Source organism: Equus caballus, chromosome 19, assembly GCF_041296265.1.
Source record: "Equus caballus isolate H_3958 breed thoroughbred chromosome 19, TB-T2T, whole genome shotgun sequence".
Lineage (NCBI taxonomy): Eukaryota > Metazoa > Chordata > Mammalia > Perissodactyla > Equidae > Equus > Equus caballus.
In genome coordinates this window covers 54,411,964-54,652,298 of record NC_091702.1, presented here as the reverse complement: position 1 = coordinate 54,652,298, position 240,335 = coordinate 54,411,964, and the positions used below count along the sequence as shown (strand labels likewise).

General features: G+C 40.1%; 3 protein-coding genes across 19 annotated transcripts; 1 reads left to right on the top strand and 2 right to left on the bottom strand.

Annotated features, from left to right (window-relative positions):
* Positions 1-3,230: 3,230 nt before the first annotated feature.
* On the bottom strand, positions 3,231-53,867 carry SPICE1 (spindle and centriole associated protein 1). 6 transcript variants are annotated; one of them, XM_023623756.2, is made up of 18 exons: positions 53,723-53,867; positions 45,275-45,373; positions 42,086-42,133; positions 37,666-37,809; positions 32,837-32,939; positions 31,934-32,040; positions 30,470-30,582; positions 24,193-24,335; positions 23,847-23,984; positions 23,229-23,494; positions 21,460-21,591; positions 17,906-18,053; positions 15,475-15,699; positions 11,304-11,794; positions 9,411-9,594; positions 6,815-6,917; positions 4,957-5,044; positions 3,231-3,741 (listed from the first exon to the last, which is right to left on the bottom strand). In XM_023623756.2, exons 2-18 carry the CDS (start codon positions 45,371-45,373, stop codon positions 3,688-3,690), a joined length of 2,586 nt encoding a protein of 861 aa, XP_023479524.2. In that variant the 5' UTR covers positions 53,723-53,867; the 3' UTR covers positions 3,231-3,687. The 6 variants fall into 6 exon arrangements, with proteins under 6 accessions (XP_023479524.2, XP_023479525.2, XP_023479528.2 ...); XM_023623757.2 differs by having other exon boundaries at positions 53,739-53,844; XM_023623760.2 differs by having other exon boundaries at positions 53,544-53,833.
* Positions 53,868-68,440: 14,573 nt separating this feature from the next.
* SIDT1 (SID1 transmembrane family member 1) lies at positions 68,441-171,238 on the top strand. Of its 10 annotated transcripts, XR_011429277.1 has the most exons (28): positions 68,474-69,392; positions 105,243-105,364; positions 106,392-106,562; positions 116,859-116,904; positions 119,570-119,671; positions 120,289-120,372; positions 121,667-121,754; positions 122,937-123,008; positions 123,429-123,522; positions 131,425-131,468; positions 137,041-137,112; positions 138,478-138,623; positions 139,364-139,437; positions 141,342-141,408; positions 142,810-142,883; positions 143,848-143,971; positions 144,181-144,298; positions 152,760-152,896; positions 153,528-153,636; positions 156,921-156,935; positions 158,177-158,256; positions 160,911-160,957; positions 164,330-164,435; positions 164,523-164,633; positions 165,645-165,758; positions 167,199-168,506; positions 168,908-169,045; positions 169,617-170,296. XR_011429277.1 is itself a non-coding variant. In XM_023623750.2 (26 exons), the coding sequence occupies exons 1-26, from the start codon at positions 69,195-69,197 to the stop codon at positions 167,259-167,261; spliced, it is 2,475 nt and encodes an 824-aa protein (XP_023479518.1). In that variant the 5' UTR covers positions 68,474-69,194; the 3' UTR covers positions 167,262-171,238. The 10 variants fall into 10 exon arrangements, 4 of the variants coding, with proteins under 4 accessions (XP_001917509.2, XP_023479518.1, XP_023479516.1 ...); XR_002801854.2 differs by having other exon boundaries at positions 168,908-171,238; XR_011429278.1 differs by lacking the exon at positions 156,921-156,935 and having other exon boundaries at positions 158,180-158,256; positions 168,908-171,238.
* An 11,956-nt stretch (positions 171,239-183,194) lies between these two features.
* Positions 183,195-229,773, bottom strand: USF3 (upstream transcription factor family member 3). Of its 3 annotated transcripts, none has more exons than XM_023623746.2 (7): positions 229,485-229,769; positions 207,341-207,455; positions 205,850-205,914; positions 204,677-204,705; positions 202,356-202,438; positions 197,760-197,856; positions 183,195-195,186 (listed from the first exon to the last, which is right to left on the bottom strand). In XM_023623746.2, the coding sequence occupies exons 3-7, from the start codon at positions 205,894-205,896 to the stop codon at positions 188,723-188,725; spliced, it is 6,720 nt and encodes a 2,239-aa protein (XP_023479514.2). In that variant the 5' UTR covers positions 205,897-205,914; positions 207,341-207,455; positions 229,485-229,769; the 3' UTR covers positions 183,195-188,722. The 3 variants fall into 3 exon arrangements, with proteins under 3 accessions (XP_023479514.2, XP_023479515.2, XP_070099916.1); XM_023623747.2 differs by having other exon boundaries at positions 207,332-207,455; positions 229,485-229,768; XM_070243815.1 differs by lacking the exon at positions 207,341-207,455 and having other exon boundaries at positions 229,485-229,773.
* Positions 229,774-240,335: the final 10,562 nt, after the last annotated feature.

The window sequence follows — 240,335 nt, the reverse complement described above, 5'->3', positions numbered from 1 at the left end:
GAAACACAGAGGCAAAATTGTATTTATATGTATACAAAAAAACTGGCAATCATAATTACTGAGTGCTTATTGTGGGTCAGGCCCTGTTCTCAGCACATTTACGTATATTTACCTCACTTAATCCTCAAAACCTTCTAAGAAAGATATTTTATCTCTGACCTTCAAATGGGAAAGACGGATTAGCTTGTCCAAGGGACACAGCCCAAGTGGAAGAGACGGCATTTGAATCCAAGCTTTCTGGCTGCAATACTTGCACCCTGAGTCACTGTACTGTACTGGTTATTTCCTCTAATTTAGGAGAAGTCCAATAATTATTTTAAGAGCCTCAAGTCCTGACTTTACCTCTCACAAGCACTCTGACATTGGGCAACTCACTTCGTTCACCTCTAGGGCTCAATTTCCTCCTTCGTAAAGAGGGGAGGGCACTTAACATATCTAACTCAGAGGATGACTGTGAGACCTAAATGAGATCACAGAGATACTGCCACTTAGCACAGTGCCTGCCACAGCAATGGCTCAGTAAAGGCAGCAGTTATTATTATGGCGCCCCCATACCATACACACTGTAAGATGGCAGCACAGCACAGGCTTTGGAGAAAGATGGCCTATGTTCCCATTCTAGTGCCACCACTCCCTAGATGTGTGACCCTGAGAAACTACTTACCGTCTGGTACCTCAGTTTCCTTATCTGCAGAATGAAGATAACAGCCTCTACCTCATAAAGGTGTCATGAAGTCATGTAAAGTGGCTAAAACAGTGCTTGGCACTTAGTAAACAATTAAATGCTAACCCAAATGATTTCACTGTACAGGGTAGGAATGGTTATATTGTAACTGTGGACTTAATAATCAGTCTAGTTTCTCTCCCAGGCTGCAATTTGGAGAACTGTAAATTTCACTAAAGTTAGCAACTGATTGGCAGCTTCCTGAGGACTATTGGAGAAGTCATATGTTATCAAAAAACTTGAGTCTAAACACAAGAACAAGTAATCTGAGTTTGGACTGTTATGGTAAATACCAGTGTAGTACATCACAGTAAAATACAGCAGAGTTCACCGCTCTACAGATCGACCAGTGATTCCCAAACTTGGGCATGCCTCAGAATCTCCTGGAGGACTTGTTACAACAGATACCAGAGGTTCTGATTAACAGGTCTGCAGTGGGGCCCCAGAATTTTCATTTCTAATAAGTACCCCATTGATGGTGATGCTGCTGGTCGGGGTTCATACTCTGAGACCCACTGATGAATATGGCTCTGGAAGCTGAAAAAGAGGCCCCAGGTAGTTTGTTGATTAAAACCTACTATTCACCCAATTGATGATTTGGGGGGCAGTGAATACCTTTATAATATTGTTTCCCAAGCTTAGCTGCACAGTGGAATCATTTGAGGAGGTTTCTAAAAATACTGATGTTTGTGTCCTGCCTATGGAGATTCTGATTTAATTGCTGTGGGGTGAGCCTTGGGCAATGGGAATTTTCCAACGTCCCCAGATGACTCGTGCCCAGATGACTCTTAACGGCAGCCCAGGTTGAGCAGCACTGCTTCAGAAGGCCTAAGAAAAAAAGGCTCTTTTCTCTACATCTATTATTCCTGGAGTTTTTTCAACCTACTTTTGTATTTTATCAGCATACAAAACCATTTAATAGGATGGATATTTAAATGTCAGTCCCACAGACTGCCAGGAAGGTAGTGGTAAAAGCTTTTTGCATTGGTTCTCAACTCCAGCTGCACATTTAATCACCTGGAGCAGCTTTTTAAGATACCATGCTAAGGGCTCACCCCTCAGGTAGTCTGTTTGGTTTGTTTTTATTTTTTGCAGGGAAAGATTCGCCCTGAGCTAACATCTGTTACCTATCTTCCTCTTTTTATTCCCCTCCCCAAAGCCCCAGTACATGGTTGTATATCCTGGTTGTAAGTTGTTCAAGTTCTTCTGTGTGAGCCACCAGCTCAGCATGGCAACTGACAGATGGGTGGTGTGGTTCTGCAACCACGAAGCGAACCCAGGCCGCCGAAGCAGTTAGCAGCGAACTTTAACCACTGGGCCATCAGGGCTGGCTGTTTTGTTTTTTTTTTAAAGATTGGCCCTGAGCTAACATCTGTTGCCAATCCTTTTTTTTCTTCTTCTTCTTCTCCCCAAAGCCCCCCAATACATAGTTGTATATTCTAGTTGTAGGTCCTTCTTGTTCTGCTATATGGGACACCGCCACAGGATCTGAACTGGGGAAAGCCTGAGCCACTGAAGCAGAGCACACGAACTTAACCACTGGACCACAGGGCTGGCCCCTCTGTTTGGTATTTTTTAAGTGCTCCCAAAGTTGAGAATCATGGCTTTTGAGTCTTAAAGGAATATAGAGGGGAAAATATAAAGACTCAACCAGCTGGAGAACATTAAGGAAAATGAATGTCAAAAGAATGCATTTACAAACCAAGCAGATAGCTTGACATTTCAATAACGTAAGGAATAACATTAAAACGCTTGTGTATCCCAGATAGGGATAGCATTTATCAAATACCAATTTTCAAAGAGTGCAATACAGATGGAAGAATCTGCAATAACACAAATAAACACAGATGGCTTCATATAAATAAAATAAGTGATACCAGAAGAAAATCATTTTATTTTTGCCACCACAATAATGAAGAGGCTCAAATGAAGGCTGCATGGGACACTTCCTAAAATAGTGATTTACAACTGCAGGTAGAGAGAAGGTATTGTCTGAGAAAGCTCCCCAAGCACTTTCAACGTGCTGCCCCGACCCCATTGCCACCTCGCTTAGGTTGAGAATTCCTATCATACAGCCAAGGGACAGAGATAATTCAGAAAGCAAGTTGAAGATAGATACCAACATCTGAGAGGCAAACTGATGCCTTGGAGAAAAACCTACCCTGAAAGTTTAGCAGATTCAGGGCTGGGAAAACTGATACTAACTTTTGTATTCAATTCTGGTTCAAAGACTAAACATGCCAATAAATTGATGTTATTGTATTTAGACATGTGAGCTCTATGATCATTATTTATTTGATGTATGTTACTATTATTGATGACATTTTCAGATTTAAAGACTACATAAGAATTTTATAATATATACACAACCACTCTTACCTGATTAAGCAAATATAAATAAATACTCCCACACCTACTTTTTAAAGCTGTACATTCCACTTGTTGGAAAAAAGTGATGGACTACAGTAACTTCTCCCCAGAAAAGAAACCAAACGGGAGTGTTAAATTTTTCTGAAAGCCAGACTTTAATCACACAGAAGCATTTTACTGTAAGTTATATGCAAAGTAACTTAGTTCTTCAGAAAAAAATAAAAATGAAACACATCAACATTTAAGATACACTAGACCAAAAAAAATCTGAATAAAGATAAAGATAAAAATGTATTACTTAAAAAAAAACTAAAATATTAACGAAATTATTAGATTACAAAACTTTAATTTCTCTATAGTCGAAATTTTATTTACAGGAAGTTGTAGGTTGGTTGGTTGTTGGAAATCTATTTGAAAAGGCCAAATATTAAAATAATTGCTTTATTTCTTTGTTCCATTAGTACTAAGTCACAAGATCTTTGTAGGTTTTATCTAAAAGGAGGACATAAAAACTTGAAATCAGGAGCAGGGAAAAGGGAATAGAAGCTCAAGAATATATTACCGAGAACAAACTCTGTAAAACTCGACTTTAGTTATGACACGTGGGTAGAAAGAGCAAACCAGCCCTCTTCATTTTGTTTCTCAATCTGTTGGAAAAAGAGGCAAAAGGATTTAGAAGGTAACCAGGAACATAAGATCATTCGAGATTTACAATTATTTAGACCAAGTATATAGAACCAAGTCATCATATGCCACTGAATGTACTGGAAATTAAATTGCTCCTGGCAAGTTTTATTCTCTAACAGAGACACTCCCAAATAACTGATTCCCGGGTCAACAGATCCCGTTACTGATTTAGGAGACCTAATTTCTCAAGGATAAACCCAGGGTTGTACACAAATCATAGATACAACTTCTAAAAATGACAAAAAGAGTCATTTGATCTTAGTAAACTAAATGTTACCAAGTTCCAGAAACTAAGGGCAAATTTTATAAAATAGTTTACTTTAAAAAGCATTTTTAGAATATAGGACACAAGAAGGGACAAATCTTCCAGTGCTGGGCAATTGGGATAACTGAGTCTATCAATTAATTTGGGCTATAAATACTCAAGGTTTATTAAAACACTATTTGGTCTAATTACTTAAGTTAGGGAGAAGAATAGCAAAGAAGATCCCCTCCCCATCAAACAGTTGTTAGCTCAAGTTTGCAAATGCAATGTTTATGATTTTAAAGATATCCTCATAATTTGCTAGGACCAAACACTCAAAGGAACTATATTTTGCTATATTACCAACACAGAAAAAAGCCTTTTGCAAAAATTTTGGATATATTGTAAGAGGCTTAGATTCTATACATTTTCTGATACCAAATCAGAACACACGAAGGATGATACATAAAACATTTACTTACCCTTTGTGCCATAACTTCCCTAATCAGTAGCACTCAGATACAGCACATGGGGGTAAAGTGACAAGGAAAGTGACTGGTCCCAGGGCTCACAGAGCCACAGCAAGAAAATGAGGGAAGCAGAATTTCAGTAAACCCACAACTTCAAGGCACAGCTGTGTGCCCTGCCACACTATTTGGAATGCTCTGCCTGAAACCAGTAATTTCCAGTCTTTGATGGTTGAAATCCTAGTGGAATTTTACATTATTCCTTAGATACTTCAGAAAACAAAAGAAGTGTATGACCTATTTGCTTTTTTCTAATGAAGGTAAATTAGCATTTCTTTTCTCCTGAGAATTTTACATCATCTCTAGGATAACAGGAAGAATAATTAAGAATGGAAATCACTGCATCCGCCACCTTCCACCCTCCTGACCCTACACACATTTCACAACTGCATCTTATCACATACCTTTGCTCTTGGATTAAGAGGCGTGAATCGTCCACTTCCTGAGGTGGCATTTAATGGAGAACAAGAATGACTAGTAGCTCCTGAAGATCTATTTATGAGAAATAAGAGAGACTGTGTGATCTATCATTACTAACCTTCAAAAATTATGTAAGACTGACAAGTCTCAATACTGGCAAGAGCTTGAAAACGAATGGCTGAGTTAGGTCCAAATGAGGTAAATTATTTGTAACATATTTTTACCAACCTAAATCTTTTTTTTTTTTTTAATTAATAGACCTTCCTTTTTAGAGTAGTTTTAGGTTTACAGAAAGATTGAGTGTAGGCTACAGAGAGTTCCAATAACCCTCCCCTACCGCCCCAGTTTCCCCTGTTATTAACACCTTGCAACAGTGTGGTAAATTTTTTTTACGATTGATGAGATAATATTGATACATTATTATTAATTAAATCCAGAGTTTACATTAGGGTTCACACTGCATTATACATTCTATGGGTTTTGACAAATGTATAATGTCATGTATCCACCATTACAGTATTGATGAGGATTTTAGACTAGTTAATTTTAAAACTGCAGAGGAGAAGCAGGCTCCAAGGAGTGGAATTTGCTTGCCCTTTGATCAGAGACAGTTGCATTTGTGAAGGAAATCTCCATGCCTCCCTCTCTGCGCCAGGAGGAAGGGGGGATGGCCTTATCTCTGGCAACTCTTAATGAGGAAGGCAAGAACTTAAGTTGTTTACTGTCTGGCAACCTCATGTAACTGACCCCCCCCCCCCCACCACCAAAATCCTCCTTTGTCTTTAGCTGAAGATAATATTTGAGCGGTGACTTCTGCCATTTACTCAATCCGGTTTGATTCTTATCTAAAAGTTGTGGGACCGCCCAGTGGCCGGACCCTACCGGTACTGGTACCATTTTAACTGTTTTTTTTGGCTCGTAAAGAGATAACTCACATACCTATGCCTTAAATTTAGCTCTAACCCTCAACTTGGGGCAGCAGCAGTGGCAGCAGCAACATGCTGGCAGCAGCTCTGCCTGCCCATGGGTTCTGTCCCCATGCCAGCGGCGGCAACAGCAGCTCCCCATGCCAGCAGCATCTCTGACTGCCCGTGGGTCCTGTCTCCAAGTAGCAGCTCTGACTGCCCATGGGTCCTGTCCCCATGCTGGCAGCAGAAGCTCTGACTGCCCATGGGTCTTGTCCCCATGCTATTCCATACTATTCTCTAAATAAAAGAGCACTACTGCCAGATCTTCAGAGTCTAAGAAATCTTTCTTTCGACTCCTCGGCTCACCGACCCCGCATCATTTCCATACCGAAAAGTTTTTAACACTAAAAGGGAAAAATGGATGTGCGGGGGTGAAGAAGAATGCCAGGGCAGTAATGGAACTTGGAGCACCACAGTGCGTGTGAGCATGAACAGTGGAGAGAGAAGAGCCAGGGATGTCCTTAGTGTCACCATTTACCAACCATGTGACCCACCTAGGCGAACCACCCAATCAGCTCTGTGAGCTTCAGTTTCATTTATTGTAAAGGAAGAAAATACTACTGCTCAATTTACCCACCCTATCACAGATTATCTCCTAATTCTGTAACCCATAAAGTACTCCACATACATGCTATTATCCCATTTTGTTTCAATAGCCAACTCGTGCTTTTCTACTTAGTTAAGGCTTATTGCTCAGTCAGTCTTCTTTTTCCCCGCAAATTCTTCTTTCCAATTACTTTATTTTCTCTACATGAGTGAGTCTGTCTGAACTTGAGTTAGATATTACGAATTTCCTTTTTTCACAAAGAGAATGAAACACATACTACATTCTTGATTTTTTTTTTTTAAGTAACTTTTCAGAGTGTAACCCTACCTTCTTGTATTTATCCCACTGGTAGGAGAGATAGTACTGCATTTTGAGCTTTCTGGGGCTTCTACTCCTGGAATAGATACCTCAATTGTCCTCTTTCCTCCTTCTAAAACAGAAAAATAAACAGTAGTTTCATTACCTTTCATTAAAATAAAAATTTAACTTGATCTTCGTCTTACTGCAAATTTCACATTATAAATTTGGGAGTTCTTTCTATATTTTTATCATTATGGCCCACAGATACACTTGAAGGATTTTTTAAAAATGAACTGTGAGACAAGAAACTTTAGTTACTAGTGTCCATTCAATAGCATGCCAATTCATAGAGAGCCAGAATCTTCAGACAAGTAGTATCATGTCATATCTGGAAGCGAAAAACAGAAATTAAGAACTAGCCCTAAAGAACTTGAGAGTTTTGTCACAAAGCAGCTTATGTAAAGTTTTCAAAAAAAAAAAAAAAACAGGAAGAAGAAAGAAAATTTCTGAAGTCATTCAGTAAAACTTTAACTCTGCTAAATCTATTACATTATTGCTGTTACTGAAGACACGAGGAGGGGAAACTTGGCTGACAAGCTCATACGGCCAATGGCAAGTATAATTATGCACATTTTCAATATTTCAGAAGTAGGTTACCAATCAACAAATATTGACTAAGTGTCGACTAATGAAAGGCTTTATGTTCCTCCCAGGTGGTTCCACAGAGGCTCCTAGGTGTCGCTGCTTAAAACCAGTGATTTCTGGGCTTCAAGGGATAATGAAACCCTATTTAATTTCATAACATATTCCTTGGTTATCCCGGCAAACCACAGAGGTTTTGCATGGCATATGATTCACTTTTATCTTTATCATTAAAGCCCACAGAGGTTCCTGTGAAACCAAGAACTTTACTTAGAAAAGAGTATCTTAGAGAAGAACCACTAGAATGAAAAGGTCACAGGTGCAAATTTACCAATTTGCTTTAGAACTTCACACAAATTACTTAACCTCTTTGTGCCTCAGTTTACTTTTTTATCAAGAAGGTATAATATCAGCTCTGTCTACTCTCAAGGTGCGCCGAGGACTGAATAACAGAAATTGAAGTATTTTTAACCTTAAAGAACTACTGAAACAGATGATGTCTCCCTTGATCACAAAATTCTTCTTAAGAGTGATCTGCTTTATTTGTCCTCATTGCACTCAGCATTAGCTGACATTGTCTCATAGGCTTATTTGCTCATTTGCTTACTGCCTGCTCCCCACCATGAATACTGGAGCAGCCCAGCTGGACAGCAACTTATCCTGTTCAGTGCAGCATCCCCGGTGCCCAGAACATGGCAGGCACATAGCGGGTATTCGCACATATTGAGTGGTTTAATTTATTCATTCTAATCAGAAGTCGCCTCTAGACTTCATGACTATGAAGGACAGGAGACAAAGCTGTCATCTGAAGAAGCATAGAACAAGCAAAGAGGAAGCACTCTGGGGAAATGCATTATCCATCATTTTCCAGTAATTTCCAAAGAGTCTGCTTTCTGGGTCTGTAGTTTCAAAAAAGAAATAATTTCTGACAGAAAAAATCTTACTAGCAGATACCTTAAAGGTAGCCGACTTCACAACCAGCCACAGGACACGGGAATCCCTCTAAAACCCCAAAGCTTGAGCACCTCAAGGAACACAGCACTCACTAATACAAAGCTTCATCTATTCCCGACAACGAGAACCTTCTCTTACACTGGGCCAAAATTAATCTCTCTATACACGCAGCCCTACCCTTCGGGGGTGTTAGTGCTTCGATTTGTGGTTAAAGAGCAACTAGAGATCTCCTTCATTTCATCAGTCCCTTGTGAAAGTGAATACTACGACAACTAATTTTTCAGTTACTCTCCTATTAGTTAGAATCTCCTCTAGCTTTTCACATGCCTACATGTAACAATAGAATAGAAAGTTTAATTCACAAATGAAAATCTTTTAGGGGGCTGGCTCCGTGGCAGAGTGGTTAAGTTCGCACGCTCCGCTGTGGGGGCCCAGGGTTCGGATCCTGGGCATGGAGATGACACCACTCATCAGGCCACGTTGAGGCAGCGTCCCACATCCCACAACTGGAAGGACCTGCAACTAGGATATACAACTATGTATGGGGGGGGGTTGGGTAGATAAAGCAGGGAAAAAAAAAAAAGGTTGGCAACAGTTGTTAGCTCAGGTGTCAATCTTTAAAAAAGAAAATCTTTTAATGGTTTCAATAGAATAATATCTTGTAATTTGTTGATGAAATTATAAATTACCATTTTGATGCTTGTATTTTATAATTAGCCATATAACAGCATACGTCCTAAGTGAATCGTACTGTGTCGAATCCCATTTACATGTAGAGCAACTGAGGAACTCAAGATACCAAATGTGAACTGCAGGCGCCACGGGACAACATTCTATCTGGACACTGGCCTTCTAGTCCTATTTCTGCCACTTATTCTGCGACTTAGCTCTGTTTCTTTCTATGTCAAATTGAAGGCCCTGAAATATATGCTTTTTGAGATTCCTTTCAGCTCAAGATATACCTGCAAAATCAAGAAAGCGAACACACTCATGTGTCTAGCTTTTAAATCATGAATTTGTGACCAACCAGTCCATGCTCCGAGAGGTGACTGAATAGGTGACGCTGGTGGAGAGGAAGGATTCAAACCAACAAGCTTCTGCTGCTCTATTAACTGCAAGAGTCTCCCCCGGGCCTCCATGCTCTGCCGGTTCAGCTCTGCAATCCGTTCCTCCATGCTGCCTGGGACCGGAGGCTGCGCTGCGGCAAAAGTCTGTTTCAAAAAGGCACAAATTCCATGTTAAAAATAATACAAACAATGTTGGCTTTTTGTAAAAATAAACTCTTCCACTAAGAGCCAGAGAGTTAGTCTTCACAGCCCTTGCTATATGCAAACTTGAATAGTGGGCAAATAATAGAATTTACAAGTCAATTAATTGAAAAATCAGGGCAAAAGTAAAGGGACCCTAATCCTTCTAATACTGGTGTCTGATTCAAGAAAGTTGGTCACTCGAAAGGAACGTAAGGGGAAGAGTAAAAAGTAGCCACCCAAGGAATATAACAAAAGTTTAATTTGAAAATTCCTGAGAAGAATGTATGTGTCATTCTTAATAATTTCATTTCATTAAACATGGCCTTTTGGGAAAAAGCAATAATCCCTAATAGAAATCACTAATTTGTTGCATATGCACATTAGTAAAAAAAAAAAAAGAGATAAGCAACACAGTATGAACAAAAGATCATTTGTAATTCTGATTGTAACAAAAAGGGCAGTGAGGGCAGTAATATAAGCTTGTTCTCTCTAGCCTGATCTATATCCTAATTAGAAAAGGAGGCGAGCTCAGTTTTTAACTCCACTGCCTTTTTTAAACCAAGTTGCCTGTTTCAAATAATCTTCAAAACTACAAAATACAAACGTCTTCACTGACTCAAAACTGAGGCGGTTCATACGTACACACATCCATGATACCCACATTGCCTTCATTCCCCATGAGCCAGCGCTCACAGAGGGGCCCCTATCCCCACCCCTCCTAACCTTCCTCAGAAAGCCCTCAATCCACCATTTGGTAAAGCCATTATGGAAGGAATCACCTCTGGACGCCCTAGTCCATCAAGCTGCCCGGCTCCTTCCCACTGCTGCAGCGCTGTCCCGTCTCCTCTCAGAACCGGACAGCAGCCACTTTGGCTCAAGAGGGTGTAAAAGAAGTCTCTCCCGTCACTGGGACCAGCATGAGGACAGGTGTTATCAACACCCCCTAGTTGGACCTGAGAATCCCTTTTCTCCCCACAAACAAGGAAATGAAGGTTGAAGTTAACACGTGAGCCCACAGTTTATTTAACTTACAAAATTCCTGCATTATAATATGCAGATTTTTGCTACTGAAAGTGTAATCCTTGGACTAGCATCATTTGGGAACTTATCGGAAATGTACAAGTCCTACCTCAGACCTACTCAGTCAGAAACTGCATTTTAGCAAGATCCTCAGAGATTCGTATGTACATTAAAATTTGACTTTAATAATCCTTTAAAATATCATTTCTATAGGAAAAGGTATTCTGTGTCCTAAAAAATCAACTACTCATGAATTGAGGGCCAACTACACATAATTCTCTTTTATGAGCCCCTTTAGGAGTAAAAATGCTTTCAATTAAAATGTAGTTGTCGAGCAAACTTTCATGTCAAATTAATTTTATATGCAAAACTTCATTCCTAGCTTAATTTTAGCTTTCCTACACATTTTATCTTTGCCCTACTTCCCTCATTCATTTCCTCATTTTTTATTTGATCCTGTCCTTGTTCGTGTGATAAAAACCGATAAATAACTTCTACTTATTTTGTGATGAGGACATGACAAAGCGCAAGCCATCTAGTAGCATCCTCAAAGATGTCCAGGATCACTTTTGTAAAGAAGTTCCTTAAGATGCTCCAGCCACGTGCTGAATGTCCTACACGTCCCAAGTCAGTCCTACACTGGTACTCACAGCGGTCATGTCGCCTGCATGATTCATCTCCTGCTTGTTTAACTCCAGAAGTCCATCCCCTTGCTCTCCCCCTGGCCCAATATTATTATTCAGATGTGCCTTGATAGCTGAATTCTGCAGTGTCAGCTCAGCAATTCGTGCCATGATGTCCTTTCTTTGTGTTAATGCCTCATTTGTTCTAAGCTGTTGCCCATCTCCCAGTACGGGGGGCTCATCTGAGAATGCAGGGTTTCTCAATTGCTGGCTGACTGAATGGGAACTGCAGAGAGGCTGTGCGAGGTTAACAAAAGGAGCCTGGGTTTTGTTCTCCAAATCTTCTCCCATGTGAGAGACCCTCCACCTCAGAGTGAAGAGACGACTCTCTTCACTTGAATTCTGAATGTCTGTGCCGATAGGTAAGGTCTTCTTTTCCCAATTTTGTTCCTTCTCAATCATTTCCACAGTTGGAGGAATTCGTGAAGCAGGACGAGTTTGAACAGTCCTCCTCAATGCTGTAGAGAAAATCAAAAAATAAACATGTATTATTTAGCCACAGGTTGGCACTATAATCATCTCATTAGCCCAGCATGGTAGTTAGAGAAGTATTTCAATGGAAAGGTGTGGCTTCTGAATGCCTAAATTATTCTAGCAGGGACATACCAGCAACGGCACCTCTAACAATCAAGCACAGAGACCTTTATATTCCTTAAAGCTTTATCAGCATCCTTATGAAAAATCATCTGCTATGCTCACATTTGAACACATATATTAACTCATAACTGGGAATCTTGTGAGCAGACCGAGTGTAGATGCCTAACGTAAACTGAGGATAGCCAGGAAAGGCCTCTCTGAAGAAGTAAAATTTCAAAATGGTTACACATGTGGCCAAAAGTAGAGCAAAGAACATTACAGGCAGAGAAAACAACATTTGTAAAGGCCAAAAACCAGGGAAGAGCCAAGAAGGGAGAGTTTATAATGATTGCGTAAAGTTGATATTTCCAAAAAAGAGATGTAAAAATATTTTACACCAATTATGGAAACTACCTCCAGATGAACAGAAATCAAACAGGGACAAAAGTGAGCGCCTCCCGGGGTGGCCTAGAGGTAGGGGAGAGGAGTCCCTTGTGTGTGCTTTTTCAAAACCACAGGCAAATATGAATTAGAATTAACACTTTAAAGAATGAATGGGAGATGAGGAAATGAAACCAGCACATATATACTCTTGTATCAAGAAGTGTGGCTATAAAGGAAGGTAGAAATCAGTTAGTAGCTAAAGAAAAATATTTATGATGGGGAATTTTAGCACAACACTGTCCAATATGGTAGCCTCTGGCCACATGTGGCTATTCATATTCAAATTTAAATTAAAGAAAATTTAAATTCAGTTCCTCAGTCACACTAGCCACATTTCAGTCACTCAGCGGCCCAGTGAGGCTAGTGGCTACCATACTGACTGGAGCAGATACACCACACTTTCATCATCACAGAAAGTTCTGTTGAATAGAGTTGTTCTAGGGCATAACCAAATGCCCATGAAGGGCCCTATGTACCTCCCATCTTTATCTGCATGTTCAATTTAACTAAACAATTCTTTACACATGAGCATTCCAAACAAAATGCTGAAAAACATAAAACTCAATCAATTCAGAATACATATAAAAGGAAGTTCTATCCGCACACTGTAAAAGAAATGTGCTGTGTTATTTTCAACGCAGAACCTGCTGAAGAAGCTAACAAAATGTAGTCTACAGCAGTCCCTGAATAGGTTTGCTTAGTGAACATTTAGTATATTTGCAGTCAGAATAAAAATATTTATTGTAATTGTTTCTTTAAAAGAATGTTATTTTAGTAGCACCAATGAAAAATAATTTACAGTATCTCAAAAGAGATCATTAGACAAGTCTTTGAATACCATGCGAACATTTAAAAAATTACTTAAGAAATAAAACTTTAACCTGAACAGAAACCAGATTTGAAATCATATTCTCTAAATCTAGCCAGAGTTAATAATACTCTTTAGCCCTCTAAAGAGGAAATATCGAATCACAGAATTACAGAGCTGGAGGGACATAAAGATGTCCTGTCTTAGACACAGGACAACTGAAGTCTAGAGAAGGTAAGCACCTTAGCCCCACGCCTCACAGCCAGTCAGTGGTGGGCAGGCCAAGACTCCAGCACTTCTGACCCTCAGCCCAGCAATGTCTGCCTACCCGAGACAGATCTGACAGACTCTACATCTGCATTATAAATGCCCAAACAAACTTTATGATAGCAAGGATTTGTCATCTTCTTTAACCCCTTATGGCCTCTTCATGTCCTTTTTGCAAACATACATCAAAGTGCAGAAAATCTGACAAAATTTGTATGCCCCAATGACAATAAAAGTTATTCCTCTGTTCCCCTATGTAAGACTATAAACACTCTTTTTAAAGAAATAAAAACTTAGGCAAATCAGGGCTGAATAATACTTGTCTAAAAACTTTGGAGGAGATTCTAAGGCAGTTTTTTTTTTTTATTTTTTTTATTGAGTTTATGATAGTTTACAATCTTGTGAAATTTCAGTTGTACATTATTGTTTGTCAGTCATGTTGTAGGTGCACCCCTTCACCCTTTGTGCCCACCCCCCAGCCCCCCTTTCCTCTGGTAGCCATTAATCTGTTCTCTTTGTCTACATGTTTAAATTCCTCATATGAGTGGAGTTATACAGAGATTGTCCTTCTCTATCTGGCTTATTTCACTTAACATGATTCCCTCAAGGTCCATCCATGTTGTTGTGAATGGGACAATTTTATCCTTTTTTATGGCTATGTAGTATTCCATTGTGTGTGTGTGTGTGTGTGTATATATATATATATATATATATATATATACACCATATCTTCTTTATCCAATCATCAACTGATGGGCACTTAGGTTGCTTCCACGTCTTGGCTATTGTAAATAATGCTGCAATGAACACAGGAGTGCATGGGACTTTTGGAATCGCTGACTTCAAGTTCTTTGGATAGATACCCAGTAGTGGGATGGCTGGGTCATACGGTATTTCTATTTTTAATTTTTTGAGAAATCTCCATACTGTTTTCCATAGTGGCTGCACCAGTTTGCATTCCCACCAGCAGTGCATGAGGGCTCCTTTTTCTCCACAACCTCTCCAACATTTGTTACTTTTTGTTTTGGTTATTTTTGCCATTCTAATGGGTATAAGGTGCTATCTTAGTGTAGTTTTGATTTGCATTTCCCAGATGATCAGTGATGATGAACATCTTTTCATGTGCCTATTGGCCATCTGTATATCTTCCTTGGAGAAATGTCTGTTCATGTCTCCTGCCCATTTTTTGCTCAGGCTGTTTGATTTTTTGTTGTTGAGTTTTGTGAGTTCTTTATATATTATGGAGATTAACCCTTTGTTGGATATATGACTTGAAAATATTTTTTCCCAATTAGTGGGGTTTTTTTTGTTTCAATCCTTTTTTCACTTGTTTAAGGCAGTGTTTTGATTGAATAACTCTTTTGAAACTGAACCAAAAGCTACAGCTCCAGAAAAATGCACACACAAGACAAATAAATGTAATTTTCCAAACAATGAAGCTGTCCATGGAACTCTGAAGACCATCCATGAACTCCAAGTTAAGAATCCCTGAGCTAAGGATTAACAATAAATTTTTAAAATTTTATTCAAAACTCTATATATGTGCTGCAAAAGTGACTCTAAAGCTATTTTTAATTGCCTATCAATTTTCATTATAAAATTCCCTCAAGTTTTGATGAGAAAAGGTTAATAACCAGATCTGATTTACAAATTGCTTAGGGTCACAGTTCTCGCCTTTCCCTGGTTAAACTTTCATTACTCTCTGGGGTATAATCTCCTCTTGTTTCTTGCCCTTTCCTATGCTCTGGACCACAGGGACAAACAAGATTCCTCTTACTCGGCATTTTAATGCTGACGACTTTGATCCTTCTATCTGAACACTTACAGTTTCTAACAGAACAGATATATCAAGAAATTCAATGTCATATTCCACCACAGGTACAACACACATGATGTAAACACCCAATCCTCCTTCAGCTTAAATGTTATGTATGCTAATCAGTATCTTTTAAAATTCTGCTTATCAGGTAACATGAACACAATACATTACATATATGAAGCATAAAAAGCAACTGCCTTATAACTTTAGAAGAGGGCACTTACCATCCTGCAGAGGAGAGAATTCTGAGTTGCTCTTCTGTCTGGGTGGCGTCAACAACACAGCCGGCTCAAATATATGTGCTGAAAAACCGTTGGCCGGATTCATACCATCTGGCTGGTTTGGCACCTGAGACAGTTTAAGAGGCAAGTCTTCTTGTGGGAATCCAACCACTTCTTCCCCTCTGAACGTCAATGGCATGGAGACATTAGCATTTACCGCTGGACCCTCTGAAGAAGATGAGAGGTTATTAGTACTTAGGGGGACTAGAGGCACACATCAGGTTTTTCGTTTTTTTTGAGGAAGATTAGCCCTGAGCTAACATCTGCTGCCAATCCTCCTCTTTTTGCTGAGGAAGACTGGCCCTGAGCTAACATCCATACCCATCTTCCTCCACTTTATACGTGGGACACCTGCCACAGCATGGCTTGCCAAGCAGTGCCATGTCTGCACCCGGGATGTGAACCAGCAAACCCCGGGCTGCTGAAGCAGAACATGCGAACTTAACCTCTGCGCCACCAGGCTGGCCCTACATGTCCGGTATTTATACTTAAACGCACTTCCATAGAGGGCAACATCACATGGCCTCGAGAGCCTTCACCTTCTAGGCCATATCCTCCTTCAGTAGTAACTCACAGGCAGGATCCTGTGGAGCCAGCACTAGGAAGAAGCGGCTGTTTTTGAGAAAAGTGCTGAGGGTGCCTAGCCCTTGAGACCTATCACTGGGATTATCAATGTTAAATCTGTCAGCCACTTAGAATCCCTCTAAGAAAATATCTAAATACATAAAACACTTGCCACTCAGAGACACTCATCAAAGTATTACTTAGAAGTAAAAAAAGGTAAAAAAGCCTAAATGTCCTATTCAACTTATGGGATATGATGGCACAAGAGGCGAAGAAAGGCTTTCAAAACATCACCACAGGAGCCAGTCCACTGGCGTAGTGGTTGAGTTTGCACACTCCACTTGAGCAGCACAGGGTTTGTGGGTTCGGATCCCAGGTGTGGACCTACACACTGCTCATCAAGCCATGCTGTGGTGGCATCCCACATCCAAGATACAGGAAGACTGGTACAGATGTGAGCTCAGGGACAATCTTCCTCAGCCAAAAAAAAAAAACCCCACCACAAATGGACAGAAGTTAGGAATTTCTAAAACTCAGTATTTTTTTTCTTTCCAAGCATCTCTTCTCCTCCTGAACCTGAAGCACTGTTATTAAAAGTATTGGCACTACATCAAAAAAGACAAGAGGGGCCAGCTCAGTGGCATAGCAGTTAAGTTCACGCACTCTGCTTCAGCAGCCCAGGGTTCACTGGTTTGGATCCCAGGTACGGACCTACACACTACTTATCAAGCCACGCTGTGGCAGGCATCCCACATAAAAAGCAGAGGAAGATGAGCTCGGATGTTAGCTCAGGGTCAGTCTTCCTCAGCAAAAAGAGGAGGATTCGGGGCTGGCCCCATGGCCGAGTGGTTAAGTTCGCGCGCTCCGCTGCAGGCAGCCCAGTGTTTCGTTGGTTCGAATCCTGGGCGCGGACATGGCACTGTTCATCAAACCACGCTGAGGCAGCGTCCCACATGCCACAACTAGAAGGACCCACAACGAAGAATATACAACTATGTACTGGGGGGCTTTGGGGAGAAAAAGGAAAAATAAAATCTTTAAAAAAAAAAAAAAAGAGGAGGATTGGTGGCAGATGTTAGCTGAGGGCTAATCTTCCTCAAAAGAAAGGGACAAGGTTGTGCCATTTGTGACAATATGGATGGACCTTGAGGGTATTATGCTAAGTGAAATAAGTCAGACAGAGAAAGACAAACACCATATGATTTCACTCATATGTGGAAGATAAACACATGGACGATGAGAACAGATTAGTGGTTACCAGAGGGGAAGGGAATGAGAGGAGGGTGGGGGGGGATAAAGGGACACATGTGTATGGTGACAGATAAAAACTAGACTATTGGTGGTGAACACAACGCAGCCTATACAGAAACTGAAATATAACAATGTATACCCGAAATTTATAGAATATTCTAAGCTGATATGACCTCAATAAAATTTTTTAAAAAAAGAAAGTATTAGCACTAAATACCCACTCGTCTAGGAAGCTAGTTCTACTTTCTATCTGTGTGACTTTGCTAAGCTACTAACTCTCTCTAAGCCTTAACGTCTTCATCTGAAAAATGAGGATAATAGTAACACCTACCTCATAAGACTATTATGAGGATTAAATGGAATAATGCATGTAAAACATTAAAAAGTACCTGGCATAGAGCAAGTATCCAATAAATATTAGCTGGAAATAGTAGTATCAATCGTAGTAGTGATGGTGCTGTATGTGCATAAACAGCCAACAACTCCATGTAAGTTTATAGTTTTGTTTGTTTACAATGAGCATTTTAAAACCAATCTGGGATAATAAGACCACACTCACCTGGATTGTCTACAATTCTTCTACTCGTGGTCCCCCCTTCTGATGCCTGAATCTCCTTGTTGTAATTTATCACAGGACAGCTCTTAATGGCATGTGTGAGCGATATAAGTTGCTCATCTGTTGTGACCATGTACTGCTGAAGCCTCGCCTAGAGAAAAGAAAATCAAATAACATCATTGGCACGTCAAATCATCACCTAGATATGCACAACTATCATTATTTTAAATACATTAAGAATTTCAGAATTTCACTCAAACAGTAAAACAATGCACTCATAAGAATAATCATAAATATTTTAAAAGTCCTATGATAGAGGAATAGCTAAATAAATAGTGGAATATTATTAATTAATAAATACACTGTGACAATAATAACAGTTAACCTTTTTATAGGGCTTTTGATTTACAAATCCTCTTTATATAGATGATATCAACTGACTCTCAAGCTCCCCCAAGAGGCAGTGACATCAGGTGGAGGACACTCAAAAGAATATTCCACAGGCATTTAAGGCAATAAACATGAGCACTATAAAAATTTATGGCAAGATATATAAAATAATGTTAAGAGAAAAAATACATATATTATACACACACTCAGAGATATGTATCACCAAGATGTACAAACACTTGATCAAAATTAGAGGTGGTCAGAAGACAGAAATATTATTAGTAAGACTACTGAATGAAGTATACTAAACATTTTTATACCAGCCCAAGTTTTTTCCCAAACTCCACACTCATATATCCAATGGCCTACCCAACATCTCCATGTAGAACTCACATAGGCTTCTCAAACCTAAAACATACAAACCTAAATGTTCCTCCTGAACATCCCCACCTCATCAACAACTCCATCCCTGCAATTGCCCAGTCTAAAACTTGGGAATCACCCATGAGTCTTCTTCTCTCCCATCTTCTCCTTCACCCCATATCCAACCCATCAGCAAATCCTACTGGTTGCCTCCAAAATATATTCAGAGTTTGAAACTTTTCACAACCTCTCCCACTTCCAACCTAGACCAAGCTGCCATGTCTCACCTGAATTATTCCAATAACTCCTGTCTGTAACACTCTGCTTCTGTGCTTGGCCACCTAGAGTCTTGTCCTATAAAGTTCCTAAAGAGGCTCCTTGGGGCACCAGACTACGTCACAGGGGTAACACAGGACATTTTAAATTTTTAAGGGAAGCATTGGTGCTCAGCATCTATCAAGCACCAGTGAAATACTAGCTTGAGGCAGTTCACAGATTCAACATAAGATTGAGATACACTCCTTTTGATGATGTCATATCTTCATGAAGCTTAGTTTTCAGTGGTGTCTAAAAAGCAATACTATACAAAAATTATTGTGGATGAGGAAATCAGAGTGAAGGTGTCCAATATGATTCCAGACTTTGAGAAGCTGCACAGTACCCAACAGGTACACACATTCCACTAGTAAATAATTGTGGTTACTTAATCATGAATAAAAGTATGACTTTTCTATCAATTTACACATATTTTTTCAAACAGCATCTAAGTTGCTAAGACATAAATACTTATTAAGTTGTTTGAGCGTAACTACTTCATAAATGGAACTGCTGGGTATTTCTTTTGGCCTAGGAGTATCTTGAGACACTAAAAGCACCATGAACTGAGAAAGGGTGGTGATCTCTGATCTAGTCTCAATATAGCAGCCCAGAGTGATCCTCTTAAAACCTAAATCAGATGACATCTCTTCTCTACTCAACACTCTTCAGCAGTTTCCCATCTCACTCAGCATAAAAGCCCAAGTCCTCACCAGCTGCAAGGCTCCACATGATCTGGCTTATCTACTCTCGTTGCCTACTGTGCTCCCCTTCCCACACTCCACTCCAGCCACACTGGTCCCCTTGGTTTTCTGAGTCAACACCACCCTCCCACCTCAAGATCTTAACACTTGCTGTTCCTCTGCCCGCACTGCTCTTCTCTCAGCTATCTGCCTACTTGTTCCCTCACCTCCTTCAGGCCTTCACTCAAATGTCACGTCCATGTACAACCTCCCAACCTAGGCACCGCCTCTGCCTCTTACTTGTCTTATTTTTCTTTATAGTACATATCACCATCACCATCTAACTTCTGTATACTTCACCTTTTTTTTAAATGATTTATTTAGAATATAAGGTCCATGAAGACAAAGATTTCTTTTTTGTTCACTACTGTATTTCCAGGCCCACAGTAGGGGCGCAATAAAGATTTGGTGAACAAATAACTACATTTCAAACTGCCCATTTTCCCAGGAGAATTGAAAACATATGTTCACGCAAATACTTGTAAATGAATGTTCATAACAGCATTATTCATTCATAATACACAAAAAATGGAAACAACTCAAATGTCCATCAACTGATGAATGGATAAGCAAAATGTGATATATCCACATTACAGAATATTATTGGATAATAAAGAGGAATGAGTACTGATACACCATGGACGAACCTTGAAACATTATGCTAAGTGAAAGAAGTCAGACATAAAAGACCACATATTGAATGATTCCATTTATATGAATTATCCAGATTAGGTAAATCTATAAAAATATAAAGTAGGATTGTGGTTGCCAGGGGCTGGGGGGAGGAGAGAATGGAGAGTGACTGCTGACGAGTATGGGGCTCTGCTTTGGAGTGGTGAAAATGTTCTGGAATTAGACAATAGTTGGAGCACAACTCTGTGAATATACTAAAATACGCTGGATTGTACACTTTAAAAGAATGAGTTAAATGGTATGTGAACTATATGTATAAATAAAAAAATTGCATGTCTTACATCTAATGTCCATTGACACAAACACAACTGTCTACTAACTATTGCTTTTCTAGTCTCTTTTGGCTGATAAATAAAAGTAACAATAACCACCATTCGAGAACAAGAAGATGAATAAAACCATCTTTGCCCTCAAGCAGCTCACAGTCTAGGAGGCAGGTGCACACGTACGGATAACACAACTTGGTAAACGCAATGAGAGCAATATCCAGAGGGTGTCACAAGTGCACAAAGGCAGAATATTTAATGCAGCACAGAGGCAGGAAGGTTTTCTAGAAGAAATACTGTATAAGTCTTAAAAAAAGAAAAGAGGAGCACCTAGCCTGACAAGTGGCAGAGGACTTATAACTATGAAGATACCATAAACAACTTTAAATGGCAAAATGGCACAGGATTACAGGAGGCTTCCTCAAAGGGTATCCTCTGCTGCTTTGAAATTAAAAGTAGCTATCCAGCACTCATTTCACATTTTGGATAAACTGCTAAAGTATTGGTAGCTATCATTTAAATGTAGATTCTGTCTTCCCCACTCAATAGCATGTCCCTTAAAGATAGTAAGTAGACTTATTCCATACACTACTCATGTTCAAGTCTCAGCTACAGTACCTCCAATATAATAAATGTTCAATAAACACTACCATTGATGATAATAAAGAAGTGACAAGTCATCACATCAGCACAGCTAAACCAAAGGCAACTAGAAGAGAATCTCATACAGTCTTACAGATGATTTATACCACTAAACACAGAAACGTCTGGGATCTCTTCCAAGTACCTGGGTAGCAGTATTTTCTTCTCTAAGAAGAAGAATTTCAGCTGTCAGAGCATCAATGAGCTCTCGATGATCACCTAACACTTGTTCCAGTTGCTGCCTTGTCTCTACTTCTTTACGCAGTTGGAGCTCACTCTACAAAAACATATCAAATAAACCCCCATCAGTAGCATCATAGCTTGAAAACTAAAGTCTTTACTCAAAGCTGTCGAAGAAGACAATACTTACAGGGTATATATGTGACGATAATGAGAATGAAATTTTTTTTTTTTGAGGAAGATTAGCCCTGAGCTAACATCTGCTGCCAATCCTCCTCTTTTTGCTGAGGAAGACTGGCCCTGAGCTCACATCCGTGCCCATCTTCCTCTACTTTATAGGTGGGACACCTGCCACAGCATGGCTTGCCAAGCGGTGCCATGTCTGCACCCGGGATCTGAACCAGCGAACCCCAGGCTGCCAAAGCAGAATGTGCGCACTTAACCACTGCGCCACTGGGCTGGCCCCGAAATATTTTTACTAAAAGATTTACAATTCATTAAAATGTAGTGCTTTATCTGCTTCCCTTCTTTAAATAGAAGATAATAAACAGAACGGTATACAGAATTAAATAACCACAATCTTCGTAGAAGAAAGTGCAGGGAAGAACATATACGTCTTGCTTGACTATATGTAGACCATCTCTAGAAGGATACACTGGTGTCTGGTAATGATAGTTGGCTGCAAGGAAACAAATAGGTTAAATGGAAGTTAGAGTGGGAATTGTATTTTTCCTCATACACCATTCTGTATCTTTGAATTTCATACCACGTGAATGTATCACCAATTCAAAACTTAAGTTTAAAAATAAAATTTAAAATAAATGATAACAGATGTAAATAGGTTAGCTTTGTAAAGTGAGTGATTAACTAAAAAGTACCTGCTTGTAAGCCTGTGATACTTTCAGAGAGCCAGAGATACACCCCTGGAGATTCCTGAATGTCAACACTTTCATAAGTCTGACAGTACAATAAATCTTTCATTAAAACGCAATTTAGGAAGCCAGCTCCAAAGAAATTGAAACACTTGAATTAACTTTTCAGTGGTAAATCAACGTTTTTTAATAACAGACTTTCCTTAAACATTTTTTGCCATATTTAACAAATTTCAATACAAAAATAAATAACCGATTAAATAGATTTTTTTAAAGATGACATACAAAGTTAATTCTAATTCCACAGCATTCTGAGGACTGAGTATTACTCACAAATGAATTAAAGAAACCATTCTTGCTTGTTTTATAAATCATTTTCACAACAACAAAATATCTCCCACTTCAGACACTGAAGTAAAGCCTGTCACCGGTCATACGGATCACATGAAGAATCTTCCTAACCTACGTCTCCAAACTGAACTAAAGCGGCAGGAGAAAGCAGAGAAAAGCAGTGGAATGACGACACATTTGGTAGTTCTAATTAATCTATAACTGCCCAACGGTAAGATTATTAGTACATGATATAATTTTATTTATAGCAGATTTACCTAACTATATTTTACTAAAACTCATATTAAAATCCACATCACTTATCTGATGTTACCTGTATCAGGATGTAGAGGGAAACTAAGAGGATGAATCTTTACTCCAGATAATCTGAAACTGAGGTAGTTAAACGAAGCTATTCTAATTTGACTATGCTTTATTTGGAGGTTGCAATAAATTAAGTGTAGATTGAAAAAAGCCCACACATTTCCGCCAGCACTCTGAAGAGGAGACTCTAGGAACCCCATGCTCTCACCTCTTTAAGGTACCGAGTCAGGCGACAGAGGGAGCTCACCAGCGACAGGGTGAAGCCCGTGAGACCCTGACTGCTCTGCGGTCCCTTGACCTCGCGTCCTGTCCACCGCTCGTATTCTTCCACTTCGTGTTCCACGTCACGGATCAAGTGTTTGAGGACATCCAGGCTGGGGTTACTGCTATTTGGCAAGTCTGTAGAGGCTGTGTTGGCTGATAATATGTTTTTCTTCTGCTTGGAAGGAGCATGCAAATCTGGTTTTCTTTTCACTGACAATGACAGAAGTCATTCCATTTTAAGACCAGGAAAGATTATACTAGAAAATCCTTTGACTGTTGTTCACAATTTCTAAAAGGTTTTATAGAAGTTATCACCATTTTCTCATAAATATCTATACAGCTTAAACCAGGTTTATATTATCTATAATGAATGTAATAGAACCATCTTTCTACTGAGTTCCACGGGATAAAAGAAGGCATTTCTTGGCTACCATTCAACAAACTCTAACTTAGTTGGATCCAACTGGATGAGTTTAAGGGAAAAGACATTTACTAAGAGACTAAGATAGCTGTATCAAGTTACATGTTTAATAACTCATCTTTGTAAATTAAGAGAATGAACCTTTATTAAATAGTTGTTTTTGCTTCCTTGAGTTCAGCACTTGTCCCACAACATAGCTAGAGTCTAGAGTTTCAGTAGACTCTTCAGGTTGAAGCCTGCTGTGGATTCTCTTGACAGCATTGGTAGCATTCAGAGCAGCTAAAAGGAAGAATATTTCCAAAAATATCTCAAGTGAACAAAAAAAAATTTTTAAGTATATCAATTGACAAGTCAATCAATGTTTTACTCAATTAGGCCACGACAGCCAAAACTCAAATAACATTCCTTTAAAAATTACTGTGTTTAAGAAAGAACATAATAAAACAAGCTACAACTCTGTGAGAAATAATCCAACATGAGAACAAACCTTTTTGTTCCCCTGACGGAGGGGCAGGTGAAGGAGCTCTTGGAGGGGTTGTTATTTGTGATTGTGTTGCTATTTTCTGCTGCATTTCAGTCCATAGTTTATTAATTAATTCAGAATTATCTTCCTTTAGTTGGTGGAGAAATCTATTAATTATGAGACAACAAGCTATATTAGAATTAATAAGTGCTATCATTTAAACTTTTCAACTGCTTATATGTTTGATTGGGAGAAACTTTTTAACAATTCATAATCAAAGGAAAAACATGTTTTGCTTTAACTTATAAGACAGACAGAGAGTTAAAGTGCCAAGTCTTTTTAGTGTTAGAAGGAACCATTCCATCTCCCTCCTACTTTCCCAGCCATGTTGGCTCCTAAAGCAGGTGTTCTGCCCTTTCTGAAGTTGTGTGGTATGGGCTCCATCTTCCTCCTTCTTTCTCTAGAGAAAGTACATGGATTAGTCCCTTCTGGTCTCTCTCTCCTACAATGGAGCCTATCCTCCGAGCACAGTCTCTGCTCATCGCTGAAGTAAAGTGACTGGAGCAGTCTCAGCCCAATGTGTGACGGGGACAGGGGAGAGGGAGCGAGAAGAGCTTCACTGTAGGGGTGGAAGAGCCTTTTGCTGTAATCATCTTTATCACTGATAAAGCTGATATTTTAATCTCCAAAGCTCTCTGATTCCTTTGTCTATTTCTCAATTGCCCTGAGACTTAAATGAAGTAGGGGGCCCAAAAAGTGAAAACAACCCAAATGTCCACCAGCTCATAAATGGATAAGTAAAATGTATAATACACATGGTACTATAAAATGACAAAGCTGACTTCAAAAATATCAATCATATCAATAAATATTAAAAGCTGACTTTACCAATTAAAAGAAAAAGATCTTCAAATTGGTTAACAAGGCAAGACCCAATTCTATGTTGAATACAAGAGATACATCTAGAACAAAATAATTAACAAAGGCTCTAAACAAAAGGATGAGCAAAGATGAAAGAGGCAATTAGAAACAAGAAGAAAGCAGAGGTTTCATCACTGATATCAAACAAAGTAGAACTGGAGCTAAAAAGCATCAAATGTGACGGACACTTTTAACGCTAAAAGCCATAATTCACAATGAAGATAGAACACTTATGGACATCCAGGTACCAGAATATACAACAGTCACCTTCATAAGGATGGAGGTATTTGACTCCAAATAGAATTAAATATACTGAAACATCAAATGCAAAGAAAAATAGATAGAAACACACCAATAGTAAAATAACACACTACTCTCAATATAACATAGGGGCAAAAATAAGTAAGGCTATGGAAGAAGTAAACAATAATCAATGTGGTAGATCTTATGGATATATGCATAGAACTTTATACCTTATAAATAGAGAATATACCTTCTTCTCAAGCACACACGGAACATTCACAAAAATCTGATCGTATAATAGGCCACAAAGAAAACATTAAGTTCCACAAGTAGAAATATCGCACCACAAGTAGAAATATTGCAAATCACACTCTGAAGGCAATGTAATAAAACTAGAAATAACAAAACAAAAAACAAAGATGCTCTTCTATCTGAAAACTTAAAAAAGACCTTTCTATTAAATAATTCTTAGATAAAAGAGAAAATATAAACTGAAATTACCTAATTTCTAAAATAACAAAACATTACATATCGAAATGTACAGTGCATATTTAAAGCAGTGATTAGAGGGAAACTGAAAACCTTAAACATGTTTATCAATTAAAAATGAAAGAACGAAAATAAATGTACTAAATTCCCAAACTCAAAAAGCTAGAAAAAATAAAGTAAACCAAAAGAAAGCACAAGAAAGGAAATATAGATAAAAACAAAAATTGACGAGTGGGGGCCAGCCCCATGGCCAAGTGGTTAAGTTCGTACACTCCACTTCAGCAGCCCAGGGTTTCACCAGTTCGGATCCTGGGTGTGGACATGGCACTGCTCATCAAGCCATGCTGAGGCAGCACCCCACATAGCACAACCAGAAGGACCTACAACTAGAATATACAACTATGTACTGGGGGGCTTTGGGGAGAAGAAGAAGAAAAAAAAGAAGACTGGCAATAGATGTTAGCTCAGGTGCCAATCTTTAAAAAAAAAAATCAATGAGGAAGAAATCAGAAAAATAGTAGCTCTAATTAATAAGTCAAAATTCAGGTTCTTTGAAAATTTAACAAAATACACAAACCACTAACCAACCTAATTTTAAAAAGGGGGGAGGACCAAAAGAAAAGACAAGGGGGAGATCAGCACTGAAACAGAAGACACTTTTTAGCAGTACAGAAATTATTCGCATACGTCTATGGAAATACACTGATAAATCCAGATGAAATGGATAATATAATTTACCAGTATAATACAATTTACCAAAATTGACCTGAATAGATATAAAAAGCTTAAATAATCCAAACTCCATAGAGGAAATAAAGTTATTACAGCACTTCCCCACAAAAGAGCACCAGGCTCAGTTTCACAGGGGATTTCTACCAAACCTTCAAGGAACATATGGTCCCAATACCATATAAATTGTTCCAGGACTTAAACAATTAGGAAACCTTCCAGATGCTTCTTACGAAATCAAGTATAACACTGTTACCTCAATCTGATATTTTATAGTAAAAAATTTATAGACAATATCACTTATAAATATTAATGCAAGAATACTAAATAAAATATTAACAAACAACATTCAACACCACAATAATGAAAATAATACACCACGGCCAGGTGGCATTTATTTCAAGAATGAAAGAACAGTTCAATATTAAGAAGTCCATAATATAATACACCATATTAATACATCTAAGCAGGAAACTTATATGATTATCTCTATAGAATCTGAAAAAGTCTTTGACAAAATTCAGTTTTAATTTCTGGTTTAAAAAAACACTCAAGAAAATAGGATTTGATAGGTATTTCCTTAGCATTATTAAAAAAAACAAACAAACCCTCAGTACTGAAGCCAGCACCTTACTTAAGAGAAAACAATAGAGTCATTTTCACAGATAAGGAAAAACACAAGGATGCTCACTATTTCCACTATTATTTAACACTGTCTTATAGTTACTGCTATATACAAAAGAAACCAACCAGACTTAGAAAACAAATAAAACTATGTCTATTTGCAGAAGACATGAGAGAATATCTGGAAAACCCTAGAAAGTCAATGCTAAAACTAACTCAACCAAGATTCAATAAGGTAGCAGGATACCGATAACACACTGAAATCATTAGCCTTCACAAACACTAGTCAGAAAGTGTAACAGAAGAGAAAACCCCATATAAAAGAGTAACATAAAAACAAAAAGACTTAGGAATAAATTTAACAAGAAATGACCAAAACCTATATGAGAAAAACATTCTTCAAAAACGGAAAAGTAGACTTCAACAAATGGAAAAACATACTTTGTTCTTAGATAGTAAAACAACATAATAGACATCAGTTCTCTCTAGTTAATTTATTAATGTAACAAAAATACAAATAAGCTTTTCCTTGAAGCTAGATAAGTTGATACTAAAGTTCATATGGAAATTAAACATGTAAGAATCATTAAGAAAACTGAAGAAAAAAAGGCTATGAAAGAAGTCTATTAAAACACTATAAACTCCCTCTAATTAAAGCAGTGTTGTGCTGGAGCATGACTAGAGAAACAAAGCCAGCAGACTAGAATAGAAAGTCCAGAAACAGATCAAAGTACACATGGTGATTTATGTACACAGGTAGCATCTCAAGTCAGTGGGCAAGGACAGTCTTTTTTTTTTTTTTTTTTTTTAAGATTTTATTTTTTCCTTTTTCTCCCCAAAGCCCCCCAGTACATAGTTGTGTATTCTTCGTTGTGGGTCCTTCTAGTTGTGGCATGTGGGACGCTGCCTCAGCGTGGCTTGATGAGCAGTGCCATGTCCACGCCCAGGATTCAAACCAATGAAACACTGGGCCGCTTGCAGCGGAGCGCGCGAACTTAACCACTCGGCCACGGGGCCAGCCCCAAGGACAGTCTTTTTAATAAATGCTTTTGGGTCAACTGGATTGCCATTTAGGAAAAGATAAAAATTGGATCCATAGCTCATACTATATACTGAAATAAACTCTAAGTGGATCAGAGAACTAAATGTAAAAAATAAAAGCACACGAGTATTAGAAGAAAACATGAGTGAACTCCTCTAAAATCAGTTTTAGGAAAGAATTTCAGAGTATGACTCAAGATCTAAAAGAACAAAAATGAATGATAAATTCAAACTGTATATACGTTTTTTAAATCTTTCACTTGGTAGGGAAAGAAAAAAGCCACAGCAAATTGAAAAGACAACAAACTGGGAGAAAATATAACATATTACACAGATAAAAGGCTAATATCTTTAATATGTAAAGAACACTCACAAATTAAGAGAAAAAGAACAAAACTCTAAAAGAAAAGCAGATAAAAGACATGAACAGACAATTCATTGTAATGTCCCTTAAATATATGAAAAGATTTGCATTTTCACTCAGAAGAGAAATGCAAAGTAAAACTATACTGAGATAGCATTTCTCACGAATGAAATCAACAAAAATGAAAAAGTCTGACAACACACTCTGGTGTAGGCACTCTTGTATATTTCTAATGGGACTGGAAAATACTACAACCCCCATAAAGCAGACTTCATCAATTTTTAACAAAATTACATAGTATTTACCTTTTAACTCAAAAATCCTACTTCTGGCAATTTACTCCAAATATGGACTTCCAATAATATAAAAACACATATGCACAAGTTATTCACTACAGAATTCTTGTAATTGAAAAACACTGGAAAGAACTTGAATGCTCCTATATACGGTGTTGGGAAAACTGGATAAAAAGGTGCAAAAGAATGAAATTGGATCCCTATATTACACCATTCACAAAAATTAACTCAAAACGGATTAAAGACTTAAACATAAGAGCTGAAATGTAAAACTCCTAGAAGAAAATATAGGGGGAAAAAAGTCCCTTGGCATTGGTCTTGGAAACAATTTTTTGGATCTGATGACCAAAGCACAAGCAACAAAAGCAAAAATAAAGTGAGACGACATCAAACCAAAAAGCTTCTGCACAGCAAAAGAAATGGTAAACAAAATGAAAAACCAACCTATGGAATGGGAGAAAATACCTGCAAATCATATATCAGATAATGGATTAATACCTAAAATATATAAAGAACTGATACAACTCAATAGCAAAAAACAATCCAATAAAAAAATGGGCAGAGGAACTGAACATTTTTCCAAGGAAGACATACAAATAGCCAACAGGTACATGAAAAAAGTACTCAACATCACTAATCATGAGGGAAATGAAAATCAAAACCACAATGAGATACTACCTCACACCTGTTAGAATGACTGTCATCAAAAAGAGAAGAGATAAATGCTAACGAGGATGTGGAGAAAAGAGAATGCTTGTGCACTGTTGATGGGAATGTAAATTGGTGCAGCCACTTTGGAAAAAAGTGTGGAGGTTCCCGAAAAATTAAAAATATAACTACCATACAATGCAGCAATTTCACTTCTGGGTATTTATCCAAAGGAAATGAAAACAGGATCTCGAAGAGATATCTGCACTCCCATGTTCATGGCAGCATTACATAAGCACAATAGCTAAGATATGGAAACAACCCAAGTGTCTGTCAACAGATGAATGGATAAAGAAGATGTGATATATACATACAATGGAATATTAGTCAGCCATGAGAAAGAAGGAAATCCTGCCATTTGTACAAGGTGGATGAACCTTGAGAGAATTGTGATAAGTAAAATAAGTCAGGCAGTGAATATTAATACTGTGTAATATCACTAATGTGAAAATCTAAAGAGTCAAACTCACAGAAACAGAGAGTAGATTGGTGGTCACCAGGGGCTAGGGGTGGGGAAATGGGGAGATGGTAAAACGGAAAAAATTTCCAGCTATAAGATGAATAACTTCATACTGTACTTCACGTATAACATGGTGATTATAGCTAATAATATTGTACTATATACTTGAAAGTTGCTGAGTGAGTAGATCTTAATTGTTCTCACCCCAAAAAAGAAATGGTAATTATGTGATGTGATGGAGGTACAGCTAACACTGTGGTGGTAATCATTTTGCAACATACAAGTGTATCAAATCAACATGTTGTACACATTAAACTTACACAATATTATATATCAATTATATCTCAATAAAGCTGGGGGAAAAAAGAAAGAGAAATTCTTGGACAGAAGGGAAGCACTGTAGATATTTATGCCATATATACATACCTGTCTGTATTCATGTTAGACTGAGAGTCAACAGAGTTATCCAATTCATTCTCACTGTCTTCTGACTGGCTGTTAACAGTTCCTTCTTCTTCATTATCGACTTCATTAAGAGCCTGTCTCAAAACAGCAATAAAAGTAGCAAGTGTATATAAACATTCATCCTTTCCTTCTTTTTTTCATAACAGAAGAGAGGTCCCTCCTTCTAAGCTAATCCCTCCACATGTGTTCTAGAACCCAAACCCTCTCTCCTCCACGAAGAGCCCCTTCTCTCTCCTCTATCTTCAACTTCTCTCTCTACTGGCTTCAGCTCATCCACATTTAAATGTGAGAGACTATGACTATCTGAAAGCTAACTTTTTAATAAGTGCCAAACCATAAATGGTTTTCGGCTAGGAATGTGGCTAACGGGTTTTGGCTATTTAAAATATGTGTAACATTCTACTTAATTGCCTTTATAAGTAGAAAAGAGTACACATGTCATGTCTTTTATGATTCTGACTTTGTAATTCCCAGGATCATCCCTCTAACTGATGATCTTTGTTTCATAGAAGATACAAACAACTTAGCAAATTGCATTAAACAGATACTGAGTCCTGGTCATTCCTAAAAAGTTGTATTTATTTTAGTATTAAATTCTTCATGGGCTTTTTAAAAATGTTTTCTATCTCAAAATTCTCAACATTTTGATTAATTAAGAGGTCCAATTAGGTTAGGCTACAGCGAATTAATGTTTTACTACTATAATATAATTTTCCCACGTGACTGTCAATAAATTCCAAGTTTCCTGGGTAGCTACTTTTTCAACATACTAATACATTAGAAGGGACTAACACTTAATGAAGAACTATAATCTGGTATTATGCGAGGCACTTTGCATAGCTTATCTCAGCTGATCCTCACAACAACTGTAGCAGGTATGTTCTATTTCTATTTAACAAAAAACAAAAAAACAAAAACACTCTGAACCAACTCAGAGCCCTTAAGAAATCAACTCACGATCAAACAGCTAGTAAGTAGCTGAACATGAACACAGATCCACCTGACTCCAAAGTGGGCAGTGCAGAGACTTCCTGCTGTTTCCAAACCGGCAGACGGCGGCACAGTCTTAGGGAGCCAGGGAGCCTGGACTGAATGCCATCTCTGATGCCAATAGCTATGTATGTAATCTTGAACAAGTCACTTAATTTCTCTGAGCCTCAGTTTTTTATCTGCTGAATGGGGATAATAATAGTGCCTACCTCCTAGGTGAACACTCAATAAATGTCAGCTATCGTCGTCCAGTCCTATCTCATTTAGTACAAACATTACTCACAGAAAATGCAATACGCTTGAGCGAGAACAATTCTAGCAGCCACGACTTGGTATTTGTTGATAGTTAAGCTTCTGGAACGTCTACCACAATGCCTGCATCTACTTAAACTTAATTTCAGCATGAGCGTCGTGGCTGTGAGCAGAGCACATTACCTGAGGCTCCACAACAGACTCACTGAGGATGGCCTGGGTGACAGGGTCTTGATTTACCAAGATGGGACCTTGAGAGGAATCAGGAGCCACTGTTACATTAGGAAACGCTGCACAAGGAAGACAAGTAATGAGGATTTTGTTTCATTTAACTAAATTGACTTCACAAGAACTATACACTGCCATAGGTTTGTATCATTATATGAAAATCCTAAATCATAATAATAGCAACTCACATACTGCTTACTATACCAGGCACTGTGTTAAACGCGTTCACATAAATCATTTTACCCTCACAAAAGCCCATGAGCTTGTTACTATTAATATTTTACAGATCAGTAAACTGAAACTCAGAGATGGGAAGCAACTGGCCCAGAGTCACACTAATAAGAGGCCACCCCAGGTTCAAATCTTGAACGAAAAACTAATGATCTGTTTTTAGGGATTAAGATAAACAATGGATTATAACCACATTAAAGTGAACAACACTGTGTATCTGACAAGAGGCAAAGTTCCTTTTAGAGAGACTGAAGTTGTTTCAGGTTTCAAATTAAGCTTTACTCAAATTACATATAAACAGATACTTTAATTATATGATAATTTAATATTAATAAACTGAAAATTGTCATTTTAAATTATAATATCTTACACATTTCACCATAAAATATTTTAGTAAGTAATAACAATTTACCTTTCTTTAGCTAAGCAGCTTGTAATAGTTAATATTCTAAGTGAAAAGTAAACAAATTATAATGAATCTATGCCTAACATTTGTATGCTATCTACTTTAGAATACTTGTAATATAAATAATAAGATGCCTGAAAAAAGATTTCAAATTCTTCCAAATAGCTAGCTGTGGGCTACGGTTAACAAAAAGAAGCTTTTGTTTGAATTGAATATTTTACCTGTGCGCCTACGAGGAAAATCAACAAACAGATCTTTTGCTGCAGCCATCAAATGATCAGATTTTTCCAAAACATCCTGCATCTGGTATTGATCAGAAAGAATCTAGACACAGGTTAATGATAAATATTATTATTCAGAAAAAAATATAAATATTTATCAATTCATGAAGGAAAAGTCCAAAGACACAGAGCATAAAAATAACCATAGGCCACTACCTTCCTAAGAGCCTTCAGTGGCAATATCCTTAAGTACCAGTAGATGGAGCTATTACAATAATCAGTGGATTTCAAATACTTGGCTACAATCCAAACCAAGAAATAAGTGATTAAATTGTGACCCAGTATACACACAAATGTAAATGTAAACATATAACAAAATAAAAGTTTTACTTAATCGTACTCTTTGAGAACCACTCTATTTTCTTTTTAGTTTCTGTTCTCTTTTTTTTTTAAAAAGAAGATGGTTTCAACCCCCTAACTTGACTTCACAATCCATTAACAAGTTGTGATCCACAGTTTGAAAAACACTAATTAAAGATAGGAATCTTTGAGCCATAGACTTAGAGGTGTTTCAATCACTAAAGTGACTTCATAATCCAGGAATGGGTCATGACCTATAACTTAAAAAAACATGATGCAAGACACAAGTTTTGGGGCATTAAACACAAAAGTGATGCTTCTGCATTTATAATCAAGTTGAGTTTTTATCCTGGAGAGATGAGAACTCAAAAAATACTATTACAGTAGGGCCTTTGATTATGCACTTTCAACTTAACTTTCACAATTACAAGCAAGGATGCACAGGCTGGCATAAAAGGTCAACTCAACCCATCACCACCAGATGGTGCTCTTAACTTGAAAGGAGTCTCGAAATTGGAAACTGCCCAGTTTCCAACAGACTCAAATCAATAAAACATCCGGGAACAAACGCTCTTCACCAGAACTTCTCTAGACCATGGAAATAAGTAGACAATATGACCTCAGTTATTGTTTTAGGACACTGAGAAAAATAACAAGAATCACATTCTGACTTTTTCCCTTCTTCCCCTGCTTTGGCCAAGCAGGTTGGCTGGCTCAGCTGGTGAGAATAAAGTCCTGAATTTGTTATTTCCACAAACGGTAAGATTTGGAGTTGGAGAAGGCAAAAAGCACATTTGGAGGCAGAGACTGGCATCTTTGGCCCAGTCAAGAGATACTAAGCAAAATCCAACCTCGTTAACCTTAGTTTCCTGAGGTGTAAATGAAGATAGGACCACCTCCCCAACCCCACGGGAGTGTTGTGGACACAACAAAAACCTGTGTACCACTCTAGAGGTATCTGAGAATGGCGTTACAGCTTAAATTATACCATCCCATGAACCAAATTTCTATCCCTGGTTAGCCACCTTGCAAGTACATGCAATTGGAGCTTAGAAAAGAGAGTAAATGAAGTATTATAACCTACCACGTACTAAAAAATTTACATAGAGACTATTTCCTAATGGCAGGTTTAAGAGATTACAATAAAAAAAGAAAAACCTGGAGCCGGCCCAGTGGTGCAGTGGTTAAGTGCACATGTTCCGCTTCGGCAGCCCGGGGTTTGCCAGTTAGGATCCTGGGTGCGGACATGGCACCGCTTGGCAAGCCATGCTGTGGTAGGTGTCCCACATATAAAGCAGAGGAAGATGGGCACCGATGTTAGCTCAGGGCCAGTCTTCCTCAGCAAAAAGAGGAAGATTGGCAGCAGATGCTAGCTCAGGGCTAATCTTCCTCAAAAACAAAAAAAAGAAAAACCATTGACCTCCTATCAAAATAAAGAGATATAATTGACAGAAGCAGATTATGGAGGAACAATTTTACCATATCAAGACTGGATATTAATTATAATGAGGTCTCCAGGAAAGCTGCTACCTTCTGCTGGTCTCTGTCCAGACTCCTCAGGACAGATGGTTTGAGTGGCCAGAGAAAAGTGCATTGGCTTTCCTTTGCTTTTCCTAGATTTCTTTATCACCTGTCTGATAAAACTCACCCTCTTGACAGGTAAACCAATCTCTGCATATCACTTCCCCAGGTGGGTCTGCAGAGCACAAAGCCAAACTTATGAGTAGCGGTACACATTTAGATTTTCAAAGGATCAGTCAAGTTCCCTCCAAAAACATTATTGGAAACTTCTCACTCTAGCACTTTTGTTCTCTGGTAATAAAAGCCAGATGGAATTGGGAAATTACAAAGAGACTCGGGAAGTTACTAAACTTTTGGAATTTACAAAATTTTTAACCAAAGCCTCCCTCTCCCTGATTTGGATTTGGACTCTTTTTGCTTTTCCCATGGCACAGGTGCATTACAGAGAAAATGCAATCTAAGATGATGCTGGCCAAAGAGCTTTCCTCTTAATTTACGTTATTCTAGGAGCCGTGCTCCTGGGGGATGGGTCCTGGGAGCTGTAACACATAACGATAATGCCTGGGTGGATATGCCCAAGCAGGCTTCTTCCTTTGGTACCATCACATCCCTTAACAGAGACGTTACAAATTAAGCAACATTGAAATAATAACTGCACATATCCTTTGACTCAGCAATTCCACTTTTAAGAATTTATCCTATGAGTATACATGTACTCAAAAACATATTCAAGGATATTCATTACATTATTTACAGTGACAAAGCAGGAAAAAATCTCTGGGTGGCAGACACTGCTATTACCCACTGACATCCTTTCTTTCCATTTTCCCTTTAACAGCAGAACTCCAAGTTTCAGCAAAGTACATAGCTAGATTGCCTAACCATCCTCACAGGTGAGAATAGTCAGGTGATGCATTTCTGGACAATGGCATATAAGCCAGAACTTCTGGGTGGTATGTAAAAGCAGTAGCACGCATTCTCTTTCCCACTTCATGCTGGCTGGGATACAGCTGAAGGGAGCTAGAACAGCCATTTTGTACTCAGAGATGGAGGCCCTGCAATGAAGGACCACAGAGCCCCCTAGCTCTGAACTGTTTCTTAAGAGAAGAATTGATTTGTTTTGTTTAAACCACTATAATTTGGGGCCATTTTTTTTCCAGAAGCTTAAAAAATACTCTACTACATACCCTACATGTCCACTAATAAAGCACTGAATAAATAACTGGGGTACAACTATATACTACATGGCCACTAAAAAAGAAATAGTAGGTTTCTAAACAGCGACATGGAATAACCTCCAAGATGCAGTGTTAAATGGAAATATCTGAATCCCACTAACAGTAGAGGTTCCTAACCCTGGCAACATATTAAAATTATGTAAGAACTGTCTAAAAATACCTAAGTGGGGCTAAATCCCAGGTTCACTAAATCAGAATAGCCAGAATACAGATATGTCTGGGTCCAGACATAGTTCTTTTTTAAAGAACTTTTTACCTTTTTTTTGGTGAGGAAGCTTAGCACTGAGCTAATATCTGTTGCCAATCTTCCTCTTTTCTTTTTCCTTTCTCCCCAAAGCCCCAGTACAAGTTGTAAGTCCTTCTAGTTCCTCTATGTGGGATGCCACCACAGCACGGCTACTGACAGACAAGTGTGTGTAGGTCCGTGCCTAGGACTCAAACCAGTGAAACCTGGGCTGCCAGAGTGGAGTGGGAGAACTTAACTACTAGGCCACGGGGCCGGGCCCCAGACATCGTTATTCTTTTAATGGAAGTTCTCAACCCTGAATGATTCTAATGTGCAGTCAGGGTTGAGAAACACTACACTAGAGCCTGAGGAAGCAGCACCACAGAAAGAAGGCAGAGAAACTTCACGCATCCTCTCTCACCACTCTTCTGTCAACCCCGACTTCCACCACATCTGTTTCTTGTATAAGAAATTCAGGACATGAACAGAAGCTACTCAGGAGGGGAAACAGAAGCCCAGAGTCACCTCAAAGGGGCTGCCTTGGGCCAGATCTGAGTTCTTAGGCCCTTCACTGAGAATTGTCACATAACATTTAAACATACGTGACTTGGCCAAGATTACCAAAAGATACTTATCTGTAAAGGACCATTTTCTCTCCATCCACTGTTCTTCTCACAAGCTCATGTAAACATTTATTTGGGAGATATAATGCTCCCTGATGATATATAAGATCAAGACTTTGCATTTTGCTAAGAAGCCTAATGAATTCCTCAAAAGACAGAGTGTGATTGAAAGCTGCAGTGAAAGGTCACCCAGCCAGCCAAGGGCCACGAGCTTCAACACTGAACAGGAAGCAGCACTGCAGACAACAGACATCTCTTCTACAATGATTTCAGCCCAAATAAAAGAAGGGTTTTTTGCTGCAGTTTCCTTTTATTTCCCATATTGTTTAATCCTACACACCTGATTACTTATCCAAACACCCTACATCTGGCAAAAGATTAAGCCAAAGACAAGCAGCTTACTAACTTACTTGTTGGACAAGTACACAACCTTTTTTTTGTCTGCAAAGTAATCTAACAGCACAGCTGTTGAACTGAGAAAAATAATTACAGCAGCTTATATATATATGGCACTAATTATGTGTCAAGGACTGTGATAGTCAGTTTATTCTATCACTGAAATCTTGTAACAATACAATCAGACAAGGAGTGTCATTCTCATTTAAAAGATGAGAAAATTCAAGCTGAGAAGTTAATAATTAGTTTAAGGTCACACAGCTAGTAAGCTGTAGAGCAGAAATGCAAACACCAAAGCAGACTCTAGTCGTTACTCCACTGCTTTCTTCGAAGTCCACGTGTAGATCACTGTATAAGGACGCAGTAACCACCAGAGCCTCTCCAATGTGAATCAGATTTGGGGGAAAAGAAAGAAACTATGTCTCTCTTCTCTTTCTAATTTCAGATAACGCAGTGTAGCATTACCTCCTTCATGAGAGACAGTCTCCGTTTCTCAAGATTAGAAACTTCTGGCTTCTGCTTCTTCCATTTTCTCCTCAAAGCTTTCTCTTGGAGTTCCCAGTGTACTAATGCTCTATTCTTCGATTTGTGTATTTCATGACGACGTATCTAAACAGAAGAAACATATAAGAGAATGTGTCAGGAATAAAGAACTTGCTTATTCCAATAGTGGGACCACCTAACAAAGTTCACCTTTTTTATATTTTCTGGTTGAACGTATGTATTTTTATATATATTCATGGCCAAAATTTTCAGTCTTCTAAATTTTCAGAAATGATTTTTAAAAAAAGAAGTATCTAAAACTAGTAAACCTAGATAAAAGATAAAATGAAAAGAATATTAATTTCTACTTCCTTCATATAAGACTATCCAATAAACTAGTGTTTTTAAACTGCAGTTTAGGACACATTTAATGTGTAGTAAAATAAATTAGTGGATCAAAACCAATGGGTTTTTTTGGCTTTTTCTTAAGGTATGCTTTTTGGTGAGGAAGATTGGCCCTGAGGTAACATCTGTTACCAATCTTCTTTTTTTTCCCCCACCCCAAAGCCCCAGTACATAGTTGTATATCCCAGTTGTAAGTCCTTCTGATTCTTCTATGTGAGATGCTGCCTCAACGTGGCTTGATGAGCAGTGCGTAGGTCCGTGCCCAGGATCTGAACCGGTGGACCCCAGGCCGCCAAAGCGGAGCATACGAACTTAACCACTACGCCACCAGGCCGGCCCCAAAACCAACGTTTTTTAAATAAATAGAACATAGAAGTGAAAATATTAAGAGTACATCGCACATAATAAAGTTAATAATTATTTTGTTAAACTTTTCAAGCACATATGTGTGTATACATGCAGTTATACACACACATACACACAGATGGATCACAATGTAAAAGGCACAAAACCCACTGTGTCACCTTTGGCAAGACACACTCACTTCATGATACTGACATCACTACCAAGAACTAAGCCCTGCAACAGCTGCATATGGAAGTGGGTCCCTGGAGATGCAGAACTCCAGGGAGGTGGACTTCCTGAAGCAGAAACAGAGACACAAGGCACAGCTTAAGAGTTAGAGGGGAGGAGTTCACTGAGTGACTGAAGAATAACAGCAGACGTTGGCTTCACACCAACTCCAGTACTCAGAACTAGGAAGATGAACAAAACCTGTAAGTCATCTGATGAAATGTACACTGAGTTTTTACCATGTAAGTAAAAAATCAGTCCATTAAGAGACTAAGAACCAAACAAGGATTCTGATTCACAAAAAATAAATGAAGATGACATTTTTGAGATGATTGGGGAAACGTGAATATGGATTGGGAATTAGGTAATACCAAAAAATTACTATTACTTTCGTTAGGGGTGAGAATGGCATTGTGGTTATATAAGAAAATGTCTACATTTTTTAAAATGCAAACTGAATATGTAGGCACAAAATGACATGCTCTCCGGGATTTGCTTTAAAATGCTTCAGCAAAGAAGAAAAGGGTATGATAAATGAAACAACTATGGCAAAACTTTCCTAATTATTATATCTGGGTGAACAGTGTATGGGAGTTCTTTATACTTTTGTCTCCACTCTCAAGCAAATTTGAAATTGTCAACCTACAAAAACAGAAATCAGCTTGAGAGGCAAAGCATTTATCTGGGATCAAAGAATTGCAATTCAGGGAGCAAAGATTCAGGTAGAAACCCAAATAGTGTCCCAATTACAGGAGAGGGGCTTAGGGTTTTTATGGGAAAAAGGGAGGATAAGGTGAGTTGTATTAGAGTTCACTGGTGCTAGATGAGGTTAGGCTAGGTTTGTACTTCACAGATTGGCCTGAGGTTGGATCATCAGGCAAAAGGCTAGCCCTGTACTTCATTGATTGGTTGGCAATCCAGTCATCAGCAAAGTCCAGTTCCATCCATTCTTACAGACAGGATATTCTCGTCCTTACTGACTTCTTGGAATGTCAGCGGTTTGGTCCAGTTTGGAAGATAAAGAAAACAAGACATGTAGGCAATTTCTCTGAAATGGCTGCTCTGGCTCTATTTTAATATGGCTCCACTTATGCCATCTTTCACAAAATTTTTCATAATAAAAAAAAATTTTAAGTCAGTTGGGCATTATTATCCTCAACAAACATTTAATGAGTACCTACTAGGATTAAGATTCCTAGGCCCACAAAGATGTATGAGATATGGTCTCTATCCTTCAAAAGCATTAATAATCTGCCCAGGGAGATTGGGCATATACATATAAAGATAAATGATATATATTAGATGGCATATGCTCAATGCCTTATGTAGGTAGTAAGTATAACAACAGTCCAGAAGAGATAGCAACTGTTGGGTAGCTTCAAAGAGTAGGACTTTACATTTACACAAAGTTATAATAATCAAGAGAGTATGGTACTGGCATAAGGTCAGACATATAGATCAATGGGATAGAATTGAGAGTCTAAACTAAGCTTTTATATTTATGGACAATCGATTTTCAACAAGGGTGCCAAGACAATTCAATAGGAAAAGAACAGTCTTTTTGGTGCTTGGACAACTGGATATCCATTTACAAAGAATTAAGTTGGACCCCTACCACACACCATATACAAAAAGTAACTTGAAAAGGATCAAAGACCTAAACATACGAGCTAAAACTATAAAAGTCTTAGAAGAAAACAGAGGAGTAAATCTTTGTGAACCTTGGGTTAGACAATGGTTTCTTAGATACGACACTAAAACCACAGGTAACAAAAGAAAAAATAGATAAATTGGACTTTATCAAAATTTAAAACTATTGTGCTTCAAAGAATACCATCAAGAAAGTGAAAAGACAACCAACAGAATGGAAAAAATTGTATGCAAATCATATATCTCATAAGGTACTTGTATCCAGAACATACAAAGAACTCTTACAACTCAACAACAAAAACACAAATAATCCAACTTTATTTTAATTTTATTTTTTTGCATCCCTCCTTTCATCAAGCCCAGTTCATGGTAGTCACATGTTTCCTCTGGCAATTTTAAAATGACTAAAGGATCTGAATAGACATTTCTCCAAAGAAGATACTACAAATGGCCAATAAGCATAGGAAAGGCTGCTCAACATCATTAGTCATTAGGGAAATGCAAATCAAAACCATAATGAGATTCCACTTTACACTGCCTAGGAGAACTAAAACCAAAAAGATGACAATAACAACTGTTGACAAGGGATGTGGAGAAATTTAAACCCTCATACACACTGGTGAGAATGCAAATGGTGCAGCCACTTTGGAAAATAGTTTGGCAGTTCCTCAGAAAGTGAAGCAAAGAGATAACATACAACTCAGCAATTATACTTCTAGGTATGTACTCAAAAGAACAAAGAACAAATGTTCGCACAAAAACTGGTACATGAACGTTCACAGCAGCATTATTCATAACAGGCAAAAAGCGAAAACAACCTAAATGTCCAACAACTGATGAATGGATAAATAAAATATGGTACATCCATACAATGGAATAGTGTTTGGCAATAACAAGGAATGAAGTACCAATACATGCTACAACATAGGCGAAACTTGAAAACATTATGCTAAGATAAGAAGCTAGATACAGAAGGACACATACTGTATTCCATTTATACGAAATGTCCACAATAGGGAAATCCACAGAGACATAAAGTAGATTAGTTGTTACCAGGGATTGGGAGGAGGGAGAGCACAGGGAGTGACTGTTAATGGGTATAAGGTTTCCTTTTGGAGGAGATGAAAGTATTCTAAAATTAGAAAGTGATGATGGTTGCATAACTCTGTGAATATACCAAAAACCAATGAATTATACACTTTAAAAGGGTGGATTTCATGGTATGTGAATTATATCTCAACAAAACTTCTGTATAAAGAAAAACCTATAGTAGAAATTTTCTTTAAAAGTAAGACTTGAACTAGGATAAAGAAGCAAAGTAAGATTTGAACAGGTGGGGAAGAAGGTAGGGAAACTGTTCCAAGTAAGGACAAGAGCATGATTTGGGGCGCAAACGTGAAACTATATATGGCATGTTCAAGGAATAAACTACTACATCGACTAGACCAGTATGTTTGTATACAGAAGTAATAGTAAATAATGCTGGAGATATTGATAGCAAGAAAAAGACAATAGATGTGTACAGGACCACACTGGACCAGGGCGATTTGAACTGTAAACCAGACCCATCTAATGAAATTCTGATACACACTAATTGATATTCCTGGGTAAGACTAGGAAGTCTAGAAGATATGCTTTTTGACTTTATATAGACATAAGCAAGATTAAATATAACTGAACAACTCCAGGAAGGGCCTCTGGTTTCTATTTGGAAGGTTAGAAACCAGATATCAAATAAACATTAACGAATCTTAACTTCTGATATTAAACTTACCAGATCTTCAGGAGTTGCCCGATGAGCTGTTAGGTCATTCACAGTATTCTGCAAAAAGAGGAACTTTCTTTAAAAGAAAAAAAGCTTTCTTAGAAAACATTAGTACGTACTGGATTTTTTTAATAGGATTTCAATGTTTATTTTCTCTCTTTGGGTAATTTTCTTATGGGAAAAATTCTCTTTAGGTTAAAAAAACTACTTGAAATCAGTTTTAGTTTATTTATGATGAACTGACTTTCCTTTTTTTCAAAAGGCTTCTTTCATTATCTTAAGCCTTCTGTACATTTTTCTCCTACATGTCAGATGGGTCTCAGTTAAAAGACTGTGTATTTAATTAAGCATGCTACCCTCCAAGAAACCTTTCTTTGAAGAGTTAAGGGGTTTTATCATCACATTTTAGCAAGATAAAACTGCTATCTTAAATTGAAATAAAATTATTTATTTTATATCTTTACATAATATACATGTATTTATTTAAATTAAAATGTTAGTTTTATTACTGAAACTTCTTACCATACTTTTTTCACATTGTTCAGAAAGTTATGTCATGCCTATGAGCAGATATTGTTGGTTTGTGTGTATTTAGGCATGAGTATGTACTGGATTTTCATGGCTGAAAATGGATTCAAAATCCTGGGACCAAGACTTTCTTACTAGGAACCAGTATTCTCAATTTAAATATTAATATGGATTACTTTTAGATGTCTTACAGAAAATAAGCACTAAATTCACCAAGCAGGAATACATTATATTAAAACCATGAATAAAACAGGGTAGGATACAATTCAAAATGAGTAAGTTTAACTAAAGTTCAAACTATATTCCATGGAATGAGGCACCTCTAAAGATTCCTAAAAGACAGACTGTGACCACTCTGGAGAGGTTCAATTTGTGTCCATGCAAACATCTTAAGCATAGAACCTTCCAAAAGGAGAGATGAAGTTTGAGGGCACCGGACAACTTCGTAAAATGTGAAAACAGTCACTTAAATAAAAAGGCACCAAACCCAGATGGCAGAACTACCACATTACACAACTCCAAGAAGAACCATTAACATCCTAGTCCATGTAAATAGTATCCCTTGAAATTGTGCAGTGCACAGCCTGCACAGCTCAAAGCAGCAGCCTTGCTTTTTGGCCCTTTCCAAAATGACCTCAGCCATTTTGTTACACAGATTTCCTAAGGCAAATCTGGGAAAGAAACAAGTTAGAATTTTACTTCTAAGAGAAATACACAATTGAGCCTGGTGAAATAGCTTCTGATGTATTTAAAGACTTAACTTTTTGCCCATAGTTTATATTTAGCTCAAGCCTTTTCTAACTAAAACTGTTATTCCTTTCATACTGATTTAGAAAAGTACAAGATACAACTGTAAGAGCATGAGAATTGGTTTTAATAATCATAATAAAATTGAGGCATATAAATAAGTGATATGCTTAGAATTAGTTCTCATGGGAGAAGATATAATTTCATCGATACTGCTATTGCTTAAATCTGTTTTTTTTGAAATTGCCTTTAAGTCTAATTTACAAGCCATTTCAGAAAACATCTCACTATTTTTATCAAACAGTATTATTCAGTTTGATTTTTCTCCCTCATTTACCATTCATTCCAAATGACCTATAACTACTTTCATGCTCAGTCCACCTTCAAAAACCAAAGATTTTTCCAGCACTGAAGATAATAAAAAGTAAATGAGGAAGGTTCTACATGCAATTCCAAACGGTGAGTTTCAATTATGTTTTCAGCAATAACAGCATAACAGAATAAATACTGAACTACCCAAAGTAACCCCTCTAAAAGGAACAATACTGGGACTGGCCCTGTGGCCGAGTGGTTGGGTTCACGTGCTCCACTTCAGCAGCCCTGGGTTTCACAGGTTCCTATCCTGGGTGCGGACATGGCACCACTCGTCAGGCCATGCTGAAGCAGCATCCCACATAGCAGAGCCAGAAGGACCCACAACTACAATATACAACTATGTACTGGGGGTCTTTGGGGAGAAGAAGAAGAAGAAGGAAAAATAAAGATTTGCAACAGATGTTAGCTCAGGTGCCAATCTTTAAAAAAAAATGAAAAATGAAGGGGACAATACCTAGGTTATCATGTGCTTTTTTTTCCTTTTACTCAGTTTCATTAACTTAGAATCACACCCTTATAATATTTTATAGCCAGTCAGATGGCAACAGAGCAATCTAAACATAGAGAAATTCCCCTGTCCCGCTTCGAAGGGGATCAGTTTGTCCAGGATATCTGGCTAATGTGGTTGGCCACAATCGAGAAGGTTCCAAGTCCAAACTAGTCCCTGACTAGTTACTCTCCACAACAGAAAGTAAAGGCCCCTAAGGTCTCATGGAGCAAACCAAGGTACCAGGCTGCAAAAGATCAAAATCCCCTTAGTAATAACAAGCAGAAGCCAGGGCTCATGGTCCCGGGTATTTGAGACTTGTCTTATATCTAAGGGAACCTTTGTGGTGAGAGTGACTGGCCTCTGGAGGTGAGCAACAAACAATAAGAGAACAAGGATCACCCGCTTATTTAGCCAAAACTGCAACTCACACAATTATGGTATCACTGGTTGCTCTAGGCAAATCTAAAAAAAGTACCAAAAAATTCAGACTTCAGCGACATAGACTAACTAGAGTTCCCTTTAACCAGTGAGTTCTCAATGTAGAAGTGGGGACACTTTTTTAAAAACACACTCCCCCTCCCTTAGATTCCAATTCTTTTTTTTTTTTTTAAGATTTTATTTTTCCTTTTTCTCCCCAAAACCCCTGGTACATAGTTGTGTATTTTTGATTGTGGGTCCTTCCAGTTGTGGCATGTGGGATGCCGCCTCAGCATGGCTTGATTAGCGGTGCCATGTCCGTGCCCAGGACCCGAACTGGCGAAACCCTGGGCTGCCGAAGCGGAGCACACGAACTTCACCACTCGGCCACAGGGCCAGCCCCAGATTCCAATTCTTTAAAGGAGGTAGAGCTTACAGCCTTGATATGTGTATACTCAAAAACCCCCCAAAGGATTCTGCTCTTCTTTCCAAGACCTAGCATATCACATGCCCAGAAAGCCATTCCACTCTATACATGCCAAGCCCTACTCAGAGCACCGTCCTGAGTGACCAGGGCCACGTCACCACATCTGTCCCTCCAGAGTAATGTTACATTGTTTTATTCTCCCACCGAGACTTACATCCCATTCCTGCTTCACTGGTGTTTTCTTCTTCTTCACTTTCAGGGTTTTCTTTCCTCCTCCCCGGGGACCATAACGGTTCACTCTGACAAATGACATCTAGGAATAAGAATCACATCAAATTTTAAAAATAAAAGAAAAAGTTATAATTAACCATTATCAGAGGGGGACAAAGAAATCGAGAAAAATACATTTTAAAAAGTCAAAAGAAAAATGTAAGCATAATGAAAGGAACAGGCTACCAAAATACTCGGTTCCTTCACTACAGTTAATAGAAAGTTGATATCGATAACTATGATAAAAGAGGTTTCAAGTCAACAACTTATGTAATTTGCTTAATAAAGAACTGTAGGAATGCAGAAATTATGACCTAAAGCAGAGTGCTAGGACAGTAGTCATAAGTTCTGTCATCAGTTACACAAATTCACAATTAATAGAGAAAATATCAGTCACATGCTTAGCAATATGAATGCAAGAAGAGAACGGCAAAGAGAGTTCTTTTTGAAGCACTCTAACACTCAAAATCACTATCAGACACATATGTGCTTATCTTAAAATAAAGGCAGCTAAATTTTAGAGAATGAGTTATGATGCTATTTCTAGTATACTTTTCACATAGTACTAAATAGGAGTGATTATTGATACTAAAATAGAATTTGGAAATTATCAACATTTACTTGGCACTCTTAAAACAATAACGTGAAGGACGCTGGACTAGACATTACACAAAATTAGAAAAAGACTCATTGTCCGTGCACACTAGGACTTTATAATACGTATACATGACTTTTCAAAAGCAACATATACACGACTCCTATTCCAGAACTTCTTTACACACCTAAACAATTATGGAACTTTCCAGCTGACCCCCTTACTCCAAATTATCCTAAAACAAAGACTCTAGTATCATTCTTAAGTACATTTAGAAAAAGTCATTTAGTCTACTGTAATAAAAACGCCTAAATGCAAGTATTTTCAAGAGTTTGCCCTCAATCCTCTTTGCCCTCTGTCCAATCTCACTCTTATCAATCACATTCACTCTTTAAACATGGTATCTACTTTCAGGATTTGCAATCAAGCAAAGGAGATAATCACATACAAGTTAGAGAATAACATTTGTGTTTCATTATGGTGATGGTGATGATGGTGACAGGGGTGGCAGTGGTAGTTAACATGCATTGAATGCTTTCTACAAGCCACATACTGTTCTAAGCTCTTCCCGTATATTATCTTCTTGAATCCTCACAATAATCCCATGAAGTATTTACTATTTATTACCATTTTAAAGATAAGAAAACTAAGGGACAAAGAGTTAACCTCCTGTGAAGTTTATACAGCAAGTGCCAGAGCCATAAATATCATTTAAGAAGATATGGAATGGAATAGAACTCAGAATCCAAAACAAACTCTCACATTTATGGTAGTTTGTATATTCAACAACAGTGCCAAGAAATAATTCATGGGGAAAAAACAGTCTTTTTAATAAATAGTGTTGGGACAAGTGGATATCAATATGAAAAAGAATGAAGTAGGACTCATACCTCACACATATATAAAAATTAACTTAAAATGAATCACAGAGCCAGCCCGGTGGTGTAGCAGTAAAGTTCACGTACTCTGCTTTGGCGGCCCAGGGTTCACAGGTTTGGATCCCAGGCGTGGACCTAGCACCACTTGTCAAGCCACATTGTGGGAGCATTCCACATAAAATAGAGGAAGATTGGCACAGGTGTTAGCTCAGAGCCAATCTTCCTCACCAAAAAAAAGAATCACAGACTCAAATGTTAACAGGTAAAAGTATAAAACTCCTAGAAGGGTAAATCTTCATGAACCTTGGGTTAAGCAATGGTTTCTTAGATATGACATTAAAAGCAGAAGCAATCAAAGAAAAAATAAGCTGGACTCCATCAAAATTAAAAATGTTTACGCTTCAAAGGATAGCATCAAGAAAATGAAAAGACAGGGGCTGGCCCCGTGGCCGAGCGGTTAAGTTCGCGCGCTCCGCTGCAGGCGGCCCAGTGTTTCGTTGGTTCGAATCCTGGGCGCGGACATGACACTGCTCATCAAACCACGCTGAGGCAAGGAATGTCCCACATGCCACAACTACATGGACACACAACGAAGAATATACAACTGTGTACTGGGGGCTTTGGGGAGAAAAAGGAAAAAATAAAATCTTTAAAAAAAAAAAAAAAGAAAATGAAAAGACAACCAAAAGAATGAGAGAAAATATTTGTAGATAATGTATCTGATAAGGAATTTATGTCCAGAATATATAAAGAACTCTTACAACTCAACAGTAAAAACACAAATAATCCAATTTTAAAATGGCTAAGGGATTTGAATAGACATTTCTCCAAAGAAGATACTACAAATGGCCAATAAGTTTGGGAAAGCTGTTCAACACCATTAGTCATTAGGGCAATGCAAATCAAAACCACAGGAGATATCACCTCACACTCCTAGGATGGTTATAATCCAAAAGAAGGAAATAACAGACGGGGCAAGAACATGGAGAAACTGGAATCCTCATATATTGCTATGAAAATGTAAAATAGAGTCGCCACCTTGCAAAACAATTTGGCAGTTCCTGAAAAAGTTAAACATACTTACCATATGACCTAGCAATTCTAGTCTTAGGTATATACCCAAAAGAATCGAAAGCATAGAATTGAAAAACTTGTACATGAATGTTCATAGCAGGATTATCCTTAATAGACAAGATGTGGAAACACCCAAAATGTCCACCAATTGAGGAAGGGATAAATAAAATATGGTGTATCCATACATTGTACTATTAGTTGTCAATAACAAGGAATGAAGTATTGATAGATGCTACAACATGGACGAAACTTGAAAATATTATGCTAAGAGAAAGAAGCCAGACACCAAAGGCCATACATTATGATTTCATTTACATGAAATGTCCAGAATAGGCAAATCCATAGAGACATAAAGTAAATCAGTGGTTGGCAGGGTCTGGAGAAAGGAAGGAATAGAGAGGGACTGCTAATGGGCACAGCATTTCTTTCTGGAGTGATGAAGATGTTCTGGAATCAGATAGTGGTGATGGCTGCAAACTCTGAAAAACCTCTGAACAGTGCACTTTCAAAGGGATAAGTTTTGGGGGCCAGCCCAGTGGCGCAGCGGTTAAGTGCACATGTTTCACTTCAGTGGCCCAGGGTTCGCCGGTTCAAATCCCAGCTGCAGACATGACACTGCTTGGCACACCATGCTGTGGTAGGCATCCCACGTATAAAGTAGAGGAAGATGGGCATGGATGTTAGCTCAGGACCAGTCTTCCTCAGCAAAAAGAGGAGGATTCACATTAGTTAGCTCAGGGCTAATCTTCCTCAAAAAAAAATAAATAAATAAAATAAAGGGATAAGTTTTATGGTATATAAGTCATATCTCCATAAAACTTATTTAAAAAGATATGGAAAAATATAATAGTTGTTCAAAAAAGGTTTCTAATGTATTTACTCTTTAACCACTTAGATCTTCAATTTACTCTGCAGAAACAAAGGGGAACCCTAAAATGTCACTAAATCTATATGATGAATAATGCATCCATTAAAATTATATTACGAAGAATGTTTGTGGGCTGGCCACGTGGCCGAGTGGTTAAGTTCGCGCACTCTGCTTTGGCAGCCCAGGGTTTCGCCAGTTCAGATCCTGGGCGCAGACATGGCACCACTCATCAGGCCATGCTGAGGCAGCATCCCACATGACACAACTAAAAGGACCCACAACTAAAAATACACAACTATGTACTGGGGGGCTTTGGGAAGAAAAAAGAAAAATAAAATCTTTTAAAAAAAAAAGAAAGTTTAAAGACAAAGGGAAATACATAAAAAGTTAAGGGTAAAATGTAGAATACAGAACTGCATATATAGCATATTCTCAATGATGTTAATATACATACATTATTAATAAGGCACTTATCTGTGCTAAGCACTTCACACTTAATCTCACAGCCCTATGAGGCACATACTGTCGTGAGAGACAATATACAACAGTGATTAAAAGTACAGTCGGAAACCAGACTGCCTGGGTTCACATGCCAGCTTTGCCACTAACTGTGAAATGGAACTAATTAAATAAATACAGTGCTTAGAACCCCTGCCTAGCACATTCTGAGTTCTATTTAAGAGTTAAGGATGCTGATGTTAGCGACGACAACTAACCTTCTTTCCCAACTGAGAAAAATGGGGCTAAGAGAGATTAAGTATATTGCTCCAAGTCATACCAATAATAATGGACAGAGCTGGGAGCTGACACTCAAAACCAGGTCGGACTGACTAATTGTAATGCACCTTCTAGAAAACATTGATAGAATTGACTTATCTGTGGTTGATTCTATATTTTCCCAAATTTTCTACAATAAACCTATGTTACTCTTAAAATAATTTATTTCCAGTTATATTCTTCAAAATACACTTATTCAGAGGCTGAAATTCCACCAGCCTCAATTCTAAAGAACCAAACATGAATCTAAAGTATGCAAAGGCTTATGAGCAGTCAAAAGGCCCATATACTTGTTTCTTTCCTTAGCAAGGCCCCCAATATAACTATATCAAAAATTTAGGAAAAGCAGTACTTTTTTATCATAGCTATTTATACACTAATGGTGACTTCTAATGGTAAATACAACATATCCAAACAGACGAGACTTCTTAAGCAAAGAGGTATAGATACTAATTTAAACAACTGATCAAATGCCTGAGTATTATTTGTGTGGATGTGAAGTTATCAATTTTAGCATAAGAAAGTGTAACATCCAAAGAAACCATATTCACCTAACAAACAAAAACAGTGATGAAACGAAGGTATATGCTATGGTCTGAATGTGTTCAACCGAAATTCCTCTGTTGAATCCTAACCCCCAAAGGTAATGGTAAGAGGAGGTGGGGCCTTTGAGAGGCAAGCCCTCATGGATGGGATTAGTGCTCTTATAAAGCAGGCTCCAGAGAGATCCGTAGCCGGTTCCACCATGTGAGGACAGGAAGAACCAAGAACCGGACCCTCACCAGAACATGACCATACTGGAGCCTTGATCTCATACTTCCCAGCTTCCAGAACTGGGAGAAGTAGATTTCTGTTGTTTATAAGCTACCTAGTCTCTGGTATTCTGTTATAGTAGCCCAAATGGACTAAGATAGTATACAACAGTTGCCTTTTTATTTTTCACTTCAATTTAGCCCAGCAAAGCTGGCTGCAGTTACTCTAAGATGGCCCCAACGAGTGGTGCCCTTGTACAATTCCTCCCCCTTGAGTTTGGGCAGGCCTGGTGACTTGGCTTTGGGATTTTTTTCTTTTTGCTTCCTGTGACTTGTTTTATGCAATAAATAAAACAATTGGGAGATGGCATTCCTGTGATTACGTTAGATTATACAAGTCTGTGTCTTAGGAGAGGGAGCAAGAGATTCTCTCCTGCCGGCCCTGAAGAAGCAAACTGCTATGTGTGACTGCCTATGGAAAGGGCCATGTGGCGGGGAAGTCAGAGAACTGTGGGCAGCCTCCAGGAGAAAGCCAGTGAGAAGCTGAGACCCCTCAGTCTTCCAGGCACAGGGAAAGGAATTCTGCCAACAACCTGAGTGAGGTGAGCCTGGAAGCGGATCCTTCCCCAGTTGAGGCTCCTGATGAGAATGCAGACCACTAACAACTTAATCACAACTTCGTGAGACCCTAAGCATGGTACCCAGCTAAACCATGTCCAAACTCCTGACTCACGGAAATTGTGAGATGATAAATAAGTATTGTTTTAAGCCACTAAGTTTGTGGTAATGTGTTGTACAGCACAGGAAACTAATATACTGGCCAAGTCTAAGTTCCAGCCTGTGTATGTAAGATCACAAAGGTGTCACTAAGCTACTGTCCCATCTCTGGGCTTCCGTTTACCAACAAACTTCATGAAGGAGAGGCACAGCTAAATATACAAAATAAAAAATAAAAGGCACAGCACTTTTATTTACGAAGCCCCAGTTACACTTCAAACCTTTGTAACACGAGGACGACCTTTGCACTAAAAAGTGTCCTCCTGACATCACCAACGATGGTGACCACATTTTTCTTAATCAAGGATCAGACTCTCTGGTCTAACAAAGGGATTTTGTGCCACTTAAAGAAACTGGATATCGTAAGTGAGCTATAGTTTACATGCTGACTTGTGAAACTGTAGAGAGATTCTGATGTTTTATAATGTTGAGTCAAATAAAATTAGCACGGCCGAGAAAATCTAATCCTGTCTGGAGAAAATCTAACATACTAATAGCTTCCTAATTGCTAAAAATCGTTGGTCCCTTCTTATTTCTCAGGTCCTTTCCAGCTCTAAAGACTCCCACTCCGGGAAGCCCTCCCCTCCCTGTGCTTCCATGACACTCTTTCTCCTGCTTTTTCTCCTCTTCCTTGCAGGCTCTGTTGGCCCCTCCTCACAAACCACATAATCACGGATCTTCACCCAGTTCTATCCCAGTCCTCCTGTCCTTCCATTGGACACCCTCTCTCTTCATCCAATAACTGTTTTTGAGAGTCTGCCACATGCCAGGTGCTGACCAACTTCTGGAAATACAATAGTCAACAAGTCTAATGTGGTGCCAGCTCTCCTGGAGCTTACTTTCCAGGTCACCAAGGGGGAGTTCACATCTTCCCTCAGTGATCTCACCCACTCCCTTGAGCAAAGTTATGAATGCACTGGGCACACAAACACACTGTGAAAATGAGTCCCAAATCAAGACTTCACACCTTTCCTCAAAACACTAAATGCTCATTTCCAACTGCCTTCTATGCACATCTCCCAAGTATCTCAAATACAGTAGGGTCAAAATACAGCTTATCATCCACACCTCCTCTCCCTACCAACTTCTAGTTCTTGATATACAATTGGCTTGCTTGGTAAATGTCTTCTGAATTAAGCTAATTTTACAGAATTACCATCCTTCTAGTTGGTCCAGTTTAAAACTTGAGCATCGCTTTCTCTTCCTTCTTGTCTCATAGCCAATCAGATACCAGAATCTATTCATTCTTTCCCTGAAATATCTCTCTCATCTGTCCCCCCCTTCATCTCGACTACAAACATTTCTGTCCAGTCTCTGACTATTTCTCTTAATTGAACTTCCTTTCATTTATTCACTCACTCACTTCAGCATCCATCTATTACTTCAACAAATATTTTGAAAGCACCTGCCAAAAGCCAGGCACCAGAAACAGCAAGAAAATAGAATAGTCTGCACCCTCACAGAGCTTAGAGTTTATCAGAGGATCATGATTAAATGAATAATTGCAATAAAAGCGTAATGTAGGAAGTAAGTCCAGGGTCATGGAAATACCTAACCTACTCTACACAGTCAGAAAAGACTGCCTCCTTCCTCTAATTCCCCCAAAAATGTTGAAACTGAGAGCTAAAGCACGAATAAAAGTCAGAAGAGGAGGAAAGAATGTTCCAGGTAGGGGAAAAGGCATTTACAAAGGGTTTGAGAAGTTCAGGTTGATTAACAGATTTGACAGGGTGAGAGGCCAGAAAGGGGATAAAAAGAAAGGCAGAGGCCAAATCGTGGCCTCAGAGCCACAGCCACTTGAACGCTCTCCTCAAGACCTCCAGGGAGCCACTGAAGCAGACTTATGATGAGATTGAGCAAATCCACTCTGACTAGGGGACAACTGGCAAAGGGAAACAAGACCTCTTTCCAAACACTGTCCCTTCAATCAATCCCACCCAGATACAGGGACAGAGCAGGGCTCTCAGCATTTTCCTTCCTTCCTCACAAGATTTTAATGGCTCCTCCCTGCAGAGAGGAAGCCAACTCGTGTGGCACTCAGACCCTCTCCCTCCATGTGGCCCGCTGACCTTCCTTTCCAGTCTTTTCTCCTCTCACATCTCCCACACACCCTAAAACAAAGCTCTCGCCTTCACATACACTTCCAACCATTCTTCACGCTCTGCCTGGAGCACCCTTCAGACTTTCGCTTCCTTCTCCAAGGGGTTAACTCCCACTCACTCCCTAAAACTCATTCAAGCGGCCCCTTCGGATAAACCCTTTCCTGCCCATCCAACAGACTTAAGTGACTCTCCTGTCCCCAAGTACCCTGGGTAGTCTTGTCTCTCTCCTGCTACAGAGTAAACTCCTTGAAGGCCACAATAGGGTACCCCCAATTTCTAGCTCTGTGCTGAAGTGCCCGAATGAGGTGCGCACGCGCACACTCAGTATGCTCCTAGAGGGAGCGCGCTAGACACACAGACACCCAGACACGCATCCTGACACGCACATACACTCGTAAAACAGAGTCGCGGGGGCGCTGTCTGTATCAGGATCCTCTGGCCGGGCGCAGGGATCCCCAGGGAACAGAAGGGGAGCCGCGGCCACCATCGCTCTCCCCGCCCTGTAGCCCCGGTCCCTCAGCTCGGTGGGGCGGCGGGCCGCAGGCCTCCGCCCTGTCATCGCAACCTGCCTTGCCGTTTCCCGACCTCTGCCTCCAGCACGACTAAAGCTTCAGGCTCCAGAACCACCCGGCCCGCCACAGGTTGACGCAGCCCGCCGCTTCCGGGATGTTGCCTAGGTTACCGGAGCCCCGCCCCACTCCCTTGCGTATATCCGGCGAGGCCAGTGCGCAGGCGCCTCCCAAAGTCTCGCGCCAGCTGAGGGTTTAGAAGGTTGAAACAAGCCCTGCCGTCGTCTCCTGTGCCCTGTGCAGGTTCCAGGCGAAGCTTTGAAGGGTAGGCGTGTAGCATTAGCCGGTTTCTCGTGAATTCTCCAAAAGAAAGGTGTTGCTCTCCACACCAGGCTTCACATTATCACACTTACTTGCTTTCACGTCTATTTATTTATTCAAAATGTTTATTACCACCTACCAATGCGCCAGAGACTGTGCTAGGTTCCATGAGGACTAAAAACAGGCAAGGTTCCTGTCCTCAGGAAGCTTAGTAGCAGACAGCTATCAATGACACAAATGTAAAATTAAAACTGTCAAGTACTAAAAAGTAGTCATACTAACTAGATACTAAGCTTATAGAAATATCTGAAATAGAAAAGCTGGAAAGCAAGGATGAGCAAGCCACCAGTGACGGTGGTTAGAGCGTTCCTGCTAAGGGAGCCACATGTGCAAAGGTGTGGGGCAAGTGCATGGGGCCAAAGAACTCCAGTTCAGAGGTTGAACTCCTGGGAGGTTGGTGTAAGGGAGGCTGTCCTAATAGACTGGAGCCAGGACAGGCAGAGCAGTGTAGGCCATGTTAAGGACTTTGCAAAGCATTTTATTAGAACACAGTTAATTCGCTCTAATAAGACAACTTCCTTTAATCCCTCGTTTTCTGTTGTTAAGACACGCCCATACATAGATCAGCAAATACATATTCTACACCTTCTAAATGCAGGGAGCTGCCTTCTAATAGTTGCCACTCTGATTGAGGAAGTTTGATGTAGATGTATTCAATGGCCAATCAATATAATCATCTCCTACATACATCCTCAACTCCTGCCCCTCTCTGAGTTACTGTAACACTTGGCAAAACCACAATCCTGGCCATGCCAACACTGTATTTACTAAGTGCCTGTACCCTTGCAGCTGAAACTGAAAGGAGAAAACCCCCCACCATGCTGACTTTAAATTCATGATCACTAATTTTATTTTATTTTATTTGTTTATTTATTTTTAAAGATTGGCACCTGAGCTAACAACCATTGCCAATCTTCCTTTTTTCTTTTTCTTCTGCTTTTTCTCTCCAAATCCCCCCCAATACATAGCTGTATATTCTAGTTGTGGGTCCTTCTAGTTGTGGCCTATGGAACGCCGCCTCAATGTGGCCTGAAGAGCAGTGCCCTGTCCGCGCCCAGGATCCAAACCAGCGAAACCCTGGGCCGCCGCAGCGGAGCACACAAACTTAACTGCTCAGCCACAGGGCCTGCCTCCATGATCACTAACTTTAAGCAGGCTCTTAAAGATTCCTGAAGACCATATTACAGTTCCCTGCTCCATTGATTCTCCTACCCTCCTAGATGACAACTTTATACCTTTTCTCATGTCCCATGTCTTTTCTCTATCCTCAGTCTCAGCCAGTGACCATGCTTCCTACTTCACTGACAACACTGAAGCAATCTGAAGAGAACTTCCATAGGCTTCCATCACTAATTCAATCCTCCTATTAGCATCTTTACCCACAAAGCCGCTTTCCAGAAGCTCAACAAAACCCAAACACAAGAAAGTGTTGATGAAGAACATTACATTGAGGTACATGATATTCAAATTGCTCAGAAGCAGTGAAAAAATCTTCAAAGCAACCAGAGGGAAAAGACATTAAAAAGGAACAAAAATAAGGATAACAGCATATTTCTCATTTGAAGCATTGCAAACAAGAAGATAGTAGAACATTTTAAATGTTTTGAAAGAAAAAATACCTGTGAACCTAGAATTCTCTGTCAAAAATATCTTTTAAAAATGAGGATAAAATAAAGATGCTTCCACACGTAACAAAAGAATTTATCACCTGCAGATCCTCACTGTGAGAAATGTTAAAGTAGGTGCTTCAAGCAGAAGTAAAATGATACCAGATGGAAATCTGGATCTACACAATGGAGAGCACTGGAAATAGTGACATGCGTAAATATGTAAGATATTTTTCTTATTATTTAAATCCCTTTAAAAGATAATTTACTACTTAAACAAATATAATAAAAATGCATTGTAAGGTTTATAATATATGTAAAAGTAAAGTGCATGGCAACAATAGCATAAAGCCCAGGGGAGAGAAATGGAAGTATATTAATGTAAGTTTCTTATACTATTCTTGATGTGTTACAATATTACTTGGAGGTAGACTTTGGTAAGTTAAAGATGTATAGTATAAACCCTAACACCATCACTAAAATAATGAGAGTTACAGCTAAAAGAGATGATATCTGTAAAAAAGAGATATTCCAAAGCAGATAATAAAAAAATACTTGATTAACCTGATTAATCTAAAAGTAGGCAAAAAAATAAAGAACAGATGAGAGAAATAGAAAACAAATAGCAAGTCGATAGAGTCATATCAATTATTACATTAAATGTAAATGGTCTAAATACCCCCAATTAAAAGGCAGAGATTGTCAGATTGCGTTTTTTAAATTGTTGCCTATAAAAAGAAAGACATTAATATAAAAATACAAGTAAGTTTAAAGTATAAGGATTGACAAAAGACATATCATGCTGACACTAGTCAAAAGAAAGCTTGAGTGGCTTTATCAATATTATATGAAATAGATTTCAGAACAAAGAATATTACCAGGGATAAAGAAGATCATTTCATGATGGTAAAGGGCCCATTAAATCAATAGTATATAACAATCCTAAGATATTTATGCATCTAATAAGACAGCTTCAAAATAAATGAAGCAGAAACTGATAGAACTGCAATATGAAATAATAAGTTCACAATTTAGTCAGAAATTTCAGTCCCCTTCCCTGAATAATTTATAATACAAGTAGACAGAAAATCAGCAAGGTTATAATAGAGTTGAACAACACTATCAAGCATCTTGACCTAACTGACATTTATACGATACTACTCTAACAACCAACATACTCTTCTCACATATACAGAACTTTCAGCAAGATGGACTATAATCTGGACCATAAAACAAGTTTCAATAAATTCAAAAGGATTCAAATCATTCTAGGTATGTTCTTTGAACACAATGTAATTAAATTAGAAATCAATAACATGATGATTCTTGGCAAATCTCTCAAAATTTGGGGAAAAAATACACTTCTAAATAAGCTATTAATCAGACAAGAAATCAAAACAGAAAATAAAATGTATTTTAATGGAATGAAAATGAAAATGAAAATACAGCATATCAAAATTTGTATAATGTAACTGAGACAATAATTCAAGAGAAATATATAAGTAAATTTATATATATTTATAGCACTAAACACTTATGTTGGAAAAGAAGATCTCAAATCAATGACCTCAGCTTCTACCTTTTTACAAATTAGATAAAGAAGAGCAAGTTAAATACAAAGTAAGAAGAAAAAGGAAATAATAAAGATTAAAGCTGAATCAATAAAATAGAAAAGAAAAAAACAATAGCTGAATTTTTTAGAAGATTAATTAAATCCATAAACCTCTAAGCAAATTCATCAGGGAAAAATTGCATATAAATGACCAATATCAGAAATGGGAGACATAACAGATTCTACAGATATGAAAAGAATAAACTAATATTGTGAACAACTTCATGGCAATAAATTTAACAACAGATAAAATGGACAAATTCCTTGAAAGACCTAAATTACCAAGCTTTCTCAAGAAAAAAATAGATAACCTGGATAGCCTTATATGTAGTAAGGAAATTAAAATTGCAGTAAAAACGCCTTCCCACAAAGAAAACCACAGGCCCAGATGGCTTCATCAGTGAATTTTACCAAATGTTTGGGAAGAAATATTACCAATTCTACAAATTCTTCTACACAAACTCAAAATATTGAAGAGGAGGGAATACTTCCCATCTCACTCTATGAGGTCAGCATTAGCCTGATACCTTAACCAGAGAAAGGCATTACAAGAAAACTACAGACCAATATCCCTCATGAATATAGATGCAAAAATTCTTAGCAAAATTTTAACAAAACTCATCTAACAAAATAATTATGGGGAGTGAAAAAAGCCAAACAAAAAGAAATACATACTGTGTTAGTCCATTTATATAAGACTCCAGAAAATGAAAACTAATGTAGTAACAGAAAACAGACCAGTGGTTTCCTGGGATTGAAAAGGAAGCTTTTTCTGGGTGGTCCAAATATGAGCCAGATAAGTTCCCCAAACCATAAGATGTCCCACTGCTCCTTAGCTTACTTCCAGCTTCCCCATTCCAACTTCTAATTAGACCATTTCTGAAGTCTTCCCCTTATTTCACTATAAACCTTTTCCACTCCTCTCCTATCTTTGAGTCTCTGCGCAATCCAAATGATGGTAGCTGAAATCCTTCCTATATCAAGTTCTGGACAAATAGTCTCTGTTTATGCTCACATCAGTAGTCCTTGTTTCCATCGCTGCTTATATTTTTTATGACATTGATGTTTTTTAATTTTGGAAAGATTCATCTTGAGTACTACTATGAAAAGAATCATACTTTTTTATTTTCTTAAAATGTAAAAATACTTAAACTGGGATAAAAATCTTATGGATCTCTGGTTGGTCATGAGGGACAAAAAATAAGGAAGCTGACAGTCATCACCAAGTCACGACCATTCTAGGCTGATTGTTGCAGAAACCGTGGTTTGGCTTCCTACACTGATTGCTCTGGTGGGTCAAGTTCTGTTGTCATATATGATCTGGACATTTTCTGTTTGTACATTCAATCTTTCAGTCCCTTCTTTTGGTCATTCTTTTGCTTGCAAGAGTTTGAGCAATTTGGAGAAATCTAGAGATCTGTATTTTCACAACTTGGAATAATCCAGTTGTCTCCATAATCAACTGTATTGTGTGATCTTCTTGACCTTTTTATTGTTGCATCATCATGGCAATTATCCAACAAGAGAACAGGTGCACAGAAGTATTTAAGACTCTAGATAGAGTGAAATAGAACAACATCATGGCCACTATAACAAAACCAATAACAATCAATAGTCCCTGTAAGATGCTTCATAACCAGGAACCCCAAATGCCCAACCCAGGCCAAGAAAAAAAATCCCATAGATCATGAGGATCAACCTTAGGGAGTCAAGTAGCTTTTTCCTTAAGAGAATACATAGCTTAGTCTGCCTTGCCTGTTTCATTAATCCAAGGAGTAGTAGCAATGGCAGAGACACCATCATGACTAGCAAACAAGAAAGGAAGAGCAATGCAGTTGTCTACCACTGCTCATGCCAATGAGTTGAGACTGATCTATATTCCATCTAGAGCTGGTATGGTATCATTAATAACTTCTGCAAGAGTTAATGATAAGTTTCTTACAGTCTTTTCTATTTATATAATTCTCACCATCAGGAAGACTGCTCTGATTGTTAGGAAAAACAATGAGTCAGTAATTCCTCCAAGTAAAGTACCTGAAACATCAAAGGTGGCCTCTTTTTGGAGCTTGTATCTGCGTCAGAATTTCCATCCTTGGGTGGTTTATAGAATTAGAGTCTCTGTGTATAAACAAGTCTTGGAATACTATTACTAAAGTCCATGAAGTATTAGTCTAATGCGAACGAGACCATGTGTCATGGCTGCAAAGAAAGTAGTAGCCTATAGGGGCACATGGAGATCCAAGAAAAAAGATGTTGACCATGACATGAAGTCAGAACCAAGACTTTTATTTAGATTGCTTTTGGTCTCTTCCATGTGGCAAGTATTTGGCCAATCACCCTACAAAGGTTGTTGAATTCAGATTTAGAATTACCTGGGATCTGATCAATAGATTGTAATAATTGGTTGTTTCTCTGGGAGAAAGGAAACTAGCAAAGTCATAGGTTAATATATTTAAGGTCATTTTCCATGTAGGTGTAAGTGGAACCACCATTGGCTATAATTCCCTATGGTCTCTTCTGATGGGACTGGAATAGCCTAGAGGTTTTTTATCCTGGAGGTCCAATGATGGATGACATATCCAACAGTGAGTAACAGTGAGGGCAGAAGGTATTATTTGGATAATCTAAGAATAGTATTTGGATGAGTAAGTTCTGATCTAACAGTTACATTAAAAAGGAAAAAAAAGAGAGAAAAGGGGCCATTATGTGTAGAAAACACTAGCGGTCTGCAGTAAATGAGAAGGAGAATGATTATCAGTAAGCAGGCCAAAACAAAACAGGAATTAGACAGGGGTCTTGGTCCAATGTCTTAGGTGGAAACTGTCCATTATCTGATGCCATGTGCTATTCCAAAGGTCTTGGGTCAACTGTCTATTTCCAAGGATAGGCTGCTTCTAGAGAATCTCTGAGAATCCTCAGCTTGAAGTCCTCCATTGGAGTAGCCTTCCAGTTATATGAAATTCTGGGTTGTTTCTTAAGTTGTGAAATGTGAAGCCATGGATTGACTTGATGAATTTCCACTAAAGTGTTTGTTGTTAATAGTATGTGATAAGGTCCCTTCCAATGAGATTAAGAACGTTTTTTATCCAATGTCTCTTCCAACAGATGAAATTTCCTGGTCGATGATCATGAGGGGCCCATTTAAGAAGTGCCATAGGAAGCTGGCCTTAACTTGTTCATGATAGGCCTGGGTATGGTACATGACTCCCTTCCAATATTTTGCCACATCTGCATGCAGCAGAGAAGAGTCTAATATCAGGGGTAAAATTTCTAAATGTCTGGGCCTTTCTGTTAACAGTTCATAGGGATATAACAGATGTGTCTCTGAGGGAATGGATCATATGGCCATACAGGCCCCTTTAGCCAAGGGAGCTCAAGGATTTCTGAAAATTTTGCTAATTTTAATTTAAGGATGTCTTTGGTTGTTATGACCTTTCCAAAAGTTTGTGGGTGGTAAGGGCAGTTTAGTTTCTGAGAAGGGGTAACACTTGACACAGTTCTCTTATGGTGGCTCATGTAAATTGTGTGCCTTGGTCATGATATAAAAGTGGGTATATGCCAGGTTGGAAACAAAAAATCAAGCAGCTTTTTAGAGACAGAAAGGAATGTTCAGCAAAGAAGATTTTCAGAAAGAAAATGCTTCAACCCGTCCTGAAAGTAAACAAATCCCATGGAGAGTGGGAGCTGGATAAAGTCCATCTGAAGGTGTTCAAAGGGCTCTTGAAGCCATGCCTCATCTTTACAGTTTTTCCAGGATTATGTTGTTCACAAGTAACACATGATCCAAAAATAATCTCAGCTGTCTTTTTTTAAAGTCTCCACATTAATGTTGTTTAAGATAATAAACAATTTGTCTTTACCATGATGAGTAGTTTCGTGGAGAAATTCAGCTAGTATCCATTTGAAACCATCTGGTGCCACCAAATGGCCATCTTGAGAGTGCCAAGGATTATCTAATTGAAGGATACACCATATATTTTCCTTTCTTCCTTTTCCAAATCAGGGGCTAAATGTAGAGATTTGATGATGGCCTCTTTCACTCAGTCCAGAGATGCATCCTTTGGGAGTTTAGTCAGTATCATAACCTTGGTTAAGGCTGCTTGTTTAGCAAAACAGTCTACTAAAGAATTTCCTTTGACTCCCATATTATCTGTGTTAGTCTGGGCCTCAGTCTTTATGATATCCCTCTCACTGGGAAATAGAAGTGCATCTAAAAATTCCTTAACTTGTCCACTTTTTCTTTTTTTTGAGGAAGATTAGCCCTGAGCTAACTGCCACCAATCCTCCTCTTTGTGCTGAGGAAGACTGGCCCTGAACTAACATCCATGCCCATCTTCCTCTACTCTATATGTGGAACGCCTACCACAGCATGGCTTGCCAAGTGGTGCCATGTCTGCACCTGGGATCCGAGCCGGCGAACCCTGGGCCACCAAAGTGGAACGTGTGCACTTAACTGCTGAGCCACCAGGCTGGCCCCAACTTGTCCACTTTTTATGGGGGTTCCAGCAGAGGTGAGAAAACTTTTTTGTTTCTGCAGCATCGTGTACTACTCCAGAAGCACACCTGCTGTCTGTATACGTGTTTACTCTCTGGTCTTTGGCTAGATGACAAGCTCTAACAAGTGTTGTAAATTGTGCCATCTGGACTAACTTTACCTCAGGTAGAGGACTACCCTATAAAGGAAAGTTTAGATTAGAGATAGCTTGGTAATCTCCAGTTTCAAATTTGAAGTATGACCCTAATGGAAGTAAGACAACCAGGAGGTTCCCTTTCTTCTGGAGAGGGCAGAAGAGTGGCAGGATTCAGGGTGTTGCAGCACTGAATAGTAGTGTGAGAGAGAGAGCAACAGAAATTCTTAACAGGTTAACAGACCGACTGAAAAACGTTGGGTGTTCTCAGTCAGTAGTAAAGTCCTTACTACATGAGGAACCAAAAGGTCAAACAGGAAACCTAGAATTAATTCAGCAGAAGCATCAACAAGTTTTGCAGAGGTGGTATTGCCCTAATTCAAGGGGTATTGACCTTTGCAACAGGCGTGAGGGTGAGGCTACAGTAAGTGATGGGTTTTTGATGGTTCCCATGAAGTTGAGTTAAAACCCCAAGGTTTGTCCAGAACACTCATGCACAAATAGACAAAAGATTTAGCCATTTCATAAAGAGGTGTCACAGTCTCAGAAAAATTTGCACCCACTGTCTGAAATTTCCCGTTAGGCCTAGATGTTGTCTCAATTGTAGTTTTGTGAGGAGTCTAGGATAAGTTTGGATAGTCTTCATCCTGTCATGAGAGAACGTTTTTCCCTCCTTAAATAGGTCATGCACTAAATAATGGACTATGTTTTAGCAAAATTGTAATTTATCTTTTTTGAAACTTTATCTCCCTTTTCTGCTAAGGCTGAGTGCAAGTAAGTGGAATCACTTTTACAAGCTTCTCTGAGCAAAGTAGGATATCATCTACGTATGATATTAGAACTGAATCACAACGGAAATTTGGATAGTTAGTTTTCGATTAAGGACCTAAGAAAAATAGAAGAGGGCTTCAGTGAACCCTTAGGGCCTTGCTGTCCTCTCAGCTGAAGGCAAAAGGTATTGACTGTCCTGGTGTAGGGACACACTGAGAAAGGCAGAGCAATGATCCGATACAGGGAAGGAGGTGGTTTGGAGAAGAACTGATAACAGGATGGTATTTAGCATGAGGTTCTAATGGGAAGGGAGGGATAACAATTTATTGATTTCTCTGAGATCTTGAACTAATCCATATCCTTGCCCATTTGGTTTCTTTATTGGCAGGACAGGAATATTACAAGGGTTAGTGCTGGTTATGAAAAGGCCCTTGGATATAAGGCCCTCGACTATAGACTTGAGGCTTTCCTTTGCTCTAGCTTCTAGCTTTGGGGAATTTGGGGTAACAGTTTGATAGGATCTATCTGAACTTTAATAGATTCTGCTCTAATTAATTATGTTTCCTATGTCAATTCCTCTGGGAACTGTAACCTATAGAGAGTCAGGTACAATGTCAAGATTTTCATCTGGAGTATACATCAAGTATAGTAGAAAAGGAAAGGTTTGTATAGAGCAAATACAAGTTGATTATGAATAGACAAGTCCTCTGAAACCCCAAGAAATAGTGGGGGTGTGCGTTTAATATTACCGTTCCATTTGTAGAGTATATCTTTCCCTCATAAGTGTTTATGGGTGGTATCACAGAGCAGGAAGGAATGTTTTTCAGTCAAGGACCCAAGGGTTGTAGTTAAGGGCTGGGAAATAGGGAAAAATCTGTGAGTTATTTGAAATGCCTACTACTTGTGTTCTATGTTTACTCCAAGGAAGAGGTTGAACAAAAATGGCAGGGTTTAATGTAGAAAGATTAGTGTTGTTAGAAGGTACTTTTTAGTTTATCCTGAAATCTCCTATAATTTCGTATTTAGTTTGCATGATTGAATTACGGTCTAATCAACTTTAATTGGAAATGTTTCAAGTGTGGCTTTTGGGAGACTTTGACCTATTTTTCTGGACTTTTTTTTTCACCCTGAGGTTTTTTGTGAAAAGAGGGATCCTGTAGGTCCCTCTCTGGATCTGGTCCAATCAGGTTTTGTCATCCAGGATTTAGCATCTGACGTTCTGATCAACATGTGTAGGAGCTGATATAGGTCAGGTAACCCTGGGTCATAGGCACTCAAACAGTTCCAAATTCTTCTATGAATATTTGCTGGTCTTGCTTGGGTTTAGGGAAATCTTTCATTACAGCTATTAATTTATCTCAGGTCCACGGTTTAAATTCTACAGTTGCCTGCATACCTGGTTCATGGGAGGGATGGATCCTTAGAGGCAATTGGCATTTGGAGTTTTAGGAGAGTTTTGAGGAAAAGGTAGGGATCTGGACCAGGGAAAGAAGAAGGAGGAGATGCAGAAGGAGAGAGATCAGAAGGATAAGGGGAAAGAGGGTGAGCCGGCTACAGGAAGGCAACTCTAGAACAAGGTGGGGGAAGATTTACTGTGGAAACGAGTCTGGGTGGTTGTTTAAGTTTGCCAAATTGCTCACTAGCTTTGACCAAAGAATCTTTTAGTGAAGCAATTTTGAATAGAATTTCATTTGAAGCCTTCTGCAACCCAGTCAAAAAATGTTGCCCACAGGGTCTGAGAAATCTCATTCTCTTTCTTTTTCAAGGCACCTCTCAAATGAATAATTTTGTTCAAGTCCAGCGTTCCACAGAGTGGACACTGAAGGCCCAGATCATCCTTGGTGAAGTTATGCCATTTAAAACATAGGTGCAAGAATTAGAATTGTAATGAGTGGACATATAAGAAGTAGGAGTGTTTCAGAAAAGGGAACCCTCATACACTGCAGGTGGGAGTGCGTATAGTGTAGCCACTATAGAAAGCAGTATGAAGATTTCTCAAAAAATTAAAAATAGATATGTCATATGATCCAGCTATCCCACTACTGGTATCTATCCAAAGAACGTGAAATCAACAATTCAGGGGCCGGCCCGGTGGCACAGTGGTAAAGTGTGCACATTCCACTTTGGCGGCCTGGAGCTCGCCAGCTCGGATCCTGGGTGCAGACATGGCACCCCTTGACAAGCCATGCTGTGGTAGGTGTCCCACATATAAAGTAGAGGAAGATGGGCACGGATGTTAGCTCAGGGCTAGTCTTCCTCAGCAAAAAGAGCAGGATTGGCAGCAGCTGTTGGCTCAGGGCTAATCTTTCTCAAAAAAGAAAGAAAGAAATCAACAATTCAAAGACATTTACACATCCCTATGTTCATCGCAGCATTATTCACAATAGCCAAGATGTGGAAGCAACCCAAGTGCCCTTCTCCAGATGAATGGATAAAGAAGATGTGGTATACAGATATATATAATGGAACAATACTCAGACATAAAGAACGACAAAATCATGCCATTTGCAATAACACGGATGGACCTTGAGGATATTATGCTAAGTGAAATAAGTTAGACAGAGAAAGACAAATACCATATGATTTCACTTATATGTGGAAGATAAACAAATGCATAGTTAAAGAGAACAGATTAGTGGTTACCAGAGAAGAAGAGAGTGAGGAGAAGGTAAAAGGGATAAAGGGGCACATGTGTATGGTGATGGATAAAAAACAGACTATTGCTGGTGAGCATGATGCAATCTATACAGAAACTGAAATATAGTAATGTACGCCTGAAATTTACACAATGTTATAAGCCAATATGATCTCAACTAAAAAAATAAATAATTATTGAAATTTTAAAAAAGAAGCAGGAGTTTTTCCAGAAGGAGAAGAGGAATTAGACTTAGACTGCCTCCTAAGAGCTGGCCAGGGTCAGTTGAAAGTGATACTTGTGCACTTTGAGTCTTGAGCCCCCAACTTGATGATCTCTGCCTCCAAATGTAGACCCAACAAGCTAAATCTCCATGCAGGCGGAAAACCAGAGAGAATGATCTCTGTAGATCAAAGCCACACTCTCAGGACAAAAAAATCAAGACACAGGGATAACCTTATCTGGTTTCATTGGTGACCCATAGCAGAGTTTGTCCGAAAGCATGCCAGTCCAGAGAACCACACTGATCTGTGAGGCCAGCTGAAACAAAAGGCTTAAAGGGCCCATGTCTGTCCCCTGCTCTGTGACAAACAACACTTTTAGACAATATAACATAAAACAGAAGCAGAAAAGAGAGCAAAAAGAGATGAAAAAGAATGGTCTGACTCAACCAAAGATGCCAAACGATGGGAACCAATAACAAAGCCCAGCTGTCAAACTGAGACTAGATAGCCAAAGAACTCAAAAGCCAAGACAGAGTTCAGACCTAGCACTGACTGAGCACGTCAATGCGTGCTCGACGCTGCGAGCAGTAGGCCACAAGTGGCCTCGGTGGGTACCACACCTTGGTGAAGGCTGGAGTTTGTGATGTCAGGCCATACAGATAGTATCTCAGTGGAACCTTCAGGAAAATTATGGACACAAAGACCACCAAATGAAAACAAACAGTGGTTGTTTATTCAGAGCTTGCATAGCAAGCCACTGTCACTTGTGTTTGGCAGAGACTTAAAGGCAGGCAGGGTAGTGGGAAAGCTTAATAATGAGAGAAAGGGAAGCCTTCAGAAAAACTCTGATTGGCTCCTGGTGGCATGGGGAAGCTGGAGGCAGGCTACCCAGAAGCAGGGCATTTTATGGTTTGTGGAGCATATTTGACTTTCTCTGACTGATCCTGAGTTGGAAACAGGGGCGAAAACTGCAGAAGTTGGCACTTCCACTGACAAGTCACTGACCAAGTTGTGACTGTTCTGGGCCATTTGCTGCAGATGTTACAGTTTGCGTTCCTGGACAGGTTGCTGCAGAGGCTGAGGGTCAGAGTTCTGTTGTCGTATATGGTCTGGCCCTTGTCTGTAGATTGAGTCTCTCACAATGGAAGCTTGCCATCACAGATATTTTAAAAGCCTGGCTGATGGACCATATTTTACTTTTTAGCGGTTGAACTAGGAGTCATATAATAATAATATTTGGCTGTATAACTCTTAAAGTTTCTAATATACTTTCAAATACATTCTTCCCCGCTTTTATCCTTACAGCAACCTTGCGATTCTGGGAGGTTAATTACCTAAGGTCACTCAATGGATTTGGGCTAGAATTAGGATTAGATCATAGTAGAGAGTGATTTGCGATATATCACTCAAATTGTCTGGTGTAGATATCATCTATAACGGCTTTAAAATAAATATTTTGGGGACCAGCTCAGTGGCGTAGCAGTTGGGTTTGGGCACTCCGCTTGGGTGGCCTGGGGTTCACTGGTTCTGATCCCAGGCGTGGACCTATGTACTGCTTATCAAGCCATGCTGTGGCAGGTGTCCCACATATAAAATAGAAGAAGACAGGCACAGATGTTAGCTCAGGGCTAATCTTCCTCAAAAAGTAAATAAATAAATAAAACCAATTAAAGTTTTTTAAAAAAATAAATAAATATTTTGGGTTCTGTGCTCTGGTAAAGGATCTGTTCCAGTTGTTTCTGATTTCACTGCTCCAAGTTACGATAAAGCCTGGAGAGTTGCAGGTCTTTTCAAATACCTTCGAGGCTGTCATGTGGAAAAAGGATTAGGTTTATTCCTATGACTCCAGAGGGCAGAACTCATGTCAGTGAGTGGAAGAGAGGCAGATTTCACTTTAGAATGTGAAATATCTCTCTAATAATGAGACACTTGCCCCCAAAAGAAGGGGTTGCCTTGTGAAAAAGCCAGTTCCTCATCTCTCCTAGTGCTGGGTGCGACTCCATGATCCTTCTGCTCTGGAGAATGCTTGAAATGGCCAGGCCAGCAAACCTAGAAGGACGTCCTAAACTTCAAGTTTATGAAATTGTGTTAAATTCTAAAAAGCGGCGTAGACATTTTAAATATAGCAGATTAACATCATTCAAATTCTGGATGAAATTATGTTTCTCAAAAACAGTGAGGTCTGTTTTAAACTTTACCCCTAGACCCTCTTTGTATTTCTGTTCTTACGCCCGTACATTTTCGAGAACAGTTTTTAAAAGATGACAATTGTCCTGATAAGGAGTCATCTAACTCAGTCTTCCATCAGCATTGTTTCCTGACTGTACAGTTATAAAACTTTGTACCAAATGTATTGTACTCATTGTTGACGTTTTAATGAATTGTAGGGATTCAATGAGGTAAAACAAGACAAAAACCAAAAACCTCCCTTTGAATGCTAAATGTTAGGATTTTAATCTGTAATCTTAACTCTTTGAACATGATCTTTTTCTTCTTTCTGGCTTCTTTATTAATGTTCCTTCAGGTTGAACGCAGTTAGATTCTTTTCTAGTTTAAAAATAACTTGAAGCTGAAATAAAACAGCAAGTCCTCTTCTCCACCTGAACTGATTGTTTTTCTCCCAGGATTTCCGCGGATCTTCTCAACTTGCTTTTTATCTGCCTCTTTAGCTGTTTAAATTGCATTCCCTAATTTTTGCCAGAAGGGTATTTCCTTCTAATGATGGGCTGTGGTTTCTCTCATTTGAAAAACAATACAGAAGCCTGGAGATTCTCCCAGAATCTAAGAAGTCATTGCAGACGTAAAGTAGGCAAGAAGCTGGGGCGGAAAGAAATGCCCTCTGCATAAATCCGGTTACTCTGAGTCCTTTTTGACAACTTCCGGGACCAGACTTCAGGCGGTGTTCAAAATTGTCTTCTTCACCGTATCTATTTATTTTTTCACGATCGTACATATTTACATCCGTACGCATATGGCGAGCGGGAGAGAAAGCGATGACGTGAGGCTCTCGTTCAAAAGAGGAGGTAGTGAGGAAATGAAACAGGTGTCTGGGAAGGGGTTCTGCTAGAGAAGGGAAAATTGAGAGTTAACACCCCATCATTCAGACGGCAGGAGTTCTCTGCAGGTAGCCGACTGGAAAGGCGAACTCGTGCACCCTCTTTGGGGACAGGCTCGTTGCTTTCCATTTCTTCGCTTGCAGCCAGGGTGCACATTTACTTGAAACCGACTGAATTTCCTGCTCAATGGCTGGTCAGGTTGACTCTTCAAAACTAGTGGCTATTTCTTTTTAATGTTTCCAATGTTTTTGCTTTCTTTCTGTCTTTTTTTTAGAGGTTGAGGGGAAAGAGATCGGTAGAAATTCTCGCTGGGTAGGTGGAGGATTCTCAAAAATGAGAAAGGGAGGAGGAAATGGACTTAGAAGCCGGAGAGCAAAGCAGCCCCCGGGCTCTGTATCCTCCGCCCTCCCAGCCCCTGGCCGCTGACCTCCCGCGGAGACCCCAGGCGGCTGCATCAATATTTGATCGGCCCTTCGCCAGCGCGTTGCCAGCACTCGCCGGCAGAGCTTGCCGGGCATCGCCGGTGCTGCGCTGCGGCCGGCGGCCGGCGGCCGGGCCCGCGGGGGGGCTTTGGAAGGACCGGCTCCGCGCTCGCCCCCTCACCGGGCGGCGCCCACCATGCGGGGCTGCCCGCGGCTCGCGCTGCTCTGCGTGCTGCCCTGGCTCCTGCGGGCGGCGGCTCCCGGGCGCCCCGCGCAACCCCGCGACCCCCGCGACCCCGCCAGGGGCGCAGATTTCAATCGCGTCTACAGCGGGGTGGTGAGCCTCAGCACGGAGAACATCTACTCCTTCAACTACACCAGCCAGCCCGGCCAGGTAAGACACTCGCTCCCCTCACTCGACTCCCAGGAACTTGCCAGATCTCAGAGCCCCGTCGCTGCTTTGGGTCCCCTGGGAATCGACCTCGGGAGACCTCAGGGTCCAGGACCCTTGTTCCTGTTCTCCTTCGAAGTAGTCGCTGCCCTGCCCGAGCTGCCTCATCCTCCGCAACCGGCCTGGGGGACGACTCCGCTGGTTTCGCGCCTCCCCTGGCCTGGTCGCTGGCATTTCTCGGCTTTGCAGAGGCGCTGGTTCCTCGCGCTATCTGCGGGTCCTGGCCCCCTGCTGGGCTTTTCTCTAGGAAACTCGCGATTCCTAGGGTTGCGGAGGGAAGGGAGCGCACCTCTGTTTCTAACCCCCTGCGGGGAAGGAATCTCATTTCGTTTGAATGATTCAGCCAGACCCTTGGATTTCATAGTTCACGGGGAGGGAGAACTGCTCAGAATCTAAAATGGAAATGTGTGAGAACAGACGCAAGCTGCAGAACCTGTGTGTATTCAGTAGTCACTTCCTGCGTTTCTCTTCCATTGTCACACGTATGTGCTTCAGAGAAACCAGAAGACCCAGCCAAAGATATTGAAACTGCAGCCATCAGCTGATCTATCGAGGTTTTGATTTTAAATAAGGACGGATAATTGTGCGAAAGTTCTAGACCCGTTTCCGACAAGAATTGAAGTGAGACACGGGAAGGAAATGAGTGTTTCAGCGACTATCTGTTTGACACATATACCCTGATTATATAATGTAAGAAAATGCATACAGTTAGATTTTTTCCTCTAATGCGGGACCCTCTGGGGCCCAGGGGAAAGAGAACCCCTCCCTCTGCAACCTCCGCCCAGGTATCTGCCTCTGGAACTTCATCCCATATAAATGTGTATAGGTATCCCTTTCTATGCCAGCATTTCTTACTCCCTTGGAAAATTCCAGAACCAGATGCTTGGGATACAACTATATGCCTCCCTCTCTCACTTAAGATCAGAACTCAGAAACCTGGTAGCTTCGGGTAATATTGAGCCAGAGGGACCAGTGCGCCCATCACCACTCTCAGACATCTCCCAACTGTGTGTGTTGAGCAAGTGCCCCATCTCCAGTCTGGCACCAAATCCGAAGGTCCCGTTACCAAGGCAGCACAGCCCTCACCCTGTCCTGTCCTCTGCTGACCTTCAGGTCGCATGTCCCAAAGTGAGCAGAGTGGCATGTGCAGAGCCACTCCATTGTAGACAAGTGGGAGGGGGCGGTTTTTATTCTCCAAACCCCGTGTAAGTGACCTCTTCCTGTCCAGTGTGGAGTATGAACCAGCTGACGTTATACGAGAGGTGTGTTCCTAGCCCTGTGATTGGCTCAGAACAATAAAAGTCTGAGAAACCCCATGATCTCTGGGGGTATACTGTCAGTTTCCCCTAAATCATTGGTAAGGAAACTCAAATGATGTGTGCAAAGTTAGTCCTGACATCTAGACTTCAGTATTTCTTGCATTTCTGCTTAGAGATAGATTGACCATTGTTCTGGCTTTTTAACCCTTAGTATTCGGTGAGCTCCTCTACTAACAGCACAGTGTGCACTGTTTGCAGTTGGGGTCACCTGCTTGACTTTCCTAGAAACTCGTGAGATCTTGAGGACAGGAGCAGATTCACATTCATCTCTGTACCCCAGGACCTAGCACAGTGCTTGGCAAATAAGAGGTTTACTATTTTTGAAAAAATGAATAAATAAATGAGGAAAGATTTAAGGAATCTTTTAAGATTTAAGGTGAAGACAAATAAAGTAAAATATATACTGTTTCAATAGGTTTAAAGTGTGAGATCTTTTCAGATAAAACAAAATTTTAAAGATTGTTCTGAGATTATGCCCTTTCCATTTTTCCTGCATGTATGTTAAAATGCCCTTTATTTTATGAAACAATGGTGATAATTAGTTTTTTAAGTTTCTTTGCATAACACAATAAAGAGTTGACAACCCCAACAGTTCCTAAAATTTTACTACTCTCAGAAAAACAGTTGGGAACCATGCAACTGGCAAATAACTCAAGTATTTTAATTATTTTAATGTCAGTATGCAATAATATGACCCAGATGTCCTCCAATCTTACAGCTGAGACTTCTATTTAATATACAAATAAGACAGGGAAATCCTCAGCCCACTTACTTTGGGAAATGACCCTCCTTTCCCTCCAGTCAGTACTTCCACTGATTTCTCCAGAGATGGCATTTTTCTGATCTATCCGTCCAAGCTATTCTTCTGTTTCTATTGATGGCCTCCGCTCTTCTTGGTCTCTTTTGCCCCACGGTGGATACCAGTAGCCCTTCCTTCCAATATGATGAGCACAATGCTATTGGATGTAGCAGAATTTTACTGAAGGTTTGGAGTAACATAAGGGAATTGCAGAACAACACAAGATAGGTAATAGGTTAAATCAGAAATCTAGAGAACACTGTCGTAGCAATTTACCAGCTATTCCCCACCAGGGGAAATTGTTACCAAACCAGATTCGTTTTTGCCCGCCGCTCAGAAAGTCAAACACTGAGAAGACGAGATTGCAGCAGAGAGTTTACTCACAAGGCAGCCACGAGAGGAAGCAAGGGCACGAGCCTCAAATTCGCTTCTCCGAAAATAGGGACTCAGGGATATTTATGAGATAGGGGGCAAGGTGGTCTGAAATGTGGAGAGAGGTGATTGGAGGTGAGGAGAGGTGAGGTAATAGAAGATCTGCGCAAGCGTAGTCAGACTTCACGCCTCTTCATAGGACCCATGTTCACAAAATGGCGGCGTTAGCATGATCTGAGGGTGGAGTTTTTAGCCTCTTGACGTAAATGGTCGCCTATCGGACATCTGCGCGGGCCTAGATGATGAGTTGGTGGTCTCAACCAGCCTGAAGTGGACAAGGAGTTCTAATTCCTGAAAAACAGCTCACACACCCATTACCATGGTGACCCAGGCTCCAGGAAGATGTTATCTATAGGAGCCTAGTGGGAGTCAGAGAGCACATTGCCTAAGCAGCACAGTTAACAATGGGTGGGTTAAACAGCTAAAAGCTGTAATCAGTAATTGCAAAAAGGAAAAAAAACTGAAGTACCTAGATACTTAATCATCAATGGCTGTTTGCCGGTTTCAAAATTTCAAGATGGTAGCACTATTTTTCAGCCCCTGGCTTGTCATGATCGTTTTGGTTACGGCACATCCTAATGTTGACCTCCCACTCTCTAAATTTTCGTTACTTTCTCACGTCAAGCAGTTTTGCCCCATTGCTGACCCCAAACTCACTAAAGGACTGTGCTAAATAAAGATCTATGAACCCAAAAGCAGAAGCTTGGACATGATCATTTTTCCTTTAACCTGAGCAAAGTCTTGATCGGGGCCCCCTCCCAGCAGGGGTCATTTCCCACCCACCTCTCTTCAGTGCAACAAAGAATTTAGTTTAGGAAAAGAAGTCTAATTTTTTGAGTTTTAATCTTTTTTCCTTTTCTCTTCAAGCCATTGCTATATTTGCCATGATCTTCCAATTGGCTTGGAGGAGAAAGACTATTCTAAGTTTAGGCTTTGGTGAAGAAAGGAAGCTGCCTAGGGCCTTGGCTCCTAATCTTTCCTGTCAGCCACTGTGTCTCTGGTCATGCTCATCAGCTGAGCTCAGCACCAGGAAAAGTCTCACATGCCTTCCAGGCAAAGAGTAATGTAAATATGACGTGGCCATTAAAAAAAAAAATCACTGGAAGAGTGGAGGGACTGGTTTAAAGAGAATAATGAAAATAATGATTGAGGGTCCAGATTAGGCAAGACCATGGTCCTTGTCATTTCATTTCCCTGGAGGGGAAGTGTCTGGAGACTCCTTTTAAGGGGAGGAGGGCTTCACTGTGGACAAGAGGGTGTTCTATAACCACAGGGCTGAGCTAAACTAGAAGGAAATCACCTTGTTGAGAAAGTTGCCAGGGATATGTTTGATGCGGACAATAGCAGGTTTATTGGGAAACAAGGATACTCCTGTAGAGACAGGTGGCAGCAATCAGATGTTTATATTTGAGCTAGCTGGTGATAAGAAGCCTTCAGTGAAGATCTATCTGCAGGCAACAGGGTGTCGTCTTCTCTGACATTTTCAGTGACAGAATTCGTTGTTTGCCACTGATTTTTCAATTTGAAATGTTTCCCTGGAAATATTTCTTTTATTTTGTTTATTAAACTGGGCATTTTTCTTTTAATGACATATACTCTGCTCAAGGAACAATCGTTGGCTTTATTAATATCAATCAGTAGTTGTATATCTAGAACTGGTTACACTAGCCTCTTGGATCCAGATTCGAAAAGCCTGTTTTAGTTCTCATGAAAAATAAAATATATATGAGGAGGGTCCAGCCTGTGGCCGAGTGGTTAGGTTCACATGCATGGCTTTGGCAGCCCAGGGTTCGCCAGTTCAGATTGTAGGGGAGAAGACATTTCCTCTATCTTCTCTGGGTTCGTCTGGCCGGAGAATGAATTAAATTCACATGAGACAGAATAGCAAGAGAAAATTAAACAAAGCTTTATAACATGTATACATGGGAGAGTTTCTGAGGACCATGGCCTGGGGTCTTTCTTCCCAAAGGAAGAAAGGGCACCGAAGAAGTGGGGTGCACAGAGTGGTTATATACCCCAAACAGGATGTTTCACATATGATTGAAATGTCCCTCCCACAAGAGTCACAAGATTGCCCTGTCGGCACAGGCACAGCGCTTGATGGACACAGCAGGTAGTGGGTCTGCTGTCTCGGAGGGCGTAGCAGGAGGCAAGTCTGTTGTCTCAAGCTGGTTAGTGGGTGGTCACAGGTGAGCGCAGCAATCAGTTCCTAGCCTAAAGAAAGATGCTTAATCCTTAAGGAAATACCAACGTTGGGAGGGGGAGGGAAGTTGCACCTTTATCTCAAGGGCCTTTGTTCTTGCCATGGTAAATGTTTTAAAGCAGATATACAATGCATGCTCAACGGCCTTCGGCCTTCATCAGGCCCTTTTGGAAAGACAAGATCAGGCCAAATTAGGTTTACACCAAATGGCTTCCTCATGTATGCCAACACATCCCATTGCTTGCCATTTCTATTTGTCAATGTATAGATGGGAGAGGCTCAGGCAAGCCGAGCAACTCGCCAAAATGGCCAAAACCCCCACAGCTGAAATATCATATCCAGCTAAAGACAAAGGAGGATGTTGGGGGTGGGGGGAGTCAGTTACAGGAGGTTACCAGACAAGCACAATAAACAAATGCAGATTTAAGTCCTTGCCTTCCCCATTGATTAAGAGTTTCTAAAGACAAGTTCATCCCCCCTTCTTCCTGGTAGAGAGGGAGATATCTTTACAGATGGAGAGTTCCTTTACAATGTGTCTGTTACAAAGGGTAAGTAAATTCTGCTTTTCAGTTGCTTTCCTGTCTGCAAAGTAATGAGCCTCAAATAATCATCATGCCAAAGAGACATATCTTGGGGTGGCCAATTCCAGGCCCCCACAAGATCCTGGGCACAGACCTAGCACCGCTCATCAAGCCATGCTGAGGCAGCGTCCCACATAGAAGAACCAGAAGAACCTACAACTAGGATATACAGCTTTGTACTAGGGGGCTTTGGGGAGAAAAAAAAAGAGGCAGATTGCTGACAGGTGTTAGCTCAAGGCCAATCTTCCAAAAAAAAGGAGAGCGTATATTTATATATCAGGATATTACTAGTTATGAAGAAGAATTTAAAACTTCGATGTGCTAGCCTCAGTTCTCCCAGTCTCATGTGTACTTTCCCTGTGTCCTTTATGTACCAAGGCGGAGAAGCCTGTGCCACTGTCCCCCCACATCCTCTGATTGAACTGGACTGGTGCTTGTTTGTGAGGAGAGAATCATGTCATTAGCACATCATCTGGGTGATTGGTTACTGTCTCTGTAACTTTGGGCTGCTATAACACAATACAATAGACTGAGTGGCTTAAAAAACAAACATTTATTTCTCACAGTTCTGGAGGCAAGAAAGTCCAAGATCAAAGTGTCAGCAGGTTTGGTGTCTGGTGAGAGCAGCCTTCCTGATTTGAAAACAATGCCTTCTAGCCATGTCCTCACTTGGCTCGGAGAGCAGAGAGAGAAGCAAGCTCTCTCCTATCTCTTCTTATAAGGACACTAATCCCATCCTGGGGGCTCCAACTTATGATCTAATTACCTTCCAAGGACCCCACCTCCAGATACTTATCACATTGGGGACTAGGCTTTAACATATGATTTGGCGGGGGGGGGGGGGGGCTGGGGGGGGAGGCGGGGGGAGGGTAGATGCAAACATTTGGTCTGTAACAGTTGCCTACCACATTTTTCTCTGTGGTTCTGAAAACAGAGCATCAATGTGTCACAAGCATGTCTAGGGGCTGACATTACCCCAGTTGTGGGTCTGATTTTCTGGAGGACCCGTCTGCCTGCCTAGGCCTGATAATCACGTGCTGAATTGTATAATGGATTCTCTAAGTGTGTGCTGTGTAATATGGCAGCCATTACCCGCATGTGGCTACTGAGTGCTTGAAATGTGGCTAGTCACAAAATGAAATGTATTGTAAGTGTAGAATACACCAGATTTTGAAGACAGTATGAGAAAAATAACATAAAATATATCAATGTTTTTTATTGATAATATGTTTAAATGATAATATTTTGGATATATTAGGTTAAATAACATATTAATAAAATTAACTTCACCTGCTTCTTTTTACTTTTTTATTGTAGCTACCAGAAAATTTTAAAACGCATATGTGGCTCATATTATATTTTTATTGGACAATACTGCTCCAACTACTACAAGACTTTAGAGAAGTCATCATCCCACAGAGAGCTTTGTTGGAGGAAATGAGGCTTAAAAAGGTCATAATAGATAAGCAAAACTTGGGTTGGCAGAAAGAAAAGGGAAAGTTCTTCCAGATATAGAAGGATATATCTGATTTCTTTTTTGGCAAGGCTATGTCTTGCCAAATGTCTGGCACATAATGTCTGGATTTTGTGATATTTTTGTGATGATAGCCACTACTGATTGTGATTGCCTATTTTCATGAATTCATTAGGAATAGCAAGATAATGATATTTTAATTATATCATTTATTTTTTCATTTATGAGCTAGAATATTTCTCTAACAAGAAACCTCATCATCTATTTGGTTGCCTTAAGCTAACATGGAATGAAGTCTCCATTCTTTCCCTTTATTTACCAATTTTCAAAATAATGAAGTGGTCTCCTACCATCCTGTAGCAGTGGTCAATGAGATGTTATTTAGCATGATAGAGCTCATGAATTTAAACATATTTGGTGTGTTTCAATCTGTGCAGTTACTATCCTTATTTAAGTTGAAATTTCCCGTGTTTGGGCGGTGAAAGTCAATTTGAGTTGGCTCCTGAATTCTTTTGATAAAACCCAAGTGTTCTCTGATGTCTTCCTTTCTGTCTTGAAAAGTTATTCAGGCCCATCAGGTTCAGGTCCTGTCCCCAACCTAAAATCAGCCATTTCTCCAGGAAAGTCGGGTTCTTTTGACTGATAAGTAGTTTCTGGAGACCACAGTTTGAGAACTAGAGGCCTTTATTGCTAATGGTTTGGTCATTTTCTTCTAAGCCTCCTCAGTGCACAGAGCTAAGGAATACATTATATCATGAGTTCATCCTAGTACTTCCAGTTCAAGTTCAGAAATACAGGGTTTTTACTTAACCTCACTGATCTTACATCTATATCTTCTTTCTCCCACACCCAAAATCCTGGTTCTCAGTTGTATCAACTTAGTTACTGTAGGGGAGGAAGACAATTCCTCTACCCTCTAGGTCCTTCTGGCTGGCCTAAGAATTAAATTGACATGAGACAGAATAACAGGAGGAAATCAAACAAAACTTTCTAAGATGTATACATGGGAGAAACCCAGGAAAAGTGAGCAACTCATCAACATGGCCAAAGCCACCACCTTAAATACCATCTTCAGCTAAAGACAAAGGAGGATGTTGAGGGTAGTGGTTTGGGACTTCAGGGGAGGAAGACAATTTACTTGGAGATGGAAAAGCAAATGTTTGATAAACAAATGTTTGTTCGCCATCTATAGACAATGTGACCTGGGAGATAATGGACTTGGCAAGGAGCCTCCCAGTATACCATCCCCAGAGTTATCTATGGTGATGGCCAGTGACCATAGTCCTGGGACAGTCCTTCTATCTTGAATTCTTTTAGGCAGTTAGGGGGAAGGTCAAAGTTTCTTTCAGAGTCTTTTGTTCTTAAAAATAATCAAGGCAAAGAGACACATTTTGAGGTGGCCAATTCTGATCCCTCAATGACTCCTTTGCTTTAAGCCACAATAAATACACAACAGTTTTAGATAACAATACTAACATTATCACCAACCATAACATTAGTGGAAACAGTTTAAGGTTTATTGTTACAGTTCCTTTTACCTCAGGGTATATTTCGCTATGGATGCTGAGTCAAATTATTGTGTTTTAAACTAAGGTAGCATAGTTCTTTCCATTTGTTTCATTTTACTTTTGAATTTTAGGGACATTTTTAAATTTTGTTTGAAAATTAACAAATAAAAATCATGCAAAGCATGATTCAAAGAAATCTAGCTTCTATCCTGTTCCCGGGACCCTGTGCCCTCTCTTCCTCTATAGATGACCATTTAAAAATGTATGGTCTATAAAATAAAACTTTTTTTTGTTCTAATGGTTTCCTTTTTACTGATAGGTTTAAATAATGCCCTCAGTCTTCTCTGTTTTATCTATCGTCTGTTAGTTCTCTATGATGAGCAATATTCAAATTAGCTGATACCTTCTCTTCTTTCTTCAATCCCCAAATCTAAACCCTAGTTAATACCTATAAAGAAATTAATGAATTTATTTTACTTTTCATACACTTTCTTCACTTTCCCCCTATTTTTGGTGTCTTCATTGTCAGAGCATATAATCATTACAAGCTTTACTACTGCCCTTAGAACCAACATTTAGTCTTAGTTCTACAAGTATATATATATTTAAAGTTCACAACTAATCCTTATGTTAATGTCCTCCAGTCACTTTGAAAGCTTGTTCTCTAGGAAGTGACTCAGGAAAGACTCATGGGAACAATATTCCTAGAATTCTTTCATATTCATAACAGTTTGTCCACGGCCTTTGTACTTGCAGATCTGTTTGGCTGACGATAAAATCCTTGGCTCACATTTTTTTCCCTTGACTTTTAAGTATATATACTCCTTTGTCTTCTGACAAAAGTGATAATTAATTATTTTCTTTCCCTTAAAAGTAACTTAATTTTTCTGCCTGGATTCCTGAAAGAATTGTTTTCCTTTTCTTTGAAATCCAGTAGTTTTACCAGACTGCATTTAGTACGTCAGTTTTTTCCAGGTCTGTAGTCTAATCTTTCAACATGTAACTTCAATGATTTTTTTTTAATTCAGGAAATTTTTCTTAGAGTTTTTAATATTAGTCTATTCCACTGCTTGATTATCTTCTTTAAGAATTCCCTTTTTACTTATGGTGGCCCTTCTTTGTTGTTTTAGATCAGTTTTTCTAGAATTATTTTTATCTCTTTCTTTATTTCCTGCCTGAATTAAAATTTTTTCCCCTCCTTTCCATCTTCTATTTTCCTTAAGACATTATTGAGTTTTTGTTGTATCCTTGTGCTCCTTCAAATGAAATATGCATTTATGAAATAATTTTTTAATTTATTTCTAATTTTTTCCTGAGTTCTCCCACTTCCTTTTTTAAACGCTCATTTTCTCCAATCATCTCATTTCTAAATTTTTAAAATTCTTATTTATACTTTTCTTTCATAGTGTTTTAAATTTTCATAATTTTTAATTTTGAAATATTAGGATATAATTTCCATCTATTTTTTAGGCATGGCTTTCTGGCCTATGTCAGCCATCTGAAATGATATTTTCTGCTTCTTATTCTCTTTTACTTACTGTGACTTTATATGGGGTTCAACTGCTATCCTCGTCTGTTGCTCATCTTTATATTAGGTGTGTTTTCATTACTTTTAGAAGGGAAAGGTAGATCTGGAGAGCTTTCCTTGCTTTCTTCTGCAATCTTTGTGAAATGATCAAAATGAGATTTTCTTTCTGAGGTCTTCCTCCACACTGCCCCTCCCCCATTTTATGGGGAGTTCTCTTTCCTTTACCTCTGCTCTGTCCTGCTCAGTTTGAATTCCACTGCCACAGCTTTTCCTCAGGCAGGGCTTTTTCTAGGAAAGGAGTCTTGATTAGTTAGCTTTGAGAATTGATGAGGTCTACACTGTTCTGGATGCTCTGGACTTCCTGAAGTATCCTTAAATTTACCGACAAATTACAGCCTACAAAACTCCCTCCAGTTTCAACTGCTGTTCTCAGATTGGCCCTCCAATCTTTTCAGTGAACACTTTTTGAAGAATTTTGGTGTTCTCTGATTTTCAGAGCCGTCAGATCCCCATGCCTTCCCTCTGCTTCACCCCATAGTTGCTAACACCACAGAGGTGTTGAAGCTCTTGATAATTTGTTCCCACTCATTGATGTTTTGGGGATACCTTATCACCTTGGGGTTTTTTTGGTAGGGGTGGTCCATGGAATTTTGATTCTGCTATTTCAGTTGCTCTGTTTTCACGGGGGATATTCAGCGAGATTCAAAATCTATGCTGCTGCTGACACGATCTTCCCAGAATCCTCTCCTCATTGTTTTTTTTTCTGTAACTTTTAATTTTGAAATAACTTCAAACTTACAGAAATGTTAAAAGAGCGGTATAAAAAACTCCAGTATTCCCTTCACTTCAGTTTCCCAATTGTTAACATTTCGTCACATTTCCTTTATCAGTCTCTCCCTATAAGCACATTTTTTTCCCTGAAACACTTGAGAGTAAGTTACAGACATAATGCTCCTTTGTCCCAAAATACTTCAGTGTATATTTCCTATGAACAAGGATGTTTTCTTATATAGCCATGGAACAATTATCACAATCAGAAAATTAACATCGATACAGACTTTATTCAAATTTCACCAATTTCCCAATAATGTCTTTTATACCCAAAAAAAGTGGGTTTTTTTTCCCTTTCTTATCCAGAATCCAATCCAACAATACAAGTTGCATTTGGTTGTCATGAATCTTTAGTCTCCTTAATCTGGAATTTTATTTCAGAATGTCAACATTTTTGAAGAATACAGCCAGTTATTTTATAAATTGTTTCTCACTTTGGATTTGTCTGATGTTTCCTCATGATTAGATTCCGGTATACCGTTTTGGCAGAACACTGCAGGCGTGATGTTATATCTTAGGACATCATACCAGAGGCACATGATATGAAGTTTTCCTCTTACTAGTGTGGGTAACTTTGGTTGCCTGGTTAACACGGTCTCTCCCAGTTTTCTCCACTCTAAAGTTACTATTTTCCTTTTGTAATTAAAAAGGAATTTGTGCCCAATTGAACTAAAATTCTTCTTTATCAACAATTACATTCTTTTTAGTTCTTGATGGTTCTCATGAAGAGTAGAATTTATTAATGCATTTTTCTGAGAACAGCATTTATCACTTATACTCATTTATCACCTTAAAGAACAATGATTTAAAAAATACATTGATGGTAAAAAAGTCAAAATAAGACATTGATAGCAGAATTTCGATGATGACTAAAGTGAAAGATAAACATTAAAGTTTAGAAGTGGTAGCTCCAGCAAGACTAAAACACCACTGGGGCCATCGGTGTCAAGAGAAATAGTTGGTGTTTACTCAGCATACTGCTAACTACTTCTTACATAAACAAGATGCTAAGAAACTTTGTCACAAAGTTACCCTTTCAAAATATATTACATATTATTGTTGGCATTTTTTACTGATAAAAATGGGTTATCAGATAGATCTTGTTTATAACAATATGCTATGTTAAGAGATTAAACAGTTTCAAAGAAAGGAGAGACAACTGAACTTAGCATCTTTTTTTTTTTTTTTTGAACTTAGCATCTTAATCTTGCTGTTCTGGAATCTGACTGCTCAAGTTCAAAGCATAGCTCTGCCACCTCACTACCTGAGTGATCTGCAGAAAGTTGTCTAATCTTGCTTAAGCTCAGTTTTCTCATGTGGGAGACAGGAATGATAATAAGAGATTGTGGTAAGGATGAAGTGATAATGGGCGTGTACGCTTTCAACACAGGCTCTGCTCCATAGTAAGTGATCAACACAAATTAGCTCAAGTTGTTATTGATAGTGTTCATAATATTTCAGCAATATCACTAGAGGGTTTTCAACAGAGGAAATATATGCTCTAACTTAGGTTTTAAAAGGTTCACCCAAGCTTCAGTGTTGAGAACACACTGGAGGCAACAAGAGCAGAAGCAGGATAATTATATAAGTGGCCATCGTAAGTAACTACCAACTTGAGAGTGTAGGAAGTGGTGAGAAGTGGGAAGGTTATAGAGACGTCGTGAACGATTGCCTTATCCACTGGACATTGGGTTTGAGAGAAAGAAAAGAGTCAAGATAACTAAAAATTGTAACTAAAAATTGTTGATTCTGTTTTGCTTTTCATGTGTGTGTGGAGGAGGTTATGTATTTGCTTGTTTATTGGGGGTTTTTGTTTTTTCTGAGTGACTGGAAGGATGGAGTTTGAAGTGGCAAGATACCTAGATGGGGATAATTATGCAGGTGCAGGTTTGGGTTGAGGAGGTGAGGATGACTAGGAATTTGTTTTTGTGTATGTTCGGGTAGAGATGCCTATCAGACATCCATATGGAGATGTCAAGAAAGCACTTGGGTAAACAAGAGGAGAGGTCTGGGCCAGGGACTTAAAGCTAGAGCCACCAATGATTAAATTATATTGACGGATTGAGACTCAAATGTGAGATGCCAAGTTGAAAGAAGGCAGTCCCAAGTGGGCGGTTAACTACAAGGTAAACTAGGTTTTCCCTCAGTAGGGATTTTTTTTAAACCCTTAAATTATCTGAATAATTGCTAAGCTGTGTGCACAGCACACTTTGGCGTTGCCTGGATGTTGTTAAATATGTCTGGAAATCTCACACTCTTTAAAGCTACAGACCACTGTAAAAAAAAAAAATTCATGATTCTAAGAGATGTCTATCCTGAAATGTGCATATCTGAGTAAAAACACAGGAAGTGGCCACTCCTCAGGAAGGAGAGAGATATAGTCCACAGATCTCAACTATTGATCCAAGAAACACTAATCTTTGCTTAGTTATAAGATTCCGACATTAAAATAACTCTGCAATTCAAATAGGCAGTTGGCTATAGTCTCTAATAACTTAGCATACATTCATTCAGCCAGCCAGTCACTGGGCATAAAGATGAAAAGCCAAAGCTGGAGCATAGAGGTGCCTACTTAGGAAGACGTGATTGTTGAGGGAGAAATTCCCACGTGTTCTTCTAAAGGCTCTCAAGGAGCTGTGGAAGCACAGAGATGGAGTCAGTCACTGGATCCATGCAGAACCAGGACAGACTTCCAAAAGGAGCTGACTTTTTAAAAAGATCTAAAGGAATCTAGGAACTTGCAAGATTGGGAATAGGGAATGGAGGAAGCGTGCTAGAAAAGGGAATGCCCAATGAGGGGCACTTCTCCATGGGCTTTGCTCTGCCCCCTGTAGCTGTTCTATTCTTATTTTTTAAACTGAACTGTCTTCACATCACTAAAAATTAAGTAATTGATTTTATAAGTTGACAAAAATAAATGTAACTGATTCGCAGAACAAACCCACTTTATTTTCAAAGGTTCTTACCTGGGCATTTATTCTTTCAATACAGGCATTTTGGAATGTAGACAGAATCTTCATCAGTGATCTAAGCACAGAGGGAAGGGTTCGAGAAGTTTCAGGAAAGCTTCTAGGGCTGCCCATCATACTTCCTGGCCTGCAGATGCCCCAAATACCATAATTGGCTATAACTCATTTGAATCTAAAAGGTGGATTAAAATGCAAACATCGTGAGAAGTTGGTGATATTTACATCTTAATGTCGCTTGAGGGTATCAGATTCTGAAGACCTTCCCCAAAAAAGTGAAGTGGAAGAAGTTACAAGCACCTAGTGACAGAACCAAAGACAAGAGGCTCACAGTAGATGTACACTGTGGTGGCGAAAAGCCTCATGGAGCGTAAATATCAGGAAATTGAGTTTATGATGTTTATCTGATTCATAAATGAAGAAAACTCTATTTACTTTTTATTGGTTAAAAGAGAGACTAAAGCAAGGCCAAGAATGTTGATTGATCATTGATTCTTGTTTTATAGTTGTGTTAGAAGTTTTATTATAATGAAATGCATTTTAATATTGCAAAGATGTAATAGAGGAATAAATAATATATCACTAACTGAAAAAAAGTAATTTGTGGAGCAGTATCTTGAGACTATGTAAATGTTCCATGTCTCATCAAGGTTTCAGCCATTAGTTTTAGCAACCATTGATTATCTTTGCCTGAGTCAGCTATTACTATGATGGTTTCCAGCTAGTGATTTCCTAATTCATCATTCCTTCTACATTTATCAGTTGAAATTCTACTGTAAGAAAGACCTTTTCCTTCTCTCTCTCTCTCTTTTTTTTTTAGACTTTATTTTTCCTTTTTCTCCCCAAAGCCCCCCGGTGCATAGTTGTGTATTTTTAATTGTGGGTCCTTCTAGTTGTGGCATGAGGGATGCCGCCTCAGCGTGGCTTGATGAATGGTGCCATGTCTGCGCCCAGGATTCGAACCGGCAAAACCCTGGGCCACCAAAGCAGAGCGTGCAAACTTAGCCACTCGGCCATGGGGCTGGCCCCTCCTTCTCTCTTGTTTATTTATTTATTTATATCAGTATGGGCTTATAGATTCTTATTTGATCCAATTACTCATTGCTTTTATTTACATTAAAATTTTGTTATAAGTAACCTATGATAAATAAATGAAAAGCAGTAGTATATATTGGAGTATATGAGGAAGACATTTGGTTTAAACCTAGTTCTGCCTGATCTTGTTTTTCCAAAAGGGCCTGATGTGGCCTGTTGAGCATGCATTGTACCTCTCCTTTAAACATTTACTATGTTCCAAAGACAAGAATGATCCCCCTAAAGATAAGGATGGAGCTTCCCCCCCCCCCCGTATCAGCATTTCTTTGAGGATAAGCATCTCTTCCTGGAAACTAGGGACTAATTACTGACCTGCTGTGCTCACCTTGTCACCACTGACCTGCTGACCACTGACCTGCTGTGCCAGCTAAGCGTCTCTTGATGGTAGTTAAGCGAGATATTCCTGTCATATGTGATATATGTTCTCTGTTCCAAGACGGTATATAACCACTCTGTACACGCCACTTCTTTGGTGCCCTTCTTTCCTTGGGGAAGGAAGGCTCCAGGTTATAGTCCTCAAACTTAGCTCATAATAAACTCACCCCAATTGTGATTTATAGATTGATTATGGATTATTTGCCTTGACACCTACCATTCCAAGTATTATGGGATTTTTTTCCCTTCAAATCTGTTATACCTCATGTCTTTAATGGGCAAAATAAGAATCTTTTACTTTAACCGAGAAAGTAGGTTTCTTCTCTCTCCTGTGATATTGTGGTTTAGAATAAGAAATATATGTTTGGTCTTTGACCCTTCTGGAACAAGCTCCTAAAACCTTTGGAATTTCCTAAGTGAAAAGAATGATAACGGTGTCTTGTTATTCATAACAAACCCCTTTCAACTACACCTGAGCTCATGTTAATGAAGTGACTTTTGGAAAGCCCTTAAGTTTGGGGACTGGTTGCCAGGAGAACCAACCATATGATTGGAGGGTTGGAACTTTCAGTCCCACTTCCCTGACCTCAGGGAAGGGGAGAGGGCCTGGAGGTTGAACCCACCCCCATGGCCAATGACTTAATCAATCATGCCTGTATAATGAAGCCTCCATAGAAACCCAAAAGGAGGGGCTTCAGAGAGCCTCCAGTTGGTGAACAGGTGGAGGTGTTGGGAGAGTGGTGGGCTCAGAGAGCACAGAAACTCTGCACCCCTTCCTGCACACCTTGCCCTGTGCATCTCTTCCATCTGGCTGCTCCTGTGTTATATCCTTTGTAATAAACAGGTAATCTGCTAAGTAAAATCTTTTTCTGAGTTCTGTGAACTACTCTAGCAAATTAATTGAACCTGAGAGGAGGGGTTGTTGGAACCTTCAATCTGTAGCCCATAGGTCAGAAGCCCAGGTGACAACTTGGACTTGGGATTGGCGTCTGATATTCGGGAGTGGGGCAGTCTTATGGGACTGAGCTCTTAACCTGGGTGATCTGGTGCTGTCTCCAGGTAGATGGTGTCAGAATTGAGTTGAATGGTAGGACACCCAGCTGGTGTCTGAGAATTGGTGGTGGTGTGAAGAAAACAGACACCTTGTAATCAAGGGTGCAGAACTGTACCACCCCATCACCAGCAAAATAATGATCTATCAGGGGCTTTTAAGGAATCACAACGTAGTCATCTAGGTCATTTATTGGGACCCGTTATCCAGATCACCTGTTGGGTCCCAAGCAGATCTGCCCATAGATCATTTAATGAGTATAGTAATCTTCCATTTTGAATTTACAGTTAAAAGGATAAGCATTTAATTATTTTTTTATTCATGAGAAACTGAAAGCCAGAATAATGAAACAAATTATATGAGTGACAGCTGAGGCTAGGAGTCCTGAGCATCTGATTTCAGGTCCATAATTGTATCCATTTCAAATCCTGCACTATGGAATTCTCAGGATTTTTTTTTAGAAGATTGGCACCTGAGCTAACATCTGTTGCCAATCTTCTTTGTTTTCTTCTTCTTCTTCTCCCCTAAGCCTCCCAGTACATAGTTGTGTATTCTAGTTGTAGGTCCTTCTGGTTGTGTTAGTGGAACACCACCTCAGCATGGCCTGATGAGCGGTGCCATGTCCGCGCCCAGAATCCAAACCGGAGAAACCCTGGGAGTGTGCAAACTTATCCACTCCGCCGCGGGCCAGCCCCCTCAGGATATTTTTTTAAATGTGGGTTTTCATTAGTGGTTTCTGAAACATGATAAACTTTGCGTTATCACTGGGTGGTGAGATTATGGGGAATTTTACTGTTCTTTTTTGTATTTTCTAGATATTTCACAGTAAGCATGTTTTACTTTTACCTAAGGCAAGGACAGTGAACAACCGAGAGGCTGAGCAGTACTGGGGACGAGCACCGGGTGGGCCATCAGGAAATGTGTGTTTTTAGCCCTTTAAGTACCTGTGGACCATCTGCAAATCCTCCTCCCTCTCTGAGCTTTCTTTTCCCCACTGATGAGACAAGAAGATTGCATTTTGATCCTTGTTCCAGCACTGAGACTCAGTGTTCTGACATTTTATACCATATGTCAGACTGTAATTTTTTTCTTAACTATAGACAAGTAGGATAAACTTCTTGCCAAAAAGCTCATTTCTAACTCTTTGTCTTGAAAAAGCAAGTAAGTGAAAACTTTAAATTACTGTGTTCTAAATCTACTCTTTTTTCATTCGTTTGTTTTCATTTTGAGAAGCTTGCCATAGCGCTCTCCACAGCATGAAAGTGCTTTGTTTTGTTTTTTCCCTTTACCCTCACCCCGGGTGCTGAACTTGTGTTATAAGCCCTTTGTGTTTCCTGCTTGTACTCTTGCTGAACGCTGCCACGTGGAGAGGCTTGCTGTGGTGTTGGTTTGGGTTTCTTGGTTGTTTTGTTTTGATTTTACTGCTGTGATGGTCCCTTCCGAGGGGGTATTTTGGGACTCTGATGCAATATGTAGGGATTTTCAGCTTTGCTTTCTTTCCCTCTTTGGTTTCAACACGTTACTTGAAGTATCTTCTATGTCATTTCTCACTGTTGGCTTAAATCTCAAAGACCAAACGTCTTGAAGATACCATGATACCGTGGAACTTCTTTGCTGCTAGAAGGTGCCAACATTTCTTCCTTCTTTTCAAATAGAAGCAACCACGCTGTGTTGATATTATTACACGTTGCTGTGCAGCACCCCAAAGTATGTTAGCCAGCTCTCCCCACATTGTTAAATTCTGGGGCTAACTGAAGTTCCATGTCAACACACCGTGATGGTGCATTAATGATTTAAAGGCACAGCTAACAAGCTATCTGAACTGGGGCCTCACCATCCTTTCTGCTTAATGCTAGGGAAAATATCAAAAATATCGTAGGGCTGCCAGATAATACAATCATAGTCTTTTCTATTTTGCTAAAAAAAAAATATACATCTATAGACATTGCTTTTTTTCTTTTGTTGGGTATTTTGAAAATGGAAACTTTGAGATTTTTTTCAGTACATTAGTTGGCTATGCTAACCACATCCAAAACCAAAACCAAACTTGAGGGCTTGTATTCTGCTGAAAAACAGCAAAAAGAGCAACATTGTCTTCTGTTGAGTCCTCAGTCTAAGATCCTTTGGTTTTCATATATGATAAGTTTCTAAGAATGTGTGTAAAAATTGTTTGTACAGGAGGAGCAGATGACTTGCATGTTAACAGATAGCGCCCCATTCCTGGGAAGGGAAAAGCCAAGCTGAGTGTTACACGGCAAATGAAAATTATATATTAAATGTTATTAATCAAATTAACTTAAATTAACTTGTAGAAATTAATTACTTCAAATTCTCGTTCCCCTCATTCCCTCAGTTCATCTGAAATGATAATAATAGACCAAAAAAAAAAAAAAATGATTTGCTGACAGGCAGAAGGATGTGCAGGTGTTGGTTGTGTACAGGCTTGAAGAGGGGATTTTTCATTGAGTTGAACGAGAAGAGAGAAGCTGGCTTGAAGGTGTCCTATATTGAAAGATATGTCCAGAGGAAGTTAAATATAAGCTGTCTTTCCTAATAAGAAGGCTAGAGGAATCCACTTCCCTTTCACAGCTCCCAAGAACTGGGAAATTTTCTGTCTATTTGGACCAATGAAAAGCTTTTTAGGAGCTAGTTCTCAACCTATAATTTTAAGGAAATTTCTTTTGGACCCAGCCTTCTGCGTTGAGCCCAAGGCTGCCCAGGGATGTCAATATGTAATTATGAAAGTATTGGTTTACTTAAGGATAAAGATCAGCTATGTTTTGGGTAAACTCTTTTTTTTTTTCTTTTTTTGAGGATGATTAGCCCTGAGCTAACAGCTGCTGCCAATCCTCCTCTTTTTGCTGAGGAAGACTGGCCCTGAGCTAACATACATGCCCATCTTCCTCCACTTTATATGTGGGACACCTACCACAGCTTGCCTACCATGCCTACCATGGCTTGCCAAGTGGTGCCATGTCTGCACCCGGGATCCAAACCAGCAAACCCCGGGCTGCCGAAGCAGAACGTGTGCACTTAACTGCTGCACCACCGGGCCAGCCCCTGGGTACACTCTTAAGTCTTTGAATAAAATACTTTACTTCTAAAAATGGTGCAAAATTAAAGTTTACTGACATTAAGTAACATGTTGTCCTGAGTAAAAGCATCCTCTGGCTGCCTGGCTACACTTGATACCTTGGGCCTTTTAAGAGTGCAGATAAAGGTTTGCGGCTCCCTCTCTCTAACCTGGGATGCAAAAGTTTCTCAGCTTTGCTTCCTCACTGTTGCCCTATATATATTTTTAAGTAGATTTTATTTTTCATGGCAGTTTTAGGTTTATAGAAACATTAAGCAGAAAGTGCAGAGAGTTCCCATATCCCCTCTTCCTTCACCCCCGCCACGCACACATGCAGTTCCCTATTACTAGCATCTTTCATTAGTGTGGTATGCTGAAAACGAACCAGTATTGATGCAACATTGCTATTGTATTGGTCTTTATTATTTACTAAAATCCACAGTTTACGTTAGGATTTACTCTTGGTGTTGCACAGTTTTGACAAGTGCATCATGTCGTGTGTCCGCCATTATGGTATTGCACAGAATAATTTCACCCCTTTAAAAGTCCCCTGTGCTCCACCTATTTATCCTTCCCTCCTTTCTTTAAATCCTGGCAACCACTGATTTTCTTTTTTCCGTCTCTGTAGTTTTGCCTTTTCCAAAATGTCATGTACTTGGAATCATACAGTATGGAGCCTTTTCAGACTTGCTTCTTTCACTTAGCAATATGCATTTAAGGTTCTTCTATGTCTTTTCATGGTTTGATAACTTATTTCTTTTTAGCACTGAGTAATATTCCATTGTCTGGATGTACCACAGTTTATCTGTTTACCTATTTAAGGACACCTTGGTTGCTTCCAATTTTCGACAATTATGAAAAAAATTGCTGTAACATTTGTGTGCAGATTTCTGTGGGGACATCAGTTTGCAACTCATTTGGGTAAATACCAAGCAGTTTAATTGCTGGATTATATGATAAGAATATGTTTAGTTTGGTAAGAAACTGTCAAGTTTATCTTCCAAAGTGATTGTGCCATTTTGTACTCCCACCAGCGATGGGTGAGATTCCTCTTGCTCCATAGCCTCATCGGCATCTGCTGTTGTCAGTGCTTTAGATTTTAAGTGATATCTCATTGTTTTAATTTGCAGTTTCCTAATGGCATATGCTGTTGAGCATCTTTTCATACATTATTTGCCATCTGTATATCTTCTTTGGTGAGATGTCAATTCAGATCTTTTGCCCATTTTTATATTGGATTGTTTGTTTCCTTATTGCTGAGTTTTAAGAGTTCTTTGTAGATTTTGGATACCAGTCCTTTATCAGATATATGTTTTGCAAATATTTTCTTCTTGTCTGTGGCTGGTCTTTTCATTCTCGTAATACTGTTTTTCACAGAGCAGACATTTTTAAGTTTAGTGAAGTACCACTTACCAAGTTTTTCTTTTCATGGATCATGCCTCTGGTGTTGTATCTAAAAAGCTGTCGCCAAATCTAAGGTCACCTAGATTTTCTCCTGTCTTATCTTCTGGAAGTTTTAGAGTTTTATATTTTACGTTTAGGTCTGTGTTCCATTTAGGGTTAATTTTTGTGAAAAGTATAATAAGGTCTCTGTCTAGATTAATTTTTTTTGCATGTGATGTCCAGTTGTCCCAGCACCATTTGTTGAAAAGACCACACTATATTTTTAGTATTACAGGATTGTGTATGTGTGTTTGCATTTATAGCCTGTTTTGGACCAAAGGGTTTGAAGCAGATCCATATCTGGGGCCCATCATTCTTATCACTGTTCCCAGACTCCCCTTCTGCTGCCACTACCTCTAATCTCTTGTCATTCCTTTATTCTGTGTCTCTTATGTCTCTCTGCATCTCCCATCCTTTTTGTCTTGCAAGTCTTTTATGAACACTGCGGGCCCGTCAAGGTTCTCCCACTTCTCTGGTTGATCTCCTCGGGTTGTTTGCAGCTTGGCTACTGGCAGAGACATTCCTTCTCCTTCATCTCCGGAGATATGTTTTGTTCCTTACTTCCTGATTCAGAGCCGTGATGGGTAATCTCAGTTACTAGAGAGCTGGGGTCCCCTGATTTCCAAAGTTTTGCTATAGAATTTTAGTAATACCAATGATGGAAGTTGAAGAACATACGTTAGTTGGGCAGTTAGTATATATTTTTGTTGACTTCGTGTGACATCATTTCATTTTCAAGGAGTCAAGATTTTCTTCATCAAGTCTGCTCAGCTACAGAAGTGTAATTGGGCTTGTGTTTGAGATTTTTTTCTGTTCTGTTTCCCACCACTAAAATAAATTTATATAAAATATCCCTCAAAACCGTAAGAAGTGATTGTATTTTATACTTAAGATCTTAAAGGACCTTTTAAATCACCTAATCTCTTTTCACTTAACAGGAGAGAAAATTGAGATCCAGCGAAATAATTACTTGTCCAAAATCATGTAACTAGTTTGAAACAAAGCCAAGAACAAAACTCAGCTTCCTGAAGATATTTCCTCAAGATATGTCTATTAAACCACTCTCTCTCTCCCAAAAGTACATCTGTTATGCTTATCAACAACAATAAAAATAACTTTAAAATAACATAGTCATACTTTCACAGTCAGGTTGTTTGATCATGCAATTTAAGAGCTTAATGTCTGACTCCCTTACAAATTTATTGAAAATTGAAACAAGAGGTTTTTGTTATCATTTTTTCCTCGTAAATTGTCCAGGCATCCACTTGTGTAAGTCAGGCAAGCAGGGTTGACACTCAGTAAAACTGTGAAGTTGGCAGATTTTCCTCAGTGTTTTGTGGTGCCAGAGCCATCCACCAACCATGATCTTATTCTGACTCTCTGTGGACCAAGAAGGCCAATCTTCATCATTTTCCTGCTGTGTTTTCATCAATGCTGGGTTCCTTTTTTTGTGCCAGATAGAGGGCAGCCTGGAGACCCAAGCAATTAGCCTATCTGTTGCTCCAGGGCAGTATTAACCCTGAGAACTGGTATTTCTGGATCCCCATCAAACAGCCATGAAGATAAGCCATGGCAAACAGGAATAACGAGCAGTTTCTGTTTCTGTAGATTTAGCTGCCCTTTTGTGGACAAAGTGACTCATAAGTATTCAATCAACTAAACTGGAAGCATATGATATACTCCCCCAAAATTAACATGTGAATGCCCATGGTTTTGTTTTATTCTCTCCAATATTTGCAAAAAGGGATCCTGTATTTGTCTCCCCTCTCTCCCATATCATCTTCACTCGAGTGGAGGAATTATAGCTTGCTAGGAGAGAGATAATGTTTACCTTGGTAATAAAGGGATAAAAAGTGGGGATGAGGAGAGAGGCAAACAGTAGCAAAGTCTAGGTGTGCAGAGACAGTTTGGGGAGGTCTGTGGACAGTGAGGCTCCAAGTAGCTGCAGAGGATGAGTGAAGGAGAAAAGGAAAGAGGATGTGGGGTCAGGCAAGGTTCTTGGCTGCAAGCAACAGAAATCAACTGGCTAACATAAGCAGAAAAAGAATTTATTAGAAGCATATTGGGTAGCTCGTAAATCTGAGTTGCTAGGCTTAGACTATGATTGAGGACCGAGGGAGACTAAGCTACAGGAAATGACATGCAGCAGGAATGGTTTGGCTGGGATGCATGCCTGGATACCGCCTCCTCCACTGCCATTAGATATGATCACCCCTGGACACTGCTGCCATGGACCCCGCTGGTATCACCCCTGCCAATGAATTCTAAAACTCTCCCTTCATCTTCGTATCATTTAATCACCGTTGAAACTACCGAGTGGGAGCATCCAACTCTCCAAGCGTGGGTCATGTATCTGGCCCCTTTGGCATCCACAGGTACCCCTGCCTCCCACAAAACTCACACAGTGAGGTGGAGTGGAGGAAGTTCCTCTGAAACATGCAAGAGATTTGGATGATGGGTAACCCCAAAGTCGACCCCACCAAAAGTCTTCATGAGGTGTTCTCAAGCTAGGGCACCTGTCGGAGGTTATGTGGATCTACACATAGGTGATCAGGGACCAAGGTGTGGCAGGCAGGAAACCTGGGGTGCTGTAGCTTTCTATGCCCATTTAAAGAGGAACATCTAATCTGAGCATCAGAGAAGTCAAGCAGTCTATGTTATCTCTGCCACGATGTTCACTGCACAATTAGAAATGCTTTTGTCTCTTAAACATAGCTTTCCCTGAGGCCTCTTCTGCTTATCTCAAGAAAATTTTTTTGAAGATTTAGAAGAGGAAAATGTTTGCAGATGATCGGTTTTGTCTGATTTAGAAAGCAGTTGCCTTAGGTAATACTTATATCCTGACAAATACTTATTTAATATTTATAGATGGCACCAGCCTGGCAATAAATGGAAATGAATGGCTGCTAAGTGTCAAATCATAACTCTGACAGTCATAACAATAATTTTCTAGTGCTTTTCCATCTTCAGAGCATTAATTAAGTAGGCCTCAGAATAGCTCGAGGAGAAACTTGCCTGCAGTGCAATCACTCAGCATATAAATAAAATCCAGGGAGTAGATCCTTGAGTTCTGCCTCAAACCATAAAATAATTATTTTTCCCTCTTCAACCCCCTCACAGGAGAAGGAGTATAAGCAGGAGATAGAGAGAAAAAGGCAGGAAAGAAAAAGAGGAGAAAAGGAATCATGAACAGGAGGTGAGCAGACTCAGATACCTGAGATGATGGTAAATCAGCACTGGCCACTGGCTCTCAGCCAGGAACCCAGCCTGGAGATCCCAAAGCCAGAGGGAGGTCAGTGGACAGAGGGACCAATGGAAAATATGTGAGAAACCCTGGAGAGACAGAAGATGGTTAGCTCTTGGAGGGAGAGGCAATTTAGCAATTACATCATATTTTCATGTTTCATAATATTTGCTAATTTTTCCATGTATTTGTTTTGCCTCTCTTTGAGGATTTCATCTGTGACATTTTTGGAATCAAGCATGTATTCAACACTTAGTACATACACTACAAACACTTACTGTTTTTATATGAGTAGAGGTAGTCCAGCTGAGGTTGTAGCTTTCAACGAGTCATAAATAACACCCCCAGGATATCAGGGAAGTAGCTGTTCTGAATTCTTCAGCATTATTTCTACAAATATTTCTTTCTCACCATTTGTTTTCTTGTGGGACCCCTGTTATGTAGATGTCAACACTTCTCCTTCTGCTCTTACTATTTCTTAATTTTTATTTCTTTCTGGCTTTTTGGTTTTTTTTTTTTTTTTGAGGAAGATTAGCCCTGAGCTAACATCTGCTGCCGATCCTTCTCTTTTTGCCAAGGAAGACTGGCCCTGAGCTAACATCCATGCCCATCTTCCTCTACTTTATATGTGGGATGCCTACCACAGCATGGCCTGCCAAGCGGTGCCATGTCCACACCCAGAATCCGAACCAGCAAACCCTGGGCTGCTGAAGCAGAACGTGTGCACTTAACTGCTGCACCACCAGGCTGGCCCCTCTGTTTTTTTTTTTTTTGAGGAAGATTCGCCCTGAGCTAACATCTCTGCCAATCTTCCTCTATTTTGTATGTGAGTTGCCACCACAGCACAGCTGATGAGTGGTGTAGGTCTGCGCCCGGGATCTGAACCCATGAAACCAGGCCACCAAGTGGAGTGCGCAAACTTAAACACTACACCATGGGGCTGGCCCCTTAATTTTTCTATTTCTATTTTACATTTCTTTAGGTAGATCTTCAATCTGATCCTTCAGTTCTCTAATCCATTATTCATTTTAATTTCTGACCCCCTGCTGAGGTCTTTACATAAAGAGCATTATTTTTAAAATCTGGGATTTTCAGTTGGTTCCTCTTTATAACTGTAACCTGCTAAATTGAGTAGTAGAGTCCATAAGTTTGAGCATAAAATGATGAGATTGGGGTGACTTAGGGTCTTCAGGAAATACCTAACTTGACACCAGTTCTTGTGAAAACTATCTAGGGCAGCATTTCCCAAAGTCTGTTCTATGGAATGCTTGTTCTGTAGGATAGTCTTGGTGTTGCATGTAAAAGGGGTTCCACGTGGAGTGGAGCTTGGCTGTGTTTTCACTGCCCAACACCTAAATCACACCCCCAAGATCAGGCATGGGCATATGGCCTCCATGCTGCCCTTCACATCTGCTTTCCCCAGACTGACTGGGGAACCAATGATGCAGGGAAGCAGCTGTTCATCAGCAACAGAGGCAACACTGTGTTTCCAGGGATGGCCGTGGCAATGGGGTGGTGGCACTTAAAACCTTCCAAAGGCTTTTTATTGCCCTCAGAGTAAAGCCGCAACCTCCCTAAGATGACTTGTAAGACTCTTCAGGACTATAATGGTCCTTCATGCACCTCGTGCTCCATCCAGACTGATTTTCTCCTAATTCTTCAAACATGCTTCTTGCCATCTCTCTCTTCTCTTTTTCTCCTCCCCTCCCTCCTTCCTTATGTCTACTACACTGTTCCCTTTGTTTGGAAATTTCTCCTGCTCTGTTCCACATTTTTCTGGTTAATGTCTCCTCATCCTTTAGGAAAACATTCCCCATGAGAGTCTACGCCATGCACTTCCGCAGGAGCTCCAGCATTAATGCAATGCTTCTTGAATTGCCATTTCAGGTGCAAACCTGTGGTCTCGGTGAGGCGGTGACTATGTCTACACTGCTTAGTAATCTAGCTCCTGTGCTCAGAACCATGCCTGGCACAGGATAGACAGTCAAATACTTATTGAATGAACAAAGTTCATCTTAAAGCGGCTAGAATCTGGGCTATACACTGTTCTGTTATTCCTGGCTTGCTAATTATTATTCTTCTCTTTAATGTTTTCCCATGTTTATTGGAATTGAAATTTTCAATATAAAATTTAGCTCATAAACTAAGTAGGAAAGCTTGTATGAACGTATTTGTGTCTAGGTTGTTGTTGGCATAATGAAATTGGTAAGATGAGGTCTGTAAAGCGCTCTTCTTAGAAAAGTACTCTGAATGCAAAATACTGAGAATCTGAAAGTATAGAGAATAAATAGTTCCCAAGGGGTAAACTGCTCTTTTCAATGAGATGAATGAGCTGTTCCAGGAAAGGTAGCAGCCAAGTTGTGAAAGGAAATTAACATAACCTGCTCCTTTGCCAGGGACAATGGGCTTATAAATGGGTCTCCACACATGGAGAACAGACAATCAATAACTGGTTGATTGGTGAGTGTGTGGGGATTATTGAATTTCCTGGTGGGACAGGTCTGCCTTCTACTCTGCAGGTCACAAAACTGTCACCCATAGTCTAAGGAGGTGGATGGTCTGGATGTTACTGTTCCCAGTCGACAGTTGAGGAAACTGAGGCCCAGAGAATGTAAGTGATTTGTCCAAGGTCACGCAGACAGTAGATGCTAGTGCTAGAAACAAAGCCCGGGTCGACATATCTTTCTTCATTATGGCATAAGTCTACAGAAGTTGGTTTCCAAGGCTGAATCAGGGAGAAGGAATTTTAAACAGTCACATCAATAACTACAGGAATTATTTCAATGCTTGTCTTAAAAAAAAAAGTCTAACCTATTATTGAGGAAGCTCAGTTCCCTACAGTAGTTATGAAAAGCTTCATTTAAAAAATGAAATGCTTCATTTCATAGGACTTTCTAGCCTCTAATAAGAAAGAGATTCAGAACTGTAAGGCCACTTGGCTCCAGGGCAGCTGTTTTCATACAACAGTCACCCACAGGGGGCTCTCCCCGCAGGCCTGCCTTCACTCACCATGAAGGGTCTTGGCAGGTAGGTACAAGCTGGAGATAAACTGATGGCCAGGGAAAGGTAAAGTCTTGGAGAATGACTTTATCTTAAAAATTGTCCAAATCTAATGTCACGGGTTGATTTATGTCCCCCCAAAATATATGTTGAAGTCCTAACCCCTGAGACCTGTGCGTGTGAGCCGATTTGGAAGCAGAATCTTTGCAGATGTCATCAGGTTAAGAAGAGGTCATTAAGGTGGGTCCTAATCCAATGTGACTGCAATCCTTATAAGAAGAGGGAAATTTGGACACAGATATGCACAGAGAGGAAAATCACATGTGAAAACAGAGACACACAGAGAACTCCGCGTGATGACAGAGGCAGAGGTGGGAGTGGTGCGGCTGCAGGCCAACAACACCAGGGATTGATGGCCACCGCCAGAGGCTAGGAAGAGGCGAGCAAGGGTTGCACCCCAAGTCTCAGAGGGAGCGTGGCCCTGCTGAAACCTTTGTTTCAGACTCCCCAATCATATTTCTTTTCCAGGGTAGAGCAATGGAGACATGAACCATGTTAATGAGACCAAAGACAATGCAAAGTTCTACAGCTGGGCTGAGACAACAAGAGAGGCAGCTAAGAGCCACTGTTTCTTCAGCACCATATCCTGAGCTATATATATATATATTTATTTATTTATCTAGAGAAACTGTAATCAATGAAGTTAGCATAAGCAGATGGAGCACCAGAGTAAGGACAGACTATGGCAAAGTGAGCCAGGAGAGCAATAGGACTGTGTCTGGGGACTGCATGTTTGCCACATCCCTGAATAACAAAGAGCCTGTATAAAATCAGAGGTGTCACTCAGAAGAGAGCAAACACAAAGGCCACATTATGGCTTCTTTTGTATTATGATTATGAAATATTTTAGATATATAAACAAGTCTAAAAAATAATATAACACCTGTGTACCCACAACTCAGCCTAAGAAAAAGAATAGAGTTCCTTATTTACCCCACCCATCCTCTTCCTTCATCCCCAAAAGTAACCATTTTGGGGAGACAATTCTTTATAGGTTTCTCGATTTCTGCCCATCTTATAGGAAGGCACCAATTGAAATTTTTCCTATACTGTCATTTCAAGGACATTTGTATAGCGAACACCCTCAGAAGATAGAGTGTACGTCTCTGGAGTAAAGGTCAGGCAGGCTTACTGCACATGATAGAAGATAAGACTTGCCTAAGCTCATGGTTCCTCTCCTGTAGTGCAGCCCACTTCATGTATGTAGGCATCCATCTGGGCCCATTCACATCACCTTCATGGTACCTGGGGGCAGAGAAACTGATGCAAATTTGCTGATGCTAATGCTGCTTCCTGTGACAAGAGCAATAAAGTCCTTTATTTCCAACCCAGGAGTCTGTGTCTTCTGTGAGCATCAATGAAACTGTGACAAGTAGGGTAAAGTCTCAGATCCTTCAAAGCTTTTGAAAACCATTATCTTAAATTTTTGTTTAGGGGCTGGCCTGGTGACGTAGTGTTTAAGTTCGTATGCTCCACTTTGGTGGCCCTGGGTTTGCAGGTTCAGATCCCAGGCATGGACCTACTCACCACTCATCAAGCCATGCTGTGGTGGCCTCCCACATACACAATAGAGAAAGATTGGCACAGATGTTAGCTCAGAGACAATCTTCCTCAAGCAAAAAGAGGAAGACTGGGAACAGATGTTAGCTCAGGGCCAATCTTCCTCATGGAGGAAAAAAAATTGAGGTGTTTATTATTTCCATGTATGTATATTTTACTAGAGATTATATATAAAAATATAGTATTGTTTTGCTTGTTTACAAAGTTTACATAAATGGGGTCATGTAGTATGTACCATTCAGCAACCTGCTCTTTCTCTCATTTTATCTTTGTGAGAGTTATCCATAATGATCCATATTCTAGTTCATTTATTTTTAACCACCGAACAGCATTTCATTGTATGAATACAATTTACTTATTCATACTCCTGTTATTTAGCTTATTTTTCTTGCTATTTAGGTTGTTTGAACATTTTATTATTGCAACCAATGCTTGCAATTAACATTCTTGCTCATGACTCCCTGTGCATATGTAAGAGAGTTTATCTTGGGTATAAACTTAGGAATGGAAAAGCTGGAATCTGATGTGAACGCATCTTCAGCTTTACCAGATATTGCCAACTTGCTCTCTGAAGTGGTTGGACCAAATAGCACTTTCATGCATGATATGCAAGAGTTCCTGTTTCTCTGCACCGTTGCAAACGTGGTGTTCGTCATACCTTTGAGGCTTTACCTTTCTGATGTGCTGAACATCTTTGCACGTGGTCATTGGTCATTCTTCTCCTCCTCAGTTGCTCTTTCTATCCTTTACCCATTTTCCTGTTGGTTTTTTGTTTTTCTTATGAGTATTAAGGGCTCTTTATATATTCAAGATACTGACATTGTTTTTTATATAGGTACAAATAACATCTCCTGGTCTGTGGCTTGTCTCTTCTCTTCATTTACAGGGTTTATATAGCTTCACAGTGGAATAGGAGAAGCCTACAGATCTCACAGTGGAAGAGTAGGAGAAGCCTATATCCATTGTAGTGTTCAAAGGAACCAGGGATTCAAAATAGGGATGATAGCATGATCTGACCAAGCATTGTGTGGAGACTGGGGTGCAAGGAGCTTTCGTTCTAGTCATGATTCTTCTATAGCTAAGTATCCTTGGGGAAGTCACATCACCTCTATCTCTCAGGCTCCTTGTCTGAAAATGGAATCTTTGGACTAGGTGATCTCTCTGAGCACCTTCCCAGATTTAAGGTTCTCTAACACTATGAGTCAAGGTCACGTGCACCAGCCAGGCAATGGCAGGACTTATGCGGACCAGCCCAACTTTGCTACAACTTGGGAAGTGACTGACCAGCTTCTGTCTTGTTTTCCCTGACTCCCCCACAGGGGTAGCCTCTTTGTCTTCTGTGTGCCCACAGCACCTGCTCACATTGCTACCATATTATCATCACGTTACGCTGCTGGTGGTGGGTTTTCCATTTGTCTCTTTGACTAGATCATGAGCTGCTCAAGGTCAGAGCTGCCTTTAGTATAGGCCCAGCACTTCTATAGCTCCTGACTCAGTGAATGTTTGATGAATGATGGAGGGAGCATGGGATGGGTGGAGGGAGGGGGAAAGGGAAGGAAAGGAGGACCAGAGAACCTAAACACCCCCAGATATACCCCCAGGGAACATAATAGAGTTACTAAAACAGTTATAGCTTAGTAAAATGAAGCATTAGCAAATACTATTGTAGTTCTTTTACAAGTGGAGTCAGTTTTTCAAGATCACTCGGGAAAACAGTGGTGTGCTAAATAATAGAAACCAGTAATTTCTGATTCTTAATATAATGTTCCACTAATAGAGCCTACAACCTCATTATCTTAGCAAAACCAAACTAGATTTTGAATTAAACTCATTTTCATCCTCTTCGTTCAACAGAACTATATTACTTATAATTTTGAACTTTTCCCTACTGACATGTTATAAGATTTAAAAGACAGTCTCTAAGCTTTGAGATCTTTCATATGGTAATCTATATAACATCTGAGAAGGGAGTACTTAAATAATTCTTCTCTCTTAGCTATAATGCACTTCCGTGTTTGTAGTAAACACAGGAAGAAAGCAAGAGCTATATGATAAAAGTGCTCTTGTTGTCATGACAACAGGAAGAAGCAACAGGGAGGAAAATCTTGGCTCTTAGGAATGGTCTGTTACAAGGTGTCAGGGTCCATTATGTGTGGTCAACACCCTGCCCGTCATTTAGTTTTGCCTTACACGGCTTACTTCACTGTACAAATGTAATCCAATTTTCTCAGTTGCACATTAGCCTCTGGAAAAGCAAAGCAAATTTTGAACAGGGCTCTTTATCCTTTCCTGAGGTAATGCATTATCTGTTGATCTTGAAAAACTGCCCGGTGTCTGCTATCTCCTTCTCTAATATATTTTCTTGCAACTTATTACGCCAGTATCTCTGAGTGTGGTTTTATTATAATTAGTAAGATCATTATTAAATAATAAAATGTAAGTAGATTACAAGAGCCAGAGCAGGAACAAAATTAGGGCATGGAGATGAGCGGTGGAGTGGGATCCCCGTGGCAGTGGCACATCTGCTCTGCTCTCCTGGCAGGCCTCCATTCTCCCAGCCCAGACTCAGCCTTCCCAGACACCAGCTTCCAGGTGTGCTAGTGACGTTGGTGATCTCAGGAGTGTGCATCTCGTAATAACGGGGTCATCCACTCGACGGTGTCTTCGAAACAGTACTTCCCAAAGCGTGGGCTCCAATCCACATGCATCGGAATCCCCCAGCATGCTTGTTAAAAACGCATATGTTTAAGTTCCATTCCCGAGCTGCTGAATCAGAAAGGCTGGAGGTGGGCTTGAGGGATTTGAATGCTAAAAAACACATTGAAATTTGAGAATCACTGCCTTAAAGTAAAGTGTGAGGGAGGAAAATATTTTTTGGCACTAAGTACCTAAGAAGGGAGGAGGGGCTGAATCCTGAGTGACATAAAGGGAAGCAGACAAGCTAAAGATACAGCTTGCCTAGTTCACAGCTTTCCTTGGGTTTACCTCGGTTCTGACTGCTATAGATTTAAGCCAGACTCAAGAGTGCTCTAAAAACATGTGCTGTAGATGCTAGCGTTTGTGTTACGAACCTCAAAAATGAGCCTGCTTCTAGGCTAATGCATTCTGCCAGGCACTAGGGACGCCAAAGATGAAGTTTGTAGCTTCCTAGAAGAGCCAGGCAGGTAAACTAAGAGTGAAAATACTATATGGTCCACAATGAGATACCACTTCACACCCACTAGGATGGTTACAATCAAGAAGACAGACAGGAATGAGTGTTGGTAAGGATGTGGAGAAATTGGAACCTCTTACACTGCTGGCAAGGTAAATTGCTGGAATGTGAAATGACGCACTGCTTTGGAAAACATTTTGGCAGTTGTTAAAAAGTTAAACATAGAGTTACTATGTGACCCAACAATTCTACTCATAGGTATACACTTGAAAGAATTGAAAACATATGTTCACACAAATGCTTGTATACAAATATTCATAGCAGCATTGTTTGTAAAGGCCAAAAAGTGGGAACAATTAAAATTTCCGTCACCTGAAGAATAGATAAACCAATGTGGTCTATTCATACAATGGAATATTACTTAGCAATAAAAGGGATGAAGGATTGATACATGCTACAATGCGGAAGAACCTTGAAAACATTTTGCCGAGTGAAATAAGCCAGATACAAAATGACATATATTATCCATTTGTATGAAATTTCCAAAATAGGCAAATCCATCGAGATAGAAATTAGATTAGTGGTTGGAAAGGATGGGAGGAAGGAGGCAATGACGAGTGACTGCTAATGGGTATAGGGCTTCTTTTTGGGGTGATGAAGATATTCTGAAACTAGAGAGTGGTGATGGTTGCAAAGATCTGTGAATAAACTAAAAACTACTGAATTGTACACTTTAAGAGTGAATTGTGTGATGTATGAATTATATATCAGTTTTTTAAAGTGATAGAAGAAATGGCCAAGAAAAAAGTAAGAAATTTGACTACATAAAAAAATACTTTGTGGTTGTCTATAGGAAAAACTCACTTCTATTTTCTTCTATTCATGCACACAACATTTCTGACACCATATGTGTGGGTTTTCTACACATCAAGCAATTCTATAACACCAATGGGGTGTCCTACAATTCAGTCCAGTTCTGAAACTATCTACCTGCTGTTAGCATCAGATCTCATAGGTTAGGGGCTCAGTCCAGCAAAACTGCCCACCCCCCACTTCAGACACCAATTGCAAGGCCAGGTTGTCACCTATGCTTCTCACCAACTGGCTATAAATTGAAGTTTTCTGTGACCCCCTCCTCAGGTTCAATTAATTTGCCAGAACAGCTCACAGAACTCAGGAAAACAGTATTACTGGCTTACTTTAAGAGGATATAACTCGGGAACAGCCACACTGAAGAGATGCACAGAGTGAGGTCTAGAAGGGTCCCGAGCACAGGAGCTTCTGTCCCTGTGGAGCTGAGGTGCACCATCCTCTGGGCACGTGGTTGTGTTGACCAGTTCAGAAGTTCTCTAAACCTTGTACTTTGGGGATTTTTGTGTAGGCATGATCAATCATTAATGATGTGGATTAAGGCTGCCCCAGCTAGAGAAGCCCAAGGTGACCTGGCCTACATGCCAAACTATATGACCCAGTGGACTTTTTTTATGGTATGAATTAGGGCTGCCCCAGAGAGAGAAGCCCAGGGCATCCTCACCTACATGCCAATCTATATGGCCAGATTTGTATCTAAAGTTATATGACCGCACAATAACCAGACCCCATCTGCACTGAAATCATATAATGACTTTTTACATCATCTTTTCTTTTTTCTAGTAAAAATAAGTCACGTACCCATGCCTTATAAAATTATCCCTAACCCTCAACTCAGGGCAGCAGCAGGAGCTCTGACTGCCTGTGGGTCCTGTCCCCACGCACCAGCTCTGCCTGCCCATGGGTCCTGTCCCCATGCCAGCGGGGGCAGCAGCAGCTGCTCTGCCTGCCCATGGGTCCTGTCCCCGTGCTATTCCACACTACTCTCTAAATAAAAAGAGCACTACTGCCAGATCTTGAGAGTCCAAGAAATCTTTCTTTCAACCCCTCGGCTCACCGACCCCGCATCAATTAACTCAATATCCACCTCCTGTCCCCTTCCCGGAGGATAGGGTGTGGAGCTGAAAGTTCCAAGCTTCTAATCCTGGCTTGGTCTTTCTGGTGACCAGCTTCCATTCTAAAGCTATCCAGGAGCCCACCAAGAGTCTCCTCAAATTTTGTACCCCAATTTTTTTTTTAAAACTGGAAAAAAAACCCCACCATTTTTGAAACAAATGAAGATGTTCAAACACTGTGGATATCGAATAATTTTAAATAATTATTAATTTCATTAACTGTGATAATGGTAATGTGTTGATGTTAAAAAGAGGAGGCTTTATCTCTTAAAGATATATATGGATTGAACTATTTACAGAAAAAATGATATTGTCTTTAGTGTTTACTTTAAAATAATCAAGTAAGACTGTGTGTGTGAAATAGAAGGTATAAATGAATAAAGTGGTACATTTGTTAATAATTATCAAAGCTGGATGATGAGTACATGAAGATTCATTATACCTTTCTCATTACTTTGGGGTAAATCTGAAAATTCCCAGAACTACTGAAGGCCTTTTCAGAGGAGAACACCAAGATGAAACTGGCATTGGAGCGGGCATACCCTGGGGATTAGAAGAGTGGATAAGGTGCTGTCAATGAGGGTCACTGTGAGAAAGGACTGGACTATGAGAATGTCATTGGGGCTGGAAGGGAGGCTCTGGGTGTGGAGAGTGTGAAGGAGAGAGAATTATCAGAGTTGACGACCTGTTGACTGAGGAAGATACAGAAGCGGGAGTCAAGGATGACTCTCAAGTTTGAGGCGTGATGAATGGCTACCTGGTGAAGCCGTTCGACAAGCAAAGGAATTCAGAAGAAATTCAAGTCAGGGGTGAAGGGAGTGATAGGTTCCATCGCAGACAGGTTGAGTTTAGGTGCCTGTGGATCATCCGGAGCTGTAGAAAGAGATCTGCACCAGAGATAGGGTTTCGGCAATTTTCAGCTGGAGCATAATTTCCATGGAAACTTGTAGAGTGTGGGCATGAAAAAATGCTCCCTTCCTGAGCAAGCACTTCTTATCAAATTAGTAAATTACTTTGGACTGTGTTAACATTAAAAAAGCAAAGTGGCTTAATCAAGGAGAATAATATAAGAGAACCAAATGGTAACGTGTGCTATCCATGCTATTCTGTTTCCTCTCAGCTTCTGTTTTGAACATGTGATGGATCTCCAGAGTTCAACTGCAAGAATTTCTTGTTCATTTCTTCCCCTAATAAGAGAGTTTTCAAAAGAACAATAAGGCTTTAATTCATTGGCGGGGGTGGGAGGGAATCTCATATGAAAGGTCAAATTTTACTTTTTCTTTTTTTTACCTTTCTTTTTTCTATTTTGCTCTTTGCATGTTGTCTATGGTATTATAAAAACTGAAGGAAAGCACCAAAACCATCTAGATCCACGGCCACAGTTCAATCTCCTGTCTTTAAAACAGTCATGATAGTATTAAATCCTTGGGTTGACATGTATATTCAGAAGGAGCCATGGAGCTGCTGCTATAAAAAAGCATTTTGTGGCGGCTTGATGTAGGCCTTGGAGCAGGACAAAGAGAGGATTCCTCAGCCCCAACGGACCTGTGGCTGGAGGAGCATCAGGCCGTCTGCTAGGCTTTCATAAAACATGGCAAGAGCATTTTGGTTTGAAGCACAGAATGTTTCTCTAAACTGAAATTAAAGTTTGTCAGCAATTGAGGCGTTTGTAGGTCTTTTTCTCTTCTTTTTAAGATATTTTTATCTTTAGTGTTTTGATTCAAATAAGAAGAGAAGCACATCAGTGTCTTTCTTTTTCTGTTCTGGCCTTATTCTCAAAATCTTGTGTTGACTGCCCAGTCCAAACTCCTCAGCCTGCCTTGAAGCCTCCGTAACTTGGCTTTCCCAAGACCACTTCAATCAGAATTTCGGTGGGCTGGACCCAGGCGTCAGTTTTTAAAAATCTCCCCTGGTGATTTCAGCGTGTGATCAAGATTGAGACCCACTGTGCTTACAACATAAATGAGGAAAAGACAGCTGGGGCCTTCGGATTATCTATGGTCAGAAGCAAATGTGAGAAATTCAAGTTTTTCAGAGCTTCAGATGGCAGCTGTGATGTCTGTGCGTGTGCATGTGTGATTTGCATTACTTCTCTCTCTGTCCTGCTCACAGGTCATCGCCGTGCGGGTGTATGTGAACAGCTCCTCGGAGAACCTCGATTACCCAGTCCTCGTTGTGGTTCGCCAACAGAAAGAGGTGCTGTCCTGGCAGGTTCCTCTGCTCTTCCAAGGACTGTAAGTGGATCTTTCCCAGACAACTTCACTACATTTGGCTTCTTTCAATGTCCTAGACCTTAATTGTTTTTTTCCCTAGTGAGAGATCAGACATTTGAAATGTTGACATATTATGCATGCTAGGTGCAAACAGTGGTCATGGTGCATACCCTGACTGTTCAGCTCTGTTTAATTTCCATCCTCTTGGAAGTTCAGATAAGCACTCTGCCTAGATTTGTAACACCTGGAAGAACTTCTAGCATTTTAATTCTATCCAGAACGTTCTGTAGCTCTAGGTCGGTTAGTGGAGCATCCACTGAGGACAAGACTAGGCCCAGCAGTCCACTTAAACGAGCAACACCTCCGCTATACTTCAAAATGCCTACCGAGTGTGCGTTCTTCATTTCATAATATTTATTGAGCACTACTAAGTGCTAGATACTAGGGAACCGCAATGGGAAGAAAAAAAAACCATCAAAGTCCCTGCCCTCAGGGAGTTTCTATTGTCGCAGGGAGTACTCTATAAGGCACTGTAGCACTGATAACAAAAGCCCAGGAGGCCTTCAGGCGTGGGCACATCATCTGGTGCTAAATCATTTTTAGAGGTTGAGGAATTTAGGGATTGAAATACTGACTCTGATAGCCTTGACTTGGACTCTGGGACTTTTTATGTCCCATTTAACAGAAGCTTAAAGCGTGGAAAAATGGAATCAACTGGTTGTTTTATCAAGACAGTTTCCCCTTCAAAATCTGATATTTTTTCCTCATTGAATTAGGCGGATGGTTTAGTGTAATGTAGACATGGCTGAGTGAACTGGCCAGCCCTGAACAGTCCTCACATCCCTGTTATTATGTCACACAACCCTATGCTAAAAACACTAGCTCTGAAATCACTATCAATAGGTCCAGTCTGAAATTCAAAACTGAAATTTTTAAGGACTTGAAATCAAGTTCGGGGAGAGGTGAAATGAGACAGGCTGCCTTCCCTGCCGGTTCACTGAATCTCGTTCTTGTTCTTGCTGGGTTTCCCCTCCATTGACTGCTACAGGTATCAGAGGAGATACAACTACCAGGAAGTGAGCCGCACCTTATGTCCCTCAGAAGCCACCAACGAAACAGGACCGCTGGAGCAGCTGATGTTTGTAGAGGTAGCCTCCATGGCACCCCTGGGTGCCCACTACAAACTGCTGGTTACCGAGATCAAGCACTTCCAGCTGCAGTAAGCAGGACTCCTTGTGGCCCTTCTCTGTTCATCTGCTCTTCCTGTGCTGTGCATGCTCCACCCAGCTTCCCCCTTCCAGATCGTCACTCAGGAAGGAGATTATCCGCTTGGCTTATTATCTCAGCACCTTCTGAACTCTCCTGCTGGCAGCAGGGCCTTATATTTTCTGTGCCACAGAAAGGTGGAAGTGCAGAGTGGAAGTGCTGTGACCTCACCAGTGTATCTGTTCCGGGGGTCTCTGGGAGGGCCCTGTCCTGCCTGTAGTCCAGACCAGAGGCACTGGCGACTGCGTTCTTTTGTATTACTCACCAGTGCCACTCTCCTGAAGGAAGTTTTGTTTTTGTTTGAAGGAAAACCTGAAGCTGTTTTTCCTATCCTTGTTGCTCTTCCAGTTTCTCCTTCCAGGTTAGGAATGTAGCAAGGTAGAAAATAATATGTAATGCAGCTTTGTCCTTTGCAAGAACTAATGACCATTTCCTCCTCCTCCTTGCACGACCATCCTTTGAAGCCAAATCAGTTGGGATATATCATCTCAAATTGTTTATATCAGACCTGGAGTATAATAAGTGCAGTTGGGGGCATTGTCTCCAAGGGATCTGCTCTCTCCCAGAGGTTACTCTTATAAAATATTGTGTAAATCTGTGTGAAAGTTTAAGCAGAAATCCTAAAGTTATTCCTTACTAAGACCATAAACTTCTGTTTTACCCTACTCTAAACTCAAGGCTTCTCAAGGGTTCAAACCATTTCCTCTCTTCACAGTGTTTTAAATAAATTTTAAAAGAAAATATTGTTAAGTTTGTTACATTAGAATTAGAAATTGTACCTATCAGATGGCATCATTAAGAGAACAAAAAGACAAGCCATAGACTAGGAGAATATATTTCCAACACACATAACTGACAAAGGGCTCATATGCAGAATATATAAAGAACTCCTACAAATCAATAAGAAACACAGGCAAGTTCTTGACTACTATTCCCACTATCACCCACCCTTCTGTGGGCTCTGGCTTCTTATGGGCAAGAATCTTGGAGCCTGTGAGTCTGGGCACTGCTCAGGGTGGGGACTGGTACACAGGTGTGTACGAGTCTGTGTGCCAACAGATCCAGACTCAGCTTCACTAGAGCAAATATGTTTTCTGAGGCAAAAAGTGAGGAAATCTCAGGAGCAGAAACTATACTTGAGAAAACATCCTGTGACCTGGACTTCTCTCCAGAACTTTGAGACAGAGACAGAAGAGTCTCAGAAGGGGAATCCGTGTTTATATTTACCCAATGAAATGGGTAAATATATCCAATAAATGGACTCAGATATGCCAAGTAAAAGACTAAGAATGTCAAATGGGATTTAGAAAAAAGAAAACTAAATATATGTTGCTTACAAGAGTATAACCTTAAATAAAAGAACATATAAATGTTGTAAATAAAAAGATAGTAAAAGAAATACCATACCGTCACTAACCAAAAGAAAGTTGGTATAGTATATCAATATTATACAAGATAGTTCTGAGTGCAAGAAGCATTATTAGAGATAGAGGATATTTCATATTTCTTAAAGAATCATTTGCTACCAAGACACAAATTTAAACTCTAAATTTGTATGCACTTAGTATCATCACTTCAAAATATACAAAGCAAGAATTGCAGAATGAAAAGGACAACAGGACAAATCCACAACATTTGTGGGTGACTTCTCTATAGCTGAAAGAATAAGAATAAGAACAAGAACAAAAATTTTAAATACATATGCTGTATACAGTAAATAAGTAGAACAGGCATTGACAAACTACGGCTCATAGGGTGGCCACTGTTTTAGGTAAATAAAGTTTTTTGGAACACAGCCCTGTCCGTTCATTTACATGTTGTCTATGGCAGCTTTCGTGCTACAGTGGCAAAGTTGAGAAGTTGAGACAGAGACATTATGGCCTGCAAGCCTAAAATATTTACTGTCTGGCCCTTTAAGAAAAAGTTGGCCAACACCTGATATGAAAGAGCAGATCAACATTATTAACAAACTTGAACTAATTAATATATTTAGAAAACTGCATCTCAAAATTGATAGAATGCCTAATCTTTCCAAGTTCATGTGCAGCATTTACCAAAATTGCCAAACTCTAATGCATATCTCGATAAATTTCCAAGGACTGAAATGCTGTATATGGACTTCAGATAGAAATCAACTTCAAAATGATATCTAGAAAATCCCCAAATGTTTGGAAATTAAGTAGTCTACTTCTAAATAAATATGAGTCAAAGAAGAAATCCAAGGAAAATAATTAGAAAATATTTTGAACAAATGATATGGAAATATGACATATCCAAACTTCTGGGATGCAACTAAAGCACCGCTTAGAGGAAAATGTATAGCTTTAAACGGATATATTGGAAAAGAAAAATGGCTGCAAATCAGTGTGTTAAGCATTCATTTTAAGAAGTTAGAAAAAGAAATGAAAATAAAACTCAAGGAAAGTAAAAGAAATTAAAATAGCACAAAGCAATGAAATAGAAAACAAATCAACAATGGACAAAATGAACCAAACCACAAGTCAATTATTCGAAATGACTAGTATTATTTTTACTCTTGTTTTTTAAAAAATGAAAAAGACAGGCAAGCCCATTAAAAAAAAATAGGCAAGGGGGCCGGCCCTGTGGCCGAGTGGTTAAGTTCACGTGCTCTGCTTTAGCGGCCCAGGGATTTGCCGGTTTGGATCCTGGGCACAGACATGGCACTGCTCATCAGGCCATGCTGAGACGGTGTCCCACATAGCACAACCAGAGTCACTCACAACTAGAATATACAACTATGTACTGGGGGGCTTTGGGGAGAAGAAGAAGAAGGAAAAAAAAGAAGATTGGCAACAGATCTTAGCTCAGATGTCAATCTTTAAAAAAAAAAAATAGGCAAGAGGCTTGAACAGACACTTCACCAAAGAAGCTATTCAAATGCTCCCAAAACACAACCTCCTTCTCTATCATAAATGCAGATTAAAATGATGATGAGATTCCACTATAACTACCAAATTGTTGTAATTTGAAAGGACTGACAATGAATGCAGTTCCACTGCTAGCTGTATACCCAACACCTACATATGTAATTGTAGTATTCATTCAATGGAATACTACACAACAGTAAAAATGGACAAACTGTTACTACACCTAACAACATAGATAAATCTCACAAACACAATGTTGAGCAACAGAAGCCAGACAAAAAGTGCACATACTGTTTGATTCCATTTATATAAAGTTTAAAAACAGGCAGAACTATTCGATAATGTTAAAAGTCAGGAAAATGGTATCTTTGGGGAGAAAAGGGAAAATACATAGTTATGTTTACCTGGTGAGAATTCATTTGGATGTATACTTATGACTTGTGCACTTTTCTGTATGTTTGTTATATTCCAATGAAAAGATTAATTTTTTAAAAGGCAGAATATGTATTTAAAAATAGTATATATTACTTTTTTACAGCTTATTTTTCTGATCAGAATGTTCTGTTCTATTATAAAGCTCCCCTTAAATTTTCTAAGGCAGTTTGTAAAGAAGTCTGTAGCCAATGGAATTACTAATAGGAATCAAATATTTGTCTTGGTCTTCTCAATACCCCTTGACAGTGCTATACTCATAGAGACAGATGGACAGATACATGAATGAATGGAATGAAGGATGGAGAAGTAGTCACAGCATTGTTTTTCCAAGTTCCTCCATTAATTTTGTTGTAGAAAAAGGTGACATGATAATTTCAAGAACAAAGAATGACACTCCTCCCCACCACACACACACAAAAAAAAGGCAGGAAAAAATTCTCTGGTGGATAAGATCCCCCCAGATCAATTAAGCGAGAGTCCTAGGAGGAAGATTTGAGCATTAGTGTATATTTTCTAGAGTTTCCTAGACGATTCTAACGTGTAGCCGGAGTTAAGAACCACTACACTTAAGCAATTTCTAAATATGGTGCTTACGTTTGTTTTAACAGTTAAATCTATTTATGACGTTAAGCAATATGGGAATTCATGGTTATACCTTTGAAGGAGGCGGCAGCACATTATTTGAACAGGGTGCGGTTTGAACTTTGGAGAAGCCTTGCCTTCACTGTTTGGTTTCTGTGTCTTTGACCTGTCACTGTCACTTGGTGACAGTGTACTTAAATTCTAGGGCCATTTTCTGTGAGGCTAATTAGACCCTTTGGAGAAATGAATTCTGTGAAACTGAAGTCATAAGGTCACAACTCTGTGTAAGTGTTAATGAATGATGTGTGTGCTGGGGAAACTGCAAATCTGTTCCCTCACATTGTTTTCTGTTTCCACCCCTTACAATGTGACCTGACCTCAGCAACCAGACATCCAGATCATTTCAATGCACGCAGATACCAGGGCTTTTATGAGAATAAGATAAGCCTGAGAAGCGATGGTAACTGAGATATATGTGTCTCTTCCTCCCTGGCTCTGGGTTGTCCCACACCAGCCTTCTGGTGACCCAGAAATCCAGAGGATGATGGTAATGAGTAGGAGCTGAGAATGGTGGTAAGATCGGGACTCTAGGTATTGAGAGAAACACTGAAGAATTAACTCAGAATTCCTAACATTGTAGTTTCTGTTGTATGTTTTTGAGTGGCACATTAGAAGATACATGAAATATGTTCTAGGAATTTTTTTTCCAGAATCATAAATTTTAGGAATGGAAAGATCTTTGGAAATTGAATCCATTCACCTCATTTTTACAGATGAGAAAACTGATGCTCAGAGAGCTCAAGTAATTTATCCAAACTCACAGAGCTAGGAGAGGATAAAATCAAGACTAGATTCTACTTCTGACTCCCAATTCTGAGCTCTTCCCACTATAACATGCTATTCCTACTTTCTGTTTAAAAATGTCCTCCCAATTTTTATTTTGTCCCAAAATATGTTTCTCAATTCCAGGAAGCATTTATTTCTTTAAATTTAGCTTTAAAAATAAAATTCTGCCCTAAAGCATTGCTCACTGCCATCTAACTCTCCCCCACCCACCTCCACTTAGCTTTACCAGCACTCATTTTCCCAAACTCCAGCGCCCTGATGTCAATGTTGCAGAGTGTGAAGTTGCAGACAGGGAAGAGCAGGAGGCTGTAGCAGCAGGCAGCCGCCTGATCATGGGGTAGAAGGAGATTGGAAAAGTTGTTAAAAAATTTAGGCATTGTCTAAATTATGATAGTTGCGTGGAGAATGGATTTGAAGGGGATAAGACTGGATGCGGAGAAATTAGAAGGCTGATGCAGTAATCAAGATAAATAATGAGATAAATTGAAGAATGAAAGTGATGAAGGTGAAATTGACAAAACTCGATTGGATATGAGCAGTAAGAGAAATGGGAGAGTCAAGGATGACCGTCTAACTCGTAGATGCTAGTACCATTAAGAGAAAAGGAGAATTTTGAGGAGAGAGGGAAGAGATAATAAGTTCACTTTGGGCCATGTTGAACCTGAAGTGCAGATGGCCAGTGGAGTGTTGGATATATACCTGTATGATGCCCAGGAGAGAGGACTGCGTTACAGACAGCAGACTGAGTAGAAGCACTTCAGAAGGCTGGTCTGCATGGTGCCCAAGGCACAGTTACAGGAAATAGGGCGGAAGACCAGGCGGGACCCAATCCTCCATCTCTGAGATCTTGTACGCTGCACCAGGGAGCTCAGACTTCACCTTTCAGGTTATGGGAGCCACTAAAGGATTTTAAGTAACAGAATAACATGAGCAGATCTGATGTTTAGAGGTGACTTTAGTGGCAGTGTGGAAGATGAACTGGAGAGAGGAGAGGGGAGAGGCAAATAGTCAAAGGTAAAGTTATTTGAATAGAGAAGGATAAAAAATGGTTAGGGCCTGATCATGTATTATGGCAGCAGCAAAGTTTAAGGGAGAAACAGAGTCAAGTAATACATGTGGGGATACTTCACAAATTCGAAAAATACATGTAGCAGAATCAAAAATATAGTCCTACAGGAGTGCTTGCAGCCTTCAACCCTCCTCTAGCCCTCTAACAGGGGACCTTGAATCTTTGTTTTGAGACAGAGTTTTGAGTGAGCTAGCTTAGCTACCAGGCTGTGAAAAGTGGTCAATTTTTTGAGGAAATGGATGAGTGAAGAGGCTTTTAGACTATTTTACCATGTGTCACGCTATGTAATCACCCTTTGGTATTTAGGGGTAGATGACAGTAATGACTTACATTACTTTCCAATTTTTTTCTTATTAGATGCTATATTGGGCAAAGGTGGCTTCAGGTCGGAGCAGGTGCCAGGGGTACTTTTACGCTAAAAGAATCAGTGAGACTTGGTGACCAGTCAAATGCAGAAGTTGACAAAAAGGGAAGAGACCAAGATGACTCTGACATTGATGTCAGAAGTCTAGTGAGGTTTACTGACAAAGAGAGCAGTGGGTCAGGATCAGGACAATAATGGTACCTTCCATTTTGATTGTGTGGAGTTTGAGGGACAGTCAAGTGCAGAAGACCAGCAGATAACTACTCTTCTGTGGCTGGCGCTCAGCAGAGAGCCTGGGCTGGACGTGGAGACTTGAGATTCACTGGCATTTTTGTGGGTTTGGGGGACAACTGAAGATACACATAATTGGGATTTTCATGGCAATTGAATACAATATTTATATATATAAATGTATGTGGCCTAGGAAAACGAGGAGATCAAGAACAGGACCGTGGGTTACATTCTCATGTAAGGGATGGTCTGAGAAACGGGGCCTATCAAAAGAAGCTGAGAAGGCATAGCCAGGTGTGTGGGAGGAAACCCAGGAAGGTGGGTGCCACAGAGCCCAAGGGAGGAAAGAATGTCAAGACAGAAGGAGTGGTTGTCGGTGTCAGATGTCAGAGAGAGATAAAGAAAGTTGAGGATTAAGTCACGGGATTTAGCAGTTAGGAGGTGACTGTTACCCTTAGCAAAGGCAACTTCCGAGGGATGGTGGGAAAAGACTCCTGATAGCAGTAGGGAGAGGAAAGAGAGAATGAGAGATGAGAGCAGAAGGCTCTTTTAAGCAGCTGGTCTGTGAAGGAGAGAGAGGATATAGAATGACATCAAAGGAGGGAAATACATTGAAAAGGGAGGAATTTTATTGGGGCGTTTTTGTTTGTTATTTATTTTGAAAATGGTTGCAAATAGAGTGTATTTATAAACCAAGGGGTAGAAAGGCAGATAATTTATAAGAGAGTTGAATTTCGGAGACGCAAAATCTCAGAGAAGGGAAGAAAGGATAGGACTTAGCGCATGCGCAGAGTTTATACTTAGACCAGAGCAATGAGGTGATGGGTTACCGAGACAAGAGGGTTGGTAGAAGGGTGAGGATTCATGAATGGTGTTCATGACAGATGGCAGTAAGGAGATAACAGGGAATGCTGTTCTGAAGTCCATAGTACAAATGAATAATAGGGTATGATTTCCTTCAACAAACAAGTGGAGGTTTTGACCGCCCCCTGTGCTCTGGGCTAGGGGCTTGTATCACAAGATGAGTAAGGTGTCATGAATCTCACAGTCCTCTCTGGTACTCACCTCAAAAATGACTTGGCTTTTGTCCCTGCTTCTCTTCCCACTTATCCTTTCTTCCCATCCCCTTTTTGTTTTTCTTCTGTTTGATTACTCCGTATGTGTTTCTCCTTTCTCTACCTTGGGGCCCCTCTTCTCCTCTTCTTCTGTCTCCCTATCTGCACATCCACCTCTCTTGACTTCATCTGTTCGTTTTCTCTTCCTCTCTCCCTCAAACTAGCCAAAACAAGGAAACAAAGTCCGTTTTTAGTTTTTCTTATTTATTGAATAAACATTTGTTTCCTGTGTTTAATTTTTTAAAAACAAATAAGTTGGAAATTTTATACTTTTTTTTTTGAGGAAGATTAGCCCTGAGCTAACATCTGCTGCCAATCCTCCTCTTTTTGCTGAGGAAGATTAGCCCTGAGCTCACATCCGTGCCCATCTTCCTCTACTTTATATGTGGGATGCCTACCACAGCATGGCTTGCCAAGTGATGCCACATCCGCACTCGGGATCTGAACGAGCGAACCCTGGGCCGCCAAAGCAGAACGTGCACACTTAACCACTGCGCCACCAGGCTGGCCCTCTACTGCTTTTTTTAAAACTAAACGTGTATGTGAGTCTTAATTCGCTATGTTCTATTGGTGAATGACCCTTGATAAAATAAACCTTCCCCACCTCTGTCAGGGCCTATGGGGAAGGAAGCACTAAGTTTCATTTGTAACAGACACAATGTTTATTTTGCACACACTGTTGACTCTATGAGAAAGAGAGGACTTAATGTGATAGTCTAAAGAAAACAATATGTTTTCAAAGTTTGTAAGTGTTGTGCTAGTAAAGAAAACATAAAGAACAAGGTGAAAAAAAAACCCAGAAAATTCATATTGATGTCCATACACTCAATGTTACAGTTGGAATTTATATGAGAGGGGAGAAATAAAAAACAAATTTCAGGCCAAAGAAAATTGGTTGCTTCTGGAAATTTCATGCTTTCTGTTGCTAGCCAAGAAAATCAGTGTCCTTTTCATTCCCCTGACCTGGCAACGAACAGGATTGAAGGCCCCATGTTGCCCTGGTAACAGCAGATGACACTCCCCACACTGCTGAGAGGGTGTTGCCCAGCCACACACAGCACCGCAGGGCCTGCCTCTGGCCGTGGGATCTCAGGAGCACACACACAACAGGGTGTGACACTGACTTTAGCTTCTTTAGGTGACTTAAGGCCACAAGTTTTCAACTGTGCTTTAACAGAGCCAAACCCTGACACTGATGGATGATTTATGTTGAGAGCGGACATGTAAAAATTACATCCATTACTAAATTCTGAACCTAGTCCACCGACAGCCTAAATTGTTGGTCATTACCTTCAGAAATAGTGCTCAAATTTTATGACTTCTAAACAACACCTCCAATTATAAACTTCTTGCTTAAATGTCCTGACATGCCCTTTCCAAAGGAGTTTTTAATACAAATTTTTTAAACTGCTTAACTTTTATAAAAGGAAAATTAGGAGTGGAGAGAAAGACCCTTTAGAGAGCACCAGAGGATGAAGCTGGGGAGAGACCAGAGAAGAAGTTCAGGTTCAGGGTCCCAGAAATGCAGCCACATTGGAGGGGTGGGGGCGTGCCATTCCCAGGTGTGGACCTTGAGAGCACAGTGGGCTTATATGAATGATCTTCACAGCTACAGATGAGGCATGAGCCAGAAGGAGCATAAGAGTCCTTAGAAACCCATAGAGAAGACCACATTTGTCTTTGTGTTTTCCAGCCTCTGGCTGTTTCACATATGTTCATTCCAGACAGCACTCTGTGCTGCAAACCGATGCTCCCTGCATGCTCCTCACACTGTCCTTTCCTCAGTGCTGGGTCGTGCTGTCTTTCACAGAAGGATAAAAACATCTAATAAATAATTCACAGTAAATTACTAATTGGAGAAAAAAATAACTTATTTTGTTCTTTTGGTGGTATTTGCATTTTAATGGAGGCCCTTAGAAGGCAGTGCCTAACCCAAAGAGGACACAGTCTTGGAGAAGAATTTCAGCTGGTGTGGCAGGCAATTGGGGAGGTGCTTGGGGGCAGGAAGAGCATACTCCTGTCCCTAAGGACCCTCCCATGGTGATTATCTATTCACCATGTTTTTAAAAAAATGATCTTTTGCCATGGATACATCAAAATTATTTTGAGGGCCAACCTCAATGGCCTAGCAGTTAAGTTTAGCATGCTCCACTGCAGTGGCCTGTGTTCGGTTCCCAGGCATGGAACTACACCACTCATCTGTCAGTGGCTGTGCTGTGGCAGTGACTCACATTAAAAAAAAATAGAGGAAGATTGGCAACAGATATAAGCTCAGGGCAAATCTTCCTCAGCAAAACAAACAAACAAACAAACATTTTGATTTGTTACCTACAATATCCAAAAGGACCTCAAACTTTCTTTTCCTCTCTTTTAGCCCACTTCTGACAACTAAACCCTGTAACATCTTAAGTGAATCCAAAGGCAAAAGTGTCTACAAAAGTAAACAAAGTACTTACTTTTATAGGTGTGACTTCATGGGTATACAAAGACATAAAATTGATCCCCTCCCCAATTTGATCATTCTTGAGAACTGAAATCACCAAGTCCCCATGCAGTTTACTTTGTCAGTTTGATGGAACCGGAACTCCCTTCACAAAGGGAAAGGCTCTCCTTGCGTCTAGTTCAAGATGCTTTTCTTATAAATAAATATTGTTTACATGCTAACTTATGCTTTTCTCTCTCTTTTCCTCCTTTCTGCTCTCCCACTTACATTTCTCAGGACGAATGTTGCCTTTCACTTCACCGCCAGCCCCTCTCAACCTCAGGTAAGTGAAGGACTCCAAGGTTATCCTGAGTCTACCTGTAGGTGTCACCCAAAGAAACCATGGTAACAGGTAGAGTCAGCACGTGGTGTTGACCTGGATCTTTTACAACTTGAGATATATCTGTATTTTTGGACTGTTGCTCATGTTACTGGGATTTTGGACACAGCATGTATTTAACCTTATCACTTTAATTGGTGTGAAGTGGGAGGCATGACATTAGTTTTTAGGTGTTTGTTGGCTCAACTTTCATTTAACAAATCGTGTGCCTACTATGTACCAAGTACAGTTTTAGACTGTACCAGGTGCTGAGGATAGAAGGATGAAGAAGAGAGATGAGCAACTTCTGCGCTCATGGACCTTATAATCGGGATGGAAGTGGGGGAACAGGGAGTGGAAAGCCAACTCTATAAACAGATACACAAATATTTAATTGATCTGCAAATACAATAAAAATAAGACAGATATTAATTTTTAGTCTTATGTGTGGAATAAGTTAGTTTCTCCTGTCATAAAGAGAGAACAGGGGCACTGGCCTGCTGGCGTAGTAGTTAAGTTTGCATGCTCCACTTAGGCAGCCCAGGGTTTGCAGGTTCAGATCCCAGGCATGGACCTACACACTGCTCATCAAGCCATGGTGTGGCAGCGTCCCACATACAAAACATGCCCTTAACATTTATTGGCCACTTAATTTGTGAAATATTTGAAAGCACTGGTTGCTAGGTGCAATGGGAGATATCTAGAAAGGGAGGAAAAAACTTGTACTCCAACTACAGAAAGAGGCCAGTCTCACAGTCCTGTGCAGAGCTAGAATAAATATGATATACTGAATGTCATAATGCACTTCCAGTTTGTAGACTAAAAATGGCTTCCTTTTATTTTAAAAAATTATGTAAATATTAAAGCCTAAGTATTTTGTATATAAACCCCAAACTAGAGTAAATAGAACAAACTAATAAAGCAAAATGGAAATTCTTTGATATCTATGAAAGTCTTACTTTATTATTAACTGTTCCCGTTTTAGCCTTCAACTGTAGGAAAGATTTCCTATTCCTATAAACTCACCCAAACTATTGCACATTCTCCGACAACCTTCACTGTCACTGTATACCTCTATTCTCGTAGATAGAAGTGGATTACAAAAAATTGGGCAGGTAATCAGGACCCTAGATGATGATTTTTGGACTAAATTTCAGCCATTGCTTTGGGTACTTGTCATTTGCTTCTTTCTGGAAAATGTAGATTATCAAGGCTAGGGTCAAAAACATTTATTTGGGGTTTATGGTAATTTAAAGATAGGGAAGGTTGATAACATTTTGGCATAGAGGTAAGGCTTCAGTAGATATCTACTGCTTGCACAAAACCAGCTCCTGTAATATATAGGAGTTTATATGATGCTCATTATTGCTAACAGTAGTCATAGTAATGCTCTTGAGCTTCAAAGTCGAGATCCCCTAAGAACCAAAAACACCTCTTGGGAATCCCAGAGTATTCACCTGTGGAAGAGCCATATTTCATGTATTTGAATCAAACTCCAAAATGAAAGCGCAAAAGGAAGTGGGTTCTTGGGAGTGTTGCCATCTGTTACAAGGCGTGAACAGACTTCCAAACAGCAGCGTTAAGGACACTCCTTAATCTTGAGGTTATTTTTTCCCCATCAGAAGGCTTTGGATTATTGAAAACCATCCTATTTTTATTGCTCTGGTTCTCAGAATAAGGATAGTCAAGACGATGTTGGAATACAAAATTAAGTTTTAACGTGTTTTGCCTGTCCCTTAAAGTGATAGCTTTATTAGAGTCCTAAGATATAGGGGGTTGTTTTTGTCAGTTTCCTCAAAATCTTAATCATGTGTTTCATGTCAAGCTTCTCAACCAGTTACCATATTTATAATTATTGGGCAAAAGTCCCTTTTCTTCATTATTAGCAATATGTTTAAAACTTAGAGTTAATAAATTTTTCTGGTAGATCCATAGTCTAAGTAGGTAAATGGTGTAAACTCTTTGTATTATAAATGTTTCCTGATGCTGATGATATTTGAGATATACTTTTAAAGATGTCTCAGCATGCCCTAAATTGTGAACATATTTCAGGGGGTCAGCTGGAGGGCTTGGGGTTTGAATCTAAATGTCATCTCACCATATTCCATCCAGGAAGTAGATTCTTTAGCAAAACATCTACAGGAAGGGTGGATCTAGTGCTAATTCTTGCCTATGGGAAGATGCTTAAGATTCTTGAAGAACAAGCTTGTCTGCTTTTTAAGATGGAGCTTCATATTTCAAACTGAGTACACAGAAGTAAACCTTTTCTCATGTTACATCCCACATATCCCTAATTCAAAGGGTTGGAGGGGTCTTCTTAAGTAGAAAGTGGAATGAAGTTTAGCAAAGTTTAGTTGAGAAAGAAATACCGTAGAAAATGGAACGGCAACATTGCATGAAATGGCTGCTTGGTCTTGTTGCCTAGTACCTAGCACAGGGCTCTCTCTCTGCATGGAGCAGTTGCTCAATATGTATGAGATAAATGGCTGACTGAATTAATGGAGTTTTACATCTGACCTGTGTGCCTAATAGAGGAAACAATCCTATTCATGTGAAAATAGTTTTGAGTTTGTAACTCTAAACATTTCTTAATATTTATGAATCATGTCTTTCTTTTTCTTATTCTCAGTATTTTCTATACAAATTCCCTGAAGATGTGGACTCAGTTATCATTAAAGTCGAGTCTGAAATGGCTTATCCATGTTCTGTTGTCTCAGTCCAGAATGTCATGGTGAGTTTTAATAACTTGTCAACCTTCCAATGTGGACCATTATGTTGTCCCAGGAGAAATCAAAGAGAAGGGTGGGGACCATGTCAGCCTCTTACTATGTCTCCTGCAAAACTGCTAAATAATGAAAACAGTGTCTCGTGCACACAACTGGGCAGTCTGTCTTTGGAGACACTGATTTGGGGAGATAGAGAATAGTTGACTCGTCACCAAAATAGAAGAAGGAAGGGCGAGAGGATCATGACAAAGAACAAGGAAGACCAAGTTGTGGGCTGCACAAGAAAAATAGAAATCTACCATTTGTTTTATGTTTTTTAATTTTTATTATAACATTAGGCCCTTTCTGTCTCATAAGGTGCTAACAAAAAATGAGAAAGGTGTGACATACTTTAAAACAATCTTTTCACTTCTCTTTGATTTAAAGTGGTCTTTATATCAAAGCAACTTTAGAGGACAAGACACCAAGTTATAGGAAAACTGTTTCATGACTGTTGTAGGGGGAAACTTCTCATGGTTTCCGGCTTAGTAAGGAACCTCCTCCTCTGTGACCCAGGGGGTGTGTGGTACGTGTAGTGTGACTTTAGTGATGCTTTCTTTTTTATCCCTCATGCGCGTTACAGTGCCCAGTGTATGATCTCGATGACAATGTGGAGTTTAATGGTGTCTATCAGTCCATGACCAAGAAAGCTGCCATCACACTACAGGTGAGACATTACTTCTCTGGTCACCATTGTCGATGACAATGCACAGTTGACAGTCAGGTTACCAGTGGACCAGCATCCAAAAGGGAATGGTCATTCACTGTGTACCTTGAACCTCTTTCCTTTCTGATTGGTTTTAAAACAAAGATAGCTGTTCTTGAACCAAAGCCTGGGTGATGGTGGACAATGCTACTCTGCCAGGTGCCCCACTCCCCTTGGGGAACTGTGGGACATAGATCTGACAGATTGCTTAGAGAGGTAAGGTCAGATTATAGTCTGCTCCTTGGAGGATGCCAATTTAGGGTAAAGTTTACCTGATCCATTTACAACAATTAAACATATTCTAATAATTTATACCAATAACAGTAACCAAAAGAGGCCTTCAACTCTGGACGGAATGGATAGGTTCAGAGGAATATGGACCACATTGGTACAGCAGTTTCCCCTTTGGCATTTAATTTTACCATTAAATCATTTCAATGGTAATTTTATAGTTAAAGTGTACACGCATCAGGTCACTAAATTTTCAAGGAGATTCTCTCCCTGCCTTCAGGTGGTACTTACTTGAGGTACCTACAATTTGATCTGTTCTTAGGTGAAGTGAAACTGTTGTTGAATAACAAGCAAAGGAGGAGGAGAGGTTAATTATAATGTAGGTATCAGACCTGAAAACTCCTATCAGTCAGGCTTTAACCTTCCAGTGCCTCAGATTTGATATCCCAAATATCCGCTCTCATTCATTCTTGGGTAAGGCGACTGGACACGTAGAAGCACACGTGCAGAAGGTCAAAGTCAGGACTGTAACTCAGGTCTCCTCACTTGAGTCTTTGCCTCCTTGACCTGAATTAGTTACTTAACAGCTGACTGTGTGACTTTTAGGAAAGTCATTTAGCATTAGATTTTTAAATAATAAAAACTTAATATAGCAAACTTAAACCTGCTCTAAAAAATAAAGTTTAATGATTTAAAAAAACAATATACAATATTAATTGTTAAACGTAGGCTGTTGACATATTCTTTACGTGGGGCCTATTACAGTTCTAAGCACTCAAGTGGACACAAGATAGATTGAAATTAGAATAGTGTATCTATCGCTTTAATTCCTTGGATGTAACAATTATTTTATTGTGGATAATCTGGAGAAGATCCTGGGTATGTGAAAGTCCTCTCTGGGGCGGGGTGAACTTTACTTTTCTTCTCTTTCCTCTTTCTTTCTGGCCCCACCCCCACTGCCATGGACTTTCTCCCTTCTTTCTATCTTTCCTGCCTGGTTATAAGATTGTTATATCTTATGCAGAAAAAGGATTTTCCAGGAGAGCAGTTCTTCGTAGTATTTGTGATAAAGCCTGAAGATTATGCCTGTGGAGGATCTTTCTTCATCCAGGGTAAGTGATAGTGAGGAATACTTGGCTACTTAGAAAAACCTAATGAAATGGAAGGGAAGCCAAAAGATCCCATTGGCCCCTTTTGACCACCTCCAGTAGCCACTAAGTGACCGTCATCAGCAGTGACTTGCAAGGCAGTCTGAGAGACTTGAGAAAAATTAAAGGGAAGAAGATGATAGATCTAAAGATATTACTGATACCACAAAATGTCACTTAGTGCATTGCCTCTTCTGAAAGTCTTATGCTCCCTCAGACCGTGTGAGGTCTATTTACTCAGTTGGCCTTTTATGCAGCAAATACTTGCTATTATAAAGTAATGATTTTGTACAACAGATCAAGGTCCATTTTCTAAGATCGGTTTGGTAGCCAGCAGTAGTGGAGCCACTTATATTTGTCAGTAGTCATCATTTCCACAAGGACGTACAAGGAAAATTCAGTTCTCAATTCCAGTTGCCAAAATTATATCTTGCAAGACGGTAAGAAAGCAAAGTGAGACAACTTATCCTAATGACGGGTTGTGTGAGCTCTTGGGCGTAATACAAATGGTTATGGGTAACTACCCACGGAGTATCTTGGGAATGGAATAGGCTGTTGATTGAAAATACAGTCGCCCAGCAGCTGATGAGCTATATATGATCAACACAGAGGGTGTTTACTGTTGAGTGTAACATGGTTCCCTTTGTATTTAGGTGAAATTTCTGCTTGTGTATTCTTTAATCTCTTAATCACAGAGCTCTAGAGTTTTGCCAGTGTCCAATGTTCTTTGGTAGAACACGAGTCCTTTGATGACTATATAAGAAAACACAAATTCTCACTGGCTAGAAAAATGCAAAGCAAAAGACGAGGTAGCTTTCTATTTTTGCAGTTGTTTTCTTCCAATGTCTGTGGCATGTTGAGCCATGTGGATATCAGAGGAAGGTCAAGCCTTCTTCATTCAAGAAGGGAGGCTGCAGTCTCATTTGTGTCAGTTAGTGTTATCAAAATGCACTGGCAAAGGCCAGATTGAAAGTTGAACCAAAATGGGTACTAGGTGGTTGCAGGTTTAGGGTTAGGCCTTCCTCTAGTTCTTACTAAAAAAAATTCAGCAACCAGAGTTAATTCTGGACAGTTTTTGAACAAAAGTTCACATGAGAGGCCAAGAACCAAGTATCTGATCCATTGTGTCTTTTTCTTTTTTACCAGAAAAGGAGAACCAGACCTGGAATCTACAGCGAACAAAGAACATTAAAGTGACCATCGTTCCATCCGTTAAAAGTCAGTATTGGCTCTAGGATTAGGTGGAGAGATTCCCATGTCAGGAAGTCAATCACATAACTCAACGTTGATGTCATCTTTTCCAATAAACATCATAAGAAAACTAAATGTTTACCTTAGAGATAGAAGAGAGAATCAAAGCATTTTTTTAAATCTCTTCCAGAAAGAAAGAGAACTCAATTATGAAGTCGTATACAGGAAGTCCTTCCCAGCTTCCACTGGGAAGTCATCACTGTGAAAGGCAGCCATTTGTGGATAATGTGTGGGTCACCTCCAGTAGCTTTGCTGCTTTGAATGGAAATATCTTAGAGGACTAAAGAATGGGCGTGATGGAGATGGGCCCTTGAAGCTGTCTTACCCCAAACATATTTCTCTTTTCTCCGGAGGACATCCTGACCAAAGTTGTTTCTCTTCCCTCAGAATCCGTGTATGTGAAAGTCAGTGTTCTCACTTTCTTCACCTTCTTCGCCTTCTATGTGGGATACCTGGTTTTCGCATGCGTTCATTATATCAGGTAGGTCAAGAGTTTCAAGAAATGTTAATCCTCTTTGCCTATCTCTGCTTAGTGATTAGAGCATTAGGCCCTAGAGCCATACTGACTGGATTCAAATCTGCCTCAGCCACTAACTGTGTGACGTTGGGCAAGTTACTTAATTCTCTGTGCTCTAGTTTCCTCATCTGTAAAATGAGCTAATAATTAACTTCATAGAATAGTATAACTGCAGTGTTTATGTTGATGTCCTACATAGACTAAGTGCCGGTAGAGGTTTGTTGATTTTCCTAGTTAATGAAAACTCAACAGAAAGACAGCTTAGGTATTTTTTAGACCAGAAAATACTCACTATGAATCTTATGGAAATGATGAATTCTTCCTAACATGGAGATTTAGAAACAGCTTTAAACATTCCATCAAAGAGTAAAATTAATGCCTAAAATAAATCTTGAGGTAAAATAAATATGAAGGCAATATACTAGGTGCTTTCTTGCTGTTGTAGAATCAGTTTTCTAGTAAAATGTCCCCGGAGAGAAAAAAGGGAGATAATCATGCTGTAATTTGACCAAAGAAAATTCCCTTCCCAAGAGTTTGGAGCCCCTAATAAAAGGAGCTCCAGTCTTCCTAGCAGACCTGAACTTTGAGAATGCTGTTCTTTGTGGTGGTCTCTGTGAAACAACTACGAAAGAATGGCAGGAGGTTTACAATATGTAAAGAACACCTAAAGAAAACAAACCAGCATCAAGTTTTCAGACTACTGAGCACGAATAACTTCAGCTGTAGTAAAACCTCATGGCTACCCCGGTGATCCAACCATCTTGCAATATAGGCCTATCTCTGTGACAAAAATAACTCCCTTCTGTGACCTTTATGAAGCTTTACTGTTGAGAAACTGGCTTCAAAGACCTTGGGACTATCACTGGCCACATCTGGGACAATTTGGGGACCAAAATAATTAAGGAGAATGATGAATTATAAACCATTGAGAAAAATAGAAATTCATGAGTCCATATTGATAAAGAGCGAAGGAAAGAAGGAAGGAAGGAAGGACGGACCTAAATAGCTGCAGATATACGTCCACTGAGTTCAACAAAGTTACTAAAACAGGTACACATTGGAGAAAGGAGGCCTTAGCAAAGACTGACAGCAGAAGCGAGGACTCTTGCCTACAGAAGAATGCCAAAAGCTGACAGCAAATGTGGAAGGAGGGCTGGAACTGGAAAAGCATCATTTTGCATAGATCGGGTTAAGAATCTTCAATGAATACTAAAACTAGGAGGAAATCTGGGGATGATCAGGATATTTGCATAGACTGAAAGTGTATCCCCACAAATTGCTTAGTAGTTGAAGGGAAAAAAATTTAACTATGCAGTGGAGAAATCAGATAGGCTTGACTGGGTGATCAAAATTAATATGACCAAGGGGAAGATGGACCTTGTGTGCCTCCAGATGTGACAATCTGAGAAGGACACAACATCATGTATGCAGTATCCCAGCCACAAATGCATATTTTGAATATAATCATAAGGAAAAATTAGACAACTCAAAATGACAAACATTCTATTAAAATGTGTCACAATAGACAAAGAAAGGCTGTGGGAAAATTCCAGAATGAAGGAGACTAAAGAGATGTGGCAACTAAAGACAATACCTGATCTCAGACTGGATCTTTCACTAGAAGAAAAATATGCAATAAAGGATATTATTGGGTCGATAGCAAAATTGTAATATAGACAGTAGTTTTAGATGAGTATCATATCAGTGTTAAGTTTGCTGAATTTGATAGCTATACTGTGGTTATGTAAGAGAATATCTTTATTATTTGGAAATATTTAGGCATGAATATACGTGACGTATGCAACTTATTTTCAAATGATTCAGAAAGAAATTTTTATATATACATATGAGTATGAATGTGTGTGTACGTATATATACACACACATATAGACAGAGAATGATAAAGCAAATGGGGTAATATGCTGACAAGTGAATCTAGGTAAAGGGTATCTAGGTGTTATATTTTCTATTCTTATTCTTACAACTTCTCTGTAAGTTTGAAGTTACAGTAGTTTCGCCTTATCCGTGGCTTCACTGTGGTTGCAGTTACCCATGGTCAACCATGGTCCAAAAATATATACGATAAGGTATTTTGAGAGAAAGAGAAAGAGACCACATTCAAATAACTTTTATTACTGTATATCGTTATAATTGTTCTATTTTATTATTAGTTATTATTGTTAATCTCTTACTGTGCCTAATTTATAAGTTAAACTTTATCATAGGTGTATATGTATAAGAAATACATAGTCTATATTGGGTTCGGTACTGTCCATGGTTTTAGGCATCCACTGGGGGTCTTGGAACGTATCCCCTGCGGATAAGGGGACACCACCAAATTTTCAAATAAAAAGTTAAAAACAACAACCCCAGTCTGCAGGCAAGTATTATCCCTGGAAAGTATATACACTAATTGATCATCAGCTCAGTTGATTTATCAGATCATATTCACTAACATTTAACAGTCCCTGCTCTGTGCTAGGCTCTGGGTGGAGCCCTCTAAGCAGACTGTTTCAACTAATGCCCCACAACCATGGCTACTAGTATTGTCACCATCTGACGGTTAAGGAAATGGAGGCATAGAAAAGGTAAGGAATTTGACCAAGAATTCACAGCCAGTAAATGAAGAAGCTGGGACGTGAACTCAGGCAGCCTGGCTCCAGAGCCCTGGCTCTTAAGCAGGCTGGTCAAGATGAATCTGGAGTCAAGATGGTCAGGGCGTGTGAGAGAGGGCAGGAGGCCACACCAAAAGCCTGGCACTCCAGCATGGATTTGATTGCAAAAGAGTCCAAATTTTGACTCGGATAAGCTCCAACACCATCAAAAATGTTCCTCTCTTCTGCCTCTCAGGAAGACTGTCTCTACTCCTGATGCTTTAGATTTTAGAAAATAGGACGTCACCTGTTTAGTTAGATAGCATGCGTAATCAACATATAAACAAAAAATCAAATTGATCGCTGGATATCCATCGCTCTAAAGTTGTTATTCAGCCTACTGAAGTGAGCACAGGTTTTGAAAGTCATCGTATAAGGCTCTGTTGAAATCTCTCACTGCCAGATTATTTTGCTACAGTCAATTGCACAAGCATAGATTCTTTCCAAATATAGACAAACTGAAAATAGGGTCCTGGAGACATAAGAACTATTTGGCATTCTAAACAGGGGACTAGACTGAGGGAAAATGCCAGCAGAATTCTTCCTTCATTGAACTAATCAGAAATAAAGTTTTCTCCATAACCAAATGAAGCCAGTCCTGAAGCATAGCACCATTTGCTTGATGAGTCCCCTGAACCTGTTATTAACGCATGTGGGGCTTGCAGTACACGCTATGAGATCAGGATGTAAACATTGATAAGAGTCACGGCCCCCTCCCTCAGCGAGCTAAGAATCCAGAGTGTCTTTATGCCTTATTGGCTTGAACCTAAACACCATCCCCTCCCATCCCCAGCTCCAATCCATTCAATAAGTATTTAGGGAGCCCCCACAGTGAATGCGCAGGCCCTGGACCAAGCACTGCACACATGTTCTCTTAGTCATTCCTTTCCACCACCCTGCCAGGCATTGAGTTCAAACTTGTATTAGTTATCTACTGCCACAATAATGCTGCATAAAAATCAACCATAAAAGCTCCAATGGCATACAGCAATAAATATTCAAGTTTGCTCACAAATCTGTGGTTCAGCTGGATGATTCTGCTAATCAGGACTGGGCTCAGAGAGCTCAGCTGAGTGCCATCATAGAATGCAATCAGCTGGCAGGTCAGCCAGGAGCTGGCTCTTCTAGACCAGCCTTCAGCTGCATTTGGCCTCTCACCCTCCAGCAGGCTAGCCCTGGTTTATTGTATCTCCAAGGGAGACAGCAGAAGAGTGTGAGGCCTCCTTAAGACTTAGGACATTCAGGAGTGGCACGATATCACTCCACCCTCCTTCTATTGATTAAAATAAGTCATGAGGCCAGTCTAGATTCAAGAGGTAACAATGTAGAGCCCCCCGTTAGATTGAATGAACTGGATGCAAGACAAGGTGTAGCCATTTTGCAACCAATCTGACCTGGTTCTCATTTACTATTTTTCCCTTATTCATTGTATACTGCCTGCCTCACCGAGCTTTGTCAATCATTTAACTCCTTTAATGAAGAATTTTATCAGCTCCAAAACCTAGGGCAAGTGTGGGTAAAGCCTGCTAATGCAAACACACAATCCAAACACATCATCTTTTATGAGTCCATATAATTGCTTGCCAGTCAATATCACTCAAATTGTGGATAAAATTTCACTAATGCTTCATTTGCCAGCCAGAACAGTCAGGCCAAATTGTAACTGCTTCCTTAATGATATGCCTTCTTCATCTGACAAATAGTTAGTCATCATTTCCTATGCACTGGGGCCCTGTCCTACAGCTTAGGGGTGAACAAGTCTAGATCCCTGCTCTAATAACGCTTACATTGTAAGAGAAGAAACATATAAGTAGGCCAGCAGTTAATAAAGAAAATAATTTCAGCTAGTGACAGGAGGAGAATAAACACAGTGGTGTGATGGAGAATGATTGGCTTGGGGAAGCTACTTTAGATTTTATTTGTTCAGCAGGGAAGACCTCTCAGAACCAAGACCTGAATAACAAGAAGGAGCTGCATGTGAGGATCTGGGGAGGGGGCGGCCCAGGCAGAGAACAAGAGCAAAAGTCCTGAGGCAGGGATGAGTTTGCATGTCTAGGAACAAAAGAGGTGTGAAGAGAAGTTCTTCCACCAAACATACCAAGATCTGGAGTGAGCAACTTTTAGAGTCCCAACCTGGAAGTAAATGAGAGCATGCACCAAAGCCCAAACACATCTAGTCCCAACTTTCCCCCCTCCCACCACCTCCTCCCCAGCCTTACATCCAAAAGTAAAGCTCATTTAGGGGGAAGAGAGTAATTCGCATTGTAATTTTTCATAGACATTCCCAAATAGTATATCTGGTTTTTTAAATAATAGCTTTATTGAGATATAATTCACAGACTATAAAATTCACCCTTTGAAATTATACAGTTCAGTGGTTTTTAGTATATTCACAGTTGCACAACCATCACCATGATCTAATTGTCCTCACCTCCAAAAAGAAACTCTGAGTTCACCGAGATTACAGAATAAAAGATTAATATACAAAAATCAATTGTATTTCTATACACTAGCAGTGAACAATCCAGACATGAAGTTCAGAAAACAATTCCATTTACAATAGTGTCAAAAATGATAAAATACCTAAGAATAAATTTAACAAACTAAATATGACTTATACATTGAAAACTGCAAAACATCCTTGAAAGAAATTAATGAAGATCTAAATAAATGGAAAGATATCCCATGTTCATGGATTGGAAGACTTAATATTGTTAAAATGGTGTAGTAGACAGAATAATGGCCCCTAAAAATATCCATGTACTAATATCCAGAACCTGTGAATATGTTACTTTACATGGCAAGAGAGATTTTGCAAATGTGATAAAGTTATGGAGATTATCCTGCATTATCTGTGTGGATGTAATGTAACCACAAGGGTCCTTATAAGAGGGAGGTAAGAGGGTCAAAGGCAGAAGAAGGAGATATGTTGATGGAAACCAAGGTTGGAGTGATGCACTTAGAAGATGGAGGAAAGGGCCATGAGTCAAGGAAAGCAGCCCGCCTCTAGAAGCTGGAAAAGGCAAGGAAATGGATACTCCCCTGGAGCCTCCAGAAGGAATACAGCCCTGCTGATACCTTGATTTTAGCCACATAGTACTTATTTTGGAATTCTGACATCCAGAACCATAAGATAATACAGTTGTATTGTTCTAAACCACTAAATTTGTGATAATCTGTTACAGCAGCAATAGAAACTAAAACACATGACAGTATTCCCTGAATTTATCCACAGATTCAACACGATCCCTATCAAAATCCCAGCTGACTTTCCTATATAAATTGGCAAACTGATCCTAAAATTCATATGGAAATGCAAGGGACCTAGAATAGGTAAAACAATCATGAAAAGGAGAACAAAGCTGGAGGTCTTACAATTCCTGGTATCAAAACTTACCACAAAGCTACAGTAATCAAAACTCTGCCACTGACATAAGGGAAGACACACAGATCAGAGGAATAGAATTGAGAGTTCAGAAAGAAACCCTTACATTTATGGTCAATCAATTTTTGGTAATTCAATGGAGAAAGGATATTCTCCTCAACAAATGGTGTTGCCAAACTAGGTATCCACATGAAAAAGAATGAAGCTCTACCCCTACCTCACATCATATACAAAAATTAACTCAAAATTGATCAAAGATCTAAATGTAAGAGCTAAATCTATAAAATTCTTAGAAAACATAGGTGTAAATCTCCATGACCTTGGATTAGGCAATAGTTTCTTAGATAGGACACCAAAAGCATAAGTAACAAAAGAAAAAATAGATAAATTTGATTTCATTAAAATTAAAACTTTTGTGCTTTTAAAAGGACATTATCGGGGCCGGCCCAGTGGCGCAGCAGTTAAGTGCGCACATTCCACTTCTCGGCAGCCCTGGGTTTGCTGGTTCGGATCCTGGGCGCAGACATGGCACCGCTTGGCAAAAGCCATGCTGTGGTAGGTGTCCCACGTATAAAGTAGAGGACAATGGGCATGGATGTTAGCTCAGGGCCAGTCTTCCTCAGCAAAAAGAGGAGGATTGGCAGTAGTTAGCTCAGGGCTAATCTTCCTCCAAAAAAAAAAAAGAAAATGAGTTAAGAGTTTGAATAGACGTTTCTCCAAAGAAGATATCCAAATGGCCAATAAACATATGAAAAGATATTTAACATTATTAGCCACCAGGGAAATGCAAATCAAAACTACAATGAGATATCACTTTATATCCACTAGGATGGCTATAATAAAAAAAATTTTAATGGAAAAAGAGTTGGTACGGATGTGGAGAAATTGGGACCTTCTACGTTGCTAGTAGGAATGTAAAATAGTTCCTGCTATGAAGCTGCTGTGGACATCAGTTTGTAAGAAAAAGTTAAACATAGAGTTACTTCATAAGCAGCACTTCCATTCCTAGGTATATACCCAAGAGAATTTAATATGTATGTCCACACAAAAATTTGTATGCAAATGTTCATAGCAGTGTTATTCATGATAGCCAAAATGTGGAAACAGCCAAAAAGTGGAAACAACCCAAATGTCCATGAAGTGTAAACAAGTAAGGTAAACATGTCTATCCATACATTGGAATATTATTTAGCCATAAAAAGACCGATGTATTGATTCATGCTACCACATAGGCGAACCTTGAAAGCATTATGCTAAGTGAAAGAATCCAGTGAAAAAAGACCACATATAGTATGATTCCATTTATATGAAATGCCAAGAATAGGCAAATTTATAGAGACAGAAAGTAGATTAGTGATTGCTAGGGGCTGCGAGGAGTGGGGAAAGGGGAGTAACTGCTGATTGGTTCAAAATTTATTTTGGGGATAATGAAAATATTCTGGAATTAGATGATGGTGATGGTTGCACAACTTTGTGAACATGCTAAAATTCATTGAATTGTGCACATTAAAGGGTGAATTTTATGGTCTGAATTATCTGACAATAAATTAATGAATTTATGTGTGTATGTATATGTCTTGGAGTGGAATTGCTGGGTCATATGGTACCACTGTGTTTAACTTTTTGAGGAACCCCTGAACTGTTTTCCAAAGTGGCTGCACCATTTACAAGCCCACCAGCAATGTATCAGAGTTCCAGTTTCTCTACATCCAAAGGCTCATTTTTAAGAGCTCCTAGCAGACAAATCTTCAACAAAGTCCATAGGGAACGAATGTAAAGTGCTGAGGTTTCACTGTCTTAGGAGCATGTGTATGTGCTTGTTTGCAGGTTTCACAGAAAATCCATCGGTAAAGGCTTTGGCTCCAGTGACGGTAAGAAAATCCCTGGTTTCAATTCAAAATGATGTCAAGTATGTGGCAACATCCGATTTGGTACTTCTTTTGTCCCTCTGCCTTTTGTAATTTTCAAACCCTGCCTTGATTCCTATCCCATGGAGTAGTCTAATCCAGTCTTTCTGCAGAAAGCAGAGCTGGTGAGAACCAATTTTTAGAATTGATAATTACTGAGATACGGAGCTCACACTGAGAACCTGTGCTTGGAGTGTCCCTGGCAGTTATCCACGGCCCATTTGGCAGCCATTCATCTTTTTAAAATGTTTAATCTTTTCTAGGACATAAATTGTTCATACCTATCTTATCCCAAAATCGATTTGTGAACGGGTAAGAACTTGTGTCAGCTATGATACAGAATTTACTTTTCCCAAATTGAGATAGGGGCTTTTTTGTCAAGAAGCTAGAAAACTGAAATATTTGAGACCAGCAAGTGTAATAAAGAGTGTAACAACTTTGGGAAATCCAGAGTAATTGATTATCCAGCCAATGTAATGCGTCCTTTCCTCCATTCTGAGAATTTGAACAAAGGAATTCAATTGCCTGATCTTGTCATCAAAACTTAAAAAAAAAATTAAATGTCATTTTTTAAACTTGAGATATAATTGACATATGACACCGTATAAATTTCAGGTGTACAACAAAACAATTTGATATTTGTATATACAGTCATGTGTCGCTTAACAATGAGGATGCATTCTAAGAAATGCATCATTAGGCAATTTCCTCATTGTGTGAACATCATAGAGTGTACTTACAGAAGCTGAGATGTTGTAGCCCACTACACACCAGGCTATGTGGTACTAATGTTATGGAACCTCTGTCGTTCATATGGTCTATTGTTGACCGAAACGTTATTATGTGGCACACAAAGTGATCACCACACTGAGTCTAGTTAACATCCATCACAACATATAGTTACAATTTTTTTTTCTTGTGATGAGAACTTTTAAGATCCACTCTCTTAGAAACTTTCAAATATACAATACAGTCTTACAACGAGCCCACAGAATCTTAGAAAAACACAAATCGACCCCCTACCCCACCCAGCAGGAACGTTTCTCCCTCTGCTGGAAAGATGCTTCTCCTGCCTCCCTTTGGCTTTTGTCTTCCTTAATGTCAGCATGTCTATTTTTCCAGCCACCCAGGCAATTTGTTTTAGTAACATTCAGCTGACAATGTAAAAGACTGTGAAAGGACACCTGCTCTAGTGTCTAAAATGCTAAGTGCTACTTTCCCCTTTATTCATAAAATGTTTAAGTGAGTTTATCTTCTATCTGGATCTCATCATTTTCCTCCAGTGCTCTCCAGGTTTCACTCTTATTTTAGGCCTGGTTGAACTTGGGAAGCCTGCCTGGTTGGATCCCATTGGTGCTCTGTGAATGAGTGGTCTGTTATTTTTATTGTATAAATGAAGTTATTTTATTACTGTAATGAGAATTAAAGAAATTCCATGTTTGGAAGGGTCCCCCAAACAATGAAGCATAGGTGGACAGAGCTGGGACTTAAGCCAGATCCTTGTCCAAGATCAAGAAAGCTCTGAAAAGTAGCTGAGAGCTAGAGGCACCCTTGAGAGGGCAAGCAGAAATGAATGAGTGACCAAAAAAAAGAATAAAGATGCATCAGTTAGGATTCGTGTGGCTGCAAGTAACTACAAAATATATCTGAAACAAGCTTAAATGATGAAGAGGCTTCTGTCCCTGGAAGTTGAGTGGAAGGTTGAGCTTCAGGATTGACTGAGTCCAGCGGTTCTGGTCCTGCCATTCCCTCACCTCTGCTTTACTCTCAGTGCCGATGGCGAGAGGGATCAGGTTCGTGCTCTCACCTGACAATGTCCAGAAGGAAGGACTTTTTCAGAAGCGCCCGGCAACTTCTTCTCATGTTTCATTGGCCTAGAGTGAATCACATCCTTCATGTTAAACTAGTCACTGCAAAGGAATAGACTTACCTACAGATCAATCAACTCTACTTATGAAATCACAGCGGGACCATCTTTCTCCAAGGCCGGGGTTTCTGAAACTCAACATTATTGACATTACAGGCCAGATAATTCTTCGTTGTTGGGAGCTGCCCTGTACATTGTAGGATGTTTCACCGCGTCCTTCACCTCTACCTGCTAGAAGTAGTACACTACCTCCTTGTACGGACTAAAAATGTCTCCAGACATTGCCAACTGTCCTCTTGGGGGCAAAACAGTCTCCCACCTGCAACTGAGAATCATTGATTTATATACATTGGCTGCCAGGCATAGGTGAGGATACCTGAACAAAATCCCAGCTGAGTTAGGAAGTAGCGACTAGGAATGTTCACCACAAAGGGCTTTGAAATCGGGGGTGGGGAAACAAGAAACCCCTGCCGTGCAGACAGGCTACAGGGAAAGATGGCACATGATCGCTAGTGAGACAAGACCTAGATGCTTAAGACAAGAGCAGAGAAGACAAGCTCCACCTGTGGGAAGAATCAGTTAGTAATTGCTTTGAGCACATCAACAGAGCATTGGGAAACCAGCATGGAGCAAGAGACAGAAGCGAGTGAAAAGCGCTTATCTGAAAAGCTTATCTGAAAGCTAGTATGAGAAACTCAGGGAGGGGAGCAAGGAGACAGAAATGTCTTTCTCTTGCAAGGGACAGGATCAGTGTGGCTGTGGGGCTCTGGGAAGCTCAGTGGAGCTCAGAGCTATAGGAAATGCCCTGGGGGCTGGTGCCCAGAGAAAATGCTAGGAGCAGTGTCTGAAAGAGGAAGGGGATCCCACTAGACTTGGCATGGTGTCTGCCCACATCAATGTGGAGCTAGACATCTGAGGAACTTGGCCTAATGCTTTCACCTTAGGTATGCTTCAGGTGGAGGAAATAGAGCCAGGTCCCTATAAGTTGCCAAATTGGTGGCAGCTCTGTTTTAGTTGCATGATGATAGGAATGCTGCCGTTGGAAAATCTGTCAGCAACTCTGCGTTTGTTTTTCTTTGATTTGCCTTCAGTTCTTTAAGTTGTATTTGAAAAATGTTGACATTGGCTCCAACCATACTAAATAGCAAAAGGATCTCTTTCATACTTCATAGGATAAAGAAGGAGATAAGACCCTAGAGCCCAGGTAAAGTAAAAATAGGTTGATAAAGAGCTGCTTCAGGCTGTGAAGGGACTTGATTACTGTGGCGTGAGTGAACAGACACTGTATTCTCCCTTCGTCACTTAGTACTGAAGACAGGTGCTTCTGTGGGAATCTGAGGGATACTAGAAAAGGCTCTGTGCTCTAAAAACGTTTCCTCCAGTGCCTCTCAGAGTGGAGAAATCCCACATTTCTCACCATTGTTAAAGAGCCTGTACAGAAATTCAGTTATCAGCTGGAAAGAGACGAATGAAGTGTGCCTCACCAGCTTCTGGGACCACACGAACCTGGAGTGAAGCATCAGTGAGGGTTGCTTTCTCAAGTGAGAGAGCTCGACAAACCTGTAAAGTATGTAGATTTAAGAACTAAGTGGCCAATCAAATCCTTCCCTGGATAGAGCCATGACTGAATCAGCCTCTCAGCAAAGAGCAGGGTCCAGAGGGAATAAGACAGGCAGTGTGTTGAGACTGGAGGAGTCAAGGAGCACAGGCCATTATCAGGTTCTGTGGCAATGGGTCTCAGACTCTAATTCTGCTCTTCTCCAAATTTCCTTGACTTTTGTTGCCTAGCGTTTTCTTCTAGAGAATTTTACTTTTACATCAATCTGTAAAGATTGGTGGTTTTCTTCATTTTCTCCTCAGCTTTTGGAACAAAACATGAAACTGGTTGGGATAGGTAGCCAACTGGGATAAAAGTGAAATTTCATGGCAGCGAGTTCACATCATCTCTGACTCCCTCTTCAGAGTTCAACCTCCTGAATCCAGAAACAGAACGGGGCAGGACAATTATAATCATGAAGTCCTGAAAGATCCAAACATGCTCAAAATGAAATGAAGTTTTTCTCCTTACATGGAGCATTTAACATAAAAAGCAACCATGCAAGCATGTGCTGTTCTGTGTTCGTAAAGTGACAGATGGCAAAAGGCTCATGCTAGGAGAAAAACGCACCAGAACAAGTTTGCTCATTGAGATGAGCCCACTCACGACCATATACGTGTGCTTCTTTCTGGCCGGAACAGCTTGGTCTGGCCTATAAACTGATATTTTGTGTTTAATTCTGCTTTCTAAACACCGTATAGTTAAATACAGGTGTGGCTTGCCTTCTGGGAGCATCGATCATACTTGAGGTTCGGGAGAGAATGCTTTAGTTTTTGCATTCTAGGAAGGCTTTAGATTAGAAAAATTGACAGACTGCTGTTATCCCATGTTGGCCAGTCTCATATTTAAATGGTGCATATAAAAGCCCATAGATTTAAAACATTTTTATATGCTGGCAGTTGTATTGCACATGAACATCTCGATGTTCTTGTCCATCACAGAACCGCCTGTGTTGCGGTTTCTCAGGGTGAAGGGACTGGCGACTAGTCAAAGCCTGATCACGCGCGGATCCAAGTCGGAGCAGAGCGCCGAAATCCGTGATACCTCCAGGTCTGAACGGACCCACACGGCTGGCTTTGACTCTTTAATGAAGTTGTCGCCTAACAAAACAGGGATCATTCTTGTTTGCTTGCTTCCTTTGATTTTAGTCTCTGTGCTTTTTCCTTTTTTGATTACAGACCCAAAAAACATTGGTGCCCACAAACCACTTCAACCTCCTGCCACAACTGAACTCAAGCATTTCCCTACGCATACTTCTTCTTCCCACAGCAGAGGGCTTCCCAGTAACACCAAAATGCCAAAAATTCTGGGGGTTAGGATTTTAGTGTCATTCTTTACTTGCTATTTGCACGTTTAATATTTTTTAAAAATTGCATCTTAAATAAGGGACATCAGTTAATGGTTCAAAATAGGGAGCTTAAGCTTGAAAAGAGAAAACATGAAGGATACTGAGGGAAATGTAAGACCATCACCGGGGCCGGCGGGGAGGCCAGTACAGTGGTTTCTGTGAGGCTCCCTGCAATGAACTAGGCAGAAGGAAGGCGCTAGCGTGACCCAACAGGGGCCCACGGGCAGCAGCAGCCAGGCTAAAAAGCAAGAGACTTGTGCTTAGATACCTTTTAAAATGTGAGTTTGTCGTGGTCGAGATGCAAATGAGCCTCAACCTCCTTGTCTCCTTTGAAGCATGGGTTCATGAGCACTCCATGAAAGTAACACACTTACTGCCAGTTATTCATGTTTTGAAGGAAAATGCCTGTATTTTTTCTTTTTTTTTTCAATTAAGTTTAATAATTGACCGAGACCAATACAATGAACCACTATCCATCCACTATCTGACTGACTCCAGGCAAATTACTTGATCTCTCAGCACCTCCCTTTTATCATCTTTAAAAAGGTGAGAATAATAGTACCCACCTCATAGAGTTGTTGAAAAATTAAAAAAGTAAATTCCTGGAAAGAACTTAGAAGAGTGGCTGATACACAGAAAGTTTCAATAAACTACTTAGAGTTGTGTTCTTTTGTTTTAGCAACTGGACATAAAGTGGCTGCCTCTTTGCTTTTCTCTTTAACAGGCTCTGGAAATATGGCGGTGTCACATCCCATTGCTGCCAGCACCCCTGACGGGAGCAATTATGGGGCAATAGGTATTTCCTACAATGAGTCCATTCACGCAAGTGTTTCTTTATTCTCCAGAAAATAGGATACAGAGGGCTTTCCAGCCACTAATAACTGTGAGAGTTGGCAAGACAGTCATCATAGAAGATTGTCTTTTGTTTATAAGATGAATTGGTTGGATGATCTGGAAGGCTCTTTCCAGCTCTAACTTTCTCCAGTTCTATTGTTCTCTTTCTTGGGTCCGCTAGCCATCCTTGAGCAGAATTCCCTACTACGGTTGCCATCAACTTCTAAAGCCCCCATGGGAATTTTTTCACACCCAGCCTGAGTTAGGGCATGAAAGATGTGTCCGAGTCTGATGTCAGGGAGCCCATCAATTGACCAGTTGTTTCATTCTCAGGTTTCAGTGGAGTAAGGGCGATGAGAAGACTCAGGCTGTGCTACAGGTGAACACGGCTGAGGCCTGACGATCTTCCATTTGGGCTAACTTCATAACTGAACCTGCTCACTGCCACCCAGTCATGCACACGCAACCCCCAGGGTTCATTCAGTGGCCTGAAAGGGCCAGAAATCTTACCCCTGTCTTGTCAGAGTAGGGGTGCGTTGATGCTTCCATGCACTTCCCTGGCACCTGTGGGCCTATGAAGGGTGCGCCTTAAATGTCAGTGTAGAAGGACCGGGAATCCTGGATCCCTGCCCTCTCATTCTGTAACTTTGAGGAGCATGTGGGCTCAGTGCAGGCGACTTATTTCTGGCTCTGCAAGAACAGGGTTTTTTTTTTTAACCATCTGAACAGAAGAAATAAAGCGGAAAGTAGGCTCAGCTCATGTGCTCATCAAGCTGCACAAATTCCCATCTGCTCTGGGAAACATTCATGGGAACACAAGGACTCTTCTTCCTGAGAATGTTGTTTTCATTATATAATCACAGATATGGCATGTGGGGGATTTCTGTGTACAAATACTTTATCTACAAGAAATGTCTAGCTGCGGGATATGTATGTTCTTACACATATATGTGGTGAATGCTATACATAACTATGTGCATGTGTATGGTTATATATTTATGTTCATATTTTAAAATATGAAACATGAAATATAAGCATAATATTATCTTTGCATCCAAATAGTTAACAGAGCAGATGCCTTTATATTTCTCATATGTATTCAGCCCTAGAAATAGACAATCTAAATATAAAAATAGGAGAAGAGGAAAATTAGAAGTCCATTGAGGAGGAATTGAGAGAAAGAACATGTGTCATGGGTAAGGAGTTAGTTTTTACCGACACAACATTTTCAAGAATGAGTCAGCTCTGTGCTTTTTGCAGAAAGGAAGGGGTGGGCTCCATCGGTTCTTCTGGACTTTGGAAGGTGGCTGAGTCTTCTCTGTTTCAGATGAGTCAAGCTCCAGTCCTGGCAGGCAGATGTCCTCCTCTGACGGGGGACACACCTACCAGTCAGATACGGACAGCTCCGTCGAGGAGACTGACTTCGACACCATGCCGGATATTGAGAGTGATAAGAACATCATCCGGACCAAGGTACTGATGCCTGGCCATACTCTTGGGGAGGGCAGCAAGTTGGCAGTCGAATACAGCTTCAGCAATGCCTCAGTTTCCCTTTTTTTATTTTCCCTTCAGGGGAAGTCAGATTTCCCAGAGGGCTTTTTAGATAAGACATAATTACAGACTAAAAGCAACACTCTGTTAATTAGCACTTCTTTCTGGAGGAAGAAAGTGAGAGCATTAAAGAGAACAGAGCGTTAAACAACCCCCGGAGTCTGAAGGGGCTGACTGAGGATAATAAAGGAGGAAGGGATCCAACCAGATGGAAGAAAGGATTCATTGAGGGATGTACCTGGGAAAATGCCCAGTTCTGTACATATCATCCTTCAGGAATGGAGCTCATTTCTTTCTGGCGTGTGTTTATTATATTGTGTTGTATCTAGTAAGGGATATGCAAGTGAATTGCATAATTTCAACCCTGTGATTCAAGAACCACACAATGGACGTCTCTGAAAACTGGGAAACCAATTCTTGAGATATAAGAGGCATTCAAGACTCCCAACAGATTTCCCACATCAGCCAATCCTTATTATTCCAAGAGAAATACTAGAATTTTTATTAAGGTATTCTGGGAAAAGCAAAATTAAAAGAAAAGTCTTGTTAAATAATTTTAATCCCTAGTGAGGGATTGAATTGAAATTTGTAAAGCTCTCCTTTGTATCTTATGCAGAAAAAAGCCAAGTACAGTTTGCCTTCTCTTTTTATTTGGCATCCAGATGTTCCTTTACCTGTCAGATCTGTCCAGGAAGGATCGAAGAATTATCAGCAAAAAGTATAAGATTTATTTTTGGTGAGTAGATGACCATGGTTCCCTTAAATAGAATTAAAGTTTTCTTTGTAAAAGCCACAGTTACTTGGGGCTGGGCTGGTGGTGTAGCATTTAAGTTTGTGCCCTGTGCTTCGGTGGCCTGGGCTCTGCCAGTTTGGAACCCAGGTGCGGACCTCCAGACGGCTTATGAAGCCATGCTGTGACAGAGGTCCCACGTATAAAGTAAAGGGAGATGGGCACGGATGTTAGCTCAGGGCTAATCATCCTCAAAAAGAAAAAAATAAGAAAAAAAAAAGCCACAGTTACTTATGTCACGGGTCTCAGTGTTCAATGAGATGCACATATAGGTGTTTCAAGGATCCAGGCCACATTCCATAGGAAAAACAAAAATAAGCTAAAAAAGGAAACTGGTCCTAAATTAAATAAATACAAAGTAAAAATAAGAATAGTAGCAGACATCATCGCTGATCATCAGGGAAATGCAAATCAAAACTACACTAAGATATCACCTTACACCCATTAGAATGACAAAAATATCTAAAACTAATAGTAACAAATGTTGGAGAGGTTGTGGAGAAAAAGGAACCCTTATACACTGCTGGTGGGAATGCAAACTGGTGCAGCCACTATGGAAAACAGTATGGAGATTCCTCAAAAAATTAAAAATAGAAATACCATACGATCCAGCCATCCCAGTACTGGGTGTTTATCCAAAGAGCTTGAAGTCAGCGATCCCAAAAGTCCTATGTACCCCAATGTTCATTGCAGCATTATTTACAATAGCCAAGACATGGAACCAACCTAAGTGCCCATCAACAGACGAATGGATAAAGAAGATGTGGTACATATATACAATGGAATACTACTCAGCTGGAAAACAGAACAAAATCATCCCGTTTGCAATAACATGGATGGACCTTGAGGGAATTATGTTAAGTGAAATAAGCCAGCTAGAGAAGGATAATCTGTGTATGACTCCACTCATATGAGGAATTTAAAAATGTGGACTAAGAACAGTTTAGTGGATACCAGGGGAAAGGTGGGGTGGGGGTGGGCACAAAGGGTGAAGTGGTACACCTACAACACAAATGACAAACATTAATGTACAACTGAAATTTCACAAGATTGTAACCTATCATTAACTCAATAAAAAAAAAAGAAAAAAGAATAGTAGCAGAATCCCATATGTTTAGGGAGCACCCAAAGTCTTCTTCCAGAAAGATAATCTAACAATAACATTAATGTCACTACCTTCTAGGAGACTTGCTAAACTGTACCCATTCCCTCCTCTCCTCACCAGGCCTTGCTCTTGGTTTCAGGGACTAGATGCCTAGAGCTTCTCAGAGTAGCTGGAAACTACCCTATTTATCACCAGCCAATGATAAATAGACATGTGATGGTCAAACACACAGAAGCAGCTTCCCTCCGAGCTGAGAGGCTGAGCTGCCTGGCAGGGACTGGTCCCTCCCCTCAGAAACCCCAGACTGATGCTTGTGACAGCTCTTCCCATTCTTTTCTCTGCTCTTTTACCTGGATAAGGATATTGAGGGGGGAAAAAAGGGACAGGTGGGGCCACATGGAATTCCGTAATGGGACCATCATTTTGGAACCCCGGAACCTTGGAAGTGATACCTCAGAGGGTCACATCCCTTTCATATGATCCATCACCCGTTACTTAGACTCTGGTCACTTTTAATCTAACAAGATCCTAAAGAGATAGGCTCTCGTTAATAATTTGGTTAAACCAGAAGCGAGTATAGTTGACACTGTTTTACAAATGACTGGAGAAAGAGGAGCCACATAATCAGTTTCTGATTACTTTTGTGAGTTAACTAGGGAGTTATAAGGTGCAAGCATTCTTTTAAAAAAGTGAGCAAAGATTCCATTGTTAATTCGGAAATAACTATTTCTTTCTGCCTGCATAGGAACATCATCACTATTGCTGTGTTTTATGTACTGCCTGTGATCCAGCTGGTCATCACCTACCAGACAGTAAGTGTTGTCCTGAACCCCAGAATCTTGGCTTTCCTCCTGCAGGGAGAGATCTTTGCTATGACTTACAGAGAAAAGCATAACTTGGGATCAGTCCAAGAATTATTTCCCGTTTGGGTTCCAATCGGACTTCTCTAATAATTCATATTTGACTGATCTTTAAGTCTAGTTCTTGATTGTTTTATCACAGAGGGACCTGGGACCTCTTGTGTTATTTTGTCTACCAAGCTGAGAATATTCTCTTGCACTCATTCAGTCATCAAATCTATCAACTGCATCTGTTATTTACCTGTCTGAACTTTCCACCATCGTGGGATAATGAGTAGAATAAAGTTCTAGAGCAGAACAAAGAAACTTTATGTCTAATTTAGTCCCTGCCCTCTCATTGAGGGTAAATATTTTTTGTAAAGCTAAAAACATCTTCACAAAACTAATAAAATATTAAAATAGAAAATAAAAACTACAATAAAGAAACAAATAAATATCATAATTAAAACAGCTTGAGAATCCCCGCTGTTCCTTCCTAGAACCTTCTCTAGGATTTATTATACATGCAAAAGTCCTTTTAGAATACCATGAGGCTGGAGGTGTTTCTAATGCAATGGCTCTCAAAATTTGCTGTGCGTTAAAATCATCTGGGGAACTTTTTAAAGTCCCAGTGTCCAAGCTGTACCCCACACCAATTAGATCGGAGTCTCTGACAGTGGAACCAGTCACATCATTGGTTAAACTCCCAGTGATTCCATCATACAGCCAAGTTTGGAGCCAATGGTTTTATAATATTTAGCCAATTTCATACTTATTATCTGATGAGGACAAGGCCTTTATGAGGTTTGAGAACCACAGTTTATAATCTAAATATTTTCTGAATATTTAGGGGCCTTGTCAGAAGATATAGCTGTCCTGTGATTTGGGAATGTTCTTAGGTTCTTAATGATAAATATGGAAAACTGAACACACATCTTCCCATGTCTCCCTGCCCTGTGGTTATCATTTCCACGTAGAGGATGGGACAGCTCCCTACCCTCCGAGCATTCGTCTAGAAAATAGGACATCGTATATCATGACAGTCCTAATAGGCATGTCCCAATGTCAGCATCTTTTCACATTTCTTGTATAATGAGAACAAAGGAAACGTACTCAGTTGAATCCACACTGAGGCCATGACATGGAGGACACAGAATATTTCAGTTCAAAGCAAGACAGTGGCATTTAAATGAAATGTGCCTGTGCTGGGGAAAGGTGGCAGACAATGGCCCATGCCCTGCCGAGGAGGGGCGCTGGTTACACTGGAAATCACTGACAGTATCACTGTGAGAAGAGTCTGCTTTTTGTGCTTTCAGGCTGGGCTCAGGGGACGGAGAAAATCTGCATTTCCTCTTCTCACTGTTGGTCTTGCAGGTGGTCCACGTCACTGGCAACCAGGACATCTGCTACTACAACTTCCTCTGTGCTCACCCCCTGGGCAGCCTGAGGTAGGCCCAGTCCTCTAGTTACTCTTGAGGCATTTAGAGATTCCTTTCTGCGTAATGTTGTGATTTCAGGTTTTAAAAATACTAAAAACAACTGTGGAAAACTACCCCAGTCAAGGGTAAAAAGAATGAAATCAAGAACCTATGCTCCTCTCATTCCTGTGTGGGGGCCTCAGGAAACGCTCCTAATAAACTGCTGAGGAGAAGGCAGGGATGTCTTTGAAAAGATGAGGTCCCTGGCTGTGATGACGCTCATGCATGGACATGAGCTGCTAGTCATTCAATCTGTTAAATAGCTTCATAAGCTAGGTGGGGTCATTCTCACCTCTTTTAAAGATGAAGAGTGTAAGGACTTGTTGAAGGTCTCTCAGCTGTTAGTGATGTCGGGATCCGAACCCAGGCCTGCTGCCTCTAAGGTCATGCTCTAGCCACCAAAACATGACGAAGTGGGAAGAGCATTTGCCTGGGGGTTGGGAGCCTGGCATCTTGTTCCAGAACTGAACCAGCCTCAGTTTCCTGAAATAAAGCTGCTGGCTGTGACCAACGGACACATATCCTGAAATTCACAGTTCCACAGCTGAAATATTGACACGTAACATGGGCCCATCTATGAGAATTCCCTCTCACAGTATAGCTGAAGCTTGGCCAGACTGCTGTCTTTGGAGCAGCTCTCTTTCCTAGGATTGGTTCCATGCCAGCGCCACCGGGACAAGAGAGGCTTGGGCGGGTGCTAGGGAAGCTGAGCAGGCACTGCTGAGAGGAAACAGACACATTATCACAGTCTACGCATCCTAAAATGAAGGAGCTAGGTTAAAGATGATTCCTGATGATCTTCCAGTCCTGAAATCTCTTGAAAGTTTAGTGGTGGAAAATACAAGAAGCTGAGTTCACTCACTCATTCATGATTCATTTGTTCTCTGAATCTCTGATGGCCTTGACTCTCATGGTTTCTATCTCATCCCTTTAGTGCCTTCAACAACATCCTCAGTAACCTGGGCCACGTGCTCCTGGGCTTCCTCTTCCTGCTGATAGTCTTGCACCGGGATATTCTCCATCGAAGAGCCCTGGAAGCCAAGGACATCTTCGCCATGGTGAGGAGAGGGAGGGTAAATCAGAAGTAGGAGCCAGGAAGGGTTATGGTTCCAAATAGGATCTGCAAAGGGGAGGGACATCTGGCTTGATGATGTGATGATGGACTATGTGCAATGAACCACACAAGGCCAGAAGCCTAGGTTTCTAGGTTCTGTGGCTATGTCACTAATGAGTAGCTTTCTGTTGACCGTGCTTTCTCCTGTTTCAGGAGTATGGGATCCCCAAACACTTTGGTCTCTTCTATGCTATGGGCATCGCGCTGATGATGGAAGGAGTGCTCAGTGCTTGTTACCACGTCTGCCCTAATTACTCCAACTTCCAATTCGGTAATTAGAATTTACATCAACTACATGGATTTGAGTTATAGGAGTCTTATCCTGGGACCTTCCAAAAAAATGCCAAAGTCATGCCTGTAAGAATTAAATGACATTTTACTTGAATTGATGTGATCTAAGGGCATCTCACCACAGGGCGTGGTTTCTGCATGTCGTACCATCTTTTCTCTCTGACTACCTTTCAGACTAGAAAATGCTCGACACTGAATGTTGATCCCATGGCTGGATCTGTAGGTGGGCCATGTGCTAGGTGTTAGGCAGCAGGTCAGGTAGAATCCACCAACAGACATCTGGAAAGGTCCCTCAGTATAACTTGACCTAACTTAGCAGTAGGCTGCTTTGGGATGAAAGTAATAGAAAACCGAATTCAATTGGATTAAATAATATGGACATTTATCAGGTCACCCTCTGCAAGTCCCAAGGTAGAAAGGGCGTGTGGTTGGTCTATCTAGTGACTCTGGATCCCTTTCTCTGAGAACCCTTTGGTTGTGCCCAGCCTGCATGCTGGTTTATCCTCAGGCTATCAGGGAACCGATGGTGGCAAAAATAGCTACAACAGGTCCTGGGTTTCTCTTTCTACCCAACGATGTTTGGAGGATGCAGCAAGCTGGCTTCCAGGAGCCTTCGTTTAAGAGCAAAAATCCCCAGATGATGTCCCCTCACACCTCAATAGTTTAAACAGTCATGAGCCCATTCCAGCATCCTTCCCGTGATGGTTGGCTCAGGCCTTGGTCGCTACACCAATCACAGTGGCAAAGGACATGGGACAACCTGTAGACCAATGAGAGCCATCCCTGGAACCAGGGGTGCAGCTAGCCTTACCAAAGCAAATGGACTGGGAGGGTGTGCATGTCTGAGTTGAAATGGGGCTAAGATATTTGAGTCATTATCAATACTCTGTCAGGAAGAAGGAAGAGAAGAGTTGATGTTGGTGGTAGGCAATTAACAATGTCCTTCACTCTCAAGTACTATCAGAATCTTTTTAAAGAGTCATTTTTATGTTTGTGCTCTAGCCTCTGGCTGGTAACTCAGAACACCACAGAAATTCTCTGCAATTTTTTTTTTTAATTAGAAAACATTTTCAACAGAGAACACCGTAGAGAACAGTAACATTCACCACTCAGAATGAACAAATGCCAACATTTGAAAATATTTGCCTTACATCTACTTTTTAAGAAATAAAACATTGTGTAAAGTTGAGGTTCTGTTTTGAACTGCTTTCCATAGCTGTTTCCCTCTCTGCTTCCCTAGAGGCAACAACTATGATAAATTTGATGTTTATCCTTCCAGGTTTTTAGTTTTACTATATTTGTAGTAAATTAATTTATTGCACTTTGTCCTGCAACCTTCTTTTTTTCCTTTTTTTAATTTTATTGAGGTCATAATAGTTTATAACACTGTGAAATTTCAGTGGTATGTTATTATTTGTCAGTCACATTGTCATATAAATGTGCCCCTTCACCCCTTATGTCCACCCCCCAACCCCCTTCCCCTCTGGTAACCGCTAAACTGTTCTCTTTGTCCATGTGTTAGTTTATCTTCCACATATGAGTGAAATCATATGGTGTCTGTCTTTCTCTGTCTGGCTTATTTCTTTTAATATAATACACTCAAGGTACATCTGTATTGCTGCGAATGGAATGATTTTGTCTTTTTCATGGCTGAGTAATATTCCATTGTGTGTGTGTGTGTGTGTGTGTGTGTGTGTGTGTGTGTGTATACATACACCATATCTTCTTTATCCAATCTTCAGTTGGTGGGCACTTGAATTGCTTCCACTTCTTGGCTATTAATGAATAATGCTGCAAGGAACACAGGGGGTGCATAAATCTCTTTGAATTGTTGATTTCAAGTTCTTTAGATAAATACCCAGCGGTGGGATAGCTGGGTCATATGGTATTTCTATTTTTAATTTTTTGAGAAATCTCCATACTATTTTCCATAGTGGATGCACCAGTTTGCAATCCCACCAGCAGTGTGTGATGGTTCCCTTTTCTTCACATCCTTTCCAACATTTGCTATTTTTTGTCTTGGTGATTATAGCCATTATAATGGGTGTAAGACGATATCTTAGTGTAGTTTTGATTTGCGTTTCCCTGATGATTAGTGATGTTGAACATCTTTTCATTTGCCTGTTGGTCATCTATATATCTTGTTTGGAAAAATGTCTGTTCATATCCTCTGCCCATTTTTTGATCAAGTCATTTGCTTTTTTATTGTTGAGTTGTATGAGTTCTTCATATATTTTGGAGATTAACCCTTTGTTGGATACATGATTTGCAAATATTTTCTCCCAGTTGGTGGGGTGTATCTTCATTTTGTTTCTGGTTTCCTTTGCCTTGCAGAAGCTCCTTAATCTGATGAAGCTCCATTTGTTAATCTTTTCTTTTGTTTCCCTTGCCCAAGTAGACATGGTATTCGTAACAATCCTTCTAAGGTTGATGTCAAAGAGTGTACTGCCTATATTTTCTTCTAGGAGTTTTATGGTTTCAGGTCTTACCTTTAAGTCTTTAATCCATTTTTGAGTTAATTTTTGTGTATGGCAAAAACAATGGTCTACTTTCATTCTTTTGCATGTGGCTGTCTAGTTTTCCCAACACCATTTATTGAAGAGAGTTTCCTTTCTCCATTGTTTGTTCTTGGCTACTTTGTCAAAGATTAGCTGTCCATAGATGTGTGGGTTTATTTCTGGGCTTTCAATTCTGTTCCATTGATCTGTGTGTCTGTTTTTGTACCAGTACGATGCTGTTTTGATTACTATAGCTTTGTAGTATATTTTGAAGTCCGGGATTGTGATGCCTCCAACTTTGCTCTTTTTTTCTCGGGATTGCTTTAGCTGTTCAGGGTCTTTTGTTGCTCCAAATGAATTTTGGGATCCTTTGTTCTATTTTCGTGAAGAATGTCATTAGGATTCTGATTGGGATTGCATTGAATCTGTAGATTGCTTTAGGTAGTTTGGACATTTTAACTATATTTGTTCTTTCAATCCATGTGTATGGAATATATTTTCATTTCTTTATATCATCATCGATTTCTTTCAAAAATGTGTTATAGTTTTCATTGTACAGGTCTTTCACATCCTTGTTTAAATTTATTCCTTGATATTTTATTCTCTTTGTTGTGATTGTAAATGAGATTTTATGCTTGAGTTCTCCTTCTGTTAGTTCGGTATTAGAGTATAGAAATGCAACTGATTTTTGTAGGTTGATTTTGTACCCTGGAACATTACTGTAGTTGTTGATTATTTCCAATAGTTTTCCAATAGATTCCTTAGGGTTCTGTATATATATAAAATCATATCATCTGCAAACAGTGAGAGTTTTGCTTCTTCATTGCCTATTTGTGTTTGTTTTATTTCTTTTTCTTACCTAATTGCTCTGGCCAAAACCATAGTACTATGTTGAATAAGAGTGGTGAGAGTGGGTACCCTTGTCTTGTTCCTATTCTCAGAGGGAGGGCTTTCAGTGTTTCCCCAGTGAGTATGATGTTGGCTGTGGGTTTGCCATATATGGCCTTTACTATATGAGGTACTTTCCTTTTATCTCCTTTTTATTGAGAGTTTTTTTTATCATAAATGGATGTTGGATTTTGTCAAATGCTTTCTCTGTGTCTATTGAGATGATCATGTGGTTTTTATTCCTCATTTTGTTAATGTGGTGTATGACGTTGATTGATTTGCAGATGTTGAACCATCCCTGCATCCCTGGTAGAAATTCCACCTGATCATGGTGTATGATCTTTTTAATGTATTGCTGTATTCAGTTTGCCAATATTTTGTTGGAGGATTTTTGCATCTATTTCATCAGCAATTTTGGCCTGTAATTTTCCTTCTTTGTGTTGTCCTTGTCTGGCTTTGGGATGAGGTTGATGTTGGCCTCATAAAATGTGTTAGGAAGTGTTTCATCTTCTTCAACATTTTTGAACAGTTTGAGAAGGATGGGTATTAAATCTTCTTTGAATGTTTGGTAGAATTCTCCAGAGAAGCCATCTGGTCCTGGACTTTTATTTTTGGGGATGTTTTTGATTACTATTTCAATCTATTTACTTGTGATTGGTCTATTCAGATTCTCTATTTCTTCTTGATTCAGTTTTGGGAGGTTGTATGAGTATGAGAATTTATCTGTTTCTTCTGGATTGTCTAATTTGTTGGCATATAGTTTCTCATAGTATTCTCTTATAATCCTTTATATTCTGTGGTATCTGTTGTAATTGCTCCTCTTCCATTTCTAATTTTATTTATTTGAGCTTTCTCTCTTTTTTCCTTAGTGAGACTGGCTAAAGGTTTGTGAAGTTTTTTTATCTTCTCAAAGAATCAGCTCTTACTTTCATTGTTACTTTCAACTATTTTTTGGTTTGAATTTCCTTTATTTCTGTTCTAATTTTTGTTATTTCCCTCCTTCTGCTGACTTTGGGCTTTGTTTTTTCTTCTTTTTATAATTCTCTTAGGTGTAGGTTAAGATTTCTTTGAGATTTTTGTTGTTTGTTAAGGTGGGCCCATGTTGCTATGAATTTCCCTCTTAGGACCACTTTTGCTGCATCTCATATGAGTTGGTATGGTGTATTTTCATTTTCACTTGCCTCCAGATATTTTTTTATTTCTCCTTTAATTTCTTCATTGATCCATTAGTTGTTTAGTAGCATGTTGTTTAGTCTCCACATATTTGTCACTTTCCCAGCTTTTTTCTTCTAGTTGATTTCTAGTGTCATAGAATTATGGTCAGAAAAGATACTTGATATGATTTCGATCTTCTTAAATTTATTGAAATTTACCTTGTTTCCCAAGATATGGTCTATCCTTGAGAATGTTCCATGTGCACTTGAGAAGAATGTGTATTCTGCTGGTTTTGGATGGAGTGTTCTGTATATATCTATTAAGTCCACCTGGTCTAGGTTTTCATTTAAAGCCACTATTTCCTTGTTGACTTTCTGTCTGGATGATCTATCCATTGGTGTAAGTGGTGTGTTAAGGTCTCCTACTATTATTGTCTTATTGTTGATATCTCCTTTTAGGTTTGTTAATAGTTGCTTTATGTACTTTTGTGCTCCTGTGTCGCATGCATATATAAGTGTTTTGTCTTCTTGCTGGAGTGTCCCTTTTATCATTATATACTGCCCCTCTTTGTCTCTCACTGCCTATTTTATCTTGAAGTCTAGTCTGTCTGATATAAGTATGGCAACATGTGCTTGCTTTTGTTTGCCATTAGCTTGCAGTATCATCTTCCATCACTTCACTCTGAGCCTGTGTTTGTCTTTAGAGCTGAGATGTGTTTCCTGGAGGAAGCATATTTTTGGGTCTTGTTTTTTAATCCATCCAGCCGCTCTGTGTCTTTTGATTGGTGAATTCAATCCATTTACATTTAGAGTGATTATTGATATATGAGGGCTTAATGCTGCCATTTTATCACTCGTTTTCCCATTTTTCTGTATTTCTCTTGTTTCTTGTCCCATGTATTTCAGACTACCACTTCAGTTTGGTAGTTCTCTATGATGGTTTTCTCAGTTTTCTCTTTATTTATCATTTGTGTCTCAGTACTGATTACTTGTTTGGCGGTTACCATGAGACTTGTGTAAAAAATCTCGTAGATGACATAGTCTATTTTCTGATAGTCTCTCATCTCCTTAGACTAAGGCAATTCCATCTCTTTCCTCTTCCCCTTCTAAGTTAGCATTATTACAATTTATTCTATCTTGTGTTGTGAGTTTGTGGTTAAAATGATGAGATTATATTTATTTTTGATGCTTTTCTTCCTTTTATCTTTATTGTTAATTAAATGTTTGCTAACCTGTTCTGATAGAGAGCTGCAATTTTCTCATTTTGTCTGTGTATTTATCTCCTTTCCTAAGGCTTTTTAAACCACTTCCTTTTCTTTCAGGTACGAGGGCCTTCTTGATCATATCTCGTAAGGAGAGTCTTGTGGCGATGAACTCCCTTAGCTTTTGTTTATCTGGGAAAGTTTTTATTTCTCCATCATATCTGAAGGATATTTTCACTGGATAGAGTATTCTTGGCTGAAAATTTTTGTCTTTCAGAATTTTGAATATATCATTCCACTCTCTCCTAGCCTGTAAGGTTTCTGCTGAGAAATCCTCTGAAAGCCTGATAGGGGTTCCTTTGTTAGTTATTTTTTTTTGCCTTGCTTCCCTTAATATTTTTTCTTTGTCATTGACTTTTGCCAGTTTTACTACTACATTCTTGGAGAAAGTCTTTTTACATTGGTATAATTAGAAGTTCTATTAGCTTCTCTTACTCATATTTCCAGCTCCCTCCTCAAGTTTGGGAGGTTCTCAACTATTAATTCTTTGAACAAGCTTTCTTCTCCATTCTCCTTCTGTTCTCCCTCTGGAATATCTATAATCCTTATGTTACATTTACTAATTGAGTCAGATATTTCTCGGAGAATTCTTCATTTCTTTTTAGTCTTAGTTCTCTCTCCTCCTCCATCTGATGTATTTCTATATTTCTGTCCTCCAGACTGCTAATTCTGTCCTCCACAATAGCAGCTCTGTTATTCAGGGAGTCCAGATTTTTCTTTATCTCAGCCATTGTGTTTTTCATCTCCAAGTTTCTGATTGGTTTTTCTTTATAGTTTCAATCTCTTTCGTGAATAATTCCCTCTGTTTATTAATTTTGTTCCTGATTTCATTGAACTGTCTATATGTATTTTCTTGTAACTTGTTGAGTTTTTATATGATAGCTATTTTGAATTCTCTGTCATTAGGTTATAAATTTATGTGCCTTCAGGATTGATTTCTGAGTGCTTGTCATTTTCCTTCTGGTCTGGAGTATTAATATACCTCTTCATCCTATTTGATGGGGTGGATTTTTGCCCTTGCATAGTGATGGTATGTGGTTGCAGCTTCCACCTGCCACCACTGGGGGCAATCAAGAGCTGTGTATTCTGAGGCCACTGTGACCCCTGGTGACTGTGCCTGTCCTTTGTAGTCTATGCTGACAGGTCCTATCTGTGATTTCCAGTTCACTCACTCACAGCTGCTGCTTTTCTAACTTATGCAGAGGCACTCTGGCCAACCAGCTTAACTGGAGCACCGGGAGGGAGGAGGGGCGCTATCTTTCACCTGTGTGATCCTGGCTGCATTCTTGCTTTGCCTTCACTGTCTGCTCTCCTGAGGGGCTGGCTTGATGAAAACACCCCCACAATAGCTTAGCCACCTCTGTTTGGGGCTTTCCCATAGGCTGTGACAGAACTTGGAGAGTGAAGGTGTTCCTGTGGAGAGCTGCCCCTTTCCCCTTTCTCAGAGCCATGTGCAGTCCTGTGCCCTGGGTTGCTGACATTTGGAGAGGGAAAGGAGATCCCCTTACCTCTTTCCACTTCCTCCAGGAGGTCCAGCACCTCCACTTTCAGACATATGGCTGTGTGGGCCTCTCACATGTATTTTGTGTTGTGTGAATGTCCTCTGTTAGTTTATCAATGTGCTTTTTGTTGTATCTTAGGGGGGAGAGTCTAAGGGAAGAGTTCAGTCTGCCATGATGCTGACATCACTCCTCTGCAACCTTCTTTTTTTATTCAACAGTATGTTTTCAAGATTTATTAATATTGAATCAAGGACATCTAGTTCATTCATTTTTAAGGATTGTCATATTCTGTAATAAAAAATATATCATAAGTATCAATTTCTCTACTGATCATTTAGATTCTGTCAGTATTTTGCATTACAGACAATGCTACAATGAATATCCTTATATACTTATCTTTGTGCACATGTGAGAGAGGTTCCCTGGGATATCTGGAAGTAGAACTTTTGGGTCACCTGGTTTACACTCCTTCCATTTTACCAAAAGCTGCCAAGTTTCTATCCAGTATTAATTCCCACTCCCAGTAGCTGAGTGAGCGTTCCCATTTCCCTACATCATCACTAACGTGTTTTTGTTAGACATTTAATTTTTTTGCTACATTTTTGAACAATGTGGACATTGCATTGTTGTTTTAATTTGCATTTCTGTAACTCTCATGCAGCTAAGCCACATTTAATTTCTAGCTGTTTTCCATCCCTCGGCTATAAAGCTATAGATGAGCAGTAATCAACGTGGTTATATTTCAGGATGCTGAGAAGGACCTCTGACACCCACCTACGATTGTTTTTATTGTCACACTGCCTTAGCTGTCACCATGATGGCTTCTTTTGTTATTGTCATTGAACATCAGCATTTAAATGCAAATACTCCTGCAAGTGGAGAAAGTCAACTATTTATCATATCATCAGATAGTTCTCTTCTGTGAACTAGAAACAGCCTTGGGGGTGGTTGAAGTGGAGTAAGTGGAGGTTGCCTAGAGAATGTCCCTGGGGAGGCTGGCATGTTGGAGGTCTCCACACAATGTGAGGGCAGCAAATACTCCAAGGCCTGAAGGGAGGGGAGTCTCCAAGGCTGAAGAGAAATCCGTCTGTCATCTACTGGATCCTGATTGTCTCGGCCCTTCCTCTGTGCCCGCAGACACCTCTTTCATGTACATGATTGCTGGCCTCTGCATGCTGAAGCTCTACCAGACCCGCCACCCAGACATCAATGCCAGTGCTTATGCTGCCTATGCCTCCTTTGCCGGAGTCATCACTGTCACCGTCCTCGGAGTGGTGCGTCCCTCCTCACAGCCTCCAGCCCAGCTCACAAAAAGCGCCCTCTTGGGAGGTTTTTGTTGTTTATTCTTTGGGTGAACAGGTTTGAATTAATCATAATCCTTGGTTCATGACACACTCCCACCATTGGTCCATTCATGGCATTTTATTTAATTATTTAGCTAGATATTTTTATTAATGTAACAGACCCCTGTAAAATCACCCCTAGAGAGTTTTAATGTAAAGCTGGGACCTGACTCATGTGAGACTCAATAGAGATGTACAAGCTGATTGGAGAAACTGACTTGAAGAACAGAAACTGCTTTCTAAATGTTCATGGACAGCAACTAATTGGTTGTCTTCAGTTGTTTGAAGGGCGTTAGCCCCCAACTTTAGGCCTATTGCCCCTTCGCCATTATTGTTCAGCTGCCTCACCCATTTCTTCCCTTTTCCATTTTCACTTGCCCAGGTAGCCATTCATTTTCCTGCCCTGGGTGCACTAAGAGCTGTGTAAGCTCAGAGAAGAGGGCAACCAAAATGCACGCATAGCTTGGTTTTGACTCCCTATGCATACACGAGGGCCAGAATGATTTTAGTGAGTTCTCTGGGAAAAGCCCCAGATGAAGGTAACTTCCGTCTTTACTCCTAGGTGTGTGGAAAAAATGAAACGTGGTTCTGGGTCATCTTCTCTGCAATCCATATCCTGGCCTCTCTGGCCCTCAGCACTCAGATCTACTACATGGGTCGCTTCAAGATAGGTGAGTCACCTGTTACTCTTTATTAAACATGCTGATTAACTTAGTCTAAGAAAGCATTGTCTTTGCTTATCCTAAACAGAAGTGTTACCGGGTTCTGTGTTGTGTTTAATTAATAGCATATATTCTCCCCAGGAGCTTCCTCTCCTCTATAGGATTGCGATAAACTATGATCACTGGTTATGTTCAGCTGAGAAACTAAGCTTGCTGTCCTCAAAGCTCAGTCATACCTCCAGCTCCAAGTCCTGAACCACTTTACAATCCACCAAACTTTGAAAGTGAGTTTGTAGCACTGTATGATCATCACACCACTATTCTACCCAGAGGAATATTTTTAGGTTTGTAGCATTTAAAAGGAGCATTTTCTCTAACCATACTAAAGGGTTATCAAGAATTAATTATATATTATTTTCAAATTCTAGGACTAGAATTTTTTGAGACCAACATGCCAATCTTAGAGGCAGGACACCTGCGGACCTCCCTCCAACCATGTAAATGCATCACATTAGAACACTGAGTATTCTCCAGAAATCAGCTTCTGATCTGCTATTGATCAGACATCATTCCTGGGAGCAGGTTTAAGTTATTTTAGAGCATTTATATTTCTATATAACATAAGCCTATGCCTAATGTTTGCAGAGCCCAGGGCAGGAGTTCAAATAAAAGCCCACATACCATATTTGTAAAAATTTTAAAGTTATATAGCAGACTGAAAAACTACTAAGCATGTGAAATAAGGCAAGGATGGAAGGAAGGAAGGAAGGAAGGAAGTGGGGGAGGGAGAGAGAGAAGAAAGAAAGAAAGGAAGACCAACAAACTGATAAATATAATATGCCATCATAACAATCTAAAAGGTCCAGGTTCAAATTTAGAATTCTCATTTCCTCGGAAGAACACTCCAGAGCATAGCTCTATGGGACAGCTGGCCCCAACCTCTGCCCCTCTTTTCTTCCCACCTCCATCTCTGTCCTACATCTTCAGAGTTCTTGTAGGTATGCATATGGGCACCATTGCCCAGTATCCGGTTGGCCACTCCTTGCCCCTAGAGGTGTACCGTCTAGTGGTGCCATCTGCCCTCAAGAAGATAGACTAGGGCAGGGGCCATATAGACTCTGAGACAGGCTCATGGCCATCTGGGCAGAGAATCTGGAGTGTGGCCTAGAAGGAGAAGGAGTAGGCCCCTGCCCGGCAGACTCTTCACTCAGTGGGGAATGAGGGCCTCTAAAATATAAGACCCCTCTTGCCCAGATCTAAGAGAGATTCTCCGTAAACAAGTGGCTCTAAGTTTAGAAGGCTGAGTAAGACAATTTCTCATTTTCGTGGTTTGGTTTTCCCTGTTGGCTTGGTCAGTAGATTTTCCCTTGGCATTAACACGGCCAGTGTGCCTCCAAATCCCCCAGTGGAAGCATCATTAGCTGGTTGTGTAGAACATTTGGTTTGGCACTGTAGTCATTTCCCATCCTCCAGACTCAAAGGTGAGTGAAGTCATACAAAGTAAAGCTTTCAAAAGGAAAATGCTTTGGAGCATTGTTGTTCTGGGTTCTCTCAGAGTTGGAAAAATAAACTCGACTGCAGACATATCCAATGGTAGTGACCATTAATACATAGAGGAGCTTTTAATATATTTATACCACCTTTGCCCCATACAATTTTACAACATGGAATTATTTTCTCTTTTTAAAAAGGAGAAATTTAGTGTATTATATTATGACCAATGTAATATATCTGTCAGCCATCCCTGGTGGTCTAGTGGTTAAGAGGTGTTGCTCTCACCGCCACGGGGTTCGCTTCCCAGTCAGGGAACCACACCACCCGTCTGTTGGTTGTCATACTCTGGCAGCACGTGTTGCTCTGACACTGAACGTTATGCCACTGGTATTTCAAATACCAGCAGGGTCACCCATGGTGGACAGGTTTCAGGGGAGCTTCCAGACTAAGACTAGGAAGAAGGACCTGGCAACCCACTTCCAGAGAAATTGGCCAGAAAAACCCTATGAATAGCAGTGGAGCATTGTCTGGTACATCGCCGGAAGGTGAGAGGATGGCACAAAAAAACTGGGCAGGGCTCCGCTCTGCTGTGCACAGGGTCACTAGGAGTCAGAGTGGACTCGACGGCACTAACAATAAAATATATCTGTCTGGGTCTCAACAGGAAAAAGATGTCACACGCAAAGTGAGAGAAGGATTTCTTCACAAAGGGACTATTCATAAGACAAGGATGGGGTAGAAAAGAATGAAGAGGGTAGCACAGTAACCTGAGGTCAATAGCAGAGTAACTTTTACTATCCCCATAAGCCCAGAAGGACAGGGAGGAAGTGGTTACCAAAACATGTAAGGAAAGCATCCGGAAGAGGAAGTCACACTGGAAGGAGCAGTGACCTTTAGTTGACAGACCCAGCCAGCCTGAGGCAACCTCACAGGGAGGTCACCAATAGATAAATACTCTGAGCTCACTCTCCTTCTGTCCCTCTAGTCTCCTGCCCGGGTTCCTGTTGTCCAGATCCATGGGGAATGAGGAAATCCACTGATGAGGTCAGATAGTCAGCCTCTGGGGCATGGTGCAGGACAGAGAGACGTGGCAAGTGCATCTGGAAGGGCAAGTGGAAGATAGCCAGGGTACAGCTCAACTGAATATTTTGGATTTCTGGACATTGGGAGTCTTCCCCAAGGGGTTACAGATTTACCAAAGTCAAAAGGAAAATTAGCTATTTCATTGTGACAATTGCATCTAAATTGAGTCCAAAGGCAGGAAGCTGGGTTAGTGGACAGTGGCTCAGGCAACACCAACCTCTCCGCCCATTTCACAAGCTGCCTTGGCTTTCTCAAATCACGTGCTCCTTTCTCTGTGGCCCTCAGGCCACGCCTGGAATAAACATGGACACAGGAGAGGCAGCAGCGATGCAGTGGAGCATTTCATAAGTAGGACAGAAATCTGTGGAGCTGCTTGTCCAGATCATACCGTGTCCCTTGCTACCAGAACCCCAGCAAAGGGCCGCAGGGATGGCTCCTGAGAGGATGGATTATACGCTGCAAGTGGTGCACAAAAGTCGACAGGGAGCGAGAAAAGTCTGATTTTTTCTTTGAGGAATAGTGAACTTTTGAATGTTTGAGACAGGAAGAAGGATTCTTTGTCCTTTATGATGAACAGACATTACTTTTATAATCAGAAAGTAAAATCAAAGTCATCCATTTTGAGAAAAAAACAAAAAGATCAGTAGTTTACTTTTTTGGCTACCTTCTTACAAATCATTTTTTTCTCATTTCTTCTCTGCTTCCCACTGATTCAGATGTGTCTGACACAGGTAATGTTCAGCCGCCCTTCCCAGGGTCCTAGATTGTTTGCTTAACAATCTGTCCTGCCAGCTCTGCTCCCTGCACACCCCTTCCAGGTTGGGCAGGACCAGTGGGAGGAGGAGCCCAATAGGCTCAGAGGCAGCATGCCCTCCAGCCCAGCCACACTGCGCCTCTTCTGGACTACTGCATGGACGAGCATCCCCGTCCTCCCTCGGTATAGCTAGTCTGGTGAAGCTGGTTAAATTGACCTTGGGAGTCGCCTTGAAGATGAACAGCATTCACAGTAGAGCTGGGATCCCCCTCCCTGAAACCCTTGCTCTGGGCAGACCCCAGCCTTGTATGTGATGTCCACAGTGTGGACAGCTCATAGAAAGAGAACCCCAGGGGCCGGCCCCATGGCCTAGTGATTAAGTTCCACATGCTCCACTTCAGAGGCCTGGATTCGTTCCCTGAGCATAGACCTACACCACTCATCAGTGGCCATGCTGTGGCGGCAACCCACATACAAAATAGAGGAAGATTGGCACAGGTGTTAGCTCAGGGCTGATCTTCCTCAGCAAAAAAAAAAAGAGAGCCCCGCCCGTGACTCTGACTCTGTTCATGTAGCAATTAAAACACACCCACTGGCTGTGTTTCATACCATCCTTTTGAAGGATTGCATTAAAAAAACCTTTCCTCTCTTTTTCTCCCTGTCTTAACTTACATTCCCTAGGCTATTGTTTCAGGGCGAGTTTAGGCTTTCTAAACATGCTTAGTAGACCCCAGTATCCCTTGGGTCGATTCTTACTGACTTATAACTGCACTGAAAGATACAGAGTAGAACTTTTGCAAGCTAAGATTTCCCATCCTCTAGAGAGAGCAGAGGTTTTAAGGTGGGTTTGAGGGGCCCCGTAGCATCTCTGCTATAAAGGAAACACTGCTGGAGGAAATTGTCAACGAGGGGAAATCTAGCTGAAGGAGATCGTAGAAGGGTTGGCCAACCACCCAAATTATTTGTGTTTGTTCCTGGTGTCCATCTTGCTTGCCCTTCTTGTTTATGATGCATGGACATGGCATGTGTCCTCCATGACAGCACAGGTGGTTGTGGGAGCCGTTTTTTAAAGCAAACATTATTGCTGACCTATTAGGTGCAAAGCACCATTTTTACGATGTGAAGATGACATCATTCTGGCCTCAAAGGCTTGGGCCATCTGGGAGTATTTTGTGTTACCTCTGACTGAGCCTTCTTACTATGCAATTGTGTCGCCAGCAGATTTGGGAATCTTCCGGCGGGCCCTTACGGTGGTCTACACGGACTGCTTCCAGCAGTGCAGCCGGCCTCTGTACACGGTACGTGCGTGTTCCTGTGTTCCTTGGCCTTCTCCCAGAGCACAGGGGAACAGCAGGAGGGGCAGGCTCGGGCAGTCACTCAGGCTTCCCAAATCAAGGGGGCCAGATGGCCCAGGGTGGCGGAGGTCCAGGTGGTGGAGGATGAAGCGTGTTGCTGACTCTCACCCATAAATGACAAGCAGGGGTGGTTCCTTTTTTGTGCGTGAAATATTGCTAGTATATAAAGGAGAAAAAAAATACATATATATGTAAACAGAACTATTCCACATCGATAATTACTATAGGGGAGGATCAAGATAGGGTGTCCCTGTAAATCATCATCTGAAGAGGTATGATTATTTCACCTTGAAAGTGATAATTGCCCCAGTTCAGCAGACATATGCCAGGACTGTCCCCAGCAAACAGGGACATATGGTCACTCCTATCACTTTCATTAGGAACTTACACTTTCCACCTTATACATTTCTTTGATTTTTATACATTGTTCGATTTTTACAATGAGCAAGAATACTTTTCAAAATTGTGGTTATTGTTTGATGGTTGAAATATAACTTTTAAAAATTCTCCCTTATAGTTTTCAGTAGATTATACATTTCTATACCAAGCAGAGGGATCTGGGCCCTGGTCCCAGCTGTCTTGGCTCACTGGCCAGTGGCCTTGGGAAGGCTACAGACCTCCTCTGAGCCACTGCCTGAACCCTTGCATAACTCTGTAGTCAGAACTAGCGATGCTCTCTGGGCCTGGCACACAGGAGTTCAGTAAGTACCCGCTAATGATTTATAATCTGAAGGATTTTTACATAAAGGAATGTGAGGATCTTTCAGTTCCATAGAGCTTGGGCAGGAGCGATAGGCACTAAAAACTGAGGGAATTGAGGCTGGAGGATTTTATTTCAGCAAGAATTTAAACACCCATTAGGACCTGTGAGTATTTTGAGAGTGAAGCATGCCTGAGCTGTGAACCATGAGGGGACATTAATGTTTTTGTTTGTTTACATTAAATGATATAGGCTATCTTTTTTTTAAATAAACTATTTTTAGAGTTTTAGGTTCACAGAAAAATTGGGCAGAAAATACAGAGATTTCCCATATACTCCCTTCCCCAACACATGCACAGCCTCCCCTTTATCAACACCTCCCACCAAAGGGGTACATTTGTTATAGCCAATGAACCGACATTAACACTTCACAATCCTCAAAGTCCGTGGTTTACATTGCAGCTCACTCTTGGTGTTGTACATTCTATGGGTTTGGACAAATGGATAATGACATGTATCCACCATCATCCACCATCATTGTATCACACAGAGCAGTTTCACTGCCCTAAAAATCCTGTGCTCCACCTGTTCATCCCTCCCTTACCCCTCTCTAACCCCTAGCAATCATCTTTTTACTGTCTCTGTAGTCTTGCCTTTTCCAGAATTTCGTATAGTTGGAATAATATAGTAGGTAGCCTTTTCCAATTGGCTTCTTCCACTTGTTAATATGCACTTAAGGTTTCTCTATGTCTTTCCATGGCTTGGTAGCTCACTTCTTTTCAGTGCTGAATAATATGCCGTTGTCTGGGCATACCACAGTTTATTTACCCATTCACCTACTGAAGCACATCTTAGTTGCTTCTGAATTTTGTCAATTATAAATAAAGCTGCAGTAAACATATGTGTGCAGGTTTTTGCATGAGCATATGTTTTCGACTACTTTGGGTACATACCAAGGATGGCAATTGCTGGATCATATAGTAAAAGTATGTTTAGTTTTCAAAGAAACTGTCAATCTGTCTTCCAAAGTGGTTATACCATTTTGCATTCCCATCAGCAAAGAATGAGAGTTCCTGTTATTCCACATCCTTGCCAGCATGTTGTGTTGTCAGTCCCTTGGATTTTGGCCGTTCTGATAGGTGAATTATTTTTTTTTAAACAAAAATATTTCCTCAAATTGGGTGGATCACCCAAAAGACAGAGAATCACTGCTTTTAAATAGGAGATGAGTGGCCATGCAAATTAAAGTATGATCAGATAGTACCTAGAAGGTTTAAGTGGCATGCAAAGGAGCAGGACCAGATTGTGAATTAATCTCTATCAGAGCAGTTGTCCTATGAGATGGACATTTCCTCTCTATTTTCTCCCCTACCAATACCTTTAATGTTAAGGTTGTGTATTTAGAGACCAGGAGCCTGGGAGCTGCAGGGTCTCCTCGGGGCCAGAGTAATTTGTAGGAAACCCAACTCTTTATGGATGAGTTTCGAGAGCTGCCTTGGAGCCCACCAAGTAACACAACCCAGGGAAATGATTTGTAGCACCAGTGGCAGAATTCTTTTAACTACTGAGTAATCAGGACACACTTACCAATCTCCCAACCAAGAAGTGGGCCCTGGTGCCCAGCTCCCTAAACACTGAGGGGAGATAGCAAGGTCTTGCTTTACTTGCCACATTTCCCTTTCCAGAGACAAGGTCATGTCTGTTTGGTCAGAGGCTTTGCCATTTAGTCTGCATCAAGGATTAGGGTTTGACCGTAGGCACAGTTCTCTTAGAACCATAGAAAATTCCTTTTCACCAAGGCAATTGTTTTCCCATAGTTGATGCCTCCCCTATGGTAGGTTAAAAGAAAAGCAATGTGTGCGGCATCTTATTTGGTGTTTTCCGTCCTCCTTTCCAGGACAGAATGGTGTTGCTCATCATGGGGAATCTGGTTAACTGGTTCTTGTAAGTAGTCTTAGGAAAACATGCTTTTCTCTTTATGAATGTCTATAGCACTGTGGTTTAGCTTTCCTTGCCTGTCATTTTTATAAAGAAATCTGAAATTAAGGAGAGTGTAGGATTGTGCTTGCCCTAGAGATTTGAAAGAAAGGTATTTTTCTCCTGCAAAGAATGCACTGGGAAGCTCTCGTGTACCAATAGTAGCCTCTCTGAAAGTATTGAGTCCAATGCATTGATGCATTGAGTTCATTTGCTCAACAAGACCAACATCAAATTTGTTACATGTGTGTGGAAGATTAGATAGATAGATAGCTAGATATTATGCCAGTAGATGCGAAAATGCAACATAGGGGCCGGCCCGGTGGCGCAGCAGTTAAGTTCGCACGTTCTGCTTCTCGGTGGCCCAGGGTTCACCAGTTCGGATCCTGGATGTGGACATGGCACCGCTTGGCAAAAGCCATGCTGTGGTAGGTGTCCCACGTATAAAGTAGGGGAAGATGGGCATGGATGTTAGCTCAGGGCCAGTCTTCCTCAGCAAAAAGAGGAAGATTTGCAGTAGTTAGGTCAGGGCTAATCTTCCTCAAAAAAAAAAAAAACGTAACATAGTTTTAAATTCTTTTGTAGAACATTCCATAAAAGCTACCCAGTAGGCATTTTCTCTTTCCTACTAAGTGTGTGTATATGTCTGTGTGTGCACATGTGTATGAGCAAATCTCCTTCCTTTTATGTTTTTCTCTCTAGGTCTCATTCCTCTTACTCCACGTGTATGATTTTTCTTCCTTTTCTTTTCCATCATCACTTTGGCCTTTTTTTCTCAGATGGCCTCAAAATAAAACAGTACAACAGATGTGTATTTTTGCTAGCTGTAATGATTTTATGCAACCTATTCTCAATTTAAAAATGTGAATGAGGGGGCCAGCCCAGTGGCATAGTGGTTAAGTTCATCTACTCTGCTTTTTTGGCCTGGGGTTCGCAGATTCAGATCCCAGACATGGACCCAAACACCACTCATCAAGACATGCTGTGACGGCATCCCACATACAAAATAGAGGAAGATTGGCACAGATGTTAGTTCAGGCCCACTCTTCCTCAAGCAAAAAGAGGAAGATTGGCACAGATGTTAGCTCAGGGCCAATCTTACTCACCAAAAAAATCAAAAGTGAATGAGTGAAATATTGATCTCTCAAAAAAGGGGTGAGTTAGTATAGCTGCTTTTATTAGTGGCTCTTACTTGATGTTCTCCTCTGGGTTGATGATCTTTGATAGCAATATGCCTCCCTACTCCTGCCCCCCTTAAGACATAAGAGGGATGAAGAAAGAGGCACACCTTCAGGGGAAGCCAGAATCTAGCCATGAGAATTCAGATCTTATTTGGGTGCCATATGCTTCTGGAAGAAATTTCCCATAATGTTGTCACCCCAAGGATTACCTTTGGGTAAAGTCCAGACCTGTGAAGGACCCCTCATTTCCTTGGGGGCAAGTGGAAATGGTGGTTCTTGGTAGTGGTCACCTGAGGTGCTTTTCTTGACCACCCTTTTAGGGCAGACTCCACAGTGCTGGTGACTCTGTAAGGTAGCGTTCAGGGTGCTGGTGGGAGAAAGGCGACCAGTTGCTTAATAGTGAGCAACCAATGACTGTCCACAGCACTCAGAATCACCTGGCTTATCCCTGCCTCTTTATATAACTAAGATCAGACCCACACTCTGGTCAGAAGACAGGGTGAATGGGCTCTCTCTTCTTGGAAAGGAGCTCTGTGGGACTCCAAGGAGTGAGGGAATAAATGAGGCATGATGACACGCTAATACCGTGACTACCTGGTAGAGAGTTTCTTCCCTCTCGTCGTCCTCAGTTTCCTGTGGACAAGACATGGAGTGATTTCATATGAACCTTGAATGTTATTTTAAGAGGAATCACTCTCATACAGTCTTGAAGAAGAATAATGGTGTGTGTGTGTGTATTCATATAGAGAGAGATGTATGTATGTATATATGTGTATATACTTATGTATGTATATTCAGAGAGAGAGAGAATAATAAAATAAATGTGGCAAATAATAAATATAATAATTGATGAGTCTGACTGAAGAATATACAAGAGCTTTTTTGTTATACTAAAGATTTCAAATTCTGAGAGGAGGAAATTTCCTCTATTATATAGAACAGAGTTGGTTACAATAAAAAATAAACAAAAACAAAGTCCATTAATAACAGCTTTACACTTGAAATACTTAGGAATAAATTTGAAAGATGTGCAGAATTTAATTACCTTATTAGGAGACATAAAGGAAAACAGCTAATTGAATAGTGATGTCATGCCCTGGATGGGAAAATTAACTGTTGTAAGGATGTCAATTCTCAAGTTAATGTAAAAATATAGAATTAGATTTGGAATTAAGTTAATAAGAATTTATTCTGAAATTTATTTGCCTACTTAGGCAAAATTTTCAAAGGTCTCTTCAAAAGAAAATTAACAGAAGGAAAGAGAGGCAGAGATGTATAGGGCTAGCCCAGCATTATCCATAGAAATTTCTGGAATGATCTAAGTGTTCTACACTGCAGTGTCCAATATGGTAGCTATTAGCCACATGTGGTTACTGAGCACTTGAAATGTGGCTACTGTGACTGAGGAAGTGAATTTTCAATCTTACTTAATTTTAATTGAAATTTAAATAGCCATGTGTGGCTACCATATCGGGTAGTACAAGCTAGCCTAACCAGAGAGTCTAACATATTATAAAACAATGATCCAAAATCAGAAACATAAATTAGTGAATCAGAATGAAGAGGACAGAAATCCAACTCTATGTGCGTGTTTGTGTGTTTATTAAAAACAAGCTTTCCAAAACAAGGAAATAAGAAAGGGTTATATAATAGAGTTTTGTTATAACTCAGTAGAAATTTGGAACAAAATTAAGGCTGAACTCCAACCAAAATAAACTTCAGTATTAAAGACCATAAACACCTAGCAAAAATTTTATAGTGTCATCCAATTATTGAAATAATTCTGCTTCTAGTAATCTAGTCTAATGAATTAATCTTAAGTGCAAAAAGAAAAAAAGCATGATATGTCTGAAGGTATTCATTTATCCATTGCAGTGGTCTTTATAATCGTGGAAAACTGAAGTGCGAAGGCAAAACACTTTATTTCAGCCAGAGAGGAAAGACGATTCTTCATGGCACACCCACCTATGGGAACCTTGCAATCATTAACAGTGAATGTTCTGAGGGAGACGTAATAAGTGAAAAGTTACTTATGACATGTTAAAGCGGCTTTTTTTAAATTCCGCTCCTCCCTAAATGGGAGTAGGGGAGTAAAAAAGCCAATAATGTTACAAATCCACCTTCATGGCTGCAAAATAATTTCTCCCCGTGTGCTCAGTGCCTTCTTTGGACTCATCTATCGACCCAGGGACTTCGCCTCCTACATGCTGGGCATCTTCATCTGTAACCTGCTGCTCTACCTGGCCTTTTATATCATCATGAAGGTAAGAGTGGCGGCTGGGAGCCGGGCAGCGCCAGGGCCCTCCCCAGGCCATGCCTGCAGCTTGGCAGCATCTGCTTCTCACCCACAGCTGCGCAGCAACGAGAGGGTCCTCCCCATTCCGTCTGTCTGCATCGTCGCCACCGCTGTGGTGTGGGCCGCTGCCCTGTATTTCTTTTTCCAGAATCTCAGCAGCTGGGAGGTAAGAGGACAGTGTTCTTGTCCAAGAAGATGCTCTCTCCGTCCTGCCTTTTTGACCTTCCCACCTCCCTGTCCTCATGTGCTTGTTGCTGTTCATCTTTTTTATACTCTCTAACATGAAAACTTTCTCTAAAAGGGATGATTTTTAATACCTACACATAAATGGTCACTAGATGGCATGTTGTCACCATTGTCAGGGTAGCACTTCTTAAATGTGTAAGCCCCACTGACACTGCAAATCTGACCTTCATTAAGCGTTGTTCATATGATCTTGTTCCTGATGGATGCTTAACATGTGCAAAAAGCTTGATTACTATATTTTCCCCTCCTTTCTCATTATAATCACCATTCATAAACAGATCCCCAAGTGCAGGTGTTTATAAATCCCTTTCATAGATAGGAAAGTTGAGGCCTAGGAAATCAGCAATATAGCTGAGGCACAGAACTGGGAAGAAGTCGCTGCTCTGCATCAGCACAGCCACCACAATAGACTTCAGAACATTTTTATCACCCCAGAAAAAACCTTACACCATTAGCAGTCACTCCCCATTTCTCCCTAACCGCTTAGCCCTAGGTAACCACTAATCTATCTTTTGTGTCTATAGATCCGCCTATTCCGGACATTTCATATAAATAGAATAAAACAATGTGTGACCTTTTGTGTGAGGCTTCTTTCACTTAAGAATGTTTTCGCGGATGACCCGTACTGTGGCATGTATCTCCACTGCATGTCTTCTTCTTGCTGAATAATATTCCATTGTGTGGATATACTGCTTGTTATCTATTCATTCATCAGTTGAGGGACATTTAGGTTGTTTCTACTTTTTGGCATTTATGAATGCTGCTGCTGTGAACACTTGTGTACAAGTTTTGGTGTGGACATATGTTTTCTTGGAAGTGAACATTTTGAGCCAGGCATCTAGTAGTATTTTTGTAGCTTTCTAGATGCACAGCCCTCTTGGCAGTTGAACTGCGGGAATTCTCACCAACATCCTGCCTCCATTCCCTCCAGGGAACCCCAGCCGAATCCCGGGAGAAGAACCGGGAGTGTATCCTGTTCGATTTCTTTGATGACCATGACATCTGGCACTTCCTCTCTGCTACTGCCCTGTTTTTCTCATTCTTGGTGAGTTTATAATACCTTTTTGTTGATTTCTTCTCTCTTTAATGCTGTACTTTCCTTTTTTCTCTTCCCCTCTTCCTGATATCCCCCTTTGTGTTCCCCTCTCATTTCCCTTTCCAAGTCCTCATTGTAATTCAATGTACAGATTATCTTTTTCTTTCACATTGTATCCTTCAGTTAGATCTTTATTTTCTTTTTCTTTTTACTCTTCAATATTTTAAGACACAGAGTGACAAAATGATTTTCTTTCAGTTGCATAATGTTTGGACTGAATTGGTTATGAGAACTCACATGCCCAGAATCCCACCAGGAACCACTTTTAGCATCCGTGACAATTTCTGTAACATTAGGTCACTCCTTCTTGCGCTGTACTCACCTTCCTCCACGCCTTCCAGTCTCACTGAATCTCTGACAAATATGTTACAAATTCCTGGAGTGGCCCCGGAGAGCAGCCAGGCCCCTCCTGCTTTCTAACCAGTCTCTTCCAAGTCTCTCCTGTGGTCCCTTCATTTTTTTGCCGAAACACCTTCCCAGGAGCCATGCATATTACACCAACCCTGGGTGATAACCCTCGGCATCCTTTCATCTTAATTTTGACTTTTCCAAATTAAAAGTCCTTGGTGCCTGTACACAAGATCATTTGACAAATAACGCTACCGCTAGACCTCCCGGACTGCCCACTTTAGTCTCGGCCATATAACCTCAAGTAGAGCAGGGCTACCCCCTGGTGGCCAGCTTGGGAAGTTTAACCAATCTGTATAAACGTTCCTTAAGGATTTCATTTTTTATAGTTACCTTCATTAGAGAGATGGGGACAACAAAAGTGGAGCTAAGGGTTCCATGTGGAGAGAAGGATGGAAGAGGGAACTAAAAAGGGAGGAGGAGGGTCCGTTTCTTATAGATTAGCAATACCCTCTGCAGTAAGACCTCACTCCCTTTAGGTCCTGACCCAAGCGTCCCTTCTAAGTAATGACTTCCCTGGCCAGCCTATCGAAATTTTTTACCTCTCTCCACTCCATACTTCCTATATTCTCCCCATAGTTTGATTTTTATCCTTAGTACACATTACTACCTAACATACTGTACTTAGAATATATCACTATCTAACGTCTGTATTTTACTCCGGTGTTTGTGTCATATCTGAAGCACTCTCTCGATTTTAATTCCAGGAGGGTAGGGATTTTTGTCTCTTTCATTCCAAGCTATATCTCCAGCATCTAGGATAGCATGTAATAGATCCTTGATAAGCATTTGAATTAATTAGTAAATGAACTATGTAATTATAATAAGTGCCTGTTAAGAGCACGGCATTGCAGAAAGCTGCAGAAGACAGGAAAACGCATGAGGATGCTTGAAGTTTTCAGTCTGCGTGAGTCTTAGGGAGAAAGTGGGGCCTTACCGTGACTGTGCATTCCTTTCCTTTCTCTGCCTCTCTCATTTCAGGTTTTGTTAACCCTGGATGATGATCTGGATATGGTTCAGAGAGACAAGATCCGTGTCTTCTGAGCCTTCCAGCATTAAGAGGGGGAGATGGAGCAATCGATCTTGGTGCTGTTTCCTGAAAATACAGGCACTGCAGCAAAGTAACCACTGCCAAATGCTCCACCCGCCTCTGTGGAGTCAGCTCTGGATGTGTTGACACAGAGAGGAGAGAGGCACGGGGAGATTCAAACCTGCAAGAAGCGGGGCCACGGCTGTGACAGAGGCGAGGCCTAAGGGTCGAGAGACACCATCCCATTCCTTTGCAACTCTAAGCTAGACATGGACAAAAGCTGCATCAGAGTCAGCTTGCTCTCTTGGGACCCCTCCCACCCTCGTGGAGATTTGCCAGCAATGGCAGGACGATGCTGCCGTCTTCCTTCCAGCTGCCTCCATGCCTGGAAAGGCCGGCAGCTCGGATACCCCCTCCCTCCTCTAGAAACTTCGGGTTGGCCCCCTTTGCACCTCTGTAACGTCCGATACTGTGGGCATCCCAACACCAGCTCTCTTCTCCAAGGTCCTGGGCTGACGGGATTCCTTGGAGTCTGGTAGAGGGGTGGACCCAAGGTCCTTCCAAACTGGGACAGATGTTCCAATAGCACCAGCTAGTCGCCTCCTCAGAAGGAATGCTGTAGGTTTCCCCCAGGTTCCTGACCCCATTTGAAGGACTCACGCTGGGCTGTGTCACACTGTCCTCCTCACGGGTGACCATCTCTGGGACCAAGTCTTGGTGCTTACCTCCTCCTTAGTGTCTTCATCTCACTGCTGTGTGTTGACCCATAACTCAGGCTCTGCCTTCTCAGGAAGGCCCTGTCACTCCACAGCCCAGCTCCAAGGTGGAAGGGGAAACGGGGACACTCTCCCAGCAGCAGGAGGAGCCAGAGAAATGACCGGCAGCACTAAGAGACTGGCAATAGCAGCACCAAGCAAACAGGCCTACCCTAAGGATGTGGGCACACAGAGCTAAATGAGCGAAGGCGAAAGTGCTTCCTCACGCCTCCAGTTTCCAGAGCTCAGTTCTGTGCCCACCTCACCTCTGGCAAAGAAATAGGTGTTCTAACCAGGGGCACTGCATGAGGGGTCCTCTACCACCCACCAGGCCCCTTCTCTGTCACCCTATGCAGATCAGAGGCTCCGGACTTTCTCCCTGAAGTTCTTTAAAAGTACCTCTCAGGGTGGACACATTCTACTCCTCCTCTCTAGCTGCAAAGAACCCAGCCGATTTAGGACTGTCTCCTGGTTGCACCTGACTCCCGTCGTCTCCCCAGAAAGGTGTTGAAAAGCTCCCACTTCACTCCCACTGTCTGGCAGCTCTGCCCCCAAGAAGTCCCATTCTGACCACACTCCCTTGTTACCTGGAGTATGATGTCATCAGAAAATATACACAAATGTGCAAACATGTATGTTTGCCTGTGAAATTGATCCACCTCTCCCCTCTGCTTTCCTGACCATTCATTAGATAAATGGATCAGGCATTCCGTTTTTTAAAAATTTATTATTCTGTCTCTAAAATTCTTGTGTAATATTCAAAAGAACATTTTGGACGTTCAAACAGCAAACTTTCCCTGATTTTAAAAACACAAAGATGCTTTTAATGAACTATTTTGTGACTTTTTTTCTAAAATGCCCCTAAATTTTTAACTGGTTTTCTGTTATTCTTTTTTTTTTTTTAGGAAGATTAGCCCTGAGCTAACATCCGCCACCAATCCTCTTCTTTTTTTGCTGAGGAAGATTGGCCCTGAGCTGACATCCATGCCCATCTTCCTCTACTTTATATGTGGGACGCCTGCCGCAGCATGGCTTGATAAGTGGTGCGTAGGTCTGCACCCAGGATCAGAACCAGTGAACCCAGGCCACCAAAGTGGAACATGCAAACTTAACCGCTGTGCCACCAGGCCGGCCCCTCTGTTCTTCTTTATTCCTGAAAACTTGTTGGCTTCCACAGGCCATAGGAAGTCTACCTATTAAGTGGTTGTGTTAATCTAATATCTAAAACAAATTTTAAACCTGTTTAACTATGGCTGATTTGACCTAATTCTTTTATTTTAATGCATTAATGGTTTCAAATCCAAGAAAGATCCGCTAAGGATATGTGAACCAAGTTTGTTAAGTCGCCCTGTGGCCTGAAGTCAGTAAATTTTAAGACGTGTTCACTCTTCAGTAACCTGTTTGGGAAATAAGTCCATGGAAAAGGGCGGGGGAGCCTGCAGAAACGGACGGATCGTGCTGCTGTATTCTTCACCGTTTCCTGATGATGTCTGTCATGTGCTATAAACTCACATATTGTGGTCAGTTTTATTCTCTGCAGGACTAAAACCCCAGCCCAAGCCTGCTCTTATAAACATCAATTCTAAATGTCCTTGTTGCTAATTCTTTCTACAGTGCCGATCTCGTGGTCGGAGGACACAAGAAAGCCAGTGACTGCCATCTGTGGGGTTGATAAGACTGCAGCGTGGAGGGGCAACCAGTTTTTAATAGCTGAGCGGTCGCTCGTCCACATGTGGTGCAATGCCTTTGCGACTTGTGCCTGTGCTCGGGGACGTCGCTCTTGAAAAGAGAAGGGACGGGCATCTCTGAAAGCCGAGATCAGCAGGAGGGGAACCGGAGAGAGACAGCCACTGTGCAGAGTAATGAGAGCAGTTCAGCTAGAGCTGGACAGAGATGTGGCAGCCAGAGGGACAAAGTTGTGCACATGAAACATGACCTCTTCTCACCGCTGGCGAGGGCTGGCTGGGCCGCGCACCTGCTGACACTGGACGGGTGAGGGATTAGCCCGGGTTTATTTTAGCAGCCGGAGAAGCCAGTGGAAACTGGAATCTATCTGGGGAAGGGACTTTCCGTGACCGAAGGGATCACTGAGCCAGCTCCAGGGGCAAAGAAAGTGGCAGCTGCTTCCTTTGTAGCTCCAAGCACCTACCAGAACGTTCTGTGGGGTCGTGAAATGCCTGTGTCGGTAAATTGAATAATACCCAAATGTTTCTTCATTCTGGGAGATAATCTCTCATGTAAAACTTGGGGGAAAGGGGAAACAAAGATAAATTTTCTCCATGGAAGGAACAGGATTCCTGTTCTGAGTTTCAGGATTCCTGAGTCAGATTTTAGTCCAAGTATGTTCACTTGCTTGCTGTTTGACCTTGGGCAAGTCACCAGAACTCTCTGATCCTCACCTACCACAGCTACCTGACACTACATGAGGGTGACAAAGGTGGCAATGTGCAGAGCACCAGGAGCAGAGCTGGCGCAGAGACGATCCTCTCCCCATACCTCTTAGTCCAACGGGGGCAAGGCAAGAGCGGATCCCTCAGCGGGGACTCGCCAGTTAAACCAGCTATTCCATTTCCTGTCCTCAGCTCCAGGCGGCCTCTTCACCTTCAGAGACACTGCCCAGAGTGATCAAACCTCCCAGCCCCAGCCCTTCTTCGCCCTTTATGGCTGCATTTCACTGCCTGTGGCCCTTAATACTCAGTCCAACTCAAATGAGAAATTGCTAGCAAAGCTAAGGCCAAATGGAAAGTCTGGCTGTGTATAAGGTCACACCTCATTACTACCATCTCTGCCCTGGGAACCTCAAAGACAATCTAGATTTTTCTCCTCTCTCGAGCAGCCGTTACTGCCCTGGTTCGGGGAATGCCATGTGCCAGTGTGCCCCCACCCTTCCCGCCCTTCTCCCCATGTGTTCTGTAGGGGGAGCCTGCATGTTCAGCCTGGATGAAAAGAGGCTTCAGCCTGCAGGGGACAAACAGGTCCCAGAAAGAGGGAGCAGCGGAGGGTCCCTCAGGTTTGGAAATGACTCTAATGTCCCCTGGTGACGCTAAGGAAAAGCATTATGAGTAAAGATATGATTTGCCTCTGCCCGAGCCATGTGACACCCTTGCTTACAGTGCTTCTGCCCAGTGTATACTAGTTTTTTTGTTTTGTTTTTAACGTTGTTTGGTGGAGACAAGATATATTCGTGTGACTAAGTTTTAATGTCTCCTCAGCATTAAAGTGCCACTGTCAACAAGGTTAAGTGCCTGCTAAATCTCGGGCCCTAACACGTGTGAATTTGAATAACCTTGGCAAGGGTCGCAGATCAGCCTTCACTGCCGAGTTTCCAAAAGGCCATCATAATAGAGTTTCACTTGGACGGGACGCCTCTGCAAAGAGACCCCCACTCTGTGAACTCCAAGGGGCACCTTTTACATCCTACAGTTGTCCTGAACTGGGGTCTTGCTATTCTCAAAATACAAAGAAGACAGTGTTGTCGCCATCATTTCAATAGAATTACCCTTTGGTCCCCAATCTTAGGGAAACGGAGCTCTGCCCTTTTCCTAAATATTCTAGACTTGGAGACTTCATCATTTTCCCTGAACTTTAAGTTTTGAAAAATTCCTTGCCTCTATCCTACATCCTTTTCATTGCCTTGAAGTTCCTGTCATCTATGACTTACCCATTTCATTAGAGATGAATAATAGCCAACCACCATATTTTAACATGGAATAGCCTTGAAGTCATATCACATTTCAGTCAAGTACTAAATAAAGTCTAGGTATCTCACCCCTTGTCCCAGCATTATAGCTATGATTTAGAAAACAAGATATTAAACGGTGAAAGATTCTCAAGTCAGGACAAGAGGAATCTGACATACAGTCCTACGATGGCCAGCTCCTGGGCCCTTAATTTCCTCTCAACATTCTTCATGAATTCAGGCTCTAAGTCATTTAAACAGAAGATTATCCAAAGTAATTCAAAAGCTCTCCATTTTAGGGTGCTATAATGTTGCCATCACAGAAAAAGTTGATTTGCATTTTATGATTTTTATTATGTCGCTTATCTGAGCCTGTCTCAAGGCTCAGCACCCAGTCCTAGGCAGGCCTCTTCGAGGAAGAGGGCAGTCAAGCCTGAGGGCTGCTCTGCTTCTCTCTCAATGTGGGACACCTGGTAAAGTCACCTGTTTTTTAGGGGGTCCATTTCCCCTTTATCCCCTCCTCCCTCACGACTTCTCCATTCACTTACATAGAATCAGAAATACTGCTCAGTCCATAGTCAATCAAGAAATATTCCGGCCAGGCACTGAGGCCCTGGGCACAGCAATGGGCAGAATGTACAGTCTCTTCCACTGTGGGGCCTATGGTCCAAAAGGGAGGATGGACATGAAACAAACAATTATAAGTTGTTCACTATAAGTGGGCAAAAAGCTCCAAGAAGAGAATGGCCTTATAAGAATCTTATCTTCAGGTGCAGAACAAAAAAAATTCCCAATAACTATCAATTTTTATTCCCAGATGTGAAGCCCTAAATTGCTGACACAACATGGCATCTCTCACAACCAAATTCCTAGAAAGAACATTTGACCTCTTCAGGGAGGTACCGGTTTTCTCCATCTGTGGTTCCCAGTTCTACTACACAATCAAAGAAAGAGATGAAATAAGCAGAGGGGACCCTGCTCAGTATCAGAGAGGAGGGCGCTAGTTCTTGGTGTTGTGTGACTTTGAAGAAATAGGCTTATTGCTAAGATTGCTCCAAATATGTCTTTCAAATGGACTTTCGAGTACTAGAACAATGTAGTAACTAGGTGGATGGAGCATTAACGAGAAACAAAACTGAAATGAGACAAGAAAAGAAATGTAAACCTGGAACACCTAATGAGATTCAGTTGAAGGTCAGGTTCAAGCGGGAGTGTTTTCGTAAGGGGAGGGAAACAGACGAGATTTCAGCCTGAACGATCGCTAAAAACTATAAATGTGAAAGAGGGTAAACTGAGACTTGATTGGGACATGGAGGGGAAAGTAACTGCTTCTCTGAATGATGAAAGTTAAAGAGTAAACCAGAAGGGAAAGAAAGCTGTTTATCTTCTGGAGAAGCACTGGGTGGCCATGTTGGCGGCACTCAAGATGGATAGAACCTAAGGAATGTCTTTCCAGTGAGAACTCTGTAAAAAGGGATGGGAAGGCTACTGGCCCAAAGGGAGAGGGATAAACATTTGATGTGGTGCATTTGTGGGTTTGATTTTGTTTGTTTTCAGGCAGACTGGAATCAACCTGAAAGAGACCCCTGGCCTCACTGAGCTGAGACTGAAGAGCTGGGCCGTATTCGAAAAGGTCATATTCGGACAAGGAGGGAAGAATAAACCCGTTGGACTCTCACAAACTGCCCTGTCATGCGCAGAGGAGAAGAATCATTGTGTCCTCCTACATAAAAGGGGAGAAATCAGAAAAATAAGAGAGATGCTTTGAACTGACCATCTCAAATTTTTCCTAAGAAAAATGAAAATTCCAGATTTAATCCCAGCAGAGAACAGAGATTAGAGAGAGAAGGTTGTGATGGGATCATCTTAATCCATCCTTGAAGATATAAAAACAGCTCCCTCTCCCTAAACCTTAGGAATCGCAACAACCGCTCCTTGCTGGAGGACAAGCACGGACTGCACTTCCGGGTCTGTCCTTTAGTGGGATCTTAATATTGGGAAGCGTTGCCCTCAATTCCCATCTCTAACCCCCAGACCATTAAAGTTGGCAGAACTGATCATTGAAACAGTAAACATTTGTCATCAGGCATTCTGCCAAGGGTTTTATATACATTTCCATATTTAGTCCTGAAACACACCCTCCGCTGAAGTCAGTATTCTTATTTTATTTCCCAGATGGAGAAACTGAAAGGTAGAAAAGTTGCTGTTCACGAGATGAAGTGAACAGTGCAGAAACCTAGATTTGTAGTCAGAAATGAGTAGTTCAGGTAAGGAGACCAGAGAAAGGGCAGACAGATTGTGTTACAAAGAAGATTCAATTTGTATTTATGCACGTATCTATATATGCAAATAGCACAGCCTGGAATTATGTAACTATTGAACGTATTAACAAAAAGAGAAGGTTTTTCCAACATTCAGAAGATCTGTCCTTTATCTGAACCCAAGCAGCAATGAAACGTACTGTGCTTTAGGGAAGCCAACCAATAACACCGCCTTGGATCATTTGGGCTCCAGAAACTGGAACAGCTGGATTCACGTGAAGACTTGCTTCACTTTCTAAGCTTGGAAAGTTAAGAACCAAAGTCCTGTTTATAAATTCAATGTTTGCACTTGGCAAAGGGCTATAGACCAAAGATTCCTTCTAAATTAAAATATACATGGCGCGAGGTGTCAGGTTTCCACTGGGAGCCTGTTGTTTCAGAAACAACATTAACAATGGAGAGAAAGCACAGCGATATAATGTGTTTTTTAATTTCCTACAAAGCATTGAGAGGCTCAAAAAACTGTCAAGAGTCAAAAAGTCTTCCAAAGTTGCCTCTGGAGCTGATCTTTGCTGGCTCAACAGATGAGGCCGAATCGATGTCTCCCATCAATGACTGAACCATCTTTGTTCTCAGTGGTGGGGCCCAGCCCTCTCCTCCTGCAGGGAGGTGATTTCATCTGGCCAAACTGAGGCAGAGGGACCAGGCAGCGCTGAACTGGAAAATCGTAATTCTTCATTTGGGGTACACAATGATTTGGTTCGAAACACTGACATACTAACAAATTTTCTTCTCCTACACTAAGTTGTCTTTTGGGCTTTTTTTTTTTTTAACATTTAATGTGAATTTCCACATTTACCACACCGCAGCATTCAAAAAATAGGATTTAGCCTAAATGAATCATGAATTCTCAGAAAACTTCCTTGAAACAGTAAGTTCGCCACCACTACAGTTTGGCTTCAGCCTGTTTCCAAACCTCAGATCTGAATGTGATTAAGGAATGTAAGAAAACGCCAACAACAACCAGACCTGCACAGCACAAATGTCGTTAAAAGCTGGATTTTCATATCCTCCCAAAATTCTGTAGCTTACTTGATCGTGTGAGAAACTAAGTGGCACATTGCTACTAGCTGATCAATCTCCCTGACTTCTGAACCTAAGCAAATTAGTATTATCTCCTTAATTTCTCACAGGAAGAAGAAAAAGTCAAAGGAGCTGTTGACACTGACAAACAAAGTGTATTCTCCTGGAGCCCTGCGTTTCAGTCTCATGTGTGGGAGAGATGGAAATGAGGAAGGTCATGGAAAATAATTGCCACTTTACCTTTAAATATTCCTTTGCAACATAATGAAAATATTTTCAAATATACAACCTCATTTGTCTTTTACAGCAACTCTGTGAGGTAGACAGAACAGATAATGTACCAACAAATAAACTAAGATGCCAAGAGGTTATGCCACTTACCCAAAGTCACACAGCCAGGTAACGGGAGCCAGATACAAAATAGTGCCATCGCTCTTTCTTTTTCTAAAGAGCGACAGTTGCAAAAGTTTCCTAGATCCAATTCCAACGTATGCGCGTGCGCGCGCACGTGTGTGTGTGTGTGTGTGTGTGTGTGTGTTTGTGTGTGTGTGTGTAGGCTTCCCCACACCAGAGAGCAGTTCTCAGATGCCAGCAGGATATCTGAGAATTCAACTCAATTCTGACACTGTCGATCTGTAGATGGAATCAGATTCGACAGGTAAAGGGCTCAGACCCACAAGACCACCCTCCTAGGTTTGATTAATTTGCCAGAACAGCTCACAGAATTCAAGAAAATCTTTATTCACTAGATTACCAATTTATTACAAAGGATATTAAAGGAAACGAATGTACAGCCAGATGAAGCGATACATGGGGCGAGGTCCTGAACAAAGGAATTTGGCCCAGCGCAGCGGCACATGGAAGCTCTCTGAAAAAAGGCCTTTGAGCTTTCTTTTTGGGGGTTTTTATGGAGGCTGCATTAGGTAGTCATAATTGACTAAGTCATTGGTCGTTTGGCAACTGATTCAACCTCAAGCTTCCTCCCCTCCCCGGAAATCAGGGGATGGGACCGAAAGTTCCAGTCATCTGGTCACATGGCTGGTTCTGCTGGCCACCAGCCCCCATCCTGGGGTGGGGTCCAAAGGTCACCTTCATTAACATAAATGAGACACCTTTATCACTCTCACACTTAGGAAATTCCAAGGGTTTTGGGAGCTGTGAGCCAGGAACTGTGAAGAACCACATATATATGAGAACATATTTTTGTCATCTGAATGTCCAAATATGTATTTCTCATAAATCACAATATCACAATAGTAAAATAATGTTTCGATTTTGCTGACTCAAGAAATTTATCAAGAGAAAACCAACGTCAGTTCCGACTTACATAGATAGTTTTTTTTTTAACCTTTTTTTTGGTATAAAATATAGTAATGTACAAAATGTAGACTAATCTTAACTGCACATAAAATGGTGAATTTTTATTTATATGTGTGTACACACACACACATATACACCAATGTAACTGAAACCCACAGTAAGAAACAAAACAGTTCCAGTATCCTCGTGCCTATTCCAAATTAATCCCTGCCCCAGGGATAACCACTCTTCTGACTTTTCTCCTAATGGATGAATTTTGCTTGTTCTTGGACTTCATATAAATGGAAGTATATAGTATGTACACCTTTTTGTCTGACTTCTTTCACTGGATATAATGTCTCTGAGATTCATCTGTATCAGTAACTTCATTCATTCATACTGTGAACATATGACATTTCATTTATCCATTTGCCTATTAATGGATGTTTGGGTTGTTTCCAGTTTGTGGCCATTGTAAAGAAAGCTTCTATGAACATTCTTATACGTGTCTTTTGGTGAACTTTTACAAACTTTTTTTTCCAGGATATATACGCAGTGCACTGCGGAATTGCTGGGTTATAGGTAGATAAGTCTTTAGTTTTAAAAGATACTGTCAACAGTTTTCCAAAGTGGTTGTACCAGTTTACACTCCCTTCAACATCATATGAGAGTTCCAGTTATTCCATATATTTGCCAACACTTGGCACTTGTCAGTTCTTTCAATTTTAGCCTTTCTGGGTGAGAGTGTAATGGTTTCTCACTGTATTTTATTTTGCATTTCTCTGTGACTACTGATGTTGATCACCTTTTCATAGATTTCTTGGCCATTTATGTGAGGGATTTTTAAAAAAATTCTTTGCCTATTTTTTAAATCAGCTTATGAATCTTTTTCTTTTTGATATATATAAAAATCTTCGGGTTAAGTTCGCATGCTCCGCTTCGGTGGCCCAGGGTTTCACCAGTTCGAATCCTGGGCACGGACATGGCACCGCTCATCAGGCCATGCTGAGGTGCCATCCCACATGCCACAACTAGAAGGACCCACAACTAAAAATACACAATTATGTACCAGGGAGTTTTGGGGTGAAAAAGGACAACTAAAATCTTTAAAAAAACAAAAAAAAACTAAAATTAAACAAAAAGATCTTTGCCAGTCTGTGGCTTGATGAAGAAACATTCTTAATTTGAGTGAAGTCTAATCTAACAATTTTTTCTTTTATGGTTGTGGTCAGATGATATTTCCTATGGTTTCTTCTAGAACACCAGTTCTCAAATTTTTTGGTCTCAAGACCCATTTATACTCCTAAAGATTATTGAGGACCCTAAAGGGTTTTTGTTTATGTGAGTTATATCTATCAATATTTACCACTTTAGAAATAAAAATGGAAAATTTACAAATATTTATTCTTTTAAAGATGATAAACTCATTACATAGCACAAATAACATATTTTATGAAAAAATAACTATATTTTCCAAAACAAAATAATTGTGAGAAGAGGGCCAGTGTTTCACATTTTTGTAAATCAATTTAACATCTGGCTTAATAGAAAATAGCTGGGTTCTTATGTTGGTTTCTGCCTTCACTCTGCTGCAAGCATGGGTTTTGCTTAAAAGGAAGAAAATCGAGCCTTACATAAATATGTAGCTGGAAAAGGAAGTAGACTTTCCAGATAATTGTAGATATTCTTCTTTGATACTACACCAAAACTCAGCAAATAGTAGTTTCCCAAAGATTAGTTGCAACTGGAATTTGAAACCATATCAGTGAACTTTTCATGTTTTCTAACGTTAAAATCTGTTGGTCTATCTTGTAATTTGAATGGATCTTTTTACCCATGCATGGTTTTGTAACAGCATGCCTTGGTCACTTGGAAAATATTGGTTCACTGAATTGTGCAAGTCTTCCCAATATTTACACGTTTAATTATATAATTATTAATAAAGAAATATATATACACACCAGTCACTGATATCACCACTGATTTCATCAAAGAGGTTAGTGGGAACCTGTCAAGCTCACAGTAGTGGATACAGTGATAGGCCCATTTCACTCATTTTTGAGAAAATGTCTGCCAAATATTCAAATCTGAAAAGGCATAGATTTTAGTCATTGTTGCAACTAAAATAATATTCCATGAAGAAAGCCACTGTTTGAGTCCATGGTTCAAACACCAGTGCTTTTCCTTACAACGGCCACCAAGCTCCGGTTTGCAGTGGAAGAGCTTTATGCTCGCTTCCATCTTCTCACAGAATACTAAATATTAGTGTAATGTTTAAAAAGAATATGAAATGGAAGCTTACTCAGAAGTCAAGATTTAATGAAATTATTACTTTCTATTGCTTCATCTAGGACATTCTAAAGTGAAACTGGCTTTTTTCTTTTTTACTGTGAGTTTATGACAATTAAAAATACACAGTAGTGGTGCCACTGCCTTGATTGTTGTTGCACAGTCAGTGCAAATGTCAACACAGTGTATAGGCATGTCACATCTTAGTACTATTGTAAAAATAATTTTGTCTCCACAGATTCCATAAAAGGGTCTCAGAGAACCCCAGGGACTCTGGGGACTACATTTGAAGAACCACTGCTCTAGAAGCTTTAGTGTTTTACCTTTTACATTTAGGTCTATGACCCAACTCAAACTATATTTGTGTATGGTGTGAAGTAGGGGGGTCTATGGTTTTTTTTCCCTCTCCATCCTCATATCCAATGGCTCCAGCCCCATATATTGAAAAGACCATCTTTTACTCACTGAATGCAGTTGGCAATTTTGTCATCAATGAAGTGACTATACTGTATTCTATAGTCTGTATAATAACATATAGTAATGGGGCTGGCCCTGTAGCTGAGTGGTTAAGTTCATGTGCTCCACTTGGGCGGCCCAGAGTTTTGCCAGTTCAGATTCTGAGCACGGACCTGGCACCACTCATCAAGCTGTGCTGAGGCATTGTCCCACATAGCACAACTAGAAGGACCTACAACTAGAATATACAACTATGCACTGGGGGGCTTTGGGAAGAAGCAGAAGAAAAAAAATGATTGGCAACAGATGTTAGCTCAGGTGCCAATCTTTAAAAAAAATATATAATATATAGTAATACATCGACTATATTGTAATTAATCTATTTTTGAAATTTCTGTTCCATGTCATTGGTCTACTGTCTATCTTTGTGCCAATATCACACTGTTTTAATTACTGGAATTTTATAGCAATTAAAAATTTGTTTTATTGAGGTATAATTGACATATAACATTATGTTAGTTTCAGGTGTACAACACAGTGATTTGATATTCGCATATATTGCAAAATGAGCACGACAGTAAGTCTAGTTAACATCTGTCACCATACATAGTTACAAAATTTTTTTTTCTTGTGATGAGGACTTTTAAGATCTACTCTCTATAGCAATTTTTGAAATCTGGTAGTTTGTCTTCTAACTTTGTTCTTAAGATAGTCTAGGTTATTCTAGGGCTTTTACATTCATATAATTATTATATACATAATATTTATATAAATGTTACATATTTATATAATTATTTACATTTATGTAAATATTTACATATAATATAAAATATTGCATAAATTTTAGAATCAGGCTGTCAATTTCAACCCAAGAAAAAAATCCCTGTATGATTTCAGTGGTAATTGCATGAATCAATAGATAAATTTGAAGAAAATTGACATCTTAATGACAATGTATTATTTTTGGGGTCTCCTTTAATTTTTCCCAGCAATGTTTTATAGTGTTTGATGAGTAGCTTTATTCCTTGGTAACACACTGGCTGGGAATGCCAATAAAATGTTGAAAAAATGGGTGATAATGATCATCTTTGGGGCCGGCCCAGTGGCGCAGCAGTTAAGTTTGCACGTTCTGCTTCGGTGGCCCAAGGTTCGCCGGTTCGGATCCCAAGTGCGGACATGGCACCGCTTGGCATGCCATGCTGTGGCAGGCATCCCACATACAAAGTAGAGGAAGATGGGCACGGATGCTAGCTCAGGGCCAGTCTTCCTCAGCAAAAAGAGGAGGATTGGCAGCAGATGTTAGCTCAGGGCTAATCTTCCTCAAAAAAAAAAAAAAGATCATCTTTGTCTTGTCTCAACTTTGGGGGAAATCATTAAGTATGATATTAGCTGTAGTTTTTGGGTTTTGTTTTTTTGTAGACATGCTTTAGCAGATTGAGAATGTTCCCTTCTCCTATTTTGTTTAGAGTTTTTACCATAAATGGATGCTCAGTTTTACTAACTGAGTTATTGTATGTTTTTTTCTCCTTTATTTTGTTAATACAATGAATTGCATAAGTTGATTTTAAAATGTTAAAACAAACTTGCGTTCTTGAAATAAACCCCATTTGGTCATGATGTACTATTCTTTTCTTCTATCACTAGACTCAATTTGCTAACAATCTTATAGAATTTTCACGTCTGTGTTTATGAGGGATATTGGCCTCTAACTTTTTTTACTATAATGTTGTGACAGGTTGGTATCAAGGTTATGTTAACTTCCTAAAACTAGTTTGGAAGTGATTCTTGTTTTCCCATTTCATGAATTGGAGTAGATTAGTGTTACTTCTTCTTTTAATAGAGGACGTTTCCACTAAAACCCCTTGTGCTAAAGAAAAAACCCAGCTTTATTGAGATATAATTCATATATCATAAAATTCACCCATTTAAAGTGTATAATTCAACAGTTTTTAGTGTATTCACAGAGTTATGCAACCATCATCACATCAATTTTAGAGCATTTTCATCACCCTGAAAAAGAAACCTTGTAACCGTTAGTCACACTTCACTTTCTCCCAAACTCCCCAACCCTAGGCAACCACTAATCCACTTCCTGTCTTTACAGATGTGCCTACTCTGGACATTTCACAGAAATGGAATCATACAATACATGGTAGGAAAGTTTTTAATTACAGATTCAATTTAGCTAACAGGTATAGGACTATAAAGACTTTCTATTTCTTCTTGTGTCCGTTTCCGTAAGTTGTATTTTTCAAGAATTTTGTTCATTTCATCTAAGTTGTCAATGACATTGGCATGAAGTTGTAAATAATCTTTTATGTTTTTAATTTTCATATGATCTTTTGTGATGTTCCCTTTTACATTCATTTTATTGGTAATTGGTATTTTCTCCTTTTTTTTTCCGGATCTGTCTTTCTAGGAGTTTTTGTTTGCATTTCAACCTTTTCCAAGGATCAACTTTTGAGTTTGTTGATTTTCTCTATCATATGTCTGCTTTTCCTTCTGCTTATCGGTCACATTTTCCTGGATGTTGTATATATTTCCTGGACATTGTACATAAAAGAACTGCAGAGGCTGAAGCTAACGTTCTCTTTCACCGGACAGGGATCACGCTTTTGCTTTGTTAGGCAGATGGAGAGTTGAGCTGGGTGAGGGCTGGGATGTAGCTGTGGTTAGGTTCAGTTGACTTCTGGTTGTAAATGTCTGCAGGGTGAGCCTGCTCCCTTCAGTAGGAATGTCTTCTAACCTTCATGAATCTCTGGGAGCTTTCACTCTTTCTATTCAACCCAGACTCATCAAACATCCCCAGGGGGAAAAAGGCAGGCCAGAGATCTCAGCTCACCTTGGGAAGGTTTTTCTCTCTGTGGAATTTTGTTCAGCTAGTCCTCTTATATTTGATGTGTTTTAGTATCTTTTAATGATTTTTCTAATCTCTCGCTTTTTGTTCTGGTTGTTGGAGTGGGATTGATGACCTGCCACTAGCTACTATATCTTACCTAAAAGTGACAATCTCCTGGATAGCTTTTTAAAGAGATGTCACTTATTAAAATCATTTCACCTCAAACATCTAACTAAACTGTAAAGCTAACAAAACTTTAAAGTATATAGTTATTATAACTTGCACATTCATTTTAGGGAGATCGAATTTAAGCTTAGCAGTTGCATTTGTATGGATTGTATACCCTTTATGGCACATAAGGGCTCCTTGTGTAATCAAACTATATGATACATCCATGACCTCTGTATGAGAGGCAGTGTGCAACAGTAGGAAAACACCAAGCGCTTGATAGTCAGAATACTGAGGTTTAATCTGAACTCTGAAGCTAGGACAAGGAAAATATTGTGAGCATTAATTTCCTAGAGCACATGTGAGAGTAAATAATCTCTGAAGGTCTTCGTTTTACCTGTGTTGACATTAGGATATATTTTACATATTCGTAAGACAAAAACTCCAGGTATAAATGAGATAAACACCAGGTATCTGCTATCCAATTCAACAGAACATACCGATGTTTTTGAAGCGCCCCTCCTTGATATCATGTCCCTCCCTTCTTTCCTAAGAAGTATCCATTTTTCTGAACGTTGGGTTTATCATTTCCCTAATTTATAATTTTTACATCTGTAGGCTATTGCTAAACAATCAATTGTTTGCTGTGTAGGCATTTAAACTTCATACAGCTTTATACTGTGTAAGTTCCTCTGCAACTTGTTTTTTCCCCTCAAACGTCCTGCTTGTGAGATGTGACCAAGCTGATGTGGCTGTAATGAAAAACCTAATTCTCGTCCCAAAGTTCTGTGCTTCAGTTTCCTCCACTATAAATACAGAAGCAGAGTTTAACCTGAATCCTCTCTCAACACTTCTCCAGATCTGAGATCCTAATTTTACTTTTTACAGTAAGTACAGAGGTGTATGGTGTACTCTAACAATACAGCACCGGTCCTAATTAGGATTTATTTGAGGTTGACTCTTTCACCAGGAACACAGTCCCCAGGAGAAACATGTCATGGTGTCATTTTTAGACACTTTGGCAAAATTTAAAGGTCACTTGAATATAAAACTTCAGTATGCAAGTCGTTTTAATGCTAGGTTTGAAGTGGCACATGCAATGATCAGAAAAGACAGAATTCACAATGCAAAAATGCAAAGTTTATTTTCTTAAATAAAATACTATATTCATATCTATACAAATAATTATTACAACCATTAAAATGTTACATTTACCAATAAAAATTTCAAAACTTTAAACAAGAGCATGGTTCAGAATATTCACACCCTAATACAATGCATTTGTAAAAAGATGTCAAAATAAACAGGACCTATTCTTATTTACAACTGTAGGACAATCCTGATCATATTATATATATCTGCTCTGGATTCCATTACAAAACAAATTAATTCCCATTAGAATTATAAACCAGGGGATTTACAGTAATGGGACAGAGTGCACAGCAGATATTGCTGGCATGGGAATACATACAAATATGACACTACAGTTAGGTTTTTTCTGGTGACTGCCCTACAGTAAGCTTCTCACCCAGTGTATCTATAAATAATTTGTGAAGGTAATTATGTTCTCAGATTTTTCCACCTATTTTTACCAAAATGTATACATATATATATATATATGGCCTGCTGAAAGTGGAAGCAATCTCTTCTTCACAGTAACACAACTGCAGCATTTTAAGCAACACTGTCTGGTCCCTTTCTTCTTGGAAAATCAGCAGTTCAACTCCCCTTAAAGGTTACCAACATAGTCAAGCCCAGTGCCTCAGTGACCTCACAGATGGAAAATGGTTTTAAGACTTAGGGGATAGGGGAACAGAGATCCGGAAAAGTGAAGAGGGGATTTACATGGAGTAAACATTAAGTTCCTATGACATAGTATGGTGTGTAGCTGTACACAAAACTGAGCCAAAAAATAATAGTAATAATAATTTTTTTTAAGTTTTAAATTACAAATGAAGTTATCTTTTACGCCTCATGAAATCCCTAGTGACAGATTATGCAGTCATCCAAAGTAACACCAATTTGGATATTATTCCCAATATTTTCAACCCAAGTTGGCTCATGTTTATGAAGCATCTTAATACATGTATGTGCCAGAAAAAGATCACGGTTGATAGGGTTTGTGCAAATCTAGAAATAAGGATGTTGAATGACCACCACATACAAGCTCTGAGTTTAAAAGGAGTTTTGCTTCTAACTACTAAGTCTTTTACAAGATCGGCATTAAAGATGGCTCAGAGAATGATAAGGCAACAGTGAGAAACATGCGCTGTACTTGTCTTCTAGGTGTTGAACTGCGCAGCATGTACCACCCCAGCTGGTCCTTTGCTACAAGAGAGGAGCAGGTGAGACATATGTTCCAAAGGCTGGTCTTAGGACCAGAGGCACAGTTTCAGGTAAAGTGCAGTACCAGGGTAGAGGCGTGTGGGCAGAACTAGGAGCTCTGTGTCCAAGAAGGTCTTCACCACTTCTTACCAGCATGTCTGGACTGCCTCACTCGAAACCTGATGTCCCCCACAGACTCTAGTAGAAACTCTCAAGCTCACACAGGAAGTGTAGAATGCAGGGAGACTATGGTTAAGTACACAAAAAAAAAAAAAAAAGAAAGACCCTTTTCTGTTGAATTCTGGGGAAGGAGAAATGGTAGCACTCCAGCCAAAAAGCTATCTCAAGAAGAAACTAATTTCTGGCCTTTAATTTGCGTATAGGTATCATAAAATCATCATTCACAGATTAACTTCACACTAGTGTATCTGGCTATTACTATTGCCCACTGGATGTACACAGCCATGGGCGATTATCTCCAGACAAAGACAGGATTGATACACACAACAGAATTACAATGACTTCCAGGTTCCTAAGGATATCAACCCAAAGTTATCTGATTTTGGTACCACCTTTGCCTTTTCTTCACTCCTCCATGGGAAAAAAACAAGCTCACCAAAACAAGGAACAGAGCGATATGGCACATTTGATATTTTAAATCAACTGTGAACTATTTTTAGTTCAAGAAATTCTTGTTGCCTCTTAATAGAATAGGAGACTAGTGGTTCCCAAAGCCAAGAACTGAGGATCACACCTTGGGAGTATGACTCCCTACCACACACCAACCCAATAAACTAACCCAAGAAACTTTGCAAGGCAAAGGAGTAACGATCCTGCTAAGGAAATGACCAGGTTCCCTGCCACCTGTTTGATAGGGAGCAGACGGAAGAACATGAGGGCCTAGGGATCTATGTATCAAAGAAAGAATAAAGCTAAGAAGATGCATATTAGTAAGTCTTTACCCTTTCTCAAGTTTTTAAAACTTTACTCCTATTAAAATATGTTTCCACATTTTTTTGGAGTATAAACTTTAGCCTCTCCATGAAATGGCTAATGTTAGAAGGCAAGAACAAGGCAAATGAATTATCTTTAAAATGTTTAAATAACTGCGTATTTAAGAAGGCTGGTCCTCACTGCAGTTCACCCTGATGTGTGACTGGAAATCGCTGCAAAAGAACATGCCCTCCTCACTCTTCTCTTTCCACAGTTCTGGTATGTTAAATTTTATAAAGCACAATCACTCTGGAATTCTCACTCCTTACTTAGAAAAAGGGTGCCATCTCTGGTACCCCCAAAATATCTTACAATAAAAACAAAAATAAATTTCCTGAAGCGGTATAAAACATCCCCAAACAACCTGTATGTACCAAAATAAGAAATGACTTCAAACTTGATTTCTTCTATCCATGATTGACATTAAAAGTTTATACATGATGAGAAATCTGAAAATTTTCACCTCATTAGAAGTTACTGTACTAAATGTTTAGAGGAAGCAACGATTTTCTGTAACTGATTCTATATGATCAATAACACTAAAAGAGAGGAGAATGATTTAATCAATGGCTCTCACTTATGACTCATTCGTAAGTTTGTATATTTCCAGAAATTACAAAATTATTTATGGAAATGGTTTTACATTCTATGGGAATATATTAGTGAGCTAGGAATAACATTAAATTTATGATAACCAAAATTGACCATGTTCTCTGCCATTGCTTTGCCAAAAATTATATCCAGAGATTGCTAGGTATTAAGTAATAAATTTCCTCCCCCAAATCATGTAGTTCTAATTATCAAACACTTAATACTGCTGGTGAATCTCACACACTTGTGCTTTTAAGTCAAATAAGATTACTATGCTCTGAACACTTTTAGAATTGAGTTCATACATAAAATGACCTCTTACATATATTTGCACACGTTTGTAAGACAGTTAGAGCTACATGTATGCAGGAGCCAAATTATTTGCAGATGGTCACGTCTTTCCTCAGATGGTCAAATAAGCCTTACTTAGGGGTAGAGACTCATTTGGGATCCAAGTGTTAGATGCTTGGAATGAAAGCTCTGAGAAATGTAAATGCTATCTCTGAACAGAGCTGAGCAGAAAAATACAATCAATGCAACAGAGAAATATCTGGAAGTACCAGGCTGTGAGGTCTTTCCATTGCAGCATTCAAACTAAGCTTCTCTTTAGCCTGTTACCTTGGTTCCAATTACATCTAACAGTCCCTGTGCTGTGTGTGGGTGTGTGTGTGACACAGAGAGAGAGAGAGAGAAAGAGAGAGAGACAGAGAGAGGGAGGGAGGGAGGGAGGGAGGGAGAGAGAATGAATAGTCAAACGCATTGAAAACTGTCCTTGAAATTGTCAGATTGGCCCTTTCAAGTACAAAGAAAAAATTTAAATGTTAATGCTTAAAACTCAGTTAAGATAATTAAAAAACAAGACATAAATCTCACATTTTTTTCTCAATTAAAAGTTTTCACTGCTGTGTCTATCTGCAGCCTTTGTTAAGTAACTTATTCACGAAGCTCTCTTATTCCTCCCCATGACCATCCTGAAGGGAGAAAATACAGGAGTTTTTCTTGTTTGCGCTATTTTTTTTTTGCCCCCGGAGGCTGCTTCGGTGGGCTGCAGAAGAGCCAGGAAGGGCTGGCGAGAACAGGTGCAGAGGCACGGACGGCCCTTGGGCTGGGTTGTTAGGACAGGTATTGGCTGCAGTTCACTGATCTCACCAAGACTTGGGAGGCTTTTTTAAGGAGGAAAAAATAAAACTCTGGTCCTTGGGTTCATTTTGTTAACTGAGCAGACAGAACAATTTATATGCATCTCCCCGACTCCGTCCCATTTTTGGCAGAACAGAACAACAACAAGTAGTGAGTCTGAGAATATGAGTATATGTGGTTGTTTTCTTAGTTTTTAAAAAATTTTTCAAAATTTAATACGTGAGTATATACACACTTTTTAATTTATTACTAACTTCTGTGAGGCTTTTTGAAACCCCTGCATTAAGTTTTTCTATACTTCAGCAGGTCTCAGGTCTCAATTTCCCATTTAGATGGCAGGCCTCTTTTCAGAGGACCAGTATATACCTTAAAATTTGTCTGTGTACACACACTCAGACACACATATGGACATATACAAAGACAATTTTTTGAAGCACCATTTCACATCTACCATCTGGAAAAATAAGGAACAAATTCATTTTCTCATTATAACTCTACTATGAAGGATAATAATGCAATATACAATGCCATATTTTAAATATAAATATCAGTAAATGAAAATACTGACAGAGCTTAAGACTCTGCTCAGAAATATTTAAAAAGTAAGGCTCAAATAACTGTGTAGATTCCAAACACACTATTTACTGATCAGTCCCTAATGATTAAACAAATGGAAAAGAATTTATTTCAAGATCAAATAAATAGGACGAAGAGAGAATACTAAAATACAATTCAATTGATGAAAGAACAACCTTTCACTAAACACATGTGAAAACCCACTACGCCACTGCTTTCGTCCTTATGGCCTGATACAAAACACAAGGACAAAATGGAGAACATCGACATCCTTTGCTTTTTAGCTTTCTATTTTTAAGGCTAATTGTTTAAGGAAGATCTTTGCTTTACGGGATCTTGGCACATTCGAGGATAACGTAGCTCCCTAATTTGAAAAACAAGACATGAAATTCAGGTAATTCATGAATTGCTACAATTAAGAAAGAAGCCTCTACTCTAACCAAACCTTGGGAATGAAAGCTGATTAAAGAACTCACTGATTTCCCAACTGCCTAACTTAAACCATGGACGTTCGTTCTACATCAGTTCAGCACCTGCCATGGGTAAGAAACTGTCCTAGCTGCTGACATCGGCCAGCATTTGGTTATGAGTCACTGTTGTACTGAACTGTCTGGATTTTTGGAGAGCAATTCAACCATCTATTTTACAAATTATCAATAATCAAGTTTAAAATCTAGGTTTCTTCCTATTACCCAGCACATACCAAGATGATCTCCCCCAATTTCCAGCTGATTAATATTTAGGGACTAGAAGATCACAGATCAAACTTGAAAATGTAAATCTGCTTGGAAAATTAAAAAAGCACACCATGCAGTTAAAAAAAGAGAATTTGTTTTTGACGACCCAGTGATTACACCATCTCTGACATGGCTTCCCCACATTCAGAAGATAACTGGAAATTGTATACACACAAAAAGACACACGCACACACAATCTCTCTCTTCATGTGCATGTGTGTGTGTATACACACACAAATACATGTGTAGTCTCACCCATTACATTTAGGTTTAGTCTGTCAGTACTAAACAGCTGAACTGCAGTCATGACCTAAAATATGGCTTATGTTGTGGGCAGGTCTGTTTGAGGACTGCTTGGACGAGTCAGAGGCAGAGGAGTTTGCTATTGTAAGCAGAGGTGACATTGCTGAGCCATCTGGAAGCGCTGTAGCTATTTCTGGAAACAAAGATGTCATATTAAAATTGGATAAGTGGGAGTTGGTCATGTGCATTGGTGGCATCTCAGGGAGGAGAGGGAAACTTGGTTGAGCAAACCCAACAGGTCTGGGAGGAGATAAAATCGATCCAAATCGGTTATTTAAACTTCCACTGTTTACCTTCTCTGTGCTAGGATTTGAGAACATTTGATTAGAAAAATAGGGAATTGAAATATCATTGGACAATGTAGGATGAGCAGGAGAATATGGGGGATAGAAGGAGGGTAGGGTATTTTGGGGATCTACAGGGATGAGGGCTGGAGTCCGAGTGGCACTGGGCTGAGTGACCTGTGGAATGAAAGAAGTATTAGCATTAATTGGTGGATTCATGCCACCCTCGGGAATAAAAGGAAAACCAAAATTTTGCGATAGTGTATGCTGGTCAGGCGCTGAGTTATCATTAGGTACTTGTGGGCTATCAGGCATGAAACGAACAATACTTCCTCTCTTCTCTGTAGTGGGTTGTTGGCGTCCAAGAATCATACTGCCGCTAGTAGACAGAGGAAGATGGGGAAGACTTGGATCAAAGACATTACTATGTCTTTGGTTTCCAGAACGATTCCTCTCAGGTTGACGAATTTTGGAACCACTGCTGTCTTGCAAGAGATGCCTTGATCGCTGGGGAACTGAAGAATTAGTTTGACGTACAGGAGGCCCTTGATCAGCATTTCCATGAGACACAGATGGATGCGGCAAAGCTGGCCTTGCAACCCCATGCATGTTGGTTGTGACTGGAGGGTTCATGTGGCCCTTGGTTCCATGACTGTCAGTAATCCTCATGGGATTGGACTTCTGTACAGAAACATTGGGACTTGTGTTTCGACCCTGAATATCTCCTGAAGAAGAAGAACTTGAAAAAGGAATATTTAAGGTGCTGTTCCTCGTGTTAATTGCACCTAAGGACATGTCACAACTTTCCCTATTCTGACTGTCACTCTCTCTTCTAATATGGACACTTTCATGAGTTGGTGGACAATTATATTCAATTGCAGAAGACGGACCACATTGTGTATTCCTCTGATGTTCTGAGAGTGATCTCTGGCTCCCAATGACCTGATCACCAAGGTGAGGAGCAAGTAAACTCTGCATGAAACTTTGGTGACATGTATTTTCACTGTCCCTTGGTGGGATAGCATTTCCTGTTGGGATGCTCTGAACTGGTGGATAAGGTAATCTCTTTTGGCGGTCAATCGATGGTGGACCAGGATTTTGACTAATTCGAAAAGCCTGGGACTGCATACTCCTCAATGATGATACCGGGTTACCTATTTCATTATTTCTTGAAGATTGTACTTCAAAATTACTCTGGGGCTGTTGACTGGCTCCACTTGGTTTAAATGTCTGACAGTCAGAAAGGCGGATATCTGAGGCAACAGTATGGTCCACACGACTCTGCATATTATGAATGGCCAAACTTTTATTTCTGGGAACATCAAGATAGCTTCTCATTTCAAGCTGATCTGAAACTCTGGAACCCTGAATTGATATACCCATTCTCTGCTCTGAATTAGAAGACGTCTTTCCAATGAGTGCCTCAGCAGAATAACTTGAAACTCTATTTCTCTCTGGCCTGTGTGGAGCACACGTCATGTCTGAAGGTCTCGTCACAATACTTGGTTGGGACACCATCTGCTGCTCTATGCCTCTTGATGTCAAAAGCCTCTGCATTGGATTATGCCCAGATACATGTTCAGAAGAAACCCCTGAACCTTGCTGCCTGCTTCCAACATCCTGCTGCTGGTGCATAATATCTTGATTGAGATGGTTCTGGGGATGGTTATGGTGGCTCCGGCTAGTTGAAGGGTTTTCACAACTCTTCTCTGGCTGGGAGCTCCCAAAGTGTTGCTGCATCTGTTGCTGCATCTGCTGATGGTGGGGATGAGGCTGACCACTCTTGGATCGGGCTTGGTCAGTTCCATGGTGCTTCGGTTGTAGGGAAAGCTGAGAGGCCTGAGTGCCTTGAACAAGATTTCTCTTTTTCTGCATCTGAACTTCCTGTTGCAGAGTTCTCTGCTGATGGACATTATGGGGCTGAGAGAGGCCAGAGCTCTCTGCATGAGGTACGTGATGCTGCAGTTGATATAAGTGATGCCTCTCTCTTAACTGTCCTGCTTGCTGCTGCTGCTGCTGCTGCTGCTGCTGCTTTAAGTAGAGATGGTTACTATGCAGGTGAGATACCCCTTGAGCTGGAACATGCTGTTGCAGGGCCTGGAGATGCTGAGTGGCCTGGGTTTGCTGCTGCTCGGCAACTGAAGGCTGAGAACTGCACTGCACTTCAGTTTGCCTCAAGGCAGGAGCCACAAAGTTGTTACTAGGTGGAAATAATCGTGTAAGGCCATCTCCGTGCGCTGGGTTGCTAATAGGCACAACTGAGTTTGAAGAGTTGGGAGGGATCTGACTAACCATCATTTGAGTTTGATCAGAAATGCTGTCCGGAGTTCGGCTCATCAGAGACATACCTTCAAGCCTGAGGGGAGCTGGCTGACAATGCTTTTGACGTTTAGCTGAAGAGAGTAAAAGGTCATCTTGGACAGCACGCTTAGCAGAGTCTTTACGGCTTTCATGACTTGGCTTTAAGAGTGACTCTTGAATCTGTGGATTTGGTATGGTAGCGGTCATAGGATTTAACTGTTCTTGGGAATATTCGGTCATCAGAGATGGCCCAGGAGGCTGACCGCCATAGGAGCTAGATGCAACAGTCAGATTCACTGTTGCAGGAACGGTAGTTTGCTCTGAAGTTTGGGATAAGCCAGCACAGCTGACCAGAGGATGGCTGATGCTACTTTGATGGATAAGATTATTCACACTTAAACTGGTGATGCTTGATGGCTGAGAAGTCGAAACCTGCAAAGAGGCATTTGATGTTTTAATTCCTATAGAACAACTTGGTTTTTCAAGGGGCCTATCCACAGTTGCTTCAACTGAATCCTGAGAATTAAATTCATTTGGTGTTGCTTCCGCCTGTCCTGGGTCAGTCTCTTTAGATACCTGTGTTTTGAAAGGCTGGTCTCCCTCTAAAGATGATGCTTCAGGAGGCTTTGAAGTAACTTCTCTTATATCAGCCTGGGTGCCGGCTCTTCCCTTCTCAAGGTTCTCCTGGTCAAAAATAGCTCTTGCTGCCAGAGCAACTATATCAGTTTGCTCTACAAAGGTACAGCTGTCACACGTATTAGTTGTTGTGTTGATGGTGACATCCTCTCTGGTTGTTTCAGGAAGCATGGATGCAACTGAGAAACTACGACTACTGCCAGAGCTGGTTGACATGGGAGAGTCAGCCTGCCTACTGGTGAGCAAAGAACCATTAATAACCTCCTGGTCAGGGAGGCAGGAATGATGCTGTCCTGGATCTCTATCATCACTGTTCAGCAGTAATAGCTCCTGTTTGGGATGTAAATCAACACTTGAATCAACTATTTTAGAATTTTCTGAAGAGAAGTCAGAATGATCCACTTGGACTGGAAGAGATGACTTCTGGGGGTCTTTTTCTTTAGCAAGACCGGAGAGCAATGCAGTTAAACCTTGCCCCTTTAAGAGACTTGTGGTTTGCATGGTAGCTGATGAATCTTGCTCAACCCTGCAAGGTTCAGCAATGATTTCTACCTCAGAAACACAGTCAGTATTTGTAGTGCTTGTGGTAGATGACAAACCAGAAACCTGAGAAACCAGAATATGGGGATCATTTGGAGATGGAATCAACACGTGGGCTGAAGGGCAGGATTTGGCAGCATCTGACAATGCAAAACTAGTCGGTGGCTTATCCTGAGATGTCTCTCGTTGCAAAATGGGGGCAGAATCTTTGGGTTTTGCTGGGGCCACTGCAAAATGTTCACTTGTTACAGATTCTTGGGAGGGCGAGCTAGACTCTTCTGCTGACTTAGATTTGGGTACTGACTCAGGTATCACTGGTTCAGAACTCAGAACATCCAAAGAATGTGAACCAGAAACATTTACGCTATTTTCCTGGGACACAGCCACAGATGGTAACACCACAGGGAGGCTCCCCAGCAGCTCATCACTACAGGACGGCTCTGCTGAGCCTTCAGCGCTGGGGCAGTCTAACTTGCCCACATCTCTGACTGGATTCTGGGGGCACACTGACTTGCTAGCTCCTAAGTGTTTCTTGACACTTGGCTTCTTATTCAACCTCTTTGACTTCATGTTAGGCAAACAAGCTGCAGTGTTCACTGAGGGAGTAGTCACTACATTATAAGTAGTGGGTAGTGTGGCTGAATTTTCCGTTGTCATGGGAGGTGCTATGGTTGTTGTTAATGAAACGGAGTTAGCTGGGGTGGTTTGACTGTTTGCAGCAGTTTGAGGATTGGCAGGCTGGCCAATAGACAATTGCACACAGCTCTGCCCAGCCATCTGCGATATGCTTTGATTGAGGCTGGCCAATGCGCCAAATGTATTCAGGGCAACATTGGTATTTGGATCTTCGCTGGTGGTGGGTTGGATAATTTGCATAGGGGTTTGATTTGTAGTTCCTGATGAAGACATCACAGGCTGCAAAGCAAAGAGCTGTCCATTTAAAGAAATGGTTTGAGGCTGTTGTTGGTTTGACATGGTAACTGAAAACGTCTGTGTTGAATTAGATGTTGATAAAGATGAAGGCCTTGGTAATATGTGGACAAGATGCTTTCCTCCAAAAGTCTGTGGGGTCGAAACATTTTGCACTGAATTATTAGACCCTATTATAGCATTGGCTCCATTGACAGGGAATCGAACAGAACCAGGAGGTGGAGCTGAGAGGAGTGGCAAAGGATTCTGATTAGCTGCCTGTATGATTACTATCTGTTGACCTACCGTTTGGTTGGGAACCTCTGCCCTCATCACTGCTGGGCAAGGGGTGGTGCTGGGTGGCTGAAGAATGATAACGTTTTGATTTGCCGGAGCTGCATTAACAGCCGACCCCACTGGCTGAGCCATCTGGATCACTTGCATTGCTGAATTCAATGGAAGGATATTTTTTGGAGGCTGAGATTTAACTTGTGGTTGGGCAATTAGTGGCTGCATAGGTAAAGATGGACAAGAAGGCAAGGTGACAACTACTTGCTCAACTGGTTGCCCATCTCCTGGAAAGGAATTATTCAAGTTGATGCCTGTAGCCACATGTCTACTGGGGTTGGTTGTGGTGGGACTAGTACCAGACTCATTTAATACCGGAGTCACAGTAGAAGACGGTGTCTGGCTTAAGGGCTGAATAGTGTTTCCCGCCAGTTGCAAAGTAGTCCACGTTGTCTGCGTGTTTCCAGCCGAGGAAATGCGGGTGAGGCTATTAATGTTTTTCAAATCTGAAGCACTAACAGCTGAAGAAGGCAAAGAACAAGAAAGAGTCCAGACATTGTCTAAAGGGTTTGCAGAAAGACTGCTTACAGGAGTGGTGGTCTTCCCTCCTCCAGGGGCAGATGGGGCCACCACTGCGGTAACACTTGTTGTGTCTGCACCCTTGCCAATGCTCGAAGGACAAGAATCACCTGCAGATCTGGGAGGCTGGGAGCAGACTGTGGTGGCAACTGAAACAACAAAGGTGGTTTGAAAATCACTTCTGAAATCCTGTATGCTCAGGCAGGACTTGCTTCCATGGTGCACTTTAATGGCAGTTGCTGAGGAACTGGAGGGGATGCTTGTGGCACAAGGGACCGTTTTCTTCAATAATTTGGGGCTCTCTTGCCCATTCTTATTTTCAGAAGAATTTTGATCATTTAGACATGTGTGCAAGGAATGATGTTGGTGAGGTTCAGGACCAATGGGAACCGTGATCAGTGAGCCACCGGTGGCACCAAGCACGCTCGATTCACTTTCAGAGGTGGAAAGCTCAAGAATATTTTGAGCAGAAATGGTAGCAGGAAGACAAAGAGGAACAGGCTGGTTGGCAGCCAACGCAGAAACCGTGGTCTGATGCCATGGCTTGTTTTCAGAAGGGTAAACTCCAGAAATAGACACAGGAGTCACAAGATTGCAAGCCCTCTGTACTGGCACCACATTGGCGGTTTGCTTTTGTAAATTATGACCAACATTAAAGGTTATCCCCTGAACAGCTGTTCCCTGGCTGTTTCCACCAGGCTGACTCCCATTGGAATAAACAATGATATTTTTTTGAACCTGGTCACTGGGAATAACAACAGAGACCTTTGAGTTTTTAAGATTTCCTTTCCAGTGGATTGTTGGGTCATCATATAAGCATATGTCATTTGCTTTCAGTAATTCAATATATCGGCCATTTTCTTTTTGAATTTCTTCCAGTTGCTTACGTAGCTTTTTAATTTCTTCAGCTACAATATTAAAAATAAAAAGGAAAATAATACCCATAAATGTCAGTATTGACAACCTAAGAAAGAACTGTGTACTGAACTACTAAATTCTACTGCCAGCATTCTAAATACCTCAATTGAGAATCTTCAGCTCTTTTCTAAATTCTTTCCTCTTTTTAGAATGGAATCTGAAACCTCTATCTCATCTTTTTAAAAGTTAAAGATCAACAACTCAAAGGTCAAAAATTACTCATAATGTAGAAATCTCAAAATTCCCAATTCAAAAATTCCCAATAGGGCAGCTACAAAGGTGAACCAAGTGAAGACACTGATATGATGGTAACATGCTAGGGACATCAGTATGATAGCTTGTAAATGCTGCCGCAGCTAACTGTACTTATGGTGGTAATAGGCTCTTTTATAAATAGCTTTAAAACAGTTTCTACTTTACCCTTTGAAACAATAGAGACCAAGTAGAATATGCAAGAAGTGGTAACCACTGAAGAAATCATGAACAACGGAACTTGCATTTTCCTTGGTGGGGCCCATGTATGTGTGCTACTGAGTAATGAAGACATCTGTCACAGCCCGACTCCTCTCATAGGGAGAGAACTTACCCATGGATCCTACCAATGGGGGCAGCCTTGGCTGTGGGCATTTATGCTCTGTGACCCCAAACTTACCTCCCCACCTGCCTTACCAGAATGGTAAGTCCTCTCCGCCACCACCCCCGCCCCCCCGCCAAAGGCAGCCAATCCTCAAGGCCAGTGCCCCATGAGGTAGCCTGACATGAGAAGTTCTGTTCTCACAAGGATGAGCTGAGACTAGCAGATTATTTTACTCAGACATTTAAACTAAGAGGCTCAGAAGAAAGACGCCAATGTGCCACGGACATGAGATATTAAAGGATGAGTATTACGGACCAAATAATGATGATGATTATTCTCACTTATTGCACACTTACTGTATGTCTGGCACTTTCTATTCACTGTCTCATTTAATAATAATGATAACAATAATAACAACAACAGTGATAACAGGTAACATTCATCAAGCATTTACTATGAGCCAGGCATTACTCTAAGTGCTTTACCTGCATTATCCCTGTTAATCCTCATAACATGAGATGGGAACTACCTATTGTCATCACCATTTTCAGATGTGAGAAGCAGGCTCAGAGTTGCTACATAATTTGTCTAAAGTCAACCAGATAGATGCTATGATCATCCTCATTTAAGATAGGGAAACTGAGACTTGGAGAGATTAAGTAACTGGCCAAAGGTACTGAGTGAGTAAATGAAGCTGAGGTTCAAACACAGGTGAGCCCGACTCCCAACGCCATTGTTCTGACCACTGCACAGACCGTCATGTGGACAGTGAGTATGTGGAAGAAGCTGTTGGGAGAAGAAAAGGAGAGGAGATGCACCAAAAGAACCAAAGAAAGGATGATGACAACGGAGACAGACTTAAGCTGCCTCACGTGCTGCCTCAGCCTGTGGCCTGGCTGTCCAGTTTTCCTGAGCCCCATGCAACATGTATTTTTTCAACTTTTCCTTTTCCCTAAGGTAACTTGATTGCCTCAGCCTCTGGGCTGTGAAACCAAAGGAGCCCTCCTTAGAAAAGTCTACACATCATTCTAGCCTAAACAACCTTTTTGTCAGATGCCTCAAAATGGTTATCAAACATATATTATGTATCTAACTACCCAACAGCATCATAAAACAGGTCCTGGACCATAAAAGACAGCTGACGTAGGTGAGGGGTTTAACTGTCATGTAACTAAAAGTACACAAGGAGAATTCAGAAGGCTGAGCTTCTGGATAGGCTTTCCAACAGCCTTCCCACTTCTTGGAACTAACAGGGCCCAGCTTTGCCCCCACCTCAGCAAATCCTGCCTTTGTTTCTCTCCTTTTAAAGTGACCTACTGAGTTGTCACAGGAAATCCTCTCCCTGCTCTTGTCAGCGCCATAAATGAAGGACAATTCAAACTGGCCTACCATTCTGAAATTTACACTTGCCTGGGATACTTTTTTCAGCTGTAATAAGGAGACCTTCTCTCCAGTGCAACCAGAAAAACAGACCTCATTTGATAGCATAAAAAAGTCACTCTACCTAAAAATCAAATATCATTAACTGATCAGGCAATCTGATGCACATATTATATACAATACAAACAATTATGAACAGAACGTTTTGGCCTTTTGAGTTAATTCACAGTTGGATCTTGGCACAAGCATACCCTTATCTTGTTTTTAAGTTACACTTAAAAACAGAGCAGATCTTCCCCCCGCGTCCTCTTATAGGATTCCCCTCACTGGAAGATCCAACTGGAATAGAGGAGATTCAATATTATTTGTGTCACAAGTTAAGCAAACATGAAAAACACAAATCGAAATTATGCATGCCTGCAAGATTGGAGCTGCTCACAGAAGGGGAAAAGAGGTAAACTAAGAAGAACCTATTTGCAATACTTTTCTCACAGAACCATTAAATACATGGTCTTAATAATGTTTTTAGGCAAAAAAAAAAAGCCTTGGACACAAAGGTCTGAACATTGAAAAAATAACAAAAAGTAAGAATCTTAAAATCTTTACCTTGTTCATTGTTTCCTCCGTTAAGCAGGAGTTCATCATTTTGCCTTTTCAATTCTGTGATGTATTTAAAGGCTTGGTCCAGGATCATATTCTTGCTCTGCCAAAGAAAATTAACCATTTAAAAGTTTCACTGCAGGGTAAGAATTTACCAGAAGAGCCTTAAAATTTTGGTTGTATCACATATATGTGATATACAGCTTTTCAAAATTTAAAACAGGCACCATATTCAAAAGTTTCTACTGTTCATCTCCACTTCCTAAGTATTTACTGAGCAGGCACTGTGTGTCAGGCTCTGTTCTAGGCCTTGGGGATATAACAAACAAAACAGACAAAGTTCCTGACCTTGAGGAGTATATTATAGATGTATATTTAAATCAGGTGGTGAGAAGTGCTATGAAGAAAAATATAGCAGGATAAGGAGGGCGCCAGAGAGAAGGCAGAGGTTACTCTGTGCTATGGACTGAAGGTTTGTGTCCCCCTACAATTCCTGTTGAAACCCTAAGCCCTGATGTGATGGTATTTGGAGGGGGGCCTTTGGGAGGTGATCAGGTCAGGAGGGTAGACCCTTCGTGAATGAGATCAATGCCCTTAGAAGAAATGACACGAGAGAGGGGATCGCTCTCTGTCATGTGAGGACATAACCAGGAAGAGAGCCCATGCCAGGAAGAGAACTGACTGGCACCCTGATCTTGGACTTGCCAGCCTCCAGAATTGTGAGAAATACATGTCTTTTGTTTACGCCACCCAGTCTACGTTATTTTTCTTACAGCAGCCCAAACTGACTAAGACATTCTGCTATAACCTACTTTGCATAGGGAAGCTGGGGAAACCCTCTCTGTAAGATGATATTTGAGCAAAAGCCTGAGGAGTACAAGGAAGTATGCCCTGTGATATCTGCAGCAAGGAGTCCAGGCAGCGGGATCAGCGCAGGCAGAGGCCCTCCAGCAGGGCAGCGTGTGGCGTGCTGGAGAAACAGCAGGGAGGTGAACGGGACTAGAGCAGAGAATAAAGAGGAAGAGTGGCAGAAGAAGAGGCCAGAGAGGGCCTTCAAGACTGCATAGAGACTTTAGATTTTAATGTTGTTCTTTACTGTCAAACACAGCTACACATTATTCTAAATTATAGAGTGAGAAAACAGTGTCACTTGATTGAGTTTTGGTGTCATGCTCCCAGTATATTCCAGTCCTAAACTTTTTCAAAAAGATTGTCAAATGTCCCTTTATTCTTTATTCCTAATTAACAATTTCTAAAATTGAAAACATAATATGTGCATATGGCAAAAAATGTAAATAATATGAAGGGATATAAAATTCCTTTTGGCTTTAGCTCTTTCGACCCCTTTCCAGAGGCACCACCTTGAAGTTACTTGTGCATCCTTCCAGAAATAGTCTATGCCAATACGAGCATCTCTATATGTCTTTTTTGAAAACCCAGATAGAAGGATACTAAAATTAGTAAGTTACATTATTTTTTTTAGTTTAAAAATATCTCTTGGAGATACTTCCATACAGCATTTAGATATCTATAGCTATGTTAGACTTTCTAAAGGATATATTTATTTCATTAACCATTCTATTAATGATACATATTTAAGCTGTGTAAAAGGCATTCCAGTTTTTCAATGCTTCAGCTATGAAAAATGTTGCAGTGAATATTTAACTTCTCCTCCAGTATGTATATTATTAAAGATCTCCAGTACGTATCAGCTCTTTTCACGTTGGAGTCAGTGATTTAGGGCTTTGGTTCAATAAGTTACAATTCAAGGTTCCTTAGACTGAGTCCTAACAGAGACCCAATATAACCCAGGAAACACTTTACTTTAAAGAGAGAAAACTGATATTCTCCTTTCTTAAAGCAAGAGTTGAGACAAAGGCAGAACCTGATAATGGCCACCTACTGCCTCTCTACTGCAGACAGGGTAGGGACACGTAGCAATAGTGAAGGAAATCTTAATCTACTCGGCTTCTGGGAGCCAAATACTGACTTCCATTGCACGTTCTAGGACACCAAGGAAGTGAAATGACTATGGTTTCCTTTCAGAGAAACATGTAGGAATAAAAGCCAAGAGCAGGAAAATAAGATTTTACTGGGAAAACACCGATATTTACTGAGAAGCTACTATACATTGAGATGTAGAGAAAGAAAAACAATCAGAAGACACCATGTCTGCCCTTAAGTTTGTTATTGTGTTAAGGAAACAAAGCACATTTTAAAAAAGACGTGAAAAACATATTTATGCAAGACTAAGTACCACTCTATAGGGGAAAATGAAAAGAAACTAAGTGTAAGACCTTGCCGAGCGAGATAGTGTTAAGAAGTGAGCATATTAATCTGGCCCTCCGGAAGCCTGGGAAGGTTCAGGACTGGGAAGCTCCAGCTACCATGGAAAGTGGGGTGAGGTATGGGGTTAAAATTGAGGGGAGTAGTGGAAAGACTCTTCTTGTGCAGTAATAAGAACCAACCCACCCCCCCGACACACACCCTATGCAGCTGGATGACTTCCCCTTCCTGCCCCAGCCACAGGAGACGAGTTTATTTTCTGTGAATTTGAACTGAGAATTTCAGCCTCAGGGGTACTTGGCACAGAAGTGGACAAGATCAGGCTCCTAAGCAAAAAGGAGGGTAAAGTAAAACTCTGCCTCCTAAAGCATGAGACTCTTCAGCATCCCCTTCCCAGCCCAGCTCTGACAAAATGGCAACTAGCCTTATACTCCTCTTGCCACTATGCCCACACCTAGGTAGGGGGCTGAAGGCTCTTCCTTGGAAAGTAAAAATTAATAGCTACCCTCAAAAGAAAAAAAGCTACAAATACTGATATTTTTGAGTTCCACAACAATACTAGCTCACCACCTAATCACTCAACAGTTAGGGCCACTAAAAGACAAGCCTATTCAATCAGCTTTTTAATGCCTCATTCTTAAATACGAAAAACTCAACATTTAAGGAATGTCTCCCAAAAGAAAGACCAAACATCAAAACAAAGGGGAAAAAGAGGATATCAGAAGACAACACAGAAAAGAAAAGGAAATTTTTTTGAATCCTATGTAACATTCTCGGAGATGAGATGATACTGCATCCATGAAACAAAGACGTGGTACGAAAGGTAACAAAGGGAATAAGAAGAAAGACTCTAGAAAATGAAAAGTAAGAGAGCTAAAATTAAAAACAGAAGAGTTGGAGAAGATCAACCAATTGAAATTGAAAAAGAAGGGTAGAGGGTTCCAGAAGTAAAGTCTCAAAGGAAAAAAAAGGGAAAATGGAAATGAATTGGTACATTTGACCATGAGGAAACCATACTAAGAGATACTGGAAATGTGGAAAGAATCAAAGATAGATATATAGAAAATTAAGCAAATGAAAAACAATGAGGCAATTATCAACTCAAAAACTTTCAAAAGTTACATATGAAATGAAACATAATAACAGTATACTACTTGGCTCAACTGTAAACAACATTTACACAGTCTTAACATGAAAACTAAATAGTGATTTAATCAAAAGTTGTGGGAGAATTACATGAGAGGATTAGACAAGGGGAAGCCAAGGGAAAAGGACAATAGGAAGTTAATAGATAATAATATCTAAAATGGAAAAATTAAGATATAGTAATATAAGCACGTTATTTCAAAATACAAAGGTAAATAAATACCAGAAGAAACAGTTGAGAATGGTTGCCTCGAAGGAGCTAGGGTTGGAAAGCAGGCAGGCAGGAGACTAATGTTTGTTGTTTTGAGCTTTTTAGTGCTATTTTGCTATGTGTATAAATTGATTTTTGCATATGTTAATTTAATTAAAAGCTAACCAACAAAGTCGAAAACAAATTTTGATATTCCATTATAATGGAATACTATATAACCATTAAAAAGGGAGGAGCTCATACGAGGAAAGGTATCTACAACCAAAAGTCTACTAGTACCACTGTGGAAATGGCCAAGCAGGTTATGAAATAGCACTGGGTATGTATACAGATACATTCATAAAGCAACGTCTGGAGAGATGTGTAACAACACTTTTAATAGTGGTTATAACTTGCGAGTAGGATGTCAATTTTTTTTAAACTTCTTTATGCCTTCCATATTGTTTCAATTTTGTTTTATTTGCAGAGAGCACACTTTATCCTCATTATCAGAGGAAACAAAAACTATCTTCATTAGGGAAAACTGTCAGCTTTATTAAGACGCGATTTAAGTACTACTGGAGGTTGGTAGAGCACGGAGAATAACATAAAGAAGAGATCCTTGGAGTGTTCTAGCTAAGAATTTAAAGACAGTAAAGAACATGACTGGCAGAAAATAAAAGAAATGTCTGGTAAATACAGTGGTACATATGTAAGTGTAATCGTGGGACTGAGTATTAAAGATCTAGAAATTATATGGTCCATTTGATTATGTAGGAAACTGTACTAGAAGATTGCTGGAAGTGTGGAAGAATTAAAGACAGGCATATAGAAAATTAAACAAATGAAAAACAATGAGGCAATTATTAACTCCAAAAAACCCATAAATGACAGGGAACAAAAATAATCATTCTGAGCACAGAAACAACTTAGGGAATTATCTGTTAACAACTAATGAATGAAAATATGAGTGGACTTACCTGCTTCAGTGCAGGGGAACATGGGATCAGCTCTCCTATTCTGTTTATCCCAGCATTGATTTTCTTCTTTCTGTGCCTCTCCACTAGATAGAGGGAAAAGTCCATTTATCAAACCTTATAGTACTACTACCAAAATGCCTCATTCTCCCCGGGTAAAGAAATTTTATGTAAAGAAATCTCTAAGAAAATGCTATCAAACAGTATCTAGGAGCCAGCCAGGTGGCACAGCAGTTAAGTTCACACGTTCAGCTTCTCAGCAGGCCAGGGTTCACGGGTTCAGATCCCGGGTGCAGACATGGCACCGCCTGGCAAAAAGCCATGCTGTGGTAGGCGTCCCACATATAAAATAGAGGAAGGTGGGCATGGATATTAGCTCAGGGCCAGTCTACCTCAGCAAAAAGAGGAAGATTGGTGGTAGTTAGCTCAGGGCTAATCTTCCAAAGAAAAAACAAAAATAAACCAGTATCTACTGAAGACAAAAAACTATAATATGATTTCTTTGTCTTTTTCTCTTTTTTCTCTCTCTCTTTTTTTAGTTACTAGAAAGCTGTCTCTTTATAGCAAATGGGCAAACGAGACATTTCCAGACGGATTAAAGTACCTTAAAATACCCTTCAGGATGACTAGAAGGACTTTTGGAATAGAAACAGCTATTATTTATGACTTAAAACGGACCAAAAAAAGGCAAAGGGTTGGTTTTTTCCAGAGGGTCTGGGCTGTTCACTTTGGCCACGTAGTATTTTTCCCATCTAAGAAACTGGGCAACTGACAACTTCTCAATTAACTGAGAAATGTTCCAAGCTTGCATGCTGCAACTTTAAAAGTTGTACGGAAGGGGCAAGAGGATATAAGAAATGACCTAAATAATTTCTATAAGATACTGTAAGTAGAAACATTAGTCTTGGCTATTTTCTGTTAGAAAGTTTTCTAAAACCTTCCTTTCTAACAAAGGATTCCAGTGCTTCTAGGAGGACGATATTTCAGATCATAGCATAGGTAGGTTTTGTTTTGCAAACTATGTACTTTTTGCTTCATAATCTAGCAGTAAGGACACTCTTTTCAATGACATCTAATTGCCCTCTCTTAATAAATTACTATCAGGACATATTTATGGCAGCATATGACAGTTTATTTTAATAAAAAGATTTAGTTAATACAAACAAAAGAAATCAGATTTAATTCATATGGCCCCAAAAAAAGCAAAACAATAAAGTATAGCTCATCTTTCTTCTGAATTCTCTAATAAGAGTATTTGTTGTTATCCAAGAGTGGATTTTTTTTTTAAAGATTTTATATTTTCCTTTTTTCTCCCCAAAGCCCCCCAGTACATAGTTGTATATTCTTCATTGTGGGTCCTTCTAGTTGTGGCATGTGGGATGCTGCCTCAGCGTGGTTTGATGAGCAGTGCCATGTCCACGCCCAGGATTCGAACTAATGAAACACTGGGCCGCCTGCAGCGGAGCACGCGAACTTAACCACTAGGCCACGGGGCCAGCCCCTAAGAGTGGATTTTTTAATGTGCAGAGGTAAAAAAAACAACAACATCAAAACTCTTTACCCATAGTGATAAAGGGGAATTTAATGGAGTAAACTTCCATGTGGGGAACAGCAATATCCCACCAGTGTTCAACACATCTTTCCATAGATAACATTTCCCCAGGGTCCTTTCCTTAGGGAAAGGAAGATATGATTTATAGAATAATAGAAATCAACTTCTAAAATATTTTTTTTAGATCTGACTGCAGTCCCTGATGGAAAATAAAATGTTATAAAATGTACCCAATTGTAAATGCACAATTACTTCTATAAATGTTTACCTGGCTTTAGCCTATAATTTTGATGTTTGAGATAAAACCAATTATTTATTTTCTACATTTCTTCCTATAATTGAGGATGCTGCAATGTAATCGAAGACTGTTCACATTTCAAGTACATTTAAGACCTACAGCGTCCTGCTCACCTCTTCCTACTCCTCTAGGCAGCCAGCCCCTTCTGGAATTTCTGCAAAGACATACACTCTTCATTCTACTCAAGAGAAGTATATCTAGAATTCCTCAGTGGGTGAAATCACTAAAAACACTAGCTCCAAAGGTATATTCCTCCTTAAATTATCTAAATAGATGGTGAATCAGCAGACGATAGCAAACCATCTTCACAAGACTCGGAGCGTTCTGTCAATTAAAATCAACAAAGGAACACTTTCCTAAAACATAATGAATAATGATTCTCTGTTTATAACATAAAAACTTATAATCAACAGTAGAATAATCATTTCCAATGCAAAAAACGTTAGCAAATAAAATTTAAATTGTTGTTTCTACCTGCATTGTGTGTCTCCCGGTTTTTCTTCCTGAAACAAAAAGTGGAGATAAAAGGAAAATGAAAATAATGGGAAAACATTTCACCACTTTATATTTTGAGAACCATAAAAATAAATTTTATAAATTTACATTTGTTCCATCAGTAAGAAACTATGTGAAGAAAAATTTTCTTAATATGTATTATGGTATGAAAACCTAACTGCAGACATATCAATACAAATTTAGAATGCACAATTTCCAAAAGTAACTATAATACCCTGCTCTTCCATACCCAGAAATCATTGGCTGGGAAGTAAATCAATCACTGAAAACCTCAGCTTTTTGAAAAATGTAATTAAGGAGCTAGTCAATTCTCAAAGTATGTTCCAAGAAGGTGCCTTCTGATGTGTGCCCTGGCACCCGGCCAGGAGTGGGGGTGAGTGTGTAAAGGAGAGGAGCAACAGTAGAGAGGAACCCTACAATCCCCAGGGAGGGAAGTGTGGCAGCCTTGCACTGACAACTAGCATGTGAGCCATCTTTTGCATTTATGTACCTTGGGTTATCCAAACTCTTAAATTTTCTTAAATGCTTATCTACTGAAAACATCAATTTTCCCTTTTATGTACAATTACTCAATACATTAGCATTCTCTAATAGCTATTTGGTAAGGAAAGAGAATAGTGATTTTAATTTTAATGGAAGCATTGGCCATACAATTCTAAGCTGTAACACTGCCCAAAAGGAGAGAATTCAGAAGGGGGGCTAGACAAAGAACCAGAAGTAATATTGTACTGATGTGCATATTGACATTAATGAATTATAACGTCACAAAATGTCTATTCAGTAACTGACTTCAGCCTAAGTGAACTTAGGATCCACAAAGACTAACACTGTGTGCAAGTAAAACTTTCACGAGAAGCTAAGCATTTGGCATAGATTTGATATTATACTATTTTAACTACTGATAGTCATTTTACTTGTTACACTACCAGTAGAATAAGGAGGACAGGTGAATTTTAACTATACACCCCTTTGAGTAAATCTATTTATATTTAACCACACATCTTTTTGAAGAGTAATGGTTTTCTAGGCATTCAAATCAAAGTTCCCTAAGGACTACCTACTTAGCAAAATAGGGACTAATTCTGCTTTTTATCTGCTGAAACTACATGTTTTTGGACCGTGGCTACATACCTGTGCTGCTTTTTTGTAGGAGTCTCATTCTCTGTCATTTCTGGCATGGTTACAGTGATAGGAACCTACAAGGCATGGAAAGACAGGCCAGAAAGTTTAAAGTCATTCTAGTATCTTAGAGAAATTGACTAATAGCAATTTGGTTTAACTATCAAAATGCTAAAAAAATAAAAGTAACAACCTGAAAAAGCACTGCATTAGGGGTTGTGGATAGAAAAAGGTATAAGAAAAGAGGACAAAAAAATATTATAACTAGCAGATGGCAAACATGGTGAATGTCAAATATGAGGTATAGCCAGAAAGTGCTTGAGAAGACTGGAGTAGAGAAAGATCATTGCGGGCTTGGAAATCAAGAAAAGCTTAAAGGGGGTGTGGATTTGAGCAAGACCAGGAAACACAGGCGCAGCATACTTGAGTTGGGAGAGTATGTTCTTTGTTCCTGATGCTGTTTGCTCACGATACAAAATTTAAACCAGAACAATAGTCTCCCGCTCTGAACAGAGAAAAACACAAAAGTGACGAGCACACAAACATGTAATATTCCATACATGGAAGCAAGCGTTCATTCACTCATTTACTCATTTGCTAGGCTTCTTTCATTGCACACTGCTACAAGTCTTATGTTATCATTTGAGTCATTAAAATCTGAATATGAGTATATAATTCTATTTATATTTAAAATAATCATGATACTAAAGAATCTATGTACCAAAGTAAAATGTACACATGACAAAAAAGCCTGAAAGCAAATATATTAAAATATCAATCATAGTTATATGAGGCCAGAAGTATTATAAGTGATTTCTTTCTCTTCTCTGATTTTCAAAAATTCCACAATGAAACTTTAATGCTTTCATATCCCAGGAATTGACAACCTTTCAAAAGAGGTCTGTCAAGTTGGGATACCTGTTCTGGTAACTGGAGGAGGTGCACGTGTGGTTTTTTCGTTTTCTTTCCAAGAAAGAAAGAAGGCAGCAAGTATGTAATCGGAAGTCAGCATGAGTTTCACATCTAGTTCTGTGTTTCCCAGCTGTGAGAGCCTGGGCAAGTTCTAGAACCTCCTGGAACCTCAGATGTTTACTCTACAAAATGGATCATAACCACAGAAGCTAGATCATTGGCTTGTTTCAAGAAAGGAATGAAATAGTGCGGGGAGAGCACAGTGCGTAACAGTAATAAAATTCAATAAATGATAGCTATGAATATTAATGAGTTATTTGAGGTTAAGACTTTAGCCCTGGAAAGGAGGGGGAAGGGTCCTGGGAAATAAGTAGAAGTGGATACAGACAAGGTAATGACAGAAAGTACTGACTGAAGCAGCCTGAGGAGAAATGTGAGCTCCAGACCTATTTCCAGCAGCTTACTCCATCTTCCCCCTAACCTCTGTGAAGGTACCTATCAGCCTAAAAGCAACAGGTGCACGTTGGATAACCACAGAATGATAATGAGGGACATGGGAGTAAATCAAGAAATCCCTGTCACCTTTCTCACCCAGGGCTTGCAGAATTTCTTCACTTTTGATTCCTGGCTTCCAACGCCTCCCGTTTCTGATCCAAATCTATCATCTTCTGCCAGAAGATGGTCTATAAGTTATGTTTTCTTCTTACTACACAGGAGAAAAATCAATAAATGTTTACAGTCGCTAGGTTTCCATTAGCAGCAGGTAAAACAAGGGCTGGCCACCTATGGCGTGCAGGCAGATTTTTAGTGGCATATAGAATGATCCTGAATTCTCTCCACCACTTGAAAGTTAATGAATGTAGTTGCTTTCAAGTCACTTCCAATGGGTTACCCAAGCTCCACCCCCACAAAGATGGCAGCCCTGCACCACTGGCTGGTCCCCACGAGGGGACTCTCTCCTTTCTCTCACCTGTGCTCACTGTCCCTTAGGTTCTCCTTCCCCTCCCCCAAGCTCTTACTCGAAGATCTGTGCTCAATTCTAAAATTATCTTCCCTTCGATCTTCTACTTCCCTCTTCTCTCTTGTGAGAGTGACTGAAAACCTACTCAAGGACCTTCCCCTTCCACGAAGGCAGTGACACTAGGAAGACAGCCCTCAGATCTATGTGCTGTATGTGCTCTAAAAAAATGTAGGTTTGGGGGCTTCGTCTCAAACGAATGAGAAGTAGGGCCCAGGAATCTGTATTTTCAACAAGGTCTCTGGGTGATTCCTTTTTTCTTACTTTCTTCGTTTTTTGGTACAAAAAAAGTTTGAGAAACTTAATTCTACTTTAGGGCAACGTTTCCTATCTGAGAATAGTAGTTAAAAAATACAAATTCTCAGCCCATCCCAGACTCAATGAACCAATCTCTAAGGAAGGAATTCCAATTTCTAACAGGGGAGGGGGGGTGGAGTGTCTGCAATTTGATTGCTCCAGGTGATTCTTATTGGGAAAATTTGGAAACAGGCAGGTAGCTTTAATGGTGAGATTTCAGGCACCTGACCTATACCCTGTTGCAGGAGAGATTATTTGGGATGTGGCATGACAGCTGACCATGTCGTTTCACCTATAAACCAGTAGGATCAGATCTGCCTCAAAGCCATGTGAGTCAGCATTTGGTCATCAACATCACAGTTCCTTTCATTCCTCTGTAGCACTTTTGAAAGTTTGCAGGTTCATGTTACAATTAAGACACAAGAAGTAAAAATGCTAATTTCCTAAACGTCTAGAATCTTCGAGTAGGTGACACTAGAGGTATTCACTGCACTGGGGCAAAGCCAGAGTTTAACTGAAAGAGGAATACAATTGCAAGTCAAATCATCCAGTTCACCAAATGTCACTCTAAATGTCCATCTCAAACCACATTCTAACCAATTCAATTACATCTAAGTCAATGCAAAATTATTTCCATGTCCAATTCCTCCTGATATTAAAATTGCATTCCTAACATTAAAAAAGAACATTCACTGGAATAAGGAGCTATTTAATATTGTCATAAATCTTTGTCTGCTTATTAACTAACCTGCTAATGAGGAAATGGCACTTCTAATACAATATTTATATAACTAAGTACAAATATATCCTTTAAAATATTTAAAGTGCCATGAACTTTTAAATAAAAATTTCAAAATGTTACATTAGTAATCCATGAATTATTATTTTTCATGGTAAGAAAGAATTATTTCTGAAATTAGTCAAACCAAATGGTTCTCAAAGTGTGGTCTTCAGATCACTTGCATCAAACTCACATCTTTGAAAACTTTTCTTTCCCCTTGAGGTAAATCTTACATAGAGTAAAATGCACAAATCTTAAGTGTAACATTCAATGAGTGCAGACTGATGCACACACCTGTGTGACCCAACCCCTAACAAGGTACAGCATCACCACAGAAAGTTCTCTCATGCCCCTTCCCAATCAGTCCTTCCCTGCTCCCACAGAGCCAGCCAGTGTTCTCATTTTTCTCACCAAAGAACTTTATATAATGGATTAATTGAGAATTTCCATTGGGTCAAGTTTCACTCAGCATAACCTTTTTGAAATTCATCCAGTAGTTCCTTTTTATTGCTGAGTATGAATACATAACTGTGTATGAATTTATAACACAGTTCATTTATTCACTTTTCTGTTGATGGACACCAGGACTGTTTCCATGTTTTGGCTACTAAGAAGAAAGCTGCTATCCACGAACATTCTTGTATAAATCTTTTTGTGGATGTCGTCTTTCACTTATCTTGGAGTAGATAAGCATTACTTATCTACTCCCAGATATTTACCCAAGAAAGTGAAAGACGACATCCACAAAAAGACTTATACAAGAACATTTACCACACTTTCCTCAGAGCAATGGTACCATTTTGCACTTCCACTCACAATACAGAAGAGTTCTGGTGGCTCCATGGCCTCACCAACATTGGGTTTTGTCAGTCTTTTTTTTTTTTTTTTTTTTTTCGGTGAGGAAGATTGACCCTGAGCTAACATCTGCTGCCAATCTTCCTCCTTTTGCTTAAGGAAGACTGTCACTGAGCTAACATCTGTGCCAATCCTCCTCTATTTTGTATGTAGGACACTGCCACAGCATGGCTTGACGAGCAGTGTGTAGGTCCATGCTTGGGATCCAAACCTGCGAACCCTGGGCTGCTGAAACAGAAACAGAGCACCCCAAACTTAACCACTACACTACTGGGCCGGCCCCCTGTCAACCTATTAATTTTAGCCATTCTGGTGGGTATATAGTGGTATCTCATTATAGTTTAATTTGCATTTCCTGATGACTAATAATACTGAATACTTTATGTGCATATTAAGGCCATTTGCAGATTTCCTTTTGTCTGCCTATCTTTTGCCAGTTTTTTAAATTGGATTGTACACCTTTTTATTATTGATTTATAGAAGTCTTTATATATTCTGAGTTTTTATATCTACTAGATATCTGTCCTTTGTCTGAAATATATTTTGCAAATATTTTCTTCCATAATGTGGCCTGCCTATGCATTTTCTTAATTGTGTCTTTTGGTGACCCAAGAGTTCTTGATGAAGTATAACTTACCAACTTCTTTTATGACTATTCCTTTTTGTGTCCTGTCCAAAAAACCTTTACCCATCACTAAGATATTCTCCTATGATTGCTTCTAGAAGGTTTATAATTAATTATGTGAATTAATAATTAATTGTCATATTGAGGTAAATGATCTGTATTATTTATGGCAAGAGGTAGGTGTCAAAGTTCTCTTTTTTCATATGGATATTCAGTTGTTCTAACACCATTCACTGAAGACATTTCCCTTCCTCAATGGCATCTTTCTTAAAAATCAAACGTCCATTTGGTGCAGTTCCATTTCTAGGTTCTCTATTCTGATCTATCCTTACGTTATTACTACACAGTTCTGATTAAGCATATATTTAAAATATAGATTCCTATACCCCACCCCAGACCTACTGAGTCAGAACCATGGGAGGGAGAGGTCCAGGAATACGCAGTTCTGACAAGGTTCCTAGTTGATTCTTTACGCACCCTAAAGTTTGAGAAGTATTACATTATTTTAGTACTCCTTCCTCGAAAACTGATATAAATCGAAAAGCTCATAAATTAAGATCCACATAGAAAGACCAATGAACTTGAATTTAGGAAACCTAAGTTCTATTTCTAGATCTGCTATTCAGTAGCTGGATATCATTTTATTTACCATAACTTAGCATGTTAAATTTCTTCATTTGTAGAATGAGTGGGTAGGACTAGACTCAATCATTCAATTATGAATTGAGTACCCCTACTGCCTAGGAATTGCAGCTATAAAGATGAATGAGACATGTCTGCCCTCAAGAAGAATGCAGTCCAGATCAGGGCTATCCAAAAGAACTCTGTGCAATGAAAATATTCTCTGCACTGTCCATATGGTCACCACTAGTCACACGTGGCTATTAAGTGCTTGAAATGTGGCTAGTGAGAACATAGAATTAAATTTTTAATTTTATATAATTTTAAGTAATTTAAATTAAATAGCTACATGTGGCTAGTAGCTAGTGTAATGGACAGCACAGGGAATGGAAAAAGTAGGAAAAAAGATGATGAAAAAATTGTTTAATGAACATCAACTTCCTGGTTTTGATACTGTCCTACAGCTATACAAGCTGTCACCATTGGGGGAAGCTGGATGAAGAGTACATGGACTCTGTACTATGTGTGTAGCTTCCTTTGAATCTATAGTTATTTTAAAATAAAAAAGTTTTTAAAAGTGAATTTAAAAATTTGTAAGTGCTACCTCAAAGATTTATTAATAAAATGCTATGTGAGAACAGAGCATCAAGGATGTTTCCTGTGGGACCCAAAGAAAGCTAGGTCTTGGAGAATGGTTAGGATTTTGCCAGGTGGAAACGAACAGGAAAAAGGATACAAGGCCGAAGGATGAGCAATTGCAAGAGCTGTGAAACATAAACAAGCCTGGTGAGTCTGAGCACCGCCCGGAGAATATACGAAACATGGGAGGGAGGGAAAGAAGCAGGAGGCAAGGGCAGAAAGAGAACTTGGACCAGACTGCAAAGGAATTTTCTATGCCTGATGAATGTATTCGGATCTTATCTTAAGATCAGTGGTTCTCCAACAGCAATCCACCCACTAGCACTGGTCTGAAACAAAGTCCCCCTGACAGTAAAATGCAAAAGAGAGGAATAAAGTAAGAATTTTTTTTATTGATATATAACTTATATACAATAAGTCACTAACTTAAGTTCACAGCTCAGTAAATTTTTATGTATGAATACACCCATGTAACTACCACTCAGATCAAGATACAGAACACTACCAGCATCTCAAGAGGCTCTCCTGAGGTCCCTGCCACTTAATCCCTTGAAATTCCCCCTCAAAATATATAATCAAAGAAGAATATATATTTCCAAAGAATACATGCAAATGATCAACAGGTATGTGAAAAGATGCTCGACATCATTAACCATCAGGGAAATGCAGATCTAAACCACAACGAGATCTCACCTCACATCTGTTAGAATGGCTTTTATCAAAAAGTCGAAAGATAACAAGTGTTGGTGAGAACGTGGAGGAAAGGGAACCCTTGTGCACTTTTGGTGGGAATGTAAATTGGTACAGCCATTATGGAAAACAGTATGGAGACTGCTCAAAAAATTAAAAATAGAATTACTGTATGATCCAGCAATCCTACCTCTGGGTATATCTCCAAAGGAAATAAAATCACTATCTCGAAGACACATCTGTACTCCCATCGTTGTAGCATTATTCACAATAGCCAAGATATGGACACAACCTAAGTGCCCATTGACAGATGAATGGATAAAGAAAATATTATATATATTATTCAGCCTTTAAAAAAAAAGAAATCCTGACATTCGTGGCAACATGAATCGGTCTGGAGGACATTATGCTGGGTGAAATAAGCCAGATGCAGAAAGACAAATACTACATGATGTCACTTATATGTGGAAACTAAAAAAGTCGAACTCATAGTAACAGAGGGGAGAATGGTGGCTACCAATGGCTAGAGGGTGGGGGAAATGGGGAGAGGTTGGTCAAAGTGTCTAGACATTCAGTTACAAGATGAATGTGTTCTGGAGACCTAATGCACAGCATGGTGACTACAGTTAATAATAAAGTATTGTATACTTGAAATTCGCTAAGAAAGAAGATCTTGAGTGTCCTCACCACACAAGGTAACTATGTGAGGTGATGATATGTTAATTAGCTTGGCTGTGGTAACTGTTTCACAACGTATACATATATCAAAACATCATGTCGTACACATATACTATTTTTATTTGCCAATCATATGTCGATAAAGGCAGAAAAATATTTGTATATATTCAAAAGTATGATATTACCTCATACATTGCTGGTTGGGAATGTAAAATGCTATAGTCACTTTGGAAAACAGGCAGCTCCTCAAACAGTTAAACACAGAGTTGCCATATGATCCAGCAATTCCACCTAGGTATATCCCCAAGAGGACTTAAAACACACGTTCACACACAAACTTGTACAGGAATGTTTGTAGCAGCAATATTCATAATAGCCAAAGAGCTGAAACAAGCCAAATGTTCATCAAATGATGAATGATAAATAAAATGTGGTATATCTACCCAAAGGAATATTATTCAGCAACAAAAGACATGAAGTACTGATAGATGCCACGTACGGGTGATCCCTGAAAACATTACGTTAAGTGAAAGAAGCCTGACACAAAAGGTCACGTATTGTATTATTCCATTCCATGAAATGTCTATAGAGACAGAAAACAGATTAGCGGTTGCCAGGAGCTGAAGAGGATGGGAAATGACTGCTGAGGGGGGCATGGGGAGAGTTCCTTTCGGGATGCTGAAATGTTCTAAAATTAGATTATGGTGATGGTTGAACGGCTCTGCAAATATACTAAAAACCACTGAATTACACTTAAATGGGTAAACTTTATGGTATGTGAATTGTATCTCAATTGAGTTGTTAAACAAAAAAAAGAAACCCTCTGATAGAAGTCTCTGGGTAATTTGAAATTCTCTACTCATTCATTTTTTTCATCAGTTTATACATCTGCTTTCTTTCAACATATAATTTCAAAATTCTATTTAGTTACCAATCATTCTCAATTTCCCTAATACGGGGAAAATGTGCAGCCACCGAAAAGAAGTACTCACAATATTTAGGGGAAAACTTGGTCTAACTGTTCAGTGGCAAATTATGTTTTCTTCCTTCCAAGAAGCATATTAGTGGTAAAGCTTAATTTAAATTGTGTCTTTAGATACAATGAAGAGCAAAACGTAATTCTTATAAAATTTCCAAGTTAGAATTAAAGTGTCTTAATTGAAAATATCTTATGGCACATTGCTTAAACATTATTTGTCCATGGTTTGAGATGATCTTGTCAACCTCTGTATTTCTGTTTTGCTGCTGTTTAATACATTCCTAAGTATTTTACAATTATTAAAAATGCTTTACGGAATGACTAGATAGACATACAGTTTGTTGGGGCATTTTTTTTTTGGTGAGGAAGATTGGCCCTGAGCTAACATCTGTGGCGATCTTCCTCTATTTAGTATGTGGGACCCTGCCACAGCGTGGTTTGACAAGCAGTGTGTAGGTCCACAGCCAGATTCGAACCCACGAACCCTGGGATGCTGAAGTAGAGCACACAAACTTAACCACTATGCCACCAGGCCAGCCCCGACATGCAGTTTTAAATGTGTTCTATCTCTTTCTATGAGACCTCTAGTAAATCCTCAGTCGTCTCCAATCAAAATGACTTGCCTACTGAACTAGAATATGATCTAAGGAAATTACAAATCAACTAAGCTCAATTCCCTGGACTGGGTCACAGTCATTATACCACGAGTCCACTTGACACTCTGTAAGAAAGATCTCTCCTTATTTTGATCATCTTGTTTTAGCAGTTTTTCCTTATCATAAAAGTAATATGTACCTAGAAAACAAAGCAAAGCATACAAACAAAATTAAGCCTACTCAATCACATTACTCAACAAGAATCCGCAAGAATCACTGTTAACATTTTGATGGATTTCCTTCTGAACTTTTTTCTACACACACCTGATTTTTTACAAATATTAGACTATAAGCAACATTGTATTCTGCTTTTTACTTAAAGTGAGCATTTCTCCATGTCACCAAATATTCAAAATCGTGATTACAGCACTTATGTTTAATATCTTGGATATTTATAGTCTAATTCCTACCACCTTACTTAATGCTTTAGGCAGCTTTGCTCTCTGTATTTTGCTACATGACCTACCATGTGCATTTATCCTCTCCAGCCTTTTAGGTTAATAATCCTCTCCTGGAACGTCCTATTACCTGATCTACCTGGTTCAACTTGAAACCTTGAAACCCAGCATATCTGCATTATAGTGCAAGGATAGCACCAATGCTTTTCACACCCAAAGAATCCTTCCTCCACGTTTGTGAGTTCAGCAGCTCTGTCCATCTCAGTGGGAACTCGACGAGCTGTTTGTGAGTATGCTGTGTTGTCTGTCTGCTGTTTTGTGTAACTGCTATCAGAAGTTCTAACTGCCTTTGCCATTACAGAGATCTTACATCCCTGAACAATGTCTGTTGGCTCCTTCCTGACAATCACGTCGCCGTCATGTTTGGCAGCAGTCAGTCATGGAGGTTGATAAGTGCCAAACTTGAGATACTATGACATATATAAGAATGTGAAATAACGAAGTCCTGCCACCAGAGCTTTCACTGTGAAATTGAGTCAAACTATATCTCCAGAAAAAGATAAGAGCCGAAAGGCACAATTTGCTAAATACAGTTTTAAATTTTTATGTTTAAACTACACAAGTAACCTGTTTGTATAAAAAATTTTTTATTGAGATATAATTGACATATTTGTTTCAGGCATACAACAGAATGATTTGATATTTAGTATATACAGTAGTCCCTCCTTATCCGCAGTTTCGCTTTCTGCAGTTTCAGTTACCCATGGTCAACTATGGTCTGAAAATATTAAATGGAAAATTCCAGAAACAAACAATTCATAAGTTTTAAATTGCACGCCATTCTGAGTAGCGTGACGAAATCTTGTGCCACCCGCTCAGTGCTACCTAGGACATGACTCATCCCTTTGTCCAGAGGGTCCACGCTGTACACACCACCCACCCATTAGTCACTTAGTAGCCCTCTGGGCTATCAATCAGATTGACTGTCATGATATGTCAGTGCTTGTGTTCAAGTAACCCTTATTTTACTTAATAATGGCCCCAAAGTGCAAGAGCAGTAATGTTGGCAATTTGGATACGCTGAAGGGAAGCCGTAAAGTGCTTCCTTTAAGTGAAAAGGTGAAAGTTCTCGATTTAATACAAAAAGGAAAGAAATCGTATCCTGAGGTTGCTCAGATCTACAGTAACTTTTATTACAAAATATTGTTATAATTGCTCTATTTTATTACTAGTTATTGTTGTTAATCTCTTACTGTTCCTAATTTATAAATTAAACTTTACCATATGTTTGTAAATGTAGGAAAATTCATAGTCTACATAGGGTTCAGTACTATCCGCAGTTTCAGGCATCCACGGGGGGACTTGCAATGCACCCCCGGCGGGTAAGGGGGCATGGGGACTACCGTATTGTGAAGTGCTCACCCAGTAAGTCTAGTCAACATCCATCACCAACACAGTTACAAATTTTTTTCTTGTGATGAGAACTTTTAAGATCTACTCTTTTAGCAACGTTCAAATATACAGTGTAGTATTATTAAAAAAATATTTTTGAAGAGTACAGCAATGTATAATGTTAAATGGAAAAGTTACTTAGCTCTACAATCATGCTCTTCAGGAGTAACCACTCTAAAGAATTTGGCATTTTTTAGACCTTTTCCTTGCTCTTGCCCATACAAACTACAAATACTTCTGACTCAGAAATTATATCATAAGTAAATCCGAAGAGAATCTATGCTTTAAGGCTTTTAAAAAAAACCCAATTGCAAAAATAATCCCTGCTCATTGTAAAAATTTCAAACAGCACAGAGCCACGTGCAGTACCAAGGCCCCTCCACTTTTAATAGTCTGATGGTATCAATTCCCAACATTTTCCCTATGTATGCCCAAGCAGTTACTTACATACATATTAGTAACCGTTACACTGAAAGAGCAGGACACACAAAACCCAAGTAGTAGAAGATACCTTCCACTGCCAGTTCATATCTCCCCTGTGGGGTGATCCTGCTCCCTGGATAAAATTTAGGGCAGATTCCATGACTTTACTGGTCACAGTTACATAATAAAAATCCTCTAGTCATTTCTAGTCACAAAAACGATCGATTGGGAATATCTCAATACAGTTCCTTTGATGTGGGTAATGTCTCCCCGAAAACAGCCTCTTACACTCTCTCCCCATCTCCCACTTTCTGCTTCTGATTTTACAGCCCAGTCTCTTTCTGCTGAGGTACCCCTGCCTGGCAGGAAGGCCTGCAGCAGAGTGCCCTGACCAGCTCCCTCCTGACATGCTGGTCCATAGACGCATATACCTCTTTAATGCAACAACCCCCAGAAATTTATCCTACAAGTATATTCATGCATGTGAGTAGCAAAAGACAAGGAGAGGCTCATCAAAAGCTGACTGATTTAATATGTCACGGTATTATGATGAACCATCTGAAATTGCCCATATTTGATCTTTTCTGCCTCTAGAAACTGCAATTTCAGATGGTTCAATCTAATAGCTCTACACATAAAATATAGTTATATGTACTGACAGTTAAATAAATACATATATGTTACAGGCCGTACTGTGTCTCCCCAAAATTCATATGCTGAAGTCCTAACCCACAACACTTTGGAGTGTGACTGTATTTGAAGATCGGGCCTTTAAGGAGGTAATTAAGTTAAAGTGGGGTCATTAGGATGGGGCCTAATCCAGTAGGACTCGTGTCCTTATAAGAAAAGGAGATCAGAACACAGACCACACAGACATAGGGACGACCAGGTGGGGACAGAGCAAGGCAGCAGCCATCTACAAGCTGGGGAGAGGCCTCAGAAGAAACCAAACCTGCTGACTCCTTGATCTTGGAGTTCTAGCCTCCAGAACTGTGAGAAAATTAATTTTTCTTGTTTAAGCCACTCAATGTGTGGTATTTGTTGTGGCAGCCCTAGCAAACTAGTATTTTATATATATATAAATAAATAATATGTAATATGCTAGTTATAAATATATATATATAAATTTTTTAAGTTACCAACTTACATCTAATACCCATCCTTTGGGATGGAGAGAAGAATATATATGTGTATGTTAATAAACGCACAAAATTTCTCAGGATTGCCTCGAGGAGGGGAAATGAGGGACAGGGTACAAGGAAGACTTACTGTACATCTTCATATACAATTTTAATTTTTTGCCACATGCATGTATTTTCTTTTCCAAAATATGAATTTTTCAGTCTTTGCAATAAATGCATTTAAGACTATACTATTTCTTCAAGATACAACTTTGTCCACAGCCCAGATTTTGAAATGTAACATTTTTAAGTCATTAATTTCTAAATAGTATGTAGTTTCAATTAAAATTTTAAATTATTTTAAAAATACTATACTGAAAAACGAAAAATTAAATATTAATCACATCCTTTTTTGAGGAGGAAAATTAAAGTCCCCCACTATCACCTATTCAATTCCATCCTATTCAATTCCCAGTTGGGAATCAATGTGACATGAACTTTCTTGATCTTTCTACATATATAAATCTTTCTACATATATGCACATATCTTTTTTACATAAAAATTAAATCATGCTATATTTGTCGCTCCAAAAGATGCTTTATTTTTACTTAGAAATATATTATGGACATCTTTCCAGGTAAGTACATATCAATTTACCTTATTCTTTTTACTACTTGCATACCATTACATTGCACGGATAAGCCATAATTTATTTAGCTGTTCCCCATTCAAGAAAACCCCTCTCTTCCCTCTCCCTTTTCATTTATTTATTTATTTGTTATTAAAAACAATGTCAAAAAAAGGGCTGCAATCAACATATTACAAATTTTTATCAGTCCAAAAGGCAACAAAAGATAGCTCACTACTACTTATCTTGCATCTCCTTGATGACTAGTGAGGCTGAATACCCTTTGATATGTTATGAATCATATATATTTCTTTTTCGGTGATTTGCTTATTTTTACTATCTTGACTTTTTCTTCCTTGTACTTTCAACTTTTACATCCTCTTCAACCTGAGTTGAAGTAAAAAGCTTTCCAAATAGTTATATATCTTTTGGTTCCCCTTTTGTTAACTCGTGGGTGTGAATTGTTTCCTTGCCTTATGATTGGCAATAAAAAATATCTAATTTTTAGAATTTGAGATTCTATTTGTAGCCTTCTTACATGATATATTTTTGTTAAGTGTTATATGAGTATATGAAAAGAGTACGTATTATTGATTCTTCAGGTACAAAGTTTTATTAATTTCCCTCCCCCCAAAGCCTCCCAGTACATAGCTGTAAATTCTAGTTGGAAGTCGTCCTAGCTCTTCTATGTGAGCCACCACCACAGCATGGCAACTGACAGACGGGTGGTGCAGTTCCGGAACAGGAAACGAACCTGGGCCGTTGAAGTGGTGAGAACACCAAAATTAACCACTAGGCCATCAGGGCTGGCCCTAAATATTTTAAAAATTAAATGTTTGTTGTCTGGAATTAAACTTTGATAACCAATTACTATGCATTTTCTTCCATTCAACATTTGCCTGGAGTGTGTTTGTGTGTACTTTACTTTTAACTTTTGTGCATTATTTTGTTTTATATTTGCTTGAAATAACACAAATCTGGAGACTTGTTTCTATACAATCTAAGAGCCTTTTGTAAAGATGAGAATTCATTCCAGTCACATGTATTGTAGCTATTGTTACATTTGGTCTTATTCTGTTCTCTCTCTCTTCCCTCCCCCATTAAGTTTTTACTTTTCCTTGATTGATTTTTTGTTTCTCTTTATTTTCCTCAAGGTCTTTTTTCCTCTTATATCTATTCTATTCACGAATATCTTTAACAATGCTAAGAAACATCCTGTAGTGGACATTTGTTAGATATTTTTTCCTCTCCACTTCATGGAGGTCCCATTTTCACTCAGATGTGTGCCCCTCCCAACCCAGGCCTTGCGCTTCTGATTTTTCTGGCTACAGTGACTGGTTTCAGGTTGGCCCATTTATAGCAAAGCTCAGCCTTTTCTTTGATGGTATGAGTAGCTATGCTCGTTCTCTTCTCAATTTAAGGAGAAAGCATGTCATTCCAAATACTGAACTTGGAAAAGAAGGAAGCCAGTCTGAGAATGAAATTCACACAAAGAAAAGCAAAGCTGAGAAGACAAAGTTGAGAGAAAAGGAATCACATATCAATAGCCTAAAATGTACTAAAATTAAAATTTAAATACATTTTTCTTCCTACTAAAAACAGTATCTATGGTCTCCTCCTCTAGCACTACAAGTGGTTTTTTGGGGGGTTTTTTGCTGAGTAAGACTCGCTCTAAGCTAACATCTGTTGCCAATCTTCCTCTTTTTTGGCTTGAGGAAGATTAGCCTTGAGCTAACATCTGTGCCAATCTTCCTCTATTTTATATGTGGGGCACCACCACAGCATAGCTGGTGCGTAGAGGAGGTCTGCACCCAGGATCTGAACCCCCAAACCTGGGCTGCCGAAGTGGAGCATGCAGAACTTTAACCACTCCACCACCAGGCCGGGCCCTGCAAGTATTTTAACATGCTCTATTTCTTACCCACCAACTGCCCATCACCCACCTCTGCCACAGACTTACTGAAATTGTGTAGAGTCTTAGTTCTAGAGTGTTCTCCTCCTAGATCTATATTCCACGTCCAACAGCTCATAATTTTCTTCTGTGTCCTTTTTGTACCATTTTGAAAGCACTCCTTGGTCTGATGTACGAGTTCATTAATTTAGCCATGTATTACAACCATGCTGCTATTCAGCTTGCTACTGAAGTTTTTATTTCAGAACATACACTTTCAATTTCCAAAAACTGGCTTGTTCTTATTTCTTTTTCACAGCACCCCATTGCTATTTTATGGAAATTATCTTCTCTCAAATCTCTGAGGATATTTTTGAACAAAAAATATTATTTTTTGTCTATCACATTCAATTTCTTTTCTCAAAGATCGCTTCCTCTGTTTGTTCAGCTTGGTGTCCCTCTTTCTCCCTGTTGATTTTCCTTAAATACTTAGTGAGTCTTGGTTAACTGAATTGGCAGCTAAAGTTGGTTTCCCCAGCACAGGTTCTTGACTCTGAATGCACTGTAGAAATCACCTTTTTTTCAAAACAACTCCTTAGGTGATTTTAATGTTGATCAACCACTAAGAACCACTGCTTTACCATTTGTGAAAATCACTCTTCTCCCTGCCGTGAATGTGCACGCTGATTACGAGTCCTGGCTATCAAGAGTATGGCACATGGGTGGTGGCAAGCAGCTAGATGGACACCTTCTGAAGGAAAGAAGAGCTCCACATTCACAGTGGTAACTAGAAGGTCTCTGATTCTCTGAGGTAGAACCCTGATTCTCTCTCTGGCCCTAAAGCCCACACTGGAGATACCCCCAAATATGTTCTAGCATCTAACCTGTGAGTGAACACTGTCATTAGCTATTCTAATTGATCTTGGTACAGCTTAGCTTTTGACCACTGCTATGATCTGAATGTTTGCGTCCCCCCGCAAATTCCTGTGTTGAAATCCTAACCCTCAAGGTGATGGTAGGGATGGTATGGCGAGGTGGGGCCTTTGGGGGGTGATTAGGATATGAGGGCAGAACCCTCATGAATGGAATTAGTGCCCTTATAAAAGAGGGCCCAGAGAGCGTGCTTACCCCTTCCACCACGTGAGGATACAGCAAGAAGGCAGCAGTCTGCAACCCAGAAGAAGGCCTTCAGCAGAATCCAACTATGCTGGCACCCTGATTTGGACTCCAGCCTCCAGAATGTAAGAAACAAATTTCTGTTGTTTATAAGCCACCTAGTCTATGCATTTTTGTTACAGCCACCCAAATGGACTATGAAAACCAACCTCAACCGCCTTCTACTTTTCGAAGTCTCTGAGCTTTACGGTTTGTGTGAAAGCCAGAATTGCGTTGGGAAAACTCACTTTCCTAGTATCTCCCCTTTAAGCCTGTGTTAGGTTGCAGAGTTCTCCACACTCTAAGGTTTTTCCATCAATCTGATCCCAAATGCTTTGCATTTTTCATAAATTACTTCAAATTTTTGATCTTTAGATGACACCCTTCCCAGTTTTTCAACACTAATAAAGATGTATCCGTATTTTTCTATTTTCTTATTCTTTTTATGTGTTACTTACCTAGATTCTTCCATTATACAAAAACAAGCTTATATTGAACTACTCAGATCATACTGAAGGATGTACCTGGTAAAAGGAGTCTTCCCCACCAATTTCCTCCTCAAATCTCCTGTTAACACTACTCAAGTAATTACTGCTCTCTTACTCTTTTTCCCTTTCCATACTGTATTCTTTGAAAGTGAGTACTAAGTCCACATTCAAGGAGAGGGAAATTCATCTCTATCTCTTCCAGAAGGGAGCATCTAAATATATTTTTTACAATTCTTCTGACAAAGGAGATTTGTCTCGTCTCCCCCATTTACTTAATCATTTATTTGTATCAGTATGGACTCGAGGGTGTTTATGTTATTCTTCGGGTCAAAATGTAATGCTATAGTTATTTTATTGTTCAAATCGTTGAAGCTTTGCCCATTGGGCATTCTTTCAGGTTGGCTCCCGTGTCCTTCTCACATGCCCCCACCTCCCTCCCACCCCCATTTTTAGGACTTCCTTACTTTTGGGCACTATAAGATGCTCCAGGCTCATCTTGTGATATATACCTTGTTATTGGTTCTGTTTCTCTGGGGAACCCTGGCTAATTAGTGTGTAATCAGTAAGTATGCTGATGAAGGAATGAATGGCTGGGGTAGGGTGCAGGAACTTTTTAAGTTAAAGCCCCTAAAGTGATTCTGAGGCACAGTCACTGTAATCACCAGTACAGATCCTCTCAAGCCCCCACATATCTTTCACCCACATTAATGAATGAATGGTATAGTGGAATGGGACCAGTCTTTGATATCAGACCCAGGATCAAACCTCAAAGCTGACATTTACTAGCTATTTGGTTTTAAAATAAGTATTCCTTGAAGTCTGGGCAACTCCTCACTTAAAACTGGGAGATTATTACCAACCCCTCAGAGGACTGTTACGAGTTTACATGACAATACATTTAATGGATCAAGCAAATGTCTGGTACACAACAAGAGCTCAGACATATTAGTTGCCTTTCTTCCATTTCCCCCCTAATTCACTGGGAACAGGGAGGCTATCTGGCATGAATTCTTTAATGGATCCTACATTTATCATAAAAGACCCCTGCCTATACATCCATCCTTTCAGCCCGCCAGAAGATCCTAAGGCTAACTGTGCTGTCTGAGGAGAGACCCTCTATACCTGATTCTTCCCTCTGTAGCGCTTCATTTCCTCATAAGCATTTCTGTTTTGCTTCCAAAACACAAAGAGTTCCTCACATTAAACAAGAATTTACTGTCTTTTCCATCTCTCATTCCGTTTCTCTCCTACTATTTCTGTGACACTTCTCGCCTTTCCTTCACTGGCCAATCCCTCCTAAACCCGAGGCAGAACGCCTTCTGACGGCTCCCGCCAACCGAAACTGCTTTCGTGGAGGTCAGGGACTATTTTTCACCAAATCAGGGGTCTTTTTTTCTGTCTTCCTTCTCCTCTCTGCAGGATTTGAGATGCTGCTCTCTTTTTCTTGAAATTCTCCTCCCAGATTGTCTTCCTCTTCTCCAATTACGCACCCTCTTTCTCTAACATGAATCCTGGTCTCTCTCATGCTGACTTTCAAGGCTCAATCCTTCTATTTGCTTTCTCCCTACAAAGTTTCAAATTGTTTCTGTGTAAAAGCCATTATGTTTTTATAATAAAGCTACCTTTCAACACTGATCTTGCTCCAAATCTTTAGTTAGGCAAAGCTCTCTTCAGAACATTTCATTTCAAAACCAATTAACATGTTTGTGCAACATGTTAAATGGCCTTGCCTCTTAAGAGACCTCCTTCCAATTTCTCCATTTTATCAAACTTTAACCTGGCTCTAAAACCCAAAATAATCTTCAAATCTTCTCACCAAATCCTATCGATTCTTTTCACAATGTTCATGGCCTCCTGTTTGTTACCACCACCTTAGATTAGGCCTCATTTTACACATCTGGCTGTTAATAGTCTTTTTTGCTCCCAGTCTTTTCCCTATTCTTCCATGGTTTTAGATTCCAATGTCTCAGTAATCTGACCAGTTCACTGTATTCCATCATGTGCCTCTCCTGCTCCCGAATCTACAGGACTATTTTCCAACATCTACTGCATCGAATACAAACTCCTGCTTCCCAGCTTTCATGACCCTAACACTACCTTCTTCAGTGGCAGTCTCCCTCATCCACTTCCACCTCGTACATCACACACAGGAGCAGGGTCATAGCTAACCACGTCACCTACTATTCCCTGCTCTCCAATTCAGACAGGTTCTGCCCTGAGCTGCCTATTAGCCAGTTCATTTTCTTGCTAAATCTGTGCTGTTTTCCCACTGAAATGACCTTTCCACTTTGCTCAGCTTATCCAAATCCTATTAATTTTCAAGTCTAGTGCAAGTTTGTCTTCCTCTCTAAAGTGTTCCCCCAGGGGCCAGCCTCATGGCCTAGTGGTTAAGTTCAGTGCACTCTGCTTCAGCAGCCTGGGTTTGTGGGTTTGGATCCCAGGCACAGACCTACACCACTCATCAGCAGCCATGCTGAGGTAGCAACTCACATACGAAATAGAGGAAGATTGGCACAGATGCTAGCTCAGGGCAATTCTTCCTCAGGCAAAAAGAGGTAGATTGGCAACAGATGTTAGATCAAGGTGAATCTTCCTCAGCAAAAAAATAAAAAATGAAAAAAATAAATAAAACCTTCCCTAATATTTCCAGCTAACCCTAAGGCCTCTACCTTTGTTCTGGACTCTATCATTTCCACTTCTTAATAATCCTGTTACAAAATATATCTTTTCTCTCAGATATTATTAATCTTTCCTTCCCTATTAGTGTTTTTCTATTAAGATATATCCTTATTCATTTTTTTCCATTTAAAAAGTAAAAATGATTTTTTTTCTGATCTTGCCACAGCTTCTAGGTGTACCCATGCTTTCTCCCTCCCAACCAACTCCTTGAACAAGCAGTTTATACAAGAAAGAAGGAAGGAAGGAAGGAAGGAAAGAAAAGAAATTATAGTAGCTAAGGGGAGAATGCTTTTGCCAGGGGACCCAATAATGGCTTCCTTAATTGGGAGGTAATGCTGTCTGGGGCTCCTCATGTAGCCAGGCAATAGACAAAAGGGAAGTTACAAGGAGCATTGGTGGGAATTGGGGGAATCCTGAGATACCTCTTTGTACTAACACTAGCTGTGAAGTTACCAAATAGACTACTGCCACCTTACACAAGATCAGCAAGATTGGCAGGGGTTCAGACCATCTGGAATAAAAGTTTGCAAACCACATGTGTCTGACTCCAAAGTCCATGCTCTTTAACATACTACTTTCTACTGATATCAATCTACTTGCAGTTCCTTAATCAAGAAACGCCCTTTCTCATTTCCATGCTCTGTACCAGTTACTTTGTCTGGAATGCTAATACCAACTTCCCAACTGGGAACTCCTAATTACCCCCTTTGAAACTTTCTCTGATCCCTAGAGGTTAGTGTCCACAACCCTGACATGACACTCCACAATATCCTTACATAAAATACATTCTACATGCTTACTGGTTTTTCCCACCTAGACTGCAAGCTTCTAAATGGCAGACACCACATCTTTCATATTTGTATCCCCAACAATTAGTATTCAGTAAGAGAGTAATAAATGTCCATTGAAAGAATATCTGGTCCTTTCAAATTTTCCTTGGTATGAACAACTGCATCACAGATTTTGAATACTTATTTCTTTAAATTAGCATCTAATGAATACTGTATTCAGCCCCTTAATTAATTGACCTGGTGTTTCCCAATCTCTCTAATAAGTCTACAAACTTCTTAAGAGCTGAGTCCACATCAGTTATTACTTCTGTATTCTCTCTAGCACCTAAGAGTGTTGGGCACGTGGTAAGTACTCAATAAATACTTGATGAACTGAATTAAAAACACAGTATTAGCACATTAATAGGAGCAACTTATCATGCCCTACTGATCTAATTAAAAGATCTGGCCTTCTGAAGTAGTGCAATTGTACCCATATGGAAAATTTAATGAGAAAAAGAAAAATTATCCAATTGGACAGTTAACAGCTTTTCTCTTACTGAGAGTTCCACAAATATTTTATGGATAACAAGAGTCAACCTCTAGAGCTCAGAGTAAAAGACTCAAGGTAATATCCCTGTGCATATTGGAAGGAAGATTACGGGTTTAAGGGGCCTGTCACAACCATCATTACTTAAATTCTACTAAGCCTTAACAAACGCATAATAGGAGTACAAGACATAAGAATATTTAATAGCAAAATCAATTAACGCCAAGTCAGCCTATGCTACAGATGTATACGGTTATCTTTGCATAATATATAACACAACAGTCATTTACTTGTTCAACAAACATTTATTAAGTGCCTACTAATGACAAGTGCTATGTTAGGTCCCAGTAATAAAAAGATGAAGAGAACACAGTTCCTATGTTGCTGGGGCTCTAGCTCTGCCATGTGGCAATGGTACTCAAGAATACAACATGAGCCGTACTTCCTGGAGTTGCTCAACATGGACGCTTTGCAGGGAGGAGTCTGGTGGAGAAGGCAGACAAACACATAGTGCAATATGATTAACGTTAACACATAACTAAGTACAAGCTGTTATGGGGCCACAGAGGAGAACATAATCAACCTACTGAAGAAATCAGGAAAAGATACGGAAGGAACTGACATCCGTACATGAATTCAATGAGAGTTAAGGTATGAGGAAGCTACCAAGACAGAAACATCTGGGATGGAATCAAACCTGAAACTATGGTGCAAGAAGAGTCGAGAGGGCTTCAAAGCAAACGAGTACAACTCAAAGCAAACCACTGTAGAAGAGCCAAACAATAAGATACTCCTTGCCATTAAGTTTGAGAATAATGAAATACATATACAAGAGAAGTTAAACCACCACATGGTATAAGCATAAAGGGAGTCTTTCAAACAATATGTGGTGTAGAAGTTCAAAGGGAGCCAATCACTAAGAGAGCTGTCAGGAAAACCTCCATAAAAGCAGAGTTAGAACTATTGTTGGGGGGTAGGGGGGGGGGGGTGAGGGGGCGTCCATCTGGTGAGAAAGATCAACATCATTCACAAAAGCAAGGATCTGAACTGCTTATCTGCGGCACCATGACGAGGTCCAGAGGTTCATGGTGGGAAGCAGTGGGGAAAAAGCTGGACATGTGAGTGAAGGCCTAATTTAGAAGAGCCTGGAACACAAGCCTAGCAGACTGGACATTGTTCTTGACTCTTAGTAGTTCTCAGTCCTGACTGCTGAATGGAAACATCTGGGGAGCTTTAAAAACTATACCTATGCCTGAGGCTCACCCCATAGCAAAAGTAAGAGAATCTCTGTGGGGAGTGGCCTGGGATTAAAATATCAAAGCACACACGGTGATTCCACTGAGCAGTCCGGACTGAGGACCACTGGGCTAGATGACAGGAAGGTGAGACATGACAGACATAGTTAAGACCCAGGCTTGATTTCCGTCCCTGTTTATAAGCAACAATTTTGAGCTGATTATCTGTGGAAGCTTATCTTCTAACCTGAGTTAAACATTCTCAGTTTTCTTAGAGTTTCTTTTCCCTTGTTGACAATGCTAAGCTCTGAAAATAACCCACCAATTTCTCCTACATGACTGGTTCACTGCACAGTCTGCAACTGTAGAATTTTATTTCCATGACATCCCACAGACAACTTAGAAAATAATTATTGCAACTTTATGCTGCCCTTAGATCTCTGCAACGAAATGCTTTATATTAAAGAATGTTCTAGGCTGCATGCATGTCTGGATTTTACAGAACTTCTCTTTTTTTTTTTTTTTTTTAAAGGAATATGACTTTCTTTTTTTTTTTTTTTTTTTTTTTTTTAAAGATTTTATTTTTTCCTTTTTCTCCCCAAAGCCCCCCGGTACATAGTTGTGTATTCTTCGTTGTGGGTTCCTCTAGTTGTGGCATGTGGGACGCTGCCACAGCGTGGTCTGACGAGCAGTGCCATGTCCGCGCCCAGGATTCGAACCGACGAAACACTGGGCCGCCTGCAGCGGAGCGCGCGAACTTAACCACTCGGCCACGGGGCCAGCCCCTACAGAACTTCTCTTTTAAATACAGAGAGAATGTAATACCTATGCACACAAAAGTCATATCACTTAGACTAGAGCAAAATGTGAGATTAAGTACTCATTCTTGCAGTACCTGGAGACATTAGTCTGTTCCTGGTTTCAGAAGTGCAATGATTACAAAGTAATTTGCTTATTTTGTAACAAATACTTTCAAAGTACTTCATAAATAAAGGGAAACAACAAATGTATCCCATACAGCAACTCTGTACTACATTAAACAAGCGTCCAGTGTGGGAGGAAAATGTGATCAAGGTGATTATGTATTATGACAGCATGTCGACCCTTCCAAAAAGCAGGTTGGTTTGCTTGCTTGCTTGTTTTTTAAGTAAAAGCAAAGGTACAAATATGCTTCAGCATCCATGTTACTCACAGAAGGGATTATTCAAGAAATCTGTACTTTGTTTATAGGTAAGGAAGGGTCTTCTTTCTGTAAACTTAAGTTAACCACAACTGTCTTGTTTTGTGTGGTGTTAGGTCACTATATCTACTTAATGGTAAAAATGGTATGAGAACGTGAGTTGGATGCCTACAGCTGAGACTCCACGCACATGTTCATGCAGTCTTATTTCCAGATAAAGTTAATAAACTCGAAGGACCATATCCCACTGTAACCGTAGGGGGGAGGGAGTGAGGAAGCGGGGACGGGGGCAGTGAGTATGGGAGAATCCAACAATCAAAATGCTAAACATGAACAAGAGTCCAGAGAGCTTTCCTCAGAAATCTGGAACTAGATTTCAAGAGTTGGCCGTTCGCTTGTACCGCTCCTATTCAGAAAAGAAAAGAAAGGCTTCTAAAAAGAAAACGCAAGGGTAACTCTCCGACACAGAGGTGAGAGTTAAAAAGCAAGTCACAGGATCCGAAGGAAATCCAGAGGGCAAGGAACGAAGAGGGGACGAAGGAGACAGGAAAAGGTGTCGACGGCGGGCAGAGGCCATCCGCTGGGACCCTGGCCGCCCAGCTCTTTATGCACCCAGGGCAGCGTGGACAGCCTCTCTGGCCCCGCGCGCATCTGGGGCCGGGCGCAGCGCGAGCCCCCACGGGCCTGGCACCAGGGGGCGCGGGGCGCCCGGGGTCGGAGAGAAAGGGCTGCACGCCCCGCCCGCGCCCGCGCCCCGCCGGGCTCCGCACGCAGGGGACCCCAGGAAGGAGGCACACTTTGCTGCCCTCGCCTCCCGGGGCAGGGAGGGGGTGGGTGGAGCGCAGCCCGGAGCCGCCCCCGGAGCCGCCCCCGCAGCCCCGGCCCCCCGCCCCGCTGTCAGCGGCCCCCTCCCGCAGTCACTCACCCGGGGGCTGCGCGGTCTCGGCCGCGGCGGCGGCGGCGGCGGCGACCCCCGCCTGGGTCATGATCCCAGGCGGGTACAGCAGGGGTGTCCGACCGCCCGGGCGAATCTCTCCGTCCGCGGCCGCCGCCTGCTCCTCTGGGGCTGGGGGAGTGCGGGCCCAGGCCCTCCTCTCCCCCCGCCCCCGCCGCCTCTTCTCGCGGCCACCGCCGCCGCTGCGAGCCCGAGCCCTCAAGGCCGGAGACCCGGCGGCAGCGCGGCCTCAACTTTCCCAGCCCCCCTCCCCCCGCCCCTCCCCGCCCCTCCCGCGGCCGCCGCTCGGCATGCGAACAGCCTACCCTGGGTGCGCCGCGCTCCCGCCCCTGCCACTCAGCCCACCAACCCGGCCCCGGGGAGGCTGCCGCGGTAGCCAATCAGAACCCGGGACGCTGTTACACTAGGCTGGAGGGCGGGAGGAGGTGGAGGGAAAACCGGAGAGTCAACGAGCCTCGGGCTGCCCAATGAGGAGGGCCGGGGGGCGGAGGTGTGCAAGTTGGGTTGAAGGAACAGGAAATATTCTTAAAGGTAGAGTGATGGGCAGGAAGGAAAGCCAGTAGGTGAATGGGAAAGAGGTGGGCCTGGTTCCTTAAAGGGGACGCCTTGAGAACCTAGAAAAGCAGGTTTTTAAGAAACTTCTTTGTATTCCGTTGTCTGTTCTGCTTTCCACGTCTTTCAGGTGGAGTTTGGAAGTGGGAAAACTAGAAAGGATGAGGGAACGGAAGGCTTTCAAGTATAATTAAAAAGCTCCTCTTAGCCTAGAAGGCAGGAAGGCGGGATGATGCCTCTGTAATAAGAGGTGGGGAAGAAGAGAATCCAGACGTCTCTCACTGCCCTTTCACTGGAAGATCGTTGCCGACCTGACGCTGCTCGAATTTGTAGACTGTGGTCATCTGTCATCCTTCATTTGCAACAAAGCACGGATTCCTTCGAACTGGCGATGACTGTGTTCCGAAATGTCCTGGGGTCCTCCCAGGTCGGGGAAAGAATATGTGGCATTGGGAGATGGGGTTTGGAATCTCAAGCCTGGGTGCCTAGAGAGCTGGGACATGTAGAGCCGCCGGTGATGGAATGGAGACCTGAGGGTTCCCTAACTCCGAAATGAGTGTGGAGTCCTGGAACCGTGGTCACGACTCCCTTTTCCTGGTTTCGCTTCATATTTCATAACCCTTCCCCTCCTGAAATAGGTGTCCTCCACCTACTGGTGGTGAAAGATTCCCAAACCCTTCCCCAACCGGGTTTGTAAATGTCCCAGATCTTAGATGTCCAAGGACTAGACCAGGTAACTTCCAGAAGGTGAACACAGGGCATGGCATAATGAGAATTACTTGAGCCCGTGTGCAGAGGAAGCTGACCTAGTATTGAGAAAAAGTGTCAAGTTAAACAGTAACTGCGTCTTGTGTTTGTACGGCAGTTTAAAAGCTATGATGAAACAAGGCCTTTAGTGTTGCTTATAAACTATGGTACCATAAACAGTCTGGAAATTTTCTTTAACTCTTGCATCTCAGCATATGAAGGTCTAATTAGCCTCTGAATGGACTTAGTGCACCCAAATCCAAGCTGCAGATGAGAAAGGATTCAGAGCCTAATAGGGATGCTACGTCCAGCTATAGGAAATAATTTCCATTGTGATCAGAATATAAGGTATTCTGGTTACAAAACTATTCTAGCTAATAAATATGTATAGGGTATGTATGATTTTCTAAACAACTACAATGCAGAGTCTAAAGTAAAATCAGAAAAGTTTTGATGGTTCAGAAAACAGAATATAGACCACCGTTAAAAATACCTTTCTGGCACAATTTAGAAGTGTAAATAAGAGAAATTTCTGTTTGATAAAAGATCTCAATGTTAGCTTTATAATTTAATCATCATTCCTGAAGAAGCCCAAATTGTAATCATGGATCTTTTTACTTGCTTTGCCCATTCAACATTGGTTTACTGCACTAAATATGAGAGGATGGCATCAAATAATCGAACCAGTCCAATTTCCGGGCTAGGTGGCCTGTGTTTACAGTGCCTGTACCGGTGATGAAATGTGGTGGCCAGGTGAAACTGGTCTCACGCGGCTCGAGTGAATCTTTCACCCACATCCTTAAGACTTCTCAATGGCTCTAAAAGACTTTTTGCGCGACTCCAGTTGCTTATCTCCAGTTCCGTTTCGTGACATCTGTTTTCCTACTCCTGGGGATGAATGACTAGGGGAGCCGGCCGCCTACAGCCTAAGCGAGGGGCGGCTCAGGGGGCGGCTCGAGACTCTGCCCCATCCGCTCTCTCCCAGCTCCTGGAGGCGAGGGCAGCGCAAAGTGTTCCTCCTTTCTGGGGTCCCCTGCGTGCGGAGCCTGGTAGGGTGCGGGCGCGGCACGCAGCCCTTTCTCCCTAACTCCGGCGCCCCGCCCCCTGGTGCCAGGCCGGTGGGGGCTCGCCCTGCGCCCGGCCCCAGATGCGCGCGCGGCCGGAGAGGCTGTCCACGCTTGCGGTTTCTTTTTAGAAACTTTCAGAAACGAGCGGCAGCGCTACAAGCGAATGGTCAACTTTTAAAATCTGCTTCTGTGTTTCCCAAAGACACTGCCCGATTGCTTTCCAAAGTGGTTATAATATTTCGCGTTTTCAACAGCGAAATATGCAGCGTCCAGATACTCCGCTTCATCTCCAACCGTTGATATTGTCAGTCTTTTAAATTCTAGCCCTTATAATGGGTGTGGTCTCTCGTGATTTGAATTTGCATTTCTCTAATTATTAGTGGTGTTGAGCGTATTTTCGTATGTTTATTGGCTGGTTACATATCTTCTTGGGTAAAGTGTTTGTTCGAATCTTTAGCCCATTTTAAAATCAGAATGCTTATCTTTGTGTGTTTTGGATAGAAGTTCTTTCTCAGATATACATTGTGCAAATATTTTCACCCAATCTATATCTTGAAAAAAAAAAACCAAAATAGCTTTATTGAGGTATGATTGACCTACAATAAGCTGAACATATTTAAATATACAACGTGATATTTTGACATATATATACATCTGTGAAACTGTCTCCACAATTAAAAATAAGCATATCCATCTTGCTCTCCAATTTCCTCATCCTCCTTATTAATTCCTTACTTTTGTCTCATCCTGTTCTCCAGACAACCACTAATCTGCTTTCTGTCACTACACATTCGTTTTCATTTTCTATAATTTTATATAAATGGAATCATTCAGTATATCCTCTTTTTTGTCTATCTTCTTTCATTCAGCATACTTTTTTTTGGAGATTCGTTCACGTTGTTGTGCATATCAATAATTCATTAGCTTTTGTTGCTAAGTAGTATTCCATTGTATGGATATATCATATATGTTCACTTTGGTGGACGGTTGGATTGTTTGCGGTTTTTGACTATTATAAATAAAGATGCTAGAATATTTGCATACAAATCTTTGTATGGACATTTGCTTTCATCTTCCTTGGTAATACTTGAGTAAATATCTAGTGAAATGACTCAGTCATGTGGTAAGTGCACTTTTTAAAAAACTGCCAAACTGTTTTCCAAAGTTGTTGTACCATTTTATATTCTCACCAGTAGAGTATGAGAATTTAAATTGTACCATATCCTTGTCAACACTTAATATGGTCAGTCTTTTAAAATTTTAGTCATTCCAATAGGAGTACAGTGGTATTTCATTGTGACTTTAATTTGTATTTCCCTAGTGACTAATGATACTGAGCATCTTTTCATGCTTATTAGCCATTTGTTATCTTTTGTGAAGTGCTGTTGCAATTTTTTGCCCATTTTTATTGGGTTGCTTTTATTGAGTTTCAAGAGTTCTTAAATATTCTGGATACATATTCTTTATCAGATATGTGATATGCAATGTATTCTCCCAGTTCCTGGGTTATCTTTTCATTCTCTTAACTATGCTTTCCAAATAGTAGTTCTTAATTTTAAGTCCAATTTATCAATTATTTCTTTAATGGATTGTGCTTATGATGTCACAGCTAAGAAATCTTTCACTAACACAAAGTCATACAGACTTTTCTCTTGTCTTTTCTTCTAGAAGTTTTATGTTTCATATTTAGATCCATGATGCATTTTAAATTAGTTGTTGTATATTGTGGAAGTATGGATCAAAGTTTATATCTTTGCATTGGGAAATCAATTTTTCCAGCACCAATTGTAAAGACCATCCTTCCTCCACTGGGTTGCCTTTGTACCTTGGACAAAACTCTATTGACCAGATACGTGTGGTGCATTGCTGGACTCTATGCTGTTCCATTGATCTGTTTGTCCATCCTGACACCAATACCACACTGTTTTGATCACTGCAGCTTTATAAGTCTTGAAGTCAAGTTGTGTAAGTCCTCCAATTTTCTTGTTCCTTTAAAAAATCTTTTAACTATTCTAGGTCCTTTGCATTTCCATATAGACTTAAGCTTGTCAAGTTAAAAAAAAATGCCTGCTAAAATTTTGACTGGGATCTATAATTCAATTTAGGGAGAAGTTACAACTTTTTTTTTTTTGAGGAAGATTAGCCCTGAGCTAACTGCTGCCAATCCTCCTGTTTTTGCTGAGGATGGCTGGCCCTGAGCTAACATCCATGCCCATCTTCCTCTACTGTAAATGTGGGACGCCTACCGCAGCATGGCTTGATAAGCAGTGCCATGTCCACATCCAGGATTTGAACTGGCAAAGTTACAACTTAATATTGAGTCTTTAGATTCATGAGTATGTTCTCTCTCTCCATTTATTTGGATCTTTAAAAGTTTTTCTCAGGAGTGTTTTAGAGCATTCTGTATATAGATCTTGCATATATTTTATTAAATTTATCCCTAAACATCTCATATTTTTATGCTATTGTAAATGTTATCTTTTAAATTTTAATTTGTAATTTTTGTAGCTGGAAATACAATTGACATTTGTATCCTGTGACCATGTTACACTCACTTATTAGTTCTAATAGCTTTTTTTAAGTTATCTTAGTGTCTTCTACTTCATATCATCTGCAAATAACGACCATTTTCTTTCTTTCTGTTCAAGCTTCATGATTGTTATTTATTTATTTATTTATTTTACTGGACAGGCTAGGGCTTCCACTGCGATACTATATAGAAGTGAGAAGAGTATATAGTGTACCTAGCGAGAGCAGTCACCTGTATATAGTGAGAGCAGTATATATATGTATATATCTCACCTGAATATAGTGAGAGCAGTCATCCTTGCCTTCTTCCCAATCTTAGACATAAAGCTTCCCGTTTTTCACTATTAAGCGTGATGGTAGCTGTAGGTTTTTAATAGATACCCTTTCCAAGCTAACTAAGTTCCTTTTTATTCTTTTGTTGTTGAAAGTTTTTATCATGAATGAGTGTTGAATTCTGTCAAATATTTTTTTCTGTACCTATTGAGATAATCACATATTTCTTTCAAATTTGTTGCTATGATGAATTACACAAATTGATTTTCAATTGTTAAATCAACCTTTTAATCCTGGGACTAATCCTATGTGACAATGAGATACCACTTTACTAAATTGCTGGATTTGATAAACTAATATTTTCTTAAGGATTTGCCTGTCTTCATGAGGAGCACTGATCTATAGTGTTCTTGTAATGTCTTTGTCTGGTTTTGGCATCAGTAAAATGCTGTTCTCATAAAATGAGTTAAGCAATATTCTTTCCTCTACTATTTTTTTTTTTTAAGATTGGCACCAGAGCTAACAACTGTTGCTAATCTTTCTTTTTTTTTCTGCTTTTTCTCCCCAAATCCCCCCAGTCCATAGTTGTATATTTTAGTTGTGGGTCCTTCTAGTTGTGCTACATGGCACACTGCCTCAGCGTGGCCTGACAAGCAGTGCCATGTCTGCACCCTGGATCAAAACCAGCGAAACCCTGGGTCGCCAAACCGGAGCACTTGAACAAAACCACTCGGCCACAGGGCTGGCCCCTCCTCTACTATCTTCTTAAAGAGTGTAGAATTGGTATTCTTTCTTTCTTAAATATTTGATAGAATTCACAAGAAAATCCATTTTGGCCTGGAATTTTCTTCGTGGGAAGAATTTTAACTATAAATCCAATTTCTTTCATATATATAAGGCTATTGAAGTTATCTATTCTTTTTTTTTTTTAATATTTGACCTTTTTTTGGTAGCACCTTTATTGACATAAAATTCACACACCATACAATTCACCCATTATGGCTGAATAATAGTCCATTGTATGGATGAAACATTTTGCTTATCCATTCATCAGTTAATGGACATTTGGGTTCCACCCACTCTTTGGCTACTGTGATTAACACTGCTATGAACATTCGTGTACAAGTTTCTGCATAGACGCGTTTTCATTTCTCTTGAGTATATACCTAGGCATGGAATTGCAGAGAGATATGGTGGCTCTATGTTTAACTTTTTGCAGAACTACTAGACTTTATTTCTTCTTTCTTCTTGAGTTACCTGAGTGATTTGTCTTTCAAAAAATTTGCCCATGTCATGTAGGTTGTTGAATTTATTTAATAAACTTGTTTGCAATATTTTTTTATTATCCTTTTATTGTCAGTAAGTCCTGCAGTGATGTCCTCTCTTTCATTACTGATGTTGGTAATTTGTGTCTTCTGTGGGAGGTGGGCATGGGAGAGGGGTTTGTTCAATCTGACTAGAGGAGAGGTTTATCAATTTTATTTTTTCAAAGTGGCTTTTGGTTTCATTTTTCTTTTGTTTTTGTTTTCAACTTTATAGATTTCTGCTCTTTATTATTTCCTTCCATCAGCTTACTTTGTTTCGCTCTTCTTTTTCTAGTTCCTCAAGGTGGAAGCTTAGATCCTTGAGTCAAGATCTTCTTTTCTCATATTTACATTTAATGCTATAAATTATCCTTTAAAAGCACTTCTTTAGTTTAATCCCACAGCTTTGATATAATTTTCATTCTCCTGTTAAAAATTTTTATAATGTCTCTTGCAATTTCCTCTTAGATGTGAGTTATTTAGAAGCATGTTGTTTAATTTCCAAATATTTGGGGGATTTTCCAGATAGTTCAGTTATCGATTTCTTGTTTAGTTCTGGTGTGGTTAAAGAACATGGCCTACATGGTATCAATCCTCTTAAATGTATTTGTGACTTATTTTATGGCCCAAGATATGGTCCATTTTGGTAAATAATCTTTCTGCACTTGAAAACAATGTGTATTCTGATGCTGTTGGGTGCCGGGCCGGTCCCTTGCAGTCCCTTTTTTAATACACAGATTTGTAATTTTGTTAAATCTGACCATATTTTTTAAAACTTTGTGATTTACTATAGTCTTTCCTGGAGGATATGCCTGTTAGAATTTTGTTAAGCTTCACGGTTTTGCAGACATTTTTATAGTAATTTAACACTCTTTACATCCAAAAATGTGGTATATCACTTTATCTGTTCCTTTAATTCACTCAGTAACTTCCAAAGGAACTTCTTATATACTCAAAGTCTACTAAATTACCCTCTCTCTTTTGGGATCAGTACGAGTGGGTTAGTTTCCTATTTTCTAGCTAGTGAGTACTGACAGAATGCTCCTGATACTTGGGTCTAGCTTTCGTTAAACTTAGTTGGTTCCGTATTGCTATGTTGCTGAGTATCTCGGATTTTTCAGTTCCAAAGTTTTATGATTGCCTCACTTTTTTTTTTCACTTTTAGCTGTAAAAAGACTATCAACAATAATTACTTTGTATTAAGAACCAAAGGTCAAGAATTGACTTAACTGTTTTTTCCAAAATTCTGTAAGATTTATTATGCCTCCCACTCCAACATAGTACCTCACGGCACTTGAAATAATGTAATGTTTGTTCCCTACCAGACTATTAAGGATCACCAGGGCAGGTCCAAGCCCATCTTTTTCACTGCTCTATTGTGACTGCTTGACACATTGTGGGTACACTCCTTGACCAATCTCGTGTAAGGCAGTGTACTAAGCCCTACAAGTTACAAGGACTGGCAATAATCCAGGAACCACGCTCTAAATTTGTCCCAGGTTACACATTATTAGTTGAATTTTGATTTGGAGCGAAGAGATACTATACAATTTTACGTAGGGAAAGCGGGTTTGGCGAGAGAAAGGGAGGCTAATAAGTATGGGGTAGTTGTAGCACTTAAAAATGCAGTAGTCATCACTGTTTCAGCCACAAGCAAGTTTTGGACAAGGTATAAGGAAACCTACATAGATAAGTGTAAGTAAAGGTCATATAGATTTACTCATATGTAAAATAAATGAATTGAACCAAGTCCCTAATACGTGGTCATTCCTAGTGTGAATCATCAAGGGAAGTTTGTGTTAGATCAGAAACCACAACAATGAAGACAAGACTGAGGGGAGGCAGAAGAGTTTTACTCTTTGGATTCCAGTGCAAAAGGTCAAGTTGTGTAGAAGGTCACTCCTAATCTGGCTTCTCGAGTATGATCTCCAGCCAGGACACCCGTTGAACTAGTCTGATTCTAAACTGCAGCGTCCTCAAGGCAGTTTAGAATGGGATAGGCTGTCTGAGAGCAGGAGGACGAGCAGAACCTCTGCAATGTAAGTTAAGCAGTTTCTGTTGCATAAATTCTGAACTTGTATCCCTTTGCACTCCCTTTCATACTTTTATTCTCAGCTCTTCTATGGGAATTAGGCTCGTTTATATGCAAACTAGTGTTGAGAAAGCAAGGCACTGTAGAGAATATTCCTCTCCACCAAGCTCATCCCAAAATTAAGATAAAGTGAAGATCATTGGAGGCTTATTTTAGTAAAAAGGCAGGCCTTTACTTAGACATGAATTCTACATAACCTAGAATTTTACTTCCCTTTAGAGAGGCCATGATTCTCATCTGCCTAGCTCACTGACAAAGCCCTAGAGTTTAGAATAGTAGGTATTCAATAAATTTGTAGAAACAATTTACAACTTTTACATCAGCAAGACAGGTAACTTTCTCAGATAGGAAGACGGTAAAGGGCAGACACGAAAATGCTTTGAGTGTATTATAATAAAGTTCTTATCTTACTGGACTTTACTGATATATATACTAATTACTTCAAGTTGTGTGTTCAAATTTCACCTGTATAAGTAGTTACACACGTGGTATCTGACAGTTTTATTGTACTTTAGTGTAGGAGATTGCTACTGACAAACAGGATTCAAGATTGTCCGTATCTTTGTAGAGAACTTTTGATATTGCCAATATAGTTTTTAAAAAGACAGACTAACTAGATGAGCTCCAGAAGTCTGGTCAAGGAAACAAAGAACAACCTTATAGTCAGATATCCTGTTAAAGCTACAGCCACTTAAACGTGATTTAATTTATACTATGTGGATCCTTTATAAATTCAGATGTCTTGAGGACAGTACATAGAGTAAAACTGGGATGAAATTCAGCTATGTGGAAGATTAGTTTCAGTAAATCAGGAATATTCAATTCAAAGTTCACAAACTCCAAATTATTCCCACCCAATAGGGTATTTTTCCAAATACTGGATTTAAACTTTCATCTCAAATTAATATGAAACAGCCACGATTCTTTGAGATCTAAATTCTAAATTGTTTTATGCTCCCAACTATTTCTGGAGCAGACTTTGATTCTAGATAAACAATTTTTACTGAAGAGACCAACTGTTTTAAATTTAGACAACTGAAAAGGTTGGGAATTTCTGCCCCAGTAACAGATTATTCTGACTTTACATTCCTCAATGTTCTATCCAGATAACTACATCTACATTTAAAAATCTGACTCAAGTCGTTTTTTCCATTTGGCTATGTTACTTGGCTGCATCATAAACTAAGACTAAATTCCTGTGGTACAGCCTTGTAAGGGAAATCCAAAAACGACCCTGTGCCTGTATGATTTATTCCCTGAAAAATTCTCATAGGCTCACCATTCCTACTCACTGCAGCACCCAACTTCTCAGGAATGTTCTAATCACCCAGCTGGAAAAGCACCAGTCTGGGAGGCAGATTAGTGTACACCCCATCCAGCTGAAACCCAACCATAAGAGCAGAACTTTTAGGCCCACTCTCTATTTCTTTTACATTCTGAAAAAGTGCAGGGCTTTCTAACCCTCATTTAGGAAACTCAGCCCTTCAGAGAGTAAGATAACAAAACCTTTCCAGCTACCCTGGCTTGGATGTCAACAAAGCCCAATATTTTCTCCAAGCATAATGTGGTAGCAAGGTCCACTGATCCCCACCTCCAGGTACTATGGCTGAAGTAATTGGTATGTCACTGACCAAGATAGGTTACACAAAAGTACGGTTTCTGCTCACTCTTAGATCACTTGCTCTGGGGGAAGTCAGATGTCAGTTATCACTCAGGCAGCCCTTTGAAGACACCAACATAGCAAGAAACTGAGTTCCTCCAACAACCAAGTGAGTGAGCCATCTTGGAAGCGGCTCCTTCAGCCTTAGTCCAGCCTTCAAGATGTCGCAGCTCTGGCTGAGAGTTTCACTGTAACATGATGAGACCTCAAGCCAGAACCACCCAGGTAAGCCACTCCTGGACCCTTGACTCAGAAACTACGGGCGACAATACATGTTTCTTGTTTTAAGCTGCTAAATTTTGGGATCATGTGCTACACAGTGATAACTAAGACACATCAGGCAAAGATCACCCATTGTTTTTTGAATGGAATAATTGTAATTATAACACTTTTGACTAAGAGATTAAGTATTGACTTAATTTTGTTAAAGACAAAAGTTTAAATTCATGTTTGAGATTCAGAAAAAAACTTAAAAGCAATTCCCAACTTACAGAACTACTAAATTCCCCCCTCACTGCTAACAAAAATAAAAAATTTTGATTATACGTTATCTGTAGTTAGTGCACACTAATAATTAGAGCACAGCCTAAAGTGTTA

Coding starts and splice junctions, on each gene's coding strand:
- USF3 (XM_070243815.1), bottom strand. CDS start 205,896: ATGCCAGAAATGACAGAGAATGAGACTCCTACAAAAAAGCAGCACAG. Junction 204,706..205,849: donor CCTACAAAAAAGCAGCACAG/GTATGTAGCCAC, acceptor TTTTTGTTTCAG/GAAGAAAAACCGGGAGACAC. Junction 202,439..204,676: donor CCGGGAGACACACAATGCAG/GTAGAAACAACA, acceptor CCCTCTATCTAG/TGGAGAGGCACAGAAAGAAG.
- SPICE1 (XM_023623756.2), bottom strand. CDS start 45,373: ATGTCATTTGTCAGAGTGAACCGTTATGGTCCCCGGGGAGGAGGAAAG. Junction 32,940..37,665: donor GACTGTCTCTCATGAAGGAG/GTAATGCTACAC, acceptor ACCTGTGTCTAG/ATTCTTTCTGATCAATACCA. Junction 23,985..24,192: donor TCCGTCAGGGGAACAAAAAG/GTTTGTTCTCAT, acceptor TCTTCCTTTTAG/CTGCTCTGAATGCTACCAAT.
- SIDT1 (XM_023623748.2), top strand. CDS start 69,195: ATGCGGGGCTGCCCGCGGCTCGCGCTGCTCTGCGTGCTGCCCTGGCTC. Junction 142,884..143,847: donor CACCCCCTGGGCAGCCTGAG/GTAGGCCCAGTC, acceptor TCATCCCTTTAG/TGCCTTCAACAACATCCTCA. Junction 143,972..144,180: donor CCAAGGACATCTTCGCCATG/GTGAGGAGAGGG, acceptor CTCCTGTTTCAG/GAGTATGGGATCCCCAAACA.